Source organism: Oncorhynchus clarkii, chromosome 24, assembly GCF_045791955.1.
Source record: "Oncorhynchus clarkii lewisi isolate Uvic-CL-2024 chromosome 24, UVic_Ocla_1.0, whole genome shotgun sequence".
Lineage (NCBI taxonomy): Eukaryota > Metazoa > Chordata > Actinopteri > Salmoniformes > Salmonidae > Oncorhynchus > Oncorhynchus clarkii.
The window spans coordinates 14,551,077-14,839,434 of NC_092170.1; the positions used below are offsets into that span (position 1 = coordinate 14,551,077).

The window sequence follows — 288,358 nt, forward strand, 5'->3', positions numbered from 1 at the left end:
CTAACCTTAACCCCTAAACCTAACCCTAACTTTAACCCTGATCTTAACCCCTAAACCTAACCCTAATTTTAACCCTAACCTTAACCACAAAAACTGAACTTTAACCCTAACCTTAACCCCTAAACCTAACCCTAACCATTAACCGCTAAGCTTAAAATATCCTTTGTCCTTGTGGGGGTGTGGGAAATGTCCCTAAGAGGGAGAATTTTCCTTGTTTTACTATCCTTGTGGGGACTTTTTGAGATTTCAGGTCCCCACGAGGATACACACACATGCGCACACGCACACAGTGTTAGTTCGGGTATCTTTCATATTGAAAGTCATTTCAGGCCATGTAAGTTGGATGCATGTGTGACAATACTAGTGAAAGATGAACAATACCTCACCTTACACAGAAGGCAAAAAAAATCCCCCACAAAAATGTTGTAATAGAATCTTGTCTTTTACTGGCATGGTTTAAAAATATGCTCCATTTGAAATCTGCATCTCATATGACTTGGGGCTGGATTCAACCCGTATCGCAGAAGTATCGCCGGAAGATCCGTGTTATAGCTTGTTTGAAATGATATATAAAGGCAATGTTCCCGCGTTTGTGGAAACTGCATTCACGGTAACCACTGTATATATCGGCTCAATCCTAAATGACCTTTACATTTTAATGCAGATCTTCCGCGATACTTCGGCAATATGAATTGAATCCAGCCCCTGTATGTTAGTGTTCTAATGGTGTTGGTTTTCTACCGTTGTTCTGATGTTTGTCTTCTCCAGGTCTGAATGAGGAGCTGGTGCAGCTGCTGCTGATCAGGGATGAACTGCACATGGAGCAGGATGCCATGCTGGTGGACATAGAGGACCTGACCAGGTGGGGATGCTATCTAACACACACACACACACACACACACACACACACACACACACACACACACACACACACACACACACACACACACACACACACACACACCCCCTCTTGGGCTATGACTGCAAACAGGCCAGGAATGATTGTGGGAACTCTGTCTTTGGGACGTTTAGCAGTGTGAAATTTGCATGATTTTCATACAGCAGCAGGTGATAAAGAATAGTTTGTCTAATCATCATTTTGTTTTTACTCAGGCATGCTGAGAGCCAGCAGAAACACATGGCTGAGAAGACACCATCCAAATGAGACACCCCACCCAACCTCGCCCCCTTCCCATCCCTTTACTCCACCCCTGCCCCACTTTGGTCCCCGTGCCCTGCCCCATGTCTCTCGCTGCACCCCCTCTGCCTGCCCCTCTCACCCTCTCCCATGGTGGCAGCAGCCAGAGGAAGGCCACCCTTTCATTTGCTTCTGTGGTTGTCCCAGCGCTAAAGACAGAGCATTTCCTGCTTCCTGGGAGGAGAGGAAACTGATTGTGTGTTGTCATGGATACTGTCCCCGGCTTCCTGTGCAGTGATCGGCCTTGCTTCGCTATTGTTTATTTTTAACTTTTTACATTCGCCACTAAATTATAACTGTCAATACAAAATGGTGGAGAAAAAAATTATAATAGTGAGAAATTAGTAGAAAGTCAGTAAAAAAAATGTAAGAAAAAAACATTGTATAAAACTATGAAGACTAATTTCAAACCATTTTAAGTTGGAAAGTAATTTTTAAGTATTTCAAAGTTGACCTCTTTTTATTCTGCACAAATGGTAGTTTTCAACTGAGAAATGTTTATTTGAAGGTGCTAAAAGAGTGTAAAGGTAACATGCCTGCCTTGTAGTGGAGTTATAGCTTTTGGTAATACGCTCACTCTGATCGGTCTTCAACATTTTGTGAATGTTGATTTTCTGACACTTTAAATGAAATTAATAAATGTGTTAATATCATTTTCATCCTATTGTATTCAGAATTTTTATTTGAGGGAAGAAATGTTTATGTACAGATATGTAAAATAAAAAATAAACTTTGTTTCATATGTTGTGGTTTGGTGTGCAGTCTGTTAAGAAAAGTGGACAGAGATGGACATGTTGTTGTAAATATTATAAGTGGGGAACTACTGTATGTCCATATGGCATAACACAGTACATTAACAGTACATTTATAACTATTTTATAATTATGTAATACTGACAGGCGCTTTGCAGGATTTTGGAAATAATTGATACATTAATAACCATACGAACATCACTGCCACCTGGGAAGAGAAAAGCTAATCACTCCACTAAATCGTTTATTCAGAGGCAACAACAGTATGGAGTATGAAGGATGCATAAGTTTTTATATTATAATATTTTTCCATAAACAGTCACCTTATTTTAAAGAGTATAATGTTAAACCTTAGGCCTAAGCTTGCTCTGCACGTTATTGTGATTGTGGTTTTGAAAGGTCTGATATATCAATGGTCACAACCACAAGTATCATCCACTTCTGTGAAACTCTCCCCTGCAGATTGTCACACCATGGCCACTCTCTTTCTACAGGCCCAGTGAGAGTCAGTCTTTACCAGAAGAGAAGTATTTCTTAACTAAACAGGCCAATGGTAGACATTCAAAATGCCAGGGTTCAAATTGTGTGGGTGTGCAGGGGTCATGGGCAATCACATTACAATTTAGTCATTTAGCAGACTATCCAGAGTGACTTAACAGTACTGAGTGCATACATTTTGGTACTTGTCCGCCCCTATGCCACTGTCACAGGGGGATTTATGCCTGATTTAAGATGAAATCCTCAACCCTTTTATGGTCAACTATGTCACTTTGGCACCTTTTTTATCTCTTGAGATGGAAAAACATGTTTTTTATGAAATTGAACAAGTGCTCTTTTTGACAGAATATACAAATTAGCAGAAATCTTAAGTATTTGTATTTATTTTTACAAGTTACTTCTCAAAAGGCACTGAATTGGTGGAAGGTCCACTTTATTCTGACCCCCCTGGGTCAATCAAACATTGAGAAATTAAACCTTTTTCAAATTTACATTGTTTTTCATTCTTACGAAATGTATGTTCATGATGCACAATTAAAAGCATGTAAAGCTTTGCAGAAACAACAACTGTGAATGTAGTTTAAGACAACCAGCCTTCTAAAGAAGAGGCTAAAGCCAACGCAGGCTAAAGGCTACTTACTACCCACAACATCTGTAGGCCTATAGCAAAAACATTTAGAAAAAGCTTTCTAACATTATTCTTTGTGTCATCTGTCTATTTTTGACAATTACAAAGGCTAGAGAAAATAAGCAGCAAAAGTGAAATATTGACATCGGAATGCACACGTTTCACGTAGTTTTCTGGCAATCGGTGCTGCAGGTGTCTGGATAGAATTGTGCTACGCAGTGAGATGCTACCCACAACCAGTGGGAGAATGTGACTGTCAGTTATATGGTTTATTGCATTACTTTAACTATAATGTAAACATTTAAAAAAATATATATGTATTGTATCATTTTTTCATTTCTAGACATTGGTTTCCTCGTGAGCCAACTCATGCAAATCGAAACGAGGGCATGACTCATTGGCCTGAGTTGCAAAAACACTCAGGAAATTACACACGACTGACGCGTCACTTTCATTTCGGTGGCGCTTGATCTAGTGCTGTATGTAGCTTCGTGTTTCAACATGGCCAGGGAATTCCCTCTAGGAGCGCTGCATGGCTATATAATGATCAGATGAGGCAACGATGACAACACACCTATCAGTTTACGCCACACCTGAGTCAAAGATCTCGGAATCATGCTGCCAAACTTTTATTTATGTGAGTATTAATTTTATTTGTACCTAATTTTATTGTGAGTTTTTGATAAACTAACCCTGTGAAATGATATGCCTCAAATTTAGAAACTTACATAGTCTTCCATTTTAATTTATTGATTTGAAATTGGAGTTAAATAATGACATTTTCCGGGGTGTTTTTATCATTAGTTTGTTTAGAGGATTATTGGGGTGATACATTGGTTGGTGCTGACTGACATTGTGTCCTCCCTCCACACAGACCTTGCCAGCTGTGTGCTGCTGCTCGCCTTGTCCTGCCAAGTCTCTATGGGAACTCCAATGCGCATGCCGCGGAGTTTAGACTCTGGGAAATGCTCGCAGTGCGCTGACCTCTCCAGAGAGCTCGTCAAGAATGTTAAAAAGCTCCTGGACAACGTAAGTGACAGTTATAACGCATTCCTTTGAACATTTAATTCAAATCTAATGTATCCCTCATTCAGTCAGTCTGTCTGTATCTTGAATAGGCTTACAGTTTGTTCACACCGTTTGTGATTCATGTATCCACTTACTAATTGAATAATTTTCCCTTCATAGGAAAACCTGTTTGGGGGTTTAAACTGCTCGGAGCAGCGCGTGGAGGTGAACAGTAAGACCCAGACAGCCTGCGAACCCAACACGGACATGGTAAGTCACACAACAGTCATTTTCTACATTCATATTACCACTATTAATTTAAAATATATATAATTTCTCTGCATTTTATGTAGTAATTTAAATTAATACCTCGGATTTACAGAATAGTGAAATAAATCAGTCTATTGATGCATAATTTTGTTGTATTTCCTCAGAACACAAGATGCTCTGGTCAACGGAACACCACATTCAGTGAGGTAACTATTGTGTTCTTACAATATTGCATAATTGTTTAGGGAATGCTATTTAAATCCACAGATATAAAAATAAATAGATCTTTATACAGTCTATGGATTTAATAGTGACTGCATTTCACATAATTCACCCATTCTTACCTCACCCATTTCATCTGCTTCCTATATGTCTGATTGGCTGATCTCTGTCCATTTTTATGGTTTCTTCTGACAGAGTGAGTGTCTGAGGAACATCCGAGCAGACCTAGAACATTATGCTGCCTCACTACAGGCTTACAAACAGGCCGACCTCAGCTCCACTGCCCAGGACACCCAGAACCTACTCAATATTTGTCCATCCACACAATGGGTGTCTTCCTCACAGGTAATTCGATTTTTCTATTTTATCTTTTGTACAGAAAACATTCCTTCCTTCCCTGCATGTTTATTTTTCTTTTGATACAGTTTTCTAATGACAACAACCTTGTGTAGACAATTGCAAAACTGTACACAAAAATGTGTCCCTCTGTGTTTGAGACAGTACAAATGTCACTGCCAATAGACATTCACAACTATGGACTTAAAGTTAGCATTTTTATAAAGTTAAGTTTAGTTTCCTTTTGCCCTGCAGGTTGCAGACCCTAAGCTGACTAGTGGTGACCCTGTGGACCAGAGGGTCCATCTGTGCAAGGTACTGAAGGGCTTCCACCTCCGGGTCATCACCATCAGCAGAGCCATGGGATACATCTCTGCTGGGGACCACAGGAAGTAAACCCTCATCTTCAACACCATCCGATTCCTCATCATCATCAACTATAACAAGTATTGACAATCATCTTCATCATCACCTACAACAGTACCAAGTTAATTATCAGCAACACTGATTGTTATCTTCATCATCAGACATCATCATCAACTACTTTGTCATCATAACTGTTGAATACTGCACTACACTGTGTATGAAAAGATGAGTAAGACATAAGCTAGCTAAACTCTTTTTGGCTCAGTTAGTGCTGAATGACAGTAGGTTTAGTTCAAAGCTAATCAATGAACATCATGTTGGTCAAACTATTTATTTATTTATTCCTTTATTTAGGGACTGGGGTTTATTTATTTGATGAATGCAATATTATTTATTTGATGTATGAAATATATGTATTTATTTAACAATATGTTATTGATGTTATTTATTTGAATATTTATAATAAAGTATTTATTACAAGCTTACCAAGACTGATTGTGTTAATGTTAGCTATGTTGTATGTGTTGCTCTGTAGGTTTAAACATTCTACCCATGAATAGGCTAAATACGTTTTTGTTTGTGATAAAATATATATATATATATCTTTATGGAACATGTTGAAATATAATATCATTCAGACGGGAGGGAGAGCAGTGTGATTAATAGTCGCATAAGACTTGAAAAATTCATTTTCTGCGTCTTCAAGCGGGTCTCCACATGGAACCCCATGTCCAATTTGGCATGTGGGCACACTGGCGGCCATTACGCATAATGAAACCATGCCGCCCAGGGCGAACATCCCTGCCTGGTAGACCACCTTCTGTAGCCCCCCGGGCAGCCTTCTCATCACCCAGCTCTGGGTCGGAGTGGTTGAAACCTCCACTTTCTCCTCACTTATCTCTTCATCAACAGAGTTCAGGTTACATTGAGCAAGTTCCTCAGCGAAGGAATGGGCCATTTTCCCGCGCGCAAAGAAACTGTTATCTGTCATCTCATGTTCTTTGCCAGCGTTCCTGGCTTCTGCGATTTGCTCCTCCAAATCCTGCACCCTTTCCTGAAACTCCAGGACGCGGGATGTGCTTTCGGCCAAGGAGCTTTGCATCTCCTCAATAAGGGAAGTTTTCATCTGGATCAACTCCTCCCTGTGAAGAAAAGTGATTCGGCCGTCATCGACCTGGAACTGCATCAGGCCGATGCAGCGGTTCAGATCCCGCAACTTTACCCTGTCCTCTGCTCTCTCGTGCATAAGGGTGGACAGCTCACCATTCAGACTTTCAATCGTATCCCTGAAGGCGTCATTCTGCTGTTGGAGCAGCAGACGTCGAGTCTCCAACCGTGCAGTGGTGCTGTTGCTCTCCTCCAGGGATTTGCGCATCTCCAGGACCATGTCCTCCAGGGTATCCATGTCTTCCACCGAGCTCGTCAGGCTTCTCATCCGGTTCTTCAGGCCAACGTTTTCTTTACGCAGAGCTTCGTTCCTCTCCTCGGCTATCTCTTGGGCCAGTTCAGCGGCCGCGGCTTCCGTAGCGTACAGGTTCTTGGTGTATGTGAATTTGGCTGTCAGGACGCTCTTGTCGTCCACATCCGGCTCATGTGATGTGAACATTTCTGCCCCATCTACAGTGTCTCCCTGAGGGTGGCAAGAGTCCTTGTTATCATCGTGCCCATTAGTCAACTGCGACACCGTGTGAATGGTGTCGGACTTTGATTTCAGCCATCTGCCCGGAGGTCGTGAGCGACCGACAGGTGTAATAATGAGCTGCCCACCCTCATCCTCCCACACGTCTCCGGTAGTCTCGCGGGTCCAGTCTGCCGAGACCTGGGAAAGTCTTGACGGGTCCAGGGAGGGTTCACCCACCTTTGGCCGCAGCTCATGACCCGAGGTCCTGCGATTGTCATTTTTGCGCTGCATCCTGGTCAGTATTTACCTTCGTTTTCAGTATTCCGTGCAGTATCAGGATCTGTGTGATATCTGTAGTTGCGGATATTTCGGTAATACTGGTCAAGGTGCTTTTATAACCCCTACGTTCAGATGACAACTTGATTGTAAACCACATCACTTAGCATCATTTCAATGAGCATTCTACATTACCATGGCAACCCAGCAGCAGTTGATAGAACATTCCAAATTGCCATGGACATTTTGCATCACAATACCAGCCATAAGGAGTGTACCCATGAGTTTACCAGTCTAAATAAGCCCCTTCTCGGGATTCTATTTCTATGGTTATTACCATGGAATTAAAACGATTCTTCGTTAAATTTATATGGGTAAATAACTAACGGAATGCAGAGGCAAGGTCCAGTGGTGGAAAAAGTACTCAATTGTCAAACATGAATTAAAGTAAAGATACCTTAACAGAAAATGACTCAAGTAAAAGTGAAAGTCACTCAGTAAAATACTATTTGAGTAAAAGTATCTGGTTTGAAATGTACAGTGTTGTATAGTGGTGGAAAAAGGACTCAATTGTCATACTTGAGTAAAAGTAAAAAAGTACAAGTAAATGCTATAAAAATCCCTTATATTATGCAAACTAGATGGCACAATTGTCTTGTTTTTTTATTTATTTATGGATAGCCAGGGGCACACTCACCTCACTCAGACAACATTTCCAAACACCATATGTGTTTAGTGAGTCCACCAGATCAGAGGCAGTAGAGATGACAACACGTTATATTGATAGGTGCATGAATTGGATTATATTGCTGTCCTTCCTGAGCATTTGAAATGTAAGGAGTACTTTTGGGTGTCAGTGAAAATACATGAGTAAAAAAAAGTACATTATTTTCTTTAGGAATGTAGTGAAGTAAAAATTCTCAAAAATATAAGTAGTAAAGTACAGATACCCAAGAAAACTACTTCAGTAGTTCTTCAGGGTATTTTTACTTAACACCACTGGCAAATTAAATCATAATCAAATCACTTTTTTTTGTCACATGCTTATGGGCCCTTTCTAACAATGCAGAGAAACATTTTTGAAAAATGAATAGAAAAATAACACAAGAAACAAGTACATAGTCAATGTGAAGGGGTACAAGGTAATTGAGGTAGATATGTACATATAGGTAGGGATAAAGTGACTAGTCAACAGGATAGATAAAACAGAAACAGCAGTGTATGTCATGAGTCAAAAGAGTTAGTGCAGAAAGGGTAAATGCAGATATTCCTGGTTATTGGTTAACTATTTAACTAACTATTTAACAGTCTTATAGCTTGGGGGTGGAAGCTGTTCAGGGTCCTGTTGGTTCCCAACTTGGCATGGTCATTATTAGTCAAGCAACTCTGTAAAGGCCACTGAACCTGTAGGCTATGATTTAATGATACATGTGTTTACTAACAGTCATGAAGACCTCATCAAGCTGTAGGTCTACCTCTACTAGCTGAAAACTATTTGCAATGAAATAAATGAAATTCATCTTTCCAAAAAAATATTTTATTCAGTCAAAGATTTGTAATCTTAGGCACCATACCCAGAGCCCTACGAAGGCCCATACCTGAAGTGTAACATTACAGAAGTGCACATGTAAGAACTGGAGTATTAAATGATGGATTTTGAGAGATCATTCTGAGTGTAAACATATGTACACACTTGCAAATGGCATCCAATACACAATTTACCACTGAACTCATGGTTTTCCCATTCATAATTTCAACAGTTAATCGTTGTTACTCTCCCTAAGGTATTTGGATCCCAGTATCTGCAACAGTGACATCCCTATTGAAAGGTGTTTTAAATGAGTTAGTACCCATTTTTATTAACTAAAAATACTCTCCCAAATTAGTGGTTTCTGGAATTCATTCAATCCCACCATGTTCAAATGCACTGAGTGTGATTTCCAGGCTACAGAATGGACACGATTCAGGCTAAACAAAAGTAAATATTACCAATCTTTTCTCTGAGATGAAGCTTAGCTATAGTTTGACAGGCTCAATTTGGTCATAACACACATAAAAACTAACAAACACAAACTGTACAAAAATAAAAACAATCGCAGCATAGTTTAAATACACAGAAGATATGTACACAGTATAAAAAGTACACAGAAGATATGTACACAGTATAAAAAGTACACAGAAGATATGTACACAGTATAAAAAGTACAGCTACACTCCTTGAGAAGTTGGTCCAATTCCATGATTAAGTGGTAATGCCTTGAATGACAAATATCAAAATACAAAATATACAATTCCCCATAAGTTTGTCAGCAGTTTCCATACTGCAGCACCATGTCTGTTACTGGCTACACTTTAGCTACCTATTTCCCAGAGCTCATCTATGACATAACAAGTCTTCTCTGCACCGCGGGTCGTAGCATTAGCTCCTGGCTGTTTGGGGTACCTCTACAGCTTCAGGTACGTCTGCATTATTCCAGGTTAATGGACCATTTGTGAACATCTAAGAGAATGACCCTTCAAGATGAAAGGCTTTGGTGAAATTGTCTTTCGGAGGGGTGAAAAGCCAGGGTCTACTAAATATCACTACTAGGTGGGGCACACAGTTCTCTAGATCCAGCATCCAGGTCTGCAGGAATCAAACATTTCAGTTGAAGGCAATTGTCTTGGGCTGAGAGGGGGTGACAGTGCTAGGCTGGGGTGCCAGGACACATAATGCTTCTGATCTAGGATCAATGTACCCTCCTCAAATCCTCAATTTATGAAGGAGGTATGCAAAGCTGACCTTAGATCAGCCTCTAGAGCAAGGACGGACAACACCAGTCCTCAGGGGCTGGATTGGTGTCACACTTTTGCCCCAGCTAACACACCAGACTCCAATAATCAACTAATTATGATCTTCCATTTAGAATCCAATTAGTTTAATCAGCTGTGTTTGCTGGGGATGGGGGGATGGGGGGGGGGGGGAGTGTGACACCAACCAGGCCCCCGAGGACTGGAGTTGCCCATATCTGGTCTAGAGAAAACATTCATCCTACGCCATACAGCCCTCAAACTCAACTCTGAACCTTGAAGCCAGTTCCACTGAATGTTGTCACTGTTCCCCTCTAATCAGGGACTGATTTAAACGTGAGTCACCAGGTGTGTGCAATTAATGATCATGTAGAACAGAAAACCAGAAGACTCCGGACCTCATAGGGTAAGAGTTGAGTACCCCAGCCATACAGCATAAAGTAGAGATTTCTGTCTTCAAGTTAAGAGTTCAAACTTCTCTCACCCATTGTCTCTCTGTCTTACTGACGACAGGGCTGCGGAAAGGCAGGGACCTAGGGAGGCTAAAGATGTCATTTGGCAGCTTTATTGTCCATCATATCTGAAGAGAACACAGACAGAGACAGACAGACAGAAATTGGTGTAGGTTAGGTGACAAGCATGAGTACAAATGTGTGTGTGCAGACAGGTCAGTGAGGGTGAGTGGCTCTAGTCTAATGTGTCTCATAGGAGGATAGTGGCACCTTAATTGGGGAGGATGGGCTCATGGTTGTGGCTGGAGCGGAATAGGTGGAATGGTATCAAATAAATCAAACACATGGTTTCCATCTGTTTGATGCCATTCCATTTGCTATATTCCAGCCAATATTATCAGCTGTTCTCCCTGCAGCAGCCTCCACTGGTGTGTCTCTAACCTTGCAGTGTCTGGTGGACCTCATTGGGCAGGTCATCCAACTCCTGTAGGCTCCTCAAGAGGTGAGCGACAGTGGCTTGACCCTTCGGCCTGCTAGTCTTCCAGCGCTCCAATGCCTTAAACCTGAAACACAAGGCAAACGGAGGTCACATTATCTAAAAAAGAAATCTTCACCAAAAATATGAATCAAAGAAAGTAGGTTATTGTACAATTATTGTATGATTGGTTATGCCAGGAATGCTTCAATTAGAAACCCCCCAAAATAATGGCTGGCAAGTAATATAAAGTTGAGTTAAGGGTGCAGATACTATATCTATTTACTGTACCTCTGCATGATGACATCCTCCTCGCTGGCCTGAATATCGTCCAGCTCTTTGGAGGACAGGTCCAGGCAACCGATAGCCACCTGCTTCCACTCCTTCCCCAGCCGCTTAGCCACCTGCATCAGCTGCTTGGGCGACATGTCTGGGACCTGCACTGTCCGCACTCCGTCTGGGGACAACAGAGGAACGTTAGACTTTTAATTCTGAACAGCAACTCAACATGAATAAGACCACAGTAATAACAGCAAATTACACATTGGATGTGTTCAAACCATAACCTGACTCATCTGTGCATCGAGGTCTCTTATTGGTCATCTCTTCCTCTGATGTGCTGGTGCTTCTCTTCCTGCCTACAGAAGAGGAGAAAATCACTGTCAATCAAAAGCTACTTTTAGTGATGGATGAAAATTGCTTGTGTACAGACAAGTAGATATCTAGAACATACACTGGAATAAAGTGAACTATTGATGCCAATATTGAGAGGGGGGGGCAAACAAAAATGACAAACTTACTATCTGTCCGTTTCCTTAGTTTTTCAACTGCATTGTCCACACAGTCACCTGAGAGGAAGACAAATGAATGTCCTGCACCTTCACTCACAACACATTACAGACAGACGCACATCAGGTGTGTACGTACCTTCTCTGATGGTGGCGGACCACACAGTCTGGTCGGACTCTGTCTCTATGAGGGAGAGCTTGAAGGGAGGGGGCTGCTCAAAGAATGCCTCAAAATATCCCTTCAATTTAGTCACGGCCAGCGTGAACTGCAAGTCCTGCAGGACACCGCACACACACACATGAATACACACACATAATACATCCATACACTAAGTATACAAAACATTAAGAACACCTGTTCTTTCCATGACAGACTGACAAGGTGAATCCTATTATCCCTTATTGATGTCAGCTGTTAAATGAATGTTTTAAGTATCCCTATATTTCTGTTATTACGGTGCGATCACTCTGTTATTAGTACGCTTGCGCAGTAGTCTCACTGGAGATAGACCTGGCCTGAGTGTGATGGCAACTAGTACTGTGGAAATACAGTGAAATAAAAGTTGTTCAACTGGAACCTTGTTGTTGTGTCATTTTGAATTAGCAAAATCTACTAAAATCAGTGAAGATGAAGGGGAGGAGACAGGTTGAAGAAGGATTTTTAAGCCTTGAGACAATAGACATGGATTGCGTATGTGTGCCATTCAGAGGGTGAATGGGCAAGACAAAATAATGAAGTGCCTTTGAACAGGGTATGGTTGTAGGTGCCAGGCACACCAGTTTGTGTCAATAACTGCAATGCTACTGGGTTTTTCACGCTCAACAGTTTCCCGTGTGTATCAAGAATGGTCCACTACCCAAAGGACATCCAGACAAATTGACACAACTGTGGGAAGCATTGGAGTCGACATGGGCCAGCATCCCTGTGGAACACTTTCGACACCTTGTAGAGTCCAGGCCCCGACGAATTGAGGCTGTTCTGAAGACAAAAGGTCACCTACAAGACCCTGCTAGGTAAAGTCTCCCCTTATCTCACCTCGCTGGTCACCATAACAGCACCCACCTGTATCACGCGCTCCAGCAGGTATATCTCTCTGGTCACCCCCAAAACCAATTCTTACTTTGGCCGCCTCGCCTTCCAGTTCTCTGCTGCCAATGACTGGAACGAACTGCAAAAATCTCTGAAACTGGAAACACTTATCCCCCTCACTAGCTTTAAGCACCAGCTGTCAGAGCAGCTCACAGATTACTGCACCTGTACATAGCCCATCTATAATTTAGCCCAAACAACTACCTCTCCCCCTACTGTATTTATTTAGCTCCTTTGCTCCCCCATTATTTATCTCTACTTTGCACATTCTTCCACTGCAAATCTACCATTCCAGTGTTTATTTTATTTATTTATTTTACTTGCTATTATTGTATTTACTTCGTCACCATGGCCTTTTTTTGCCTTTACCTCCCTTCTCACTTCATTTGCTCACATTGTATATAGACACATTTTTCTATTATATTATTGACTGTATGTTTGTTTTACTCCATGTGTTGTTGTATGTGTCTAACTGCTTTGCTTTATCTTGGCCAGGTCGCAGTTGTAAATGAGAACTTGTTCTCAACTTGCCTACCTGGTTAAATAAAGGTGTTCTCAACTGGCCTACCTGGTTAAATAAAGGTGTTCTCAACTGGCCTACCTGGTTAAATAAAGGTGTTCTCAACTGGCCTACCTGGTTAAATAAAGGTGTTCTCAACTGGCCTACCTGGTTAAATAAAGGTGTTCTCAACTGGCCTACCTGGTTAAATAAAGGTGTTCTCAACTGGCCTACCTGGTTAAATAAAGGTGTTCTCAACTGGCCTACCTGGTTAAATAAAGGTGTTCTCAACTGGCCTACCTGGTTAAATAAAGGTGTTCTCAACTGGCCTACCTGGTTAAATAAAGGTGTTCTCAACTGGCCTACCTGGTTAAATAAAGGTGTTCTCAACTGGCCTACCTGGTTAAATAAAGGTGTTCTCAACTGGCCTACCTGGTTAAATAAAGGTGTTCTCAACTGGCCTACCTGGTTAAATAAAGGTGTTCTCAACTGGCCTACCTGGTTAAATAAAGGTGTTCTCAACTGGCCTACCTGGTTAAATAAAGGTGTTCTCAACTGGCCTACCTGGTTAAATAAAGGTGTTCTCAACTGGCCTACCTGGTTAAATAAAGGTGTTCTCAACTGGCCTACCTGGTTAAATAAAGGTGTTCTCAACTGGCCTACCTGGTTAAATAAAGGTGTTCTCAACTGGCCTACCTGGTTAAATAAAGGTGTTCTCAACTGGCCTACCTGGTTAAATAAAGGTGTTCTCAACTGGCCTACCTGGTTAAATAAAGGTGTTCTCAACTGGCCTACCTGGTTAAATAAAGGTGTTCTCAACTGGCCTACCTGGTTAAATAAAGGTGTTCTCAACTGGCCTACCTGGTTAAATAAAGGTGTTCTCAACTGGCCTACCTGGTTAAATAAAGGTGTTCTCAACTGGCCTACCTGGTTAAATAAAGGTGTTCTCAACTGGCCTACCTGGTTAAATAAAGGTGTTCTCAACTGGCCTACCTGGTTAAATAAAGGTGTTCTCAACTGGCCTACCTGGTTAAATAAAGGGGGAAAAGAAAAGGAGGTGCAACTCAATATTAGGAAGGTGTTCTTAATGTTTTGTACACTCAGTGTACAGTACATAGGTCAGTGCTTACTGGTTATGCAGTAATGGGTGAATGAACCCTCACCGCAGGGCTGATGTCTCCCTCTGGTTCACTCATGAGGCGGTACCTCCTCTCATCCAGCTTACAGGTGGGTGGCTTCTCTACCTTCAGGTAACGCCTCTTGGAGCAACGCACCTCCTTCCCTATGTCCTGGAGTGAGGGGTGGTAGAGGAGGAGAAAGAGGCAGAGAGAGTAAAATAGAGGAATAGATAGAAGAGAACCAGTGATTTACCATACTGTAGGTAAGTGATGGGTAGGTAAGTGATGGGGGGGGGTCAGGAAACCTGGGAGCTGGATGAGGGAGAAGATGCTTTCCATAGTCAATTTGGTCATTGTTGACTAACGGTCAACAACTCCTTTCCCTGGCCACTAAGGTAGGGTTAAATAGACTGTCCCGAAGCTGAGTGCTCTGATGTGGGTCTCTGTTGAGCTCAGTAATTTCCCTCACCACTGATACTACTACACACTACCAGGGCTCATACCACATTTCAGAAACTGGGTGATGTGACCAAAACATTCACTGTGGTCTGTATTTGATATAACATGGTGTTACTATCCCAATCAAACCCTACCAGTTGGCAAAACATTGTCATTTCAACCAGTGTTGCCCACTGGGCTAGCTTCAGATCTAATGTATTAGGATTTCCATCGGAGTTGTTCCTAGATAAAGATACACAAATCAATACACAATCACTTGTGTTCATTAATATGCACCAATGCCTTCTGATACCGTGACAAATTAACTAATCTTGATCACCACACACACACACACGCACACAGACCGCAGACTTCCAGTGTGACTTCCCTCAGTAGAGACCATAGTGAGAGAGGCACAGAGTGACTATCTGTCTGATCATGTTCACCACTTTGCTCTGACTCAGTAACATGCTACAGTAATGACCCGCACCCACATGTGTCCATCTCACCTTAATGTCGGAGGAGTTGTTGGTGGCCAGGTAGATGCGAAAGGAGTAGGAGTTGTTCAGAGCCAGTTCCTTATACACCAGGACCACCCCGTGGTGCTCTACAGGCTTGCTGCTCTGGACAATGGGCCCCACCGGGGACAGGGACGACACACACCACTTTACATGGCTGCCAGAGTGGTCAACCGAGGGCTCGATCACCGGACAGCTGTCCTTCATATGCAGGACACTAAAGGTCATTTCACTGTCAGGGTCAGCGAGGCAGAGGGAGTGAGGGAACTGGATGGAGGTGAGGACGGACGAGGGGCTGTTGACACAGTCCACGTTGAAGATGGGCCCAGCAAACCTCCAGGAGTCCCCGAGGAACATGCCAAACTTGGACCAGGACAGGACCGAGTAGCGGATCAGGACTCTCTCCGACACCTCAAACACCAGGCCGGTGACGGAGCACTCATATGCCCCCTCTCCCTCCAGCTGCACCCTGACACACAGAACCAGAAAGATTTAGAGATGGAGGAAAAAAGAGCGAGAGAAGGAGAGGCTGAGTGAGAAAGAGAAGGAACGAGGCTACAGGTAGAAGAGCTACTCACTGTAGGCGACTTTTAGAGATCTTCCTGGGAGTAACCAGATCATTGCCTTGACTCTGATAGAGAAACAGACATGGTCCTAAGATTAGCCCCTGTTCCTCTAGTGAGTCTACAGCCATACTGTACGTCTCTGAAGCTTTATTACACAATTACCATTCAATTCCACAATCCAACAAATGTGCTCACCTGCTGGACAGCCTTGCATTTTTCACATGTCTTGGGGGGCATATCTGACAAAGCAGAGGTCAATAGTCAAACTAGACACTCCCTCTTGGGGAATACTCTACCTCTCAGACTTTGATTTGCAGACACATTTTCATAAACCTATGTAATGAACCCAAATATCCTCTCTCTAGAATTTCAGCCATTACAATCTCCTTTGTCTAGGATAGTTAGGCCTTAAGTGGAAGAAGCTAAACATGATAGTGGAATGACTTTTGTCAAACTGAGGATACCTTTAGCAAGGGAAACCTCTGCATCAGGTTGAGGAGCCGACTCCGATTCTGCGGAGAGAGAAGTTACTCCCCATGAAGGAAGTTAGGGGAGAGGAGCAGGCATTCTACTCAGGTCATTCTGAGGTGAAAGAGCCTATTCATCTGTATTTCAGAGGCACCATGAGGCAGATGTACTCTAAGGCATTGTGCTATAGTTCCCACTCACCATTACAGGAATCCTCAACGGCAGGCTCCTCTGATTCTGCTGGGACAAGCCAAAAAAAGAATACAATTATTTTTTATTTTTTTAAATATCCAAACAAGCCAGGTGCTGGTGTGACCATGTATCGTCACCGTTTGGAAATGATTTTTGATGAAACAGAGAATGAGGCTGTGTTTTTCTCACCTCCTCCTTTCACAGCAGAGCCGTCTGGTGAAAGACAGACAGACAGAAGGTTATATTAGAGGATGGGATAAAGCCTGATGATTCATACTTTGTGCTCTAGCAGCCGCTCACCAGAATCCTCCTCTTCCTCCTCCTCCTCCTCCTCATCTTCAGAACTCTCCTCTGTAGATGTCCCTGCGTTGTCTGTTAGGAAAGAAAATCCATAAGACATGGAGGGATGAACTTTGAAAACTTTTCTCATTCTAAACGTACTTTCGAACAGAGAGGGGTGAGGGAAATTGATTGGTAGTTCAAAAAAAAAAAAACTTGGGGGGGGGGTGGGGTTTCTATAGGCCCAAAGCAGCTCAGAGACCATTAGAGTTCTGTTTGAGTAGTGTTCACAGAGAGGACGATGTGTGTGTGTGTGGGGGGATTTCTATACACGGAACATAGAAATATACTGTAAAGGTGTGCCTACCTGAGCCACTGTTATCACTTTCAGTCAGATTACCTGGAACAACAGAACTTTCATTAGAGGTACAGTGCCTTGCGAAAGTATTCGGCCCCCTTGAATTTTGCGACCTTTTGCCATATTTCAGGCTTCAAACATAAAGATATAAAACTTTATTTTTTTGTGAAGAATCAACAACAAGTGGGACACAATCATGAAGTGGAACGACATTTATTGGATATTTCAAACTTTTTTAACAAATCAAAAACTGAAAAATTGGGCGTGCAAAATTATTCAGCCCCTTTACATTCAGTGCAGCAAACTCTCTCCAGAAGTTCAGTGAGGATCTCTGAATAATCCAATGTTGACCTAAATGACTAATGATGATAAATACAATCCACCTGTGTGTAATCAAGTCTCCGTATAAATGCACCTGCACTGTGATAGTCTCAGAGGTCCGTTAAAAGCGCAGAGAGCATCATGAAGAACAAGGAACACACCAGGCAGGTCCGAGATACTGTTGTGAAGAAGTTTAAAGCCGGATTTGGATACAAAAAGATTTCCCAAGCTTTAAACATCCCAAGGAGCACTGTGCAAGCGATAATATTGACATGGAAGGAGTATCAGACCACTGCAAATCTACCAAGACCTGGCCGTCCCTCTAAACTTTCAGCTCATACAAGGAGAAGACTGATCAGAGATGCAGCCAAGAGGCCCATGATCACTCTGGATGAACTGCAGAGATCTACAGCTGAGGTGGGAGACTCTGTCCATAGGACAACAATCAGTCGTATATTGCACAAATCTGGCCTTTATGGAAGAGTGGCAAGAAGAAAGCCATTTCTTAAAGATATCCATAAAAAGTGTTGTTTAAAGTTTGCCACAAGCCACCTGGGAGACACACCAAACATGTGGAAGAAGGTGCTCTGGTCAGATGAAACCAAAATTGAACTTTTTGGCAACAATGCAAAACGTTATGTTTGGCGTAAAAGCAACACAGCTGAACACACCATCCCCACTGTCAAACATGGTGGTGGCAGCATCATGGTTTGGCCTGCTTTTCTTCAGCAGGGACAGGGAAGATGGTTCAAATTGATGGAAAGATGGATGGAGCCAAATATAGGACCATTCTGGAAGAAAACCTGATGGAGTCTGCAAAAGACCTGAGACTGGGACGGAGATTTGTCTTCCAACAAGACAATGATCCAAAACATAAAGCAAAATCTACAATGGAATGGTTCAAAAATAAACATATCCAGGTGTTAGAATGGCCAAGTCAAAGTCCAGACCTGAATCCAATCGAGAATCTGTGGAAAGATCTGAAAACTGCTGTTCACAAATGCTCTCCATCCAACCTCACTGAGCTCGAGCTGTTTTGCAACGAGGAATGGGAAAAAATTTCAGTCTCTCGATGTGCAAAACTGATAGAGACATACCCCAAGCGACTTACAGCTGTAATCGCAGCAAAAGGTGGCGCTACAAAGTATTAACTTAAGGGGGCTGAATAATTTTGCACGCCCAATTTCTCAGTTTTTGATTTGTTAAAAAAGTTTGAAATATCCAATAAATGTCGTTCCACTTCATGATTGTGTCCCACTTGTTGTTGATTCTTCACAAAAAAATACAGTTTTATATCTTTATGTTTGAAGCCTGAAATGTGGCAAAAGGTCGCAAAGTTCAAGGGGGCCGAATACTTTCGCAAGGCACTGTATCTTGGGTAATTAATATGGGATTAGGAACTCTCCTCCCTCCATCTTTCCACCCCACTTTAACCATCATGCAGAGGTTTACAGTAACCCCAGGGGACTGGCCCTCTGTAGGACCAGCCCCAAACGACACCAGCCCAACCCCTGAGAGCTTTCTGACAAGACCTAGTAGGGGGATCTGAGAGTCGCTACTCATGTCTACCCTAACATAGGCATATTACTGAGAAGATTGTCATACATTATCGTTTTGGAGCCTCTTATTTACTGTCTGACTTATCAAAACGTTACACTTCTGCTATCTGCTGTCAAACTGTGAATAAGTTAACTCTGATGAGCTCATCAGTGTAAACCCTCTTCACTCACGTCACACCACATTGCTCATCTGAAACTTCCACTCTTGTTACTCACTAATTTATTTGAATGCACACTGTATACAGTATGTACATGAGCGTATTGTAATTCAGTGATGTCTGTGGTTTTCCTATGTATAGTGCTGAGGGCCCCTGTGTCAGTGCTGTAACTGTTTGCACTTTCATTTTAGTAATTTACAGAAACAGATACTCTCATTCAGAAATTCAGAATTACTTATAAACTGGTATGCTTCATACTGTAAGTGCATCTAAAGTAGGGCTGTGATGATTATGGGTAAATGGATTAATTGACTTGCAAATGCTCATAATTGTGATTTTTGTTGGATTTGTTTTGATTTTGTAATGCATCTTTGAAAATAAGCCACGAGATACCTAATGAATACAACACAGCTTTGGTGAAACCATTTCTCAAAAACAAATGGTTTTGACTCCAGGGGCAGGGGGAGCTGTTTGCTATCTGTACCCAGCAGGAGTGAGTGTGGGATAGCCCTTCTGGCTGAGAGCCTGGCATTGGCAGAGAGGAAGCCCCCCTGCGCCACTCAGGAGCCCAAAGAGAGAGGAGAGAGAGACCTGGCTGGTTCTCAGTCGGAGGTGAGGCTCCCTGCCCCAGAAAGGACAGGCTGTATCACAACCGGCTGTGATTGGGAGTCCCATAGGGCGGTGCATAGTTGCCCCAGTGTTGTCCGGGTTAAAGTTTAGCCGGGGTAGGCCATCATGGTAAATAAGAATTTGTTCTAACTGACTTCCCTAGTTAAATAAAGGTTAAATAAATACATCCATCGCTCTCTCCCTCCCTCCATCTGTGTCCTCATATGCCTCCTATCTGCCTCATCTAACATCCACTGTCTACTCTCTGACAGCCTGCTTTAAAAATCAGCCCAATATACACCAGACAGAAACACAGATCTTTTTACTGGTGTTGACTGCCATCTGCTGGACTCATTTCAGATTACATTCATTCAAGACTTTTTGCCACGAGACAAAACATGTCATAAACAAACCAAGATCGAACGGTGCTTACCCTTCTGGCCAGGGACAGGGACATCTCCATCTCTGTAGGTTAAAAGAGAAAGAAAATGATAAGGGCATCCCAAGACGTTATCAAAATCCTGGAGTTAAGAGAATACAGCTTCAGTTTATGGACCAGTGGGGGAGGGGATTAGGGGTGTGGAGGAGAGGGGGTGGAGCTAAACTGTCCAGCTGCAGACCCATCTGTGTCTGCACTTCCTCTCTCTGATATACACTCACACGCTCATTCAACTGAGGCACAAAAACAGAAAGGGCTGCCAAAAACTCAAATTCATGACACCAGCCCATCCTCCAGTGTGGTGTGGAACACCCACCCCCTACATCCTGACCCAGTTTTACACACTAATGTTGCACGGCTGGTACTGCAAAGCCATGGAAAGGTACTGGCCGATAATAGTGCCTGTGATTCTAAACTGTAAATTCTTAAAGAGACAGTACCAGAGAACACCAAAAGTTGATCAAATGGAAAGGTTTTGTAGTCAGCAGTGTTACAGGTTTATATAACCCATATGTGTATCATCCAGAAGTTGTCTCTCAGACTCAGACAAAGCGTGCCACTTGTTGATTCAGTCTGTGACTTGTGTGAACACGTCTATGGGCGCCTTCCGCCCAGGGGCTCGGTGTAGAGCTAGTGACAATAGAAAGTGCATTTGTCATGGTGCCAACCTCACAAGAAGAAGAACACGTTCAGCATGCGCAGGGAACAAGCTCAACAGTATTTTTTCTTATTTTCCTCGATCGTAAAAATACTGCACTTTAGGTCATCAAAAGCCAGAGTTGACTCAAGTGTAGTCTTTAGTGCTTTACCACAGAAGAGATGAGGAATACAGCAGAAACACTTGACTAAGTTGCAACGTTTTCATAACCTCTTTGATAATAAGAATGTAATGAATCATGATAACGGTGCATGGTAACTGCAGATAAGGTCCTAAAACAACAATTGAATTGTGACCAAAATTCATAGGCTATTTCTAGTACTGTGTATCGAAGATTTAATGAAACCTGATAAGCCAATGGTCCTCATCCTCACTGTACTCAAGACAGATGTACAGGAAAAACTTTACTTTTCAAGGTCAATGTTCACTCAGCCAACAGGTTTCTGTATCACAACACAATTGTTATACATTTCCATGGCAGTCATCTTCACAAATGTACTCTGCCTTCTCTCTGTCTATTATTTTTCTACCCTCTCTTTATCTTTCTTTATCTCTGCCCGCTATTCAACCCTGGCCTCTCACCAACTCTTACTTCTCTCCCACTAATTTTCATATAAAACAACCCCCCCCCTTCCTTTTCTCTCTCGCTTCTGTCTCTGTGGTGCGATACCACCGTTTTTTGCATGTTTCCTACAGCCTTACATGAACACACTGAAAGCCTATGAACAAGAGATAGGCAATAGTCAGTTGGTGCTAGTGTTATAGTTTATGTAACAGCTCCAATGTAGCCTTGCATACCTCACTCAGCAGGTTAACATATCATACACCATTAATGCAACAGCATTAATGATACACAAAACTGTCAATAAATCTCGGGGAAAAACGTTATGCTTTTATGGGGGATCATATATTCTGCAGGTATTGTGCATTTTATTTTTAAGGATACTGAACAAAAATATATGCAACATGCAAGAATGTCAACGATTTACTTAGTTACAGTTCATATAAGGAAATCAGTTAACTGAAATAAACTAATTAGGCCTTAATCTACAGATTTTACATGACTGGGCAGGGGTGCAGCAGGGGTGCAGTCATAGGTGGGCCTGGGGTGGCATAGGCCCATCCACTTGGGAGCCAGCCCAGCCAATCAGAATTAGTTTTTTCACACAAAAGGGCTTTACTACAAACAGAAATACTCCTCAGTTTCATCAGCTGTCCGGGTGGCTGGTCTCAGATGATCCCACAGGTGAAGAAGCCGGGTGTGGAGGTCCTGGTCTGGTGTGGTTACACATGGTGTGTGTTTGTGAGGCCGGTTGAACGTACTGCCAAATTCTCTAAAACTATGTTTGAGGCAGCTTATGGTAGAGGAATTAACATTCAATTCTCTGACAGCAGCTCTGGTGGACATTCCTGGCAGTGGCATGCCAATTGCAAACTCACTCAAAACTTGAGGCATTGTGTTGTGTAACAAAACTGCACATTTTAGAATGGCCACTAAATTGTCCCCAGCACAAGGTGAACCTGTGCAATGATCATGCTTTTTAAATCAGCTTCTTTATATGCCACACCTGTCAGGTGGATTGATTGTCTTGGTAATGGAGAAATGCACACTAACAGGGATGTAAACTTTTTTGTGCTCACTGACATTTCTGGAATCTTTTATTTCAGCTCATGAAATATAGGACCAACACTTTACATGTTGCGTTTACATTTTTGTTCAGTATAATTTAATATCTATATAAATCAGCACTTCGGTGACACTCAAACCTGTTCAGTGATCTGAGCGTTGAATTGTCTAACCTAATTCAGATTATTTCAGTCAGTGGCGAAAGGGTGTGGCATGGTGGCAAGGTGCCCAACGTCTCTTGTTTCTCCTGCAGCCTCTGGCGTGATAGAAACCAGACAACCACACGAACGATAGGCCTAGCGTTTCCCTTGGATACAAGTCACCAGATTCATATCTCTCACCTTTCACTTCCCTCCGGTTCATGGTTACTCATCACACAAACACTATTCATTATTTACGACACGAAGGAGACAATGTTTTCTACATGTCTACGACTACATTACCATGATTGCAGTAACACGTGTGGTTACAAAAGTGATATGTTTTTTTTAAGTCCTTGATTAATAAATTTCACTGGAAAAAGTCCCAATAGCCTATGTAATTCAAGATTATTCTATAGCTACCTTTTGGTACATATATACTACTATACATATAACAACAAAGCTAGATACATGCAAGTGGTTTTGCTTTCAAATTAAAAGAGAAGCTTTAATTGAGAAACCCAACATTATTGTTGCATTGGGTAGGCCTACAGAATAACATTATTTAGATGTAAATCGCGGTATAGCCATAATGCTTGGCGATGGGCATGCTTGTGTTATGATCAGTCAACAGAGCATCATGTGCGCTACAAAGCGATCATGGCGTCCCCTCCTTTCATTTTGGGGATCTGTGTATTCAATTACATAAAATGACATGGTTGCAACTATTTTGGGTCTTAAAAGTTTCTTTGTAAATCGGGAACTAAGATCCAGCGAAGGGTAGCAAGCAACAACAAAGCAACTATTTCGGGATTAGACAAAACATTGCAGCGCGTATCCTTTGTCAGTGTGAATGCAACCTCATGCAATCATGGGCTGCTCTAAACCTCGGCGTTATTTGGCTATGTATTTACGATGCTTACCCTTCATCCAGGTGACAAGTGGCTCCGCAGCTCGCCATCCTCGCCACCATTATGTGCCCTTTGAGGAACTTTCGCTGTAGGTTTTGTTTTGGTCGTTTTGCTTCACCTCCGTGAGGTTTCGTTATAGCACCTGCCTGTATCTCTGTCAGCGGTCATCTCCTTTTAAAACCATACCTTAAAGACGACGTAAGACTCAGCGCAGCCCTCGTGGTTCACTTTGTTATGATTTACACATGTTTTTGTAGGCATAATCAAAACTGTTTATATTCAATAAGTTAAATATAATTTTACGTACAAAGTAATTTCGCCAAAAACAGAGCTCTCAAAACAAATACACTCTCCCGTAGTAGGCCTAGGCTTAGTATTTGTAACGTCGGCTAGTTTATCTAATGATAATCTAAATTTGAGTTTAGGCAAAAATATGCTGATCTTACTACCATGTTTTTCAATGGATGTCTCATTGTCAACAATTACAAATGATTTAGATCGCTGCACTAGCGCAGCCCTGGAGCAATTACTACGCTCACGAACTGCTCAGTGGGAGGAGTATATTATCCCGCCTTTAGTTTGGGTCCGCTTTTTCATCCAGACAAGACGCACGGCTGCATGGCTCTTCTTTCCCGTCAAGGCTGATCTATGACTGTCTGATTACTATGGGATGGGGGGGGGGGGGATAAAATATGTATCATAAGGAAGATTATCTGGCCGGCCAATATTATTTACATGATTAAAGATGACTAATGTTTACAGCTTTCATGCTCAAATACGGCTACTGATAGGGAAATAAAGTTATCCTGCTGCCTGCATTGTATTAAATGGTCAGAACCTTTGATATCCAGGCGTTACATTGTAGATATTTCTCACAATTTGTTTGTAACATCGTATCTTTCCAAAGTAGGTCACGTCAAAAGGTAACTTTTTTGCGGGAAAATATAAACACGTAAGGCTGCAGTTCACGAAACCAACCACTAGATCCCGCAATCTACAAAAAAAACACAAAATTGCACTATCATGTTCAGTTGCCAATGAAGGTTTCAGTCAGCTATTTCTTAATCACATGCAGGGGCGTTGCCAAAAAAAACTACCGGGCCCCTAACGTAGAAATCAGAATGTTTCAGATTAAAATAACGTACTGAACAATATGTGTTACTAAATGTACTAACTATAAGCTTCTGCTGCTCTATACTATAATTGTGCAGATTCAAGTTTCCACCTTCATCCTTTGCCTATATTAACAGTAATGCAAACAGTTTTGATTCCTAATGTTAGCAAAAAACAGTCTGTGTCATGAGGTTTTTATTATGCTTTATTATAAATAACTACACAATTGGTGACTTATTTTGTTTTACATGGTATTGTAGTCAGTTTTAATGAAGAAATTACCAATGGTCCATGTTTCAGATTAAATCATTGATTTTCAGTTCTTACAAACAAGGCTAACCCTCTTCTTCCCTATGCATAATTCCTACATATATGGCTAAATAACATACCCAAAATAAAATAAATTCTATACTATGTGGACTGCAGGCATAAATCTGGTACCTACAGAAAACAAGCATCTGTGAAATTGCAACTGTGGTATCAAGACATTATGTGGGCATTCCTGAGTAAATTCAACAGGAGATAAACCATTGCAGAAAATACTCTGAAATAGTATTTTGCCCATCCCCGGGCAGGCTTGGGTAGAACAGGTTAAGGCATTTGTCCTTGTGTTCCCTGTAAACAAAACTCAGGTTACACTGCACCAAGAGCCCAGTGTCAAGCCTTCTTGTGAGCAAACTCATTTATGTATTTAAAGTAACATTTTCTAGCTAACTGGTTTTCATTTGAAAGGATGGCAAGGCGGTTCAACCGGTCTTGGCATATTGTAGATCTTAGATAGTTCTTTATAAGTTTCAGCTTACTGAAGGCACATTCACCTCCAGCAACTGTTACAGGCATTGTAAAGAATATTTGCAGTGCAATGCACACCTCTCCAAAAAGGCTCTGTAGTTGCATCTTGTGGATGGCATTTAGGAGCTCTACAGGAGAAAGACCATCTGAAAACGTGGCACCATATGTCTTCTTTATATGTCACACTTCATTTTCAAATCCATCAGTGAGATCTTTGGAGTACTTGTTTCTCAATTTGTGGCAAGATACATTTAGGAAAATAACAAAACCAAATTTGTGTAAGTATTTGTGAAAACTCCTTGCATATTGCTGCAATCGTGTAGAACCGCTTGTCCAAATGACTGATTATACTATCCAGAGCCACATAAAACACTGTGTTGTGAAATCCAGTGTCTGACTTCTGTTCATTTGCTATGTCATCTTCAGTCTCATCAAGGAAACGGTTTCTTTTTTCTGGCAGCTCCTCTGTTCACTGTGAAAATGAGCAGTTACACTCATTTCACTTGCCACATTGGAGGCTTCTGCCAGAAGAGCGTCCCATTGATTACGCAGAGCCTGTATTTCTTCCTGTAGTGCCTCAATGTCAGCTGCTGCAGTGTCCAGAGAAATATTTCCTGACTGAATAATTAGGCTTCTATTCTCAATACACTGCAAAACTTTAACCCAGAAAGTGAGCAGGAAGATTGCCTTGAAAGACATGAAGTAGCTTTTCAGACCATTTGCCTCAGATTTGGCTTCGTTTGTCAGGCTACAGGAGGCAAGAAGCATGTCTAGGGCATTGATGATAGACGGTAAACAAGTTGCCACTGGTCGGACCGCAGCAATACGGGACCGCAGCAATACGCGCACTCCTTCACGTGTCTGAAAGAAGGTTAAGACAGCAGCCAGTCTTTTCCTTGAGAATGGCCCATCGCTCTGAGCTGGCACTGAACTGATTGTAAAGACGATACACAGCCAAAAAAGGTTGATACTTCTGGGCACGACTGAGCTGCATGTATACCCACAAGATTAAGAGTATGGGAGGCAGTGGAATCTTTTCCAGTATATGTGCTTGAACTACCTTCACTTTCCCTGACATATTTGCACCATTATCATAGCAGATTGCTGTGGTCAAGGCTATGTCAATACCATGCCCAAAATCATTTCAGAAATTTCACTGCCTGTCTTTCTAACAAAGTCTTTAAATTCAAGAAAACGTTAAATTATTTCCCATTCACCTGTTCCCTGAACTTTATCTTTGTGTACATATCTCACCAACAATACATTTAGCTCAGTATGGGAAATGTCTGGAGTTGCATCACATATAACCGAGTATGAAAGAGAAGATGCAATCTATTAAAGTATTGATTTCCAAACCCTTTGACCACATATTCCTATGAACACGTTTTGGCTCTCAGGGCTGAGGTAATGAGTCAGTCGTGCTCCATTCTTTTTGTCCCCAACTTTCTGTCAGTGCTCACATAATAGTGGGTCATCATTTGACAACAGTTCCAGTAAGTCTAGGTAATGTCCATTATGCACATCATCAAGATTGAGGGATTTCCCCCAGAATGGCAGATTCCTAGATGCTAAGTACAGTATCACATCCAAAATCCTTTATAGAAGTGCTCTGTGTTTATACATTTCTGACTGGATTTGTTACTACAGCTGACTGTCTATACCTGTAGCTGTTGTTAGAGTATGCTACAGATTTTTCAATTTCAAGTAACAGTTCTTGTGAGACACCATCCTCATGCTCTGGTAGTTTGTCATACATTCTCCACCATTTCACTGATGATATCTTAAAGACATCCTTACTATTCAGAGAACTGGGTGATGGTTGACTTTGCTCATGAGAAAAAAATAACACATGGAATGCAACATAATGCCTTTACACTCGTACTATAAAAAAAAGCCAGTCTCTCTGCACCTTTTCTCTTCCGTTTGCTGACTTACTGTACTGTAAATAGTTGGGGAATGGCTTGCCTTCTGAGTCTGGGGGCATGATTTTATACAGTTCTGTCTCCTCACCACACCTGTTGGCTAGTCTGCAAACAAGAGCTTCTCTTCCATGGTCTTGTACATTCTCTGGCCACAGTGTTGGATCATCTAAAACCTCATCTTCTTCACTTCGAATCTGTCCATACTCTTGGTTTGCCTTATTACTTGCTTGTTTAGTCTCTTCTGTCACTCCTTCACTGGCATTGCCTCTATTCTTTAACTCCTCTTCCTCTATCAATCTGTCTGACAGCTTTCTGCTGAGATTCTGCCTACCTGGGGCTCTCTAGGCACTAGGACGTTAGTAAACAAAGAGAATTGTAGGTATAATGTTTGCTCTTACAAAAGGTTACCATACTAAAAATATACAACTGAAATATATATTTATTTTTTAATAGTATACATATCAAATATACTACAAATTTGAGTGTGTCTTAAGTTATCATGTGCCTAACTTTACAATTAAAAAATTGTCTAGTTATGCTGCTTCTGCTACAAAACACCTGCCTAACCTCCAAGGTCAACTGTTTCAACTTCATGTAGTAAGTTAGACACATGTTGGGATCTTTGTCTACAGCGGTAACGTTAGTAGTAGCATCTACAGTATTGATAGGTAAGCTACATGTTAGGTTTTCATTCGAGTCTAGCTAGCTAACAAATATCACGCACATATTGGGGAATACAGTTATAATATCTAATTAGATAGCCATAGCTGGTAGCTATCATGATCATGTTAATAATTACTGCTCTGACCGAGCCGAGTGAGTCCACGGTAGGCAGCTAGCTACGTGTAGCTATCAAGCTAGGCTACTCAGTTCGACAGGCCGTCTGCACTGACTTACCACTCAAATCCTTCTCATTTTTTTTCTGGAGAAAAAACGTGAGTCATTTTTTTTCTCTCCAGAATTTTGCGGTCTCTGTTTCCTTTCTTTCCTTTTCTGAAAACCCTATTTCGTTTTTGATGGGGGCATACCGGTTATCTCTCGTCAATGCTAAGCCTACATTCCGGAGCATGTCAGATCAGCTGTGTTTTTTTCTCGGGTGGTTGAGTAGAGATGCCTGATCTGATTATGGTGATACGTTTTAATTTTCATCACAGATTTTTTTGTCTAACATTTTTCAAATGATAAACAAATAATTATCTAAACATTTAGGGGCCTCTACCAGGCTAGGGCACATTACTTCTATAGAAAAGGCTGTGTCTGATATGTCAACAGCTCTTAATGGCGATGATCAGAAAATATATATATCTAATCATAGGCCTAGTCTATTCTACAGAGTGAGAGTGTGCTGTGTGTGGGTGCCCCCCTCCCCAGCTCTTTCCCCTGTTTCTCTGTGTGATGTCCAGGGACAGAGGAATGAGTGCAGGATCAAGGGCTTTCCTATTGATCTGGTGCTCATTTAGAGCAGATGAGTGGATCTCCTCTTCCATCTCTCCCTCTGTGGGACTACAGTTATTATTATTATTTGTATTTTATTTAACCGTTATTTAACTAGGCAAGTCAGTTAAGAACAAATTCTTATTTGCTATGACGGCCTACCCCGGTCAAACCCTAACGATGCTGGGCCAATTGTGCGCCCCACTATGGGACTCCCAATCACGGCCAGTTGTGATACAGCCTGGAATCTAACCAGGGTCTGAGATGCAGTGCCTTAGACCACTGTGCCATTCCGGAGCCCCAATACTTACAGATACTGTGCATGGTGTGTTTGTGTGTCTGTGTGTGCATGCGTGCATGCGTGTGTGTATGTATATACACAGTGGGGCAAAAAAGTATTTAGTCAGCCACCAATTGTGCAAGTTCTCCCACTTAAAAAGATGAGAGGCCTGTAATTTTCATCATAAGTACACTTCAACTATGACAGACAAAATGAGGGGGAAAAATCCAGAAAATCACATTGTAGGATTTTTAATGAATTTATTTGCAAATTATGGTGGAATATAAGTATTTGGTCACCTACAAACAAGCAAGATTTCTGGCTCTCACAGACCTGTAACTTCTTATTTAAGAGGCTCCTCTGTCCTCCACTCGTTACCTGTATTACTGGCACCTGTTTGAACTTGTTATCAGTATAAAAGACACCTGTCCACAACCTCAAACAGTCACACTACAAACTCCACTATGGCCAAGACCAAAGAACTGTCAAAGGACACCAGAAACAAAACGGTAGACCTGCACCAGGCTGGGAAGACTGAATCTGCAATAGGTAAACAACTTGGTTTGAAGAAATCAACTGTGGGAGCAATTATTAGGAAATGGAAGACATACAAGACCACTGATAATCTCCCTCGATCTGGGGCTCCACGCAAGATCTCACCCCGTGGGGTCAAAATGATCACAAGAACGGTGAGCAAAAATCCCAGAACCATAGTGAATGACCTGCAGAGAGCTGGGACCAAAGTAACAAAGCCTACCATCAGTAACACACTACGCCGCCAGGGACTCAAATCCTGCAGTGCCAGATGTGTTCCCCTGCTTAAGCCAGTACATGTCCAGGCCCGTCTAAAGTTTGCTAGAGAGCATTTGGATGATCCAGAAGAAGATTGGGAGAATGTCATATGGTCAGATGAAACCAAAATATAACTTTTTGGTAAAAACTCAACTCGTCGTGTTTGGAGGACAAAGAATGCTGAGTTGCATCCAAAGAACACCATACCTACTGTGAAGCATGGGGGTGGAAACATCATGCTTTGGGGCTGTTTTTCTGCAAAGGGACCAGTACGACTGGTCCGTGTAAAGGAAAGAATGAATGAGGACAGGTATCGTGAGATTTTGAGTGAAAACCTCCTTCCATCAGCAAGGGCATTGGAGATGAAACGTGGCTGGGTCTTTCAGCATGACAATGATCCCAAACACACCGCCCGGGCAACGAAGGAGTGGCTTCGTAAGAAGCATTTCAAGGTCCTGGAGTGGCCTAGCCAGTCTCCAGATCTCAACCCCATAGAAAATCTTTGGAGGGAGTTGAAAGTCTGTGTTGCCCAGCAACAGCCCCAAAACATCACTGCTCTAGAGGAGATCTGCATGAAGGAATGGGCCAAAATACCAGCAACAGTGTGTGAAAACCTTGTGAAGACTCACAGAAAACGTTTGACCTCTGTCATTGCCAACAAAGGGTATATAACAAAGTATTGAGATAAACTTTTGTTATTGACCAAATACTTATTTTCCACCATAATTTGCAAATAAATTCATAAAAAATCCTACAATGTGATTTTCTGGATTTTTTTTCTTTAATTTTGTCTGTCATAGTTGAAGTGTACCTATGTTGAAAATTACAGGCCTCTCTCGTCTTTTTAAGTGGGAGAACTTGCACAATTGGTGGCTGACTAAATACTTTTTTTTGCCCCACTGTGTGTGTGTGTGTGTGTGTGTGTGTGTTTGTGTGTGTGTGTGTGTGTGTGTGTGTGTGTGTGTGTGTGTGTGTGTGTGTGTGTGTGTGTGTGTGTGTGTGTGTGTGTGTGTGTGTGTGTGTGTGTGTGTGAGTGCAACGACAGGCAGTGACAGAGAGTTGGAACAAACCAGGTGACCACAGATAAATTATACAGGTCTACAACCCTACAGGGAGAACTCAGCTCCTCAATGCAGGGACAAGACACACATGGAGCTGAGGCTGGATCAATACCCTGCCTGCCTGAGCTGCTGTGCTGGGGGAATCCTGAGAGGAGAGGAGACCTGAGTGGAGACCGGGGGGAGAGGGAGAGGCCTCTGAGTGCTCTGTAATCTGTGTTAATGTACAGGGGCAAGGGAGAGGGCTCTCAATCCAGTGAAGTTGCATTCAATCTCGTCCATTCATACTTCTCATCTGGTATAGAGGAACAGGGGAGAGGATTATACACAAAGGCTGGGTCTTAATCCAGTGAAGTTGTTCTCATCCACTCCCTCACCTGATGCTCACTCAGGGAAATCCACCTGTCAAACACACAGTCACAGTTGTCTGGGGGAACGTCCCTAGTATCTGCTGGTCTGGTGTAACACTACAGTAAGATTGCAATTGTTTGAGTAAATCCATGTAAAAATACCAACGGACTGGATGTGGATTGGAAACATTCTGTATTGATTCCAACAACTAAGTATGTGAGTAGATAAGTATAATGCATTGAGACAGGACCCCTGGAACAAGGAATAAGCCTTTCTTTGTTTGAATGCTAAAGCAGCGGTGGGTAAGACAGGGCTTTTTTAGGGATGGACAGACCTGTTTGGAAAGGATGATGTCACCTACTCTAGGGGGTTCATTTGACCCTTGCCGCTATCCCATTATCACACACACACAGGGGGTCACATGCACAGACACACACATTATACATAACGAGGTATCCTCTTACTGTGGAGATGAGGGGTGTTGTTTCCTCTTCCATTATATAGCCCAGGGTTAATGATCACACAACACTGAATAAAAGACCCAGGACTGCTGCACCCCTAAACACAGCTAGCTATAGACCGTCTGACAAACACCTTCACATAGACAGAGTATAGCAGAGGGTCTGGACAGGATCCAGTCTTTTCAGTATAGAGATAAGCATGAGTCATGTCTCCCAGTGCTGAAGCTTACCGGTTGAGATATCCTCATAACAAAAGAGAGAGAGGGAGAGAGATACAGTACATCTTTTAAGTGTGCAGGCCCATGCATGGGCTCTTTAAGTGAGACGCCAGAGTCGGTCCCCAGATCATCTTTAAGTTATGTTTCATATGTCAACTTTATGTTTATGGAGCTGACTTGTGGCATTCATGCAGTTATATGTGTGTCCCGGGGGCTGTGTGTGTGTGGATATGACACCTACACACTTGGACTTTGGCAACACTCTCTCTCCCACCACAGAGGACTGGCTTTAATTGTTGTGAATATTAACAGATTTCCTGTCTCTTGGCGTCTGTAAAAAAGGGATGGAAGGATGGAGACCGTAATTTAGGAAGGAAGAAAAAAGAGAGAAATGCAAGTCAGCATGGTCCCAAGGGAACTTTGATGTGAGTAACTCAACCCTCTCACCCTCCCTCACAAACACACAACTTACATTTCCCCCCCTTTCCCACTGCATCTCTCTCTCTCTCTCTCTCTCTCTCTCTCTCTCTCTCTCTCTCTCTCTCTCTCTCTCTCTCTCTCTGACTTCCTCTCCTTCTCTATCATCTCTCTCTCTCTCTCTCTCTGTGTTGTTGTTTCTATGTTTCTGAGCCCTCAGGGAAGTTGGTGCGTTCGTTCACAGAGGCGAACGTGGAATGAGTCCCAGTATGGGACGTGGGTGTTGGGTGGACAAGACACGGATGAGGGATGCAGTCTGGCCCCTTTGGACCCCTCCATGTGTGAGTTAACTCAGCGTAAGCAGGGGGTCAAAAGTCCCTGAATCCTGAATCCTAACACATGGGGAAGAATATCCTAAATTTAACCACCAGTGAGAGTATATACACTGCTCAAAAAAATAAAGGGAACACTAAAATAACACATCCTAGATCTGAATGAATGAAATATTCTTATTAAATACTTTTTTCTTTACATAGTTCAATGTGCTGACAACAAAATCACACAAAAATTATCAATGGAAATCAAATTTATCAACCCATGGAGGTCTGGATTTGGAGTCACACTCAAAACGAAAGTGGAAAACCACACTACAGGCTGATCCAACTTTGATGTAATGTCCTTAAAACAAGTCAAAATGAGGCTCAGTAGTGTGTGTGGCCTCCACGTGCCTGTATGACTTCCCTACAACGCCTGGGCATGCTCCTGATGAGGTGGCGGATGGTCTCCTGAGGGATCTCCTCCCAGACCTGGACTAAAGCAACCACCAACTCCTGGACAGTCTGTGGTGCAACGTGGCGTTGGTGGATGGAGCGAGACATGATGTCCCAGATGTGCTCAATTGGATTCAGGTCTGGGGAACGGGTGGGCCAGTCCATAGCATCAATGCCTTCCTCTTGCAGGAACTGCTGACACACTCCAGCCACATGAGGTCTAGCATTGTCTTGCATTAGGAGGAACCCAGGGCCAACCGCACCAGCATATGGTCTCACAAGGGGTCTGAGGATCTCATCTCGGTACCTAATGGCAGTCAGGCTACCTCTGGCGAGCACATGGAGGGCTGTGCGGCCCCCCAAAGAAATGCCACCCCACACCATGACTGACCCACCACCAAACCGGTCATGCTGGAGGATGTTGCAGGCAGCAGAACGTTCTCCACGGCGTCTCCAGACTCACGTCTGTCACGTCTGTCACATGTGCTCAGTTTGAACCTGCTTTCATCTGTGAAGAGCACAGGGCGCCAGTGGCGAGTTTGCCAATCTTGGTGTTCTCTGGCAAATGCCAAACGTCCTGCACGGTGTTGGGCTGTAAGCACAACCCCCACCTGTTGACGTCGGGCCCTCATACCACCCTCATCCAGTCTGTTTCTGACAATTTGAGCAGACACATGCACATTTGTGGCCTGCTGGAGGTCATTTTGCAGGGCTCTGGCAGTGCTCCTCCTGCTCCTCCTTGCACAAAGGCGGAGGTAGCAGTCCGGCTGCTGGGTTGTTGCCCTCCTACGGCCTCCTCCACGTCTCCTGATGTACTGGCCTGTCTCCTGGTAGCGCCTCCATGCTCTGGACACTACGCTGACAGACACAGCAAACCTTCTTGCCACAGCTCGCATTGATGTGCCATCCTGGATGAGCTGCACTATCTGAGCCACTTGTGTGGGTTGTAGACTCCGTCTCATGCTACCACTAGATTGAAAGCACCGCCAGCATTCAAAAGTGACCAAAACATCAGCCAGGAAGCATAGGAACTGAGAAGTGGTCTGTGGTCACCACCTGCAGAACCACTCCTTTATTGGGGGTGTCTTGCTAATTGCCCAGAATTTCCACCTGTTGTCTATTCCATTTGCACAACAGCATGTGAAATGTATTGTCAATCAGTGTTGCTTCCTAAGTGGACAGTTTGATTTCACAGAAGTGTGATTGACTTGGAGTTACATTGTGTTGTTTAAGTGTTCCCTTTATTTTTTGAGCAGTGTATATGCATGGGCTTACGTGTGTAGCCTAGGCTCTGAGTCATCTGCAGCTGGATGTGTAGGTAGACTGCCAGAGTACCTGATAGGGGGTGAGGGTGTTCCTGTGCTCGGGTGGTTTTAGGGGCTTTCTACGCCCCAGGACGGCTGTGTCTACTTCTGCCCACTCAACTCCCTCTGACATGATTTTCCCCCACTAAATCTATCCCGTCCCGGTGAGTTTGTGTGAGTTAGTGAATTGTTTCTCCAGGCCATGGAATCCCCCTTCGGTGGGTCTTATCTCACTGTGTGGGTGAAAGAGAGCTTCAGCAATTAAGAAGACCTGATGAGCATGTCTCTCTCCGTGTGTTCCCCCTCCCTATCATTAGGTAGTGACTCTCCACTCAGTGAGGAGTTAATAGGGTGGCTGACATGTAGGAAATTACATCATCTTATCCTATTCAATGTGCAGGAACAATGACCACAGATGATCTTTAGCAACAGGTCAGACAGGATCACCTCTTTTACCATCATGGACTGTCTTTGAGCTTCATTTTACTGTGCATATGTTCTGCCTCTTTAAAAGTGAGAAAATATCTCAAAGTACAGTAAACTCTTGAACAAACAACATTAACAAACTTATTCAATGTTTAATATGGGTAAATCTGAACAGCTTTCCCTGACAGAAAAATTGCCATTTGAGAGACAAAGAGCTTGTACTCTGTGGTTTCTGGGGGAAATCTTCAAAGAGTCTTCCCCCAACTGGGCTGTGATTCCTGGCAGACACTGGCTGCCTGGCTCTGGCAACCCAAACAGACCAGGGAGACAAGGGAGAGAGGAGAGGATGGGAGAGAGAGAGAGGGGGGACAGCACAGACAGGTGTGGCAGGTGTGTGTGTGTGTGTGTGTCACAGTGTGTGTGTGTGTCCCCATGCAAAAACAGAATTTAGCCCAGCAAGGCCAGATGTGGCAGGAAGGAGAAACAGATGTGTGTGTGAGCCAGAGAGAATTGACACACTAAAAGAGAGAGAGAGAGAAACCGATAGACAGCGATAGAGAGTTTGTGTGTGTGTATGCATGCGTGTGTGAGAGAGAGAGATACTGTAATGGTTCTTTATTGAAAGAGAAATGTGTTTTACATGCTCTGTCAGGAGGAGAGCATGGTGGTGTCTCTTACAACAGAGATCAAGAGAAAGGGAAACACAGACAGATAGAGGCAGAGAGACTTTTATTGAATGTCAAGCTATCACTTCTGCTCACAACAACAAAGTCGTCACTATTCCTGTATATACAGTGCATACGGAAAGTATTCAGACCCCTTTACTTTTCCCACATTTTGTTACGTTACAGCCGTATTCTAAAATGGTTTAAATCATTTTTTCCCCTCATCAATCTACACACAATACCTCTAATGAAAAAGCAAAAACAGGTTTTGTGAAATTTTAGCTTATTAATGTGTTTAAAAAAAAGAAGGAAATATCACATTAACATAAGTATTCAGACCCTTGACTGAGTACTTTGTTGAAGCACCTTGGGCAGCGATTACAGCCTCAAGTCTTCTTGGGTATGACGCTACTAGCTTAGAACACCTGTATTTGGGGAGTTTCTCCCATTCTTCTCTGCAGATCTTCTCAAGCTCTGTCCGGTTGGATGGGGAGTGTCGCTGCACAGCAATTTTCAGGTCTCTCCAGACATGTTAGATCGGGTTCAAGTCCGGGCTCTGGCTGGGTCACTCAAGGACATTCATACACTTGTCCCGAAGCCACTCCTGCTTTGTCTTGGCTGTGTGCTTCAAATCAAATGTTATTAGTCACATGCACCGAATAAAACAGGTGTAGACCTTACAGTGAAATGCTTACTTACAAGCCCCTAACCGACAGGGCAGTTAAAATCACACAGTTTTCCGGTACTGCTGGTGCTCTCATGCATGTTTCAGTGTTATTTGCCTCGAAGCGAGCATAGAAGTAGTTTAGCTCGTCCGGGAGACTTGTGTCACTGGGCAGCTCTCGGCTGGGCTTCCCTTTGTAGTCTGTAATGGTTTGCAGTCCCTGCCACATCCAACTACCATCAGGGTTGGTGTAGTACTACTCGTTCTTGGTCCTGTATTGACACTTTACCTGTTTGATGGTTCGTCGGAGGGCATAGCGGGATTTCTTATAAGCTTCCGGGTTAGAGTCCCGCTCCTTGAAAGCAGCAGCTCAAGCCTTTAGCTCAGTGCGGATTCTGCCTTTAATCCATGGTTTCTGATCGGGGTATGTACAGTGGGGCAAAAAAGTATTTAGTCAGCCACCACTTGTGGAAGTTCTCCCACTTAAAAAGATGAGAGAGGCCTGTAATTTTCATCACTTCAACTATGACAGACAAAATAAGAAAAAAATCCAGAAAATCACATTGTAGGATTTTTAATGAATTTATTTGCAAATTATGGTGGAAAATAAGTATTTGGTCAATAACAAAAGTTTATCTCAATACTTTGTTATATACCCTTTGTTGGCAATGACAGAGGTCAAATGTTTTCTGTAAGTCTTCACAAGGTTTTCACACACTGTTGCTGGTATTTTGGCCCATTCCTCCATGCAGATCTCCTCTAGAGCAGTGATGTTTTGGGGCTGTTGCTGGGCAACCCGGACTTTCAACTCCCTCCAAAGATTTTCTATGGGGTTGAGATCTGGAGACTGGCTAGGCCACTCCAGGACCTTGAAATGCTTCTTACGAAGCCACTCCTTCGTTGCCCGGGTGGTGTGTTTGGGATCATTGTCATGCTGAAAGACCCAGCCGCGTTTCATCTTCAATGCCCTTGCTGATGGAAGGCGGTTTTCACTCAAAATCTCACGATACATGGCCCCATTCATTCTTTCCTTTACACGGATCAGTCGTCCTTGTCCCTTTGCAGAAAAACAGCCCCAAAGCATGATGTTTCCACCCCCATGCTTCACAGTAGGTATGGTGTCCTTTGGATGCAACTCAGCATTCTTTGTCCTCCAAACACGACGAGTTGATTTTTTACCAAAAAGTTATATTTTGGTTTCATCTGACCATATGACATTTTCCCAATCTTCTTCTGGATCATCCAAATGCTCTCTAGCAAACTTCAGACGGGCCTGGACATGTACTGGCTTAAGCAGGGGGACACGTCTGGCACTGCAGGATTTGAGTCCCTGGCGGCGTAGTGTGTTACTGATGGTAGGCTTTGTTACTTTGGTCCCAGCTCTCTGCAGGTCATTCACTAGGTCCCCCTGTGTGGTTCTGGGATTTTTGCTCACCGTTCTTGTGATCATTTTGACCCCACGGGGTGAGATCTTGCGTGGAGCCCCAGATCGAGGGAGATTATCAGTGGTCTTGTATGTCTTCCATTTCCTAATAATTGCTCCCACAGTTGATTTCTTCAAACCAAGCTGCTTACCTATTGCAGATTCAGTCTTCCCAGCCTGATGCAGGTCTACAATTTTTTTTCTGGTGTCCTTTGACAGCTCTTTGGTCTTGGCCATAGTGGAGTTTGTAGTGTGACTGTTTGAGGTTGTGGACAGGTGTCTTTTATACTGATAACAAGTTCAAACAGGTGCCATTAATACAGGTAACGAGTGGAGGACAGAGGAGCCTCTTAAAGAAGAAGTTACAGGTCTGTGAGAGCCAGAAATCTTGCTTGTTTGTAGGTGACCAAATACATATTTTCCACCATAATTTGCAAATAAATTCATTAAAAATCCTACAATGTGATTTTCTAATTTTCTCTGTCATAGTTGAAGTGTACATATGATGAAAATTACAGGCCTCTCTCATCTTTTTAAGTGGGAGAACTTGCACAATTGGTGGCTGACTAAATACTTTTTTGCCCCACTGTACGTACGGTCACTGTGGGAACGACATGATCGATGCACTTATTGATGACGCCAATGACAGATGCGGTGTACTCCTCAATGCCATTGGAGGAATAGCGGAACATGTTCCAGTCTGTGCTAGCAAAACAGTCCTGTAGCTTAGCATCTGCTTCATCTGACCACTTTTTTATTGATCTAGTCACTGGTGCTTCCTGCTTTAATTTTTGCTTGTAAGCAGGAATCAGGAGGATAGAGTTATGGTCAGATTTGCCAAATGGAAGGCAAGGGAGAGCTTTGTATGCATTTCTGCATGTGGAGTATAGGTGGTCCAGAGTTATTTTCCCTCTGGTTGCACATTTAACATGTTGATAGAAATTAGGTAAAACTGATATAAGTTTCCCTCCATTAAAGTCCCCGGCTACTAGGACCGACACCTCTGGGTGAGCGTTTTCTTGTTTGCTTATGGCGGAATACAGCTCATTCAATGCTATCTTGGTGCCAGCCTCTGATGGTGGTGGTTTGTAAACATCTACAAAGAATTTAGATGAAAACTCTCTTGGTAGGTAATGTGGTCTGCAGCTTATCATGATCAACTCTACCTCAGGCGATCAATGGCTTGAGACTTCCTTAGATATCATGCACCAGATGTTGCTTACAAAAATACATAGACCACCACCCCTTGTCTTACCAGACGCCGCTGTTCTATCCTGCAGGTACAGCTGTATGTTGATATTGTCGTCGTTCAGCCACGACTTTGTGAAGCATAAGATGTTACAGTTTTTAATGTCCCGTTTAATCTTCCCAATAACTTGTCCATTTTATTGTCCAACGATTGCATGTTTGCGAGCAGAATTGAGGGAAGTGGGGGTTTATTCGATCGCCTCCTACACCTCAGAAGGCAGCCAGCCCTCCGGCCTCTCTTTCTCCGCCTCCTCTTCACGCAGATCACTGGGGTCAGGGCCTGTTCCCGAGGGAGCCGTATATCCTCCACCTCGGGTCGTGAAAGAAAAAAAAGGATTCAGCTGGTCCGTGGTGAGTAATCGCAGTCCTGATGTCTAGAAGTTATTTTCGGTCATAAGAGATAGTTGCAGCAACATTATGTACAAAAATAGTTTACAAAATAAGTTACAAACAACGCAGATAAATGAACAAAAAACACTATTGGTTGGGGGCATTTAGGGTCATTGTCCTGTTGGAAGGTGAACATGCGCCCCCAGTCTGAGGTCCTGACTGCATTGGAGCATGTTTTCATCAAGGATCTCTCTCTACTTTGCTCCGTGCATCTTTCCCTCAATCCTGACTAGTCTCCCAGTCCCTGCTGCTGAAAAACATCCCCACAGCATGATGCTGCCACCACCATGCTTCATCGTAAGGATGGTGCCAGGTTTCCTCCAGACGTGATGCTTGGCATTCATGCCAAAGAGTTCAATCTTTGTTTCATCAGACCAGAGAATCTTGTTTCTCATGGTTCGAGAGTCCTTTAGGTGCCTTTTGGCAAACTACAAGCAGGCTGTCATGTGCCTTTTACTGAGGAGTGGCTTCCGTCTAGCCACTCTACCGTAAACGCTTGATTGGTGGAGTGCTGCAGGGATGGTTGTCCTTCTGTGATTTTCTCCACAGAGGAACTCTGGAGCTCTGTCAGAGTGACCATTGGGTTCTTGGGCACCTCCCTGTCCAAGGACCTTCTCCCACGATTGCTCAGTTTGGCATGGTGGCCAGCTCTAGGAAGAGTATTGGTGGTTCCAAACTTCTTCCATTTAAGAATGATGGAGGCCACTGTGTTCTTGGGGACATTCAATGCTGCAGAATTGTTTTTGTACCCAGACCTGTGCCTCGACACAATCCTGTCTCTGAGCTCTACGGACAATTCTTTCAACCTCATGGTTTGGTTTTTGCTCTGACATGCACTGTCAACTGCGGGACCTTATATAGACAGGTGTGTGCCTTTCCAAATCATGTCCAATTAATTGAATTTACCACAGGTGGACTTGTAAAACCATCTTAAGGATGATCAACGAAGACAAGACGCACCTGAGCTCAATTTCAAGTCTCATAGCAAAGGGTCTGAATACTTATGTAAATCAGCCATTTCTGTTTTTGATTTATAATATGTTAGCAAAAATAGATTGATGAGGATTTAAAAAAAATGTAATCCATTTTAGAATGGAAAGGGGTCTCAATACTTTCCGAATGCACTGTATACAGTGGCAATTTTAGCATGTAATACAATTTTAAAAAATACAAATAGTGGGATGCATGCCAGCAAAGCCACAACACTAAACAATATATTCATTGCACTATAACAGGGACAAACGGTGCCCATAAACTGTCAGGGCCTACATAAAGCTGTCCCAACATCAGTCCCAACATCTTACCACTGCTACACCTGGCTATCAGCGGAGCCTTGTCTGGCAGTGAAACAGTTCATTCAGCCTCATTTACTGCCTTTTAAAATCACATAGCGTATATGCCTGACTTACTTAAACAAATGTGGTTTCTAATGACAATTGATATGTACAAACTATGGCATAAGGGGACAACAAGCGGATAAGAGGCAATCCGTGATTTCGATTAAGACATTAATGAGCAATCTAGGACGGACGTAGTCAGTATAACTTTTTGTTTAGCACTTTTGAAATGCAGCTGCTCAGAATTCAGAACATGGGCCATTCTTACAGTGTTCTCCCTGTACACCAAGTCAGAACCGTAGGATACATAAAGGGGGCATATAAGCAGACAATGAAAGCTCTTACAAAATTTGATGATTACATTTCTCTAAAACAGGTTATAGGCTACATGTGCACCACCAAGTCAGAACATTAGGCAAAATGAAGAGGGGTAAATAGACCAAATTATTAGGGTGAGGCACATGGGCTACTAACAGCTTGCTACACAATATACACTTAGTATTACTTTCTTAGCTACAGTATACATATCTCCCTGGCATATTACATAATTTATGCAGCAGCATACAATACATTTTTGCACTCACCATGTTATGCTGTGATCACTTGAACAGGAAGGTGGCACGGCAGTCCTTCGTTGTCAAATTATTTCAAAGTCTGGCATTCTCTGGATTTATGGTGCTTTCAAGACAACTAGGAACTCTGAAAAAAACAAGTTCAACTCATGATGACGTCATTGATCTTCAGGTCATAGCTTTAGAAAGAGACCAAAGCTCCCGATTTACAGTTCCGAGTTGGATGACCGCTCAAAACGTATTTCCCAGCTGTCTTGAACTCACTGATGTCATGTTTTTGCAGTTCCGAAGCACAAATCATGCTTCATTGACAGTGCGGACAATGTTGAATGTTTATCATTTTATACTTGGAAAAGAGACACTTAATCCCAGATTTGGGAACACACAGCCACTCCACTGAATAGCAGGTTTGTGATTGCTGTGCAATGCTTGCAGTTAGCCACTCACGGATTCCTTCCAAACCACTCATTGTTGAATTTGAGATTTCCAACTTGTTGTGTAATGTTTATGTCCAATTGCCGATGACCACCGATACGTTTTATCTACAATTTCTCTTCATTATTTCTCTTCATTTGACAAGGATTAAAAAGGATTGGCCAGTAGATTGTCAAATTGATTCATGATGATGACTGCTAGCTAAGATTTTAAAAGTATGATGTTGACATGATCAGTCCAATCCAAGCTACTGTAGATATAAAGAGATTTGACATCATTTTATCTGTGACCAATGACCTTTAGCCTTCTTGGATGGGCACTTCTAATGTAACTCTATGGCAGCACCCAAGGGGCTAGAATTTCCGAGGTCTCTCCTTCGACTTGGAGGTGACGTACTGTCCCCACGAGTGACAGAACACTGAGCTAATCATGGTGCAACTAGAGAACATTACCAACACCTACACTCCATATTTTCCGGTGGCTGGCCTACTACCACAGAAAGCACCGAGTTAGGCTGAAACACCTGCATTTTGGAGCTGCCTTACTCAGGAAAACAAAAAAGAGACCATGTTTGTATGCGGCTTTAGTAACTAAATTATTTTTAATTTGTTTGTATTGTTTGCAAACTGATATGTGACACGTATTAATGCCAAAATAACATGCAAAACAGGTATGTTGAACACAGAAGCATTTTTCTAAAAATGTGAGGCTCAAGATAGGGCAAAATAAGGATTTTAGTCTCCTGACTTCTAAAACAAGATTTTAGTTTCCTCTTTTCTGAAAAGAGAGTTTAGCTTCTCTTTCAAAGGAAGGCCAGGCTTTGATTAATCTCCGAGCCAAGAAACACAACTGTGAGTAGAAGAGCCACAAACACATACATACACACACACACACACATGTAGCCACACACACACACACATACATGCACTCACACACAAAAATGCACGCACGCACGCACACACACACACATGCACGCACATACACAATCACGCAGACACACACACACAGCCCCAAACTCTGAGCCGGCAGGGCGATAAGGGTAGGGGAAGTATGTGGGTGTGAAATAGCTGTGGTGTGGGATTTTCTGGATTCACACAATTTACTCTGTTTTTTCTAAATGCAGGTCCTGCTTTTTATTACAGTCTAAACTGATGGGAATCTGTGTATTCACCCACGCAGCATCCTGCCATTCTTTACTTAATGCAGCACAGATATCATCCCACACACACACATTGAACAAGCAAAACAAACCCACATGAAACACAGAAACAGATATGTTCAGTATACACCCACATACACATTAAACACATATAATGCATGTTGAAGGATCTTAAACAAACACAGATTCTCTACACATATGCTCAACACATGTTTACACACACACACACACACACACACACACACACACACACACACACACACACACACACACACACACACACACACACACACACACACACACACACACACACACACACACACACACACACACACACACACACCATGCCTGACAGAGATCTCTGGGTGATGTTGAACACAGAAGCATTAGCAGAGTAACGTACAGTACTGCATTCACCCAGAGTAGTGCTGTATTCTGGGGTCCTTCAGTGGATCAGAGGGAGTAGGATGATGTTGTCCTGAGACACTGATCTGAAGTCATGTTTCCATTTCCCCCCTTGATTTAATGTCAGGATATTGGGAGCCATCTATTAGTAAGGATGATGGCCTGACAAGGCTGCCTTTGTCCATAATTAATGCAGACGTGATAAGCGTGCCATGGAACATGGAGCGGACTATACATCAATAATGGGGGTAATGGACCCTGTAAGGCAGAATTATTAAGCACAGCACAAGAGGCCCTTGTGTCAAATTAATAGCACTTATGTTTAGAGGAGTGATTTGTTTGCTTTTCACGCATTAGACAGTATAGTCCAGTGGTTCCTAACTGCGGGGCGTGAGGGGTAGGCAGGGGAGAAGCGGGGGGGATTTTATCTAGTTATGGTTTTGGAGGAGTAACTCGACCAACCAGGAACAGTATTATTGTTACTATAATGGTCATAGCAGGGCCTAATCCTGATAGGACTATACAGGCCACTAAACTGTGATTGATTGTGTTTTTGTTTATCTGTTTAAAGCAGAGGGCCCTGGTATCGCATGTCCCTAATAGAGGCCGATTACTGCTAGAAATATGATGCTGCATAAATTAGGCTCGTTGATGTTCCTCTTCCACTGAATTCACGTCATAATGCTCTGGTAATTGAATTTGGTGCATTAGCTGTTGTTTATGAGAAACGGACTGGTGGGCTAGGAGTCTTTTAGAAGTAGACAACAAAAACAGATGACAGTACATTGAGGATTTGTTAAAACTGGCTTCTATAGAAAATGTATATATTTAAGGTTCTTTGACTTGAAGACTGATTTATTATTCATATTTATTTAGGCCTATTTCACAATAGGGTTAACTGAGCCTGAGATTACCAACACTTAACATGATGGTGTTACAGTAGGCTATAGACTAAGAGGCCTACCTTCACTGTAGACTTTGTTCTAATGCGTTAAGCCAAGTCTAAGTGCAGGGGCCCATTGCCATCGTTTACAGGTAGGGAATGTAGGCCTATAGGCATGAATAGAAATTGATTGAGCAACCACTGACATGACATACTGTATTAATTAATGAGCTATAGCCTCGGCTACACTTTTGGCTTAGATTAGAATATATTATATAAATGCTGTTTTATGGTTGCTCCCATAACTGTGTTCTCTGGGGTCTTCTATGTGCTAATGTGAAGTCATACACTCTCTTAATGGGACCCATTGCAAACCACACTGACAGAGCCATTCATTTTTAATGAGGCGAGATCTGTCGCCACCCCCTTTTAATGGTTAAAGTAGATTACAATAGATGTGTACCAATCCCTTTAATACACTACACTGCGTTAGATTTAAAAACAACTAGGGCAAATCTTTTTTAAAGTAACTATTTACCAATTGTGATGTGAAGTCCTGATTCTGTAACTCTATGAGGGGTTTCCACTGATGTAATAGAATATTCCTTACACACAAATTCACAGTTAGAAAATTAGAAAACAACCCTGTAAAATGTAATGAATAAAGAATGTAATCATGTCAACAATGCTTTAAATGACAAAATAGAGATTCAAGCATGAAAAAGACTTGATTTGTCTGTTTTACAAAGTGTCGAACGAGGCCAACAATGACTATGTATTTTAGTCCTGGCTCCTGGCATGTCTACAGCAGCCACAGATGACTCGTTTCGCAGTCCTCCAAACTCTCTTTAGCAACCCTTTCTTCTTGGGAGATTTGCGAAGGTCACCTAAAAGATAAGATGAAGCATTTTAGTATTCATCTCCAAATCCGCTACACTCGTTGGAGAGAGTGTACATGTGATTTGTTGGCCCACCTGTTTTGTTTGGAGGCTTGGTTTCTCCTGAGCTTTCAATTCTGTCTGTCCTAGTTTCAATGAGGTTGGAAAGTCTGCTGCACACTGTAAACAGACAAATATCACCACAGTTGTAACTCACTAAACCGCATCTATGTGACTTACAGACTGTAGTTGTATTCATATAATAATAATAATATATGCAATTTAGCACAACGCTGGCGGTGCAAGCGCCATTCTCTACCAACCCGAACCATTCAGGATGACATAGAGCTTACCCTTCTCCACATACAAGTGCATTTCTAGTATTTTGGTGGCCCTAAGCGAGATCTGGTTGGGGCACCCCCCACCTCAACATTTTTTTTAATTTTACCTTTATTTAACTAGGCAAGTCAGTTAAGAACAAATTCTTATTTTCAATGGGCCTCAGTTCTGCCCCTGAACTGCCTGTTCAGGGGCAGAATGACAGATTTGTACCTTGTCAGCTCGGGGATTTGAACTTGCAACCTTCCGGTCCAACGTTCTAACCCTGCCGCCCCTGCCGCTCCAGTGATACTCCTCTTTTTTGAGATAACATCTCTGGTCCAGTAGCAGCAGAGGGAACAACGTTTCAGACAAAACAACTTACATACACTAAAACAACATTAAACAAAACTATAAACACACATACAGTACAACAATTACATATTACATTAAAAACACAAACGTCTTGACTAAAAACAGTTGGCCTAAAAACAATTACATTCTTCCATGATATATACATCGATCAAGTGTTTAAACTCCACCAACGAAACTAGATCATCACATTTTAAAATGTTCAGGAGAGAATTCCAGGACCACGGAGCTAAGTAACTAAAACTATTTCTACCATGACCTGTTCTAATTTTTGGTACTGTTAGAAGCAAATCAGAATGGGACCGTAATTTATATTTATCTACTGACCTGGCTAAAAAAGAACAGAGATAAAATGGCATTTTACCCAATATGGCCTTATAAATCAGTGTATACCCGTGTTTAAGCCTACACAAGGTCAATGACGACCAGCCAACAGAGCTGTAGAGATCACAATGATGTGTTAGACATTTCTGATTTGTAATGAACCTGAGGGCTGCATGATACACTGAATCAAGTGCTGTCAGGGTAGTGGCTGAGGCCTGCATATATATATATATACAGTGGGGCAAAAAAGTATTTAGTCAGCCACCAATTGTGCAAGTTCTCCCACTTAAAAAGATGAGAGAGGCCTGTAATTTTCATCATAGGTACACTTCAACTCTGACAGACAAATTGAGGGAAAAACATCCAGAAAATCACATTGTAGGATTTTTAATGAATTTATTTGCAAATTATGGTGGGAAATAAGTATTTACAACCATCCGCCATTATACATTGTGTACGATTTGATAGGTAATTTATAAACCAATCTAGAGCATGTGTCACGCCCTGACCTTAGAGAGACGTTTTATTTCTCTATTTGGTTAGGTCAGGGTGTGATGTGGGGTGGGCATTCTATTTTTTGTTTTCTAGGTTTCTTTATTTCTACGTTTTGGCCGGGTATGGTTCTCAATCAGGGACAGCTGTCTATTGTTGTCTCTGATTGGGAATCATACTTAGGTAGCCCTTTTTTCCTCCTTTCAGTGTGGGTAGTTAACTTTGTTTGTGGCACTTTGCCCTGTAAGCTTCACAGTCGTTTTGTACTGTTTATTGTTTTTGTTGGCAACATTATCAAATAAAGGAAAATGTACACTCACCACGCTGCACCTTGGTCTACTTCCCATGACGATCGTGACAGCATGACCAGTAATTCCACAACATTTGAACCTTTGCACTAACACAGCATGGTCCACGGTGTCAAAAGCCTTCGACAAAGCAATAAAAACAGACACACAATGTAACTTCTTATCAAGAGCACAGTGGATGTCATTTAAAACCTTCAATGTTGCTGAAACAGTGCTGTGGCCAGACCTGCAACCTGATTGCATTCCATCTAAGATGTTGTTTTCTTGGAAGTAGACCTTTAGCTGCCTACTAACTAAGGACTCCAGTACCTTTGACAGTACAGACAATTTTGATAGGGGTCGATAGTTGTCAAGTAGCGAGGGATCTCCACCTTTCAGGATAGGCAGAACAAAAGCAGATTTCCGTAACTTGGGGATTTCCTTAACATCAAGCGTGAGGGGGGAGCAATGATGTCTGCGGCTAGGTGTAGGAGGCGGGGGTCCAGTTCATCAGGCCCAGGGGATTTTTTTTATTTTATTTTAATTTCTTAGCAGCAGCAGAAAGAAAAATGTGCAGCTTTAAAGCTGATTTCCTACAGTTCTACACATTTTGCCATGGGATGGAGAGAACATGTTGCAGTTTTAAAGCTAATCTCCTGAAATGTTTGACATTTTGCCATGACTTGTGCCATGTTCATATGATATCTGAGTGAGAAGGACAAACTAAATCAATGGGGGCCCACTGGAGGTCAGGACCCCTGGGCACGTGCCTTGCATGCCTCGTCAATACTTTGTGCCTGGTCAATAAAAAGGTTTAGATAGCTGAAAAGACTAACTTACCGAGCAATCTATAAAATGCTATCTGACATGAGCTAATTGAGTGACTGTCAGTGACTGACAGAACACATTTCAAAGTTGCAAGTTGTGTATTATACTATCCTAGTGGTTCCCAAACTTTTTATAGTCCTGAACCCCTTCAAACATTCAACCTCCAGCTATGTACCCCCTCTAAGCACCAGGGTCAGCTACGTACCCCCTCTAAGCACCAGGGTCAGCTACGTACCCCCTCTAAGCACCAGGGTCAGCTACGTACCCCCTCTAAGCATCAGGGTCAGCTACGTACCCCCTCTAAGCACCAGGGTCAGCTACGTACCCCCTCTAAGCACCAGGGTCAGCTACGTACCCCCTCTAAGCACCAGGGTCAGCTACGTACCCCCTCTAAGCACCAGGGTCAGCTACGTACCCCCTCTAAGCACCAGGGTCAGCTACGTACCCCCTCTAAGCACCAGGGTCAGCGCACTCTCAAATGTTGTTTTATGCCATCATTGTTAGCCTGCCACACACACTATACAATACATTTATTAAGCATAAGAATAAGTGTGAGTTTTTGTCACAACCCGGCTCTTGAGAAGTGACAAAGAACTCTTATAGGACCAGGGCACAAAAAATATATATAATAATAATCAATAATTTTGCTCTTTATTTAGCCATCTTACATATAAAACTTTATTTGTTTATCGAAATTGAGAATAACTCACCACAGATTAATGAGAAGGGTGTGCTTCTAAGGATGTACATAACTCTGCAATGTTGGGTTGTATTGGAGAGAGTTTCAGTCTTTTTCCACACACAGTCTGTGCCTGTATTTAGTTTTCATGATAGTGAGGGCCGAGAATCCACTCTCACATAAGTACATGGTTGCAAAGGGCATCAGTGTCTTAACAGCACGATTTGCCAAGGCAAAATACTCTGAGCGCAATCAAATCGAGAAATCTGGCAGTGGCTTCTGATTAAATTACATTTTCACAGAACCGCTTGTTGCAATTTTGATGAGGCTCTCTTGTTCAGATATCGGTAAATGGACTGGAGGCAGGGCATGAAAGGGATAATCATCCGTTTCGGGAAAGTACCTGTGAATTTCACACCCGACTCACTCAGGTGCTTCGCTATATCACATTTTTCATTGTCTGTAATCTTGAGTTCATTTGCACACAAAACAATCAGACAATGATGTTACAGACCAGTGTGTTGTCCGTGTTAATGCAGACAGAGAATAGTTCCAAATTAGAATAGTTCCAACAGCACATTGAATATAGTTGCGGAGAGTCCCTGTGATCCTAGATTCATTCAGGCGGAAAAAAACATCACCCAGATAGGCCAGTCGTGTGAGAAACTCGTCATCATGCAAGCGGTCAGACAAGTGAAAATGATGGTCAGTGAAGAAAACTTTAATCTCGTCTCTCAATTTAAAAAAATTGGCCAATACTTTGCCCCTTGATAACCAGCGCACTTCTGTATGTTGTAAAAGCGTTACATGGTCTCTGCCCATATCATTGCATAGCGCAGAAAATACACGAGAGTTCAGGGGCCTTGCTTTAACAAAGTTAACCATTTTCACTGTAGTGTCCAAAATGTCATTCAAGCTGTCAGGCATTCCCTTGGCAGCAAGATCCTTGCCAAGTGGCGTCGGGAGCAATTGCTTGCACGCGTTACCACTCCACTATGTCTCCCTGTTATGGCTTTTGTGCCATCAGTACAGATACCAACACATCTTGACCACCAAAGTCCATTTGATGCCACAAAGCTGTCCAGTACTTTAAAAATATCCTCTCCTGTTGTTCTAGTTTCCAGTGGTTTGCAGAAAAGGATGTCTTCCTTAATTGACCCCCCATAAACGTAATGGACATCTAGCTGTGCCAGGCCCACCACGTCTGTTGACTCATCCAGCTGTAACGCATAGAATTCACTGGCTTGTATGCGAAGCAGTAATTGTTTCAAAACATCTCCTGCCATGTCACTGACGCGTCGTGAAACAGTGTTGTTTGATGAATGCACCCCAGTTTGGGAATACATGTACTATCCTATCTACTATCTACTAACAGTAAGTTGAGACCCCAATAAAAATGTATATACATTTTGGGGGTTGGGGGCCCCGCTTCTGCCTAGAAATGGCACTGTCTCCATGACCTTTGATCCTACAACACCTGCAGGTTTGTTATCGATGGCAGATGGGGTCCAGAAATAGAGCGACTTTTCAGTCACCATACTGGAGACATTAAAGCACAGCTCCTTGTCCTCCCAAAGTGCTCAGAGCATTTCATATGATTCTGTATGTAAATCTGAGCCACTCCATCTGGTATGTTTTCATTTGTGGATGTCTATCATCCATTTCATATCACATGTTACAAATTGCAATTCGTAACTACGAAACGAAATGTAATTCGTATGATATGTCATGAATTGCAATTCGTATAATATTTTATGAATGCAATTCATACAATATGTTACCAATTTTCAAAATGTACAGTATGTTACAAATTTGCAAAATGTATGATATGTTACAAATTCCAATTTGTTGTTGCTAACATTAGGGGACACTCATGTGGACACTACGTCACCGCAAAATCTACAGGGAGAGCTAGAAAGTTCAAGCCTCCTTGGGTGCTGCCAAAGATTTACATTAGAAGTGCCCATCCATGAAAGCTCAAGGTCATTGGCCACAGATAAAATGACGTCAAATCACGTTATATAGCTTGGACTGATCATGTCAACATCATACTTTTAAAATCTTAGCTAGCAGTCATCATCATGAATCAAGTCGAGAATCTACTGGCAAATCCTTTTCAATCATTGTCATATGATATAAATTATAGATAAAATGTTTCGGAGGATGCATGACTCGACCTTCGCCTCCCAAGCCCGTTAGTGAGTTGCAGCGATGAGACAAGATCGAGATTGGGAAGAAAAAGGGGGTTAACATTTTTTATAAATAAACGTATCGGTGCTCATCGGACATTGTACATAAACATTACACAACAAGTTGGAAAAGCAAAGCAATCATTATTTTGCGTCCCCTGTCTGCTATTCGGTGGAGAGGGTGTGTGGTCCAAGTCTGGGTTTAAGGGTCTCTTTTCCAAGCTTAAAAGGATAAACATTTACCAGTGGTGTAAAGTACTTCAGTAAAAATACTTTAAAGTACCACTTAATTAAGTTGTTTTTTGTGTGTCTGTACTTTTACTTTTTTCAGTTATTCATGATATTACTTTTAATACTTAAGTATATTTTAGCAACTACATTTACTTTTGATAATTAAGTATATTTAAAACTAAATAGTTTTAGACTTGAAAGCGCCCTAAATCCAGAGAATGCCAGACTTTGATGAAAAAGTTTAATGACCGAATTTGCCGCACCAGCTTCCTGTTCAAGTTAGCACAGCACAACGCTGAGTCCAAGAGTGTCTTGGAGTATGCTTCTGCATAAATGATGTAATATGCCAGGGAGATATGTATACTGTAGAAAGTAATACTAACATGCTGACCAAACAGGACACATCGCGTGCGCAAGTGTTGCAAGATAAATTTAGAAATCCATGTTATTCAATTATTGCACCCACACTGCTCGAGCGCGCCAACGAGCGTCTGCGACGCCAAGTGCTAAATTAGAAGTCGTTCCTATTTCTGACGCAGATCGCGCTGAAAGTCATCTCCTCATTGGTTTATAGAAGCAGGTACCCACGTACCATCTCCTCATTGGTTGTACCCACGTGGGTGATTGAAAGACGAACTTTGTTGCCGGTTGTCGTGGTAATACAATGAAAGTTTAGATGCGATCACCATATAAGTTCAAAGATGAAAAAGCCTGGAAGGAGGAGAGATGACTAGAATCGATTCGGTTGACCGTTTTATGTGTGGATTAATTGTCGGAGTAGAGGTCCTTGTGCATTTCAGGTAAAATAACAACTCAATGTTTATATCCCAGGACAAATTAGCTAGCAACAGCAAGCTAGTTAAATAGGACAAATTAACATTAGCTAGCAAGTGCAAGCTAGCTAGCTAAATTGCCATACATGTTTAATGCTTTTCGACCTGTCCCCAAATTAATGTCATTGGTTCAGAGTTTGTTTTGATATTTTAACATGCGTGTCATGATCCCGTTTGGTGTGGGGGGGCAAAATAAATGTATGCACGATAGCGCACGATGGCGAACGCGCGCAGACGGTTTGGGTTCCGTGTCAGTGTATGTTGTGTAGTAAACTGTTGGCTGCCCATGTGCCTCACCCTAATAATTTGGTCCCTTTAACCTCATAACTTAGCCTACTGTTCTGAATTGGGGGTGCACATGTAGCCTATACGCTGTTTTATAGAAATGTCATCATTGGGAGCGGAGCTAGCATGTTGGAGTGAAAGGCTGTGTGTGAGAGAGGCTCCTGCAACTTTTTTGCGAAACAATCTAACTTAACCTACTTTATGGCACTTTTACGTCTCTTTCTAATACAATATTGTAACTTTCTATGTGAAAATGCAAAGTAATAAGCGACCAAAGGACAATAAATCCACATCGGAGGCCTGCTCCCCACCAAACAACGAGACAGACATGGTGGAAGGCACAGGTAACAACGTGACACTTACAGAACTTACCCGGGCTCTGGGAGAACTACGTGTTGCTATGGCTGAGGATTTTAAGGCTACTATTGCTGAACTGGACACCAAAATCGAGAGCACGATTTGAACGGTTGCTTCGCAGGGCCAGAGTATTGTGGACCTTGAGAAAGCTGCTGAATTCAACGCTGGTAGGATCTACGAGTTAGAGAAGCTATGCACGTCCTTGCAGGATAGTGTGCAGATGCTTTCTGTGAAAGTGGTCGACCTAGAGGGCCGATCCAGACGTCATAACCTTCTCGTTGTTGGTCTGGCAGAGGGGGTGGAGGCTGGCTCTCGCCACACCGACTTCTTCGCCAAGCTATTAAGGGATGCAATGTGATCGGATGTCTTTTTTCCCCAGCTGTACCGTGCACATCGCGCTCTTGTCCCAGTGCCTGGTCCGGGCCAACGTCCTCGCCCAGTAATCATCTGTTGTCAAGACCGAGGATCTTATCCTGCGCGAGGCTCGAACGTTACATAAAGGACACCCCTTCCATGTCTATGAGGATTATGCGGCAAAGCATTGCGCCGACTACAGAGGTGTCATGAGGGCATTGAAGATGAAACGTGGCTGGGTCTTTCAGCATGACAACGGGCAACGAAGGAGTGGCTTCGTAAGAAGCATTTCAAGGTCCTGGAGTGGCCTAGCCAGTCTCCAGATCTCAACCCCATAGAAAATCTTTGGAGGGAGTTGAAAGTCCGTGTTGCCCAGCAACAGCCCCAAAACATCACTGCTCGAGAGGAGATCTGCATGGAGGAATGGGCCAAAATACCAGCAACAGTGTGTGAAAACCTTGTGAAGACTTACAGAAAACATTTGACCTCTGTCATTGCCAACAAAGGGTATATAACAAAGTATTGAGATAAACTTTTGTTCCGGACCAAATACTTATTTTCCACCATAATTTGCAAATAAATTCATTAAAAATCCTACAATGTGATATTCTGGATTTTCTTCTTCTCATTTTGTCTGTCATAGTTGAAGTGTACCTATGATGAAAATTACAGGCCTCTCTCAGCTTTTAAGTGGGAGAACTTGCACAATTGGTGGCTGACTAAATACTTTTTTGCCCCACTGTACATGTAAAGCGGATCCTAACCCCTTAATTATGCAAAACTTTTTGGAGGACTATAATCTCCCTGTCCTGAACCAGGAAGATTCTAACTTCCTGAATAAGGAAATATCTCTTGGAGAAATTCGAGAAACAATTAAATCTTTAAAGAGTGGCAAGACCCGGGCCCAGATGGATACCCAGGTGAATTCTGTAAAACTCTCCCTACCTGCATACAATGTTGGTTCAGACTGGCTTTATCCCTAACAGAAACTCATTCTTCAATCTCAGGCGCCTCTTCAACATTATGTATTCTCAGAGGTTAGCTAACGTGGACCTTGCCATTATATCTCTTGACGCCGAAAAGGCGTTTGACCAAGTTGAGTGGTCCTATCTATTCAAGGTCCTACAGAAATATAATATTGGAGATGGGTTCATAAATTGGATCCAGCTTTTATATTGGAACCTGTGTGCGAGAATACTCATTAACCAATCATTGTCGCCCTGATTTAACCTTTACAGAGGGACAAGGCAGGGTTGTGCGCTGTCGCCTATACTCTTCGCCCTAATTATTGAACCTCTCCCTCAGACGATTAGATCTCATGCAACAATACACGGCTATAATACTAAAGATACTCTAAATAAGATTTCTCTATATGCAGATGACATTCTCCTCTATATAACAGAACCCCAAGCAAGTATCCCAGCTATCCTTGATGTGATTCATTTGTTTGGTAGCTTCTCGGGATACAGAATAAATTGTAACAAGAGCAAATTAATGCCCATACGGTTGCAAAACACCTCCTGGCTAAATTTCAGAATAGTTTACCTACCTAGGAATTGGTCGGTAGGGGTGTCCTTGTCTCATCGCGCACCAGCGACTCCTGTGGCGGGCTGGGCGCAGTGTGCGCTAACCAAGGTGGCCAGGTGCACAGTGTTTCCTCCGACACATTGGTGCGGCTGGCTTCCGGGTTGGATACCCGCTGTGTTAAGAAGCTGTGCGGCTTGGTTGGGTTGTGTATCGGAGGACGCATGACTTTCAACCTTCGTCTCTCCCGAGCCCGTACGGGAGTTGTAGCAATGAGACAAGATAGTAGCTACTACAACAATTGGATACCACGAAATTGGGGAGAAAAAGGGGTAAAATTCAAAAAGAAAAAGAAAAAAAAGAAAACACCTCCCAACATTTGGGAATGCTAAACCTTCCATGTTTGACGGATGCATAAAAATATGCCCCACCTCAGATAAACTGATATCACATCTATATGATGCTTTTCAATCTGTTGGCAGATGCCATTAAGGCAAAATGGGAGGAAGAACTAGGGACTGACATCTCGGTGGCAGACTGGGAAGAGAGCTTGGAGTATATCCACACATGCTCCATTAATTCCAGACATCGTCTCATACAATTCAAGGTATTACACAGATTACATTATTCCAAAACTAAACTGCATAGGATATTTCCTGATACATCCCCTATGTGTGATAAATGTCAGGCTGCGCAGGGTACACTACTCCACTGCTTTGCCCTGTGCTTTAACTTGTATGGTTATTGGTGTGGATTTTTTAGGATCCTCTCTGAAGCTCTGGAGACTTCAATAGACCCAGACCCTCTTCTGATAATCCTGGGAGTGTCTGATTCCCTAAACAGATTAACCAACCCCCCAAAACAACTCATCTCTTACATTCTCATTTCAGCAAAAAAATGTATCTTGTTGTTTTGGAAAAGGAGGGAAGCTCCCTCTACCAAATTATGTCTCAGCGAATTGGCAAACACTGTACACTTAGAAAGAATGAGATATATTCTGAACAATAAATTATCCAAATTTGATCAAATCAGGCAGCCTTTCCTCTCTTGGACCAGTCGGCGCTGTGAATATGTACTTATTAACACACTCTCAATTGTAATATCTTAATCTACCTTTGGGCAGCATGTGCTGGCCCCGCCACCCGAGCAGTTGAGAGGGGAATAGGGGGGAATAAGGGGGAGGGGAATAGGGGGGAATAAGGGGGAGGGGAATAAGGGGGTGGGGGTGACATCTACCCTCTTTCTTTCTACCTGTTGTTGTTCTGTATGTCTTATTTTATACCTAGAACTCTGGGTCTTGTTGTTTCTGTCTGCTCTTTTATGTTTAGATAAAAATTGCATGCTTGTCTTTTATACCTATACACCATTATTGTGCATGTTCAATAAAAAATATTTTAACAAAAAATAAATAATAATGTCATCATTGAATATTGTAAGAGCTTTCATTGTCTGTTTATATGCCCCCTTTATTTATCATACGGTTCTGACTTGGTGTACAGGGAGAACAATGTATGATCGGCCCATTTAAAAAGTGCTGAATAAATAGTGATATTGACTATGTCCGTCTTAGCTCAGTCATTAATGTTTTCATTGAAATACAGATTGCCTCTTATCCTGTCATCATTCCCTTATGCCATAGTTTGTACATCTCAAATGTCAGTAGAAACCACACTTGTTTAAGCAAGTCAGCCATATCAGTTATGTTTTTAAAAAAGGCGGTAACTGAGGCTGAAAGAACTGTTTCGCTGCCAGACAAGCCTCCGCTGATAGTCAGATGTAGCGGTGGCAAGGATTCACTCCATGGTGCTGAAAAGAAAGCTCTGCTGTTGGGACAGCTTTATGTAGGCCCTAACAGTTTGTGGGCACCGTTTGTCCCCATCATGGTGCAATTACTGTAGTGTTGTGAAGTGTAGTGGCTTTGCTGGCATGCATCTAAAAAGAATGTTGAGTTTGCTCCATCAAGATTTCCATGCTAAAATCGCCACTGGTTAAAGGTTAGGGGAAGGGTTAACTAACATGCTAAGTAGTTCCAATGTAGCTCAAAAGTAGTAGTTACAAAATTGCTAATTAGCTAAAGTTGTCTGTGATGCGAATCGAACACGCAATCTTTGGGTTGCTAGACGTTTGCGTTATACACCCCTCCATCCATTCTACATGAAGGCATCAATATTGAGTTGGTAAGCATGGAATTCTGTAACATATGTAGCTCAGAGGAAACCTGGCCCAGGTTCTCTTCACAATCCAGGTAGTTTATTCAACCCTCGCAGGAGAGCCTTGCTCTTTGGAGCTTTGGTGAACTCGTCTTCCTCACATCTTCACAATTCACATGGCAGGCTCAATTGGAAAGATGGTATGGACACATTTGTCTATGATGTCCAGAAATAGGGCATAAGGGACATTACCAGTAGACGTTAGTGTCCAGTAGCTCACAGCTTTGTGCTCTCCACAGTATCCAGGTTTTACATGTTACTGTCCATACATATTGGGAAGGAGTTTCATCATGGCTCTCACAATCAGGCAGGCGATATCTCTGGACACCATTTGGTTCCTGGAGGAGACACTACACTGAAGGATCATCTTGGATTCTGAGCTCTAGGCCAGTTGATCATAGACAGAGGCTACAATCTGTTTTGCCTCTGCTGGTTTCAAGTAGAAGTTTACCTCTGTTTCTCCACTAGCCACTGACATTGGTTCTTCAGATCATCCAGAAAGGGCAAGTGCCTCAGGAAGTGTTTGGCATCCTCCTTTGGGGCACCACAGTAGATTTGGTGCAGAAGTTTGGTCACAATAGTGTGCAGAGTGGCAGAACCAATCACAAGAAGTTCTCTATAGACAAGAGTGTGTCTCGGGAGTTCTGTATATAACAAAGGTTTACACAGGAGGAGGGTCTAGTCTTGTGGCTACATGTGATAAGCTAATTGACACTTAGAGAGATCAGCTTTCATGACCGTTTCGGTAACTTTGCTATCTCCAGCACTCAAGGCTTTTCTCAAGGCAATGGGGCCACCAGCCGCACTCAGCAGGTCATTAAGTATAGAGCTCACAATCCTGAATCCCACAGGCCTGGAGAAGAGGATCTGCAGCTGCTTTGTATCAGTGAAAGTATCTGTGAAGTGCAGAGTACCAGCCAGGTCCTGCAGCACAGACATCACCACCCACATGATCAGGTTGGCCATGCAATGCTGGTGTATCCCTCTTCCTCAGAGGAGTCTGCAGGGTTGGCTCCAATGCTAAGAATCAGACTGGTGACAATTTCCACCACCACCCAAGATGAACTCTGTAGATGGGAGGCTGGGAGGTAGGTCAAGTGACTGACAATGTCCTCAATGGCCTTTTGGAGTAAGCTTCTGCTCATAAACCCAATTGATTTCCTTTGAGCCACAGTCTGATCTCCACTTGCAGCGTTTATGCTACAGCAAAACAGAAAATAAAGGTCACAAGTTCAGAGACTATAAAAACTACAGGAAACAATGGAACTGATAGCTAATGAAGACCTGTATCAAGTGAAGTAACAGACTCACGGGTTAAGGGAGGAGTACAGTGACTCTCCATGCCCATTCAGTCGCTGAGAGAATGGTCTGTCACCGTGGGATGCAGTGCATGCAAAGTACAGAAAATGTATCTTGTACCAGGTCCAACTCCCTCTTATGGAGTTTCAGGTGAGTGTTCACCTCCCACACATTAACAGTGCTAACTTCAACAACAAAAATAGTGACAAAAATATTAGTCCCAGAATAAAATGATTTAATTTTTTTATTTAAAACGAGACAAGACAAAACTCTCTGTGACTAGAATCTGACTAAGTGGACTGGACAAGAGTTTTTGGAGAGATTTAAAGCTTTTCAGTGATAAGTACAAATAATATTAGCAGAACCGATGCACAGCGCAGTTCTGTTCAGCAGTGGGAAGGTTGTGTCCCACCTGGCAAACACAGCCTACATTAGCTGGTGAACTGCGGCGGAGCAAGCAATGAGTGTGGGCAGACCAGGCCCCCAGTGTCCGGTCTGGAGCTTGAAGTCATGAGCTCTGCTGGTCTGCTAGCAGTGCCAGCCCTGGTCTGCCTAGAAAGCCGATGTAAATAACAATCGACAGAACGTCCAAACAAAAAAAGTCTCCCGGTTGACTCTCTCAGGCACAATGAAAACGACTACATCGACCATGATCCTTTGCTAGTTACAGCCACTTTCACCATGATCTTTTGCATTTTTTTTGGTGTCATTCAGCCCCACTCAGCCCTGACCTTATTCTATTTAGTTTATTTGAGGTACTTTAACTTTTGAAACTCAATTAACGTGTTTAATTTTTTATTTTATTTATTTTTTATATTTACTTTAGTGTTATTTGATGTTTCTTTAGAGAAAATATACATGTCGTGATGTCCTATGTTTTTTAGTTTATGTATTGTAATTAGAAATGTAATAATAATATAAATATATTTAAAAAATGTGCTTCAAATTCAATGCTTCCGGCATCATGCGCCATCGGGAGTTTTACATAGGAATGATTGGATGACGTCAGCGCTATCATTATCTACTGGTTTTAATAGAAAGCAATAGTAATGCCGTCTTTTTGTAGGCACTAATTCCACTATGGTTCGTTGGACAAAGCCTACAGGAACATGAAAGGAGTTATTTTTGGAAATAAGGTCTGTGGTAAACACAGGCATTGGAGATCTTATACCTTTTGTTCTATGAGATACATTTCATCAGCTCTTGTGAATTCTGAAGCATTTATGTAATAAAAAAAGCACATAAAGGCTTCATAATTCATAAAGGCCATGTTAACTGACTGATATTATCAAAACGTATAAGATCTCCTAAGCCTGTGTTAACCTCACACCTTATTTTTGAAGTTTATCACAAAACCCATTTTTTTTCTCCATTAATTTTCCCCATAGGAATAGAGCGCCACAGTGGACACATCATAATACCCATATAACCTAGCTGTCAAACAAGGAAATTGTTCTAAATGTTTTTTCACCTTTCATTTTTCCCATAGAGGATTTTAGAACCACTTCAAACAAGGTCTGTGTTTCATGTAGGCTTTCACTGGTGTGACATTTTGATAACTGTGTAAATCTCTCACGGACAAGTTTACTTTTATCAATATATTTGTCTCTATTTCCTCTCAGATTCGAAAATGCTAATTAGCATTAAAGTAGAAAACATGCAAGACTACAAATCTCTGCAAGCTCCTGCACGTCATCTCTAGCTGACACCTTTGCTGTCAGCTAGCTAGCCACCTTGATCCAAAATGAACAATGAAAATAGAAACTCATATGTGCTGGTTTATTTATGCATTAGTGTTGCAGGAATTAAATTCCTCTGTTTTAATACCCAATTAAAATGAATCACTCTGTCAATTCATAAGATATTGTATGAGCCTTATTTGTATAAAATGGACAGAGCCCAGTCTTAAAGTCAACCAGCAGCTTTTATTCACGAGAGTACTCCCCATTACACATTTTACCACAGGTTATAAACTGAAAATGACGTCATTAGTTTTAGTACCAGCCCGTGTCATCTCCGCTCTAGTACAATGGCTGTATGGTTCTCACGTCTCTCCCTATTTAAGATAATATATGACCGAGCCAAGGTCAGCTTGTGTAGATAAGCCTTCTAGCCAGTCTGGCTATAAGTTCATTCATTTCTACCATGGTACAGACAGTCATTGTTCTAATTCTTGATTATATTTACACACATTGTATTCAGTACTAGGATTAAAAATAAAGTTCATACATATACAGTAACATAATAGTATTCTGATTAGTACATATACAGTAACATAATAGTATTCTGATTAGTCAGTCCTGATTGAAATGTATACATAATTAGTCATCATTGATAAAAATTCCCTTAACAATTAGGTCTTCTGTCTTGTATAGAATACCATCCTAGTAGCAGTCAGGTATTTACATTGTGCCATGAATATTATTATTTTGCAAAGTAGCTAGCTACCCACCTACATGATATTAGCAACATACCCTTATTTTACCATATCCTCTTCTCCTTCAGTCAGCGGAGGTCTTTATTTAATCCCTTATCATATCTGCCAACTATATGAACAAGGTGAAATCTACTTCCATTCATGGTGTCAGAATCCACTGCTGTATTAAAGCTATTCATAACTAACTTGTTGCCATGTTCTGTTGCAGATTCAAAGCCAGATTAGCTCATTGCAGAATGTATCCATTATCATGAATAAGCATATTTTTTTGACAAGAATGCATCTAGTCACCCACCAATCCCGTCAAACACCTGAACTCCAACAATGACATGTTAATAAACAAAAATACTAAACAATGCATACATACATAACATATAAACATTTATTAATCAATGCTACAGACCTGGGACATCGAAGATCACCATATGAACTCTTATTACTATCAGAGAGCCACAGATTCTTCTTATTTTCCATTTTAGGAATTAAACCAGCACAAATAACACAACATGTAAAACAGCATATTGTGATTTTTGGTGGGTGAGATACAAATGGAGAAACAACTGAATGTGTAAGGTAGGTTTATTATAAAATACTAGGTCAACTCCAGCAGAATAAGAAACACACTCAATAGACTCAAAACAAGGAAGCCATGCCTGAACGCAGCTATATCAACACCCTTCTTGTCAATGTAACAGGCCCATATTGCTGATGTCAGTTGTGAGCAGAACATTTACCACTACATTCAGTCTGAACCACAAAATAAGCAGGACAGTATTACACTGGTGAAAAAAAATTACAAAAACAGTGCACCGCAACACTTTGTTTACTTAGACGTTATCAAATCAGGAGAAGAACCAATGTAGGAAGCAGCATAGAGAAAATGGGTGAAGTTAGGGTGGGTTTATAGAGATAAGATGGAGAGTTCCAAAATGTCTGATGTTGAGGGACCATGGGGCATAAAAGGCACTGTGGAATAAGGGGTAGCTAGAGGGATTATTGGTTGTGGAATAAACAAAATGGGGGCTGGTGTGCTTCTGCAGCCCTTTTATGTCGTTGTCACAAATATCCAGTCATACACAGGGTCTCTGTGTGTCCCTCATGCCGTCTCAGTTGCAGCATTCAAATCGTGTGTTTGTGAATCACAACATTAAAGACAATGAGTGATCACAGCATTTCCAGAAATTAAGCCATACCAAATACAACTTAAGCATTGAGGACAGCCTTTTGTTGACAACATGGCGGTTTACACTATGTCTACTGTGTGTGAATGATAGAAGAATCTGACCCAAGCTGTAGGTCCATTTCAGTGTGTGGTCACTTAGGTCTGCACATCAACCAGTATTGGGATAATTGGAGACTTGGGATGCAAGTTCTGCTTGAATGTCTTCTGGTCCGCATCTATAAAGGTCAAGTACAAAATGTAGGAAGTTAATCTGTGGATTAGATTGAATTCAAGTTTAACACCAGAGGATGCTGGTGGGAGGAGCTATAAGAGGATGGGCTCATTGTAATGGCTGGAAAGGAATATTGGAACAGAGTCAAACATGTGGTTTCCATATGTTTGATACCGTTCCATTCCAGTCATAGCAATGACCACATCCTCCTATAACTCGTCCCACCAGCCTCCACTGGTTAAAACAAATAATAAACTAGGCACACACAGTACCAACCAATACTACTCACCTGACAGCCAAGGCAGGTGTGGACCAGTGCTGCCTTCGCTGCAGTCTTCTGGTCCATAGTTGCTCCCTTAGCAGCCACTGCCTTGGCATCAGTCAACTAGTTCAACTTCAAATTGAGAGTGGAGCATGTGTTATACAGTTGAAGTCGAAAGTTTACGTACACTTAGGTTGGAGTCATTAAAACTCATTTTTCAACCACTCCACAAATTTCTTGTTAACAAAATATATTTTTGGCAAGTCGGTTAGGACATCTATTTTGTGCATGACAAGTAATTTTTCCAACAATTGTTTACAGACAGAGCGAAATATAAGTGAAATCTATCACAATTCCAGTGGGTCAGAAGTTTACATACACTAAGTTGATTGTGCCTTTAAACAGCTTGGAAAATTCCAGAAAATTATGTCATGGCTTTAGAAGCTTCTGATAGACTAATTGACATAATTTGAGTCAATTGGAGGTGTACCTGTGGATGTAACTCAAGACCTATCTTCAAACTCAGTGCCTCTTTGCTTTACATTATGATAAAATCTAAATAAATCAGCCCAAAATTGTAGACCTCCATGCTGGAGGAAACAGGTACAGAAGTATTTATATCCAAAGTAAAATGAGTCCTATATCGACATAACCTGAAAGGCCGCTCAGCAAGGAAGAAGCCACTGCTCCAAAACCACCATAAAAAAGCCAGACTACGGTTTGCAACTGCACATGGGGGCAAAGATCATACTTTTTGGAGAAATGTCCTCTGGTCTGATGAAACAAAAATAGAACTGTTTGGCCATAATGACCATCGTTATGTTTGGAGGAAAAAGGGGGAGTCTTGCAAGCTGAAGAACACCATCCCAACCGTGAAGCACGGGGGTGGCAGCATCATGTTGTGGGGGTGCTTTGCTGCAGGAGGGACTGGTGCACTTCAAAAAATAGATGGCATCATGAGGAAGGACAATTATGTGGATGGACAATTATGTGGATATACTGAAGGAACCGCTCAAGACATCAGTCAGGAAGATAAAGCTTGGTCGCAAATAGGTCTTCCAAATGGACAATGACGCCAAGCATACTTCCAAAGTTGTGGCAAAATGTTTTAAGGACAACAAAGTCAAGGTATTGGGGTGACCATCACAAAGCCCTGACCTCAGTCCTAAAGAAAATGTGTGGGCAGAACTGAAAAAGTGTGTGCGAGCAAGGAGGCCTTCAAACCTGACTCAGTTACACCAGCTGTCAGGATGAATGGGCCAAAATTCACCCAACTTATTGTGGGAAGCTTGTGGAAGGCTATCCGAAACGTTTCACCCAAGTTAAACAATTTAAAGGTAATGCTACCAAATACTAATTGAGTGTATTTAAACTTCTGACCCACTGACCCACTGTGATCCTAACTGACCTAAAACAGGGAATTTATACTAGGATTAAATGTCAGGAATTGTGAAAAACTGAGTTTAAATGTATTTGGCTAAGGTGTATGTAAACTTCCGACTTCAACTGTATATCAATACCATCTAAATGAATCCCACCGATTGTATCCATAGTACAGAATAATGACTTAAAAGGGTGTCCATCTCCAGATTTGAATTGTAGGGGTGTGAATAAGCTTTTGTTCCAGACCAGCTCATACATGAATACAAATCATAGCCTATCACCGTGACTCAATATGTTGATTATTTAAGTCAGGTATTAGAGCTGGGCTGGGACAAAACCCTTTACACACTTTTGCTCTTCAGAACCTGCAATGATTGAGCTAATCTTACCCCACACATCTATGCTTGATTCAGATTTTGTCCGGTCTGGACCGGCCTATATTTGGCCCAAACATAGACATCTATAATTGGTTCAGATTTGGTCCGGACCGGCCTTGATTTGGCGCAAACAAAGACGTCTACAATTGGTTCAGATTTGGTCCTGTCCAAATCTGAGCCAATCACAGACATATATGTTTCACAAGTTTGGACAGAACAGTACAGCACAATGCAGTACAGTAGAGCACAGCAGAGTACAGTAGGCCTACATTACAGTACATAGTATAGTACAGTAGAGTACAGTACAATTCAGTAGAATATAGTAAATAAAGTAAATAATAGTAAAGTAAATAATAGTAAAGTATTGTGTACTCTATTGTATCCTACTTTACTCTAATGTACTCTACTCTACTGAATTAAACTCTACTGTACTGTACACTACTGTATTAAACTACTCTGTACTATACTGAACTCTACTGTAGTCTACTCTACTGAATAAAACTCTACAATCCTGTACCATACCGTACTGTGCTCTACTGTAGTGAACTGTGCCATACTGTACTGTGATGTTCAAACTTGTGAAACATAGCCTAGACATCTATGACTAGTTCACTGTAGGGATGGTGCCAGGTTTCCTCCAGACGTGACGATTGGCATTCAGGCCAAAAAGTTCGATCTTGGTTTCTTCAGACCAGAGAATCTTGTTTCTCATGGTCCAAGAGTCATTTAGGTGCCTTTTGGCAAACTACAAGCAGGCTTTCATGTGCCTTTTACTGAGGAGTGGCTTCTGTCTGGCCACTCTACCATAAAGGCTTGATTGGTGGAGTGCTGCAGAGATGGTTGTCCTTCTGCAATGTTCTCCCATCTCCACAGAGGAACTCTGGAGCTCTGTCAGAGTGACCATCGGGTTCTTGGTCACTTCCCTGAGCAAGATCCTTCTCTCCTGATTGCTCAGTTTGGCTGGGCAGCCAGCTCTAGGAAGAGACTTGGTGTTTCCAAACTTCTTCCATTTAAGAATGATGGAGGCCACTGTGTTCTTGGGGACCTTCAATGTTGCAGACATTTTTTGTTACCCATCCCTAGGCCTGTGCCTCGACACAATCCTGTCTCGGAGCTCTCCAGACAATTCCTTCGACCTCATGGCTTGTTTTTTTGCTCTGACATGCACGTTCAACAGTGGGACCATATATGGACAGGTGTGTGCCTTTCCAAATCATGTCCAATCAATTGAATTTACCACATGTGGACTCCAAACAAATTGTAGAAACATCTCAAGGATAATCAATGGAAACAGGATGCACCTGAGCTCAAATTCAAATCTCATAGCAAAGGATCTGAATTCTTATGTAAATAAGGTATTTGTTTTTTATTTTTTATAAATTTGCAAAAATGTCTACAAACCTGATTTTGCGTTTTCATTTTGGGGTATTGTGTGTAGATTAATGAGGGGGAAATCAATTTAATCAATTCTAGAATAAGGCTGTAATGTAACAAAATGTGGAAGAAGTCAGGGGTCTGAAAACTTTCCGAATGCACTGTATGTGCAGTTGAAATTTGTCCATAGAATTTACTGCTACTGATGTTGTATTTTCAACATCTGGAACATACATATTTTTTTACATCTGGAAAATTCCAAAAATACATATTTTCACTTTTGTTTCAGCACTTAAAATGCACTGGATTTCAACATCCCCAAAATACTTATTTAACGTCTAGAAAATACATATTTTCGACAACCGGAAAATACGTTTTTCATCTTTCACTCAGCACCTAGAATGCACCTGACTTCAACGTCTGAAAAATACGTCATTTTGCTTCCTGGGAGTCTTGTCCCGCGCACTCACACCCTGTGGAAGAGGCTACTCGTCTCACTCGCAGAACCGGAGGAGCTGGTGGCTATATTATTCTGCAGTAGCTGTCTCCGGAGAGGATTGGAACAAACAGGCAGCATAGTAGCTAAAACTGCTGTGGACTCTCTCACCAAAAGAGGAACCTGACGGCAGGCACGCACGGACGCACAGGTCTATCCTAACCAGACGAACCGACTAGTAAATGGACATAATGTTTAATCTAGCCACCGGCAGCAGAACGTGCATATACAGCATCACCTTTCTGTCCGCGGTCGTGATTTCCTCCTGCCACGCGCTCCGCCGCTGTGGGGACGTGCAGTGCGTTGAGGGCCAGCAGTGCTGTCCCCCTACCGTTGCCGGCAACAGTAGCGCGAGTTCCATGGTGCGCTGCTGCAAGCTCCCACTGCATATATTCTTCGACAACGTGGGCTGGGTGACGCGCAAACTATCGGGCATCCTGATCCTGCTGCTCCTTTTCGCAATGGGCTACTTCATCCAGCGGATTATCTGCCCGCGCCCGCGCCGACACCCCCACCCAGAACACCCCGAGGAGCCCTCTCTCTTCCACGGACACGCCACTGCGTCCCAGGACTCCCTACTGGACCGGTACCCCGAATACAGTTTTGGGGACTTCACCTCGCCAGTGCTGCTACCCGCATATGATGAGGTGAAGTACCTGCCGACCTACGAAGAGACCATGCAGGAGGTGCGCAGAGACCAGTCGGATGATAATTTACTGGTCCATTCGGAGGAGCCTGCTGTGGACCGAGGGACGCGGGGAGGACCGATACCCAGAGAAGAGGGACAGGACACTTCAGGACAGAACACACGCGCGTCACGGAATTCTGTCTGACTAAATGTGATGGACTATCCAATTTAAGAATTGTTATTTTATTATGAACTAAAGGAGAGACTTACAGGCTATATTATAACAAGTGCAATTACAATCTGTTGCAATGAATGTTGAAAATAATATGAACTGGCAATTTGGTCAATGACGTGAGTTTTATATGATTGGGTGGATGATTCCCCTTTTGTATGCAAATTAAGACTTGGTATGAGAAACGGAGACAATAAAAGAGATATGGCTGCTATAATTGGTGCTCTTTTGTGTATTGACAGGCAGCTAATTTGGCCCAGGTACAATCACATTAAGTTTTGCTGAGCGGTTCAATTTCCAAAGGCACCGTGAGACAGTTGGCTTTCTCCTCCATATATTTCTGAGATGAACAGGCTGAGAATGAGTTTGAGTCTACTGGGCCTGAAAGACGTCTATTCATTCGTATATCTATATCCTAGAAATCATGTCATATAATAGTATTTGTCATTTTTCACACATGTACAACTGTGTATTAATATGCATGCGAGAATTGGAAATGTTGTTTTCTTTTCTTCATATCACAACTCTCCCCAGGTCACAGGCTGGGTCTATGAGAATCACCTAGTGCAGTTTTCAGTAGCCTAGTGGGGATTCAAAAGTAATAGAATAGTCACACCATGAAATGAATACAAATACTCTCTCCAACACATCTACATAAGCTATGCCTGACATTTTGTTACATCAGCAAGTGCTTTTATCCAATGTATCAGAGAGCTCAGCTCACACACACTGCAGCATGAACACTATCTCCCCCCTCCCTCCTCAATGAGAGATGATGATGATCCTAAATACTGATCCAAGGTCTAGTTACCATGTGAGTGAGCAGACCACCTCTGATAGTTTATCTTTGATGTAGTGACCATAGTTGAATGACAAATCATTCACCATCATCAGCATTAGAGAACTTGAATACAGACATGCCTTGCATGGAAAAAGGCAGGAAGATGACTGATAGACAATACAGACAGTCATAAAGACAGAAGTATAGAATAGACAGCAGTAAATAAAGAGCTAAGCTGGCAGACATAAAGCTGGAGCTGCAGACTGAGATAGCCGGAATACAGGAGAGATCAGTGAACAAAGATTACACCCTTGTCTGTTTATTGATTGATCTGTCATACTTACCTGTGTCTGTCTGTCTGTCTGTCTGTCGCCCAGACCAGTTAGCAGGCAGGTACATTTCAATATCTTAATGCTCAATTCTAAATCGATCTGTAGTCCAGGAACCAGAAATAATATACAGTTGGAGTCGGAAGTTTACATACACTTAGGTTGGAGTCATTAAAACTCATTTTTCAACCACTCCACAAATTTCTTGTTAACAAACTATAGTTTTGGCAAGTCGGTTAGGACAACTACTTGTAATTTTTCCAACAATTGTTTACAGACAGATTTAACTTTAACACTGTATCACAATTCCAGTGGGTCAGAAGTGTACATACACTAAGTTGACTTTGCCTTCAAACAGCCTGGAAAATTCCAGAAAATGATGTCATGGCTTTAGAAGCTTCTGATAGGCTAATTGACATAATTTGAGTCTATTGGAGGTGTACCTGTGGAAGTATTTCAAGGCCAACCTTCAAACTCAGTGCCTCTTTGCTTGACATCATGGGAACATCTAAAGAAATCAACCAAGACCTCAGAAAAAAGATTGTAGACCTCCACAAGTCTGGTTCATCCTTGGGAGCAATTTCCAAACGTCTGAAGGTACCACATTCATCTGTACAAACAATAGTAAGCAAGTATAAACACCATGGGACCACGTAGCCGTCATACCGCTCAGGGAGGAGACGCGTTTTGTTCCTTCTCCTAGAGATGAACGTACTTTGGTGCGAAAAGTGCAAATCAATCCAAGAATAACAGCAAAGGACCTTGTGAAGATGCTGGAGGAAACAGGTACTAAAGTATCTATATCCACAGTAAAACGAGTCCTATATCGAGATAACCTGAAAAGCCACTCAGCAAGAAAGAAGCCACTGCTCCAAAAATGGCATAAAAAAAGCCAGACTACGGTTTGCAACTGCACATGGGGACAAAGATCATACTTTTTGGAGAAATGTCCTCTGGTCTGATGAAACAAAAATATAACTGTTTGGCCATAATGACCATCGTTATGTTTGGAGGAAAAATGGGGAGGCTTGCAAGCTGAAGAACACCATCCCAACTGTGAAGCACGGGGGTGGCAGCATCATGTTGTGGGGGTGCTTTGCTGCAGGAGGGACTGGTGCACTACACAAAATAGATGGCATCATGAGGAGGGACAATTATGTGGATATATTGAAGCAACATCTCAAGACATCAGTCAGGAAGTTAAAGCTTGGTCGCAAATGGGTCTTCCAAATGGACAATGACCCCAAGCATACTTCCAAAGTTGTAGCAAAATGGCTTAAGGACAACAAAGTCAAGGTATTGGAGTGGCCATCACAAAGCCCTGACCTAAATCCTATAGAACATTTGTGGGCAGAACTGAAAAAGTGTGTGCGCGCAAGGAGGCAGAAAAAACCTGACTCGGTTACACCAGCTCTGTCAGGAGGAATGGGCCAAAATTCACCCAACTTATTGTGGGAAGCTTGTGGAAGGCTACCCAAAACGTTTGACCCAAGTTAAACAATTTAAAGGTAATGCTACCAAATACTAATTCAGTGTATGTAAACTTCTGACCCACTGGGAATGTGATGAAAGAAATAAAAGCTGAAATAAATCATTATCTCTACTATTATTCTGACATTTCACGTTCTTAAAATAAAGTGGTGATCCTAACTGACCTAAGACGGGGAATTTTTACTAGGATTAAATGTCAAGAATTGTGAAACTGAGTATATACGTATTTGGATAAGGTGTATGTAAACTTCCAACTTCAACTGTAGCTATGTCCAGCTAAGCTTATGATAGACTATGTGGCATATTTGGCCATATTTTATAAACCTTACCTATCCATTCTTCTCAGATCTACACAGAAAATGACACAGGAGTAGGGTTCTATTTGGAATTGGGCAATAGATTTCTACATTTACAAACAACTCCTCTGTGCACAGCCACATCCTCTCCACAGTAGGCTGGGCGAGAAAAGTCATCATTAATCTTTCTGTGGAACAGTGGACTGTTGAGATGCACCAACTCTCCAATAACTGGTTTATCTGAAGTGCATAAGAGTGGATAAGCAATGAGAAACTAAAGGATACTCATTAGGAGTTTGGGTTACAGGAGTGATGTCAGATAAATGCTGTATGTGCTTTAGCCAGGCTTCCTAGTCTCAATGATACCATCATCTTCAATAGGGATTCTGACCATGGCCGTTATGGATCACGATAATGGGAAAGCTAGTCTGTCTGACTGGAGGGTAATCCTATGCCGTCCAGCCAGGGCCGGCCTGTTGTGTTGGGACACTGATGGATTTCCTCCACAGAGGAAATTGGTGGATAAGAGGAGTTTACACAAAAAAGCATTCAATCCACTGATGGATGAATGAGACAAGATGCAGACACATTACACATCACAGTACGTTTTAGTGTCAGAATACAGATATGGTATTACTGGAATTTGTGATTTAACAGTAGAGATCATATTTTTGCATCTTTGGCTCTGAGGCTCTCTCTCTCTCTCTCTCTCTCTCTCACTCACTCACTTTCACTCTCTGCAGTGGAGACAGCCTCTACAAGTCCTCTACACAGGCTGTGAGTTCAGGGGCCTAGGGCACGGTCCAATCCTCTAGAATCCCCAGCATTAATGTTTAATCAGATGGAGTAAATCTCTGCTATTCTGCACATTGAGGAGTCCCTCGAAGGAGATCTGAATACAATAATGAGACAGACTGCTGACATGACTTGCTGCCACCAGCATACCACCCTTCATCCCACTGCTGGCTTACTTCTGAAGCTAAGCAGGGTTGGTCCCTGGATGGAAGACCAGATGCTGCTGGAAGTGGTGTTGGAGGGCCAGTAGGAGGCACCCTTTCCCCTGGTCTAAAAAATAATATCCCAAAGCCCCAGGGAAATGATTGCCATGTGTAGGGTGCTGTCTTACGGATGAGACGTTAAACGGGTGTTCTGACTCTCTGTGGTACCTAAAGATCCCATGGCACTTATCAGAGGAGTGTTAACCCAGGTGTCCTGGCTAAATTCCCAAGCTGGCCCCCATACCGCCACCTAATCATCCCCAGCTTACAATTGACTCACTCATCGGCCAGATCAATGTGCATTATTAAGCTCCTCATAAATCCTACATTATGCCCCGTCAGGGTCTGAGCTTTGGTAGTAGCAGCATGGTTTGGATAAAGCGTATTCAATTCAGTATGTGTGTTATCTGTGTGCTGTGTGTCTGAACATACTTATGTAAGAGTTCAGGGAACATGTGCGTGGAGGTGTGTTTTTTCCGGTGGTAACACATGAGAAACCTGACTCCTGGCTGATACAGAGTGCTGCTCCTCTTGGGTCAGAGATGACTGGAGAGCTTCCACACTACCACCGGCATCATAGCTACCTGTCCCCCTCTATCGAACTTTACTCTAGACAAGAACGGCCTGACTGCAGTTAGCTGGGGAAAGATGGAGGGAGTTCATTCTAGCCTGCACTTAGGACAATACCTGGGTTAACAGGGATTGATAGGATACAAAAACAGAGAGGGAAAAAGAAAGGACATGAAGAGAAAGGGGTGTGAGCGAGCCTGAATTTAATGATTCAGTCTTGCTCTGTAATGGTGTATGACAAGCAGCCCTAGACTGCTCCTCTACTGCGCCCATTAGCCATCATCATGTATCCATCAGGAACCCAGGAGCGCCGGTGTCCAGACCAGAATAACAGGGATCTATCCTGCTGCTCCTGGCTTCCATACTGGGGCTGTGTTTGAGTGTGTGTGTTGGAAGTGGAGATCGATAGGGTGTAATGGCAAATTATGGGCTGGACCGCTGTCAGGGGAGGAAGCTGTTTCCCACCACCACAGAGAATACATGTAAAAGCCTTAATACTTAATATAAACACAAATATCTATGATTACTCTTTTTTAAAAGGTTTTCTTTACCCCTTTTTCGCAATATCCAATTGGTAGTAGTAACAGTCTTGTCCCATCGCTGCAACGCCCGTACGGACTCGGGAGAGGCGAAGGTCAAGAGCCATGCGTCCTCCGAAACACGACCCGGCCAAGCCACACTGCTTCTTGACACACTGCTTGCTTAACCTGGAAGCCAGCCCACCAATGTGTCGGAGGAAACACTGTACAACTGAAGTCACTGTGCATGCACCCGGCCCGCCACAAGGAGTAGCTAGAGCGTGATGAGACAAGGACATCCCGTTCGGCCAAACCCTCCCCTAACCCGGACGACGCTGGGCCAATTGTGCGCCGCCTCATGGTTCTTCCAGTCGCAGCCGGCTGCGACACAGCCTGGGATCGACCCCGGATCTGTAGTGACGCCTCTAGCACTGCGATGCCTTAGACCACTCCGTCCCTCGAGCAGCCTATGATTACTAGTTAAAATGGACTGGGCTGGGGCTGACTGCATTGAAATAGCAGTTGAGATAAAAATAAGTCAGAGTTGATCGATCTGATAAATATGTATTCATTAAACGTCTACATATGTACATTCTAAGAGAATAAGGCATTTAAGTTAAATTGTAAAAATATATTTTTTATAAAAAACCCAAACACAAAAATAACACTAACCATGTTTGAGAAATGACGACTTGAAAATATGTTGTACATTTAGTCCCTGGATGAAGTCAGAGGTGTGGGGTCAAGGGTCAGAGTCGAGAGGCCAAGCTGCTCCCGACAGAGGTGATGGCAGCCTTCTCTCTCTCCTTAACCTGGATCTTTTCCCAGTTCACCTCCACCTGATCGGGGGGGGGGGGGGGGATTAGAGAAGTGGGTCAGTCTAATGGGACATAGTTTGATAGAAAGTGCACATTACCTGTCTAGTTTCAAAGAGAAGAAGTCTTTACTACTACAGCTGGTTAGTGTTCACTATATGACAGTCAAAAGCAATGACATATCCTAACCTGTCAGCGTACTGCATGAACCTCTTGTTGGTCTCTTTCTTGCTAAAGTCCTGCAGGAACTTGGAGGCTGTAGGCCTGCACTGTGTCCACATGGGTCTTATGTTTTACTGCCAGCTCCAACGCCCTGAGGACACATGAAGCTTTCAGTCCCATTCACAGACGCATATGTAAGACAGACAGACCAACAGAAAGGCATGTCAGAGAGACAGAAATATTCAGATTCACAGGCAGACAGACATTTAGAGACAGACACACACCCCCACACCTGTCCCAGTTGTAGAGGTTGATGTGGACCTGTATGGCTTGGTAGACCAGGTTGTAGCAGAGTGGACAGTAACATGTGGGCCACTAAAGATTCCTTAGATGGCAGATCCTTGATAGAGTTAATATACTGCACCATAACCACCTGGAGAGAGAAAGAGAGAGAGAAAGAGATTGATGGAGGGTCTTACCTCTCCAATGGCAGCGTAGGCCACCTCCACTGTCGTCATCTCCCTATTGGCCATTGCATTGCCAGCGAGACACGCCCACAGCAACACGCCCACAGAAACAGAGACAGACATTAAGCAAATAGGAAATTACATTTGCCATGCACACATTGTCTTAGCGTAAATAAACACACACACCACGTACGCACGCATACACACACGCACTCACTCACAAACAAACGCACACATCCACACATGATAGGGAGCAGGCATGAGTGCCAGGGGACAGTGAGCCGGGATATGGGGATATTTGTCAGGGGGGGGGGGGGGGGGGGGGGGGACTGCTGCTCAGCCTGACAGGCTGGTGGTGGCGCCGGGGCGTAGCGCGTGGCCCAGCCCTGACCACAAGGCCCTGCACAGGGGGGCTAGCTTAGCCCTGCTCGCCTGGGTCATTAAAGGGACGGGGCACTGAGAGAGTGGAGGGCTGTGTGTTATTAGAGGGATGGGAGGTCCATTACACTGGCGTCTCCACATGGACACTCTACCCATTACCAGTCTGCTCATCCTCACAACACAGGCCTCGTTAGTGTCACTCTGCAGGGCACACACACACACCCTGTAAACTGACTTCCGTGTGTGTGATTCTGATATCATACTCACTCAGGACATGGAGACGTACTTAGACAAACATGCAGGCACACACGCACACAGACATAATGTCACTATAATGTCACTCCCATTCACTCTTAGTCACCCTCAAACTACGCCACTCAACATTATCGCTGAAAGCAAAGCCCAGAACAACATCCTGATGCATCCTGTCATCTGAATCCTTCATTAAGAAAAACAACATTGGCCAGAAAACCGTGAAGACAACAACAAAATCATCCTTTGCTAAAGCCACTAAATGCTGGTCAGAGAGAGATGGGCCAGTATCCTCCAATCAGAGGAGAGATTGTGGTGTTGGCTGACTGTTAGAGCCTGGCTGGGGATTTAGTCACACTGCTGGGCTGCTCATGTTTGTGTGACTGTGTACAGTATGGTTGTTTGTGTACAGGCCTATCAGCATGTGTGTGTCTATGTGTGTTGTGTGCGTGCGTCTGTTACCAACAATCAGTGCCATGAAAAGTATCCACAAGGGGCTAATCCTCCATACCTGGCTGACAGGACTTCCCCACAACACTCCTCCCACTCCGGGAAAAACCACACCAAACGGCCACAAAAGACCAAACCCTTACCAGAAATGGGGGAGGAAGGAGGAGGGGTGGCTATTTAAAGTGGTGACGCTCCTTCTTCCATACAGTGCATTCAGGAAGTATTCACACCCCTTAACTTTTTCCACATTTTGTTGTGTTACAGCCTGAATTTAAAATGGATTACATTGAGATTTTGTGTCACTGGCCTACACACAATACCCCATCATGTCAAAGTGTAATTATGTACAAATTAATAAAAAATGTAAAGCTGAAATGTCTTTACCCAATAAGTATTCAACCCTTTTGTTATGGCAAACTTAAATAAGTTCTGGAGTAGAGTAAAAAATGTGCTTAACAAGTCACAATGAGGTGCATGGACTCACTCTGTGTGCAATAATAGTGTTTAACGTGATTTTTGAATGATTACCTCATCTCTGTACCCGACACATACAATCATCTGTAAGGTCCCTCAGGTTGAGTAGTGAATTTAAAACAAAGATTCAACCACAAAGACCAGGGAGGTTTTCCAATGCCTTGCAAAGAAGGGCACCTATTAAAAATACATTTAAAAAAGCAGACATTGAATATCCCTTTTAGCATGGTGAAGTTATCAATTACACTTTGGATGGTGTATCAATACACACAGTCATTACAAAGATACAGGTATCCTTCCTAACTTAGTTTCCAGAGTGGAAGGAAACCGCTCAGGGATTTCACCATGAGGCCAATGGTGACTTTAAAACGGTTACAGAGTTTAATGGCTGTGATAGAAGAAAATTGAGGATGGATCAACAACATTGTTGTTACTCCACAATACTAACCTAAATGACAGAAGCATGTACAGAATATGCTAAACATGCATCCTGTTTTCAACAAGGTACTAAAGTAAAACTGCAAAAAAAAGCTAAAATAGAAGTCAGTTCTAACACACCAGCCAGTTTGGGTTCCGTATTACTGTTTATTTTGGCCAATATATGCGGCTCATTGTTTAGCTCTCCCTTGATGACACGGAACCCAACCCGGCTGTGAGCATGCTCCAGCTTGCATACATTTATTTTGTCACCCCCACACCAAACGCGATCACGACACGCAGGTTAAATATCAAAGCAAAATCTGAACCAATTACATTAATTTGGGGACAGGTCGAAAAGCATTAAACATTTATGGCAATTTAGCTAGCTAGCTTGCACTTGCTAGCTAATTTGTCCCATTTAGCTCGCTTGCTGTTGCTAGCTCATTTGTCCTGGGATATAAACATTGAGTTGTTATTTTACCTGAAATGCACAAGGTCCTCTACTCTGACAATTAATTCACACATAAAACGGTTGTGCGAGCGGTGTCGTCAGTCTGGCTTCCCAAATTGACGCCCAAGAGACCAAACAGCCTCAGATCACGTGCTCAGATCATGTTTGGGTCTCGGATTGGACAATGAAATACACACGCTCGCACCTGCAGGCAACGTGCAGATGTTTCATTTCTCTCTCATGCCAGCACAAATTATGTGTCGAGGTTAAACATGGGACGTCCCTCATTATAAACAAACAGTCAGTTAAATTCATGGTGATGCCATCATTTTCAGATCTATTATAAGCGATTAAAAAGACGAAACAACAATGTAATTTAACCAATTGACTGGCCAGAGATCAGAGCATTCATCAGCAAAGACGCAGTGCAAGCTGATAGTATTTTGGATAACCAAATTGAAGTCAAAATGATTGATGAACTCGAAGTGTATCAGCTATATGGTGATTTGCAATTCATAATTTACATTTTACCGGTAGTACTAGGCCAACCGATAACACCACAATGGAATGCGTTTGAAGTGTTGATACACCGCCGAGAACAGCTAGCATGTCCAGCAAAGTACATCGCCAGCGGCACGCACACACTTCGTGCAGTTTAGCAAGTGGGGGCTTTTCGTGGCAGCCAGACGAGACAATCGAATGAGGATGCGGTGAGGATTTGGGCTCGAATTTAGTCACGCTTGCTCTATATATATTGATGCTTCTAATTGTGCATTTTATAAACACATTTTTTTATGATTAAAGGTTATACTCTATGGCTGGATTTATGTATTTTTGTCAATGCTACATTCATTTGGCAGACCAAACTTTATTGACTCTCTTTCTACAAGGCCTAGTCTATGAGAGGCCTAATCATATTTGATTGAATATTTTGTTAACGCCAAGGCTATATAGATGCATTCAGGTAATGAACTCATTATTATGCATCAACATTTTAATTTGATGACAATTATTTATTGTCAATAATTCTTGAATTTGTTAGGCTATACAACTGAATACAGTCATAACTTTTTTTTTCAAATAATTTTTGAATATGATAGAATATTGCATTCTATTTATACATCCTGAATAATGTTAATTTGTGTATTATAATAATCATCTGAAATTTAATTTTTATCCGATTGTTCATGTCCATATAGCAGCCCAGAACAATGTGGTAAACTACTGTTATTCCTTTACCACCTAATGATTTTATTTATTTATCGCTCGCTCGCCTCACTTTTCTGGGGGGAAAATCCGTTAAACAATTTTGTCCAGACTTACATGCTGACCAGACCGGACAAGTCGCAAAATAAATGTAGAAATCCACGTTATTCAATTATTGCACCCACACTGCTCGCACTCGCCAACGACCGTCTGCGTTACCAAGGGCTAAAATAGAACTCCTTTCTATTTCTGACGCAGATCACGCTGAAAGTCCTGCCTCACCCCACGGGGTGAGATCTTGCGTGGAGCCCCAGATCGAGGGAGATTATCAGTGGTCTTATATGTCTTCCATTTCCTAATAATTGCTCCCACAGTTGATTTCTTCAAACCAAGCTGCTTACCTATTGCAGATTCAGTCTTCCCAGCCTGGTGCAGGTCTACAATTTTGTTTCTGGTGTCCTTTGACAGCTCTTTGGTCTTGGCCATAGTGGAGTTTGGAGTGTGACTGTTTGAGGTTGTGGACAGGTGTCTTTTATACTGATAACAAGTTCAAACAGATGCCATTAATACAGGTAACGAGTGGAGGACAGAGGAGCCTCTAAAAGAAGAAGTTACAGGTCTGTGAGAGCCAGAAATCTTGCTTGTTTGTAGGTGACCAAATACTAATTTCCCACCATAATTTGCAAATAAATTCATTAAAAATCCTACAATGTGATTTTCTGGATTTTTTTCTCATTTTGTCTGTCATAGTTGAAGTGTACCTATGATGAAAATTGCAGGCCTCTCTCATCTTTTTAAGTGGGAGAACTTGCACAATTGGTGGCTGACTAAATACTTTTTTGCCCCACTGTATACATTTACAAAATAACACTTTCAATATTTGGAAGACCCTCAGTCCTCTACACAATATTGTGCTGCTGATTCCAGCTGCCATAGCAGTCTCTTTCTGCTGTGCCCTTTTTGGCCCTGAGGCACATCCATGCCTGCAGAAATAAATTTGGGCAGATGAACACCACTTGTGGCAGGAGCTGGATGAACCAGCTTCAGTGGGGGATGGACACCTTGGCACTGGGGGCTCCCATTCGGAGTCAGTGTCACTGTGTAAGAAAATGTTCAGTTAGAATAGTTTCACATATGAGCCCTGTATCAACAGGTATAATAAACAGATATATATAGAGTACAGGGAACATAAGGTTGAATATATTATTATAGACCTGCTAGATCTACTGTCTCATTTAATATTTGACATTTCAGCAAGATCTACTGTCTCTATTATATTATGACAGACCAGCTAGATCTACTGTCTTTATTATATTACAACAGACCAGCTGTATCTACTGTCTCCATTTCACTTTGGCCATTGTTGTGGGCCTGCCCTCCCCTCAACAGCCTCAAATAGGCTATTTCATTTCACAAATAATATTTTATATTATTAATTTCAAACAACGGCATTGGCATGAGAAAAACTTACCAGTCCAAAACGATGTCCTCTCTGTTCAAAAAATATTCCTCCATTTGGGAATCGCTAAATGAATCGTCCTCCAACAATCTCTGTCTCATTTTCCAGATCAATTTCTTCTAAAATTGTGTGTACATCTAGACTTAGATTTAGCTTTCCCTGACTTACTGATTGATATATAAACAGCTGAAGATGCGCTTTACAAAAACAACACTGTGCGTAACATGCTTTGCTCCTTCCGGTATGAAACTTCAATGGCGAATGACCCTCTTTACGACACAAGTTGGTCTTCCAACACATAAACATTACATATTGCCGTTTACCTCAGCTCATTGGCTATCTACCCAGCGAGATTTCAAAACGATCAGTGGTCATTGGGTTAAAATACAGCCAATCAACAAAACAGCGGTCATATCATTGGTGCACAATGATGTCATTACTTGTTGTCGGTTTCTTTCAGTCAATACGTCCCGCGAAATGACCCATCTTTTTGGTTGTGTTACAAACAAACCAGTTGATTGCAATGACAGATTTGTACCTTTGTCAGCTCAGGGATTCGATCTATCAATCTTTCAGTTACTGGCCCAACGCTCTAACCACTAGTCTACCTGCCGCCCCGTAATGTTGCTGCTACCGTCTTTTATGACCAAAAAGAGCTTCTGGACATCAGAACAGCGATTACTCACCTCGAATTGGACAAAGAGTTTTGCTTTAATACGTCGGATGGGGAGGATATACTACAAACATCCAAACAGGCCCTCATCCACGTAATTTGCTCAAGAAGGAAACAAAGATTTTGCGGAAAGAAATCAGGGTGCCTTGTGAGGATCAGGCGACGAGTGGCTAATCTGCCTTTGCCATCCGTCCTGCTAGCTAACGTTCAATCGCTAGAAAATAAATGGGACGAACTGAAAGCATGTATATTCTACCAACGGGACATTAAAAACTGTAATATCTTATGTTTCACTGAGTTGTGGCTGAACGACGACATTAATAACATACAGCGGGCGGGTTATACCCCCTATCGGCAGGATAGAACAGCAGCCTCTGGTAAGACACGGGGCGGGGTCCGATGCATATATTTAAACGGAAGCTGGTGCACGATATCTAAAGAAGTCTCAAGGTTTTGCTCACCTGAGGAAGAGTATCTCATGATAAGCTGTAGACCACACTATCTACCTAGAGAGTTTCTGTATTTTCCGTAGCTGTCTACATACCACCACAAACCGATGCTGGCACTAAAACTGCACTCAGTCAGCTGTCTACCGCCATAAGAAAACAGGAAAATGCTCATCCAGAGGTGACGCTCCTAGTTGCCGGGGGACTTTAATGCAGGGAAACTTGAATCAGTTTTACCTAATTTTTATCAGCATGTTAAATGTGCAACCAGAGGGAAAAAAAACTCTGGACCACCTATACTCCACGCACAGAGACGCTTACAATGCTCTCCCTCGCCCTCCATTTGGCAAATCTGACCATAATTCTATCCTCCTGATTCCTTGCTTACAAGCTCAAATTTAAGCTGGAAGCACCAGTGACTCGGTCTATAAAAAAGTGGTCAGATGAAGCAGATGCTAAACTACAGGACTGTTTTGCTAGCATAGACTGGAATATGTTCCGGGATTCTTCCGATGGCATTGACTAGTACACTACATCAGTCACTGGCTTTATCAATAAGTGCATCGAGGACATCGTCCCCATAGCGACTGTACGTACATACCCAAACCAGAAGCCATGGATTACGGGCAACATTCGCACTGAGCTAAAGGGTAGCGCTGCCGCTTTCAAGGAGTGGGACTCTAACAAGAAATCCCGCTATGCCCTCCGACGGACCATCAAACAGACAAAGCGTCAATACAGGACTAAGATTGAATCGTACTACACCGGTTCCGACACTCGTCGGATGTGGCAGGGCTTGCAAACTATTACAGACTACAAAGGGAAGCACAGCCGAGGACTGCCCAGTGACACAAGCCTACCACACAAGCTAAATAACTTTGCTCGCTTCGAGGCAAGTAACACTGAAACATGCATGAAAGCATCAGCTGTTCCAGACGACTGTGTGATCACGCTCTCCGCAGCCCATGTGAGTAAGACCTTTAAACAGGTCAACAAGGCCACAGGGCCAGACGGATTACCAGGACGTGTACTCCAAGCATGCGCTGACCAACTGGCAAGTGTCTTCACTGACATTTTCAACCTCTCCCTGTCTGAGTCTGGAATACCAACATGTTTCAAGCAGACCACCATAGTCCCTGTGCCCGAAAACACGAAGGTAACCTGCCTAAATGAATACCGACCTGTAGCACTCACGCCTCTAGCCATGAAATGCTTTGAAAGGCTGGTCATGGCTCACATCAACACCATTATCCCAGAAACCCTAGACCAACTCCAATGTGCATACCGCACCAACAAATCCACAGATGATGCAATCTCTATTGCACTCCATACTGCCCTTTCACCCCTAAACACCTCCCTCTGCAACTGGATCCTGGACTTCCTGACGAACTGCCCCCAGGTGGTAAGGGTAGATAACAACACATCCGCACAGGGGTGCGTGCTCAGTCCGCTCCTGTACTCCCTGTTCACTCATGACTGCACGGCCAGGCACGACTCCAACACCATCATTAAGTTTGCCGATGACACAACAGCCTGATCACCGACAACAATCAGACAGCCTTTCGGGAGGAGGTCAGAGACCTGACCGTGGGGTGCAAGCATAACAACCTCTCCCTCAAAGTGATCAAGACTAAGGAGATGATAGTGGACTACAGGAAAAGGAGGACCGAGCACGCCCCCATTCTCATCGACAGGGCTGTAGTGGAGCAGGTTGAGAGCTTCAAGTTCCTTGGCGTCCACATCACCAACAAACTAACATGGTCCAAGCACACCAAGACAGTCGTGAAGAGGGCACGACAAAACCTATTCCGCCTCAGGAGACTGAAAAGATTTGGCATGGGTCCTCAGATCCTCAAACGTTTTTAAAGCTGCACCATCAAGAGCATCCTGACGGGTTGCTTCACTGCCTGGTATGGCAACTGCTCTGCCTCCAACTGCAAGGCACTACAGAAGGTAGTGCGTAGGACCCAGTACATCACCGAGGCCAAGCTTCCTGCCATCCAGGACCTCTATACTAGGCGGTGTCAGTGGAACGTCCTAAAAATTGTCAAAGACTCCAGCCACCCTAGTCATAGACTGTTCTCTCTGCTACAGCACGGCAAGCTGTACTGGAGCGCCAAGTCTAGGTCCAAGAGGCTTATAAACAGCTTCTACCCCCAAGCCATAAGACTCCTGAACAGCTAATCAAATGGCTACCCAGACTCATTGCCTCCCCCACTTCTACGCTGCTGCTACTCTATGTTATTATCTATGCATAGTCACTTTAATAACTCTACCTACATGTACATAATTACCTCGACACAGCTGTTCAGGAGTCTTATGCCTACACACATTGACTCTATACCGGTACCCCTTGTATATAGCCCCGCTATTGTTATTTTCTGCTGCTCTTTATTTATTTGTTATTCTTATCTCTTACTTTTTTTAAAAAGTACTTTCTTAAAACTGCTTTGTTGGTTAGGGTCTTGTAAGTAAACATTTCACTGTAAGGTCTACTACACCTGTTGTATTCGCGCATTTGATAAATAAAATTTTATTTGAATAAACAATCGGACAGACACGAGACAACAAGACCGACATGAGACAATAGAACAGACCACACAGAAATGAGGAAAGAAATTTGACACACTGAGACCTGAGACAAGACATTGAGATACACACACACCCCACTTCCAAAGGGTGACAGTGAGTTCCCACGCTGCCTGTTGTTACCACGCTATGGTGGGGGGAACCCATAAGGAGAAATCACATTCACTGATCTGTGGCCCCCCAGCCCGCGTGGCCCCTCTCGGGGGCTGAGTGTTTCCCCTGGGGCCAGGGCTCTGGTTCTGTGGTCCCTCTGGCCCTGCTTTGCTGTGCTGCAACCCACAATGTGCTAGCAATTACAGGCCGCTAATTACACCATTTATCATAAATAACTGGCTTTTAGAGAGGGCTCAGAGCTCATGGCTCAGAGCTCATGGCTCAGAGCAGCCCTCCACTCCTGGGTAGGGTAGGGGCAGGGCCAGGGAGACAGCAGCCCTCCATTCCTGGGTAGGGTAGGGCCAGGGAGACAGCAGCCCTCCACTCCTGGGTAGGGTAGGGGCAGGGCCAGGGAGACAGCAGCCCTCCACTCCTGGGTAGGGTAGGGGCAGGCCCAGGGAGACAGCAGCCCTCCACTCCTGGGTAGGGTAGGGGCAGGGCCAGGGAGACAGCAGGCCACTCCTGGGTAGGGTAGGGGCAGGGCCAGGGAGACAGCAGGCCTCCACTCCTGGGTAGGGTAGGGCCAGGGAGACAGCAGGCCTCCACTCCTGGGTAGGGTAGGGGCAGGGCCAGGGAGACAGCAGCCCTCCACTCCTGGGTAGGGTAGGGGCAGGGCCAGGGCCAGGGAGACAGCAGCCCTCCACTCTTGGGTAGGGTAGGGACAGAGCCAGGGAGACAGCAGCCCTCCACTCCTGGGTAGTGCAGGGCCAGGGAGACAGCAGGCCTCCACTCCTGGGTAGGGTAGGGGCAGGGCCAGGGAGACAGCAGCCCTCCACTCCTGGGTAGGGTAGGGGCAGGGCCAGGGAGACAGCAGGCCTGGTGTTAGCCATTTGGCCCTGGATTATTTCACAACATTATTCTATTTTCAACATAATGTGAAGAGTTTTTTAAAGATGTGTTTTGTACAGTATTTGGTGTTGAATATGATGTGTGCTCTGCTCTATACAGATCAGACTCATTCTGCACCGGACCAGGGAGTCACCATAGAATGTCCCCACGAGAATGTCCCCTCTCCTGTCAGGTGTGTGTTACCTTGGCAAAGCGGCAGAGGCGCAGTGCGTCCTCCCAGCGAAAGGAGGCGCTGTACTCATGCAGCACAGTGGTGTAGGTAAGCTGCTGTACACCAACGAGCCGTCACCTGGGTCCCCACATAGTTCAGGATGTGGGCCGCACGGCTGAACTCACTGTGGAGGGGGAAAGACCGACAGATATAAAAATATATATAAATATATTATATAAAAAAGCCGAAGGGCAGCCACTCAGGAATCTCTTTTAAACAGCTTTACCACAACATGAAAACATTTCAGATGAAGCAGTACCTTTTATTTCCGATAATGGGGAACTGATTTTTTTTGTTTGTTTGTGTTTGTGTTTGTGTTTGTGTGTGTGTGTGTGTGTGTGTGTGTGTGTGTGTGTTTGTGTGTGTGCTTGTTACCTGGCGTCTTTCATGTAGAGTGTTTTAGCCAGCAGGTCCAGTGAAGACTGCACCGGGATAGTGCCACACAGTGAACTGTGTGTCCTGAATACCACACAGGATGTTAGCGGAGTCATTCTAGGACATGGTGTGGACCTATTGAGCAGGATAGAGACAGACAACACACTCTTATTGACTACACTCAGAATAACTAACTATAAGCTCTACCACATGGTGTGTAGACCATAGTGCATGTGGGTTATGGTTAGAAAGATCTATCTGGTAGGCTTTAGGTGCTTAACAACACAAAGCAGTTTGAAATCTATCTCCCCCTCCCTTTCCCTCTTGCAGATGTTGTGTTCTCTGTTGATGCGATGCACAGCGGTCAGGTACAGGTCACGGTTCTTGTCTATGACTGCGGTTCCTGTCTATGACTCTATGACTCTTCCTCTCGCTGTACGGGCCACAGCTATCTCCACCACCTCCATCTGGAAAACAAACAAACAAACAAACAAACAAACAAACAAACAAACAAACAAACAAACAAACAAACAAACAAACAAACAAACAAACAAACAAACAAACAAACAAACAAACAAACAAACAAACAAACAAACAAACAAACAAACAAACAAACAAACAAACAAACAAACACACACACACACACACACACACACACACACACACACACACACACACACACACACACACACACACACACACACACACACACACACACACACACACACACACACACACACACACACACACACACACACACACACACACACACACACACACACACACACACACACACACACACACACAGTGAAATGGGAGGCAGAAAGTTGTGTGAGAGAGGCCTGGTTCACATAAGCAGGGCAAACTGAACCACCAGTGTCAAACCCCACCAGTCCCCATAACACATACACTTACAATAGTGTCTTTTGATACACATCTCTTCTCAACACATGATCACCCAAATCACAGGCCCCCTCCTCTCCTCCTCCACACTCTCTAGTCCCCAGTACAGCCCTGAGTACACAGGAGGACTAGGAGGGAACAATTGAGCCCAGATCAGAGGGAAGAGACTCAACTCAGAGGGAAGAGGTGGAGGAAAGGGGAGACAAGAGGGAGAAATGGGGGAGGCAAGAGAGTGGAAGGGGGTGCCAGCAGTCTGACCCCACAGCTCCTGGCCCATACTCCCCAACAGGGGTGTATATGCGTGTGTGTGACTGTGTGTGTGTGCGTGTGTTTCAGAGCCAGCTGGCTCCAGTGCAGTGCTCCTCTGTCTTGGAGCTGTGGAGTGCTGGCAGAGACAGTAACTACTGATCCTGGCCACTTCTCCTCCTTTTCTCTCTCTCTAATTCACTCCCTCTATCTTAATCCCTTTCAGTCTTGTTCTTCCTCCATAACCCTCCCCCTTTCTCTGCATCTCTTTCTCACACACATGCACTCACTCCAATTTCCACACAGGCTGTATGTCTCCCTCTTAACTATGAAGTTTCTTCTTTCCCCTCAACACCACTAATTCTTCTCTGTCTTCTCTCCATGGCTCCCTGACCTTTTCACCCTGGCCTGTTGGGTGCACTCGAACGAACCCATAGCTACCCTGAGGCACAGATCTAGGATCGGCTTACCCTCCCCCAATCCTAACAGGTTGCTCAATGTAATAGTATGGATTAAGACGTAGGCACGTGGAGATATGCACAGTCTTCTCATGTCAGTGTGTGCACACTAACAGGAGTGTGTAATGTGTGCTGTGACTGACTGTTGGTGTGTGTTGGTTGGTGAATCACCCAGCTTGTCAGTCAGGGGCTTCCCTTCACCCAGGGCTTTCCCTGTCAGGGCACCAAACAGAGAGATGACTGGAGGAAAAGAAGAGAGGAGAGGACGGAGGACAGAGCGAGCAGGATAATGATGGCAAATGGTCATTGTTCCAGTCCTGCTAAAGTAATTTCTCCTGCGTTTTATCTCCTGGTGAAGTGTAATCCTCTTGTTGACAAAGTGCTCCTGATGTTTCAATGTGTTTAACGGCTGTAAATGTCATTGAGTAAAAAAGCCTAAGGCAAATCTCGCCCTGCTCTGTGGACAACAAAGTTTAGTATTGTAGTAGTGAAGGGACAGCTCGGCTGGCCTTCCACTCACCCTTCTCATCGCTCTTGTCCCGGATGGCGATGGTGGCGTTGCTAAGGGAGACTGACTGGGCATTGAGGATGTCCGTTCTCATGCCGGGGAATCTGGGCGTGGAGATTAGACGGCCCTCGTAGGAGAACACATAGACCCCCTGTCCCATCCACCAACAGGAAGTGTCTGAGACAGAGACGAGCCAAAACAAAGAGGAGAAAGGGAAGGATAGAGAGATAAAGATGGGGGGGTGATAGAAAGTAGGGTTAGGGACAGAGAGATGGAGAAGAGAATGAGTGAGAGAAAGGAGGGCGCAACAAAGAGGAGAGTGGGAGTGGTAGAAAGGAGAAGAGAGTAACAAACTGCAAGATGGAGCCAAGATATTACAAACATCTCACCAAATAAATAAGAGGGAGTCTGTTAATTTGATTGATATATTCATTCAGTGTATTTGTCAGGGGTCTATCAAGTTCATTTCCATCTACTGTCTCGTTCTCAATCAAATTTCATAACAGAGCGAAGAGGGGATGCCAGAAATCTAAATAGTTTATATTTCATAGGCAACTTGATGAACAAACACTGAGGAGAAATGGAGCATTAGGGTCATTCCATGTCATTTCTGCAAGCCATGTCACCCACCATCTCAGATTCTTCTGATGTCTTTTCTGTATTTGGAAACAGAAAATATTAGCATTCCTGCAAAATGATTTAGTTTAAATATAATTTAAGCTAATTGATTGGACCCAAATTGGCCATTTTAATTTATAGGATTCATATAATATTCAATAAATATAGTACTTAACATCCAATTTGGACCAAACCTTTTTTTTAACATGGAGTAAGACATGAGGAATCCAAAGAAATGGTCAAAAGCCCCACAGACTCCACGCGCCAAACCCATCAACGTCTATACAGTATCAGTTATCTGTGTCTGACAAGCAGCACGGAACTGTGACTCAGAGTATTGTTTCTTCATCCTATGTAATGTATTCTCAGTGAATTTGGTGACGAGGAGGGGGACGGAAGCTTTATTGTTACACTTACCCTGTAAGCAGTCTATGGACAAGGTATGACAGCAACCCATGAAAGCATATTAGGTTTTGTTTACCTGGCAACAGTTTCAAATGCTAACTTTTAGCATTATTGGCATAAATCCAAAATAAGTCAATGGCATCTATATTAGCATTTTTGAGCTTCATATCCAAATCATCTATAGGTAACATCATTGAGTTACACAATCCATTTTTTTTAACATTAGGATGATTTGGATTGCTGTCAATACTTGTCCATAGACTGCTTACAGTTTGTGGTAATCAATATATAATTTTGTAAATTCACCATCTAGTGGTCAGAACCTGGTAATATCAGGATGTAGGATGATGGGACTTAACAATTTCAATGACTCATTTCTCTGAACAAGGAAAAAAACTATTTCATACTCACTGGGAATACATTACATAGGATGAACACATTACATAGGATGAACACATTACATAGGATGAATACATTACATAGGATGAATACATTACATAGGATGAATACATTACATAGGATGAACACATTACATAGGATGAACACATTACATAGGATGAATACATTACATAGGATGAATATATTACATAGGATGGACACATTACATAGAATGAATACATTACATAGGATGAACACATTACATAGGATGAATACATTACATAGGATGAACACATGAATACATTACATAGGATGAACACATTACATAGGATGAACACATTACATAGGATGAACACATTACATAGGATGAATAAATTACATAGGATGAACACATGAATACATTACATAGGATGAACACATGAACACATTACATAGGATGAACACATTACATAGGATGAACAAATTACAAAGGATGAATACATTACATAGGATGAACACATTACATAGGATGAACACATTACATAGGATGAGCACATTACATAGGATGAATACATTACATAGGATGAATACATGAACACATTACATAGGATGAACACATTACATAGGATGAACACATTACATAGGATGAATACATTACATAGGATGAACACATTACATAGGATGAAAACATTACATAGGATGAACACATTACATAGGATGAACACATGAATACATTACATAGGATGAACACATTACATAGTGTGAATACATTACATAGGATGAACACATGAATACATTACATAGGATGATTACATGAATACATTACATAGGATGAACACATTACATAGGATGAACACATGAATACATTACATAGGATGACCACATTACATAGGATGAACACATTACATAGGATTAACACATTACATAGGATGAATACATTACATAGGATGAACACATTACATAGGATGAACACATGAATACATTACATAGGATGAACACATTACATAGTGTGAATACATTACATAGGATGAACACATGAATACATTACATAGGATGAACACATGAACACATTACATAGGATGAATACATTACATAGGATGAACACATTACATAGGATGAACACATTACATAGGATTAACACATTACATAGGATGAATACATTACATAGGATGAACACATGAACACATTACATAGGATGAACACATGCATACATTACATAGGATGAACACATTACATAGGATGAACACATGAACACATTACATAGGATGAACACATTACATAGGATGAACACATTACATAGGATGAACACATGAACACATTACATAGGATGAACACATTACATAGGATGAACACATTACATATGATGAACACATTACATAGGATGAACACATGAACACATTACATAGGATGAACACATTACATAGGATGAACACATTACATAGGATGAATACATTACATAGGATGAACACATTACATAGGATGAAAACATTACATAGGATGAACACATTACATAGGATGAACACATGAACACATTACATAGGATGAACACATTACATAGGATGAACACATTACATAGGATGAACACATGAACACATTACATAGGATGAACACATTACATAGGATGAACACATTACATAGGATGAACACATTACATAGGATGAACACATGCATACATTACATAGGATGAACACATTACATAGGATGAACACATGAACACATTACATAGGATGAACACATTACATAGGATGAACACATGAACACATTACATAGGATGAACACATGAACACATTACATAGGATGAACACATGAACACATTACATAGGATGAACACATGAACACATTACATAGGATGAACACATTACATAGGATGAATACATTACATTGGATGAACACATTACATAGGATGAACACATTACATAGGATTAACACATTACATAGGATGAACACATGAATACATTAAATAGGATGAACACATGAATACATTACATAGGATGAACACATTACATAGGATGAACACATTACATAGGATGAACACATTACATAGGATGAATACATTACATAGGATGAACACATTACATAGGATGAACACATGAACACATTACATAGGATGAACACATTACATAGGATGAATACATTACATAGGATGAATACATTACATAGGATGAACACATTACATAGGATGAACACATGAACACATTACATAGGATGAACACATTACATAGGATGAATACATTACATAGGATGAACACATTACATAGGATGAACACATGAACACATTACATAGGATGAACACATGAACACATTACATAGGATGAACACATGAACACATTACATAGGATGAACACATGAATACATTACATAGGATGAACACATTACATAGGATGAACACATTACATAGGATGAACACATTACATAGGATGAATACATTACATAGGATGAACACATTACATATGATGAACACATGAATACATTAAATAGGATGAACACATGAACACATTACATAGGATGAACACATTACATAGGATGAACACATTACATAGGATGAACACATTACATAGGATGAATACATTACATAGGATGAACACATTACATATGATGAACACATGAATACATTAAATAGGATGAACACATGAACACATTACATAGGATGAATACATTACATAGGATGAACAAACAATACTCTGAGCCACAGCTCCATACTACTTGTCAGAGAGCTGACGCTATAACCTCCTTGTTGGGGTGGGATTGGAGTGGGGTGGGATTGGCGTGGGGTGTGGGGGGTCCGAGTGGGGCTTTTGACCATTTCTTTGGATCCTCGTGTCTTACTCATTGTTATAAAAAAAAGTTTGGTCCAAATCAGATGTTAGGTACTATATTTATTTAATATACTATGAATCCTATAAATTAAAATGGACAATTTGGATGCAATGAATTATCGTATATTTCAACAAAGTAATGTTGCAGGAATGCTCATCTTATCTGTTTCTATCAACATAAACTATTTCAGAACAATCTGAGATGGTGGGAGTTGAAATCCTCTTTCTGGTGCTTTAAGAGGTGGAACAACCCAGAGGAGAGAATGATAAATGTCCATCTCTTTGTTCCCCACTGCAGTCAGGCTTCCATAGCCAGACCTGCTCTGCTAATGGCACACACTCGCACTCTCACACACAGTTCTCACAAACACACACACACACACAGACGCACACACACAGAGTGAGAGAGGGGGAGGGAAAGAAAAGGAGAGGGGGTCCAGAGATCGGCGCAACAGGGAGATAGGCGCAACAGGGAGATAGGTGCAACAGGGAGATAGGTGCAACAGGGAGATAGGTGCAACAGGGAGATAGGTGCAACAGGGAGATAGGTGCAACAGGGAGATAGGTGCAACAGGGAGATAGGTGCAACAGGGAGATAGGTGCAACAGGGAGATAGGTGCAACAGGGAGATAGGTGCAACAGGGAGATAGGTGCAACAGGGAGATAGGTGCAACAGGGAGATAGGTGCAACAGGGAGATAGGTGCAACAGGGAGATAGGTGCAACAGGGAGATAGGTGCAACAGGGATAGGCAATATGGTAAAGACTAAGAAATGGAGGAGGGACAGAATGAGATACAAGGATAAAGAGAGATTTACTTCTCAGCCTGTATAATGAGGCTGACGGTCCCCTCCTTCAGGTCAAAAATGAGAGGTGTGTTCCAGTTCTTAGCACTGGAGGCGTAGCACTGGAGAGAGGTGGTGAGCACTAGGTGACCGTGGGCCGGAGAGGCTTTGGTGACCTGGTCCCTGAACTCCAGAACATCCCCCGCATCATTCACCACGTTCCTCACCTGGGTGATGGATAGAGAGAAAGAGAGAGAGGGACAGTTTAGGAACACACACACACACATACACACACACACACACAGGAACATGCACATGTCGCTCAGATCTTGACCCACAAACACATTGAGTAACAAATCATCTGAAATACTAACAAACTAATTGTAACAAACAGACTAGAGCATACACACACAATACCTATTTTCTGAGACACTCATAGATGTTTCGTCGGTATGGAGGCACTCACGTAAACTCCAGAGTGGATTAACTGTTGATATACACAGGAAGCAGCCCATGTCTAAGCATAGGACAGAAATGCCTGGTGTGGAAACGTACGTCCGCGTGTGTGTTAGGGTTAGGGTTAGGACAGGATGGTTAGGGTTAGGACAGGAGGGTTAGGGTTAGGGTTAGGACAGGAGGGGACAGAAATGCCTGGTTTGGAAACGTACGTCCGCGTGTGTGTTAGGGTTAGGGTTAGGACAGGAGGGTTAGGGTTAGGGTTAGGACAGGAGGGTTAGGGCTAGGGTTAGGACAGGAGGGTTAGGGTTAGGACAGGAGGGGACAGAAATGCCTGGTGTGGAAACGTACGTCTGCGTGTGTGTTAGGGTTAGGGTTAGGGTTAGGACAGGAGGGTTAGGGTTAGGGTTAGGGTTAGGACAGGAAGGTTAGGGTTAGGGTTAGGGTTAGGACAGGAGGGGACATAAATGCCTGGTGTGGAAACGTACGTCCGCGTGTGTGTTAGGGTTAGGGTTAGGGTTAGGACAGGAGGGTTAGGGTTAGGACAGGAGGGTTAGGGTTAGGGTTAGGACAGGAGGGTTAGGGTTAGGGTTAGGACAGGATGGGACAGAAATGCCTGGTGTGGAAACGTACGTCCGCGTGTGTGTTAGGGTTAGGGTTAGGACAGGAGGGTTAAGGTTAGGGTTAGGACAGGAGGGTTAGGGTTAGGGTTAGGACAGGAGGGTTAGGGTTAGGGTTAGGACAGGAGGGTTAGGGTTAGGGTTAGGGTTAGGACAGGAGGGTTAGGGTTAGGGTTAGGGTTAGGACAGGAGGGTTAGGGTTAGGGTTAGGACAGGAGGGTTAGGGTTAGGGTTAGGGTTAGGACAGGAGGGGACAGAAATGCCTGGTGTGGAAACGTACGTTAGGGTTAGGGTTAGGGTTAGGGTTAGGACAGGAGGGGACAGAAATGCCTGGTGTGGAAACGTACATTAGGGTTAGGGTTAGGGTTAGGGTTAGGGTTAGGACAGGAGGGGACAGAAATGCTTGGTGTTTCTACTTTTTCACCCATTAGGATAAAAATGTTCTTCCACATTTCCCCTGTGAATGAATGAATGAAATGTGGTTTTCCACCAGCAGGTAAAAGGTGTGGTGGGTATTTATTTAACGGTTTAAACATCATCCTTCTTTAACCCCCACTAACAACCCAAATTTACTCACCAAACAACCAGGAATAAAAATGTTTAACCGCGAAGTGGTAAATTTAGCCGCCTGATTCACAAACCATTGGCAGATGTGCACTTTTAAAAAAAAGAGAGGGAGAGAAAAAAAACCTGCAAGCCTGAAAATAAATGGCTGAAGACACAGGTTTGTTTGGTTAACGCAAACAGTGCTCAGTGAGGGTTGTCTATGGTGAGAGTGCACGTGTGTGTGCGTATGCGCTTATCCACGTGTGTGTGTCCGTTACAGAGTGTGTGCGCATGGGGGTGTGTTGACCGCGTGTAAACGCTACCTTGTGGTTTCTGAAGTTTAAACACACTCTGTGACGGAGGCTGCTATACAGGCTAACCATTGTCACTGGTCCACACTGGGAGGCTTATAGCATAATGTATAGCCAGCCACAAGTACCCAGGCCTGGGGAATAGTCTGGCCCTTTAAAATAGCCTGTTAACTTCACCTCACTTGCGTCTGCCTCTCACACCGGCCCATTCACCCTCAGTTAGCTGTCTCATTAATTCATTTAGGCTCGGGGACTGTTTGGCTTCTTAGGTGAAGTAAAGATTAAGACTTTTTCTGGAGGTTTAAACAATCATATGGCATAAGGAACCGAAACACCTGCATGGTTCTCCTCTTGGTGAGGGTGATCTGTGTGTTCTGCCTGCATGGTCCTCCTCTTGGTGAGGGTGATCTGTGTGTTCTGCCTGCATGGTCCTCCTCTTGGTGAGGGTGATCTGTGTGTTCTACCTGCATGGTTCACCTCTTGGTGAGGGTGATCTGTGTGTTCTACCTGCATGGTCCTCCTCTTGATGAGGGTGATCTGTGTGTTCTACCTGCACGGTCTTCCTCTTGGTGAGGGTGATCTGTGTGCTCTGCCTGCATGGTTCACCTCTTGGTGAGGGTGATCTGTATATTCTAGCTGCATGGTCCTCCTCGTGGTGAGGGTGATCTGTGTGTTCTACCTGCATGGTCCTCCTCTTGGTGAGGGTGATCTATGTGTTCTACCTGCATGGTCCTCCTCTTGGTGAGGGTGATCTATGTGTTCTACCTGCATGGTCCTCCTCTTGGTGAGGGTGATCTGTGTGTTCTACCTGCATGGTCCTCCTCTTGGTGAGGGTGATCTGTGTGTTCTACCTGCATGGTCCTCCTCTTGGTGAGGGTGATCTGTGTGTTCTACCTGCACGGTCTTCCTCTTGGTGAGGGTGATCTGTGTGTTCTGCCTGCATGGTCCTCCTCTTGGTGAGGGTGATCTGTGTGTTCTACCTGCATGGTTCACCTCTTGGTGAGGGTGATCTGTATATTCTAGCTGCATGGTCCTCCTCGTGGTGAGGGTGATCTGTGTGTTCTACCTGCATGGTCCTCCTCTTGGTGAGGGTGATCTATGTGTTCTACCTGCATGGTCCTCCTCTTGGTGAGGGTGATCTATGTGTTCTACCTGCATGGTCCTCCTCTTGGTGAGGGTGATCTGTGTGTTCTACCTGCATGGTCCTCCTCTTGGTGAGGGTGATCTGTGTGTTCTACCTGCATGGTCCTCCTCTTGGTGAGGGTGATCTGTGTGTTCTACCTGCATGGTTCACCTCTTGGTGAGGGTGATCTGTGTATTCTAGCTGCATGGTCCTCCTCTTGGTGAGGGTGATCTGTGTGTTCTACCTGCATGGTCCTCCTCTTGGTGAGGGTGATCTGTGTGTTCTACCTGCATGGTCCTCATCGTGGTGAGGGTGATCTGTGTGTTCTACCTACATGGTCCTCCTCTTGGTGAGGGTGATCTGTGTGTTTTACCTGCATGGTTCTCCTCTTGGTGAGGGTGATCTGTGTGTTCTACCTGCATGGTCCTCCTCTTGGTGAGGGTGATCTGTGTGTTCTACCTGCATGGTCCTCCTCTTGGTGAGGGTGATCTGTGTGTTCTACCTGCATGGTCCTCCTCTTGGTGAGGGTGATCTGTGTGTTCTACCTGCATGGTCCTCCTCTTGGTGAGGGTGATCTGTGTGTTCTACCTGCATGGTCCTCCTCTTGGTGAGGGTGATCTGTGTGTTCTACCTGCATGGTTCACCTCTTGGTGAGGGTGATCTGTGTATTCTAGCTGCATGGTCCTCCTCTTGGTGAGGGTGATCTGTGTGTTCTACCTGCATGGTCCTCCTCGTGGTGAGGGTGATCTGTGTGTTCTACCTACATGGTCCTCCTCTTGGTGAGGGTGATCTGTGTGTTTTACCTGCATGGTTCTCCTCTTGGTGAGGGTGATCTGTGTGTTCTACCTGCATGGTCCTCCTCTTGGTGAGGGTGATCTGTGTGTTCTACCTGCATGGTCCTCCTCTTGGTGAGGGTGATCTGTGTATTCTACCTGCATGGTCCTCCTCTTGGTGAGGGTGATCTGTGTGTTCTACCTGCATGGTCCTCCTCTTTGTGAGGGTGATCTGTGTGTTCTAACTGCATGGTCCTCCTCTTGGTGAGGGTCCCTGTGAGCTGCGTGCCGTCTGCTGACCAGTGTTAGGCTTCTCCAACACATACGACCACTAGAGAGAGACAGAGAGAGAGAGAGACAAAGCGAGAGAGACAGACAAAGAAAGAGAGAGAGACAAAGCGAGAGAGAGACAGACAAAGCGAGAGAGAGAGAGACAAAGCAAGAGAGAGACAGACAAAGAAAGAGAGAGAGAGACAGACAGACAAAGCGAGAGAGAGACAGACAAAGAAAGAGAGAGAGAGAGAGACAGACAGACAAAGAAAGAGAGAGAGAGAGACAGACAAAGAAAGAGAGAGACATACAAAGAAAGAGAGAGAGAGACAGACAAAGAAAGAGAGACAGACAGACAAAGAAAGAGAGAGAGAGAGAGAGAGACAGACAAAGAAAGAAAGAGAGAGACAGACAGACAGAGAGACAGAGAAGGAAAGAGGAAGTTAGAGAGAGACAGAGAGAGATTGTTGAGTAAATGGCAAAAAAAATGTATTTGGTAGTACTGTACTTAATCAATGCACAATTTCAAACAATAAGACAGATACTGTGCAGCCACAAAGGGCTATAAGGGGTACAGTAAGCCAGGGCGGCTAGGGATAGAGAGAGGGGTGGGGGTGAACAGGGATAGGTGCAGTATGGGGGTAGTGGGGGGTTTGGTTGGGTGCATGACAGCCCCCCCCCCCCCCCCCCCATGTAAACTGTGTGTAAGAGACACGGGTTGAGTCAGGGCCCAGACACTGAGCTGTGATGAACTGTGAGACACTGAAGGAGCGTTCAGGCCTGCCAAGTCCAGCACTCGCGCTCGTAAACATGCACTCTGCTATCCTCATCTATTACAACTAGCCAGAGTTATGGGGGGGGGGGGGGGGGGGGGGGGGGGGGGGGGTGCATGAGCACACAATCAAGAGCCAAAGAGTGATTACCCAAACCTTTTCCTTTCTTTCAAAAGTTATATTTTACTTGTGAGTGTGTGTATGTGTGTGTGTGTGTAGTGGAGTTATTTTGGTGTATTGGTGTGAGTCAGTGACACCCATCGAGGCAGCTGAGAAGAGGCTGCAGCTCCTACCAACTCCCCAGCCTGCCGTTTGGAACACACCACACCACCACGACAACAGTTACTCACTAAGGCCACTAGAACACCCCCCCCCCCCCCCCCCCCCCTCCTCTCCAAGATATTCCTTCGCACTCTTTTCTTCTCTCACTGCTCTCTCTCTCCTCTCTCTTAGCGTTCTGCAGAGTATCACACAAAGCCTATTCTGTTATTTGGCTTCTGGTTTAGAAATCCAGCCTGTCAGAGGGCTTATGATTGAGTTGAGATAGTTTCAAATCAAATCAAATCAAATTTTATTTGTCACATACACATGGTTAGCAGATGTTAATGCGAGTGTAGCGAAATGCTTGTGCTTCTAGTTCCGACAATGCAGTAATAACAAGTAATCTAACTAACAATTCCAAAACTACTGTCTTGTACACAGTGTAAGGGGATAAAGAATATGTACATAAGGATATATGAATGAGTGATGGTACAGAGCAGCATAGGCAAGATACAGTAGATGGTATCGGGTACAGTATGTACAAATGAGATGAGTATGTAAACAAAGTGGCATAGTATAGTATAAAGTGGCTAGTGATACATGTATTACATAAGGATACCGTCGATGATATAGAGTACAGTATATACGTATGCGTATGAGATGAATAATGTAGGGTAAGTAACATTTATATAAGGTAGCATTGTTTAAAGTGGCTAGTGATATATTTACATCATTTCCCATCAATTCCCATTATTAAAGTGGCTGGAGTTGAGTCAGTGTCAGTGTGTTGGCAGCAGCCACTCAGTGTTAGTGGTGGCTGTTTAACAGTCTGATGGCCTTGAGATAGAAGCTGTTTTTCAGTCTCTCGGTCCCAGCTTTGATGCACCTGTACTGACCTCGCCTTCTGGATGATAGCGGGGTGAACAGGCAGTGGCTCGGGTGGTTGATGTCCTTGATGATCTTTATGGCCTTCCTGTGACATCGGGTGGTGTAGGTGTCCTGGAGGGCAGGTAGTTTGCCCCCGGTGATGCGTTGTGCAGACCTCACTACCCTCTGGAGAGCCTTACGGTTGAGGGCGGTGCAGTTGCCATACCAGGCGGTGATACAGCCCGCCAGGATGCTCTCGATTGTGCATCTGTAGAAGTTTGTGAGTGCTTTTGGTGACAAGCCGAATTTCTTCAGCCTCCTGAGGTTGAAGAGGCGCTGCTGCGCCTTCTTCACGATGCTGTCTGTGTGAGTGGACCAATTCAGTTTGTCTGTGATGTGTATGCCGAGGAACTTAAAACTTGCTACCCTCTCCACTACTGTTCCATCGATGTGGATAGGGGGGTGTTCCCTCTGCTGTTTCCTGAAGTCCACAATCATCTCCTTAGTTTTGTTGACGTTGAGTGTGAGGTTGTTTTCCTGACACCACACTCCGAGGGCCCTCACCTCCTCCCTGTAGGCCGTCTCATCGTTGTTGGTAATCAAGCCTACCACTGTTGTGTCGTCCGCAAACTTGATGATTGAGTTGGAGGCGTGCGTGGCCACGCAGTCGTGGGTGAACAGGGAGTACAGGAGAGGGCTCAGAACGCAACCTTGTGGGGCCCCAGTGTTGAGGATCAGCGGGGAGGAGATGTTGTTGCCTACCCTCACCACCTGGGGGCGGCCCGTCAGGAAGTCCAGTACCCAGTTGCACAGGGCGGGGTCGAGACCCAGGGTCTCGAGCTTGATGACGAGCTTGGAGGGTACTATGGTGTTGAATGCCGAGCTGTAGTCGATGAACAGCATTCTCACATAGGTATTCCTCTTGTCCAGATGGGTTAGGGCAGTGTGCAGTGTGGTTGAGATTGCATCGTCTGTGGACCTATTTGGGCGGTAAGCAAATTGGAGTGGGTCTAGGGTGTCAGGTAGGGTGGAGGTGATATGGTCCTTGACTAGTCTCTCAAAGCACTTCATGATGACGGATGTGAGTGCTACGGGGCGGTAGTCATTTAGCTCAGTTACCTTAGCTTTCTTGGGAACAGGAACAATGGTGGCCCTCTTGAAGCATGTGGGAACAGCAGACTGGTATAGGGATTGATTGAATATGTCCGTAAACACACCGGCCAGCTGGTCTGCGCATGCTCTGAGGGCGCGGCTGGGGATGCCATCTGGGCCTGCAGCCTTGCGAGGGTTAACACGTTTAAATGTCTTACTCACCTCGGCTGCAGTGAAGGAGAGACCGCATGTTTTCGTTGCAGGCCGTGTCAGTGGCACTGTATTGTCCTCAAAGCGGGCAAAAAAGTTATTTAGTCTGCCTGGGAGCAAGACATCCTGGTCCGTGACTGGGCTGGGTTTCTTCCTGTAGTCCGTGATTGACTGTAGACCCTGCCACACGTCTCTTGTGTCTGAGCCGTTGAATTGAGATTCTACTTTGTCTCTGTACTGGCGCTTAGCTTGTTTGATAGCCTTGCGGAGGGAATAGCTGCACTGTTTGTATTCGGTCATGTTACCAGACACCTTGCCCTGATTAAAAGCAGTGGTTCGCGCTTTCAGTTTCACACGAATGCTGCCATCAATCCACGGTTTCTGGTTAGGGAATGTTTTAATCGTTGCTATGGGAACGACATCTTCAACGCACGTTCTAATGAACTCGCACACCGAATCAGCGTATTCGTCAATGTTGTTATCTGACGCAATACGAAACATCTCCCAGTCCACGTGATGGAAGCAGTCTTGGAGTGTGGAGTCAGCTTGGTCGGACCAGCGTTGGACAGACCTCAGCGTGGGAGCCTCTTGTTTTAGTTTCTGTCTGTAGGCAGGGATCAACAAAATGGAGTCGTGGTCAGCTTTTCCGAAAGGGGGGCGGGGCAGGGCCTTATATGCGTCGCGGAAGTTAGAGTAACAATGGTCCAAGGTCTTTCCTCCCCTGGTTGCGCAATCGATATGCTGATAAAATTTGGGGAGTCTTGTTTTCAGATTAGCCTTGTTAAAATCCCCAGCTACAATGAATGCAGCCTCCGGATAAATTGTTTCCAGTTTGCAGAGAGTTAAATAAAGTTCGTTCAGAGCCATCGATGTGTCTGCTTGGGGGGGGATATATACGGCTGTGATTATAATCGAAGAGAATTCTCTTGGTAGATAATGCGGTCTACATTTGATTGTGAGGAATTCTAAATCAGGTGAACAGAAGGATTTGAGTTCCTGTATGTTTCTTTCATCGCACCATGTCACGTTAGTCATAAGGCATACGCCCCCGCCCCTCTTTTTACCAGAAAGATGTTTTTTCCTGTCTGCGCGATGCGTGGAGAAACCTGTTGGCTGCACCGCTTCGGATTGCGTCTCTCCAGTAAGCCACGTTTCCGTGAAGCAAAGAACGTTACAGTCTCTGATGTCCCTCTGGAATGCTACCCTTGCTCGGATTTCATCAACCTTGTTGTCAAGAGACTGGACATTGGCAAGAAGAATGCTAGGGAGTGGTGTGCGCTGTGCCCGTCTCCGGAGTCTGACCAGAAGACCGCCTCGTTTCCCTCTCTTTCGGAGTCGTTTTTTTGGGTCGCTGCATAGGATCCACTCCGTTGTCCTGTTTGTAAGGCAGAACACAGGATCCGCGTCGCGAAAAACATATTCTTGGTCGTACTGATGGTGAGTTGATGCTGATCTTATATTCAGTAGTTCTTCTCGACTGTATGTAATGAAACCTAAGATGACCTGGGGTACTAATGTAAGAAATAACACGTAAAAAAACAAAAAACTGCATAGTTTCCTAGGAACGCGAAGCGAGGCGGCCATCTCTCTGAGCTTGCAGTTGTGTTTTTTCAACCTGTTAGGGTGCGTGTGAGAGAGAGATCTCAGTGTTGATGGATGATATTTGGGGCTTGATTTATGGAGGTCAGATTAGCAATGCCAAACTTAAACAGCTAGCTACACAAGAACCAGGACTGTAGTGTGTTAAAGGGAACTCTCCTGCTTCCCCACTCAGTCTCGTCCGTCGCTCTTTACCCTTCTTTCTCAACTATGTCTCTCATTCTCCACCGTCTCTCTCTTTACCCCTCACTACCCTGTCTCTGTACCCCTATCTAGCCCACCTCTGTCTCTTCTTTACTCCTCCCTAACTCCTTTCACCCCTTCCCTCTCTCCTGTCTTTGTCCACAGTCTAAATTAGGGACATTCCTCCATGTGCACCCAAAGACAGCGATGACCTTCCCTTGGTGATCTTTAACCCCTGACCCCTCTGCCTCAGCCCCTTCCATTGTGCAGGTGGCTGGCAGGGCTCACCAGCTTTACCAGCCATCCCTTTTTTCTGTCCACCCCTCTCCTCTGGTCTAGTCTGTGACCCCTGACCTCTATGCCTCAGCTCTTCCCTGTGTGCAGGTGGCTGGCAGGGCTGAGGCTGCTTGCAGAGGGAGAAACTGCTAACACTAACATTACCCTAACGCTGCCTGTTAGAGATTGGACGGGACGCCAAGTGCTGCGCTGCACAAATAAGGTCTGTGTTGGTTTCATGTGCTGAGGTGTGGCTTTATATACGGTCTCAACCAGCACTTTGGGGCTCACTCTCTCTCTCTCTCTCTCTCTCTCAGAGTGGCCGGTGGCCACGGTCAAAGCAGAGGATTTCCTTGGTCAGCTTTCTCCCTAGTAGTACTGTATCAGGACCCAAAATAGCCACACAAAAAAATTAAGAGACTCTCTTTACCAAAAAAAAAAGACTCTCTTTACCAATCTGGACAATACATTTCTTGTTAAACTCATATCAAATGGTGGTGTTTTCTGTCATTTCGCTTCTGCACTGCCTGCCCCTTTTACCTCTACCGCGCTCTCCCTCCTTCCTCATAGATCCTGCCATAGAAATGACTTTCCTTATTTTTCGCTGTGCGCGTGCATGTGTCTGCTGCAAAGATAAACAGGGTCCGGCCACATAAAGGCCGCTGCAGGGCTTTGAAGTGTACTTTTATATACCTTTCGTCCAAACATCAGGGCCGTGCTTGGACAGGCTCCACCGCCAACGAGAGCCTACACGCTTCAAATAATAATACCCCATCTACTCTTCAGCAAACATCCAAGCCGCTCCATTTAGAGCTCCCCTGAGGGAGAGGAGGGGGCGGAGGGGGGAGAGGGGGGTCAGAGATGCAGCTGAATGTATACACATGATATCAGCCTGAGAAGCATTTTTGGATTTGTGCTTACCTAATACTTTTAACACATTGGGACATTTGACTCCTGCTGCAGCAAGCATACGTTTGTGCGTGTATGAGAAGGAGAGAACACAGATTTAAATGTATATAAGACAGATGGTAGGGTGTGTAAATGTAATGTATTCACAGTGTGAGTTAGTGTGTGTGTGTGAGATGTGTGTGTGTGTGTGTGTGTGTGTGTGTGTATGTGTGTGTCTAAAAGGTGAGAATCCCCGGGATCTCAGTTGCACTTTTGTCTGAGTTGTCAGGCAGTGAGTGAGTTTAGGACACTGGGGGGAGTCCTGTAGCTCTCGTGAGAGAAGAGTTTACTCTACCTCTTTCTGCTCCCTTCTCATTCTACCCTCCTCCCCTCCCCCTCATGAATAACCTCCCTTTCACTCTCCTTTCTCTACCTTTATCTTTCCCCAGGACTCCCCCTATCACTCTCTCTCTCTTTCTCTCACAAAAGGTGTCAGCATTAGGTAGAACTGTGGCAAGTGTTTCCCAAAAGCACAGAGTCCAATTATGGCCCTCTTTAAGATCCCGGGGGTCCACTCCACAACATAGATCTGTCGACATACTGTCTCCAGACTGCAGGAGTAAATCAGGACCTGTCCAGACCTGGAGCACTGCTGGTTCACCTCTGGGCCACAGAGCTCCACTCCAGGACTCTCTGCTCTCAACCACAATTCACTATTAGGAAGGTCTCAGCCATAGACAACCATAGAGAGCTTGAGCCATAGACAACCATAGAGAGCTTGAGCCATAGACAACCTTAGAGAGCTTCAGCCATAGACAACTATAGAGAGCTTCAGCCATAGACAACTATAGAGAGCTTCAGCCATAGACAACCATAGAGAGCTTCAGCCATAGACAACCGTAGAGAGCTTCAGCCATAAACAACCATAGAGTGCTTCAGCCATAGACAACCATAGAGATCTTCAGCCATAGACAACTATAGAGAGCTTCAGCCATAGACAACCATAGAGAGCTTCAGCCATTGACAACCGTAGAGAGCTTCAGCCATAGACAACCATAGAGTGCTTCAGCCATAGACAACCATAGAGAGCTTTAGCCATAGAGAGATGAGTGATAGAGGGTGAAATAGGGAAGAGAGGAGCGAGGGAAGGGGAGAGAAGGATGAGAGGAGGGATATAAGGGCTGAAAGGGGATGAGAGGAGCGATGGAGGCGGATCAGTCAGCAGCAGATTTGCTGACTAGTTTGATTGGAGCCAAAAGGAATGATCCTGGCCCTGCTTCAACCACTCTGCTCTCTCCTTGAGAACACTGGACTAGCTAGGGGATATTCACAATCACTCTGGAAACTGGGGAGGGAGAGAGAGGGGGGAGCAGCAGGAGAAGGGGAAAGCCCTGTGAAGAAGAAGGGTGGAGGGTTGCTGGTAAGGGTCTGCTCTGGTCACTGAGCCCTGTCTATAATGGGCAGCTTTGTGGCCAGAGGGAAGGTGACAGACATGACGTGGAGCTCTGCTGAGGTCTGTGGGAGAGAGAGGGGGGAGGAGAGAAAGAGAGACCCCTAGCTCTTACAATGAGCTCATGCACACAGACAGCACACAGCAGCATAACACTATACAACATACACACTGCAGCATAACACTATACAACATACACACTGCAGCATAACACTATACAACATACACACTGCAGCATAACACTATACAACATACACACTGCAGCATAACACTATACAACATACACACTGCAGCATAACACTATACAACATACACACTGCAGCATAACACTATACAACATACACACTGCAGCATAACACTATACAACATACACACTGCAGCATAACACTATACAACATACACACTGCAGCATAACACTATACAACATACACACTGCAGCATAACACTATACAACATACACACTGCAGCATAACACTATACAACATACACACTACAGCATAACACTATACAATATACACACTGCAGCATAACACTATACAACATACACACTGCAGCATAACACTATACAACATACACACTGCAGCATAACACTATACAACATACACACTGCAGCATAACACTATACAACATACACACTGCAGCATAACACTATACAACATACACACTGCAGCATAACACTATACAACATACACACTGCAGCATAACACTATACAACATACACACTGCAGCATAACACTATACAACATACACACTACAGCATAACACTATACAACATACACACTGCAGCATAACACTATACAACATACACACTGCAGCATAACACTATACAACATACACACAGCAGCATAACACTATACAACATACACACTGCAGCATAACACTATACAACATACACACTGCAGCATAACACTATACAACATACACACTGCAGCATAACACTATACAACATACACACAGCAGCATAACACTATACAACATACACACTGCAGCATAACACTATACAACATACACACTGCAGCATAACACTATACAACATACACACTGCAGCATAACACTATACAACATACACACTGCAGCATAACACTATACAACATACACACTGCAGCATAACACTATACAACATACACACTGCAGCATAACACTATACAACATACACACTGCAGCATAACACTATACAACATACACACTGCAGCATAGCACTATTCAACATACACACTGCAGCATAACACTATACAACATACACACTGCAGCATAACACTATACAACATACACACTGCAGCATAACACTATACAACATACACACTGCAGCATAACACTATACAACATACACACTGCAGCATAACACTATACAACATACACACTGCAGCATAACACTATACAACATACACACTGCAGCATAACACTATACAACATACACACTGCAGCATAACACTATACAACATACACACTGCAGCATAACACTATACAACATACACACTACAGCATAACACTATACAACATACACACTACAGCATAACACTATACAACATACACACTGCAGCATAACACTATACAACATACACACTACAGCATAACACTATACAACATACACACTGCAGCATAACACTATACAACATACACACTGCAGCATAACACTATACAACATACACACTGCAGCATAACACTATACAACATACACACTGCAGCATAGCACTATACAACATACACACTGCAGCATAACACTATACAACATACACACTGCAGCATAACACTATACAACATACACACTGCAGCATAACACTATACAACATACACACTGCAGCATAACACTATACAACATACACACTGCAGCATAACACTATACAACATACACACTGCAGCATAACACTATACAACATACACACTACAGCATAACACTATACAACATACACACAGCAGCATAACACTATACAACATACACACTGCAGCATAACACTATACAACATACACACTGCAGCATAGCACTATACAACATACACACTGCAGCATAGCACTATACAACATACACACTGCAGCATAACACTATACAACATACACACTGCAGCATAACACTATACAACATACACACTGCAGCATAACACTATACAACATACACACTGCAGCATAACACTATACAATATACACACTGCAGCATAACACTATACAACATACACACTGCAGCATAGCACTATACAACATACACACTGCAGCATAACACTATACAACATACACACTGCAGCATAACACTATACAACATACACACTGCAGCATAACACTATACAACATACACACTGCAGCATAACACTATACAACATACACACTGCAGCATAACACTATACAACATACACACTGCAGCATAACACTATACAACATACACACTGCAGCATAACACTATACAACATACACACTGCAGCATAACACTATACAACATACACACTGCAGCATAGCACTATACAACATACACACTGCAGCATAACACTATACAATATACACACTGCAGCATAACACTATACAATATACACACTGCAGCATAACACTATACAACATACACACTGCAGCATAACACTATACAACATACACACTGCAGCATAACACTATACAACATACACACTGCAGCATAACACTATACAACATACACACTGCAGCATAACACTATACAACATACACACTGCAGCATAACACTATACAACATACACACTGCAGCATAACACTATACAACATACACACTGCAGCATAACACTATACAACATACACACTGCAGCATAACACTATACAACATACACACTGCAGCATAACACTATACAACATACACACTGCAGCATAACACTATACAACATACACACTGCAGCATAACACTATACAACATACACACTGCAGCATAACACTATACAACATACACACTGCAGCATAACACTATACAACATACACACTGCAGCATAACACTATACAACATACACACTGCAGCATAACACTATACAACATACACACTGCAGCATAACACTATACAACATACACACTGCAGCATAACACTATTCAACATACACACTGCAGCATAGCACTATACAACATACACACTGCAGCATAGCACTATACAACATACAGTTGAAGTCAAAAGTTTACACACACTTAGGTAGGAGTCATTAAAACTCGTTTTTCAACCACTCCACAAATTTCTTGTTAACAAACTACAGTTTTGGTAAGTCGGTTAGGACATCTACTTTGTGCATGACACAAGTAATGTTTCCAACAATTGTTTACAGACAGATTATTTCACTTATAATTCACTGTATTACAATTCCAGTGGGTCAGAAGTTTACATACACTAAGTTGACTGTGCCTTTAAACAGCTTGGAAAATTCCAGAAAATTATGTCATGGCTTTAGAAATTTATGATAGGCTAATTTACATCATTTGTCAATTGGAGGTGTACCTGTGGATGTATTTCAAGACCTACCTTCAAATGCAGTGCCTCTTTGCTTGACATCATGGGAAAATCCAAGAAATCAGCCAGTCAACCTCAGAAAAAAAATTGTAGACCTCCACAAGACTGGTTCATCCTTGGGAGCAATTTCCAAACGCCTGAAGGTACCACGTTCATCTGTACAAGTATAAATACCATGGGACCACGCAGCCGTCATACCGCTCAGGAAGGAGACGCCTTCTGTCTCCTAGAGATGAACGTACTTTGGTGCGAAAAGTGCAAATCAATCCCAGAACAACAGCAAAGGACATTGTGAAGATGCTGGAGGAAACAGGTACAGAAGTATCTATATCCACAGTAAAACGAGTCCTATATCGACATAACCTGAAAGGCCGCTCAGCAAGGAAGAAGCCATTGCTCCAAAACCGCCATAAAAAAGCCAGACTACGGTTTGCAACTGCACATGGTGTCAAAGATCATACTTTTTGGAGAAATGTCCTCTGGTCTGATGAAACAAAAATATAACTGTTTGTCCATAATGACCGTCGTTATGTTTGGAGGAAAAAGGGGAAGGCTTGCAAACTGAAGAACACCATCCCAACCGTGAAGCACGGGGGTGGCAGCATCATGTTGTGGGGCCGCTCAGCAAGGAACACAATACAACATATAATGCTCGCATGATCATTCAAAGAAGTAAAGGATATACACACACCTGTCTAGAGAGTTAACATGGGTGTGTTAACCTGATTCACCTCACTGACTTGTTCTTTCCCTCTTTAACGTCACTGACTTGTTCTACTGACTTGTTCTACTGACTTGTTATTTCCCTCTTTAACGTCACTGACTTGTTCTACTGACTTGTTCTGTCCCTCTTTAACGTCACTGACTTGTTCTACTGACTTGTTCTTTCCCTCTTTAACGTCACTGACTTGTTCTACTGACTTGTTCTTTCCCTCTTTAACGTCACTGACTTGTTCTACTGACTTGTTCTTTCCCTCTTTAACGTCACTGACTTGTTCTACTGACTTGTTCTTTCCCTCTTTAACGTCACTGACTTGTTCTACTGACTTGTTCTTTCCCTCTTTAACGTCACTGACTTGTTCTACTGACTTGTTCTTTTCCTCTTTAACGTCACTGACATGTTCTTTCCCTCTTTAACGTCACTGATTTGTTCTACTGACTTGTTCTTTCCCTCTTTAACGTCACTGACTTGTTCTTTCCCTCTTTAACGTCACTGACTTGTTCTACTGACTTGTTCTACTGACTTGTTCTTTCCCTCTTTAACGTCACTGACTTGTTCTTTCCCTCTTTAACGTCACTGACTTGTTCTACTGACTTGTTCTACTGACTTGTTCTTTCCCTCTTTAACGTCACTGACTTGTTCTTTCCCTCTTTAACGTCACTGACTTGTTCTACTGACTTGTTCTACTGACTTGTTCTTTCCCTCTTTAACGTCACTGACTTGTTCTACTGACTTGTTCTTTCCCTCTTTAACGTCACTGACTTGTTCTACTGACTTGTTCTTTCCCTCTTTAACGTTACTGACTTGTTCTACTGACTTGTTCTTTTCCTCTTTAACGTCACTGACTTGTTCTACTGACTTGTTCTTTCCCTCATTAACGTCACTGACCGCTATCATTTGTGAAAGTAGCACTTTGTCCCCTCCCCCTAGTCTTTTCATTGTCTGGATCCCTCTTTCTTGTAAGTTCAAACTCAAGCGGTGTTCCACAGACTATGGGTTCCAGCATGCAACCACCTACACACGCAGGCATACATACAAAGATACACACTTCAACAGAGACACACACTTGTACACACACAAGAAGATAAACTCAGTGACTCACTCAAACACAAGCCCTCTTACACACACAGACAACAGACCAGTCAGACAACATTGCCGCCCTCTTTAGGGAACATTTGCTCCCGCCCTCCGTTTCACTGCACATACGTTTGCCATTAAGATTGGCAGGTGCTGTGAGCCTGCCGCTTCTCCCTACTGCTGTAACGTGCCACAGCGAGCTGCAGGGAAAAATACTTCAAACTGATCTCAAAGACATGGAGGCGGTAACTCCTCAAATCCCCCATCCTCACTACAGCACCAGCCAGAGAGGCAAACTTCTCTCTTATAGATAAAGAGAAAGATGGTGATTTTAAATAACAGATCGGTCCTCCCTTCACCCTTGCCCTGAGTTCTCTCCACCTGGAGCAGTACTTTGGGCTGGGGGCTGTAGGGAGGACTTGGCTGGGACTGCAGAGGGGACTGGACTGGTCTGGGGCAGGGAAGGGGTTAATGACACATGTTTGGGCTAATGGCTCCCAGCGGAGCTATCTGCTGATTCAGCCCCATTACATCAGACGCATTAAATATGTCTGCACTGACCGCTGCAGACAGGCCTGCTTCTCCTCACAGCACGCTAATCGGCAGGGTGGCATGTCCCCCATCTCCCAGGTCTCCCCCTCCTGAAGGCCTCCCTACTCTAAAGGGAGAGAATAAAGGAGGGGGACAGAGTGAGAAAGAAGGAGAGAGCAAGTGCGCGTGTGTGTGTGTGGGGTTCCCCTTTATCACTGTTTAAACTCACGGTCTCGCTCGGAAGACCTAGTCTAGCATTGGCTTAACTTAATAAAGTTAGTTAGCCTAGCTCTGGTCTATCATCGACAGTGTGGCTAATTCTATAAATCAACGTGGCTAACATTTGGCTAACCTATAGCTATTAGGTACACCAGTGTGGCTAGCCTATAGCTTGGCTAACATGATAAATCAGTTTGGCTACTGGAGAGCTGGCGGCTTGAAGAGTCCAGCTGGCCTCAGTTAGCCTCAGTGTTCCTGAGAGACGTCCTGGCAGGGCAGGTATGGGGTGTAAATCCCTACACGAACCCTCACATTAATGTACACTACCACACAGGCATGGACAGACACACACGTGCGCACACACACAAGCACGAACGTGTGTATGCACGCATGTGCGAGCTCGCACACACACAATCTTGATGGCACTCATAACTCAATATTTTGTCGATCCGCTGGACAGGGTTGATGAGAGCGGTTAATAAATAGCAGCATAGCATCTCCGTCTGATTGATGCACACTGAGGAAGGGAGTCGGACCATTAGAAGACCCATAGAGCATTTCCTGTACACACACACCATCTTTCTCTCTCTGTTCCCCAAACTCTGCCAGCTGCAAGAAGCACCAAACAAACAGCAAGCCCAATAAAGGGGAGCCTAATTCTGCTGCTAGTAGAACAGTGTGTGTGTGAAGGCACAGACATCAATGGAGTCTAACACTCATGGCTTGTTCTCTGCAGACATCCACAAACAAGGAGAACAATGCTCACATTTTCCACTGTTATTATTACTGTATCTAGTGTCACAGCCGTGTCATTATTCTTGTAAGTAGTGTAAGAAAGGCTAAAAGTAATCCATGTGTTGAGGTGGAGGATGGAGAGGTGGAGGAGGTAGAGGTGGAGGGTGGCCCATCAATCTCTCAGCAGATTAGGAGGAGTTGTAAACATTGCTCTGCAGTGACCCGGGCCCCCCTCACAGGCACATGGAGCTGGGGCTGTAGTAGCTGGGCTGTGTTGGGTTGTGCTTTGTGATCTGGGTTGGTACTTTGGCCTGTGCTGAACTGACATGGCAAGGCTTGGATGTGTTCTGGGATGTACTGGTTCGTGCTGGGGGCAGGAGGTGAGGAGGTAAGGGGCTGGAGGTGAGGGGCTGGAGGTGAGGAGGTATGGGGCTGGAGGTGAGGGGCTGGAGGTGAGGAGGTAAGGGGCTGGAGGTGAGGAGGTAAGGGGTTGGAGGTGGAGGAGCTGGAGGTGAGGGGCTGGAGGTGAGGGGCTGGAGGTGAGGGGCTGGAGGCGTGGAGGTAAGAAGCTGGAGGTGAGGGGCTGGAGATGAGGAGGTAAGGGGCTGGAGGTGAGGGGCTGGAGGTGAGGAGGTAAGGGGCTGGAAGTGAGGGGCTGGAGGTGAGGAGGTAAGGGGCTGGAGGTGAGGAGGTAAGGGGTTGGAGGTGAGGGGCTGGAGGTGAGGAGGTAAGGAGCTGGAGGTGAAGAACTGGAGCTTCCAGATAAGGAGAGGAGCTGTAGGGACGAGCTGACCCTGTTTAGAACACCTCGCCAAGGTGGAGGGGGTGGGGGCGCTGACCCCGTACAAACCAACCCCTCCTTTGGCCTTGTCCACCCCTCCCCAGGGGCAATCCATCATACTAAACACACACATACAACCGTCTGCCAGACCTAAAACTATATCTGTAGATAAAAGTCTTTAAGTGGGAGTAGAGAGGCAAAATGTCAAGGGCTCTTTGGGAGCAAAATGATGTGCATCTCTTTCTAATAAAGCCTGGCCCACTGCATTAAATTACACGCTATCAAACAGAACCAAGACTCAGGCCCATAAAAGAGCTGCTTTGAAACGTCCCATGGCACCGCATAGTCTGAGCTTCCTTAATCACACTGAGACTCACACACACGCACTGCTCCGACCCTCTGTCTGTCTGCCCACTGTCTCAGAGAGAGAGACACACACACAAACACACACACTTGCATGAATGCACACACACACACACACACACACACACACACACACACACACACACACACACACACACACACACACACACACACACACACACACACACACACACACACACACACACACACACAAGCGCACTGATCCACTTTTCACTGTTTTTTTGTGTAACCAGTCACCTGTGAGGAGAGCATATCTGTGTGCAAAACTCAAGTGGCACTCTATTCTCAGCCTCTGGTCAAGACTAGTGTACTACATAAGGAATAGGGTGTAATTTAAGATACAGCTTGTGTATTTTGTACCCCGGCAATAGGAACTTATTCAGTAAGATTGTAAAATAAACCAGCAGTCAGGAAGGCCTAGTTCATCAGCACTGGAAGAGCTCTCCACAGAATCCCTTTCACATTAGCTTCTCTCTGCCTCTCTTTGCTGTGGCACTTTTTCGTCAAAGTGAGGGTATTTCGAGGTTCAAAAATTCAGGAGCCCGGCTTGTGTGTGAGAAAGAGAGAGCGAGAGAGCACGTGTGTGTGATGCAGAGCATTCTAGAGGGAGCCAGGATTGCGTCCTCTCAGTGAAATTCAATGCCTTAATAACACTGTATCCATGACACATCCCAACTACGTTTCCGTCTGTCAAAAGAAATGACACAATAAAGGTTCCAACTCCCGTCTACCTAGAGACCATCTTTCAGTCTCCGCTAAACGTGAAACATTAAGCCATTCTTAGAAACTGTCTATAATAACACACAATAGTCTGTATATAGAAGTAAAAGCTGGAGATAAACATAGGCTGGTGAAAAGCAGGTCATCTCTCTGCATTGTAATATAGGCTTGGCTCCCAAAGACACAGATCCTTGGCCTGGGGGTTGTATCGAGTGGCACAAGTCAGAGATTTGGCAGGATAGGAGAGGGTAATGATATACACATGGCTTCATGCTGGAGCCTCAACACAGTAACCATAGACACATGCTGGGGCCTCCTGGGACTCATCAGCAGGGCACAGCTGTGTGCCCGCCAGCAGAATTCAATTAGCACCACTCAGTTGGGGGCACTACACAGTTGGGGGCACCACTCAGCTACGAGCACCAATCAGCTAGGGGCACCACTCAGCTACGGGCACTACTCAGCTACGGGCACCATTCAGCTACGGGCACCACTCAGCTAGAGGCACCACTCAGCTAGGGGCACCACTAAGCTGGGGGCACTACTCAGCCAAGGGCACCACTCAGCTGGGGGCACTACTCAGCTAAGGGCCCCACTCAGTTGGGGGCACTACTCAGCTGGGGGCACTACTCAGTTGGGGGCACTACTCAGTTGGGGGCACTACTCGGCTAGGGACACCACTCAGCTAGGGCATCATTCAGCTAGGTGCACTACTCAGTAGGGGCACTACTCAGTAGGGGCACTACTCAGCTAGGGGCACCACTCAGTTGGGGGCACGACTCAGCTCGGGGCAATACTCAGTTGGGGGCACTACTCAGTTGGGGGCACTACTCAGTTGGGGGCACTACTCAGTTGGGGGCACTACTCAGTTGGGCGCACTACTCAGCTAGGGGCACTACTCAGTTAGGGCACTACTCAGCTAGGGGCACAACTCAGTTGGGGCACAACTCAGCTAGGGGCACCACCCTGTTGGGAGCACCACTCAGCTAGGAGCACTACACAGTTGGGGGCAAAACTCAGTTGGGGGCACTACTCAGCTAGGGACACCACTCAGCTAGGGGCACCAGTCAGCTAGGGGCACCACTCAGCTAGGGGCACTACTCAGCTAGGGGCACTACTGAGTTGGGGCACTACTCAGCTAGGGGCACCACTCAGTTGGGGCACTACTCAGCTAGGGGCAATAGTCAGTTGGGGGCACTACTCAGCTGGGGGCACTACTCAGTTGGGGGCACTACTCACCTAGGGGCACCACTAAGTTGGGGGCACTGCTCAGCTAGGGGCACTACTCAGCTCAGGGCACCACTAAGTTGGGGGCACTACTCAGCTAGGGGCACCACTCAGTTGGGGCCAAGACTCAGCTCGGGGCAATACTCAGTTGGGGGCACTACTCAGTTGGGGGCACCACTAAGTTGGGGGCACTACTCAGTAGGGGCACTACTCAGTAGGGGCACCACTCAGCTAGGGGCACCACTAAGTTGGGGGCACTACTCAGCTAGGGGCACTACTCAGCAAGGGGCACTACTCAGCTCAGGGCACCACTAAATTGGGGGCACTACTCAGCTCAGGGCACCACTAAGTTGGGGGCACTACTCAGCTAGGGGTATAACTCAGCACGAGCCACTACTCAGTTCGGGGCACTACTTAGTTGAGGGCACTACTCAGTTGGGGGCACAACTCAGTTGGGGGCACTACTCAGCTGGGGCACTACACAGCTAGGGGCACAACTCAGCAGGGGGCACCACTTAGTTGGGGGCACTACTCAGTTGGGGTTACTACTCAGTTGGGGGCACTACTCAGCTAGGGCCACTACTCAGTTGGGGCACTACTCAGCTGGGGGCACCACCCAGTTGGGAGCACCACTCAGCTAGGGGCACTACTCAGTTGGGGCACTACTCAGCTAGGGGCACTACTCAGCTAGGGGAACCACCCAGTTGGGAGCACCACTCAGCTAGGGGCACTACTCAGCTAGGGGCACTCCTCAGCTAGGGGCACTACTCAGTTGGGGCACAACTCAGCTGGGGGAACTACTCAGGTGCGGCACCACTCAGCTAGGGGCACTACTCAGCTACGGGCAACACTCAGCTAGGGGCAGCACTCAGCTAGGGGCACTACTCAGCTAGGGGCACAACTCAGCTAGGGGCACTATTCAGCTAGGGGCACCACTCAGTTGGGGGCACTACTCAGTAGGGGCACTACTCAGTTATGGGGCACCACTCAGTTAGGGGCACTACTCAGCGAGGGGCACTACCCAGCTAGGGGCACTACTCAGTTAGGTGTACTACTCAGCTAGGGGTACTACTCAGCTGGGGGAACTACTCAGTGAGGGGCACTACCCAGCTAGGGGCACTACTCAGCTAGGGGTACTACTCAGCTGGGGGCACCACTCAGTTGGGAACACCACTCATGTGGGGCACCACTCAGCTACGGGCACCACTCAGCTACGGGCACCACTCAGCTAGGGGCACTACTCAGCAAGGGGCACTACTCAGTTGGGGGCACCACTAGGTTGGGGGCAAGACTCAGCTTGGGGCAATACTCAGTTGGGGGCACCACTAGGTTGGGGGACACTACTCAGCTAGGGGCACTACTCAGCAAGGGGCACTACTCAGCTCAGGGCACCACTAAATTGGGGGCACTACTCAGCTCAGGGCACCACTAAGTTGGGGGCACTACTCAGCTAGGGGTATAACTCAGCACGAGCCACTACTCAGTTCGGGGCACTACTTAGTTGAGGGCACTACTCAGTTGGGGGCACAACTCAGTTGGGGGCACTACTCAGCTTGGGCACTACACAGCTAGGGGCACAACTCAGCAGGGGGCACCACTTAGTTGGGGGCACTACTCAGCTAGGGCCACTACTCAGTTGGGGCACTACTCAGCTGGGGGCACCACCCAGTTGGGAGCACCACTCAGCTAGGGGCACTACTCAGTTGGGGCACTACTCAGCTAGGGGCACTACTCAGCTAGGGGAACCACCCAGTTGGGAGCACCACTCAGCTAGGGGCACTACTCAGCTAGGGGCACTCCTCAGCTAGGGGCACTACTCAGTTGGGGCACAACTCAGCTGGGGGAACTACTCAGGTGCGGCACCACTCAGCTAGGGGCACTACTCAGCTACGGGCAACACTCAGCTAGGGGCAGCACTCAGCTAGGGGCACTACTCAGCTAGGGGCACAACTCAGCTAGGGGCACTATTCAGCTAGGGGCACCACTCAGTTGGGGGCACTACTCAGCTAGGGACAATACTCAGTTGGGGGCACTACTCAGTAGGGGCACTACTCAGTTATGGGGCACCACTCAGCTAGGGGCACTACTCAGCGAGGGGCACTACCCAGCTAGGGGCACTACTCAGTTAGGTGTACTACTCAGCTAGGGGGTACTACTCAGCTGGGGGAACTACTCAGCGAGGGGCACTACCCAGCTAGGGGCACTACTCAGCTAGGGGTACTATTCAGCTGGGGGCACCACTCAGTTGGGAACACCACTCATGTGGGGCACCACTCAGCTACGGGCACCACTCAGCTACGGGCACCACTCAGCTAGGGGCACTACTCAGCAAGGGGCACTACACAGCAAGGGGCACTACTTAGTTGGGGGCACTACTCAGTTGGGGGCACTACTCAGTTGGGGGCACTACTCAGCTAGGGGCACTACTCAGCTAGGGGCACCACTCGGTTGCGGGCACTACTCAGCTGGGGCACTAACCAGCTGGGGGCACTACTCAGTTGGGGGCACTACTCAGCTAGGGGCACTACTCAGTTGGGGGCACCACTCAGTTGGGGTCACTACTCAGCTAGGGCACCACTCAGGTGGAGGCACTACTCAACCAAGGGCACCACTCAGCTATGGCACCACTAAGCTAGGGGCAACACTCAGCTAGGGGCACTACTCAGCAAGGGGCACTACTTAGTTGGGGGCACTACTCAGTTGGGGGCACTACTCAACTAGGGGCACTACTAGGCTAGGGGCACTACTCAGCTAGGGGCACTACTCAGTTGGGGGCACTACTCAGCTAGGGGCACTACTCAGCTAGGGGCACCACTCGGTTGCGGGCACTACTCAGCTGGGGCACTAACCAGCTGGGGGCACTACTCAGTTGGGGGCACTACTCAGCTAGGGGCACTACTCAGTTGGGGGCACCACTCAGTTGGGGTCACTACTCAGCTAGGGCACCACTCAGCTAGGGGCACTACTCAGCAAGGGGCACTACACAGCAAGGGGCACTACTTAGTTGGGGGCACTACTCAGTTGGGGGCACTACTCAGTTGGGGGCACTACTCAGCTAGGGGCACTACTCAGCTAGGGGCACCACTCGGTTGCGGGCACTACTCAGCTGGGGCACTAACCAGCTGGGGGCACTACTCAGTTGGGGGCACTACTCAGCTAGGGGCACTACTCAGTTGGGGGCACCACTCAGTTGGGGTCACTACTCAGCTAGGGCACCACTCAGGTGGAGGCACTACTCAACCAAGGGCACCACTCAGCTATGGCACCACTAAGCTAGGGGCAACACTCAGCTAGGGGCACTACTCAGCAAGGGGCACTACTTAGTTGGGGGCACTACTCAGTTGGGGGCACTACTCAACTAGGGGCACTACTAGGCTAGGGGCACTACTCAGCTAGGGGCACTACTCAGTTGGGGGCACTACTCAGCTAGGGGCACTACTCAGCTAGGGGCACCACTCGGTTGCGGGCACTACTCAGCTGGGGCACTAACCAGCTGGGGGCACTACTCAGTTGGGGGCACTACTCAGCTAGGGGCACTACTCAGTTGGGGGCACCACTCAGTTGGGGTCACTACTCAGCTAGGGCACCACTCAGGTGGAGGCACTACTCAACCAAGGGCACCACTCAGCTATGGCACCACTAAGCTAGGGGCAACACTCAGCTAGGGGCACTACTCAGCAAGGGGCACTACTTAGTTGGGGGCACTACTCAGGTGGGGGCACTACTCAACTAGGGGCACTACTAGGCTAGGGGCACTACTCAGCTAGGGGCACTACTCAGTTGGGGGCACTACTCAGTTGGGGGCACTACTCAGCTAGGTGCACTACTCACCTAGGGGCACTACTCAGCTAGGGGCACTACTCAGCTAGGGACACTACTCAGTTGGGGGCACTACACAGTTGGGGGCACTACTAAGTTGGGGGCACTACTCAGCTAAGGGCACTACCCAGCTAGGGGCACTACTCAGTTGGGGGCACTACTCAGCTAGGGGCACTACTCAGCTAGGGGCACCACTCAGCTACGGGAACCACTGAGCTAGGGGCACCACTCAGCTAGGGGCACCACTAAGCTGGGGGAACTACTCAGGTGCGGCACCACTCAGCTGGGGGCACTACTCAGCTACGGGCAACACTCAGCTAAGGGCAGCACTAAGCTAGGGGCACTACTCAACTAGGGGCACAACTCAGCTAGGGGCACTATTCAGCTAAGGGCACCACTCAGTTGGGGGCACTACTCAGCAAGGGACAATACTCAGTTGGGGGCACTACTCAGTAGGGGGCACTACTCAGTTGGGGGCACTACTCAGTTGGGGGCACTACTCACCTGGGGGCACTACTCAGTTGGGGGCACTACTCAGCTGGGGACACTACTCAGCTGGGGACATTACTCAGTTGGGGGAACCACTCAGTGAGTGGGCACAACTCAGCAGGGGGCTCTACTCAGCTAGGTGCACTACTCAGCTGGGGACACTACTCAGTTGGGAGAACCACTCAGTGAGTGGGCACAACTCAGCTGGGGGCTCTACTCAGCTAGGTGCAGTACTCAGCTAGGTGCACTACTCAGGTGGGGCACCACTCAGCAACGGGAACCACTCAGCTAGGGGCACCACTCAGCTACGGGAACCACTCAGCTAGGGGCACCACTCAGCTAGGGGCACCACTCAGCTAGGGGCACTACTCAGCTAGGGGCACTACTCAGTTGGGGCACAACTCAGCTAGGTGCACTACTCAGGTGGGGCACCACTCAGCTACGGGAAAAACTCAGCTAGTGGCACCACTCAGCTAAGGGGCACCACTCAGCTAGGGGCACCACTCAGCTAGGAGCACCACTTAGCTAGGGGCACCACTCAGCTAGGGGCACTACTCAGTTGGGGCACAACTGAGCTAGGGGCACTACTCAGCTGGGGGCACTACTCAGTTGGGGGCACCACTTAGTTGTGGCACTACTGAGCTAGGGGCACTACTCAGCTAGGGGCACTACTCAGTTGGGGCACAACTCAGCTAGGGGCACCACTCAGTTGGGGCATCACTCAGTTGGGGCATCACTCAGTTGGGGCACTACTCAGCTGGGGGCACTACTCAGTTGGGGGCATCACTCAGTTGGGGCACTACTCAGCTGGGGGCACTACTCAGTTGGGGGCACTACTCATTTGGGGCACAACTCAGCTGGGGACACTACTCAGCTGGGGACACTACTCAGTTGGGGGCACTACTCAGCTGGGGACACTACTCAGTTGGGGCACTACTCAGCTGGGGACACTTCTCAGTTGGGGGAACCACTCAGTTGGGGGCACCACTCAGTTGGGGCACTACTCAGCTGGGGGCACTACTCAGTTGTGGCACTACTCAGCTAGGGGTACTACTCAGCTGAGGGCATCACCCAGTTGGCAGCACTATTCAGCTAGGGGCACTACTCAGCTAGGAGCACTACTCAGTGAGGGGGAACAACTCAGCTGGGGGCACTACTCAGGTGGGGCACTACTCAGCTAGGGGCACTACTCAACTAGGGGCACTACTCAGGTGGGGCACCACTCAGCTACGGGAACCACTCAGCTAGGGGCACTACTCAGCTAGGGGCACTACTCAGCTAGGGGCACTACTGAGCTAGGGGCACTACTCAGCTGGGGGCACTACTCAGTTGGGGGCACTACTCAGCTACGGGAACCAATCAGCTAGGGGCACCACTCAGCTAGGGGCACCACTCAGTTGGGGCACAACTCAGCTGGGGACACTACTCAGCTGGGGACACTACTCAGCTGGGGGCACTACTCAGTTGGGGCACAACTCAGCTGGGGACACTACTCAGCTGGGGACACTACTCAGCTGGGGGCACTACTCAGCTGGGGACACTACTCAGTTGGGGACACTACTCAGCTGGGGACACTACTGAGCTGGGGACACTACTCAGCTGGGGACACTACTCAGCTGGGGACACTACTCAGTTGGGGGAACCACTCAGTTGGGGCACTACTCAGCTGGGGGCACTACTCAGTTGTGGCACTACTCAGCTAGGGGTACTACTCAGCTGAGGGCATCAACCAGTTGGGAGCACTATTCAGCTAGGGGCACTACTCAGCTAGGAGCACTACTCAGTGAGGGGGAACAACTCAGCTGGGGGCACTACTCAGGTGGGGCACTACTCAGCTAGGGGCAATACTCAACTAGGGGCACTACTCAACTAGGGGAACTACTCAGGTGGGGCACCACTCAGCTACTGGAACCACTCAGCTAGGGGCACTACTCAGCTAGGGGCACCACTTAGTTGGGGCACTACTGAGCTAGGGGCACTACTCAGTTGGGGGCACCACTCAGCTACGGGAACCAATCAGCTAGGGGCACCACTCAGCTAGGGGCACCACTCAGCTGGGGACACTACTCAGCTGGGGACACTACTCAGTTGGGGGCACTACTCAGCTGGGGCCACTACTCAGTTGGGGGCACTACTCAGGTGGGGCACTACTCAGCTAGGGGCACTACTCAGGTGGGGCACCACTCAGCTACGGGAACCACTCAGCTAGGGGCACTACTCAGCTAGGGGCACCACTTAGTTGGGGCACTACTGAGCTAGGGGCACTACTCAGCTGGGGACACTACTCAGTTGGGGGCACTACTCAGCTACGGGAACCAATCAGCTAGGGGCACCACTCAGCTAGGGGCACCACTCAGTTGGGGCACAACTCAGCTGGGGACACTACTCAGCTGGGGACACTACTCAGTTGGGGGCACTACTCAGTTGGGGGCACTACTCAGTTGGGGGCGCTACTCAGCTAGGGGCACCACTCAGCTAGGGGCACTACTCAGTTGGGGCACTACTCAGCTAGGGGCACTACTCAGTTGGGGGCACTACTCAGCTGGGGGCACGACTCAGTTGGGGCACTACTCAGCTAGGGGCACTACTCAGTTGGGGGCACTACTCAGCTGGGGACACTACTCAGTTGGGGGCACTACTCAGCTGGGGACACTAGTCAGTTGGGAACCCTACTCAGCTGGGGACACTACTCAGCTGGGGACACTACTGAGTTGGGGGAACCACTCAGTTGGGGCAGTACTCAGCTGGGGGCACTACTCAGTTGGGGGAACCACTCAGTTGGGACACTACTCAGCTGGGGGCACTACTCAGTTGGGGGCACAACGCAGCTAGGGGCGCTACTCAGCTAGGGGCACTACTCAGCTGGGGGCACTACTCAGTTGGGGGAACTACACAGCTAGGGGCACTACTCAGCTGGGGGCAGCAGTACCGACTATACCTTTAGCACCACTCAGCTAAGCGTCTCCTGCGGCCAACAGTAACAGCAGCAGAATGAGTTAGGGCCAGCCACCGGAGGACTGGGGGGGGGTCAAAGATCAGGGGGTGAGGTGGTGACACATCTCCCATAAGTGTGAAGTGTGTGTATTATTTTTGTGCGTGAAAGATAGCGTGGGTGTAGTACTCCATCTATGAGTGTGTGTTTGTGTGTGTTTGTGTGTGTATGCGTGTGTGTGTTGAGGGGAGGGTTGAGAGAGAGCGAGAGAGAGGTTATTAATTCTCCTGAGCAGCGGCACTCGTGGCAGATTCTAATTAGAGGGGCACCACTCAGCTAGGGGCACTACTCAGCTAGGGGCACTACTCAGTTGGGGCACAACTCAGCTAGTGGCACCACTCAGCTAAGGGGCACCACTCAGCTAGGGGCACCACTCAGCTAGGAGCACCACTTAGCTAGGGGCACCACTCAGCTAGGGGCACTACTCAGTTGGGGCACAACTGAGCTAGGGGCACTACTCAGCTGGGGGCACTACTCAGTTGGGGGCACCACTTAGTTGTGGCACTACTGAGCTAGGGGCACTACTCAGCTAGGGGCACTACTCAGTTGGGGCACAACTCAGCTAGGGGCACCACTCAGTTGGGGCATCACTCAGTTGGGGCATCACTCAGTTGGGGCACTACTCAGCTGGGGGCACTACTCAGTTGGGGGCATCACTCAGTTGGGGCACTACTCAGCTGGGGGCACTACTCAGTTGGGGGCACTACTCATTTGGGGCACAACTCAGCTGGGGACACTACTCAGCTGGGGACACTACTCAGTTGGGGGCACTACTCAGCTGGGGACACTACTCAGTTGGGGCACTACTCAGCTGGGGACACTTCTCAGTTGGGGGAACCACTCAGTTGGGGGCACCACTCAGTTGTGGCACTACTCAGCTAGGGGTACTACTCAGCTGAGGGCATCACCCAGTTGGCAGCACTATTCAGCTAGGGGCACTACTCAGCTAGGAGCACTACTCAGTGAGGGGGAACAACTCAGCTGGGGGCACTACTCAGGTGGGGCACTACTCAGCTAGGGGCACTACTCAACTAGGGGCACTACTCAGGTGGGGCACCACTCAGCTACGGGAACCACTCAGCTAGGGGCACTACTCAGCTAGGGGCACTACTCAGCTAGGGGCACTACTGAGCTAGGGGCACTACTCAGCTGGGGGCACTACTCAGTTGGGGGCACTACTCAGCTACGGGAACCAATCAGCTAGGGGCACCACTCAGCTAGGGGCACCACTCAGTTGGGGCACAACTCAGCTGGGGACACTACTCAGCTGGGGACACTACTCAGCTGGGGGCACTACTCAGTTGGGGCACAACTCAGCTGGGGACACTACTCAGCTGGGGGCACTACTCAGCTGGGGACACTACTCAGTTGGGGACACTACTCAGCTGGGGACACTACTGAGCTGGGGACACTACTCAGCTGGGGACACTACTCAGCTGGGGACACTACTCAGTTGGGGGAACCACTCAGTTGGGGCACTACTCAGCTGGGGGCACTACTCAGTTGTGGCACTACTCAGCTAGGGGTACTACTCAGCTGAGGGCATCAACCAGTTGGGAGCACTATTCAGCTAGGGGCACTACTCAGCTAGGAGCACTACTCAGTGAGGGGGAACAACTCAGCTGGGGGCACTACTCAGGTGGGGCACTACTCAGCTAGGGGCAATACTCAACTAGGGGCACTACTCAACTAGGGGAACTACTCAGGTGGGGCACCACTCAGCTACTGGAACCACTCAGCTAGGGGCACTACTCAGCTAGGGGCACCACTTAGTTGGGGCACTACTGAGCTAGGGGCACTACTCAGTTGGGGGCACCACTCAGCTACGGGAACCAATCAGCTAGGGGCACCACTCAGCTAGGGGCACCACTCAGCTGGGGACACTACTCAGCTGGGGACACTACTCAGTTGGGGGCACTACTCAGCTGGGGCCACTACTCAGTTGGGGGCACTACTCAGGTGGGGCACTACTCAGCTAGGGGCACTACTCAGGTGGGGCACCACTCAGCTACGGGAACCACTCAGCTAGGGGCACTACTCAGCTAGGGGCACCACTTAGTTGGGGCACTACTGAGCTAGGGGCACTACTCAGCTGGGGACACTACTCAGTTGGGGGCACTACTCAGCTACGGGAACCAATCAGCTAGGGGCACCACTCAGCTAGGGGCACCACTCAGTTGGGGCACAACTCAGCTGGGGACACTACTCAGCTGGGGACACTACTCAGTTGGGGGCACTACTCAGTTGGGGGCACTACTCAGTTGGGGGCGCTACTCAGCTAGGGGCACCACTCAGCTAGGGGCACTACTCAGTTGGGGCACTACTCAGCTAGGGGCACTACTCAGTTGGGGGCACTACTCAGCTGGGGGCACGACTCAGTTGGGGCACTACTCAGCTAGGGGCACTACTCAGTTGGGGGCACTACTCAGCTGGGGACACTACTCAGTTGGGGGCACTACTCAGCTGGGGACACTAGTCAGTTGGGAACCCTACTCAGCTGGGGACACTACTCAGCTGGGGACACTACTGAGTTGGGGGAACCACTCAGTTGGGGCAGTACTCAGCTGGGGGCACTACTCAGTTGGGGGAACCACTCAGTTGGGACACTACTCAGCTGGGGGCACTACTCAGTTGGGGGCACAACGCAGCTAGGGGCGCTACTCAGCTAGGGGCACTACTCAGCTGGGGGCACTACTCAGTTGGGGGAACTACACAGCTAGGGGCACTACTCAGCTGGGGGCAGCAGTACCGACTATACCTTTAGCACCACTCAGCTAAGCGTCTCCTGCGGCCAACAGTAACAGCAGCAGAATGAGTTAGGGCCAGCCACCGGAGGACTGGGGGGGGGTCAAAGATCAGGGGGTGAGGTGGTGACACATCTCCCATAAGTGTGAAGTGTGTGTATTATTTTTGTGCGTGAAAGATAGCGTGGGTGTAGTACTCCATCTATGAGTGTGTGTTTGTGTGTGTTTGTGTGTGTATGCGTGTGTGTGTTGAGGGGAGGGTTGAGAGAGAGCGAGAGAGAGGTTATTAATTCTCCTGAGCAGCGGCACTCGTGGCAGATTCTAATTAGATTACCCATCTCAGGGCAGAGATGTGAGCCAGCAGGCCGGGCCAGGTTAGGTGTGTGTGTGTGTTTGTGTGTGTGTGTGACCCTGGTGTAGTACACACACTGTTTATTGGGAAGCATGGCAGGAGAGTACTGACTGGAGAAGCACTAACAACACATATACTTACTCCTGTCAAAGGGTAAAATGTCTGGCTCTTACTTTTTTACATAATACCTTAGTTTTCCTACACACACAAACACACACATACACACACATACACACACATACACACACACACATACACACACATAAATAGGGCTGTGACATAATTGAATAACCGTGTAACTGATGGGTATGGATAAAGACCATAATTTTTAAAAAATTGCCCTAGATTCATTTTAGGATTTTTTGTTGTTGTATTAACTTTATTTTCATGTAGATAAATGTTACCTAATAGCAGGGAGTGATTACAAATGATTATAAGTAATTATTTTGCTAACTTAGTCTGTTTAACTTTCTCCTCATCTTTCCAACCTTGCTTTGATGCTTAAGCAGCTAAGCTAGATGCTTGGGGTATAGAGCGGTATAGGCTATGGCACTTCAGTAAAAAATATATATATATATTTGATGTGTGGACTTTCTTTTATACAATGCATGTTTTCATCGCTTGCTAGTAAATAAATGAGTCGGTCTTCTTTAAAAAAAAGGTTGGGTGTACAGTGCCTTGCGAAAGTATTCGGCCCCCTTGAACTTTGCGACCTTTTGCCACATTTCAGGCTTCAAACATAAAGATATAAAACTGTATTTTTTTGTGAAGAATCAACAACAAGTGGGACACAATCATGAAGTGGAACGACATTTATTGGATATTTCAAACTTTTTTAACAAATCAAAAACTGAAAAATTGGGCGTGCAAAATTATTCAGCCCCCTTAAATTAATACTTTGTAGCGCCACCTTTTGCTGCGATTTCAGCTGTAAGTCGCTTGGGGTATGGCTCTATCAGTTTTGCACATCGAGAGACTGACATTTTTTCCCATTCCTCCTTGCAAAACAGCTCGAGCTCAGTGAGGTTGGATGGAGAGCATTTGTGAACAGCAGTTTTCAGTTCTTTCCACAGATTCTCGATTGGATTCAGGTCTGGACTTTGACTTGGCCATTCTAACACCTGGATATGTTTCTTTTTGAACCATTCCATTGTAGATTTTGCTTTATGTTTTGGATCATTGTCTTGTTGGAAGACAAATCTCCGTCCCAGTCTCAGGTCTTTTGCAGACTCCATCAGGTTTTCTTCCAGAATGGTCCTGTATTTGGCTCCATCCATCTTCCCATCAATTTTAACCATCTTCCCTGTCCCTGCTGAAGAAAAGCAGGCCCAAACCATGATGCTGCCACCACCATGTTTGACAGTGGGGATGGTGTGTTCAGCTGTGTTGCTTTTACGCCAAACATAACGTTTTGCATTGTTGCCAAAAAGTTCAATTTTGGTTTCATCTGACCAGAGCACCTTCTTCCACATGTTTGGTGTGTCTCCCAGGTGGCTTGTGGCAAACTTTAAACGACACTTTTTATGGATATCTTTAAGAAATGGCTTTCTTCTTGCCACTCTTCCATAAAGGCCAGATTTGTGCAATATACGACTGATTGTTGTCCTATGGACAGAGTCTCCCACCTCAGCTGTAGATCTCTGCAGTTCATCCAGAGTGATCATGGGCCTCTTGGCTGCATCTCTGATCAGTCTTCTCCTTGTTTGAGCTGAAAGTTTAGAGGGACGGCCAGGTCTTGGTAGATTTGCAGTGGTCTGATACTCCTTCAATTTCAATATTATCGCTTGCACAGTGCTCCTTGGGATGTTTAAAGCTTGGGAAATCTTTTTGATTCCAAATCCGGCTTTAAACTTCTTCACAACAGTATCTCGGACCTGCCTGGTGTGTTCCTTGTTCTTCATGATGCTCTCTGCGCTTTTAACGGACCTCTGAGACTATCACAGTGCAGGTGCATTTATACGGAGACTTGATTACACACAGGTGGATTGTATTTGTCATCATTAGTCATTTAGGTCAACATTGGATCATTCAGAGATCCTCACTGAACTTCTGGAGAGAGCTTGCTGCACTGAAAGTAAAGGGGCTGAATAATTTTGCACGCCCAATTTCTTAAAGTAATGATGGACTGTCGTTTCTCTTTGCTTATTTGAGCTGTTCTTGCCATAATATGAACTTAGTCTTTTACCAAACAGGGCTATCTTCTGTATACCCACCCCTACCTTGTCACAACACAACTGATTGGCTCAAACGCATTAATAATGAAAGAAATTCCACAAATTAATTTTTACCAAGGCACACCTGTTAATTGAAATGCATTCCAGGTGACTACATCATGAAGCTGGTTTAGACAATGCCAAGCGTGTGCAAAGCTGTCATCAAGGCAAAGGGTGGCTACTTTTAAGAATCTCAAATATAAAATATGTTTATTTGTTTAACACTTTTGGTTACTACATGATTCCATGTGTTATTTCATAGTTTGATGTCTTCACTATTATTCTACAATGTAGAAAATATTAAAATAAAGAAAAACCTTTGAATGAGTAGGTGTGTGCAAACTTTTGACAGGTACTGTAAGTATTCAGACCCTTTACTCAGTACTTTGTTGAAGCACATTTGGCAGCATTTACAGCCTTGAGTCTTCTTGGGTATGACACTACAAGCTTGGCACACCTGTATTTGGGGAGTTTCTCTCATTCTTCTCTGCAGATCCTCTCAAACTCTGTCAGGTTGGGTGGGGAGGGTTGCTGCACAGCTATTTTCAGGTCTCTCCAGAGATGTTCGGTCGGGTTCAAGTCTTGGCTCTGGTTGGGCCACTCAAGGACATTCACTCCTGCGTTGTCTTGGCTGTGTGCTTAGGGTCATTGTCCTTGTCCTTTCCCTCGATCCTGACTAGTTTACCAGTCCCTGCCGCTGAAATACATCCCCAAAGCATGATGCTGCCACCACGCTTCACCACAGGGATGGTGCCAGATTTCCTCCAGACGTGATGCTTGGCATTCAGGCCAAATAATGAAACCAAGATAGAACTAGACCAGATAATCTTGTTTATCATGGCCTGTGAGTCCTTTAGGTGCCTTTTAGCAAACTCCAAGTGGACTGTCATGTGCCTTTTACTGAGGAGTGGCTTCCATCTGGCCATTCTACCATAAAGGCCTGATTGGTGGAGCGCTGCAGAGATGGTTGACCTCTTCTCCACAGAGGAACTATAGAGCTCTGTCAGAGTGACCATCAGGTTCTTGGTCACCTCCCAGATCAAGGCCCTTCTACCCCGATTGCTCAGTTTGGCCGGGCGGACAGCTCTAGGAAGTCTTGGTGGCTCTAAACTTCTTCCATTGAAGAATGAGGCACTGTGTTCTTGGGGACCTTCAATGCTACAGACATTTTTTGGTACCCTTCCTCAGATCTGTGCCTCTACACAAACATGTCTCGGATGTCTACGGACAATTCCTTCAACCTCATTGCTTGGTTTTTGCTCTGACATGCACTGTCAAAAGTGAGACCTGATATGGACAGGTGTGTGCCTTTCCAAATCATGTCCAATCAATTGAATTTACCACAGGTGGACTCCAAACAAGTTGTAGAAACATCTCAAGGATGATCTATGGAAACAGGATGCACCTGAGCTCAATTTCGAGTCTCATCAGTCTGGGTCCTAGCAATTCATTTATGTTACAGTCATTTACGTTCTTATTCTCGGAGTGGAAATGTTGTTTGCAGAGTTCACAACCTGCTACACTTATGAGAAACACGGTTTGGTTTATTTCATAACATAATTTACGCGCTCCATGTGAGCATGTGTCTGGTTTCTCTTTCCTGTTAATGTTGACTGAGCACGCATAGAAGTACATGGCCTACTTCTCGCAAATGTCAAATGTAGGAAAGTGCCCAGTTGGGCTTCTAATTTTTTTCTTCACCTCACACAGTAAGTCAACTTAGTCCGTTTTTTTTATCTATTCAAATGATAATAAATAGTTACAGTACTTAAAAATATTTCCAACACTCTAAACAGGCTATGGACATGTTGCGTGTATTTTAATGATTGTCAATTTCATATTCATACTATATAATAGCTGTCCCCTTCATACTTTCCTTTTCAATTCATTATCTTCAAGCCTACTTTTGGAAAGCCCAATACGTTTTAAGGAAAGGAGAAATATTTGCTCGTGTCTGATATACGCTGGTGGCTTTGATTGACGGGTGCTTTTGCTGGGGTGTGGGTTTGCTGATTCTCTATAGTCTATTCAGAAAATGTCCCAAAGTAACCTGTGTGGACTCAATCTCTTTAATAAGATTCAAATTCTCCTGTGAAAGGCCCATTTTCAGTAGCTTAGTCTACATTATTCATCTAATTACGGCGTCCTCGCTTGCCACTGCCATCGAATGACCGCAGTAGCAGGGTTTGTGATATGCGAATATTTCGGGGAAAGTGTGAGAACCTATCGGACTTCGTTTGAACAGTTTTGTGCTTCGAAATAGGATCTGTATTTAAATTTGTTATATGCACAAAGGACAAGTTAGCACATATCTTTATTTTGACTCCGTTAATGTTGTGTCAATACGAAAGATCCTCTCCAACCTGGCGTTTCTTAATTTGTTGATGAATATTTATAAGTAATAACCCGAATAATAATGATAATAACGAGGTGTAATGGCTTGTTTCAAAAGGTTTTATTAAGAAGCATATCCCCCTACAGCATGCTCTTACGAATATCAGACACAGTGGTGGAAACAATACCCAATTTTCATACTTGAGTAAAAGTAAATATACCTTAAACGAAAATGACTCAAGTGAAAGTCACCCAGTAAAATACTACTTGAGTAAAAACCTAAAAGTCATTTTGTTTTAAATATACTTAAGTATCAAAAGTAAAAAATAAAGAATAAATACATTTCAAATTCCTTATATAAAGCAAACCAGACAGCATCATTTTCAATTTTTATTTTATTTATTTACTGATAGCCAGGGGCACTCCAACACTCATAATTTGCAAACTTAATTTGTGTTTAGTGAGTCTGCCAGATCAGAGGCAGTAGAGATGACCAGGGATGTGTGTGATTTAGACAATTGGCCTGTCCTACTTAGCATTCAAAATGTATGGAGTAAAAAGTACATAATTTTCTTCAGGAATGAAGTAAAGGTAAAAGTTGTCAAAAATAGTAGTTAAGTACAGATACCCTAAAAACTACTTAAGTAGTACTTTCAAGTATTTTTACTTTACACCACTGCAGACACACACATGAACGCACAACAATTACGACAAGACCATTACTTATTCGTGGACGCAAACAGATCCATCAAATTATGCCATTTGTGGAGGCAATCAATAAATTTGTCAATGTCAAGAAGTAGAGCTTGTCTATGTGGAACAAAGAGGGGAGAGAGAAACTCTGGGGACCAGCCAAAATCTTCGACCCCTGCTCCTACCCCCTACCCCTTTCCTTCCCTCACCCCTCCATCCCCCAATCTCCCCTCTCACCCTGGCCTCTCCCCTGGTCCCCAGTAATTGCATAATGAACTTGGCAGCCCTGCTTGTTACGCCACTGAGCTTGGGCCATGTAAATAAGCGGTGAAAATGAAGTGAAACACCAATAAACACTGGTCTTCAGCCCCCCCACACACACACGGAAGCATGCACACAGATGCAATAACACACACCAAATACATAAATACAACATCTCTCACCGCAGTACACAACAAACTTTGTGTGCTTTCAGGGTCAAATTAATAATTTAGCTGAATGTAGAACCTTTTATTGACATTGATATTAATAAAACTTCTCTATATACAGTACTCTATATCCCAAACTCTATAACTCTATATACTGTACCTCACTCACTTTCTCTTTACATCTCTGATCCTGATTTTTTATACCTCATTTCTCTTTTAAAACATTTCACTCCTTCGAATAACCTGCATCTTGCCTCCCATTACATCCTCTCTCTCTTGCCTTGTGTGTGGAGGTAGTGATTTAGTGGTGTGGGGAGTGATGACTGTCAGAGGGCCTGGCATGGCACTGTCTCAGGCTGTCATACATCTTACCCCACACCAGACCAGAGAGGGGGAGTGAGGGGAAGAGGTGAGGAGTTTGGAGAGAGGACAGAAGGGGGGGTAACCACCATCGTTTATGGAGACCATTTCTCCGAGCCCCACTCTCCAGCCAACTTCACAGGATATATTGGACAGATCCACACTACATTTCTCCATCAGCCGTCCCCACTTTTATTTTTACTCTTTTTCACGCTCTCTCCATTCACTTTCCAACATGGCAAGCCTGAAGCCCAGCTCCAGAGAGGTGTAAAAGTAATACCATGTCAACAAGTGCCTCTCACTCTGACCGATATTACACACACACATACACACAACGGAAGTGCAGTCAATCATCTGAAAAAAGACCGTGAAACACATACACTTTTCCACCAGCCGTGCCAACAAAAGTCCAAGCACAGCAAACCAACACCTGGTAATGACTGTCCCTCCACATCCTTACCTGAAGACACACTATTATAAAATAGGAGGCTTTAACAAGGACATTAGTTTTCATTTGATGCAGTTTGATGTAGCCTTCCACTGTCCTGCAACGATCATTTAAGACCAGGACTTGAACCTGCCTGCAGTGCCAGCCTGTGTTATTGCCATGCAAACTGGAGAGACATACATTTGATGGCTGTTTAACTGGCTGAGAAGTAGAGGCTGTTAAAACCAGAATGTGCCCACTTGTTCAAAAACATTTCATAGGCAGCCTCACCCAGACGTGTTAAAAGAAGAAGTAAAAATTATTTAAAAGAAAACAGAAAATGTGTGAAGGAAGAGAGGCTTGACTTAAGTGGTAAGATAGACCCCAAAGTGCCCTTTTCACTGCTTAAACTCTCTACCTCTCTAAACTGGAGCTGGGGGCAGAGAGAGAGTGAGAGAGAGAGAGAAAGAGAACATGTAGAGAGTTTGGATCATAAGGGGAGGAGAAAGGTGGAGAAAAGGGAGAATAAGTGTAGTGAGAAAGTCTCCACCTTTTTCCCCAAATTGAGTTCATTTGATAGTTATCTTCATACTTTTGATCTAATGAACTGTCTTTAACTGCTATGACAAGATTGTTGTACCTGTAAACTGCATGGCAATAAAGCATATTTTACCTTTTTGAGAGAGAGAGCGAGAGAAGAAGGAGATCGAGGAGACAAAGTAGGAGCATGTGGAGTGTGTCAGGCAGAGCGAGAGAAAGAGAGAGAGAGAGTGGAGGAGCCCAGCCCAGTTGCCTGGGGAGAAAACTGCTCTGCAGTTGCTGACTCAGGACTCTCTTTGTTTCACTGCGCTCTCTCTCCCTCGCCCGCTCTCTCTCCCTCTGGTGTGTAACCCCCCCACATCTGCTGTTTTTCCATGCAGCTCTTCTCTCTCTCTCTTTCTTTCCCCCTGTCCCACTCGTGCAGCCTGCCCTCTCACTTTTAGTGACATTTTCGCCATCTGTATTCCGCTAACCATCATAGGTCATGTGATGAAAACAGATAAAGCAGAAAATACTAATACATCTACAATAGTTTTCTCTGCCCTTTTCATGCTCTACTAAGAGCACTTCAGTACTGGAACCAGCGTTAAGTTTAGAGGCTTTTTATATCGCTCCAGCAGCAGGGAGAGTTTCCAGGCCAGCCATTGGCAGCCAGGCAGGGCACACGGGAGTGGTACAGCCTGGAGAATAGAGACTGATACTTTATAGGGAGGGAGGGAGAAACACAGATGCCAGCCTTACAGGGTCTAAGCTGACAGGGCCTCACTGGGAACCTAAAGTCACATACCTTCCCCAGAGAGAAAGATAAAACTGAGGGAATATGAGTGGTGGGATAAGTGGTGAGTTAGGAGAAAGATAGAAGCCAGGGAAAATGGATGAGAGAAAAGAGAGCGACCCAGGGGTGGGGATGAGGAGTAAAAAAACGTGGATTGATAGCAGTCTTGTAGAAAAACTGAAAGAGAGAGATGCTGCTTATAAACAGGGCAAGGTGACCAGGAACAATAGTTTGGTTAAACAGTACAAATACGACCTACGCAGATTGATCAAGATGGCGAAACACAAGTATAGGGACAAAGTGGAGGAGAAATTCAGCAGGTTGGATACAAGGCGTGTGTGGCAGAGGCTCCTAGTGATCACGGATTAAAAGAAGAAAGCCAGCCACATCGCAGTCACCAACGCCACCCTACCGGAGGAGCTAAACACCTTTTACTCATGATTTGAACAATATGACCCTGAGCTGCAGAGAGCCCCTGATGACAATGTGGGCTACACACTCGCAGTCTCTACTGAGGACGTATGTAAGTCATTCAAACGTGTTAACCCTCGCTAGGCTGTCGGGTCAGACGGCATCCCTAGTCATGCTCTCAGAGCATGTGCAGACCAGTTGGCTGTTGTGTTCTCTATCTAGCTCAGGCTGCTATACCCACCTGCTTCAAGATGTCCACTCTCATCCCTGTGCCCAAGAAACCGACCAGTAGCACTCTCTTCCATCATCATGAAGTGCTTTGAGAGGCTGATCAAAGACCATATCACCTCCCTTCCTGACACATTCGACCATCTTCAATTTGCCTACCGCCCTGACAGATCCACGGAAGACGCAATCACCATTGCACTGAACACTGCCCTTACTAACCTGGACAAAAGGAATGCATACAGTTGAAGTCGGAAGTTTACATACACTTAGGTTGGAGGTGTTTTTCAACCACTAAACAAATTTCTTGTTAACAAACAATAGTTTTGGCAAGTCGGTTAGGACATCTACTTTGTGCATGACAAGTAATTTTTCCAACAATTTTTTACAGACAGATTACTTCACTTGTAATTCACTGTATCACAATTCCAGTGGGTCAGATGTTTACATACACTAAGTTGACTGTGCCTTTAAACAGCTTGGAAAATTCCAGAAAATTATGTCATGGATTTAGAAGTTTCTGATAGGCTAATTGACATAATTTGAGTCAATTGGAGGTGTACCTGTGGATGTATTTCAAGACCTACCTTCAAATGCAGTGCCTCCTTCTTTGACATAATGGTAAAATCAAAAGAAATCAGCCAAGACCCCAGGAAAAAAGTTGTAGACCTCCACAAGTCTGGTTCATCCTTGGGTGCAATTTCCAGATGCCTGAAGGTACCACGTTCATCTGTACAAACAATAGTATGCAAGTATAAACACCATGGGACCATGCAGCCGTCATACCGCTCAGGAAGGAGACGCCTTCTGTCTCCTAGAGATGAACGTACTTTGGTGCGAGAAGTGCAAATCAATCCCAGAACAACAGCAAAGGACCTTGTGAAGATGCTGAAAGAAACGGGTACACAGTAAAACGAGTCCTATATCAACATAACCTGAAAGGCCGCTCAGCAAGGAAGAAGCCATTGCTCCAAAACCGTCATAAAAAAGCCAGACTACGGTTTGCAACTGCACATGGAGACAAAGATCGTACTTTTTGGAGAACTGTCCTCTGGTCTGATGAAACAAAAATAGAACTGCTTGGCCATAATGACCATCGTTATGCTTGGAGGAAAAAGGGGAAGGCTTGCAAGCCGAAGAACACCATCCCAACCGTGAAGCACGGGGGTGGCAGCATCATGTTGTGGTGATGCTTTGCTGCAGGAGGGACTGGTGCACTTCACAAAATAGATGGCCTCATGGGGATGGAAAATTATGTGGATATATTGAAGCAACATCTCAATACATCACCAAGTTCAAGCTTGGTCGCAAATGGGTCTTCCAAATGGACAATGACCCCAAGCATACTTCCAAAGTTGTGGCAAAATGGCTTATGGACAACAAAGTCAAGGTATTGGAGTGGCCATCACAAAGCCCTGACCTAAATCCTATAGAAAATGTGTGGACAGAACTGAAAAAGTGTGTGCGAGCAAGGAGGCCTACAAACCTGGCTCAGTTACACCAGCTCTGTCAGGAGGAATGGGCCAAAATTCACCCAACTTATGGGGAAGCTTATGGAAGGCTACGTTTGACCCAAGTTAAAGAATTTAAAGGCAATGCTACCAAATATATATATTTATTTTTTTTACCCCTTTTTTTCTCCCCAATTTCGTGGTATCCAATTGGTAGTAGTAACAGTCTTGTCTCATCGCCTCGGGAGAGGCGAAGGTTGAGAGCCATGCGTCCTCCGAAACACAACCCAACATAGCCACACTGCTTCTTGACACAAACCACATCCAACCCGGAAGCTAGCCGCACCAATGTGACGGAGGAAACACCGTCCACCTGGCGACCTGGTCAGTGTGCACTGCGCCCGGCCCGTCACAGAAGTCGCTAGTGCGCGATGAGACAAGGATATCCCTGCCGGCCAAACCCTCCCTAACCCGGACGACGTTGGGCCAATTGTGAGACCATCAGGCTGCTGAATAGCCACCACTAGTCAGCTACCTGCTTCCCCCTCCCCCTGCTACTCCCCCTATTGACATTTCACCCCCACACCCCATCAACGGTCACTTACCTTAAATGCTGCTCCCCCTATGCATATCCCCCCCCCACAGACTTTTTCTCTGCCCCCACCCCAACGACACTCATCACTGTTGCAGTTGTTAATATGTACTGTATATTCTAGATTTTTCATTATAATAATTGGTATTGTTTTTATTTCACTTGGTCGCCACACACCCACAATGGTCATGCTGTTCCCCCTATGGTCACCCCTCCCCCACCCCCTAAACACTCTTTTCACCCTAATGGACATTTATTTTTTTCATCAATGCTACAGTTATGATGTATATAGTGTTATTTCTATTTGTTTTTTATTTATTTATTACCATTTTCATTATTTTATTTAACTTAATCCTGCATGTTGGAGCTTGGCGACTAAGATATTCACTGTACCCTGCAATCACAGCTGCAGCCATGTACATGTGACTATTAAACACTGTGAAACTGAGGAGAGGAATGAGAGAGAGCAGGATGGGACACACAGGTCAGACTAGACTGACCCTGACCTCATAGGATTCACCACATCACACCATGTTACACTAAAAACCCTCTTACAACGTTTCCAAATGCTATCAGAACCCATTGTATGGAGTGTTTTCTGTGTAGTTATGTGAGCCAACACACTGAAATCTTATCAGGCAGAAAAATCACAGCTGGAGACATTAAATCAATAAATCATTGATTACATTGATTTTGGACCTTTTGCGTGTCGCACAAAATATCATCTGCATTACACCAGATACCAGTGGTTTTACACTCCAAATCATGACCCCCTCCTCTTCAGAACAACACTGCAATCGTGAGCTATAAATTTGACGACTTATCTCCTATGGCTGTGTGAGTGGAGCAGGCAGATGTTATGGGTGTGGAGAGGGAGCCTCAGACTTTCCTTTTTCCAGTGTGTGTGTGTGTGTTGTGTGTGTGTCAGGTGGTAGGAAACAGATTTAGGATACATTCTGACTTCATGTCATTACATGTAACAGCGCTGTTTCAGATGAGGTCAAATAGATCGGCAAATAGCAGCTTTAAGAAGCCATCAGCCGCTCCTGATTAAGTATAGGCTTTATATAGCAGGCCAGCCATTGGTTTTGGCTAATTAGTGGAGTGAAGGGTTCATGGTTGCTGGACTGGGCCACGTCTTTAGTCCCGACCACACCGCGGGAACAGCAGGTATTAATAGCCCAACGATTGTTCTGGACATTTCAATTAAGGCCTGAAACAAGACCCAACATGGGACAAAACACGGAGTCTGGTGTGTGTGTGTTCGGTTTTTTAGTAAGCTGGAGTGGGGGTTTCTGGTTGGATGGTTTGGAAGAGTCTACCGTCTACCGTCTTACCGTCATGTCATAGCATCCACAGGAACGTCATCATCAGTCTGTATTTGTTATTCTGACAAAAAAACACACACACATACTCACACAGTCACACACTAACAGGGTCTATGATAGTGTCTGTGTACCGATCTGCAGATGAGAAGGAAAGACGGAGAAAAAGAAGAGAAGTGAGGGAGAAAGAGGAGGGAGAGAGGGGAGAAAGAAGAGGGAGAGAGGGGAGAAATAGGAGGGAGAGAGGGGAGAAAGAGGAGGGAGAGAGGGGAGAAAGAGGAGGGAGAGAGGGGAGAAAGAGGAGAAAGGGGGAGAGAGGGGAGAAAGAGGAGAAAGGGGGAGAGAGGGGAGAAAGAGGAGGGAGAGAGGGGAGAAAGAGGAGAAAGGGGGAGAGAGGGGAGAAAGAGGAGAAAGGGGGAGAGAGAGGGAAGGCAAAAGAAAGAGAGAGGGGGAGGGAAGGAGAGAGGGCACAATGAGTCACACTTGTTAGTGAGTGTCACAGTGTCAGGGATCGTGACAGAGTCCAGACGCTAGACACCAGCTGCAGTGCCTCGTAAATAGACTGCTGTCTCGCAGGCACATTGGAGTGCATGTACGGATGCACGCACGCAGGCACGCAGGCACACACAAACACACACATATCCACAGACAGACTCACTTCTTGTGCTCAAATCCAGTTAAAGTGCCAGAATCCAACGTCAGCCATGCCTAAAGAGGAGAGGGGGTGGGGACTTACAAGATCCTTATTCAAGCCAATAGAACACCATATTTCCAAATGATCAACAATCCATAAAAAAAGCCCATGAGAAAAAGTGATCAAGTTCAGCCCAGGACTGACATTGAGACTAGCCCCAACACGTGTGTCTGTATCGGTGCATCTGTGTGGCTCAGTATCTGTGCGTCTAGCGTGAGCACGTTTGTAATGGGGTATTCCCCCTTCTCCCAGCCCTGTGATAATGAGGGGGGTAATGTGCTTCATCTGTCCCAGGGGGGGAGTCTTGCTGGAGGTTAGGGGTTAAACGCGCTGGGCCGTTCCTGCTGAGGCAGCGCTCTGTAAAGTGCAAGGTTTCATTGTACCAGATACAGAATGAAACTCCTGCACATTAGTCACGGTAGTAACAGCAAAGATTCCTCACTGTGCTTAACTCCTTCTGCACCGCAGCCCAACTACAGCCAGATACAGGCAAGGATGCAACAGTTACCATGCACGTACTGTAACTCAACATACACATCAAATGTGCATGAGGCTGAAAGCAAGGGCCGCTGGGCCGATGGAACACGGGATCAGATTCATCAGCTCATCAAGGAGGAGTCACGAAGTGACTTCTGAGTGGCCTTTTCTCTTTCTCTCCTCTCTTTGTTTCTCTTCTTCCTCAGTCGTCTTCTCCATGGTGTTGAGCAACCCTCCCACGGCGGGCCAGGGCCGGGCTACAGTATACACTACACTCTCTCTCTGTGGCCTGGGAGGAGCTGAGGAGGTGGTGAAGGTAAACAGACCCTTACCCCAGTTAGTTAGAGTTACTGTATGCATCATCATCATCATCATCATCAGAGAGCGAGAGAGAGCCTCAGTCAACTCCACCACAAGACACAGAGTGGCGCAATGACAGACAGACTAGCAACGTCGACAAACTCATAACACAGAGACACAATTGCCATTGTGAAGAAAGGTGATTTAGGTTCCTTATTCAACACAATTACACCCGCTCACAGAGTTTCTGTGATCTCAGTAGTCCAAACAATCTTCCTGGATTTGTGTACTCAAAAAAAACAAGCAATATTTACAGTGTGAAACGAAGATAGTGCTTATTACTGTACTCTTGCTGCAGTCTTGTTTCTGACTCATAACCCCCAAAAAGCAACAGGCTTTGACTGGATAGCGTCCTACTCAGAAGACCAAGATGGCTTCTGTCCTCTCCACATCTACTTTCCTTCATCCACACTGATCTGTAACAACTAGACAAGTGAAAGAGAATACCCTTGAACACACACACACACACACACACACACACACACACACACAAACTCTTTCATAACCTCGGTGTTGTGTAGACATCTGCGTTGGCTCAGAGTCTCTCTCCAGACCATTTGTTCGGTGCAACAAAAAAAAAACGCAATTTGATCCTAATTAGATCAAAATGTACACTGTAGCATGAAATACGTGGTGATCAGTACAGAGGACCAGAGACTTGTGCTGTTTGTTTTCATTAGGCCACGTCTCATAGAACAATACACTGACATTTCTATTCTAACTAAACAATAAACCCAGCTGAGACTCCACATGTTGTTTCTGGCCATACGCTAAAGAATAACAAAACAACAATTAGAAACTGGCCGATTTGAGCCCTGAATACGGATTGGCTGACAGCCATGGTATATTAGACCGTATACCACGGGTATAACAAAACATTTATTTTTACTGCTCTAATTACGTTGGTAACCAGTTTATAATAGCACTAAGGAACATCGGGGGTTTGTGGTATATGGTCAATATACCACGGCTAATATACGTTGCATCGTTGCGTTGCGTCGTGCCTAAGAACAGCCCTTAACCGTGGTATATTGGCAATATACCACGCCCCCTCGGGCCTCTCTCATTACAAGTCCACTTACTATCAACAGCACTATCAGCACCAGGTATTAATACGAACATGTGACAGGGACTAGTGAGGGAGGTATACCGAGAGACTCACACCATGCATTCACCATCTATTTCCACACACTAGGGAAGAGACAGAGGACCTCTTACAGAACCAGGTTTGTCACACTGAAACACACACAGTGACAGTACACAGAGGTGTGTGGGGGATTGGCAGAGGACGGGGGTGGGGTGGGGTGTGAGGGGAGCCCTTACCCCGGGCTTGTCACAGAGATGCAGGCTGTTGAAGGAGTCTACTGCGAACACCTCCCCATCCGGAGACCAGGACATGGAGGTCACAGGGTAGTCATGTGACGAGGACGTGTAGAGCAGACGACCATAGCTGTTCCACACCTGAGAGAGAGAGAAGGAGGGAGATGACGGAAGGAGGGGGAGCGAGCGAGAGAGAGGTGGGAGAAGGAACAGGGTCAATTACACAGTGTTGTGACTGTGTGATGCACACATTATAACATAGACAATCATTTTTGGATCACGGGACACACTTGACCTTGTATTTACAGTCCTCTCCACTTGACAGTATCAGGTCATTCACAGAGTTCCAGTCCGTCTTCAGAATGGTCCCATCATGGGACTTCCACTGGGGAGAGGAATGGATTGAGGGAGCGAGGAACAAGGGAGAGAGGAGAGAGCAGAGAGAGAGCAGATGTTTATGCAAGAGCAGGGATATTCTCCAAACACAACCAATACAATCAGGATCGCACCTCAGTTAACCAGTCCCAGGCTCTGTCCCACACCTGAGAGACAGAGGGAGGGAAAGAAAGAGAGAGAGGGGGGAAGGGGGGGGTAGATGGGGAGAAGGGGAGAGAGGTTGAATGAGAGAGGGGGGAAGGGGGGGTAGATGGGGAGAAGGGGGGGGGGGGGGGGGTAGATGGGGAGAAGGGGATAGAGGTTGAATGAGAAAGGGGGGCCCAGGTCCATATCAATATACTACCCGCTGGGCTGCAGGCTAATATGACTCTGAGTTTTTTTGTTGTCAAGGACAAGCCGGAGAAGACTGCAGGGAGAGTTCACACACAGGAGACATGATAAAGCAAATACAGGGGAGAGGAGAGGGTTCTTATCAGAAGGAGCATAGAGGACAAGAAGAGAGAGAGCTAGAGCTGAAGGTCGAGCGAGGTGCTCTCTCTGACAGCCTCCCAGTCTGCTCTGTGTTAATGTAATAGCGTGGACTTGGCTCTAATTGGAAACAGGGCAGAGCCTTCACAGGTCGCCACGGGGACGAGATCACACACACGACCCCGTCAGAGACCCCATTACATCTCTGTAATACACACACACTAACTAACTCACACACCCCAGCGTTCGCCAAGTGACTTACTGACACATCTTGATGTGCTGCTTATTGTTCAGCATACTGAATGGGACTGGGGAAAATCTTCAGAATAGTTTCCCCTTCAAAAATTCAGGAAAGGTTGGACAGTCACACACGTCAATGCTCATGAGATGTATCGACCAACAGATAACCAGAGGCATGTGCCATAAAAGGAGGACAAGAGGAGTCAACTCAGTCATTATCTTCTTTCTCCTCCTACCATGTGAAGGTTATCACTACAACTCCTGATCTTCACCCCCCCCCCCCCCCCTGCCTCCCCAAACCCCTCTCCCTCCCACGGGTCTGTCTCTCCCAGAGGGAGCAGGGGGGTGAGGTGAGGGGGTTATAGGAGTTGGGGGATGGGGGGATTGCAGGGGTCACAGAGTTGTGCAGGGGGCTTCTCCATACACAGCCAGCTGTTGCTCTGCTCAGGGGGGGTGAAGGGGTGGTGAGGTGAGAGGGGTGAAGGGGAGAACACTAAACCCTCTGGTGTTTACTCAGGGTCCCAGGCACAATTCAGTGCCAAAAAGAACAATAAACAAATGTACATGAACAAGGAAAATACTCACTGTAGTGCGAGGTCTTCAATCCCCACACACACAGTCACACTTACAGTACCTGTTGGACCTTGGCGCCGGGTTGCAGGGGCCTGATTATCAGCAGTCTGCCTGACGTGTACAGGATCCTATCAGAGTCCGGGCTCCAGGCCACCGAGTATACAGGAGACCCTGAGAGAGAGGCACACACACACACACACACACACACACACACACACACACACACACACACACACACACACACACACACACACACACACGGATAGGTGAGGAATCACACTGCTGAGCAATGTTCATGTGATTAAACAATAACTTTTATAATAGTATTTTCATAACACAACCATTAAAAATTATGAAAACTGAAACTTGTTTAAGGCCATTTCACAGTTGCATCTCCTCCTCAAACAGCGTGACATATAATAAAGTCATTCTGTCAGTAGAAGATCCACTAGTTACTTGACTCTGGTTTCATGAAAGCATTGACTAGCTATCACACAGAGTTTGCCTCGAGGCAGTCCTTATCAAATAGGGAGAAGTGCTTGGTATGCCTTACAAACACAGAGACGGAGACACTGCAGTAGCTGGAGGAGATTGCATTTCTAATTTCTACACCACAGCAGTGTCATACTTACTCTGAGGGTTCACTTCGTACAGCCTGTAGGAATGGGATTTAGTATGTAAAGCTTGCTTCAATCCTGCAGACCTGGCTATGTGTCACAGCAAGACAGCTGAGCATTAAGAGAAACCTGCCTAAAACGTGTGTGTGTGTGTGTGTGTGTGTGTGTGTGTGTGAGGGAGAGAGAGGCAGGCTGACATTTAACCCTGCTCCAGGTGCTTGCGGTTTCTCACAAATGCTAAGAGGTCACATGATTGCGGGCTGACAATGAGAGACGGCTGAGACGAGTTCTCTCTGCCCCCCCCCCCCCCTCTCATCCCTCTCTCTTTCTCCCCCTCTCCCACATAAATGGGACACGGTTACATCATCGCACTCAAGACTCACAACAATGGCCCCCAGCTGTACCTGTGACTCCTGCAGTGTGTGTGTGTGTGTGTGTGTGTGTGTGTGTGTGTGTGTGTGTGTGTGTGTGTGTGTGTGTGTGTGTGTGTGTGTCTGCATAAGGGGGAGCAACACCTGCACAGAATGCATCTGCAGTGTGGATGCACCTGTTAGGAGACACCACCAGTTCCTCCATGCGCTCTACAAATCTGTACGTGCAGCAGCGGCTGTGCAGCTCACTCCCTCTCAAGCCTGTCCAGTCAATGCCATGGTTCACAATCACAACAGCACAGACGGACACATTAAACAGAGGACTGAGGGAGAAATAGAGCCCGTTCATTTGGCAGAATGCATCCACTCCACATCAACGCAGAAATGTTGAGAACACTGAAGATATTTCAAATGGCAGAATGAATCAATTAATAAGAGACCCATCTGTATGTGAGTACTGGATAGAGAGATTTATCATTAAGAGTCTTTTTTATAGATTTTAATAAAACTCCACTCCAATAAACCTTTAAAACTTTATGATGCTTTTAATAAAAATGGAACTGGAGGATTGGCTGCAATTTCAACTGTATCCAGCAGCATTACACCCTAATAGTCCAACACACACACACACACCTCTCCCTCTGCCAGATTGTCATCTTAAATCATCTGGCTGGACTAAATCACTGTTAACACAAAGGCCATCTTTCAGATCATCGCACCGGCCTAGTTTACAGCAGTTTCAAATACACACAGACACACACTGTACGCACACACACAAATCCCGACTGTGGAAGTACATTTGAAAGTCAAAAAATTGTAAGAACATGAGGCATATCCTGGAGTGCTTCAACCTGTATTAGTCTATCTATATGTACGGTGACGACATTATCTAGGTTACTATATAACCTCTGTTCTCAGAGCTGTCTAATGGCAGCGCATCATGCTCCACTTGGGGTCAACCAAAAGCTCAGTTTAAGCAGAGAAACTTTCGTGTCATGGCACAGAGGGAAGGGCTCCCTGAATACACATGAACAGTATTGTACCCCTCTGTGACAAGCCTTTTCCCTTTTCATCAGATCCCTTTCTCTCTCTCTCTCTCATCCAGTGAGGTGCCCTCAAAAGCAGAAGAGGCCTTAATGAACACTGCGGTCTGTGTGTGAGAATATAATTGGAGGCTGTGTTGCCTTATGTTTACAAAATGTCCACCAGTGCAGTCTATCTCTCTGTAACTCACGTGGCTGTGTTCATGGGTTTGACCTCATTACAACTGTCCCAGGCCTGGCCCAAGCCACAGCAGCAGCAGGTCCTCTGACTGGGCACACCAGAGTGTGAGAGAACTACCGACGGCTTGAGAAAGCACCAGGGTGACACACTCAGCCCCTATGATTAATAGCATGCATCCTCATTCACACATGGATAGTGAAATAACATCCTAGTTCCAAATTGAGATTTCAAAATTAGTTCAATGATTCATTCAATAAGTACAGTGATTAATTCAGTGAAAGCCAATATCAATATACACGTTGTGTGTAAAAGCACATTCAGTACTTGGACTGGTTCTGTTAGAGAGTAACAGAACCACCTGTAGGTGACTTTACAGACAGGGACATGGCTGATCTGAGTTCAGCAATGGTACAGTACAAGACCTGACATGTTAGTGTTAACCACACAGCACCAGCAGGCGTCCACATGCTTCCCATCCAAAACAGTTTGTGCATATATTATGATGACATTTTGGGATGTTTAAGTTCGATTTGGTCTTCAGCAAGGGTTTTGTCGACTGTTCGTGCACACAACATTTTTTCCTTGATGCAAACCGAAGTAGGTAGACGAAGTCTATGCCCTGTTGATTGGTCAACAGTAGGGATTCTTCAATTAAGTATTTGTTGTCATTTGTTTTCATGCAAATCTTTTCACTTGAGAAATACTGCACCAAACATCTTAGTTAGATGTAAAATTGCACGACTAAAATGTCCTTGGAATATACGTCAAAATAATTACAGATTTCTTGAGTTATCGTGGGATTAATTCTGACTATTTTGAGGAAGCGTATACTGGCTATGGCATATGAAGAAGGACAAACAGAACTATTGCCGCAAAGGTATTTTAAGGGAGTATGCGAGCACAGTTGTTCAGTTCGACTAGGCGCCAGCTGAACCGAAGCATGCTGACAACACCGGGCTGGAAGATTAGCATACACACACACACACACACACACACACACACACACACACGCTCACATACACCTCTTCACACAGAGAGAGTGCAATGCTGGCTCTACACTGTGGAGCAACTGCACCACAAAAACTACAGGGCCCCATTCTGACAAAACAGGAAATTGTTAAAAGGGACAATATTGGTGGCTGCATTTGTTTCAAAACAAAGTGTGGCTATGCACTATGAGTGCTGCACTCCAAATTTGTTTTTAAATACAGTCATTTCTGAGCTGAGTGTTTGAAAGGATAGTTTGCAACTTTTTTTCCTAGTAATCTTACCTGGCCAAGGTGGACCTCAGCATGCCACTCTTAGACCAGATCTTGACGTGCCCGTCCTCCCCAGCTGAGGAAACAACATCAACAATCTGAGTTACAACCTGCGGCAGTTATAACAAACGTGTTACTGAGCAGCGTATTACATTCTCTTGTGTGTGTTTATTACCCTGTGTCCCCCTCACCTGTGATGAGAGCGGTCCCGTCGTAGTTCCATCTCCTGGCTAACACAGCTCCTTTGTGGGCCTCCACACTCTTCTCAATACGGCCCATCTTAGAGGCCAGGTGGAGCTTACCTACAGACGGACAACAGAACCGACAGGTAGAAGACAGGTACAGTCCATTAGATATGAAGGAAATATACTGTCTAAACGGTCTCTCCATTTCTAAATCTCACTTGAGAGGCAACAAACAGTCAAAAGGCATGATAAAAGCATATGGCATGATGTGAGGAGAGTTAATAAATACAAAAGACCAGGAATATAGGCACTCGGCCTCACACATAAACAAACTGAGATAAACATACAGAATTGTAACCCATAGAGTCAGGTTCCAATACATAATGCCTTTTGTTCCACTGTCCTGGTTGGTAGCTACCTCCCAAAGACACGTTTTTTTTTACACAAGACGGAAGAATGAAAGCAAAGTCTCTCTGCTGCTTAAATGAAACAGTTTCCTATCTGCTAGAGACGGGGAGCGATCAGGCATGGAGACAGTTATCAAAGACACTAGCCTACCATATACTTTGTGGCGGTGAGTATTAAAAAATACAGAGTGTTCTATGTAATTTCTGGTTGCCTAAAACTGCAAATCAGCATGATGCTTCTCTCTCCAGTTTCTATATTTGGATGTCCTAACAAATGTGAATGTCGCCGACCCAGAAAAACAGGTAGTGTGTATACGACCACGCTGTATTAAAAGGACGCTTAGAATTAAAATAGCCTTTTAAAAATGTCAATTCTATTAAAGACCCGACTGTTAAACACCACATTGAAACTGCTCACAGAATTTGCTCTGTCTGTCAGTACTACGAACCAAAACCATTTTTGACATATCGCCTCAGACAGAGGCCCACGCACCAAATGAGGTTGGAGAAAGCCACAAAAGTTACTATAGATTTTCCCCACCCACCAAAGCTATACATCTGTGGTTTCTATTTAACCATTTCATAGCAATGTGAAGTTTCACTGACATTAAAAACAGAAACCAGAAAAATGTGCCGTTACAAGCTGCAGTGGAGCATTTTGCCAATCCACCCCAACATGTTGAGGTTGCTGTGCATTAGGATATAGGACTATTACACCAAAAACATATACACTGACTCTCCATAGAGGAGACCAATGACTTGCCCTAAAAAGTAGTCGATTGTGACAATATTACCTATATGATGACTATAATCATTCTGTACCAGAAAGACAGATGCAAACATTTTCATGACTACATGGTCTGCCAGGGAAAATTGTTGCTTCAGTTTGTGGGTGTGTTTATGCAACCCTACACTGCCATTATCATTGTGACCACACGTCGCCTGCCATCTCCGCACATCTCCACTCTGTGTGTTTAGAGCTGATGTAGACAGAGCCCTCTGCAAGGAATCAGGTTTGAGGACTTAGCGAGGTAACTTTTGTCATCTCTGAGTTCAACTTGGGATAACCGGTACCACGAAGGTGGCTCACCATTTAGCCAGGTACATTTCTATGACAATGAATCCTTCAGAACTAACCTGATCCGAGCAGGCTAACTCAGGGCTAACTCCATTTATCCTGAATGAAGTGTCTGAGCCATGAGTTGAGGACCAATGAAATCAGATACCATCCCTCTCGCAAAGATTGTGTCATCATCCTCTTCATCTGAGGAAGACGGCAGATCAAATATTTTATTCAAATGGTTTTTTGCGTGTAAAAAAGTTATGTTAAAATATATATCGCATTACACATTTAGTAGACAGCATTTGCTTTCCAAACTGTACATTTTTCTCGTGATTGAAAGAAGGCAAACCGACAGCCGCAACCAACCATAGACATACAGTATAATGCATAGATGGCAGTTCCCATTCAAGTCAAGACAGGCAGCCATTGTTAGTGTACCCATGAGTTTAACAGTCAAATTGCCAGGGTTAGAGACTCCCAAACCCTTCTATGGATTATAAATACAGTGCCTTCAGAAAGTATTCAGACCCCTTTACTTTTTCCACATTTTGTTACGTTACAGCCTTATTCTAAAATGGATTAAATAAAACTACTTCCTCATCAATCTATACACAATACCCAATAATGACAAAGCGAAAACACGTTTTTAGAAATGTTTGCAAATGTATTAAAAACAAAAAACAGAAATACCTTACATACGTAAGTATTCAGGCCCTTTGCTATGAGTTTCGAAATTGAGCTCAGGTGCATCCTGTTTCCAGTGATCATCCTTGAGATGTTTCTACAACTTGATTTAGTCCACCTGTGGTAAATTCAATTGATTGGATATGATTTGGAAAGGCACACATCTGTCTATATAAGGTTTCACAGTTGACAGTGCATGTCAGAGCAAGAACCGAGCAATGAGGTCGAAGGAATTGTCCGTAGAGCTCCGAGACAGGATTGTGTCGAGGCACAGATCTGGGGACTCTTCCTAGAGCTGGTCGCCACGCCAAACTGAGCAATCGGGGGAGAAGGGCCTTGTGAGTGAGGTGACCAAGAAGCCGATGGTCACTCTGACAGAGCTCTAGAGTTCCTCTGTGGAGATGGGAGAACCTTCCAGAAGGTCAACCATCTCTGCAGCACTCCACCAATCAGGCCTTTATGGTAGAGTGGCCAGACGGAACCTGCTCCTCAGTAAAAGGCACATGACAGCCCACTTGTAGTTTGCCAAAAGGCACCTAAAGACTCTGACCATGAGAAACAAGATTCTCTGGTCTGATAAAACCAAGACAACTCTTTGGCCTGAATGCCAAGCTTTACTGGCACCATCCTTACGGTGAAACATGTTGGTGGCAGCATTATGCTGTGGGGGGGATGTTTTTCAGCGGCAGGGACTGGGAGACTAGTCAGGATCGAGGCAAAGATAAACGGAGCAAAGTACAGAGAGACCCTTGATGAAAACCTGCTCCAGAGTGCTCAGGACCTCAGATTGGGACGAAGGTTCACCAACAAACGACCCTAGGCTCACAGCCAAGACAAATCAGGAGTGGCTTCGGTACAAGTCTCTGAATGTCCTTGAGTGGCCCAGCCAGAGCCTGGACTTGAACCCGATCGAACATCTCTGGAGAGACCTGAAAATAGCTGTGCAGCAACGCTCCCCATCCAACCTGACAGAGCTTGAGAGGATATGCAGAGAAGAATGAGAGAAACTCCCCGAATACAGGTGTGCCAAGCTTATAGCATCATACCCAATAAGACTCAAGGCTGTAATCGCTGCCAAAGGTGCTTCAGCAAAGTACTGAGTAAAGGGTCTGAATACTTATGTACAGTCGTGGCCAAATGTTTTGAGAATGACACAAATATTAATTTTCACAAAGTTTGCTGCTTCAGTGTGTTTAGATATTTTTGTCAGATGTTACTATGGAATACTGAGGTGTAATTACAAGCATTTCATAAGTGTCAATGGCTTTTATTGACAATTACATGAAGTTGATGCAAAGAGTCAATATTTGCAGTGTTTTTTCTTTTCCTCTGCAATCCGCCCTGGCATGCTGTCAATTAACTTCTGGCAGCCCATTCTTGCATAATCAATGCTTGGAGTTTGTCAGAATTTGTGGGGTTTTGTTTGTCCACCCGCCTCTTGAGGATTGACCACAAGTTCTCAATGGGATTTTCCTGGCCATGGACCTAAAATATCGATGTTTTATTCTCTGAGCCACTTAGTTACCACTTTTGCCTTATGGCAAGGTGCTCCATCATGCTGGAAAAGGCATTGTTCGTCACCAAACTGTTCCTGGATGGTTGGGAAAAATTGCTCTCGGAGGATGTGTTGGTACCATTCTTTATTCGTGGCTGTGTTCTTAAGCAAAATTGTGAGTGAGCCCACTCCCTTGGCTGAGAAGCAACCCCACACATGAATGGTCTCAGGATGCTTTACTGTTGGCATGACACAGGGCTGATGGTAGCGCTCACCTTGTCTTCTCCGGACAAGCTTTTTTCCGGATGTCCCAAACAATCGGAAAGGGGATTCATCAGAGAAAATGACTTTACCCCAGTCCTCAGCAGTCCAATCCCTGTACCTTTTGCAGAATATCAGTCTGTCCCTGATGTTTTTCCTGGAGAGAAGTGGCTTCTTTGCTGCCCTTCTTGACACCAGGCCATCCTTCAAAAGTCTTCGCCTCACTGTGCATGCAGATGCACTCACACCTGCCTGCTGCCATTCCTGAGCAAGCTCTGTATTGGTGGTGCCCCGATCCCGCAGCTGAATCAACTTTAGGAGACGATCTTGGCGCTTGCTGGACTTCTTCACAACAATTGAACCGCTCTCCCTGAAGTTCTTGATGACCCGATAAATGGTTGATTTAGGTGCAATCTTACTGACAGCAATATCCTTGCCTGTGAAGCCCTTTTTGTGCAAAGCAATGATGACGGCACATGTTTCCTTGCAGGTAACCATGGTTGACAGAGGAAGAACTGATTCCAAGCACCACCCTCCTTTTGAAGCTTCCAGTCTGTTATTCGAACTCAATCAGCATGACAGAGTGATCTCCAGCCTTGTCCTCGTCAACACTCACACCTGTGTTAACGAGAGAATCACTGACATGATATCAGCTGGTCCTTTTGTGGCAGGGCTGAAATGCAGTGGAAATGTTTTCTTGGGATTCAGTTCATTTGCATGGCAAATAGGGACTTTGCAATTAATTACAATTCATCTGATCACTCTTCATAACATTCTGGAGTATATGCAAATTGCCATCATACAAACTGAGGCAGCAGACTTTGTGAAAATTAATATTTGTGTCATTCTCAAAACTTTTGGCCATGACTGTAAATATAATATTTCAGTTTTAAATGTAATAAATGAGCAAACACCAAATCCGACATTAACTACTAAAATGGCACTACTAAAAAGCTATTTCACACCATAGCCTGCTGAATTTTCAAAATATATTTTCTTTCATTTTGATTTCGACACAAATTTAAATGTGTCACTGACTCGCCCATGGATTGATGTTTCAACATTGTTTCAAAGAGCTTGACGTTTGAGTAACCACGTGCGACATACCTGTTCCGAGTCAGCGGCAGGCGGATGAGCAATATCCACAATATCCACCTTCATAGTACGGCTGAAGCCTGACCTGGAATGTGCAGCTAACTGAAGATGGCTAGCTTTATAAAAGCCTGAGTAGATCTAACTTGCTTCGTAGTATACCACTTAACACCTGGACACACAAAGAGCTTGTCAACCAGAGACATTTCACACAAACCATGCAGTTATGTACCTTGGGACTCATATCCTCTTTCACCTACCTAATTAAATATCAATTTGTCTTGTTGAATAATGTGAGAAAGTATCAGTTTTAAAATTCAACATATATTTTCTATGTTAACGGTGCCATAAACATGTTTCAGATAGCACTTTTTGGTTATCAAAATCTCTTACGAGAAAATCATTATTGGTAACTTGCCGTCAGTACTGGTGAGCACAAAGATCTCGGCCTGGGCCTGCTTCTTGCCTCCCACCGTCTTGGGGAACCAGTGCAGGTCAATGGGGAAGAGGTCCTCCTGCACCTTCACCACCAGGCTGATCTCACTGGTCAGCAGGTTCTATCTTTGGATCTGGTGGTCCTCACTGCAGGAGTACAACTCGTCTGCAGTGGTCCAGCCCACACAGCTCACAAGCTCTTTGTGTGTCCAGGTGTTAAGGAGGACAATGGTAATGTGGAAATAGATCAGTGGTTGCTGCAACATATCTCATCTTAATTACTTGAACCAGGTGTGTTGGCGTTAATCTGGTACAAACGTTTTCACACCCTGTAGACTAACTCTTCGGGTCCAGGGTTGGTGGCCGCAGTAGACTCAAACACAGTGGTTGCTTTCAGCCGAATTAATGAATACAGATCCTGTATTCACCTTTCTTTGTATTGAGGTAGGTGAGATCCACACACAGATGTGATCACAAATAGCACATAGAAAATCTTTTCATCTCCATATTGGTTACAAAAAGCATGCCTTTAGTAAAAAGGTTCCAGTCAGACTTGGGTTCAAACACTATTTGAAATCTATACTTTATCTGTGCTTGATTGAGCTTAGTGGGCTTAATGAACCATTAGAATAGTCCCAAAACTGCAAACCTGGGGCAGGGTAGAGCAAACACTAAAAATATTTGAACGCTTTCAAATAGTATTTGAACCCAGGTCTGGTGGTGCAAGGTGTACTGCAATGTGTACTGAATATCATGGCTCAGGCGGCCCTAGCTTTGGTCCATGGAGTACTAAGCCCCTGGACCAGAAGTTGTGATTGCTGACTGTCCATATTTTTTCAACAGAAAATACCAACAATCAAGTCAAAGCACTGTTGTAGTATCTTTCAATCATTCACACAATTGAAAAGGATATGTTATGGTTCCTTGAGTAATGATGTCTTTAATCTCATTGTGGTGGCTAATGTGAAAGAAGTATTCAGAAAATAGGTACTTGAAAACCCTTCTGTTTACAGTGAGTACCATCGATCATTCAAATTGGACATAATAGTGACTGTAGCTACAAAACAGACTATTAGCTTGTTATACAATTAGCAAAGAAAGTAGCAAAATAGCTAGCTATTCATAGCTAACGATACTTAGTTTGCAAGTATCACTTGCTGATCATGGTCTGGTCAAAAATAAAACTTTGTTGTCTAGCTAGCTAAGTTAAGCCTGCATATAGCTGGCAATAACATTAGTGTATAGCAAATAATAAGTAGCGGATAGTTAGCTGCTACGCTAGCTACAGTACCTATCTAGACAAACAAGCGTTCGTCGTTGCTACGGGACATACATTGTAGCTAACGCGTGGTGAGTCTTCTTCACTGTTGTCACACTTGCTAGCAGACAACTAAGCATGTCCAGTTGCTCCACCGTTAATAGTTAATGTATATAAGGTGATATATATTCCTCAACAATTATACTTATCGACAAAACCAGACAAATAGACGGATCGCTATACAAGCTAGATCTGTTCTGGAACGTACCCAGAGATACTCCTTTTCCAATATCGCTGACGTACCTCGACTTTGTGAATAACTATCGCGAGAGTTCCTTGTCAACAAACTTGGAAAGAGAACCTGTTAAAAAATATATATATATATATAAAAAAAAAAAAGATATATATATATATATATATATATATATATATATATATATATATATATATATATATATATATATATAGGACAAAACACACATCCTGACAAGGGAAAACACAACACTACATAAAGAGACCTAAAGACAACAACATAGCAGCACAAAACAGGGTACAAACATTATTGGGCACAGACAACAATTTTGAATGCTTATTAGGAAGGGAAAATGGTCCAATTCACGCACTTATCCCTACTGGCTCTGATCTGGCAGACTCAGTAAACACAAATGCTTCGTTTGTAAATTATATCTAGGTGTTGGAGTGTCCCCCTGGCTATCAATAAATAAAAAAACTAGAAAATGGTGCTGTCTGGTTTGCTTAATATAAGGAATTTGACATTATTTATACTTTTACATGTACTTTTGATACTTAAGTATATTTAGACTTTTACTCAATCAGTATTTTACTGGATGACTTTTACTTTAGTCATTTTCTACTGAGGTATGTTTACTTTTACTCAAATATGAAAATTGGGTACTTTTTCCACCATTGGGTATAATCAACTTGAGACTTAACTCTTACGCATTCTCTCTAGAAAATAATGTAACTCTATGGAAGGCTAGTGCCACTCCACTAGTGCGTCGTGGCACACACCTTCCACCTAGAGCATTATTTTCCATGGAACACACAGCCCGTAGTTGATTATCCCTTACATATTTTCGACTATTCAATCAATACAATCCAAATACAAAATAATAAATTGACCCGTACTGTAAACAACAACCTTCCGTCGTCTCTAGGTAACAGTGCCCAAACTTCACGGGGCGCGTTCTGTTTAAAAAAATGTTGTGAAAATATCCCAAATCATTACCAAAGTAATAATATAATAGTATAATGTTAACTTAAATGCAAAAAAAATAGTTTATGTTCATGGTTGCCTGGCATCGGCCCTCTTTTTGAATATATATTTTTGTATTTTTTTTATACCAATGTCGAGGATCCATGGTGCCTTGCATCAGTTTGTAACGAATTTTGGTTCGACAACAGAGTTTAGGCGCCATTTACGAGTGAGTTTGCAGCGAGCTAACGATTTGAGTGACACAGGATTGACTTTTGCGCACTTTATTTATTTTTAACTTCGGGATATCGATAAACAGTTTTCAATTGGCTTTGAAAAGAGAGTGATACACAGGGAATATTTACAACAAAATAACTTCGTCCGCAAGGTAAAACTGACATTTTATCTGAACACGAAAGAGCTAGTTAGCTAAAAGAACTAGTAAGCTCGCTAGCTATCAAACCATAGCTATCTAGCAAGCACGTTTGTGGGCACCTTTCGTCGATTATATGTGGTTGTTGAGCTAGGTAAAGTAAGCTATCTAACGTTAACTTAAAGTGATCAGACGACAGCTAACATTTAGCTATCGGCAACACATCAAAAACTAACTAAAATTGCCTAGTAACATTAGATAGCTATCTACCTTGGCGAACCAGTGCAAAGTAACGTTAGTTAAGTTAACCTAACGTGTAAGCAAAGTACCGGTTTCCCCTATTCATCTGTGCTCTAGTTGTGTTCGCTATCCAGGTAGCGTACTTTAGCTAACGTTATCTAAATTTGTTCGTGGCTAACAGTTGGCGTGAAAATCATGCCTAACAAAGCCCAATGTGGCCTACCTGACTAACGCTAGCTAGCTAATTACCAGACATTAGTATACTCTATACAGCAGCTAGCTAGTGTAAATGGCTATTTCCACGTCTTCTCGGTTTAGGCAAATTATTAACGTTAGTTTAACTAGATTACAAGTGGACAACTGAAGCATAACACTAACGTTACTGTACCTAAAAAAAAAAACAAGACCAACTCAGTGAAATATTCTATACATAGGTGACGTTTTTATTCACTCGTTAACGTTGGCGATATAGCTATTTAGTTAGCCATATTGTAGCTATATTATCTTAGATTATTTAATTGATTATAACTCTCGATCTGTAAAATAAACTAAACATGACACTTTCAACTGTTGCTGGTCAATTTGGACTACTGAGTGCAGCCTACATGGCACTAATGATAACTTGACTCTGATTGGCTACTTCAGTGCAATGACTTTATTTTGCACATCTACCTCCATCTTTTTCTAGTTCTCAGTAGCAGTTGATTTACTTTTGAGCTCAGTTTGGCGTTACTGACGGCCTGTAACGTCACAATTTTGTCTGTCTTTTAGTTACACGCACTTTACGGAAAACGTATCAGTTAATTTCTCGATAATTGAGTGAGAATCGATGCTTGTTGTCAGCTTATGTTTGACAAAATCACGCTATTTGACAAGGGGAGATTCAAGTTAGACAGCTAATTAAGTTTAGTTAAATTGCAATTTCGTGTCAAGTATTTTCTATTTTGGATTATGGTTACATCTTTAGAATATCGCTTATATACACCTATGGTACAGTTAAAACGAAACATTTAGCAAAGAAACTAAAACAAAACACTTTTAGATCTGTTGTCTTATCAGACAGCACAGACTGGCAATTTATTTGCAGCTTTATAATTGACTAGGTAACCGATTTATGACCCGATGTGAAGTTAACTCAGTGTAGTTTATGAAGTAATATACTTTGGATAAAATGCCCGATGGTGATGGGAGATGACGGAGGGGGGTAACGGGGTGCTTCACGTTGACTATCAATTGTGGAGAAGTGATTGACAAGCGAAAACACCTAATGGATTTTACTTATACTCCTGTGATTTGAATGATATCTTTTAGATTCTAAATCATGACAGCCAAAACGTCGAAAAGTGTAACTACTTCCAAGCCAAGAGGGAAAGGGTCGCAGCCTCGGGATGACTCCGAAGGCGAGTTGGACGTACCCCATAAAGAAGCAAACTCCAATGGCCAAGAGGCTCCGCCGACAAATAGTAAGTAACAAAGGGTGTTTTGGTGTCTGCATCTAAATAAGTTGCGCGTCTACTCAATGGCAACGTGTTTTGTTGAATGTAAGTGCGTGATGGTTGAGTCCAACTGGCACAGTTGTGGTAGTTGTCTTGATTCATAACACGTAGCTTGCTGGCTAGTTTTTCAAACGTGAGCAAGGCATTAATAAATGTCTATTGTGATTTTTGAGATGATTATAATGGTGGCTTGTGCGCGTTTGTCTCCAGCCTGGGTAACTAGCAAGGTAATTTATGTTGGGATATGAATGCATTTTAAACGATTCGCTCTTCTAGAAGGATGATTATGATTTTCTATCTTTCGATTTATTTAACGTTGGGCAACGGTTTGTCAAGAAAAGTTAGTCTGAAAACAATAACCGTATTTGACATGTTGTCTACTCTTGATTTTAGAAAGTATTATGGTTGCAGCGTTTGTTGGCCGAAAACTATTGTCAGGGTCTTTTTTTTTTTTTTTTTTTTACTGAGCACAACAATAGACTTGAGACCAAACGTTTTGTCATTGATATGGGACCATAATCGGTATGTATTTGCAGCAAGGCTAGATTTGTATTCATTTGTTTTGATTGGAAAGTAGGTTTTGGTGTGGGGGAAACGACGTGGAATCAGATGTTCGAAATATAATAAATGATGTTGTCGTTGGTGAGTGCATATTGTGTATTTGCTTTGCAATGTGAGCGTTTGTGAAAGGGGTTACTTCAAGCGTTCGTTTATGATTACGTTAATCTTGTTATAATTTAGTTTTGTTAACTCACACATTAACTATCTCTTTGTTAACATTCGATCTTCCCCTGAGTCTTTGTTCCTCCACTGTGACTTGCTCTATAATGCTTATGTTTTGTTTGTTTGTTTGTTTTGTTTCACCACCCCTCCCCCATACACCAGTGTTCCCACCTGAAATGAATCGCACTGGGGAATAAAAGTTAAACTCTTTGCCCTAGCTCCGGCTCCCGGGGAGGGTGCCGAGGCTGTTGATAATCGAGGTTTGGAGAAGATTCTTGGTAGCATCCCTCCACCCCCGCCCCCAGCAATGACCAATGAACCAGGCGCTCCTTGCTTGATGATTACACATATATTTAATCAGAACGTCAAATCCTGTGCTGGCGAGCAGATTCTGGGCCCTTTCCATAAGGTACGAAAAAGCATACTAACTCCCCATTATGGCTCTTTTGTGACACTAGGAATTGTGGTTTTGTGTTTTAATCATTGCCTCAGTATGGGGTGTTGTCCATTTCCTTAACTTTTATTTATATATATATTTGTATCTTCAGTGACAGCAGCATTTGAATAGTTGTAATTTAATTGTTGATTATTTTAAAGTTGTAGTTTTATATTTTATAGTTTGCAGCATATCATACTCCTCCATTTTGGCTTTGTGTGTGTGTGTGTGTGTGTGTGTGTGTGTGTTTCACACTAGTGGTGATCTAGCTGTGTCTTGTCCTCAAAAAGATACAAAATAGAGGGAAAGTTAGTGGGAAACCCTATCACATTTTCTTAGTTGTTCTCTTTATTGCATCATGGACACAGGTGCAGTAAAATATCTTACATACACCCACTGAGGTTAGAGGCCCACCATTTTAATCCAGCAGAATTTTCTAGTTATTCAAAGCGGTCTAAAATTGTATTGTGAATACGGTTTTTATTTAATTTACAGATTGGAAGTACATTTTTATTTTCCACCCACTTCATTTCTATTTTTTTCTCTCCCTTCCCTAGCGTTTTTCTTGTATTATTGGTCCAAATAGCAGTGGGAAGTTCAACATGATAGATTCATAGGCTATAGGGCTCAAAAAATCAGATCCAAAAAACTCTGTGCTGATTCACAGCTCTGACCAGCACAAGGATGTGCAGAGCTGTACTGTGGAAGTGCATTTTCAGAAAATTACTGACAAGGTAACTAACACACGCTTACTTGCTCAGCTGTAACAAAACAATTTAACATTTTATAAGCGATTTGGGTAAAGCGGCAGAATCATATTTTTTTTTGTTTGTATATATGTAATTATTTTAGGGTGTAGTTTTAATTGTCTTGTATACATTTGGTTTAGTATTTAAAAAACTTTATTTACAATGACTGCAACAGACTCAGAATAGCCATTTCAAGTTAACTGACAATCAAGTAAATTACTAACTTTGCAAATTGTTCTTTATTTTTGTGATTTTATATTGATTAGGACCTCGGGAAGTTTTCTTCTTCAGTTTAGTGGTGGTTAAATGAATGTTAGTGGACAAAACAGTTTCTCTTTTTCTGTGCAAACCTAGAATCCTGTATATATATTAATTGTATGCAGAGTAAGAAATATTTTTCCAGAATTGTAAAACATATTGTACTACCACTGGGGGTGTAGTACGGTAATTAACGACATAATTGACATTTAATGTAAAATAATCTCTTTGCAGCCAAGCTGTTTTTTGTCAATTCGATACATCTCCTAACACTGCAGTTTTAAGCCTACACACAATATATATTTCTCTATTAAAAAAAAGTTGAACAGGTTATAAGCTATTCTGTTTTTGCCCCCCTTCATATCATGACAACATCATTTATTTCTTGTTGTCTCAAAATTAGTTTAATTCAATAAACCATATGAATTTTACTTTTTAATAAATGTGCAAGTTAAATACATTTTAAATGATTACTTGTATCACACCAATCTGTTTGCAGCAACATTTCTGTGGTTGAGGCTTCACTTTCGTATGTAGGTGTGTGTTTAGATGGTTACTTGCCTATATTTGGGAGGGTTGTATTGCTAAGCATTTTTATTTTTTGTCTTGAGTGTGTTCTGAAGACTGGATCTAAGCTGGTGTGTTTCTTGTGCCCCTCCCCCTCTGAGTCAGGAAGGAGATGACTACGAAGTCATCCCCAACAGCAAGTTCTATGTTTCCAGAACTGCCAGCAAAGACAATTCCTCGTCCTACCACATCAATGGCAAGAAGGCCACTTTCAAAGATGTGGGGACTCTGCTGCGTAGCCATGGCATTGACCTGGACCACAACAGATTTTTGATTTTACAGGTAATTAAATAGTTATTCATTTTTAGTTTTCCTTTCAGTTTGTCTTTGATCCCTCCTGTGTCACACATCCCATCCTGTAAAAGCTTTGCTGCTCAGACTTGACCCCTTTCACTCGGAGGAAAACCGGTATTATGCCTGTGTGAGTGACCTGTTAAGTGTGAAACGGACTTGGACTGCTATAGCAGCGCATCATGGTTTGAAACGATGTTGGAAAGGTGCGAACCATCATTTGCTGCTTTAGTATTTTAAGGAAACTCTAACATTCCTGGAATTGTCTAGTGGGTGAATGGAGACGCAGGTCAGTTTGGCCCCCCTTTACCTGCCACGCTATAGCAGCACGTAAATATTGGCGTGAGAATACAGACCCCGACCCCAATATTAGCTGTGCTGCTTCAGTGTGGCAGGATCAAGCATCCACTCTTCATTTCTATCATTTGAGTGCATGATTATGTCTTCAGTTTGGATTTCGTTGGAATTATCTTTCATGGAATGTAATGCCAGTGTCAATATGTGTAGTTGTTCAAAGACATATTATTTTGTTTGCGTTGGGTCATATTTGCTGCTTTTTGCCAGTCACGGTATAAATGAATACATTTTAGATTTTATTTTTTATTTTCTATTAATACAGTTTTGAAACATCCCTGTGGTGTTCAGCTTGGTGTGTAGACTCCTCCAGGGGTTGTTTGAAGAACAAGCCAGTCCACTTGTTGCACAATACAGTTTTTGGGGTTTACTAGTACCTATCAACTCTTGGATTAATGAGATGACTAGTTTTTAGCGAATATTAGATGTTGTGCTGCATTTTATAATATTTATTTTGGGAGAAGAAGCAGGTTCTCTTCTGTCCTGATTTGTGCCATTTTCTTCACCCTCTCCTGGAATTTTAGGTGATTTTTGAGCTCACTAAATATGACAGGGTTGTTCTGACTGAGGCAAGAAGCTTCAGTTTGGAGAACAAAGTCACTTTTACAGGCCTACGGCTCAGGGGAAGGTTCTTATTTAGTGCACTGGTCAGGCAGAGCAGAAAAATGCTTTTTTTCCTCTCTCTCTCTCTCTCTCACACACACACACACACACACACACACACACACACACACACAGAGGATTAAAACAAGATTGACCATTCTGATAATTATATAGGCCATCATTCAGGCTTGTGTTTAATCAATGTTTCAAGGACTGTTCAGTCAAGGACTATTACCCCATGTCTGACATAGAAAGGAAATTCATAATTTTATTAAAACACAGGCACCAGTTACATTTGCCAGATGCCCCTTTTAGTTTATGTATTTAATTCTTGACCTCATAAAATATAAAACCTTTATTGTAGCGGTTCCAATTGATAAGATGTTTGGTTCTATGTGTAAGTGATTATTGTAGTTTTGCCTTTCATTGTTTTGTCATGGATATGGACAAATGTTCTCTGTGTTGTGGGTACAGTTATGTGCAGGATAAGTTATTATTTGAGGCTCGGGTGTGTGTATGGGCTGAGAAGTTGTGTAAGAAGTACAGTACATTAAAATGCCCAAATGTACTGCAAATAGCCAATTTGACTGGCTGCCCATGAAAACTCTAGGGTTATATCATAAAGGAGATGTTAACGTGTTTTAATGAGGGGTTATCATAACATCAGCAAAGTTTCCTCAATATTTTTGTGAGCAGAGCAACCAATTTATTTAAAATCATCAAAAATTGACTTGCTTTTTGAGTCACACAGAAGTTGCTCTTTCTGGTTTTAACCCAGGTTAGTTTGAATTGCATTTAAACTTGCTTCCAAAAGGGTGAATTCAAAAAAATATTTCAGGTATTTTTCCCCTCGTTGCTTTTCACAGACTTTAGAAAGTTGGGAAAAAGTATAAACCCACCCATCCATGTCTGTTCTGGGATGGTAATCAGGTGGTCTCGAACAGAACATGTATCCAAGGTGTGTGTTTGTAGAGTTTATGGTGAGAAGAAGCTATAACCGTGTGTCCTTGCTTGCGTCTCTCCCTCCCTGTGCATTGGTCAGGGTGAGGTGGAGCAGATAGCCATGATGAAGCCCAAGGGGCAGACGGAGCATGATGAGGGCATGATGGAATACCTGGAGGACATCATTGCCTCCTGCCGCCTGAAGCAGCCCAGCCACACCCTGAGGTGCCATGTGGAGCTCCTCAACGGGGAGAGAAGGTGAGAAACAACCCCAGTAACAAGACATTGGTCCATTTGTTGTATTTAAAAATATATATATGTATGTATGTATGTGTGTTTTTCCTTTTTGAAATTATGATGGTTTCCCCTGTGGGGGTGTGTTAGAGGGGCCTGTTTCACTGTGAAATCTGTGAGGTATGCTGTGTCTTGGCCAGAATGACTGCCCCTGGCCTGACACCTGCCTCTTCTTACAAGGCAGCAAATGATCTCCACACACACCTCAGAGATTGCTGTATCTAGGCTAATCCCCTTGCTCGTTAGTTACTTTTTTTTTATTGCTGTGCCAAAAACAATTGCTTTGCAATCAGTCATTTAATTGTTATTTTTAAAGAGTGGTTGAGAGAAGGAATAAGAACGGGATGTGCAAGTCATATTTTTTTTGTAATCAAATGCATTTAATGACCAGCCCTAGATCAGATTTTATTAGAAATGTGTTAGTAATTATGTGAGCAGGGGGTGCAGTTTGGCTGATAATTACCTGATGTTTGCTAATATATTTATTTGTATTGCAGTACTAGTGACATTGTTATTTGGGTATGGTGTTGGAGTTCCAGTGTACCAGTCAGGTTGACAGGGTAGGGTTTCATTTGACGTGAAATACTGGTTGTCTGGTGAAGCCAGCCGGTTCAGTAAATCTCTTGCAGGCTACACTAATATCACATCACTAATTAGGCCTGTTTAGAATAAAAAACGTTTCTCCCTGTACTGTATTAACTAATTGGTCTGTCTGGTTTTTATTACTTTAACATATCTATTATTTTTCATATGGGTGACATGATTTAGACTTTTTGGTTCATGCAGCTTTACAGTAGTGAATAGATTTAGTATTCAGAAATCTGCATTTTCATAACGCAGACCAAATCTGCATTTTAAACCATTTCACCTGTTTTATATTGAAAGTCAAGTGTTTTTTTGCTTCAATAGTGATGAGGGGCATGCAACTATAATTTCTTTACACAAAATACATCAGTGCAACACAATAGGCAGACAATAGCTTTGTTTTCATTAGAGGAGAAGTGCAAAGCGAGCAGACGCAAGTAAATTAGTTTACAATGGAAAAAGACTGTGTTGTTTTTGCAAAAAACGTGCATCATATTTCAGATGTCTATCATAGAAAGAATGTAGCCAGCTTCATTTCCTAGTTAATCTAGCATTTTAACTTGCTAAAACTACCAGAGAAAAGTACACATCACTCAGAGTGCTGTCTGGTGATCCAATGCTGGTTTGTGAGTGGTGGAATTTGATTGGGCAAGATGAGAGCAAAGCTATTTCATCCAAGTGGAGAAGTGTAACCGAAGCACAGAATTAGTTCTTTTACATTCATGATTTGGAACAAACTGAAGCAGAACATAATTTACAATAAGAAGCATTTTAGATCTGCGTTTGTAAACGCATTAAGATATTTTTTCTGTGTTAACGCAATGCCTGCAGTAGATATGGCAATACCACATACACAGGGTCAAATGCTTTATTTGAGTCATGACTGGTTTTGACTATCCTCATTTTATTAGATTATGGGTTGATCTTATGGCATTGTGCAGTGTAGCATCCTATCACACTTCTGCCTTTGTCCAAGTTCTATCGTTTCCCTTTACTCTGCATTTGTCTATATTTGATGAAGTCACGTCTGCCTTTTGGCTGACTAAAAATTGCATAATCTTGGCATTGAAGCCAAATTAACCCTAGCTTGTGGAGTAAAATGTTATTTTTTGGGAAAGCTCAGAGTTTATCAATAAATGTCCGGTACGGTCAATCAGTGCAAAAAAAAAATCTAAGCACACCTGAGAAGGAACAAATGTAAATTCAAACATTTATTCAGGGCTTGATCTTATGACAATTCAGCATGAATGTTTAAGTCAGAGGTGCTGTAGCCTTCCTGTTTCATCATTTTGCGGACCATGTGTTACAGCTAAACAGGGTCAGAATGGTGGAGAAGACTGCTCTGGAGGGAGTGAAGAACACAGCCGTGGAGTTCCTCACTCTGGAGAATGATATTTTCAAACAAAAGAGCCAGCTCTGCCAGTACTATGTGTGAGTATTACAACTACACAGGGTGTTGCTAAATTTAGTGTAATTTACTAACAGGAAATCAGGTTTGAAAGAATCTGGGAGGAAGCGATGATGCAGTTGGGAGTAATTACCACAGATGGTCACTTTTTAGAGTTCATATATCCATGTTGACAAGAGTGCGATTGTTTCTTTGTTAGCCATGAAGAGAATCAGAAGAGAGTGGCAAACAAAGAGGAGGAGAAGCAGAGGATCCAAAACGACACCAAGGAACTCAGAGAAGAACAACAACATCGCTGAAGAGATGAAGAACCAAGATCTGAAAAATGTGGAGAAGTAGGCCTTTCTATTTTGTATTTGTTATTCATGGGTTTTGTTGCTTACATGGAAATTGACACCAAAGGGACACATTTATGAGCAAAATATAGTCCTAATGTAAAATGAATGTCAGTCTAAAGTGCAATAATGTTATGAAATGGAAAAATGTTCATGGACCTGCTGGCAACCAGTGATACAGAAAAGCAACATTAGCAGTAATTTGTTTGATTGCCATTCATAATGTCTATGTTGTGATTTTTCTCCCAGGAAACAAGGCAAGCTGACCAAGTACAAAGAGTTCCAGCAGGAGAAGTTTACCCAGCTGGACCTGCAGGATGTGGAGGTCTGAGAGAAACTGAAGCACACCAAGAAACTACAGAAAGAACTTGAGAAGGACAAGGAGAAGGTGTGTTTAGGTGTGCATGTGTCCCTTTTCCTGTGAACATAATTCAGGTCTCTATAATCGATGCTTCAGTGATTCCATTTCAGGGGGGGGGTTGTAACTTTGACCATTTATATTGGCCAATCTGTGTACATGGGTAGCTCATGGGGGGCTCTCCAAATCTGTACTTTAGGAGGCTGTGGTTGTGGCGAATGTGCTACATAGCTTACAGGTCATACTCATAAACAAACACAATGGTGCTCTGTCCTCTCAAGACAGGCCAGCACCAATGGCCTGACACTTCACTTTTATTCTGTTGATTTTGTCCCCTGGCCAAAGTGAAACACGGCCACTCGTAATACAGTTTCCCTCTATACAAACACAAGGCCTGTTGTGCTGAGGCCCTGGAGAAGGCATTGCCCAGGGGTTTACAGATGACCTTATTAGTAATTGCTGTATTGCGTAATTACACATTTTATAATTACTTGCATCAATGTCACAAATAAACAAGTGTGTTCATTTTTATTACATTAACTTGCTTGGGATTGGCTCTGGGTGGGAAAGGGTGTGTATCCCACATTTTAATATATATTTTTCTGTGTCATGAGGTCCCTCTTGATAAAATTATATTGTTACATTGCTGAGACTAAAATGAATTGATAAAGTGGCTGGTATACCCAATTTATTTAATAAGATAAACTCCTCCAGTTGGCCACTAGGGGGCAAAACTTAAACGCAAACCCTCCAAAGCATGACAGCTTGGCTCTGCTGCCTCTCACTCAATTTCTCCCATGCTCTTTTCTCTCCTCCTTGGCTCCCTTTTTTTTCTCCACACTCAATATGCTCCAAGTCTCCCTTCCTTTCTCTGCCCCTGTTCTGCAGCCTGTATGATACAGCACCAGTGGCTGTGATTTGGCAGTGTTGGGTTGTGGAGGCCGGGTAGAGCAGAGCAGTCCTCTGGGGAGCTGTGTTCTGCAGTGTGATAGTGAAGTATGGCCTTGTGTAACACTACCAGCAGCCACATTCACTCTTCACCCACAGTTAACCCTGCTAGCATGGCTTCCTCCACTCCCTCTGCTACTCCCTCTCACCACCCCGCACACTGGAGAGAGGTGCAGTTCACACAGACTGCCTGCCAGTCTGATGGCGGTGCTCCTAACTGTCTGCTAGTTGATTTTAAAATATTATATTTTGGTCTTTCCTGGTTTTGTAAGGTTGTACCTCCCCTAGAGTCTCTTCTTTTCTCTCCCCCCGTTCTCCTCTGTCAGCTGGAGGAGGTGCGTAACGTGCCGGCCACCAGTGAGAAGATCATCTCTGAGGCGTCCGCTCGCAGGGAGGTGTTGGAGAAGGAGAAACTGAAGGAAGTGATGGAGAGTCTGAAGGAGGAGCCCAGTTGCCTGCAGCAGGAGAAGGAAGTGGGTGTCTTTCATTATCAGGAGTTGCTGATTGTTTGAAGTAGGAAACACTATTCCTGATTTAATTTAATTTGACCAGTATCATTTTCCCCCTGGTATTCCATGTTTTCTGATCACATAATCGTGTGGCTATTATTCCCATGGCTCCGTCCCCAGATTATGGAGAAGGAGCTGAGTAAGTCTGAACAAGACACGCTCCCGTCAGGACGTGGCCCAGTCTGAGCTGGACATCTACCTGAGTCGCCACAACACCGCTGTGACCCAGCTGAACACGGCCAAGCAGTCCCCGCAGATCGCCTCCGACACACTGCGAGACCGCCGCGCCGCCATCAAAGAGCTGCAGGTCAAGATACCCCAGTGTGAGCAGGAGCTCCAGAAGGTACGTTAGTGTGTGTGTGGGAGGGTCTCAAGCGTCGAGCTGTTCTTAAGGTTAGGGGTGGACTGTGATTTGTGGCAGTAGGATGGAAGTATTTCAGGTTTCTGGATGACTGTGCTGACCATGTATCTCCGTCTGCTCCAGGATAAGGCGGAGCTGGAGCAGCTGCTGCAAGCAGATGGTCAGACCAGGGAGCTGGTGAGGGACATGAGGCAGAAGGTGGAGGAGGCCAAGAGCTCACTGTCCTCTAAACGCAGCAGGGGGAAGGTGCCGGACGCCCTCATGCAGCAGAAGAGGAGCGGCAAGATCCCCGGCATCCTGGGGCGACTAGTGAGGTCCATGTATAGACTACACCAGGCATGTCAACTTCATTCCATGGAGGGCCTAGTGTCTGCTGGCTTTGTTTTTGCTTTTCAATGAAGACCTAGACCAGTGGTTCCCAAACTGTGGGGCGCCTAGAAGGTGCGAAGGGTCGGTAAGGGGATCCGGCTTTCAACCTACTTTTGAAAGTTGTAATGGTAGAATGCACAAGGTGCTATTTTGAAATTGGGTGGTGGGGCATCAGTTTTCCTCTTGTCATGTTAGAGCTGGTCAGAAATGTCCAGATCAACTAGCCCATGTCAGTTAAAAACATTTAGCTAGGTTTTTTAGCCCATAGATTTAGTTGTAATGTTTGTCACTCAAATATCACAACTAAACAGACATGGAGGCATTTATATAATTGGAAGAAAATTTGCCAAATGTTCTCTGCACCGTATGACAAAATGTGTGGCATTGCAGGAATTGCTTTGAACCTGCAAGATGCTCATAGAAATAGACATGGCGCGCTGAGAGGGCGCAGGATTTCCCCCAATGTTGGAAGGGAGGTCTGAGTGAAAAAGTTTGGGAACCCCTGACCTAGAGAACCAAGTGAGGGGAGTTCCTTACTAATCAGTGACCTTAATTCATCAATCAAGTACAAGGGAGGAGCAAAAACCAGTGGACACTTGGCTCTCTGTGGAATGAGTTTGACACGTGGGCTACACAGATGACATGTGGCAGCTGAGAGATGCGCACACACTCACTGAGACTGTGTTCTTGTCCTGACCGGGTGTCCTTGGGGCCATTGATTAGAAGTATGACATCGCCATCTCATCCAGCTGTGGCTCTCTGGACAACATCCTGGTGGAAAGCATTGACAGCCCAGAAATGTGTCAACTTCCTCAAGGCCCAGAATATCAATATATCTTATCAATATTGTGTAGAAAATATTATAAAATACCTACTTACGGAGTTTCGAATGTTTGTACGCATAGAAAGTGTGATTTACAAAACAGTCCTACAAGCTTCATATGCACACTGGTAAGAGAACCATTGACAAATAACAATTGTGCTCGTGCACGACTTAGGCCATTTGCATTTCGAAAAGCCCCTAATTGACCATATATGGTCAAAATCATCAATTTTTAAAGCCTGTGGGGATTATTCAATGCAACGGCTCAACCAGGAAAAGAATTGGACTGAAATGGAGGTGCTAGTGTCAGAGATTGGGCATAACGAAAATGTTTTATTTGGCTTATTCAGTTGTGGCTTGACCAGTGTAAAATAAAAACATGGCTACAAAGAGAGGACCGATGGAAAATATCGGCAACACTCACCAGTTAGCTAACCATCCATCCTCAACAGCTCCCTCCTGTAGGTTTTTAGGCCAGCATTGCTGTTCTGCAAAATTAACAATTTTGTGCGTTCCACCTGGCTCATAGCCAACACACTCAGCAGTGTCTCTTGCACATCACACCTGCACATTAAGAGTGTCTGTTCACATAGTTCAAATCATTTTGGGGTAGTTATTTAATAGCGGTGGGTGCCGTCTATTGCGCCGTTCGTATTTGGGAACCTATTGATGGCATCATGGCAAAAAAAAAAACTCGACTTCAACCTCTTGTGCGATGGTGTATAGAAACTGTATGCGTTAAACATTGGCTCCCGTTGAAAAGTGCCTGTTGCCAAAACCCTACGGGTAGATGGTACTTGGTTGTGTACCGGAATGGCATGCGCTTGCCTTTTTAAAGCAGATCTCAAATCCTTGCAACAATCCTATAAATTGTTTTTGGGAAACGACATCTGATGACCCAATCTGTAGAAGTCCCACCTGTCTCTTAACACGCTCTCTGAGGAATGCGGTGTGTCTAATTTTCCAGCAGAGCAACATCAGCCATCTCTCATTCGATTTCCCATTGCCTTAGTGTTTCACACCTGACAGTAATTTAAAAAGTTACTATACTTTATATGGATTATCATCATAACAAATGCACTGATATGGTCATATTTTATGATATAGCTACCCTGTCAAGATATGTTGCATGAATTCACAATGGAAATCAAATTGAAACATTATTTAATTAATGCTCACACTTTCCCCATTCTACGCTTGACAAACAGTTCCCTTATTCCACCACAAATGTTCATGTTGCTAAATCTCACAATTAAATTTAGATTTTTGCTTTACTTTTTCTCCCCAATTTTGTGGTATTCAATTGGTAGTTAGTTTTGTCCCATCGCTGCAACTCCCGTACGGACTCGAGAGCCATGCGTCCTCCAAAACACAACCCTGTCAAGCCGCACTGCTTCTTGACACACTGCATGCTTAACCTGGAAACCAGCCACACCAATGTATCAGAGGAAATGCCGTACGACTGGCGACCGACGTCAGCATGCAGGCGCCCGGCCAGCAAAAAGGAGTCTCTATAGCGCGATGGAACAAGGACATCCCAGCTGGCCAAATCCTCCCCTAACCCGGATGACGCTGAGCCGATTGTGCGCTGCCTTATGGGTCTCCCGGTCACAGCCAAGGATCGGACCCGGGGCTGTACTGATGCCTCAAGCACTGTGATGCAGTGCCTTAGACCGCTGCGCCACTCGAAAAGCTCACATTTTGGTGGAAATGATCCCACGCTGGTTAATCCACAAATTTGTACCCATGCATTATTGATAAATGAGGTTTAATTACAGTGGTCATGCTTAACCTCGCTTGCAGAAATTACTATGTTGCAGGTTACTGTCAGTTCGAGTCATCAGGACATTGATCTGGCTCAATTTCAACTTTGTTACAGTATACCCCAGTCTCACGCTACTAGCCTTTCTCTCTTATGGGTTTGCTGCATAGACAACCGGTACAAAGCTTTAACCTCAAATGTAACCTCTAACACTCTGACATCCACTCTTTTCCTGTCTCAGATGAAGGTGCGGGAGAATAAGATGGGGCCCATCTCCACCCCAGAGAACATCCCCTGCCTGTTTGACATGGTGCGGGTGCAGGATGAGAGTATGAAGCCAGCCTTCTACTTTGCACTGAGGGACACCCTGGTTGTCAAGGACCTGGAGCAGGCAACACGGCTCGCCTTCCAGAAGGACAAACGCTGGCGAGTGGTCACCATGCAGGGACAGATCATAGAGATGGCTGGTGGGTAGACAGAGCGGGAGCGCATCTCTTCTCAATGTCAATATGGATGTCATGTCTGACACTATGCTCTACCTCCAGTCATGGTGCCTGAGACGGCAGAGAGGGAGAGTGATGCGGGGCAGGATGGGCTCCTCCATCGGCACTGAGGTCACCCAGCAGGAGGTGAGAGATCTTCTGGACACTCTTCTAGAGTTTTCTCTGGCCTCCAATCACTTATGGCTCACTTTAAGCTCTGCAATGGTTAATGACCTACTGTCTTATTTGTATGTGTCAGCTGGACTGTATGGAGAGCAAGCTGATTGAGAAGGTGGTGCAGCTGCAGGACTGCCAGAAGTGGAAGCTGGAGGAGAAAGTCCAGAGACTCTTACAGCAGCTTAGAGACATGAAGAACACCAACAACATGCAGGTAACACACAGTATACAGATATTAAATGTATTTGATGTTGGTGTAATTCTTGTTCATCAGACTTGTTTAGGTAAAGCTGAATGTATAATTTTTTGGGGCTTTCTCGTAATGCCGGCTTGCTGTCTCGATGTTCATCTTTCTAGATTTGCCCCTCTATTGATTTGGTTTGGATTATGTCTACCATCTTCCCAATGGTCATAATTACCTGCAATAGCCAATGTAGCTCAAGTCCTTCATACACAGGCTCACAAATTTTATTTTAACCTCTTTGGGCTGAGATCCCGCTAACGGGATCGATATGACAACAGCCAGTGAAAGTGCAGGGCGCCAAATTCAAAACAGAAATCCCATAATTAAAATTCCTCAAACATACAAGTATTTTACACCATTTTAAAGATACACTTCTTGTTAATCCCACCATAGTGTCCAATTTAAAAAAGGCTTTAAGACGAAAGCAAACCAAACGATTATGCTAGGTGAGTGCCTAGTCACAGAAAAACAGCCATTTTTCCAGCCAAAGAGAGGAGTCACAAAAAGCAGAAAGAGAAATGAATCACTAACCTTCGATCTTCATCAGATGACATTCATAGGACTTCATGTTACACAATACATGTATGTTTTGTTCGATAAAGTTCATATTTATATCAAAACATCTCAGTATACATTGGCGCGTTATGTTCAGTAGTTCCAAAATATCCAGTGATTTTGCAGAGAGCCACATCAATTTACAGAAATAGTCATAATAAACATTGATAAAAGATACAACTATTATGCATGGAATTATAGATACACTTCTCCTTGATGCAACCGCTGTCAGATTTCAAAAAAGCTTTACTGAAAAAGCACACCATGCAATAATCTGAGTACAGCTCTCAGACCAAAACAACCCAAACAGATATCCGCCATGTTGTGTAGTCAACAGAATTCAGAAATAGCATTATAAATATTCACTTACCTTTGATCTTCATCAGAATGCACTCCCAGGAATCCCAGTTCTACAATAAATGCTTGATTTGTTCGATAAAGTCCATAATTTATGTCCAAATACCTCCTTTTTGTTCGCACGTTCAGCCTAGTAATCCAAATTCGTGACGTGCGATCACTAGGTGCAGACAAAGTCAAAATGTTCCATTACAGTCCGTAGAAACATGTCAAACGATATATAGAATCAATCTTTAGGATGTTTTTAACATAAATCTTCAATAATGTTCCAACCGGAGAATTCCTTTGTCTGTAGAATTACAATGGAACTCAAGCTAACTATCATGTGAATGCGCGTGGTCAACTCATGCCTCTCTGGCAGACCTCTGACTCGTTCCCCTCTCATTCGCCCCCACTTCACAGTAGAAGCATCAAACAAGGTTCTAAAGACTGTTGACATCTAGTAAAGGGAGACTTGTCAGAGCCTGGCCATGGGTTGCATGGGGGAAAGACTTGACTTTTGAACTCAATACTACTGTTTTCATTTTTGTAAAGCAGTTTGTTTGTTAAACAGGCAAAGCTAAATGGTGACTGGTGGTTACGGGGAAGCAAGAGTCACTTGCACAATGTGTAGCCTAAGATTGGAGGTGGAGCCTGCCTGTCGCCCACAATCATTGTTTGCTCCCCCGCAGTTCACCAGCTGATGTAGGCTGTGCTGGTGTCGTGTCCTTCCCACTGCTAGACAACCAAACCTTCGCCGCTCTGAGCACCCAATGCTGCTAATATTCTGCTTATTGAGTACAAGTCCGAGTCACCAATGGTCGAGCCACGAGTAATGAAAATTAGGACTCGAGTACTACAACACTTTGAGGCTTGTGATTGCGGGTGAGGTTGTTTGACTGTGTTTCTTCTCAGAGCTTGGCAGAGCAGGAGGCTCACCTGAAGCCCCAAATTAAAGAGCTAGATGACAATGTCCTGGCTGCTAACCCCAACAAGAACAAACAGAAACAGTTGGAGAAGACCCTGAAGGACTTCCAGAAAGGTGAACTTTCAACCCCAAATGTAACATGAAGTGAAGTCACTTAGAAATTGCAGGCTACACTCTTAGAAATTACAGTCTTCAGGACAATGATCTGGCTCAATTTGAGCTTTGCTACAGTGAACCCCAGTCTGACTTCACTAGGCATTCTCCCTCATGGGCTTGCTGCGGAGACAACTGGTACATACAACTAGGGGTGTGCCGATCTCGTCCTACTTGTAATTGTATCCGTTTTGTCACACTTGATACTCATAATCGCTTTAAATGCCGGTAAAGCCTATACCTCAAGTGCACTATCAGAGTGTATTGCTCTGCTCACTCACATATTGTCTTGTCAATTCCAAGAAGGCGTAGCAGTCAGACGTATTTGTCCTTCATCTTGTTGTGTCCCATGTATATATATTTTTCTTCGCATATCTTCCTATATTTCTGTAAACCCTTACTTCAAAATACTCTCCTGCAACCCGCCTCACCCAATGTGGTGTGGACCTGCTTTTTCTCGAAAGTATTTTTCTTTGCCTCTATTACTGGAATCTCTCCAACATAAACCAGCCAGCTAACGGCCATCAGCTAACCTCTAGCCCGGAAAGCTCTTGCCAGTTTGTACAACGCGATTCAACCAGAGCATACCGGACCTATTTTTCTCCATATCCCCGGGTTCCTATTGCAAGCTCTGAACCTTCCGACCTTCGCAACTAACGTCCCCTGAATGCTAGCTGTCTAGAATACCAACGGACTATTGGCTTACGGGGCCCATCGTATACATTCCGAAGCCACTAGCTAGCAGACGGCTATCCTTTGCTAGCGGTCATCAGCTACCTTTATCCCGGACAACTCTCGCCAGTCTGTACAGCGCGACTCAAACCAGAGCTAGTCGGACTTATTCTTCTCCATATCTCCGGATTCCTACCGCAAGCTCTGAACCTATTTTTTTGAATTTTTAAACTTTTTTTATTTTTATAATTTGTTTTTTTCTACCTGGAATTATAGCAGCTAACGAGCCCTGAAGGCACAGCTGCTAATCTGCGGCCTGCTAGCTATCTAAAGCACATTGGACTGCTGGCTTAAGAGGCCCTTCGGACATATTTCTTCGGCTACTATATATATATATTTTGCCAATTGGCCTGGTTTACCACACGGAGCCCTGCTGATCCGTCCGTTGATGTAACTGCACGAGGGGGCCACAACAGACTTTCCTCCGTCGCGTCATCCCTCTAAGGCCTTTCTGTTAGCCTGCTAGCCGCCTGAAGCCACGCACTGGACTTGTATGATCACCCGGCTACGCATGCCTTTCCCTAACGTCACCATGCCATGTCGATTGCTGTTCTGGTTTGTAACTTGTTTTATTTCAGTGTAGAGCCTCTAGCACTGCTCAACATGCCTAGGCTAACAATTTAGTTCCACCTCCCAAACACGCAGTGACATCACCTGGTTTAAATGCTATTTCTAGAGACAATATCTCTTTCATTATCACTATATGCACAGGTTTACCCCCACTGTATTCACATCCTACTATACATTTGTCTGTACATTATGCCTTGAATATATTCTACCGTGGCCAGACATCTGCTCCTTTTACTCTGTTATGAACGTACTAGGCGTCCAGTTCTGTTAGCCTTTAGCCGTACCCTTATCCTACTCCTCCTCTGTTCCTCTGGTGATGTAGAGGTTAATCCAGGCCCTGCAGTGTCTACCTCCACTCCCATCCCCCAGGCTCTCTCATTTGTTGACTTCTGCAACCGTAAAAGCCTTGGTTTCATGCATGTTAACATTAGAAGCCTCCTCCCTAAGTTTGTTTTATTCACTGCTCTAGCACACTCCACCAATCCGGATGTCCTAGCCGTGTCTGAATCCTTGCTTAGGAAGACCACCAAAAACCTTAATTTCCATTCCTAACTATAACATTTTCCGACAAGATAGAACTGCCAAAGGGGGCGGTGTTGCAATTTACTGCAAAGATAACCTGCAGAGTTCTGTCTTACTATCCAGGTCTGTACCCAAACAATTTGAGCTTCTACTTCTAAAAATTAAGTTTTCCAGAAACAAGTCTCTCACCGTTGCCGCTTGCTATAGACCACCCTCTGCCCCCAGCTGTGTCCTCGACACCATATGTGATTTGATTGCCCCCCCAGCTATCTTCTGAGCTCGTGCTGCTAGGTGACCTAAACTGGGAGATGCTTAACACCCCAGCCATCCTACAATCTAAGCTTGATGCCCTCAATCTCACACAATTTATCAATGAACCTACCAGATATAACCCCAAATCCGTAAACACGGGCACCCTTATAGATATCATCCTAACTAACTCACCCTCCAAATACACCTCTGCTGTTTTCAACCAAGATCTCAGCGATCACTGCCTCATTGCCTGCATCCGTAATGGGCAAACGACCACCCCTCATCACTGTCAAACGCTCCCTAAAACACTTCTGCGAGCAGGCCTTTCTAATCGACCTGGCCGCGGTATCGTGGAATGACATTGACCTCATCCCGACAGTAGAGGATGCCTGGTTATTCTTTAAAAGTGCCTTACTCACCATCTTAAATAGGCATGCCCCATTCAAAAAAAATTTACAACCAGGAATAGATATAGCCCTTTGTTCACTCCAGACCTGTCTGCCCTTGACCAGCACAAAAACATCCTGTGGCGTTCCACATTAGCATCGAATAGCCCCCGTGAAGTGCAACTTTTCAGGGAAGTTAGGAACCAATATACACAGGCAGTTAGGAAAGCTAAGGCTAGCTTTTTTAAACAAATTTGCATCCTGCAGTACAAACTCAAAAAGGTTCTGGGACACTGTAAAGTCCATGGAGAATAAGAGCACCTCCTCCCAGCTACCCACTGCTCTGAGGCTAGGAAACACTGTTACAACCGACAAATCCACTATAATTGAGAATTTCAATAAGCATTTCTCTACGGCTGGCCATGCTTTCCACCTGGCTTCCCCTACCAACTGCCCGGCACCCTCCAAAGCAACCCGCCCAAGCCCCCACCATTTCTCCTTACCCATATCCAGATAGCTGATGTTCTGAAAGAGCTGCAAAATCTGGACCCCTACAAATCAGCCGGGCTAGACAATCTGGACCCTCTCTTTTTTAAATTATCTGTCAATTGTTGCAACCCCTATTACTAGCCTGTTCAACCTCTTTCGTATCGTCTGAGATTCCCAAAGTTTGGAAAGCTGCCGCGGTCATCCCCTTCTTCAAAGGGGGAGACACTCTAGACCCAAACTGCCACAGACCTATATCTATCCTACCCTGCATCTCTAAGGTCTTCAAAGGCCAAGTTAACAAACAGATTACTGACCATTTTGAATCGCATCGTACCTTCTCCGCTATGCAATCTGGTTTCCGAGCTGGTCATGGGTGCACCTCAGCCACGCTCAAGGTCCTTAACGATATCATAACCTCCATCGATAAGAGACATTACTGTGTAGCTGTATTCATCGACCTGGCCAAGGCTTTCGACTCTGTCAATCACCACATTCTTATTGGCAGACTCAACAGCCTTGGTTTCTGAAATAATTGCCTCGCCTGGTTCACCAACTGTTTCTCTGATAGAGTTCAGTGTGTCAAATCGGAGGGCCTGTTGTCCGGGCCTCTGGCAGTCTCTATGGGGGTGCCACAGGGTTCAATTCTCTGGCCGACTCTCTTCTCTGTATACATCAATGATGTCGCTCTTGCTGCTGGTGAGTCTCTGATCCACCTCTACGCAGACAACACTTCTGTATACTTCTGGCCCTTCTTTGGACACTGCTAACTAACCTCCAGACGAGCTTCAATGCCATACAACTCTCCTTCCGTGGCCTCTAACTGCTCTTAAACGCAAATAAAACTAAATGCATGCTTTTCAACCGATCATTGCCCGCACCTGCCAGCCCATCCAGCATCACTACTCTGGACGGCTCTGACTTAGAATACGTGGATAACTACAAATACCTAGGTGTCTGGCTAGACTGTAAATGCTCCTTAGGGATCCCTTTTGGGAACATCCCCTCCCACGTTCAGCTGGAACGTGGCGCATGGAACGCAAAAATATTCTTAGAAATATTTAACCTCCACACATTAACAAGTCCAATACCTCAAATGAAAGATAAACACCTTGTTCATCTACCCAGCATGTCAGATTTTTTAAATGTTTTACGGCGAAAACACACCACATATTTATATTAGACCACCACCGAAACGAAGACAAGAGGCAGCCATTTTGTCCCAGAAAATATAAAATTATAAAAGCAGGATTAAAAAATAAATCATTCACTAACCTTTTGAAAATCTTCATCAGATGACAGTAATAGGACATGTTACACAGTACATTTTTTTTTCTTCAATAATATGCCATTTATATCCATAAATGTCCATTTACATTGAATTCATGTTCAGAAAATACTCAAAAATGTCCGCAGAAAATATCGGTAGCGCCGCAAGATAACGTAAATAGACATCATAAACTTTGACTAAATATACATGTTCTACATATAGTTAGAAAGATACACTGCTTCTTAATGCAATCGCTTTGTTACATTTCTTTTTAACGTTACAGAAATCGCTCACTATTCAATATTCTGAGACGGCGCTCAGATATAAGCTATATTTCTCCGCTATGTTGGAGTCAACAGAAACACAGATTTCAGCATAAATATTCCCTTACCTTTGATGGTCTTTGTTCAGAATGTACTGGAAGGGTTCATACTTACCCAAAACATCGTTTGGTTTCAAGTCTTGTGTCTTTGTATTAGCTACTGCTAACAATATCAGCTGAAATGCACCCAAAATGTCCTCTGGTCTGGAAAAGTTGCGCATCAAAACTTCAAAATTACATATTATATGTCGACTAAACAGGTCAAACTAAGTGCAGAATCAAGCTTTAGGATGTTTTAAACATACAAAACAATTTTCAATTCAACCGGTCATTGTTTGTCCTTCTCCGGAGTGCTGGAACAAAGGAATGGCTGGGACCAATTTGCGCCCTAACGCACAGGTATTTTCTCGCGGCACTCACTCAATTCACTCCCATAGGGCCAATTCTCGCGGGATTTGAACGATTAAACGCTCTACTAAATGAGGACATCTAGTGGAATACATAGAAAGTGTCCCCAGATCCATAGCTGGTTGGGAAGGGTGGGGCGATCACGTCAAAGTTGCCCCAACTTTCATGACCACAAAACTAGTTTGGAAGAATGCCTGCCCTGTGAGTTCTGCTATACTTACAGACATAATTCCAACGGTTTTAGAAGCTTTAGTGTTTTCTATCCAATAATAATTATTATATGCATATATTAGCAATTTTTGACAGATTTTTTTTCAGTTTACTATGGGCACACAATTCCTCCAAAGGGGGCAGTATTCTGCCTAGCCTTAAGAGGTTTTAAGCATCTCCAATCAAAAATTAAATCTAGAATCGGCTTCCTATTTCGCAAACAAAGCTTCCTTCACTCATGCTGCCAAACCATACCCTTGTAAAACTGACCATCCCACCGATCCTTGACTTCGGCGATGTCATCTATAAAATAGCCTCCAACACTACTCAGCAAACTGGATGTAGTCTGTCACAGTGCCATCCGTTTTGCCACTAAAGCCCCATACATTGCTCACCACTGCGACCAATACGCTCTCGTTGGCTGGCCCTCTATTCATATTCGTTGCCAAACCCACTGACTACAGGTTATCTACAAGTCTCTGCGAGGTAAAGCCCCGCCTTATCTCAGCTCGCTGCAGCAGCAGGTATATCTCACTGGTCACCCCCAAAGCCAATTCCTCCTTTGGTCGCCTTTCCTTCCACTTATCTGCTTCCACTGACTGGAACGAACTGCAAAAATCACTGAAGCTGGAGATTCCCATCTCCTTCACTAGCTTTAAGAACCAGCTGTCGGAGCAGCTCACAGATCACTGCACCTGTTCATAGCCCATCTGTATACCTCATCCCCATACTGTATTTATTTATTTAGCTCCTTTTGCACCACAGTATCTCTACTTGCACATCCATCTTTTGCACATCTACCATTCCAGTGTTTAATTGCCATATTGTAATTACTTCGCCACCATGGCTTATTTATTGCCTTAACTCACTTATTTGACGTAATTTGCACTCACTGTATAAATACTTTTTTCTACTGTATTATTGACTGTTTTGTTCATTCCATGTGTAACTCTGTTGTATGTGTCGAACTGCTATGCTGCTATCTTGGCCAAGTCGCAGTTGCAAATGAGCACTTGTTCTCAGCTAGCTTACCTGGTTAAATAAAGGTGGAATTTTATTTTAAATAAAATCAAAGAAATGAGCCCAACAGCTGAAAATGCACATGATTGATTTACTTACTTAGTCCTATTAAATGAAAAATAAATAATGCATGGCTGGCTACTGCATTTATTCCAGACACAGATCTAGGTAAATTGCTTCCGAGAAGAGCAAAACTTCTCTCTCCTGACACTTACGGCTCAACCTACACCCTGCCAATTTAGTTATTTAGAGCGCCCAGCGCTTCACACTTTCAGTAGTGTGCAACTGCAGCCTGCAATTTCAGGTGTTCCTGCATGTGGGCATTCCTGCGTCTGCAAAGGACACTGCCTACCGGTCGCCCCCAGCTAGCACAGCAGGCGGGAGCGACACTGTGCGTCACCTGCTGTGTACCAGAGAAAACCAGGCGAAGGACACAGCCTGCCGCCGGCTTCTCCGGGACGCAGCCTGCCGTCGGCTTCTCCGGGACGCACACGTCTGGGGCAACACTGTGTGCTAGCTAGGGGGAAAGGTGGAGGCGGAACGCACCGAATTGCAGGCTGCAGTTGCACCCTTCTCCACACTAAATGACGGTGAGATCTCTAGATCCGTTACGATAATGGTTTTGTCCGAGTCTTTGGTACACCCCTAATACACACTTGACCTATGAGGCTTAACCCTGCTCCTTTCTCATATATCTATATATATATAAACAAACGTCCTCTTCCCCCCCCCCCCCCCCCCGGTCTCTTTTCTCGCGCTCTGACTGAGGCAGCTTCCAGTAAGGCAGGGAAGGTGGAGAGGCTCCACACCCTCATTGTGGACATCAACAGTCACAAGCTGAAGGCCCAGCAGGACAAACTGGACAAGGTCAACAAGGAGCTGGACGACTGTTCCTCAGCCATCACCAAGGCCCAGGTAGCCATCAAGACCGCAGGGCGGTAAGTGTTTATACACGTGCTCTCTCTCACACATACACAGCTCCCATCTGGCAAAGGCTTCTGGTTGTGAAGCTATTAGGGAAAAGCTCAGATAAGCCCCAGCAGATGGCTGCTGCTCTCCTCCACAGTAACCTGAAGAAGTGTGAGTCGCCTGGAGGAGACTGAGAAGAGCCTGGGAGAGCTGACAGATCATCTTAAGAGGCTGGAGGAGGAGGCTGGGGAGATTCATGAAGGCCTGCTGGGAGGCTGAGGCGGCACTGCCGGAGGTGCAGAAGCGGAACCAGGGGGTGGTGAGGGAGATATAGGCCCTGCAGGAGCACGCTCTACAGGAAGAGTCCCTCAGCGTCTGACTTCGGGTGGAGCAGATGGACACCTCCATCACCAACAAGATCAAACACTGGCGGAGAGTTATGTGCATGTGAGATTCATGCATGCTTCGTTGTGTCTTAGAGGTCAACCAAACACTCAGCTAGTTACAGTGCATCAGTGTTCTATGCATTACCTGGGGAACAGTATCATCCAACTTAAATATTTTTCCTCTTCTGATATTTAATTTTAGTCATTGACCAGATACTCTTATCCAGAGCAGTTCCATTCATCTTAAGATTTATATGTGGTTGTCCCACCTAGCTGTCATAGTAAGAACATTTTCCCTCAAAGTAGCTGTCAGCTAGGACTGACCATCTGAGTCCCGTCCTCCCCAGGCCTCTAAGCTCTCCCTTCACGCCATTGAGAATGACCTGGCGGCCATCAAGGGGCCTGACGTTATCACCAACCAGATCTCCCAGATGAAGCCCAACCTGGGAGCCATCGCAGAATACAAAAACAAGGTACACACCCAGCTCTCTCTAGGTCTAATCAAGCACCTTGACACCCTGTTTTTACTCTCGTCTGCGCCCTCTCAAGTTTATTTCCTTCTAAGAGAAGGTAGTCATTGTGGGTCATGTCTCTCTGTAGGAGGAACTGTACCTGAGCTGGATGAGATCGACAACTTTAAGCGTGGATGTGAGGACCTGCGCAAGCAGTGGCTCAACGAGTTCATGGCTGGCTTGTTCAGCTTGTTGGAGAACTACCAGATGCTGACACTAGGGGGTGACGCTGAGCTGGAGCTAGTCGACAGCCTGGACCCCTTCTCTGAGGGCATCATGTTCAGGTCAGCAGACACTTCAGCCCAACCGGCTGTTTGACATCTATGATTTGTGAAGACAGCACTGGATAGGTCTTTCAATCGTGTGAATTTTATCATCAAAACATACCTAGCCCCAACCCAATATCCCCTTCTAATTTCATTGTTTTATTGCTGTGTTCATTAAATCTATGAATGACTGACTCATTCTCTTCTCTCTGTCCATGGCCACAGTGTGCGTCCCCCTAAGAAGAGCTGGAAGAAGATTTTCAACCTGTCTGGAGGAGAGAAGACCCTGAGCTCTCTGGCCCTGGTGTTTGCTCTGCACCACTTCAAGCCCACGCCCCTCTACTTCATGGATGAGATTAATGCAGCCCTGGACTTCAAGAATGTCTCCATCGTGGCCTGTTACATTTATGTGAGTTTCACATGCACACACAGCAGTTCATGGGAACTCTATTCCACGTGAAACAGCTTTGAATAGTATTTGCCATTTTACTCCTGTGCTTGACTTAGTGAGGGACATGGGGTCAGCTCATCTGTGTTAATCGTTAGTATTGTATAATGGGAGCTTATTGAAGGCGCTATGGTAAGGTGTACAGCCTATTGTGAGAAATCACCCGTTTTGCAAAGCCCTCTGTTGGCTGCATGTTGGTCCATTGTTTACTCCTGTCACGGCGGTTGGTGGTTAATTCTTCCCAGGCCACTGTTTAAAAGAACTTGACTCACATAAGCTCGTAAAAAATGTGATACTTGAGATTTACAGCCTTTGACTTCCCATTGATGATTGAATGTTAATTTATTTCCCTACAGGAGCAAACCAAGAATGCTCAGTTCATCTCCCTGAGGAACAACATGTTTGAGATTGCTGACCGTCTGATCGGCATCTACAAAACCCACAACACCACCAAGAGTGGGGGAATCAACTCGAAAACCATTGTCTTCAAACAGACAATCTCAGCTTAGAACAGCAGTGACTCTGGTTTCCCCCCTGAGCCACTCCTAGTAAGACATAGAAATATTAAATGTAGGTCTCTTTGAGTTTACTGTTCTTTCACACCATGTATATAAAACCATGGCTTTAATGTATTCTTATGTCATCACTCTTTTACTGATGAAGCTAATAAATATTTTATCACCGGTCTTTAACTATAACCCTAAATTGGACATGTTGCACTGGAAAACTTGTGGGGAAGTACTATCACAATGAGCTGCTGGTCTTCATTCATCATTTAGGTAAAAACCCTGAAGACTGGCTATGTTCATCAGTGAGGAGCTGAGTGATAATTGATATGGATTGCATACCTCAATGACTATTCTAGCAAGCACTGCTTATGCAAAAAACGTACTGAACAACTTGTTTTTCAACCACTCCACAAATGTTTTGGCAATCTACTTTGTGCATGACAAGTAATTTTTTCCAACAGATTAATTCGCAATTCCAGTTGAAGTTTACATACACTAAGTTCACTGTGCCTCTAAACAGCTTGGAAAATTCCAGAAATGTCATGGCTTTAGAAGCTTCTAATTGACATAATTTGAGTCAATTGGAGGTATTTCAGGCCTACCTTCAAACTCAGTGCCTCTTTGCTTGACCTCAAAAAATTTGACCTCAAAGTCTGGTTCATCCTTGGGAGCAATTTCCAAACGCCTGAAGGTACCACGTTCATCTGTACAAACAATAATACACAAGTATAAACACCATGGAACCATGCAGCCGTCATACCGCTCAGGAAGGAGATGCGTTCTGTCTCCTAGAGATTAACGTACTTTGGTGCGAAAAGTGCAAATAAATCCCAGAACAGGACATTGTGAAGATGGTGGAGAAACCGGTACAAAAGTATCTATATCCACAGTAAAACGAGTCCGACATAACCTGAAATGTTGCTCCGCAAGGAAGAAGCCACATCTCCAAAACTGCCATAAAAAAGCCAGACTACGGGTTACAACTGCACATGGGGACAAAGATCATACTTTTTGGAGAACTGTCCTCTGGTCTGATGAAACAAAAATAGAACTGTTTGGCTATAATGACCATTGTTATGTTTGGAGGAAAAAAGGGGAGGCTTGCAAGCCGAAGAACACCATCCCAACCGTGAAGCACGGGGGTGGCAGCATGTTGTGGGGGTGCTTTGCTACAGGAGGGACTGGTGCACTTCACAAAATGGATGACACGAGGAAGGACAATCATGTGGATATATTGAAGCAACATCTCAAGACATCAGTCAGGAAGTTACAGCTTGGTCGCAAATGGACAATGACCCCAAGCCTACTTCCAAAGTTGTGGCCATCACAAAGCCCTTACCTCAATCCTACAGAATATTTGTGGGCAGAACTGATAAAGCTTTTCTGAGCAAGGAGGCCTACAAACCTGACTCGGTTACACCAGCTCTGTCAGGAGGAATGGGCCAAAATTCACCCAACTTATTGTGGGAAGCTTGTGGAAGGCTACCCAAAACGTTTGACCCAAGTTAAACAATTTAAAGGCAATACTAATTCAGTGTATGTAAACTTCTGACCCAATGGGAATGTGATGAAAGAAATAAAAGCTGAAATGAATCACTATTATTCTTGAAATAAAGTGGTGATCCCAACTGACCTAAAATTGAATTTTTACTAGGATTAAATGTCAGGCATTGTGAATAACAAAGTTTAAATGTATTTGGCTAAGGTGTGGAGTCAAGTTTACATACAACTAAGTGCACTACAATTGGGATGTCTCTGGAGCAACACACAAACCACTCATCCTGAGATGGAGACTTGTCCTGTCTTCCCATTAATTTAATTGAGAGGTATCATGATATTATTGTAAGAAATATTTTGAAGTACACATTGTAGTTGACTTGATTTAACAGAAGGCTTTTCTGGTGAAGGTTAAATAGCTGGATTACATGTCAGCCCTGTAGTATTATTTATTACAGTATACTACATGTATAGTTATAGAATGTCTTTGAAAAAGCTGTACCTTTTTAAGGCTTATGGTTAAATATAACAGCTTCCAATCTGCTGAATGCATTTTGGGATTTTTGAAAAGTTTGGTTTTTACTTTGTGGTACATGAGGCAGTATCTTCCTGTGACGAGCTTTAGCTCCAGAAGTAAAACCTGTATGTTCTGTCAACTGTATCCTGCTGCATCAGGAAAGCTCCAATCACTAGGCACAGTTAGCATTAATTCCAAACCAAAAGAGTGTAACCTTACATCACCAGGTGCTTGGGTCCTTCCTGAAGTGAAGACCCACGTGTCTTTGTCATGAGCTTGAAGGATGGTAGGTGTTCTCCCTCAGTGTGGAGAAGAAAGAGCTGCACCTCCACTGTCTGTGCGTACAGGAAGCCTGCGGTCTCCTATAGTGAGGCGGTCAGTTCGCTACTTAGGCCGTGTACCAGCTTACTGAGCTTGGACAGCAGGGAGAAGCCCAGAGATGCTCCCCCAACAGGATTCACCCACACTGCCAGCTGGAGCTGCAGCAACAGATCATGGGCCCAGCCTCCAGGGTGACTCCCTGCCTCTCTCCTACGAACCATCAGCAGAATGGTGGGCTTGGCACAGCAGAAGAACCAAGGCACCGGCTCTTCCACCAGTCCTTCGATGGTACTCAGCAGCACAAGGATGATTGAGAGGGATAGGACTTTGGGCAGGGGTGGATTTACCAGCGCCTCCACCTCCCAGAACAGGTAGAACTTCTCCAGTAAGACCAGGGGAGAGTCTTCGTCCTCCACGGCTGAGCCCAGAGACAACAGGTCCAGCTGCTCCTCCTGTGTGGAAGGGTGGCACCATAATATACAATCAAAGGTGAGGAAGAAATGTCATGACAATAACACTGACCCAGGCTATACTTACCTGCAGCTCCAGCCTTTGGATGAGTGGATCGTTCAATAATTTTGCACGCCCAATTCTTCAGTTTTTGATTTGTTAAAAAAGTTTGAAATATCCAATAAATGTCGTTCCACTTCATGATTGTGTCCCACTTGTTGATTCTTCACAAAAATACAGTTTTATATCTTTATGTTTGAAGCCTGAAATGTGGCAAAAGGTCGCAAAGTTCAAGGGGGCCGAATACTTTCGCCAGGCACTGTACATATCCCAACCAGAAGCCATATATTACAGGCAACATCCGCATCGAGCTAAAGGCTAGAGCTGCCGCTTATATGAAATCCCACCATGCCCTCAGACAAACCGTCAATACAGGCCTAAAATTGAATCCTACTACACCGGCTCTGACGCTTGTCGGATGTGGAAAGGCTTAAACTATTACCAACTACAAAGAGAAATCCAGCCGCGAGCTGCCCAGTGACTCGAGCGTACCAGACGAGCTCAATACCTTTATGCTTGCTTCAAGGCAAGCAACACTGAAGCATGCATGAGAGCACCAGCTGTTCCATACGACTGTGATCACACTCTCGGTAGCTGATGTGAGCAAGACCTTTAAACAGGTGAACATTCACAAAGCTGCGGGGCCAGATGGATTACCAGGATATGTACTCCGAGCATGCGCTGACCAACTGGCAAGTGTCTTCTCTGACATTTTTAACCTGTCCCTGACCGAGTCTGTAATACCTACATGTTTCTCACAGACCACCACCCTGTGCCCAAGATAGCGAAGGTAACCTACCTAAATGATTACCGCTCTGTAGCACTCACTTTGGTAGTGAGTGCTCACTTTGGTAGCCATGAAGTGCTTTTGAAAGGCTGGTCATGGCTCACATCAATATCATCATGTCGGAAACCCTAGACCCACTCCAATTCGCATACCGCCGCAACATATCCACAGATGACGCAATCTCAATCGCACTCCACACTGCTCTTTCCCACCTGGACAAAAGGAACACCTATGTGAATGCTGTTCATTGACTACAGTTCAAGACAAATGAGCTGATCGTGGACTAAAGGAAAAGGAGGGCCAAACAGGCCCCCATTAAAATCGACGGGGCTGAAGTGGAGCGGGTCGAGAGTTTCAAGTTCCACTGTGTCCACATCACCAACGAACTATCATGGTCCAAACACACCAAGACAGTTGTGAAAAGGGCACAACACACTTCCCCCTCAGGAGACTGAAAAGATTTGGCATGGGTCCCCAGATCCTCAATGTTCTACAGCTGCACCATCGAGAGCATTCTGACTGGCTGCATCACCGCCTGATATGGCAACTGCTCGGCATCTAAGGCGCAAGACCGTAAGGCGCTAGAGGGTAGTGTGTACGGGCCAGGACATCACTGGGGCCAAGCTTCCTGACATCCAGGACCTATATACTAGGCGGTGTCAGAGGAAGGCCCAAAAAATGGTCAAAGACTCCAGAGTCACCCAAGACTGTTCTCTCTGCTACCGCACGGCAAGCAGTACCGGAGTGCCAAGTCCAGGGCCAACAGGCTCCTTAACTTCATTGGGATAGGGGGCAGCATTGGGAAGTTTGGATGAAAAGCGTGCCCAGAGTAAATTGCCTGCTACCCAGGTCCAGAAACTAGGACATGCATATAATTGGTAGATTTGGATAGAAAACTCTAAAATTTCCAAAACTTAAAATAATGTCTGAGTATAACAGAACTCATATGGCAGGCAAAAACCTGAGAGAAATCCAACCAGAAAGTGGGAAATCTGTGGTTTGTAGTTTTTTTATGTTATTGCCAATCCAATATCTTGTGTCTGTGGGGTCAGATTGCACTTCCTAAGGCTTCCAGTAGATGCCAACAGTCTTTAGAAGTTGTTTCAGGCTTTTATTGTGGAAGGGGATCGAATAAAAGCTGCTTCAACAAGTGGTCAAGCTGAAAGACATTAGTTTAGTCTCACGCATGAGCGCAACGCTCATTCTTTCCTTTCTTATGACAACGGAATTGTCCGGTTGGAATATTGAAGATTTATGATAACATTGTTTGACATGTTTCTACAAACTTTAATGGAACATTTTTGACTTTGTCAGGACTTTGTGCCGGTGCTTTGTGCATTTGGATTACTGGACTAAACGCACTAACAAAAAGGTATTTGGATAACTTTATTGAACAACATGGAGACCTGGGAGTGCCATGAGATGAAGATCAAAGGTAAGCGATTAGTTTTAACGCTATTTCTGACTTTTGTGACACCTCTCCTTGGTTGGAAAATGGCTGTATGGGTTTCCGTGACTAGGCGCTGACCTAACATAATCGCATGGTGTGCTTTCACCGTTAAGCCTTTTTGAAATCGGACACTGTGGCTGGATTAACAAGAAGTTCATCTTTAAAATGGTGTAGAATACTTGTATGTTTGAGAAATGTTAATTTATATTTGTTTTGAATGTGGCGCACTGCAATTTTACTGGCTGTGGGACGCTCACGTCCCGAACGATCCCAGAGAGGTTAACAGCTTCTACCCCGAAGCCATAAGACTGCTGAACAATTAATCAAATGGCCACCAGGACTATTTAAATTGACATCAGCCCCTCCCTTTGTTTTTACACTGCTGCTACTCGCTGTTTATTAGCATTTATATGCATAGCCACATCACAAATTATGCCGACTAACCTGTACCCCTGCTCATTGACTCGGTACCAGTACCCCTTGTATATTGCCTCGTTACTGTTATGTAATTTTTTTGTTACTTTTTGATTCGACTTTCATTTATTTACTAAATATTTTCTTCACTATTTCTTGAACTGCATTGTTGGTTAAGGGCTTGTAAGAATTTCACGGTTCGAAGCATGTGAGAAATAAAATGTTATTTGAAATTAACTGGTAAATCACCTCTGCCTGGCGACCCAGGCTATCCTTACCTGCAGCTCCTTCAGTTTCTCAATGAGGGGATCGTAGGCCAGAGACACCTCCACATTTGCGGTGTCCAAGGCCCCCATGAAAGTCTTTCTTCCTGGCAAGCACCAGCTCCAGCCCCTGGAAGTACTGTTCCACGGCCTGCCGGTCCTGCCTCACTAGGCCCTCACAGCTGGCCTTATCCTGCTCCCCCAGCTCACACACCTTCAAGAAATAACACTTCAGGTGAACTATCCAGAAGACTACAAAATGTTTAATTGGTCAAATGATGATGGCACAATGAGGCTCTGCGTACCTGGCTTGTTTCTTCCCTTGCAATTCAATGCATCGTTTAGCCTGTAATTGGAGAAGCAAACAACACTTGAGTATTCTAAATCAAGACAGAAGTTCAAAGGTTTGTGTTGTCCTGACAGACTCCAACCTCACTTGGCTTGATATGTGTAAACTAATTGATGAGTGAGTGTTTGGTTCTTTAGGTGTTCTTTACCATTCGGCAATCAGATTTTCCACCAATGCTCCTTATAGGACACATCACTGCACTCCTCTGTAAACTGGTTCTCTGTATACCTGTCGCAAGACCCACTGGTGGATGCTTATTTATAAAAGCCCTCTTAGGCCTCACTCAGCCCTCATCCTCCACATACAACACCCGTTCTGCCAGTCACATCCTGTTAAAGGTCCCCAAAGCACACGCATCCCTTGGCCACTCTTCATTTCGCTGCAGCTAGAACAAGCTACAAAAAAACACTCAAACTGGACAGTTTTATCTCCCTCTCTACATTAAGACTCAATTATGGACACTCTTACTGACAGTTGTGGCTGCTTCATGTGATGCATTGTCTCCACCTTGCCCTTTGCTGTTGTCTGTGCCCAATAATATTTCTACCATGTTTTGTGCTACTTCCATGTCATGTGTTGCTGTCATGCTATTTTTAATACCCGCAGGTGTCCTTTTGGTAGGCCGTCATTGTAAATATTTTGTTCTTAACTGACTTGCCTAGTTAAATAAAATGTGGAGTCGCTTCATGACAATTTGCAAAGTTAAGTGGTTGGTACTTCTGTGGCCAACTAGCATATTAAAATGACTGTCAAACCCGTACCTCCAAACCTGAATAGCGGTGGATGACGACTTCCCACCGGATGACTCCCACCTCACAGCTAGAAGCTATTTCAGTCTGACTGGATGATCTTCAGTTTCTACTGTCTCGGTCTAACCCATGTATCGGTTTGTAGGGCACTACAATTATTGGCACTTGAATAAGGCTGGTTGACTGAGATGAACAACACAGACCCACATGAGAATTGTTCCAGGACAATAATTAATTCAAATGGGGATGCAATATACAGGGCTGCTTGGGGGTCCTGATTCTTACCACCAAGTGGAAGAAAAGTGTCCCTCCTTACAGAATTGACATGTTAATGTCCTACACATTTCATGAAATTCTACATGGTTTGCCATGGGGCAGAGCAAAATTTTTTCTTTTATGTTGCAGTTTTAAAGCAAATTTCCTGCAATTCTACACATTTTGCCTTGGCTGAGTGACTAAGTCAATGGCAGTGCAGGTCAGGGCCCCTGGGCATGTGTCCTGCGTGCCTGTGTGATATTCGGACAGGATTACTACAGGTTATGCCTTATACCAGCCCTGGTTACAAAATGACTAAAGAGTGGTTTTCCTGGGACAGGTTTCCCAACTATAGTATAATGCAGTCGGTTGGGCTGGTGCAGTGCAATTGCCTGAAATGTAACAGAACAAATAAATCTAGGAAACAGTAAAAGCTCCAACTACCAGAGATCAAGACTACTAGTACTGTATTACATTGATACTGTGGGGGTTTGAAGAGCCTACTCATTTTGGTGGCAGGTTGCACTGAACTAATTGTACAAGAGCAGTTTGTTCAATTGGCACCTCAGGCTAGATTGCACCGCTCACGTGATGCTGCCCAACACCTGAGTAACACTATTCTAGTTGAAATAATATCATGGCGGTCTGACCAGGTCTAGAATGATATTTCGCTTATTAAAGGTGTTGATTAATTTGGATTTATCACGAAATTTGGGCTACAGGTGTTAACTTCCTATTTGTGCGGCACTGTTGACAATAGACAGCGTGTAACATAGTAGCCTATAACATGGACTTCGTTCACACTCCTAATATTTCTGGCATAAATCATATCTTAACAAAATAAAACAAAAGCATTTTAAAAACGCTGCCGGAAGTATTTGCTTTTGGAAGAAAACAGTGATGCCAGTATAGGCTGGAAATTAAAACCGAGTCAAAATTCGCCCAAGGCCGAAAAATGGCAAAAGAACGTTAGCTAAACTGGAACACTAGCGCGAGCCGATAGCAAATGAATGGAATCGAAGCGTCTGACTGAAGTGACGCTTAGAATTCAATTTCGCCTAAATAGCAACAAATAATGTATACATTATTTTACCACTCCAATCTGTTCTTTGGACGAAACTGAAAAATAACTCGTGTAGAAAGTCAACACCCGCACCTTGATGGTCCCAAGTGTGCTTATGTCTGCATATCGAGGTAGGGAAAAAGTCAACTTCACCATTTCTGGTCGAGCGATCGATGACAGCAAGAGTACGCTGACAAACTTTAATTATAAATAAATTATCCTGATTAAAAATGGTGTCCGACTTCAAAAAATATACATTTCCCTATAGTAAACAATGGGATCTCAAAATTGCACGAGGAAATGCGTTTACATTTGAACTACCAACGTGGGCAGGTCTCATTGCCAACAATAGCAAAGCAGACATTGTGACGTAGAACAATAAACTGGGAATAGAACGTTCCGAAGGCGAGTTGGTGCCACGGTGCTCAATAGAACTAATAGGAGCTGGCATGGTTATAAATTCCCTAAAATAAGGCAGGTTTTTTCGTGATTTACTTCCAACTACGGCAAGCAGCTGAGACATATGGTGATATTATGAAACTGGCCTCCACGGCGGATGCAAAATGTAGTGTTTCCAGCGTACATATCTGCCTGACACAGCTGGTTATTTGGGCTGCATTTCAACGAGGTTACTGTCCATTTTTAATCAAACTCAAAACTGTTTCAAACTTAGATACTTTCACAAAGTACAGTAGGTAATTTTAAAACACTCACCGATGCCCGTACTTCGTGAATACGTGCGTTCCGTCCTCGGTTTGGTCCCTGACTATAGTATCTCAGTGCGCATGCGAATTACCCAATGGCTTGACGATCCTAATCTTGAGAAAACGTACACTAAAAATGTAGAAATCAATCAATCCATCCGCCATCACTAACACAATGGAAAATCTATTATTTTGAATAGCATGAGCGACCGAGGAAAATCAATGCAGGCCTTAGGGATGGAGGTGTGAGCATGCGGGTCTGGGTAGATGAGATGTTTGTAGTAAAATAGTAAAATATATACACTAATGCGTAACTTCTTTCACCATAGCACTGCATTAAGGACGTTTATTTTTGACAAAGATATTGAAATGCTGCAAATGCCAAATGCTGATCCTCAATGAAATAAAGGCAACAACACAAAATGACAGACCATACCTGTAGGTTTCACTATTTATTTTTTTGAAGACAACCTAGCCTGTAGATCTAACTCAACAGGATAACCAACTTATTCCATTCCATTTTTTTTTTTGAAACCACATCTTTGCTAACAAGGAATGCTGCTGCTGCTAAAAAAAAAAAAACTATGTTCAACAGAAGGGGAAGATGGTGCACCTAATGGTAAAGAGGGGGAAGGAGCAAGGGGTTGGGAGGTACTGCAAACTTGTTCATGAGTTTTAGATTAAGGAATACGACTCAACATGTATCATTGAGACACCTTGTCGAGGCTTGGGGGTCCAATCCCCGATACTTACCTTTCCCCAACTCAGGGGTGCCTCAACATCAGAGGCAGAACAATTATTGCCCCCCTTAAAAAAAAATTCTCACTCACTAAAATGGCTCAACATGAGTTTATCATGGCTACAACTGAATATAAAACAAAGATTGTGGTTGGATGATGCATATTGTTGGTGTTAGCAGGTATGATTTTGAGAGTCTAACCACACCTTTTGAACAACTTCAGCCCTCTCACTCTGCAGTACATGTGCAAAACTGTTCAGATTAATCTTCAAATCAGAAATTTAGGTCAGTAGGGGAGGGGGAGACATGTAACATTTAAAACAGCACAGTTTACAAAAAAAATTAAATGACACTGTGTAAACAGCCTAAAGAAACAAAAAAAAATGTTTTAATTAACTGTGCTATAGTTTAGTACATGCAAAGGTTATGAATCGATGTTACATAACTGCCATTTTTCATTCCCCCTTATGTTAAGTCAAAGCTCAAAGCTATGGCAACAATACTGCAAAGCAGTGATTTCTGCTTCAAGAGAAATAAAAAACATCAAATCATGCTAGGGGAGTATATAAGTCATTTGGTTGACAATAGTCATGTCAGAATTTCACAGCATCAAACCCATATCTGGTGCAAAGGTATGGTTATTGTGGGAAGGTGGAATATGATCCTTATCACCATAAGCAATGAAAGTAAAAGCAGGAAAAAAAAAAAAAAATTGTACACTGGATGCAAAAAGAAAAGCCACCAAATGCATCTGAATACAATGCACCCACTGCTCCACCTGCCAAAAGCATTGTCCAGTGTTAATTAATACTAACTTAACAATCAAAACCCTTATGATGATGTCTTTTTTTTTTTTTTTTCAAAGTTCTTCTTTTCAGGGATTTGTATCTGCCTCTTAAGGCAGAATTTCTTCTGGTATTTTCCTTCGTTTGCGTTTCTTGGTTTTGTTACTCTTATGTATTTTTTTCTCTCTGCATGCGTTCACATCCAGTCTTCTTGCACTCTCCAGACACGCGCACACACCACTCGTCCATTCTCTCGCACAAGCGCAGCTGGACTCTGGCCCTGCCCACCTCCGCGGGGGGGGAGACGCCCCATCGAGGGCCTCTGGTTGGAGGAGATGAACCTGGCTCCTCAGCACTGAGTCCAGACATTCATACACAATGGGTCCATTCACACACGTCTGATGGCGTGGCCGATTTGGGGATGGGCGCACAGGTGGTGCCCCCTCCGGTCGGAGGACCGCAGAATTGTCATATGGTTCATCTTATGCTTGTTTTGTTGGTTTTCCTTTTGTGTTTTTGTGATTTGTTGCCTCAATTTCTTGATTTTGATGTATTTGGTTCTCCCCGGGCTGACACCGCATTTTTGTTGTCATTGTAGTAGTTTTCCGTTTTAGTCGACAGCTCCAATAACATGGAAGTTACTTGGCGTGTCTCAACGCATTCGATGTAGATGTTTGTTTTTTTGCAACATGTAGCCACTCACTCACTCGCACCCACTCGCCATCTCAAACTTCATTTGGGCTGGTTCCCCCGGAATGCCAAACGAAATCCACACATTTTCTCAGATAAGATACAGCCACGGATCCCACGAGCCAAGCACAATGGATCTAATTTCTCTCACACTCTTTCGCTCTCTTTTTCTCCTAATTTGTTTTATGTTGAACAGAGTGCTGCATCGCAAACAAATCTCCAGACTCCCGAGATGCCTTCTAGAACTGGAACCCCTCTGTTGGCACGTTGGTGGAGGAATTGAAGCCGTACGTTCCCCCCTGGATCGCCTCCGGAACCAGGCTGGAGTCTTCGTCAATCTGAACATCAGACAATAAGTTAATCATCTATACCAATAAGACATTCCCCACAATGGAGTATAGAGTACCTTCCCCAACCAAGACATGACCATATCAGTGAACTGACTTACATCATCAGATGAGAAGAACTGATCAATAATTTCATACGCCAGTTTATAGATATCTTCATTCTCATGATTCTGGAGCTGCTCCACCTTCTCCAGACCTGAGGGGCAGGAAAGAGAGATGGTTCAAGTCAAATCTACACAGCCACTGAGATACAAACACTATACTTCAACATAATTGTTCCTACCTACTGTTTATGTTTGAAAGGTAACTGTGGGCTGGGCACTCACCTCCACACTCCTCGATGAGGTTGGCGATGGTCTCGGCCTCGTCGTCGGCCATCTTGAGGATGTTGCTGAGTCCGTCCAGGACCACCTGCACCACCTGAGCATCCTTCACTGTCAGCAGGTTACAGAAGGGAGGGATCACCTGCTGCTGGATCAGGTACGCCACCTACAGGACCGGAGGAGAAGGGTCAGCTTTAGGGTTTACAAAATACATTTTTACAAAGTGGCAATTTGAGTGTATGTCTGGATGTCAGGTGAGGTATGTGGTAAAGCAGGTAGGCATCAGTTGAGCTCACCTGGTCCTTCCTCCCGCTAATTGTCAGGTTGCTGATGGCCCAGGCTGCTTCTTTCTGTGTTCCAAAGTCTCCCTGCAAAAACATTTGTATTAATTTGTCATTTTGTGTGACAGAAAGCACTGATGAAGTGATGAATGAAGCCGTGAAAGTGATGACAGACCTTGTCCAGAAGGTGGATGATCATGGGTACCAGGTTGGCGTCGATGACGGCCTGCACCTGCTGCTGGTTGCCTGCTGTGATGTTGGACAGGAACCACACTGCCTCCTGCAGGATGGGAGAACAGCAGTACTCAGTCTGACTACTCATTCAAGTGTTGTGTGATAGAGCCAGGGCTTACAGAGACTGAATAAGCAGTCAGTGTGTGCATGTGTCAGGAGGACTGCAGACATGGTGATTAGTTCCCATGTGGAATTCAAAGGAGTGCGGACTGAGCTAGATCAGACTCCAGGGGCCCGCTCAGAGCTGAGGGGTGCTGGAGGCGGGGCAGGGGCGGTCGTGAGGCCCTAATCATTGGATCAGTCACTGAGGGAGGGACCTCTGAGTGACAGGCCTCAGATGCACTCCGATATCAGCAGAGACCAATGGGTCTTCAACGCCCACTATCCTCCACCCAGAAATACTACACACGCACTCACATCTCATACTCTACCCACTATCCCAGACCACCCCAAAATCTACTTAAACTGCAATTTCCATCAGCTTCTTGATCCAGGTCTTCCATGATGTGAGTACCTAACTAATAGTTGTATCCCCATTCACCGTGATTCATATAGCATTCACACTAGCACCATGTCTCTGATATCATCACGTCTAGCATGATCAGTCCCACTGACACACCTGCTATGCTGTGGCAAGGTGAAGCAGTGCGGAGTGGATGTTTTACGGTGTGTGTTACCTTGTTGATCTTCTCCTTGGGGTGTGTGAGGAGAGAGGGGAAGTGTCCCAAGGCGTCACAATTGAGCACCACCTGGGTCTGTTCATCTGTTCCAGTCACTATGTTGCCCACCGCCCGCAGAGCAGCAGTCTAGAAAAACACACACACAATCGAAGTTTCACATAAGTCAATGCAAACAACTCCAAGCATCAATGAACATTCATGCAACGAACTATAGTAAGCAAACCAACCAATAAATGCAACCGCCACCCAAAGAATGACTTGAGTATGAATATCAGCACAGTAAGCACCAGACTGGGGATCATGGCCAGGAGTAAGACCCATTCAAGTCCTGAGCAGTATCATCTAGGGCCAACTTACCTAATCCACCATAGTAACTGTCTTACACCCCCCCCACCCCCAACAGGCCAGACAGGAATCAGTCTCCAGTCAAAACACCGCAGCTCAGGACAAGAGCTCTTTTCCTAACACTTGCCCTTCCCCCCAAACATAACTTCATCTTGCCACCACAGTGCACAGGTCTCCAAGTACTTGACCACCCCTAGCCACGACCGTCAGTGTTTGCAGACCTGAAGGAAACTGATATGGATAAGTAATATGACACTCTACCCATCATTCTAATGAGCATAGAGAAGCCACCTCCATATTGCTTACACACCCATCTGATTCCATCACATCTGTAAAAACAGCTATGGTAGGGCAAAGGCTCAGTCCTTACAAAAGCAACCATTCCATTTGGTGTGCATCGGTCTTCCTGAGCCCCACTGAGTAGGATGAAGCTGCCCCTAGATGCTGATCTACGGACAGTTTTGTAGTTAACGATGGGATTTGGGGGGGCTAAGCTGATCCTAGATCTGTGTCTCCGTACCTGGACTTTGACCTCCTGGTGGCTAAGCAGGGGCACCAGGTTGGGAACGATGCCTGAGTCGATGACCATCTGAATCTGCTCGTTGCCAGCGTCCGTCAGGTAGGACAGAGCCCACACCGTGTCCACCAGGATCTACAGGGGTCAAAGGTCCCAAAAACCAAATATTCACTCATTCATCAACACATGGATCATATACCAATATCTGTTTGTGGCTATTAAATGGGGAGAAAAAAATCAATATTATCAATGTTTACTATTCGGGTTGTCTCTTTCTGGATACCATCATGGAATCAGGAATACTCACATTAACATCAGTGTGGTGGATCAGCACACAGAGAGCTGGAAGAATCTGAGAGAGGAAAAAAGGAGGGAGAGAGCAAGATAGTCAATGAGGGAGATGCCAACAAAATGACAGGAATAGGATATTCCCACTATGGATGTGACAACTGGACAATTTTTAAAACAGCCCTGTGAATTCACAATGCGGCTGTGCTGCTGCCAGCAACGGTTTTCAGAGCATCCCCTTCAGATGGTTAGCATTGCACCTGTACTACCATTACTGTACCTCTCAGAAAGTTGGCCTTCACTTCTCATTTAACTTGTCAAAGTTGGAAGTTTACATACACCTTAGCCAAATACATTTAAACTCAGTTTCACAATTCCTGACATTTAATCCTAGTAAAAATGTCTTAGGTCAGTTAGGATCACCACTTCATTTTAAGAATGTGAAATGTCAGAATAATAGCAGAGGATGATGTATTTCAACTTTTATTTTCTTTCATCACATTCCCAGTGGGTCAGAAGTTTACATACCTTCAATTAGTATTTGGTAGCATTGCCTTTAAATTGTTTAACTTGGGTCAAATGTTTTGGGTAGCCTTCCACAAGCTTCCCGCAATAAGTTGGGTGAATTTTGGCCCATTCCTCCTGACAGAGCTGGTGTAACCGAGTCAGGTTTGTTGGCCTCCTTGCTCGCACATGCTTTTTCAGTTCTGCCCACAAATTTTCTATAGGATTGAGGTCAGGGCTTTGTGATGGCCACTCCAATACCTTGACTTTGTTGACCTTTTTGCTACAACTTTGGAAGTATGCTTGGGGTCATTGTCCATTTGGAAGACACATTTGCAACCAAGCTAACTTCCTGACTGATGTCTTGAGATGTTGCTTCAATATATCCACATAGTTTTCCATCCTCACTATGCCATCCATTTTGTGAAGTGCACCAGTCCCTCCTGCAGCAAAGCACTCCCACAACATGATGCTGCCACCCCCGTGCTTCACAGTTGGGATGTATGTTCTTCAGCTTGCAAGACTCACCCTTTCCCACCAAACAAAACAATGGTCATTATGGACAAACAATTCTATTTTTGTTTCATCAGACCAGAGGACAGTTCTCCAAAAAGTACGATCTTTGCCCCCATGTGCAGTTGCAAACCGTAGTCTGGCATTTTTATGGCGGTTTTGGAGCAGTGGCTTCTTCCTTGCTGAGTGACCTTTCAGGTTATGTTGATATAGGACTTGTTTTACTGTGGATATAGATACTTTACCTGTTTCCTCCAGCATCTTCTCAAGGTCCTTTGCTGTTGTTCTGGGATTGATTTGCACTTTTCGCACCAAAGTATGTTCCTCTCTAGGAGACAGAACATGTCTCCTTCCTGAGCGGTATGACGGCTGCATGGTTCCATGGTGTTTATACTTGCGTACTATTGTTTGTACAGATGAACGTGGTACCTTCAGGCATTTGGAAATTGCTCCCAAGGATGAACCAGACTTGTGGAGGTCTACAATTTTTGGGCTGGTGTCTTGATTTTACCATGATGTCAAGCAAAGAGGCACTGAGTTTGAAGGTAGGTCTTGAAATATATCCATAGGTACACCTCCAATTGACTCAAATGATGTCAATTAGCCTATCAGAAGCTTCTAAAGCCATGTCAACTTAGTGTATGTAAACTTCTGACCCACTGGAATTGTGAATTGTAAGTGAAATAATCCATCTGTAAACAATTGTTGGAAAAATTACTTGTCATGCACAATGTAGATGTCCTAACTGACTTGCCAAAACTATAGTTTGTTAACAAGAAATTTGTGGAGTGGTTGAAAAATGAGTTTTAATGACTTCAACCTAAGTGTATGTAAACTTCTGACTTCAACTGCTGTTGCTTGCCTTTCTCTGACATTTTCCCAACTGTTAACGATGACGACGTAGTGGTGGCGAGTCAACTCCAAAATAATTGATTCCAACTCCTTGTACGTTGACTCCCATTTCCGAGTGTCAAGATTAGATTCCACTAGGAAATCGACTCCTAAGATTCAGTATTTTTGGAACGGCGGAGACTTATTAGTTGCTGTATTTCCAAGGACACAAACAAGAGCTAGCGAGGGATGGAAAGAAAGGGGAGGGGCACAGTTTAGGCAGGTCAGGCAGACAGAGTCAGAACCATGCACTAGGCCCATCTATCAGCAAGCTGTATCTCACAATGTTTGGGGCTTGCCATGTCTCGCAACTTCAGTAAAGCAGGGCCTATCATCACTGAATAGATTAGGATATTGAGATGGAACACTTCGCTCTCTGACAGCCACACACAGTATCTGCGTGGGTTCACTTCACGCCATTCACAGGGTGGTAGCTCGGGCACCAAAACAGTGGAGAAGTTGAGCCTCAAGCTAAAATTGACACTCGCCTTTATAGCCCATCATCTAGTTAGGCTATAACACTGAAAATAATGTTTTGTGATAACTGCACTGCGATTGTTTTCGGTTAAGGATCCCAATTTCCCACGCCTTTTTTCTAAGGGGCTTATGGCAGTTTAGAGACATGGTCCAGTATTATTCAGCAGTGGTGCCTCTTCCACAGACATGCCTCTCTGAGCACTAAATCAGCCCTCATTTCCCCAGCTTAGGAGCACACCTGCTGGGTACTGACTAATCCTGCTCTCTCCCTCCCTCCATTCATCCCACTGACAACCAGCCAACTACTGATCAATTCCTCCATCTCTCACATGAGGGGAGAGTGACATTGGCAGGAAACAGGAATGTACAGCAGGAGCTAGGAGGACAGACAGATGGATACATATACCCCAGGGGCACACACAGACACTGTACACTACTTTAAATAATGCTCAGATTCAACAACATACTGACCGACAGAGATTCAGAGACAAACAAACAGAGCCAGTAACTCCTGGACAGTGTCCTCAGGTAATTTTGCTAGGACAGATTGACCATAACTCAGGTGGCACACACACTCCCTCTCTTACCTCCTGGATGGTCTCCATGGGTGGTGGTGGGTCCTTGTGGCGGCAGAGGTTGACCATGACCCAGGTGACGTTACGGAGGAAGGTGATGGGGATAGAGGGGCTGATGAAGGACAGCAGGGGCTTCACCACGCCAAGACTGATCACATAGTCCCTGCACTGGGGACCGTCGCCTACGAACAGACGGTGTCACAAACACTCACCGATAATGCCTCAAGACAAACATCAGAGAATCCCTGAGCCATTCCTAAAAATCAGCCTCCATTGTTAGTGTCCCATAGTGAAGGATCCAGACTCACCTATGATGTTGCCCAGGGCCCAGACCGCCTGTTCACACACGTTCTGGTGAGGAGAGTGCAGCAGCCTAAGGAACAGTGGCACAGCATCTGCAGGAGAGGAAATACTCTCAATATTCAATAGCTAACTCAATCACCAAAGACCACAAATAATCTACTTCTCAGGGTAACATAACCAACAAATCCAAGACTTGGTAGGCATGACGATCGAAAATCCCACCTAGCCCCCAGAGAGTGCTGGCAGTGGTAGCGCTGAGGTTGAGAGCTGGTACTTACTGGACTGGACCACTGCCTGGGTCTGCTCTGAGGTTCCTGAGGCAATGTTGGTCAAAGCCCAGGCAGCTTCAAACTGTAGAGATGGACTGGAGGCAGGAGTAAGATGCGGTAGAAAGAAAAAGGGGTAGAGAGGAAGAGAGGAGAGAGATAAAGAAACAAGAAATGGAAAGGGTTGTTATGGTAATACAAGGGGTTTGACAATCCTCACACCTGATTCGGGAAAATCCGAACATTTGCACTTTCATCATCATCTGAAAAGATCTGTTCTCAGTGCAGTGATGCTTAGCTTACATTCACTGCAGCAATGCTTAGGTCACAACCACTGTTGTGTTATGTAAGACAGAATATCTATAACAAAGTAAAGCCCTGCTTACTTGTCATCTCTGTCCAGACAGTGCACCAGGATGGGCAGAATGCCAGACTTGATCAAGTCATCTATGGGAGGGTTACGGTCACTAGACAACAGCTTCCTGCAGGGAGAAAAAGCTATTATTTCACACGTTTGCACTTACGATACTCAAAACACACTGAAACACAGACACAAAATAAAGGAATGTGAAATGTAGACATTGAGCTGTTGAGTACAGACACGACATAGCAATACAAACGCACAACGATTACACAAAACCGGTGACAATGACACAGAACTAAGTCAGCATGCTCACCGGAAACCATGAAACAATTAACTGCACAACATTCTAGAGATGGTTTTTGGAACCATGTTTGAGTGTGAATCACCATGGCAACCAGCAGAGCCGGGTATAGGAGGATAGGGTTCCTACCTTGCAGCCTGCACGGCACTCAGCTGAACTCCCTGGTTATCACTGGTGGCATTCTGCAACAACAGCACACAGGGGATCACATACATGGGAAGGAAATCAGTGTCTAAGACATTTTTCAAACATGGAAGTAAGATGCACTTACTTGTACTATTGCTTCAAGAGAGGTGTTTTGCTGCAAAATAAAAGTAGGTACTTGGTTAGGGAACAATTTTATTTTGCCAAACATGACCAGGGGTATTGTCATGTGTTTGTTTGCACTGTGGCCACACCTCAGGGTAATTAGTCAGGCCTTAAGAGGCAGTCCTGAACGGGAAAAATAAGTCAGAATCTATGGAGACACTAACCAGTCCCCGAGGAACGTCAGTGGATAAAACTTTGCATGTTACAAATCGTTACAAAAAATGAATTAAAAAAACCCATTACAGTCGATATTCATCCTATTTTTATTTTTTTACTGCAACGGCAAGAGGCCCCCTCCCATTTGATTAGGACTGCGTGTGGATATCTTTAGCTAACAGTTCAAGGAACTCAGTCTTAACATAGACCTCAATCCCCATCAGTCATTACTTCAAGGAAGGACAGAAAGATGCTTTTTCAAAGTATTTGAACAGAGCCACGTACCGATCTGAAGTCTCCGTCTGCATCAGAGTCCTCACAGATGTCCTCGTGGGGCACGTTTCTCCTCTTCAGAAGGTGCTCGTCCCTTTTGTTCTGCATAGAGCAGGGAAAGACAGCCGTCTTAACATACATGTATCAGCATGGCAACAGGCTCAACTATTAAACAGGAATTTTAAACGGATACTTCGGGATGCTAGCAGATACCCATAGACTTCAGGTCATTGCGCTAACACTAGTTAGCATTGGCTCGTAAAACTACCTTCAGACAGGAGACAGACATAAAAATGGTATCCACAAGTTCATCGGACTCTTGGGAAGCAGTTAAAGGGCCACAATGCCAAAATCCCGAAGTATCCCTTTAAACTCATCTTCGATAACCTGACTGAAATGCATTTATCTTGTCTGACAGATTAAAGGAAAGAAAGTGAATGATTACCTTGCGGAGTTCCACCACCACCTCCGTCCTCTGTCTTCTCATCGTCTATAGGGGAGGAAACGCATACATTAGTCCAAATATACACTGTGTGTCTGATTGTTTGTTGATTCTTCCACAAACCAAGCCCAAAACATAAATCAGATGTTTATCCCCCCAATATGATGAGATGACGGCATCCGGTGTACTCATGCCTAGAGCTGTTCAGAGTCCAATTTCATTAGTTTCCATCCACAGCCATGGATGGCACAGTGATAGAAGCAGCCTGCCATACAAATGCCTGAAATCACCAGCTCACAGATCTCAACTGCTCCAGGGCTGGTGTTTTATATGTTATGGTTCATGTTAATATTGGGTGGTAATACAAGGGACCATTTTCAAGCACCTGATTGACAGACATTACATTTTTGACAAGGCCTCATTAAGTAATTTGCTGTCATCCCATACTGGCCTTTGGCCATTTGTCATGATCGGATGAAGTTAAATTCTTCCTTCGGTCTAGAAGGGCACTACCCATTTCCTTCTTAGAAAATTCTTATATTCCCTCTCCACGGTGAAGTGGGAGACAGTTCAGCACTTTATCATGTATTGGTGTGATTTAGCCTAGTCATGCACATTAGTTGTTATTCAAGCAATATGCTTGTTCCCACCGCAAACAATGCCTCTGCCGTTAACTAGTCATATTACTTAATTAAAAAGAGGCAGGCACTTCTTGTTAAACCGATACAAAGACAACACGATTTCCTGACCATCTAGCTGAAACACAATAACACATAGGCCTAGCTAGTATAGGTGTTCCTCTATCATCTGTTTCCCTAGCCTATAATCATGTTGCTTCCACTAGTTTGAACTGAAAATGTTTCAAAGTTGAAGAAGCCTTGTGTGTTGGTGTGGCGCCCTCCTCCTCCAGACCGTTACAGATGGGGTGCAAACTAGCTTTGGGACACATCAGGAGTCTGTATTGGTTGGACTCCCAGAGTGTAAAATAACCCTACCACAATATAGCCTGCTTCACAAAAAAAAATACATTCCCTGTCAACAAATGCATGTGCATAATCTCTAGGAACTCTACATACCAGATGTAAAAGTGAAATGTGTCCCTCGCTATCAAATAAACGTCTGAATCCAACTTTTGTCTGAACAGCACCATACTACTGTTTAGTGAGACAGTGAGCTGACATTAGACCACACACACACAACACATCCTACCACATTACACAGCATGAATATTGTGCAGTTCGGTCAAAAGTTAGATTAAGATTTTTATTTGATAGCGAGGGTAACATTTCACAATATATCTAATAAATAGAGTTCCTAAAGATTATACATATGCATTTGTTGACAGGAAACTGATTTTCTGTCGCCACCCACCAGAACGATTTACAACTAAGGGAGTCCAACCAATACACTGACTCCCGATGTGTTCCAAAACTTGGGGAAAAACACTGGTTAGTATAATGTAACGCTAATGTTAAACTCCTCTACACTTGTTGCCTATCCATCCATCTACCTCACAATGCTTATAACTTACGTTATGGGTGTGCCAAGGCCTGTAAAAGACCAGCTAAATTCCGCCGTTGTTTTGAGATACTAGATACTATATATATATTAGATACTAGCCTAGCTACCGTCAATGGGTACTGGCTAACTAGCTAGTGTAACGACCCTGGGTTTATAAACGCGGATTTCGACTCTGCCGCTTGAGCATGCTTTTGGGGCACAGTCGATAGCGCGCTGGACTTCGGCTAGAAGGTCGAGGGATCGAGACCTGCTCCATTACAATAGTTAAAGATTTGTAGTTAAGGACGCTGCTAACGAGTATGAGGTAAACATTTACCATTACATTTGACACTTTGAACTTTATATTCGTAGTTTGTTCTGTGACAAACTTAGTATTGTGGCTAACTTAGCTGACCAGCTAACGTTAGCTAGTATAGTTGAGGTTCTTACTGCGTAATTTTGAGGTCATTAGTTAGCCAAGTTGGCCAACGGTACCCACTAGTTTCAACATTTTACTGGTTACTTTGCTATAACTAACGATGTATACCATCTGATAATTGCGTATAAATTAGTCAACTAGCAAAGTAGAACGTTAGTCGGGGAGGGGTGGTACTATAGCTGGCTAGCTAACTAATCCAACCCACTGAGATGGCTGACTAGCGCCGTTGTTTGAAAGGGATACGAATCTCGTTTAATGAAATTATCCCCCGAAAAGATGTGGTTAGGTATGTCAATTCCAAACCTTAACACCAAACTGGGTGGGCTCTCTGACACAGGTACCTAACTACATTTCAGATGACAGTCGAATAGCAAATCTAGCTATCCCGAACAGCGTGTTTGCTATCACGGCCTGTAGTTAGCTAGCTAGCGTAGATGAAACTTGAAGTCATTGCTAGTTTGGTTAGCATGGGACGATTAACGTGTTGATGGTTATTTTTATTTAGGTTCAGAAAGTCGGGTGGATTGACAGAAATTACTTGATTTGACGATCAGATAAGGCCTGGTTTGGTCTGGGTGCAAAGTTCCAGATCCTGAAAATTACAAACGACGTCACACAGCGCAGCCCCAAGCCACAAAATAGCGCATATGAAAAGGGACCCCTCGACGGAATCAGATACTTTACCTCCAAATCGCGACCCTTGTTCTTGAAATTCTTCAGCCGCTGGTTGTCTAGTTTCTCGTTGTCAGCCATATTAGCAATTTTAGCTATGTTTTAACACCGTTAGAAATTAATTAGCTAGCAGCTACCCCTTTCAAGTTCTTTTTTTCTCAGGCCTTTCAGTTACCGGACTATTTTTTGCTGGTCTGTCCGCGGTGCATACTGGGAATGCCGGTGGTAGAGGCACAGCCTCGCTCTGGCGTGGAAGGGTGGGGAATTCCCCTTATTGCTCACTCATTGGTCTTGCGAAATAGGTTATCATTCTATTAAATCCTCACTAGGTTGCGCTGTGGTAGTTCAGACCACCACACTGTATCTCCGATTATTATCATCAATAAATTATACAAATAGTGGGAATGAAAGTTATTCTATAGTCTCATGATTGAGTAACGTTATGATCTGTCAATGAGTCCATTCTGGTCAAGCGTTAGGCCTAAATAGTTACTAGTCCTATACTGAAATATAGATATAGACTTCTTCCATGTTGGTGCCCATCAGTAATACATATCAAGTTACGTTTTAATGCCTTTTGGAGCCGGAAACTTTCAATAGTAATCACTATGGCAACAATCATAAATGTCGCTAGGCACCAACTGCCAATGTCAAGTGTTATTTAACTTCACAATCTTTTTATAATTAGAATATTACACACAAAGACAACATACGATATACTAAATTACACTGCATATCTATATAAATTGATACATTAACGTTAACAATGTGAATGGACATTCAGAATAGGCTACAAGCACATAGCTAGTAACATTACAGTAAGTTAACGTTAGCTATGACTGTTATAATTAACGAAAGTAAGAGATATATATATATATATATATATATATACCATCAAATATGTTGTTTTCAACATAAAACAACTATGTTGTGCATTATAGTGAGCTTCATAGTGTATAGGCCAACATACCTGCAGGTCCATTTGCTGAACACTTAATTAATATTTCCAGGGCATACCAAGTTGTCTAAAGTGCAAAATTCTCCAGTTTTATCAAAATAATGATGTGTCCCACTTATGTAGATTCTAGAAGGTTGAACACGGAACTAAAACTAAATTGGATGTTACAGAGCCAATTGAACTGTATGGGACATACCATTATGGAAGCACTGTTTTGGGACATACAGTGCCTTGCGAAAGTATTCGGCCCCCTTGAACTTTGCGACCTTTTGCCACATTTCAGGCTTCAAACATAAAGATATAAAACTGTATTTTTTTGTGAAGAATCAACAACAAGTGGGACACAATCATGAAGTGGAACGACATTTATTGGATATTTCAAATGTTTTTAACAAATCAAAAACTGAGAAATTGGGCGTGCAAAATTATTCAGCCCCCTTAAGTTAATACTTTGTAGCGCCACCTTTTGCTGCGATTACAGCTGTAAGTCGCTTGGGGTATGTCTCTATCAGTTTTGCACATCGAGAGACTGAATTTTTTTCCCATTCCTCCTTGCAAAACAGCTCGAGCTCAGTGAGGTTGGATGGAGAGCATTTGTGAACAGCAGTTTTCAGTTCTTTCCACAGATTCTCGATTGGATTCAGGTCTGGACTTTGACTTGGCCATTCTAACACCTGGATATGTTTCTTTTTGAACCATTCCATTGTAGATTTTGCTTTATGTTTTGGATCATTGTCTTGTTGGAAGACAAATCTCCGTCCCAGTCTCAGGTCTTTTGCAGACTCCATCAGGTTTTCTTCCAGAATGGTCCTGTATTTGGCTCCATCCATCTTCCCATCAATTTTAACCATCTTCCCTGTCCCTGCTGAAGAAAAGCAGGCCCAAACCATGATGCTGCCACCACCATGTTTGACAGTGGGGATGGTGTGTTCAGCTGTGTTGCTTTTACGCCAAACATAACGTTTTGCATTGTTGCCAAAAAGTTCAATTTTGGTTTCATCTGACCAGAGCACCTTCTTCCACATGTTTGGTGTGTCTCCCAGGTGGCTTGTGGCAAACTTTAAACAACACTTTTTATGGACATCTTTAAGAAATGGCTTTCTTCTTGCCACTCTTCCATAAAGGCCAGATTTGTGCAATATATGACTGATTGTTGTCCTATGGACAGAGTCTCCCACCTCAGCTGTAGATCTCTGCAGTTCATCCAGAGTGATCATGGGCCTCTTGGCTGCATCTCTGATCAGTCTTCTCCTTGTATGAGCTGAAAGTTTAGAGGGACGGCCAGGTCTTGGTAGATTTGCAGTGGTCTGATACTCCTTCCATTTCAATATTATCGCTTGCACAGTGCTCCTTGGGATGTTTAAAGCTTGGGAAATCTTTTGTATCCAAATCCGGCTTTAAACTTCTTCACAACAGTATCTCGGACCTGCCTGGTGTGTTCCTTGTTCTTCATGATGCTCTCTGCGCTTTTAACGGACCTCTGAGACTATCACAGTGCAGGTGCATTTATACGGAGACTTGATTACACACAGGTGGATTGTATTTATCATCATTAGTCATTTAGGTCAACATTGGATCATTCAGAGATCCTCACTGAACTTCTGGAGAGAGTTTGCTGCACTGAAAGTAAAGGGGCTGAATAATTTTGCACGCCCAATTTTTCAGTTTTTGATTTGTTAAAAAAGTTTGAAATATCCAATAAATGTCGTTCCACTTCATGATTGTGTCCCACTTGTTGTTGATTCTTCACAAAAAAATACAGTTTTATATCTTTATGTTTGAAGCCTGAAATGTGGCAAAAGGTTGCAAAGTTCAAGGGGGCCGAATACTTTCGCAAGGCACTGTATTTATCATTCTAATCCACAGCTCCTACACACTATTTTGAGATCTCTCAATTAGTGTATTTGGTATAGGCCGACTACTACTTTTACTAAACTTGTAATTTCTAAACCACAGCGACTGAAATGACACTTAACAACGAGTTAAAGTTAGTTTCAAAGTGGGTGGCAAGGAATAAGTTAGCCCTAAATATTTCTAAAACTTAAAGCATTGTATTTGGGACAAAACGTTCACTAAAACCATAAACCTCAACTAAATCTTATAATAAATCATGTGGAAATTGAGCAAATTGAGATGACTAAACTGCTTGGAGTAACCCTGGATTGTAAACTGTCATGGTCAAAACATATTGATAAAACAGTAGCTAAGATGAGGAGAAGTATGTCCATAATAAAGCGCTGCTCTACCTTCTTAACAACGCTGTCAACAAGGCAGGTCCTACAGGCCCTAGTTTTTGTCTCACCTTGACTACTGTTCAGTCGTGTGGTCAGGTGCCACAAAGAAGGACTTAAGAAAATTGCAATTGGCTCAGAACAGGGCAGCACGGCTGGCCCTCAGAACAAGGCAGCACGGCTGGCCCTCAGAACAGGGCAGCACGGCTGGCCCTCAGAACAGGGCAGCACGGCTGGCCCTTGGATGTACACAGAGAGCTAATGTTAATCATATGCATGTCAATCTCTCCTGGCTCAAAGTGGAGGAGAGATTGACTTCATCACTTGTATTTATTTATGAGAGGTATTGACATGTTGAATGCACCGAGCTGTCTGTCTAAACTACTGGCACACAGCTTGGACACCCATTCATACCCCACAAGACATGCCACAAGAGGTCTCTTCACAGTCCTCAAGTCCAGAACAGACTATGGGAGGCGCACATTACTACATAGAGCCATGACTACATGCAACTCTATTCCACATCAAGTAACTGATGCAAGCAGTAAAATTAGATTTAAAAAACAGATTAAAAAACACCTTATGGAACAGCGGGTACTGTGAAGCAACACAAAGTTAAGCACAGACACATGCATACACACTGCATACACACACACACACGATAACATAAGCACTATACACACACATACACATGGATTTAGTACTGTAGATATGTGGTATCGGTGGAGTAGGGGCCTGAGGGCACACAGTGTGTTGTGAAATCTGTGAATGTATTGTAATGTTTTTAAAATGGTATAAACTGCCTTAATTTTGCTGGACCCCAGGAAGAGTAGCTGCTGCCGTATACTTAAAAAATGACAAGAAAATGCAGAAATTCACACTTTTGAATAATCAGCAAACGTGCAAAATACTAGCTTTCAGCGTGAGATATGTTGTGATCTCAAGTTTGTTCTGGAGAGTCTTATTCCTATATTCAAGTATGAGTGGGTCAGAATGAACCAACACTGGGCATTCTGAATCTTAACCTACTCTGCTCAACATAAGAAGAAGAATACAAAATAATCCAAGGGAGATTATTATACCCATCCACATAGTTTTTTAGTCACTGGTTTTAGCTGCAGCCCAGTCCTTTTGTCTCGGTCATCATCGTTATGGCTTTGGGTTTCGGTTCTAAGGCACTGCAACTTAGTTCTAAAGGCGGCACCTACAGACCCTGGTTCGATTCCAGGTTGTATCACAACCGGCCGTGATTGGGAGTCCCATAGAGTGGCGCACAATTGGCCCAGTGTCGTCCTGGTTAGGGTTTTCCCCGGGGTAGGCTGTCATTGTAAATAATAGTTTATTCTTAACTGACTTGCCTAATTAAATAAAGGTTAAATAAATAAAAATATATATTTATATCCGCCTCAGTCTGCTTTAGCGAAGTCTTCAACAGATAGGCAACCCTTCTGAAGCCTTCCAGGCCCAAGCCAGTCCTCCCGGAGCACGGCTGGACAAACCAGTCCTTATTCCCACACCCTGCTCAGGTCCAACCTGTGGGTGATCTCCTGTGGGCTTGCTGAGGTCCTGCTTAATGGTCAGCACCACCAGAGGAACGCTCTTTAGACTCCCACTCCTCAGCACCTGTTGGGTGAAAAGATCAGTATACACATTATTATACCCAATAACTACATGTCCCAATATGACAAGAAAGAGAACTGGATATGACCTGTCATTTATTTACATTCATGCATCAGGATTTGGCTGAATTGTATAAAAAAAGTTTTACTATGAATAAAAAAGTATTACCTGATGGAGCCCTTTGCCCCCTCCAGACGCCTGCGGTCCCAGCTGTCCACCACAAACACCAGGACCTCCGTGCCACGGCAGTGGTGCTTCCGGTGGGGCCTCATCCTCTGCTGGCCTACCACGTCCCACATGGCCAACCCCAGACCCCTTGCTTCCGTCTCCAGCATCTCTACTCGCTGTACTTGAGCGTGTAGAGCAGGGTGGACTTCCCCGAGCCGTCCAGGCCCAGCATCACAACCTGAGCCTGCTGAGCATGCTTAGACCCATGCAGTCCCATGCTCAACCCAAACACAGGCCCTGTTGTCTGGAGAAGAAGGCTGGCTTGTGTTATTGTTGCTGCCTCAGCTCTGTGCAGCAATGCCCTGCCCTGCCTGCAGTTACTTTGTGCTCTGCTCTGTTAGTTCTGGCTGTGATGAATCCCCTCTTATAAAAGGCAAGGTGCAAATCTGAATGGCTTATGTACACAGAGGGTTGCAGCAAGACCTCGCCCCCCGTTTTAGTAAGATGCCCAAGTCATTACGCAGCTTTCAGCTGGTGATGGTTCAGGTTAGAGTCTGTGTCTTCTATTACTATTGCACTGCTGAGAGTCACCTGCTTCAGACCATCAAACTCAGCAGGAAGTCCTTTTTAGGGCGTAGGGGGGTCTGTGTTCCTTCTTGAGTGACCTTCTCCTGGAAATGGCATCAGAGTGACAGTTTTAGACCAGTAGGTCATGGGTACTCATCTGGCCTGTATGGTTAACGGGTTACATCATACAGTTACAGTATCTTTGAAGCCACAACATGCCAGACCAGCACTCCGTCACAACAAAACCATTTAGCGAAGTTGGCTGAGGGTGTTGATTTCAGGCAGCATAGCATGATAACTTTCATAGCCCCCCATATAAATAGGCTGGTCTATTGTTCAAACATAAGTCATGATTAGGATCACCAGTAGAAATCATATAATAAATCATATATATTGTATATCATAGGCTAAGGCTACACCCAACAATATGAACATGTAAAGTGTTGCTCTCATGTTTCATGAGCTGAAATAAAAGTTTCAAGAAATGTTTAATACGCGCAAATAGCTTATTTCAGTCAAATGTTGGCACAAATGTGTTTACATCCCTGTTCGTGAGCATTTTATCCTTTGTCAAGATAATCCATCCACCTGACAAGTGTGGCATATCAAGAAGCTGATTAAATGGCATGACATTACACAGGTGCACCTTGTGCTAGAAATAAAAGGCCACTCTAGTCATAGATGAGGGAGTGTGCAATTGGCATGCTGACTGCAGGAATGTCTACCAGAGCTGTTGCCAGATAATTGAATGTTCATGTCTCTACCATAGGCCACCTCACAGTACATCCAACTGGCCCCAAGACCGCAGACCACATGTAACCACATGTAACCACCCCAGCCCAGGACTTCCAGATCCGGCTTCTTCACCGTCGGGGGGGGGGGGGGGGTATTTCTATTTCTGTCTGTAATAAAGCCCTTTAGTGGAGAAAAACTCACTCTGACTGATTTGCTTATGAATTTAGCAAACTCTTGGAAATTGTTGCATTTATATTATTGTTCATTATACATAGTGCAGTTCAAAATGCTGAAAACAGGGCACAAATTGTCAGATCAAAAAACAATGTATTTTAACAGTTTAGATTTATAAAACAAATAATTACAAATGTATAAAATACATAAAGCCCATTATAAATAATTTAAAGTACACCTTAATGTAAAGTGTTACCTGGATTTACCCAGTCAACATCTACCACCATGTATCCCATTTACCGTACAAAATACAATAAAAAATACCGTACAAAACAAGTGCTGGTGACAAACCAACAGGTGGCATGATCAGGCTTCTTTAGGCTACTCACCAGCACTATTAAGCATGGTCATTGAAATACTGTATTTGCAGATCTCTCAAAATCAACATCAGTTTTTTCTCCCCTGAATGAAACGAAAGACAATGTTATGATCATTAATCCTTTTATTGTTATCATCTGTTTGATTTTCTTAAAATTCAGATTTATTTTTTTACAGTTTCTTAAATTCAACAAAAACAAAGTCCACAAACATTCTGTAACATACATTATTTTGGAAGAATGTACAACTGAAAAAGCACATAAAAACATACTAGTCTAGTACATACTGCTTTTGTTAATCTACCAAAGAGTTGGTGCATTGCTTTCTTCATTGCAGACGTGGAGGGGGAGGATAACATGGGAACAGCATGTACATTCATGTTACACTTCCTTGTCTCATGGAGACATCTGTGAGGGTATTATATACACGTGATATGTGAATGGCATGTCAAACGTTAAATTAGAAACCAAGGAGTTCGTTTTGGCAACAAATAAGGAAATGTATATTTTAAAAAATAAGGCAACAAGTACATATTTCATTCAAAGGCTTCATATTACGTTGAGTCCGTCAGTTGACAGAAAAACTTAAGTTAACTGTACAATATGACAGGGTCTTTTTATTGTGTACTCTCCCACCCCAGAGAACCCTGATGTAGAGGGAGCATGAGACCATAGAACTAAACCCAACTTCAGAAAGACAATCGGCTGCCAATGATAAGAATAAAAGACGTATAGACTATTTAAACAGTACAATGCCATCGCGCCTGTGAAAATGTATTTGTATACTTAATTCAAAAAGACTGATATCACAATAACAGCACGGCGCAAACTTTTGTGCAACTTTTGTCAAAGTGCCACTCATTCCTAGATCAGGGTTAACTCTTGGATTAGAGTTATAGAAATGCATTCTGGGCAGAGGGTTATACACAGATTGTTGTTGACAGACAGGCATAAATTATATCATTAGTAGTTTGCATGAATGAGGAAAGGAATATTATATTTAGTACCAATGAACTTCAGAACTTCAAAATACAATACAATACATTTGGGGGGGGGGGGGGGGGGTACTCAACTGCAGGTCAACAATCAACATGGAGATCGGGAGCTGACTGGTTTTAAGGTCTATGGAGCCGACAAACAAGATGGAATGTTTAGAATGACAGAACATTAGAAATCAAGGGGGGACAGTGAATCATCAAACTGAATGTGATTTCTATAAGACTCATTTGATATGATGCACTCACGCATGCAGCAGGATTAGGACTGCAGAGCATGTACGTATCTCCTAATGCCATTTAAATCCAATCAGTCACATTGTCTGTTTAATTGGCCCTCCCCAAAAATAGGCCATGCCAGACAAAACAGAAGAGAACACAGTTAAGTTTGTATGTTTTAAAGAGAGCTGAGACTAGACAAACTATTTAGCCCCTCCGGCTAACCAAACAGGTGCCCAGTTACAGGTGCTCTGATGTATGTAAGCACCAATCAGATGAGACATCTGCTGATAAAGGTTCTTTCGGAGATGTACAAATTACTGCTTCGACTTCAAATTATGTCAATATCTCGGTGTACCTCTTATGCAAAACAGTGACTCAGTATAGGGCCTGGAGGATATGACTGCTTAAAAAAACTAAAAACATAAATGACACGTTATGTAGATTGAAGGGAGAAAAAAAAGTGACTGTCAGAGTGAGTGAATTTGTAAGCGTACGTTTTAGTGTTTGCATTATGGTGGTGAACGGCTAATTTCTGTAAATATCTTCGATACAAACAGTTCTCGCTCCAAAAACTGCGGGCTTGTTTTGTCTTTTCTCTTAAACCTGTGCATATACATACAGTACATATATAATATAGATCTCTCGTTTGGATGCATCAGTAGGTCTACTGCTCTGTGGCCTTGCCACCGGCACCTTTAAACTTGACCACCATGACAGTTATGTTGTCTGGGCACCCGCGGTAGAAAGACTGCAGGACGATGCTCTTGGCGCCAAAGTGGGGTTCGTCGAGGCGCTCTTTGATGAAGCGTACGGCCTCCTCGTTGCTGAACGCGTCCCACAGCCCGTCTGATGCCAGGATCATAAACTCTGGCTGCAGCTTATCTAGGTCAAAGGTCATGATGTCAGGGTCAGGGATGACCACATTCAGGTTCTTCAGAGGGTAGTCGCCCAGCGAGCGAGACATGGCCAGGATGCCCTGAACACGCCACGAACCGTTGAAACTGATGAAGCCACCTGGAGGGGGGAGGACGGGGAGAGAGAGGACAAGAGAGGAGAAACCGATGGCTTTTAGTTACAGCAGACGGGATGAAGAGATAAAATGCATTGTGTTCCTAAGCCCATGAGCAGATCCATGAATCTTTATCAACAACAGTATCAAGCCTTTGAGGGTGAAAAAAATTAATCTATGGATCAGCGCACCAACCGTTTCTTTGGTTTAACATCTTTTCACTGACAGAATGGTTTCTATTGGACAGTTCACATACTGCAGTAAAGCAGAACAATAAACAGTACACACAGAGGTCTGCGCAACCCTGCCTGCGTGTCTCTGTGTGTTTGTATTCTCTCCCACTGCCAGAGCACCAGATAATTACCCATGAAGAGGAATCAGAGTAACACACTGGATAAAAAGGCTTTACTTGGAAGCCATACTCAACGGGAGGGAAACGGGGTTACCCTGAACTTGAACCCTGCATCATAATAGCTATATAAATAGCCCTATCATAATAATGACAGAGCAGATGTAGACAGTCATGGCAGCTGGTGTGAACTTGTGACCACTGACACAGTTATTTAAGTCAGTTATTGGAAACCGCTAGCCAACTAGCTTACCCAGTTTGTGTGTAATTTGCTGTCATTACTTATTTGGAGCTCCACTACCCACAGCAACCTGTAGATGGTGAGCTATGGACAGCCATCAATAAGAGTAGTGTCCTACTTGATTTGTTACTCATCTGACTGAAGGCTAAATTGAATCAAAATCACATTCACATAAAGGAGAAAAATTATAATTACATCACAGCCCAATGGGCTCTGTAGACATTTTTGGGGCTTTCTTGGAGTGCATTCCATTCCTCACTCACTGGCTCCCCCGATCTCATATATACAGTGGGGCAAAAAAGTATTTAGTCAGCCACCAATTGTGCAAAGTTCTCCCACTTAAAAAGATGAGAGGCCTGTAATTTTCATCATAGTTACACTTCAACTATGACAGACAAAATGAGAAAAAAAATCCAGAAAATCACATTGTAGGATTTTTAATGAATTTATTTGCAAATTATGGTGGAAAATTAGTATTTGGTCAATAACAAAATTTTATCTCAATACTTTGTTATATACCCTTTGTTGGCAATGACAGAGGTCAAACGTTTTCTGTAAGTCTTCACAAGGTTTTCACACACTGTTGCTGGTATTTTGGCCCATTCCTCCATGCAGATCTCCTCTAGAGCAGTGATGTTTTTGGGCTGTTGCTGGGCAACACGGACTTTCAACTCCATCCAAAGATTTTCTATGGGGTTGAGATCTGGAGACTGGCTAGGCCACTCCAGGACCTTGAAATGCTTCTTACGAAGCCACTCCTTCGTTGCCCGGGCGGTGTGTTTGGGATCATTGTCATGCTGAAAGACCCAGCCACGTTTCATCTTCAATATCCTTGCTGATGGAAGGAGGTTTTCACTCAAAATCTCACAATACACGGCCCCATTCATTTTTTCCTTTACACGGATCAGTCGTCCTGGTCCCTTTGCAGAAAAACAGCCCCAAAGCATGATGTTTCCACCCCCATGCTTCACAGTAGGTATGGTGTTCTTTGGATGCAACTCAGCATTCTTTGTCCTCCAAACACGACGAGTTGAGTTTTTACCAAAAAATTATATTTTGGTTTCATCTGACCATATGACATTCTCCCAATCTTCTTCTGGATCATCCAAGTGCTCTCTAGCAAACTTCAGACAGTCCTGGACATGTCAAATCAAATCAAATTTTATTTGTCACATACACATGGTTAGCAGATGTTAATGCGAGTGTAGCGAAATGCTTGTGCTTCTAGTTCCGACAATGCAGTAATAACAAGTAATCTAACTAACAATTCCAAAACTACTGTCTTGTACACAGTGTAAGGGGATAAAGAATATGTACATAAGGATATATGAATGAGTGATGGTACAGAGCAGCATAGGCAAGATACAGTAGATGGTATCGAGTACAGTATGTACAAATGAGATGAGTATGTAAACAAAGTGGCATAGTTTAAAGTGGCTAGTGATACATGTATTACATAAGGATACAGTCGATGATATAGAGTACAGTATATACGTATGCATATGAGATGAATAATGTAGGGTAAGTAACATTATATAAGGTAGCATTGTTTAAAGTGGCTAGTGATATATTTACATCATTTCCCATCAATTCCCATTATTAAAGTGGCTGGAGTTGAGTCAGTGTCAGTGTGTTGGCAGCAGCCACTCAGTGTTAGTGGTGGCTGTTTAACAGTCTGATGGCCTTGAGATAGAAGCTGTTTTTCAGTCTCTCGGTCCCAGCTTTGATGCACCTGTACTGACCTCGCCTTCTGGATGATAGCGGGGTGAACAGGCAGTGGCTCGGGTGGTTGATGTCCTTGATGATCTTTATGGCCTTCCTGTGACATCGGGTGGTGTAGGTGTCCTGGAGGGCAGGTAGTTTGCCCCCGGTGATGCGTTGTGCAGACCTCACTACCCTCTGGAGAGCCTTACGGTTGAGGGCGGTGCAGTTGCCATACCAGGCGGTGATACAAGCCCGCCAGGATGCTCTCGATTGTGCATCTGTAGAAGTTTGTGAGTGCTTTTGGTGACAAGCCGAATTTCTTCAGCCTCCTGAGGTTGAAGAGGCGCTGCTGCGCCTTCTTCACGATGCTGTCTGTGTGAGTGGACCAATTCAGTTTGTCTGTGATGTGTATGCCGAGGAACTTAAAACTTGCTACCCTCTCCACTACTGTTCCATCGATGTGGATAGGGGGGTGTTCCCTCTGCTGTTTCCTGAAGTCCACAATCATCTCCTTAGTTTTGTTGACGTTGAGTGTGAGGTTATTTTCCTGACACCACACTCCGAGGGCCCTCACCTCCTCCCTGTAGGCCGTCTCGTCGTTGTTGGTAATCAAGCCTACCACTGTTGTGTCGTCCGCAAACTTGATGATTGAGTTGGAGGCGTGCGTGGCCACGCAGTCGTGGGTGAACAGGGAGTACAGGAGAGGGCTCAGAACGCACCCTTGTGGGGCCCCAGTGTTGAGGATCAGCGGGGAGGAGATGTTGTTGCCTACCCTCACCACCTGGGGGCGGCCCGTCAGGAAGTCCAGTACCCAGTTGCACAGGGCGGGGTCGAGACCCAGGGTCTCGAGCTTGATGACGAGCTTGGAGGGTACTATGGTGTTGAATGCCGAGCTGTAGTCGATGAACAGCATTCTCACATAGGTATTCCTCTTGTCCAGATGGGTTAGGGCAGTGTGCAGTGTGGTTGAGATTGCATCGTCTGTGGACCTATTTGGGCGGTAAGCAAATTGGAGTGGGTCTAGGGTGTCAGGTAGGGTGGAGGTGATATGGTCCTTGACTAGTCTCTCAAAGCACTTCATGATGACGGATGTGAGTGCTACGGGGCGGTAGTCGTTTAGCTCAGTTACCTTAGCTTTCTTGGGAACAGGAACAATGGTGGCCCTCTTGAAGCATGTGGGAACAGCAGACTGGTATAGGGATTGATTGAATATGTCCGTAAACACACCGGCCAGCTGGTCTGCGCATGCTCTGAGGGCGCGGCTGGGGATGCCGTCTGGGCCTGCAGCCTTGTGAGGGTTAACACGTTTAAATGTCTTACTCACCTCGGCTGCAGTGAAGGAGAGACCGCATGTTTTCGTTGCAGGCCGTGTCAGTGGCACTGTATTGTCCTCAAAGCGGGCAAAAAAGTTATTTAGTCTGCCTGGGAGCAAGACATCCTGGTCCGTGACTGGGCTGGATTTCTTCCTGTAGTCCGTGATTGACTGTTGACCCTGCCACATGCCTCTTGTGTCTGAGCCGTTGAATTGAGATTCTACTTTGTACTGTACTGGCTTAAGCAGGGGGACATGTCTGGCACTGCAGGATTTGAGTCCCTGGCAGCGTAGTGTGTTACTGATGGTAGGCTTTGTTACTTTGGTCCCAGCTCTCTGCAGGTCATTCACTAGGTCCCCCCATGTGGTTCTGGGATTTTTGCTCACCGTTCTTGTGATCATTTTGACCCCACAGGGTGAGATCTTGCGTGGAGCCCCAGATCGAGGGAGATTATCAGTGGTCTTGTATGTCTTCCATTTCCTAATAATTGCTCCCACAGTTGATTTCTTCAAGCCAAGCTGCTTACCTATTGCAGATTCAGTCTTTCCAGCCTGGTGCAGGTCTACAATTTTGTTTCTGGTATCCTTTACCAGCTCTTTGGTCTTTGCCATAGTGGAGTTTGGAGTGTGACTGTTTGAGGTTGTGGACAGATGTCTTTTATACTGATAACAAGTTCAAACAGGTGCCATTAATACAGGTAACGAGTGGAGGACAGAGGAGCCTCAAAGAAGAAGTTAGAGCCAAGAGCCAGAAATATTGCTTGTTTGTAGGTGACCAAATACTTATTTTCAACCATAATTTGCAATTAAATTCATTAAAAATCCTACAATGTGATTTTCTGGATTTTTTTTCTCATTTTATCTGTCATAGTTGAAGTGTACCTATGATGAAAATTACAGGCCTCTCATCTTTTTAAGTGGGAGAACTTGCACAATTGGTGGCTGACTAAATACTTTTTTGCCCCACTGTATATATATATAAAAAAATGTAACCTTTATTTAACTAGGCAAGTCAGTTTTGAACAAATTCTTATTTACAATGACGGCCTGGGAACAGTGGGTTAACTGCCTTGTTCAGGGGCAGAACGACAGAGTTTTTACCTTGTCAGCTCGGGGATTCGTTCCACCAACCTTTCGATTACTGGCCCATCGCTCTAACCACTAGGCTACCTGTGGTTAGAGCTATAATGAAATCAAGGAAACATTAAGATAATAATCTGATATCAAGGTCGTGCGAATAGTCATGATACTGCTCCTGATTATAATTTTTTAAAATCTTAATTTGTCAGAGGCTTGGTTTTTACACCTCAGTATAGCTACAATATAACAGCTGAACCAGGGATAGTTGTGTAGTTTCATCTATAATGTTTAAGATCAGGGCTAGTGGTGGAGATAACTGATCCTAAACCAGTTATTAAGGCATGTTCTTTTGCTTACCAGCTTTCTTGATCCTCTTGCGTTCTTTGAGCTGGTAGGGCTTGTGATCATGTGACAGGGCGATGGCGTTGCCGTCTTTGTCACAGAGGACTCCGCGCGAGTCGCCAACGTTCGCCACCGTCAACTCTTTATCAGACAGCAGGGCCACCAGACATGTGGTACCTGAGAGAGGCAGGATAGAAGAGGAGGAGAAAAATAATACTTCCATGTTGGTCTAGAATAGAACTTGAACATCCTATTGTCAAAGACTGCCAAAGACACACTATAGCAGGAGCGTCAACCTCATTCCAACCAGGTGAGGGAAGTTCCTCTACTCAGTGACCTTAGTTCAACAAAAAGTATAAGGGAGGAGCGAAAACCCACAGACACTCGGCCCTCCGTGGAATGAGTTTGACACGTGATCTATATAGGTTCTGCTTGTCCTCTTCTACTTGTCTTCTCCCTTTCCCTTCTTTGTTTGGTTTCCCAGTCTCTGGGCTGAGACTGAATCCCATTGTCTGAGATCCAAGGCCCTGCAGTGAGAACAGACCAGTCTGTTTGACCATCTGTCTGTTTGCACACCACACAACTCAGAACATAGGGGGGATGGGGACGTCTGACTGGACCACCCCAAGGAGGAGAGAGGCTTTGGGAATGGCAGAGAGAGTGAATGAGGGGAGGTCCATTTCATTGAATGAACTGAACCTGCCTTTAGTTTCCACCTCGCATATCCATACTTATGATTGTGATATACTCTGCAGTTTGAGGGCTTAGTGAGGAAATTAAACAGGTCCAGCTCACTGGTGATGTGTTTTTTCATTCACTTCAATCATTTAGAGGCAAAGATGCACAGAGCCGCCTGAAGCTGACTAAGAAATAAAGTGGGAAGAGAGAAAAATGGGGTGAGATGCAGAGAGAGAGATGGTGAATAAAAGGGGAAGGAGAGAGAGAGTGAGGGGAAAATTAGATTACTTCTCAGCAGGACAGTGATTTTATTATTCCCACGTATAGCTTTGAGTGAGGGGAAAATGACAAAACAAACTGAGAAAACCGACACACACACACACACACACACACACACACTCACACACGAGAGAGAGAAGAAACAAGGGAAGGTGGGAGACAAAAAGTTAGCTATTATATCTTTTCATCTGTGTGTGCCTAATCCTCTCCTGCTCCGGTGTTCAGCTGGCACCTCTGTCCCATGCCGTCCAGCTAATTATTTTTATCAGGTTCCAGTGGTGATGGAGAAAATGGGCTGCACTGCCCTGCAAGCGCACCCTTCTCCAATTAGCTTCACGAGCCGCACAGACACACACCTACCCTTCTCCATTGAAACCATCATCCTAGCACAGACATAGCACTCTCTGATTAGCTAAACTTTACCCTGTGCACATCCATAACTCCAATTAAACCTAGCATATCTACACAGACTGACTTCTCCAAATTAGCCTAGCATACCTTCGCTAGTTCACTTCTTCAATTTGCCAAGGATACCTACACAGGTTGACTTCTCCAATTAGCCTAGCATATCTGCGCTAGTTCACGTCTTCAATGGACCTAACAAACCTAGGCTAGCTCGCTTCTTCAATTAGTTAGGCTCTACCATGTTCCGATCTCTTTTTGCTGAGCATTAGTTATGGCCTGGGCACGTCAACTTCTCCAATTAGTCTACTTTAGTGTGTGCGCATGACTATGTCCATGACATTGTCTACCCACTTAAAAAATAAATAATATGGCTTCCCCATACATCCTCTGAGGCTGCATTTATTGTAGCTGGGGATTTGAAAGGCTAATCTGAAAACAAGGCTCCCTAAATTCTATCAGCATATCGAATGCGCGACCGGTGCTGGGAAAATTCTGGATCATTGTTACTCTAACTTCCGCGACGCATACAAAGCTCTCCCTCGCCCTCCTTTTGGGCAAATCTGACCACGACTCCATGTTGTTGCTTCCAGCCTATAGACAGAAACTAAAAACAGGAAATGCCCGTGCTCAGATCTGTTCAACGCTGGTCCGACCAATCTGATTCCATGCTTCAAGATTGCTTCGATCACGTGGACTGGGATATGTTCCAGATTGCGTCTAACAACAACATTGATGTACACGCTGATTCAATACGAGTTTATTAGCAAGTGCATCGGTGATGTTGTACCAACAGCAACTATTAAAACATTCCCCAACCAGAAAACGTGTATTGATGGCAGCATTCGAGCAAAACTGAAAGTGTGAACCACTGTTTTAAAATCAGGGCAAGGCAACCAGGAAACATGACCGAATATAAACCGTGTAGCTATTCCCTCCGCAAGGCAATCATTATAGAGACAAAGTAGAGTCGCAGTTCAACGGCTCAGACACGAGAGGAATGTGGCAGGGCCTACAGTTAAGCACAGACAACAAAAAGAAAATCAGCCCAGTTGTGGACCCTGATGTCTTGCTCCAAGACAAACTAACAACGTCTTCGCTCACTTTGAGGACAAAACAGTACCACCGACACAGCCCGCTACCAAAACCTGCATACTCTCCTTCACCGCAGCCAACGTGAGTAAAACATTTAAACGTGTTAACTCTCGCAAGGCTGCCGGCCCAGACGGCATCCCTAGCCGCGTTCTCCTGAGCATGCTCAGACCAGCTGGCTGGTGTGTTTATGGACAAAATCAATCCCTATCCCAGTCTGCTGTTCCCACATGCTTCAAGAGGGCCACCATAGTTCCTGTTCCCAAGAAAGCTAAGGTAACCGAGCTAAACAACTATCGCCCCGTAGCACTCACTTCCGTCATCATGAAGTGCTTTACTCTCAAAGCACTTCATGATGACGGAAGTGAGTGCTACGGGGCAATAGTCATTTGCTAATGCTTTGAAACACAAAAGCAGTTTTTTAAAATTGTTTATGTAGTGTAGCTTTACGGTAAGATTATCTTTGGGCTCAATCTTAATCCTTACTGTTGTCCAAACAAAGGGGGGAGTGAAATATGTGAGGATAAATGAACAGAATGAGTCTAGGAGGGACAGTTGTAACGTGTCTGGGAATCAGACTGCTTGGGAGGGACGGAGGGGTGGGAAAGAGGGAGGGACGGTGGGGTGGGAAAGAGGGAGGGACGGTGGGGTGGGAAAGAGGGAGGGATGTGCGAGAAGGCGGCAGATGGGACTGGATCAGTGGATGGGCTAGTTTAGTCTTTTCCACTAGACTTGGAGGTTGAAGCAGATCACACAATAGAGATTTATTGCTCCGGAGTGTAGGAGGTCAAAGGAAGGCGGGTGGTCCCGTGTAGCTCAGTTGGTAGAGCACGGCGCTTGCAATGCCAAGGTTGTGGGTTCGTTTCCCACAGGGGACCAGTATGAAAATGTATGCACTCACTACTGTAAATTACTCTGGATAAGAGCGTTTGATAAATTACTAAAATGTAAACTAGTTTAACAGCGGTAGTGCCTTCGCAAAGTGGGCACGTAGCAGGAGGAGTAACCTTGCCTGGGAGTACCTTAAAAAAAGTCAACTGCCGCCCCCTGCCCGTGAGTTAACTTACAGTCTTGGGTTCAACACCGGTCCATTCTACTTTTCCAATCAGGGTGTCACATGACCTCCGGTAGAATGTGACTGACAGCTTGAATGGCCCTTTTATACCAGCCACTCATTCAATTACACACTCATCTGAGTCATGTGAGGTTCTGTGCTGTGAATAAACTACTATAGTGTTCTGTACACTCTACAAGGAACACTCCATCGCTCTCTCCCACCCGCACTCTCCACCTCATAATAAAAAGTTAACATGCAAGGAATTACACTGAACAAAAATATATGAGCTGAAATAAAAGATTACAGAAATGTTCCATACACACAAAAAGCTTTTCTCAGATGTTTTTTTCTCAAATAAATTTGTTTACATCCCTGTAAGTGAGTGATTCTCCTTTGCCAAAATAATCCATCCACCTGACAGGCGTGGCATATCAAGAAGCTAATTAAACAGCATGTGACACCCATGGGTTTGTCAACATTGTGACAAACCCATGGTGGCGGTGGGGTTATGGTATGGGCAGGCATTAGCTACGGACAATGAACACAATCGCATTTTAGAAAATGTCAATTTGAATGCACAGAAATACTGGGATGATATCCTGAGGCCCATTTGTTTTAAGGTATCTGTGACCAACAAATGCATATCTGTATTCCAAGTCATGTAAAAATCTTTGAAATTGTTGCATGTTGCGTTTATATTTTTGTATATTTGCGTTTATATTTTTGTTATGTAAATATTCCGTAGACACCCTCCCTCTCAATCTCTTACTAGTTTGTTCTCTTCCTCTCCCTCGGACTCTCCCTCTTTCTCCACCTCCCACTCTGAACATTAAGGTAGAATGTCAGGATCAGGAATGCGTGGAGAGGCAGAGACGTTCCATGTGCTGCATTCCTGAAATCGCAGTGTGTGAAGCGAGTCTTTACCGCCAGCTTATCATGAATATTTTAGCTCTCTTTTCTCTTCCCTACATTCTGAATAAACCATCAGTGCATCTGTGGTGACAACTTCTCTCCCCCACGCTCTCTCCCTCAAGGCTTTCCCTCCCACTGCTCTTTGGTCCTGTAGGTGCTAGATGAGTGTGGGTGGAGGTGAAGACGGATGGAGCTCCATCTCTCGCTCCTTCCCTCTCTAGGAGTTCAGGACTACACCCTTCCCCTTTCAGTATCACCTTCTCTCATCTCTTTATCATATCACTGTCTCATCCCTATTTTTGTCCCTTGGCTAACACCCTCTTCTCTCGCCTTCTCCCCCAACCTCACATCTCTTTCTCTCCTTTCCGTACACTGGCCCTTTGTCCAGCCTTTTGTTCTCTTTTTGTCCTCTTTCCTTTTTATGTAACTCTATACCCTCTGACCCCATGTACCGGGCCTTCAGAGATATTCACACCCCTGGACTTTTACACATTTTGTTGTGTTTCAGCCTGAATTTAAATTGATACATTTGCGATTTCTTTTGTCCCTGGCCTACACACACACACACACACACACACACAACCCCATAATGTCAATGTGCAATTATGTTTTTAGACATTTAAAAATTTAAAGAAAAGCTGAAATGTCTCAAATCAATAAGTATGCGTGCAACCCCTTTATGGTAAGTATAAACAAGTTCAAGAATACACATTTGTTTAATAAGTTGCATGGACTTTTTGAATGACTACTTCATCGCTGTACCCCACACATACAGATAATTGTAAGGTCCCTCAGTCAAGCAGTGAATTTTAAACAGATTCAACCAAAGACCAGGGAGGCTTTCCAATTCTTAGCAAAGAAGGGCACATATTGGTAGATGGGTGTAATTATTTTTTTTTTATAACAAAACATTGAATATCCCTTTGAGCATGGTGAAGTTATTAATTGCACTTTGGATGTTGTATCAATACACCCAGGCACTACAAACTCAGTTGCCGGTGAGGAAGGAAAACCACTCAGGGATTTCACCATGAGGGCAATGGTGACTTTAAAACAGTTTATTAAGAGTTTAATGGCTGTGATAGGAGAAAACTGAGGATGGCTCAACAACACTGTAGTTACTCCGCAATACTAACCTAAATGACAGAGTGAAAAGAAGGAAGCCTGTACAGAATAAAAAATATTCCAAAACATGCATCCTGTTGGCAATAAGGCACTAATGTAAAACTGCAAAAAATGTGGTAAAGCAATTAACATTCTATTCAAGAAAAAAAGTTGTTTTGGGCAAATCCAATACAACACATTCCTGGGTACCACTCTCCATATTATCAAGCATAGTGGTGGCTGCATCATGTTATGGGTATGCTTGTAATCGTTAAGAACTGGAGAGTTTTTCAGGATATAAAATAAACAGAAGAGAGCTTAGCACAAGCAAAATCTTAGAGGAAAACCTGGTTGTCTGTTGTCCACCAGACACTGGGAGATAAATTCACCTTTCAGCCGCACAATAATCTAAAACACAAGGCCATATCTACACTGGAGTTGCTTACCAAGAAGACAGTGAATGTTCCTGAGTGGCCGAGTTACAGTTGACTTAAATCTGCTTGAAAATCTAGGGCAAGACCTGAAAATAGTTGTCTAGCAATGATCAACAACCAATGACACAGCTTGAAGGATTTTTAAAGAATAAATGGGAAAATATTGCACAATCCAGGTGTAGAAAGCTCTTAGAGACTTACCTGGAAAGACTCTCAATGTGCTTCTACAATGTATTTAGTCGGGGTTGTGAATACTTACGTAAATGAGATATTTTCCCATTTCATTTCTAATAAATTTGCAATAAAAGAAAAAACAACATGTTTTCACTTTGTCATTATGGGGTATTGTGTGTAGATGGGTGAGAAAAAACAACATGTTTTCACTTTGTCATTATGGGGTATTGTGTGTAGATGGGTGAGAAAAAACAACATGTTTTCACTTTGTCATTATGGGGTATTGTGTGTAGATGGGTGAGAAAAAACAACATGTTTTCACTTTGTCATTATGGGGTATTGTGTGTAGATGGGTGAGAAAAAACAACATGTTTTCACTTTGTCATTATGGGGTATTGTGTGTAGATGGGTGAGAAAAAACAACATGTTTTCACTTTGTCATTATGGGGTATTGTGTGTAGATGGGTGAGAAAAAACAACATGTTTTCACTTTGTCATTATGGGGTATTGTGTGTAGATGGGTGAGAAAAAACAACATGTTTTCACTTTGTCATTATGGGGTATTGTGTGTAGATGGGTGAGAAAAAACAACATGTTTTCACTTTGTCATTATGGGGTATTGTGTGTAGATGGGTGAGAAAAAACAACATGTTTTCACTTTGTCATTATGGGGTATTGTGTGTAGATGGGTGAGAAAAAACAACATGTTTTCACTTTGTCATTATGGGGTATTGTGTGTAGATGGGTGAGAAAAAACAACATGTTTTCACTTTGTCATTATGGGGTATTGTGTGTAGATGGGTGAGAAAAAACAACATGTTTTCACTTTGTCATTATGGGGTATTGTGTGTAGATGGGTGAGAAAAAACAACATGTTTTCACTTTGTCATTATGGGGTATTGTGTGTAGATGGGTGAGAAAAAACAACATGTTTTCACTTTGTCATTATGGGGTATTGTGTGTAGATGGGTGAGAAAAAACAACATGTTTTCACTTTGTCATTATGGGGTATTGTGTGTAGATGGGTGAGAAAAAACAACATGTTTTCACTTTGTCATTATGGGGTATTGTGTGTAGATGGGTGAGAAAAAACAACATGTTTTCACTTTGTCATTATGGGGTATTGTGTGTAGATGGGTGAGAAAAAACAACATGTTTTCACTTTGTCATTATGGGGTATTGTGTGTAGATGGGTGAGAAAAAACAACATGTTTTCACTTTGTCATTATGGGGTATTGTGTGTAGATGGGTGAGAAAAAACAACATGTTTTCACTTTGTCATTATGGGGTATTGTGTGTAGATGGGTGAGAAAAAACAACATGTTTTCACTTTGTCATTATGGGGTATTGTGTGTAGATGGGTGAGAAAAAACAACATGTTTTCACTTTGTCATTATGGGGTATTGTGTGTAGATGGGTGAGAAAAAACAACATGTTTTCACTTTGTCATTATGGGGTATTGTGTGTAGATGGGTGAGAAAAAACAACATGTTTTCACTTTGTCATTATGGGGTATTGTGTGTAGATGGGTGAGAAAAAACAACATGTTTTCACTTTGTCATTATGGGGTATTGTGTGTAGATGGGTGAGAAAAAACAACATGTTTTCACTTTGTCATTATGGGGTATTGTGTGTAGATGGGTGAGAAAAAACAACATGTTTTCACTTTGTCATTATGGGGTATTGTGTGTAGATGGGTGAGAAAAAACAACATGTTTTCACTTTGTCATTATGGGGTATTGTGTGTAGATGGGTGAGAAAAAACAACATGTTTTCACTTTGTCATTATGGGGTATTGTGTGTAGATGGGTGAGAAAAAACAACATGTTTTCACTTTGTCATTATGGGGTATTGTGTGTAGATGGGTGAGAAAAAACAACATGTTTTCACTTTGTCATTATGGGGTATTGTGTGTAGATGGGTGAGAAAAAACAACATGTTTTCACTTTGTCATTATGGGGTATTGTGTGTAGATGGGTGAGAAAAAACAACATGTTTTCACTTTGTCATTATGGGGTATTGTGTGTAGATGGGTGAGAAAAAACAACATGTTTTCACTTTGTCATTATGGGGTATTGTGTGTAGATGGGTGAGAAAAAACAACATGTTTTCACTTTGTCATTATGGGGTATTGTGTGTAGATGGGTGAGAAAAAACAACATGTTTTCACTTTGTCATTATGGGGTATTGTGTGTAGATGGGTGAGAAAAAACAACATGTTTTCACTTTGTCATTATGGGGTATTGTGTGTAGATGGGTGAGAAAAAACAACATGTTTTCACTTTGTCATTATGGGGTATTGTGTGTAGATGGGTGAGAAAAAACAACATGTTTTCACTTTGTCATTATGGGGTATTGTGTGTAGATGGGTGAGAAAAAACAACATGTTTTCACTTTGTCATTATGGGGTATTGTGTGTAGATGGGTGAGAAAAAACAACATGTTTTCACTTTGTCATTATGGGGTATTGTGTGTAGATGGGTGAGAAAAAACAACATGTTTTCACTTTGTCATTATGGGGTATTGTGTGTAGATGGGTGAGAAAAAACAACATGTTTTCACTTTGTCATTATGGGGTATTGTGTGTAGATGGGTGAGAAAAAACAACATGTTTTCACTTTGTCATTATGGGGTATTGTGTGTAGATGGGTGAGAAAAAACAACATGTTTTCACTTTGTCATTATGGGGTATTGTGTGTAGATGGGTGAGAAAAAACAACATGTTTTCACTTTGTCATTATGGGGTATTGTGTGTAGATGGGTGAGAAAAAACAACATGTTTTCACTTTGTCATTATGGGGTATTGTGTGTAGATGGGTGAGAAAAAACAACATGTTTTCACTTTGTCATTATGGGGTATTGTGTGTAGATGGGTGAGAAAAAACAACATGTTTTCACTTTGTCATTATGGGGTATTGTGTGTAGATGGGTGAGAAAAAACAACATGTTTTCACTTTGTCATTATGGGGTATTGTGTGTAGATGGGTGAGAAAAAACAACATGTTTTCACTTTGTCATTATGGGGTATTGTGTGTAGATGGGTGAGAAAAAACAACATGTTTTCACTTTGTCATTATGGGGTATTGTGTGTAGATGGGTGAGAAAAAACAACATGTTTTCACTTTGTCATTATGGGGTATTGTGTGTAGATGGGTGAGAAAAAACAACATGTTTTCACTTTGTCATTATGGGGTATTGTGTGTAGATGGGTGAGAAAAAACAACATGTTTTCACTTTGTCATTATGGGGTATTGTGTGTAGATGGGTGAGAAAAAACAACATGTTTTCACTTTGTCATTATGGGGTATTGTGTGTAGATGGGTGAGAAAAAACAACATGTTTTCACTTTGTCATTATGGGGTATTGTGTGTAGATGGGTGAGAAAAAACAACATGTTTTCACTTTGTCATTATGGGGTATTGTGTGTAGATGGGTGAGAAAAAACAACATGTTTTCACTTTGTCATTATGGGGTATTGTGTGTAGATGGGTGAGAAAAAACAACATGTTTTCACTTTGTCATTATGGGGTATTGTGTGTAGATGGGTGAGAAAAAACAACATGTTTTCACTTTGTCATTATGGGGTATTGTGTGTAGATGGGTGAGAAAAAACAACATGTTTTCACTTTGTCATTATGGGGTATTGTGTGTAGATGGGTGAGAAAAAACAACATGTTTTCACTTTGTCATTATGGGGTATTGTGTGTAGATGGGTGAGAAAAAACAACATGTTTTCACTTTGTCATTATGGGGTATTGTGTGTAGATGGGTGAGAAAAAACAACATGTTTTCACTTTGTCATTATGGGGTATTGTGTGTAGATGGGTGAGAAAAAACAACATGTTTTCACTTTGTCATTATGGGGTATTGTGTGTAGATGGGTGAGAAAAAACAACATGTTTTCACTTTGTCATTATGGGGTATTGTGTGTAGATGGGTGAGAAAAAACAACATGTTTTCACTTTGTCATTATGGGGTATTGTGTGTAGATGGGTGAGAAAAAACAACATGTTTTCACTTTGTCATTATGGGGTATTGTGTGTAGATGGGTGAGAAAAAACAACATGTTTTCACTTTGTCATTATGGGGTATTGTGTGTAGATGGGTGAGAAAAAACAACATGTTTTCACTTTGTCATTATGGGGTATTGTGTGTAGATGGGTGAGAAAAAACAACATGTTTTCACTTTGTCATTATGGGGTATTGTGTGTAGATGGGTGAGAAAAAACAACATGTTTTCACTTTGTCATTATGGGGTATTGTGTGTAGATGGGTGAGAAAAAACAACATGTTTTCACTTTGTCATTATGGGGTATTGTGTGTAGATGGGTGAGAAAAAACAACATGTTTTCACTTTGTCATTATGGGGTATTGTGTGTAGATGGGTGAGAAAAAACAACATGTTTTCACTTTGTCATTATGGGGTATTGTGTGTAGATGGGTGAGAAAAAACAACATGTTTTCACTTTGTCATTATGGGGTATTGTGTGTAGATGGGTGAGAAAAAAACATCAATTGAATCGATTTTGAATTCAGGCTTTAACAAAATGTAGAATAAGTCAAGGGTATATGAATACTTTCTGAAGGCCCTGTATCTGTCAAGCCCCCTGAGGAGAGGCAGCGTGGGCACCATCTCGCTCCCTCTTTTCTCTTTGGAATCAGAAGAGATAATTGCTACATGTCTGATGAAGATAAAGCTGTATTTTAATAGCTGAATAAGCAGCACGGCCGGAGCCTGAGCCCACTGTAAACAACCGTGAACAACTCAGAAACTCTATGCAAGATGACATTTAGGGCTCCTACAAAAACAACAAGAGTAGGAATGGGCAACCCCATGTGAGCAAACATTGCACGAGTAATGGGTTCCTTCCTTAGAAGAGTCCAAGAGAAACCCATGTCTGCACCTAGCCTACCCCACCCATGTACACAAAAACGAATGCATACACTTACGTGCACGCACGCACACACATGCACAAATGCACGCACAAACGCACACCCTTGAACCACAGCTATTTATACAGACTTAATTTCCCCTAGCTCTCACTGTCACAAACACCACAGCTATTTCAACAAACTCTCTGCCCTGTCCCCAAACATACCAGAGCCATCATTTGTGCATTTTTCACAGCCTACGTGTTAGACAACACTATTTAAGCATGCAGAAATGAGTGCAATCAATCCAAAACAAAGAATTGTGGTCACTGTAGAACACGGATCTCAAGACTGACGCATCCAACTAAAAGTTAAGTCAACTCTACATATTCTAGCCTAGTCATTCTTTTTCTGTGCGAAGTTTGTGTGAAATAATTTAAATAATTCCCTTGAATGGTTAAATTCAGGATTAAGGTATAAACTGTTGCTAGATTAGTGGCTAGGGGCAGCTGTCTGCCCACAGAGGTGTGGCTGTGACCTTTAACCCCTGGCTGCCCTGCCCTCTGACCTGCTTCGTTGTAGACGGCTGACAGCTTGTCCAACATGTCCCTGTCCAGAGCCAGGATCTGCTGCTCCAGAATGGAGGGATAGGACAGACCATCGCTGTGCTCCTTTTCATCCTTCTCTTTCTCCTTCTCTCGGTTGTAGCTCAGGAGCTGCTGACGCAACGCCTCAGACAGATGGGCCTTGGCGAAGTCAGCCGCCGCCTGGGAGGAAGAGGGAGGGGAGAGAGGGCTACAGTGAGCTGGCTATACTGAAGTCAGAGTTAAGTATGGTGTAAACTGTAAGCCAAGTGATGTTCACAGCTCTGCCTCGCAGCATCAAACTTTTTGTGTGACTACAGTGCATGCGAGCACACACACACACTTGGGGGAGAAGACAGAGGCTACAGTAGCGGTGACCTGGCTGTCCTTCGTTCCTTGCAGAAACCCAGATAAAGCAGGAGATAAAAAGCCAGAGATGAGGGGGAGAAACTACACCACTAGCCAAACTCGCTTCCCCTCCCTCCGCTGTGGAATACAGCTGAGCAAGAGAAACTCATTCCTCCCCTATCCATTTCAGCCAGATGATAACGGCACTGCACACCCTTTTACGGGCAAATATGCAACGCTTCCCGGCAAAAAGATTGGCTCATTTCTCAACTCCTTTCCTGAAACATGGCCAGAGAGCGAGAGAAATTCAAGCCGAGCCAAAAGAGAAAGATGGCAGTGTAAGCTAATGAGGGTTTTTTGACCTGTTATATTGCCTCGCCATGTTTCCATCCACTAGCCTTGTTTCAGCGTCTGTATACGAGGTCAAGGGCCGCAGACAGTGCCTGAGCCTCATCATTCTGAAACCTCTGCCAAACATTTCAACTCGCTTCACTTTCTCTCTGACTCTCCCTCACAATATCTCTCTCCGACTCTCCCTCACAATCTCTCTCTCTGACTCTCTCTCTCCCTCTGAATGTCCCTTGCTCTCAGTGTCTGACCCCTTCCCCTCTGTCTGCTGTTCCCACAACCCCTCAGTCCTCTGTGTTCTCTTTGGTGCAGAGGCCTACGGGTAGAATAGCCGTCTAGGCCTCTTTCTCTGGCCTTTCTCGGAGCTGCATGGGGACGTATCTGACGCAGTCTCAGACATTCCTTCCCTCCTGTGGTTACCATAGCGACCACAGGGATCATAAACATAGGTCAGAGAGAAAGATACGTCTTTCTGGAGGAACTACATGGGACAGTAATGACCACATGAATAGCTGCTTTGGAACATTGTTATTGTGACTTACGAGGCCTGTCTGGGTTGACAATGGCAATTCTTCCTTTCAGACATCCCAAGAGCAGCTGTGAGTGTGTGTGTATATGAGTGAGTGAACACAGCCATTAAAGCTTGGATAAGCAAACAAACAAAGAAACAACACAGGGATATGTCTTAGTTATCCTGTTAAGTAACAAAGTGGATGATCAGACACCTGTTAAGAGCTCAGCCTCTGATCCCTGATCTACTCTTACCTGTCCTACTCCCACTGCACCCTCTGACCTGTCCTACTCCCACTGCCTGCACACTGATCAACACCGCATGTAGTACACTACTTTAGACCTACTGGGATGTCAACGTGTCTACGATTACCCAGATATGATCAGACGCCTGAAAGGAGAAAGTGGGGTGGTGGGGAAACAGATGAAGGGGCAGCAGTCACGGTTTGGACAGACAGAGTGTGTGTGTGTGACTTATCTGGGCTGTGTTATTTGCTGTGTCCAGTGATGGAGAGCAGAAGGGAGGTCTGTGGAGAGAGAAAAATAAAGGGATGACAGAAGTATGGAGAGAGGGATGATGGAGGGATGGAGAGAGGGATGATGGAGGGATGGAGAGAGGGATGATGGAGGGATGATGGAGGGATGGAGAGAGGGATGATGGAGGGATGGAGAGAGGGATGATGGAGGGATGAGAGAGGGATGATGGAAGGGTGGAGAGAGGGATGATGGAAGGGTGGAGAGAGGGATGATGGAAGGATGCTAAAGGAGTGTGTGTGAGAGAGCAGAGTGGTGTTATCTGCTGTGTGGGCACGCACGACTCCAGCAGCCGACAGTTCTGCTGCTGCAGGGACATCTTAATCATTACAGTGACTAACTAGTGTGCGTGCTGACTGGAGGGTTTCAATAGCCACAAACTACATCATCCTACCACACCGTCTGATGGCAGTCGGGTTTCAGGACTACGTATTCTCTAATTATGCTTAACAATCTTTAGTTCCTAATTTACTGCCTAAGTATTTAGTTCCTAACTGTATGTATTCTTAATTATTTAGTTCCTAACATTCTACATGTCTGTCAGTTAGAATGACATCACTCACCTTGAAAAGAAATGTATACCAAAAACTTGGAAGTAATTAATTAACACAATTGAAAAATGTAAATGTTTAATTATTGAAATAGCAAGTTCGATCGAGAAAAACAGATTGGTACAATTTAAGGCCATGTGGCAAACCATAATGCAGGCACTAGGGATGGAGGGGGGGGGGGGTGAGCATGCGGGTCTGGGCAGAGGAGATGTTGTAGTTTGTGTGCGTATGTATATGTTTGTTTTTGAATGTTAAAAAAAATATAGATACTTTTTTTAAGACGCCGTGGACGGCAGTAGCAGAAGGCTCAACAGCCTAGCCTAATGAGCAAAATGACCATGTATTGGTGGACGGCAGTAGCAGAAGGCTCAACAGCCTAGCCTAATGAGCAAAATGACCATGTATTGGTGGACGGCAGTAGCAGAAGGCTCAACAGCCTAGCCTAATGAGCAAAATGACCATGTATTGGTGGACGGCAGTAGCAGAAGGCTCAACAGCCTAGCCTAATGAGCAAAATGACCATGTATTGGTGGACGGCAGTAGCAGAAGGCTCAACAGCCTAGCCTAATGAGCAAAATGACCATGTATTGGTGGACGGCAGTAGCAGAAGGCTCAACAGCCTAGCCTAATGAGCAAAATGACCATGTATTGGTGGACGGCAGTAGCAGAAGGCTCAACAGCCTAGCCTAATGAGCAAAATGACCATGTATTGGTGGACGGCAGTAGCAGAAGGCTCAACAGCCTAGCCTAATGAGCAAAATGACCATGTATTGGTGGACGGCAGTAGCAGAAGGCTCAACAGCCTAGCCTAATGAGCAAAATGACCATGTATTGGTGGACGGCAGTAGCAGAAGGCTCAACAGCCTAGCCTAATGAGCAAAATGACCATGTATTGGTGGACGGCAGTAGCAGAAGGCTCAACAGCCTAGCCTAATGAGCAAAATGACCATGTATTGGTGGACGGCAGTAGCAGAAGGCTCAACAGCCTAGCCTAATGAGCAAAATGACCATGTATTGGTGGACGGCAGTAGCAGAAGGCTCAACAGCCTAGCCTAATGAGCAAAATGACCATGTATTGGTGGACGGCAGTAGCAGAAGGCTCAACAGCCTAGCCTAATGAGCAAAATGACCATGTATTGGTGGACGGCAGTAGCAGAAGGCTCAACAGCCTAGCCTAATGAGCAAAATGACCATGTATTGGTGGACGGCAGTAGCAGAAGGCTCAATAGCCTAGCCTAATGAGCAAAATGACCATGTATTGGGAGTTGGCCTTGAGGCGATGCTTCACCAAGGCAACAACAACGCAGCAGATCATAGGAGAGAGGCGTCTGTCAGCAAAGAGATGGAAAGGCAGCAAACATGCTCTCCTGATGAGACATACACATTTATCACCTCACACAGGGGAGTATGCCCAGTGTTCTTCAGCTTTGTTCTACAAGGAGATCCCCCCTCCCTACACACATGAACACACACAGCTCCCCTTAAATATCCAAACACTGAAGACCCCCCCCCAAAATGTACACTTTCCAAATCCCCTCTGCCCCCCATACCATCACCATATTCCTTGCCCAATCCAAATGCATAACCCATCCACACTCATCCAATGATAACAGACAGATCTCTTTACCATAGACATCCATCAGACAGTGAGGTTATTAGATCCAGGGAGAGCTATAAGGGAGGAAGAGAGAGCAGAATGACCGCAAGACAGAGGACTGAACAACTTCTCTACTGCCAGGTTTAATGATGGATAAGGAAGGGGGAAAGTTATTTTTTCATAAGGAGGAGGGTGGGTCTGTCTGATTTGAACTGCTGTTTCTCCAACAGAGTGAGAAAGGGAGAGGGGGCAGTTAACTAGCATAACTGAAGTACATCATTAAAATACATCCTCCATTTGTACAAAGAGGACGAGAGAGTGGGAAGTAGAGGGAGCGAGAGTAGAGAGTGAGAGGAAGGCAGTGGATTAGCTTTGCTGAAGTACATCATTAAAAAATATTCTCTATTTGTACAGAGACATTGAGCGAGATATTCAGATATTCAGTCAAAGGCCTGGCTGACAATGAGGATAGAATGCTACAGAGGAAGAGTCTGTGGCCATCTTCGATGGAACACAGAGATGTGGGGGATACTCGTCTCAGCTCACCTCTTAGCTACCCAGTGCCAATGTTGTCCAACATGAAGGAGTGTAACACAGAAAGGCAGCTGTACTTTGTTGTAAACTACTGTCAAACTTAAAGTGCAAGGGGCCTCCCCGTTAAGGGCGCTGTACTGCAGCGCCAGCTGTGCCATCAGAGACTCTGGGTTCGCGCCCAGGCTCTGTCGTAACCGGCCGCGACCGGGAGTTCCGTGGGGCGACGCACAATTGGCCTAGCGTCGTCCGGGTTAGGGAGGGCTTGGCCGGTAGGGATGTCCTTGTCTCATTGCGCACCAACGACTCCTGTGGCGGGCCGGGCGCAGTGCGCGGTGTTTCCTCCGACACATTGGTGCGGCTGGCTTCCGGGTTGGATGCGCGCTGTGTTAAGAAGCAGTTGGGTTGTGTATCGGAGGACGCATGACTTTCAACCTTCGTCTCTCCCGAGCCCATACGGGAGTTGTAGCGATGAGACAAGATAGTAGCTACTAAAAACAATTGGATACCACAAAATTGGGGAGAAAAAGGGGTAAAATAAAAAATATATATTTTAAAAAAAACTTACAAACCCCTTGACTTTTTCCACATTTCGTTACAGCCTTATTCTAAAATGTATTTAATCAACACACAATACCCCATAACGACAATGCAAAAACCATTTAAAAATGTTTGCAAATTTATATCATATTTACATAAGTATTTAGACCCTTGACTCAGTACTTTTTTGAAGCCTCTTTGGCAGAGATTACAGCCTCAAGACTTCTTGGGTATGACCCTACAAGCTTGGCACACTTGTAGTTGGGGAATTACTCCCAATCTTCTCTGCAAATCCTCTTACGCTCGGTCAAGTTGGAGCGGGAGCATTGCTGCACAGCTCTTTTCAGGTCTCTCCAGAGATGTTAGATCGGGTTCAAGTCCAGGTTCTGGCTGGGCCACTCAAGGACATTCAGAGACTTGTCCCGAAGCCACTCCTGTGTTTTCTTGGCTGTGTGCTTTGGGTCATTGTCCTGTTGGAAGGTGAACCTTCGTCACAGTCGGAGGTCCTGAGCACTCGGAGTATCCCCCCTCAGGTTTTCATCAAGAATCTCTCTGTACTTTGCTCCGGTCATTTTTCCCCTCAAACCTGACTAGTCTCCCAGTCCCTGCCGCTGAAAAACATCCCCACAGCATGATGCTGCCACCACCATGCTTCACCGTAAGGATGGTGCCAGTTTTTCTCCAGACATAACATTTGGCATTCAGACCAAAGAGTTCAATCTTGGTTTCATCAGACCAGAGAATTTTGTTTCCCCATGGTCAGAGTCCTTTTTGACAAACTCCAAGCAGGCTGTCATGTGCCTTTAACTGAATCAAATCAAAATAATTTTTATAGCCCTTCGTACATCAGATGATATCTCAAAGTGCTGTACAGAAAACCAGCATAAAACCCCAAACAGCAAACAATGCAGGTGTAGAAGCATGGTGGCTAGGAAAAACTCCCTAGAAAGGCCAAAACCTAGGAAGAAACCTAGAGAGGAACCAGGCTATGAGGAGTGGCCAGTCCTCTTCTGGCCTTGCCGGGTGGAGATTATAACAGAACATGGCCAAGATGTTCAAATGTTCATAAATGACCAGCATGGTCAAATAATAATAATCACAGGCAGAACAGTTGAAACTGTAGCAGCAGCATGGCCAGGTGGATTGGGGACAGCAAGGAGTCATCATGCCAGGTAGTCCTGAGGCATGGTCCTAGGGCTCAGGTCCTCCGAGAGAGAGAGAAAGAAAGAGTGAATTAGAGAGAGCATACTTAAATTCACACAGGACAAGACAGGAGAAGTACTCCAGATATAACAAACTGACCCTAGACCCCGACACATAAACTACTGCAGCATAAATACTGGAGGCTGAGACAGGAGGGGTCAGGAGACACTGTGGCCCCATCCGATGATACCCCCGGACAGGGTCAAACAGGAAGGATATAACCCCACCCACTTTGCCAAAGCACAGCCTCCACACCACTAGAGGGATATCTTCAACCACCAACTTACCATCCTGAGACAAGGCTGAGTATAGCCCACAAAGATCTCCACCACGGCACAACCCAAGCGGGGGTGCCAACCCAGACAGGAAGATCACATCAGTGACTCAACCCACTCAAGTGACGCACCCCTCCTAGGGACGGCATGAAAGAGCACCAGTAAGCCAGTGACTCAGCCCCTGTAAATGGGTTAGAGGCAGAGAATCCCAGTGGAAAGAGGGGAACCGGCCAGGCAGAGACAGCAAGGGCGGTTCGTTGCTCCAGAGCCTTTCCGTTCACCTTCACACTCCTGGGCCAGACTACACTCACTCATATGACCCACTGAAGAGAGGAGTCTTCAGTAAAGACTTAAAAGGTTGAGACCGAGTCTACGTCTCTCACATGGGTCGGCAGACCATTCCATAAAAATGGAGCTCTATAGGAGAAAGCCCTGCCTACAGCTGTTTGCTTAGAAATTCTAGGGACAATTAGGATGCCTGTGTCTTGTTTAGGTATGTACGGCAGGACCAAATCAGAGAGATAGGTAGGAGCAAGCCCATGTAATGCTTTGAAGGTTAGCAGTAAAACCTTGAAATCAGCCCTTGCCTTGACAGAAAGCCAGTGTAGGGAGGCTAGCACTGGAGTAATATGATCACATTTTTTGGTTCTAGTCAGGATTCTAGCAGCCGTATTTAGCACTAACCAAAGTTTATTTATTGTCCGGGTAGCTGGAAAGTAGAGCATTGCAGTAGTCTAACCTAGAAGTAACAAAAGCATGGATTCATTTTTATGCATCATTTTTGGACAGAAAGTTTCAGATTTTTGCAATGTTACGTAGATGGAAAAAAGCTGTCCTTGAAACAGTCTTGATATGTTCGTCAAAAGAGAGATCAGGGTCCAGAGTAACGTCGAGGTCCTTCAGTTTTATTTGAGACGACAACCATTGTACAACCATTAAGATTAATTGTGAGATTCAACATAAGATCTCTATGTTTCTCGGGACCTAGAATAAGCATCTCAGTTTTGTCCGAGTTTAAAAGTATTACATTTGCAGTCATCCACTTCCTTATGTCTGAAACACAGGCTTCTAGCGAGGGCAATTTTGGGGCTTCACCATGTTTTCATTAAAATGTACAGCTGTGTGTCATCCGCATAGCAGTGAAAGCAAACATTATGTTTTCGAATGACATCCCCAAGAGGTAAAATATATAGTGAAAACAATAGTGGTCCTAAAACGGAACACCGAAATGTACAGTTGATTTGTCAGAGGACAAGCCATTCACAGAGACAAAGTGATATCTTTCCGACAGATAAGATCTAATCCAGGCCAGAACTTGTCCATGTAGACCAATTTGGGCTTCCAATCTCTCCAAAGGAATGGGGTGATCGATGGTATCAAAAGCAGCACTTAAGGTCTAGGAGCACGAGGACAGATGCAAAGACTCGGTCTGATGCCATTAAAGGGTCATTTACCACCTTCACAAGTGCAGTCTCAGTGCTATGATGGGGGTCTAAAACCAGACTGAAGCATTTCGTATACATCGTTTGTCTTCAGGAAGCCAGTGAGTTGCTGTGCAGCAGCCTTTTCTAAAAATTTTGAGAGGAATGAAAGATTCGATATAGGCCGATATTTTTTTTATATTTTCTGGATCAGGGTTTGGCTTTTTCAAGAGAGGCTTTATTACTGCCACTTTCAGTGAGTTTGGTACACATCCGGTGGATAGAGAGCCGTTTATTATGTTCAACATAGGAGGGCCAAGCACAGGAAGCAGCTCTTTCAGTAGTTTAGTTGGAATAGGGTTTAGAGGCCATGATTATTTCCATCATTGTATCAAGAGATATAGTACTAAAACACTTGAGTGTCCCTCTTGATCCTAGGTCCTGGCAGAGTTGTGCAGACTCGGGACAACTGAGCTTTGAAGGAATATGCAGATTTAAAGAGGAGTGGCTGAAGAGTGGCTTCCATCTGGCTACTCTACCACAAAGGCCTGCAGAGATGGAAGAACCTCACAGAAGGACAACCATCTCAACAGAGGAACTCTGGAGCTCTGTCAGAGTGACCATTGGGCTCTTGGTCACCTCCACGACCCAGGTCCTTCACAGATTGCTCAGTTTGGCCAGCTCTAAACTTCTTCCGTTTAGGAATGATGGAGGCCACTGTGTTCTTGGGGACCTTCAATTCAGCAGACATTTTTGGTACCCTTCCCCAGATCTGTGCTTCAACATAATCCTTCTACCTCATGGCTTGGTTTTTGCTCTGACATGTACGGTCAACTCTGGGACATTATATAGACAGGTGTGTGCCTTTCCAAATCATGTCCAATTGAATTTACCACAGGTGGACTCCAATCAAGTTGTAGAAATGTTGATGATCAACAGAAACAGGATGCACCTGAGCTCAATTTCAAGTCTAGCAAAGGGTCTGAATACTTATGTAAATAAGGTATCTGTTTTTTTATTTAAGAAATTTGCAAACATTTCTAAAAACCTGTTTTCATTTTGTCATTATGGGATATTGTGTGTAGATTGATGAGGAAAATGTTTTATTTCATCCATTTTATAATAAGGATGTAACGTAACAAAATGTGGAAAAGGTGAAGGGGTCTGAATACTGTCCGAATGCACTGCAACATAGCAAAACAAGTGATTAAGATTTTTTAAAATTTCTAATCTTGAATCATCCATTTTGTATGGAAACATTTATGGCCTCCTTCACTCACGCCGCCAAACCTACCCTAGTAAAACTGACTATCCTACCGATCCTCGACTTCGGCAATGTCATCTACAAAATAGCTTCCAAAACTCTACTCAGCAAATTGGATGCAGTCTAACACCAAAGCCCCTTATACCACCCACCACTGCAACCTGTACACTCTAGTTGGCTGGCCCCCGCTACATATTCATCGCCAGACCCACTGGCTCCAGGTCATCTATAAGTCTATGCTAGGTAAAGCTCCGCCTTATCTCAGCTCACGATAAACAACACCTACCCGAGGCACGCGCTCCAGCAGGTATATCTCACTGGTCACCCACAAAGCCAAAACCTCATTTGGCCGCCTTCCCTTCCAGTTCTCCGCTGCCAGTGACTGGAACGAATTGCAAAATTGTTGAAGCTGGAGACTTATATTTCCCTCATTAACTTTAAACATCAGCTATCTGAGCAGCTAAACGATCGTTGCAGCTGTATATAGTCCATCTGTAAATAACCCACCCAATCTACCTACCTCATCCCCTTACTGTTTTGATTTACTTTCTGCTCTTTTGCACACCAGTATCTCTACTTGCACATCATCATCTGCTCATTTATCACTCGTGTTAATCTGCTAAATTGTAATTATTCGCTCCTATGGACGATTTATTGCCTTCCTCCTCACACCATTTACATACACTGTATATATACTTTCTTTTTTCCCCACTGTGTTATTGACTGTACGCTTGTTTATTCCATGTGTAACTCTGTGTTGTTGTTTGTGTCGCACTGCTTTACTTCGTCTTGGCCAGGTCGCAGTTGTAAATGAGAACTTGTTCTCAACTAACCTACCTGGTTAAATAAAAGGTGAAATAAATAAATCATTTAAAAAATGTCTGGAAAAGCCATGATGTTTAACCTCAACAGGCCCATGTTTACCACCACTCCTCCTGTATATGTATCTGGCTCCATGACAATGTACTGCAACTCTATAGGTTAGTTTGCTGCAGAGGTGTAGCGTACTGTAACTATATCCTTACAGTGACATTGCAGAGGTCTGTCCTTAGCAGTGGAGAGTGCTAGCCTAGCGGTGAGAGCCAATTTAATTCGGCTAGCATCATGTGTCAAAACTGCGTCAAGTACAGGTTTTAAGTGGGAGTGCGTATGTGAGAAAGAGGGGGTCATTGTACCAAATATAGAAACCATTCAAACCCAACATCCGTGGCAATGTAATAAGTGCCCTACACTCTCCCCCCCGAACCTTTAGAACTGCATAAACCACACTCTGGTCTGCACCCACTCTCTCTCTCGCTCTCTCTCTTCAGGCTGCAGTTTCAGAAGAATATAAAAAGTGCATTGTCTGTATATTTCCCAACATATCGTCAAAGCAAACCGCTGCTGTTTTGATGTTTTAATAAGAGTGAAACTGTTCTGTTGATTTCTGTCCCTGTTCACCCTAACACTGCAAGCACCCCAGTGCAGACAGACTGACTGACGACAGACAAGCCAGAGACTGAACCCTAACCACAACAGTCAGTGCGGTCATGGTCCAGTGCTTAGTCAATAAACCACAGTAGGTGCAGGTCTATAGTCAATCCCAGCTCCAGTGTTACTGGAAGTCATTAGGTGTTGTTCAGCTGGCTGTGTCTGACCTTCTGGGAATAACTCTCCTCATCCTGGGTCTTTGATCCAGACCAACCGTTGAGGGATCCAGGCTTCAGTCCTGGAATGCTTCTACAGTACTACGACCGACTAGACCGATCTGTCAGTAGGACCTGGGGATTACCATCAACCCCTGATCTCTCCTTTATGCCTACCAACACCAATGTGTGTGTCCTCTATGTGTGTGTGTCCTCTGCCTGTCAAAGTCTCGGTCCAAACTGAAACACACCCCTTTAATGTTTACATTCAGTTGCCGTTCGTGTTGTGGAAATGAGGTGGAATGCCCCTTTAATATAAGAGTGAAGTGGGAAAGGAGGCGAGGGAGGAGAAGAGTGGGAGTAGAGAGCTAAGGAGGGTGTAGGGGTGAAAGGAAGGAAAGGTGATGGGCAGAGAGAGCTTGGGGGGGGTCTGAGTGAGGAGAGAGCTGTAGATGAGGACAGAAGGAAGCTCTATTCATGACTGGGAGCACTCCTGGCAGATGATGATAACACACACACACACACACACACACACACACACACACACACACACACACACACACACACACACACACACACACACACACACACACACACACACACACACACACACACAATTCCACCGGCAAATCAGATTCAAATGTAATATTCATATTTCAGAAAAGGAAGACTGAGGCTGTGGTAGCCTACACTGGGCTCTGTGACAGAGTGGACTGGGGGCATGAAATGCTGTAAATTCAAAGTGAATGGAGGTTTGAGATCTAAAACGCTGGGCTGTGAAAGTGGAGAGGTGACTAACAACATTAACGGAGGAAGCTTACTGAATGAAGCCCACAGACTGATGGCTCTTCCTCTTATGAGTGGTGTTTGTGGTGAAGTAAAGCCCCAGTATGGACTGTTGAGATTGGTGTGAAGACTGTGTTGACATGAACAAACGTCATCAGAGCAACCCCTTTAATTGGTTGTTCTTTCCGACCTTGCCAGCTGTGACATTCCAGGTCCCTTCGGCACAATCAAGCTCTTTGACATGCAAAAGCCCGCCCCCCCAGGGGTCAGTGGCACAGATGGTTGGCTCTTTTGAATGCCAATAAACAGTCAAGGTGACCATTTCCACCTTTAAAATCATGACATTCAGGGGAGTCAACTTCTAAACCGACACACGTCCCTCCTTCCTCATAAAGAGATGGGCATTATGACAGCAACGCACACCCTGTTTACTCATAAGGATGGGAAAATATTCACTGAGAAGTGATTCACATTCAGTGAAAGGAAGGAGACATCTGTCAGTTTGACCCCATCCATCTACACACACACACACAACCTCTTTACCCATAAAGTGATAGGAATTATGAAAGCAACACACGCACAAGCATGCGTGCGCATTCATACACACCTTCGGAATGATCAGTATGTGTCCCTGTGAGGACAGAGGACACCATTACAGAAGGTGAGGCACATTAAACAAACTAGACAACAGGAGGAAATTGTCTTTGTAGACTATTTCAATTAGGATTAAGGATTGAGAAACAAAAGACTCACTGAAGAATGCTGAAATACATGCATACTGCTGAAGCATGCAATGAATTCAAGGTCTGTCATGCTTTCCAGTGTGTGTGTGTGTGTGTGTGTTAAAGACTGTAATGCACAGAGATGTGCTGATATACAGACATTACAGCAAGGATGTAAGCAAGATTTACTCCCATCTCTCAAAGTCACATACACACAGCTGCCAAAATGCTAAGACTTTAACAGAAAGCACCTTTTTACAGAATGCCTTTCGTTAGGTATTGCAGGCCTGTAATTTCTGTGATCTATATGGTGTTGGTACTGCACTGTGTGTGTGTGTGTGTGTGTGTGTGTAATAACACAGACACGCTGGCGTTAAGGGAACAGGTAAAACCAGCCATTACTCTCACATGGGCGCTCCCCACCTCGGCGCTATGGCTCTGGTTAGAGAGTAGGGGTGAGAGAAAGAGAAGAGAGAACGGGTGGAGCCTGAGACAACGAGAGACAGAACGTGAACTTGATGCTTACACACACACACACACACACACACACACACACAGGGTTATTGTAGGAAGCAGATTGAACTTGTGCACAACAGCCATTTTTCAAAATGAACAGAAAGATGATTGTGAGTATTTCTTTTTAGAACACAGCCGGGAGCACTGAGATCTGTATCTCACCCAACAAACGTCCTTGGGCTGAGAACAACACTGTTCAATATCTCCTAACAGAGCAGTGAACTACTAGGCTTACCAGTCATCTTGATACCATCCTGCCATTACCACTCACAGCCATTCTTGTACTCTGCTCCATCTCCCCCCCACACACACATAGAGCTCCATGAAAAACCTGCTTACTCAATAAACCCCCAGCTTCTGTCCCTGTCTGCACCCTAAAGATAATACCTGGCCTATAAAACAGGTAGAGAGAGGTATAACAGGAGAGTGACACAGACCGACAGAGAGAGCGAGAGGTTTGCGACAGAATAGATGAGTGAGAAGTTCAAAGTTTCCTCTCCACAGGCCTGACCTGAGACCTCCGTTATACATTCACTTGTCCTCTCGCCCCTTATCCGATCCCCAGTCTATTTTTATACACACCTCTGTGGCAGGTTTGTGTGTGTGCGCATGATGTGAGTGTGTGTGAGAATGCTGACATTTATTTTTCTCTACTCCCCTTCAGGCTCTCTGTGCTCACTATTTAAGAAGTAGGAGATGGACAATAATTGAAGTTCCCTGAAACACATTTGGTGGATGCCTCCACGGTACGGCAAAGAGGTGTATAGTCCAGCAGCAGCAACACCCCAACCCTGGTTACTGAGTATAGTCCAGCAGCAGCAACACCCAAACCCTGGTTACTGAGTATAGTCCAGCAGCAGCAACACCCAAACCCTGGTTACTGAGTATAGTCTAGCAGCAACAACACCCCAACCCTGGATACTGAGTATAGTCTAGCAGCAACAACCCAACCCTGGTTACTGAGTATAGTCTAGCAGCAACAACACCCAAACCCTGGATACTGAGTATAGTCCAGCAGCAACAACACACCAACCCTGGTTACTGAGTATAGTCTAGCAGCAACACCCAAACCCTGGTTACTGAGTATAGTCCAGCAGCAGCAACACCCCAACCCTGGATACTGAGTATAGTCTAGCAGCAACAACCCAACCCTGGTTACTGAGTATAGTCTAGCAGCAACACCCCAACCCTGGATACTGAGTATAGTCCAGCAGCAACACCCCAACCCTGGTTACTGAGTACAACCCTGGTTACTGAGTATAGTCCAGCAGCAGCAACACCCCAACCCTGGTTACTGAGTATAGTCCAGCAGCAGCAACACCCAACCCCTGGTTACTGAGTATAGTCCAGCAGCAGCAACACCCAAACCCTGGTTACTGAGTATAGTCCAGCAGCAGCAACACCCCAACCCTGGTTACTGAGTATAGTCCAGCAGCAACACCCCAACCCTGGTTACTGAGTATAGTCCAGCAGCAGCAACACCCAACCCCTGGTTACTGAGTATAGTCCAGCAGCAGCAACACCCAAACCCTGGTTACTGAGTATAGTCCAGCAGCAGCAACACCCCAACCCTGGTTACTGAGTATAGTCCAGCAGCAACACCCCAACCCTGGTTACTGAGTATAGTCCAGCAGCAGCAACACCCAAACCCTGGTTACTGAGTATAGTCCAGCAGCAGCAACACCCCAAACCTGGTTACTGAGTATAGTCCAGCAGCAGCAACACCCCAACCCTGGTTACTGAGTATAGTCCAGCAGCAGCAACACCCAAACCCTGGTTACTGAGTATAGTCCAGCAGCAGCAACACCCAAACCCTGGTTACTGAGTATAGTCCAGCAGCAGCAACACCCAAACCCTGGTTACTGAGTATAGTCCAGCAGCAGCAACACCCCAACTCTGGTTACTGAGTATAATCCAGCAGCAACACCCCAACCCTGGTTACTGAGTATAGTCCAGCAGCAACACCCCAGTCCTGGATACTGGGTGTAGTCCAGCAGCTGCAACACCCCAACCCTGGTTACTGAGTGTAGTCCAGCAGCAACACCCCAACCCTGGTTACTGAGTATAGTCCAGCAGCAACACCCCAACCCTGGTTACTGAGTACAACCCTGGTTACTGAGTATAGTCCAGCAGCAGCAACACCCCAACCCTGGATACTGAGTATAGTCCAGCAGCAACAACCCAACCCTGGATACTGAGTATAGTCCAGCAGCAACACCCCAACCCTGGATACTGAGTATAGTCCAGCAGCAACACCCCAACCCTGGATACTGGGTATAGTCTAGCAGCAACACCCCAACCCTGGTTAGTGAGTATAGTCCAGCAGCAACACCCCAACCCTGGTTACTGAGTATAGTCCAGCAGCAACACCCCAACCCTGGTTACTGAGTATAGTCCAGCAGCAACACCCCAACCCTGGTTACTGAGTAAAGTCCAGCAGCAACACCCCAACCCTGGATACTGAGTATAGTCCAGCAGCAACACCCCAACCCTAGTTTCTGAGTATAGTCCAGCAGCAACACCCCAACCCTGGTTACTGAGTATAATCCAGCAGCAACACCCCAACCCTGGTTACTGAGTATAGTCCAGCAGCAACACCCCAACCCTGGATACTGAGTATAATCCAGAAGCAACACCCCAACCCTGGATACTGGGTATAGTCCAGCAGCAACACAACCCTGGTACTACTCCTGTGCTATCCCCCTGGCCCACTGATCTCATTCACACTAGTGATTACACACATCTCGATTTCACAAGGTGACCATTTCAGTGGGGATGTGTGATGAAGACACAGCACGATTCTTTTTCCTGGAGCACAGTAGAAAAAAAATGTCAGCAACAAACATCTTAGTGTTCTCTCTCTCCCCCCCAGAATTCAGATTCTGAGAGAGACACAGAGAGACAGAGCGACAGAGGAATGAGTCCTGATGAGCCCCACGGATGGATGATTCAACAGTAGCAGGGGAGACTGGGCTTTCCTCTGGACCTGACCCTGTCAACTGGTACATTACTCTGGCTGATGAACTACCTGTTCACCCACTGTATCGCTCACACAGAAAAATTAGTGCAGTCATAAATAACCCTCAAGCCCCTGATCAATCATTTCATGTTTGATTAATCTGGCCTGGAATGATCTCCCGTTTGATTGCTCATGTCTGAACGCCTCTTTATGGTCTGTCTGACAGCCCTAGACGCGTCACTGAGGTGGCCAACAGTGCACACTCGTGCACTTCATCAGTTGCCTACCCTTACATGCCGGTCAAGGGTTCGCCTGCTGTGGGGGTGACATGGCAAGGGTTAAGCCCTCTCCTGGAAGAACTAAAGACCCCCATTGCTCTGAAGTCATCTCCCCTCTACCACTATGTTTTTTCTGCCTCTTCGTGCAGCAAAAGGCCCCTACCTCACACACGCAGAAACTCACAAAGACACCGAATCCAACGCAATCACCTAGATGCACTCTATAGATCTGAAAGGTCTATTTGCACTTTTCTTCTTCACTGCAGGTACAATGCGATATCACACTACCTCACTCCTTCCTCTCGTTCTGTCCGTCTCCATCTCATCGTCTCTCCAGCTCAGGGCATGATAAAAGTCTAACATGTATCATTAATAATGCAGGCCTGTTTCTCTCTCTTGCTCTCCTTTGAGAAGCCAACTGGAGGACACCTGCCCTGCTCTTAATTACAGAAAAAGGTGAACAGAGAAAGTGAGCTCCCAAAATCCCAACAGAGCGATATTAGAAGAGCCCAACAGAGCGATATTAGAAGAGTGATTTGTACTGCAAAAACAAATGGAAAGGATGAAAGATTTAACCATGAAATAACTCCCCCAGTTGTCAGCCAGTGGAGGCTAGTGAGGGGAGGATGGCTTATAATAATGGCTGGAGCAGCACAAATGGAATGGCATGAACCACATGGAAACCATGTGTTTGTTGTTGTTGATACCTTTCCACTGCATCCATCACCACGTGCCTGTCCTCCCCAATTAAGGTGCCACCAACCTCCTGTGTTGTCAGCTGTGTAGTTTGAGAGAAGCAAGCAGAGTTTACACCTGCCATCAGGCTCATGAAAGCAGGGCCTGTACCAGGAGGGAGAGAAGAGAAAAAGGAGTTGTTTGCCTTCTGAATCAAAAACACTGCTTCACTGTTCTTGAGTCTTCCTTCCTCCTTTTCTCTTCCTGTCAGATGTGGAAGCATTCCCAGAGATCTGAGTAGGATGAAGTGGTCCCTAGACACTGGTCTATGGTCAATGTTGTTTTGTTCCTTCTCAGGGTTAAGGTAAGGCTTTGGGGAAGGCAAGCTGACTCTAGATCAGTATCAACAGGCAAATGACTCTCGCTATACCAGGCAACACACTGCCACACTGACAGGAGATGTCATCCTAATTCCCATTACGATTCGGTCCTTCTCTCCTGGCTTCCTGAGTTCCTCCATCCATTCATAGGCTCTCATCTCCATTCAGCTTGCCAGCTCCCGACACCACATCACATCCTGATGGTATCCCAGATCACATTCAACAGTGGGATTTGGGTACAGCTAAGACTGATAATTCAAGAACAGGTAAGACTTGACTAGACTTGAAGATTCCCGGTATCTTGCAACCTTAGTCACAAACAAGCAAACGCACACCCACACACAGCTTGTGTGTTTAACGTTTGCTTGTTTGTGACTAAGGTTGCAAGATACCGGGAATTTTCAATAAATCCTCAGGTTTTCCTGAATTACTGGCTGGTGGATACCTGGAAGGGAATAAGCAGGAATTACCGAATTTACTGAAATTTCCTAGAATTTTGAAAGTCTAGTCAAGTCTTACCTGTTACCTGTTCTTGAAACACTGTATATCATATATACAGTGCCTTGCGAAAGTATTCAGCCCCCTTGAACTTTGCGACCTTTTGCCACATTTCAGGCTTCAAACATAAAGATATAAAACTGTATTTTTTTGTGAAGAATCAACAACAATCAACACAATCATGAAGTGGAACGACATTTATTGGATATTTCAAACTTTTTTAACAAATCAAAAACTGAAAAATTGGGCGTGCAAAATTATTCAGCCCCCTTAAGTTAATACTTTGTAGCGCCACCTTTTGCTGCGATTACAGCTGTAAGTCACTTGCGGAATGTCTCTATCAGTTTTGCACATCGAGAGACTGAAATTTTTTCCCATTCCTCCTTGCAAAACAGTTCGAGCTCAGTGAGGTTGGATGGAGAGCATTTGTGAACAGCAGTTTTCAGTTCTTTCCACAGATTCTCGATTGGATTCAGGTCTGGACTTTGACTTGGCCATTCTAACACCTGGATATGTTTATTTTTGAACCATTCCATTGTAGATTTTGCTTTATGTTTTGGATCATTGTCTTGTTGGAAGACAAATCTCCGTCCCAGTCTCAGGTCTTTTGCAGACTCCATCAGGTTTTCTTCCAGAATGGTCCTGTATTTGCCTCCATCCATCTTCCCATCAATTTTAACCATCTTCCCTGTCCCTGCTGAAGAAAAGCAGGCCCAAACCATGATGCTGCCACCACCATGTTTGACAGTGGGGATGGTGTGTTCAGGGTGATGAGCTGTGTTGCTTTTACGCCAAACATAACGTTTTGCATTGTTGCCAAAAAGTTCAATTTTGGTTTCATCTGACCAGAGCACCTTCTTCCACATGTTTGGTGTGTCTCCCAGGTGGCTTGTGGCAAACTTTAAACTACACTTTTTATGGATATCTTTAAGAAATGGCTTTCTTCTTGCCACTCTTCCATAAAGGCCAGATTTGTGCAATATACGACTGATTGTTGTCCTATGGACAGAGTCTCCCACCTTGAGTTTAGATCTCTGCAGTTCATCCAGAGTGATCATGGGCCTCTTGGCTGCATCTCTGATCAGTCTTCTCCTTGTATGAGCTGAAAGTTTAGAGGGACGGCCAGGTCTTGGTAGATTTGCAGTGGTCTGATACTCCTTCCATTTCAATATTATCGCTTGCACAGTGCTCCTTGGGATGTTTAAAGCTTGGGAAATCTTTTTGATTCCAAATCCGGCTTTAAACTTCTTCACAACAGTATCTCGGACCTGCCTGGTGTGTTCCTTGTTCTTCATGATGCTCTCTGCGCTTTTAACGGACCTCTGAGACTATCACAGTGCAGGTGCATTTATACGGAGACTTGATTACACAGGTGGATTGTATTTATCATCATTAGTCATTTAGGTCAACATTGGATCATTCAGAGATCCTCACTGAACTTCTGGAGAGAGTTTGCTGCACTGAAAGTAAAGGGGCTGAATAATTTTGCACGCCCAATTTCTCAGTTTTTGATTTGTTAAAAAAGTTTGAAATATCCAATAAATGTCGTTCCACTTCATGATTGTGTCCCACTTGTTGTTGATTCTTCACAAAAAAATACAGTTTTATATCTTTATGTTTGAAGCCTGAAATGTGGCAAAAGGTCGCAAAGTTCAAGGGGGCCGAATACTTTCGCAAGGCACTGTGTATATGTATGTATGTATGTATGTATGTATGTATGTATGTATGTATGTATGTATGTATATATATATATATATGATGCATGTTGAACAGGCACCCATAAACCATAAAATAAGGGCAGAAATGAGAGAGAAAGAGGGGTACCGTTAAAGAGAGAGCGTGAGGGAGAGAGAGAGAGAGAAAGCATCATCCTGTAGGGCAGATGTGTGTCTCACACTGAGGCAAGCCTGGTTTCCGTGGTGATTTGCTTTCCTGGGATGCATATTATGAATAAATTGATGGCTCTTCATTTCAATAACATCTTACCACAACACACTAAAAACAAAGCCTCATGTCCCCTCACTCCATCTAAATAACCCAACTTGCACCTCTTTTGTACCAATATTACTAGTCCGTCTTCCCCTCCATTCTTCCCTCCATGACCTCCCTCCATGACCTCCCTCCATGACCTCCCTCCATGACCTCCCTCCCTCCATTCCTCCCTCCATTCTTCCCTCCATGTCCTCCCATTTCTGTCTTCCCTCCATGTCCTCCCTCCATGTCTTCCCTCCATTCCTTCCCTCCCTTCCCTCCATGTCTTCCCTCCATGTCTTCCCATTCCTGTCTTCCCTCCATGTCCTGCCTCCATGTCTTGCCTCCCCTCCATGTCCTCCCTCCATGACCTCCCTCCATGACCTCCCTCCATTCCTTCCCTCCATGTCTTCCCTCCCTCCATTCTTCCCTCCATGTCCTCCCATTTCTGTCTTCCCTCCATGTCCTCCCTCCATGTCTTCCTTCCCTCCCTTCCCTCCATGTCTTCCCTCCATGTCTTCCCATTCCTGTCTTCCCTCCATGTCCTGCCTCCATGTCTTGCCTCCCCTCCATGTCCTCCCTCCCCTCCATGTCCTCCCATTCATGTCTTCCCTCCATGTCCTCCCATTCCTTCCCTCCATGTCCTGCCTCCCCTCCATGTCTTCCCTCCATGTCCTCCCTACATGTCCACCCTCCATGTCCTCCCTACATGTCCTCCCTACATGTCCACCCTACATGTCCACCCTACATGTCCACCCTCCATGTCCTCCCTACATGTCTACCCTCCATGTCTACCCTCCATGTCCTCCCTACATGTCCTCCCTACATGTCTACCCGCCATGTCCTCCCTACATGTCTACCCTACATGTCTACCCTCCATGTCCTCCCTACATGTCTACCCTCCATGTCCTCCCTACATGTCTACCCTACATGTCTACCCTCCATGTCCTCCCTACATGTCTACCCTCCATGTCCTCCCTACATGTCTACCCTCCATGTCCTCCCTACATGTCTACCCTCCATGTCCTCCCTACATGTCTACCCTCCATTCCTCCCTACATGTCTACCCTCCATTCCTCCCGCCATGTCCTCCATCCATTCCCCCCCATGTCTTCCCTCCACGTCCTCCCTCCACATCCTCCCTCCATGTCCACCCTACATGTCCACCCTCCATGTCCTCCCTACATGTCTACCCTCCATGTCCTCCCTACATGTCTACCCGCCATGTCCTCCCTACATGTCTACCCTACATGTCTACCCTCCATGTCCTCCCTACATGTCTACCCTCCATGTCCTCCCTACATGTCTACCCTCCATTCCTCCCTACATGTCTACCCTCCATTCCTCCCGCCATGTCCTCCATCCATTCCCCCCCATGTCTTCCCTCCACGTCCTCCCTCCACATCCTCCCTCTATGTCTTCCCTCCACGTCCTCCCTGCATTCTTCCCTCCACATCCTCCCTCCACATCCTCCCTCCATTCCTCCGTCCATGTCCTCCCTCCATGTCTTCCCTCCATGTCTTCCCTCCATTCCTCCGTCTATGTCTTCCCTCCACTCCTCCGATTCCTTCCCTCAATGTCTTCCCTCCATGTCCTGCCTCCATGTCCTCCCTCATTTCCCTCCCTCCATCCCCCCCATGTCCTCCCTTCATTCCTTCCTCAACTCCTTCCCTCCATGTCCTCCCTACATGTCTACCCTCCATGTCTACCCTCCATTCCTCCCGCCATGTCCTCCATCCATTCCCCCCCATGTCTTCCCTCCACGTCCTCCCTCCACATCCTCCCTCTATGTCTTCCCTCCACGTCCTCCCTGCATTCTTCCCTCCACATCCTCCCTCCACATCCTCCCTCCATTCCTCCGTCCATGTCCTCCCTCCATGTCTTCCCTCCATGTCTTCCCTCCATTCCTCCGTCTATGTCTTCCCTCCATTCCTCCGATTCCTTCCCTCAATGTCTTCCCTCCATGTCCTGCCTCCATGTCCTCCCTCATTTCCCTCCCTCCATCCCCCCCATGTCCTCCCTCCATGTCTTCCCTCCATGTCTTCCCTCCATTCCTCCGTCTATGTCTTCCCTCCATTCCTCCGATTCCTTCCCTCAATTCCTTCCCTCCATGTCCTCCCTACATGTCTACCCTCCATTCCTCCCTACATGTCTACCCTCCATTCCTCCCTACATGTCTACCCTCCATTCCTCCCTACATGTCTACCCTCCATTCCTCCCTACATGTCTACCCTCCATTCCTCCCTACATGTCTACCCTCCATTCCTCCCTACATGTCTACCCTCCATGTCCTCCCTCCACATCCTCCGTCCACGTCCTCCCTCCACATCCTCCGTCCACATCCTCCCTCCATATCCTCCCTCCATGTCTTCCCTCCACGTCCTCCCTGCATTCTTCCCTCCACATCCTCCCTCCATTCCTCCCTCCATGTCCTCCCTCCATGTCCTCCCTCAATGTCTTCCCTCAATGTCTTCCCTCAATGTCCTGCCTCCATGTCCTCCCTCATTTCCCTCCCTCCATGTCCTCCCTCAATGTTTACCCTCCATTCCTCCCTACATGTCTACCCTCCATTCCTCTCTACATGTCTTCCCTCCATTCCTCCCTACATGTCTTCCCTCCATTCCCCACTCCATTCCTCCCTCCATGTCCTCCATCCATTCCCCCCCATGTCTTCCCTCCACGTCCACCCTGCATTCTTCCCTCCACATCCTCCGTCCATGTCTTCCCTCCATTCCTCTGATTCCTTCCCTCCATGTCCTCCCATTCCTTCCCTCCATGTCTTCCCTCCATATCCTGCCTCCATGTCTTGCCTCCATGTTCTCCCTCATTTCCCTCCCTCCCTCCATGCCTCCCTCCATTCCCCCCCCCCATGTCCTCCCTGCATTCTTCCCTCCATTCCTCCCTCCATGTCTTCCCCCCATGTCCTCCCTGCATTCTTCCCTCCATTCCTCCCTCCATGTCTTCCCTCCACGTCCTCCCTGCATTCTTCCCTCCATTCCTCCCTCCATGTCTTCCCTCCACGTCCTACCTCCATGTCTTCCCATTCCTTCCTTCCTTCCATGTCCTCCCATTCCTTCCTTCCCTCCACGTCCTCCCATTCCTTCCCTCCACGTCCTCCCATTCCTTCCCTCCACGTCCTCCCTGCATTCTTCCCTCCACATCCTCCCTCCATGTCCTCCCTCCATGTCTTCCCATTCCTTCCCTCCATGTCTTCCCATTCCTTCCCTCCATGTCCTCCCATTCCTGTCTTCCCTCCATTCCTTCCCTCCATGTCTTCCCTCCATGTCCTCCCTCCATGTCTTCCCTCCATGTCCTCCCATGTCTTCCCTCCATGTCCTCCCATTCCTTCCCTCCATGTCTTCCCTCCATGTCCTCCCATTCCTTCCCTCCATGTCTTCCCTCCATGTCCTCCCATGTCTTCCCTCCATGTCCTCCCATTCCTTCCCTCCATGTCTTCCCTCCATGTCCTCCCATTCCTTCCCTCCATGTCTTCCCTCCATGTCCTCCCATTCCTTCCCTCCATGTCCTCCCTCCATGTCTTCCCTCCATTCCTTCCCTCCATTCCTTCCCTCCATGTCTTCCCTCCATGTCTTCCCTCCATGTCTTCCCTCCATGTCTTCCTCTGGAGATGGATGCAGCATATATCACATTAATTAGAAACTGCATCCTCTCACTGAGCGCTTACAGGTGAGAAAGAACAGCAGTGATGAAGACAGAGGCAAAGACAACAAATACTTCAGAGACTGAGGCTGCTCCTCCTCCTATACTAGGCCTGTATAATATAATGTGAACCTGTTCCCTCTCATCAACCCAGTGTGGCAGACTTAACCCCTGACCTGGCTCTCTTCTGATCAGACTGGGGCCTCCTGACATTGATCACTCTATCACTGAATTGAATCCCCATTCATCAATAAGCAGGAAAACCACAGATCAATGCAGCAGCCCAGGTAAACGCCGCATGACGCAGAGCTCAGCTATTAGCTGATAAACATTCAGACTCATGAAAATCATGACTGGGAGAGAGGATGACGGAATTAAACGCATGCCACTGGGGTAAGTGAGTGTGTGTGTGTGGGTGTGAGAGAGTTCATGAAAGTGTGGATTGATTGTTCTCAGCAGGTCAGTGCTTTGATCCTCTCCAACTCGGTGTGTGAGAGAGAGAGAGAGCGAGAGAACGAGAGACGGAGGTTGAACATTTTGTTTAGATGATAGGGTGTACATGATGTATGGGAATGAGAGATGAGAGAGAATGTGTCTGTATGAAAGTGTCTAGGATTGGAGATGCTAGTGAAAAATGACAAATCTTACAGAAAGTGAATGTGGGCATTTATGATGCATGGGCAAGAGAGAGACGCCACAACATATATCTATATGAACAGTGTGTGTGTGTGTGTGAGAGATAAGCCAAAACATCTATCTATATGAACAGTGTGTGTGTGTGTGTGTGTGTGTGTGTGTGTGTGTGTGCGTACAGGTGAACTCCAGGGCTACATAGATGAGACCAGCATTGACCAGGGAGGCCCATAGCCACACATTGACTGCATATGGGCTTTAACTCAGACCACAGCCAAGTTTCCCGTGCCAATAAATCAGGGAAGAGAGCACAGCCAAACACCAACAGTGCAGCGCAGTTTCCTTACACAAAGCCAATCCCCAAGTGACTCCATTTTGGCTCAAATCCATACCATAAGTCTTTTTCAGAAAGCCTCCACACGGTAGCCTGAACTAAGCCTGAGGTAGGCACAGTCCAAATATCACTGAGCAGCACTAACCTACAAATCACGTCAACGTCCACCACCCCGCACCTCTCTGATTCAGAGGGGTTGAATTAAATTACATTTCAGTGGTACAATTGACTAGGTATCGCCATTTCCCCTTTCCAAACAAATGGCCATTTTATTTACTATTACATAAATATGAGTAAATCTACTCATCGCTAGGCTAAGGCCCACCCTTTGCTTTCAGACGACAGGCAATTGTATTGATTGTCCAATGGGAACAGTCCTCTTCCTAACGGTTGGTCCAGTTAGGATCTAGGGAAGTGAACACCCAGGGACAGGTAGTACAGGCCAGGCTGACTGCTTATCTGAAGCCCTGTTTCCACAGCAGGTGCCTGGTCAGAAACCAGTTTGGCCTGTTCACAGTTTCCAGTTTTAACCCAGAACCAGAGGAAAGCCTGCTCTTTCTAAGTACAGCAGCAAGCAGGCAGCAGCATTGTGATTATCAGTCCGTCCAGACAGCTGGCCGACGGCCCAGGCAGCGTTGCCAGTAGAGATGAGTCAGGATTCCCAGGCTAGCTTCACTGAGGCACAGAGACGCACAGCAATTACACCCACCAGCAGAGTCCTGGCATTGCCACCGCACACACGCTCATCTGCACACACGCTCATCTGCACACACGCTCATCTGCACACACGCTCATCTGCACACACGCTCATCTGCACACACGCTCATCTGCACACACGCTCAACTGCACACACGCTCAACTGCACACACGCTCAACTGCACACACGCTCAACTGCACACACGCTCAACTGCACACACGCTCAACTGCACACACGCTCATCTGCACACACGCTCATCTGCACACACGCTCATCTGCACACACGCTCATCTGCACACACGCTCATCTGCACACACACCTGTGGATGTGGAAACGCTCATCCACAGACATGCTATAGCAAATGAGGAGAGAAATAAGAATTCTCGGTGAAGATAATGTACACCAACTGGAAATCCATGGCTAAATGTGTGTTTCTGTGATGTCATACCAATATGGGAGTGTGTTTTCAGGAAAAGATAAGGGCAGCTGACAGGCAGCATACGTGTGTCTAGACATGGACCCCTCAGGGTTGTAGGCAGCAGACTCTTCAATATTGCAGAGAAGTGATAAAACAGAGACTGCAGGGAGATAAGGGAACTCTGCAGAGGAAGAGAGAAAAACCTCCTCTCTCACTACAGGGGTTAGAAAACACTCATCTCAGCACGGAGATGTACCATGAACAAAACACACAAAGCTAAAAGAAAACTAATTAGCAAACAAACATTACATTTCCTCTCCCGTGGAGAGCAGAACACAATATCGATGGGGTTGTAATATGGCAAGCCTCAGAGATTAACAATGCAGTGCATATCACACACACACGTATGTATTTTCCGCAACCACCTTTCTGGGAGTGGTGCGGTGATTCAGATAACATTGACCAAGGCCAGGCAGCCAATCAGTGAGGAGAGCCGAATTGGAGTGGGATGATGCTGATATAAAAAGGTCTGATTTATTGTTCCAGAAGTTGTAAATTGCAACTTCTAAGCAGAGCGAGGCAGATAACGGGTATACAGAGCATTCGGAAAGTATTCAAACCCCTTACATTTTTTCCACGTTACAGCCTTATTCTAAAATGTATTAGTTCTCAATCTACACGCAATACCCCATAATGATTTTCAAAAACAGCAAAAAGCAAAAACAGTTTTTTTGAAATATTTGCAAATTGATTAAAACAAAAACATATTTACATAAGTATTCATACCCTTACTCAGTACTTTGTTGAAGCACCTTTGGCAACAATTACAGCCTCGAGTCTTCTTGGGTATGATGCTACAAGCTTGGCACACCTGTATTTGGGGAGTTTATCCCAGTCTTCTCTGCAGATCCTCTCAAGCTCGGTCAGGTTGGATGGGGATCGTTGCTGCACAGCTATTTTCAGGTCTCTCCAGAGATGTTCGATCAGGTTCAAGTCCGGTCTCTGGCTGGGCCACTCAAGAGAATCTTGTTTCTCAGTCATTTAGGTGCCTTTTGGCAAACTCCAAGCAGGCTGTCATGTGCCTTTTACTAAGGAGTGGCTTCCGTCTGGCCACTCCACCATAAAGGCCTGATTGATGGAGTGCTGCAGAGATGGTTGCCCTTCTGGAAGGTTCTCCCTTCTCCACAGAGGAACTCTGGAGCTCTGTCAGAGTGACCATCGGGTTCTTGGTCACCTCCCTGACCAAGGCCCTTCTCCCCCCAATTCCTCAGTTTGAGCGGGCGGCCAGTTCTAGGATGGAAAAAAAAGTAGAAACCTTCAATGTTGCAGAATTTTTGTGGTACCCTTCCCCAGATCAGTGCCTCGACACGAATCCTGTGGAGCTCTACAGACAATTCCTTGGACCTCATAGCTTGGTGTTAGCTCTGACATTCACTGTCAACGGTGGGACCTTATATAGAAAGGTGTGTGCCTTACCAAATGTCCAATAAATTGAATTTCATGTCCACAAGTGGACTCCAATCAAGTTGTAGAAACAGTTCAAGGATGATCATGGGAAACAGGGTGCCCCGGAGCTCAATTTTGAGTCTCATAGCAAAGAGTCTGAATACTTATGTAAAAAAAATAAAAGTTTAATACATTCGCAAACATTTCTAAAAACCTGTCTTCGCTTTGTCATTATGGGGTATTGTGTGTACATAGGAGGGGGGAGGGGGGGAATAACATAACAATGTGGGGGGGGGGGGGGGGGGAATCAAGGGGTACAAATACTTTCCGAATGCACTACATGTTGGGTGTCTGAACAGGACAGTGGGAAGTGAGTACAGTAGGAGACCTCTGTCTGTGTCCTTCACCCAACTTCCTGTCTTACAACACAGGCAGGCAGGAGGCTCGGCTTGCACTCCCCTGGCATTAGTCTCCCAGACACTCAAGGTGAAGAACAGTTTGATTTCTGGAAGGGAGGGAGGGATGGAGGGATGGAACCGAAGATAGTGTGTGGTATGGAGAAAAAAAATGAGAAAGTAATAGAGCAAAAGTTCAAAACAGACATGAAGAGGGGGAGAGAATATAAAGACAGACAAAGAGAGAATGCCATGTTCATATTGTCTGACACTAGAGAGAAGAACGCTCGTCAGTCTGCCCCACAGTTGAAATGACTCATGATCAAAGAGAAAAGGGCTGGTGCCTCTTCTTTCACACACACCATTTCTCCCTTACTAACAGACAAATAAAGAAAATTGTCGCTGCCACTCCTCACTAATGTTGTTGTTGCGAGTCGGTGTCCCTGGGCTGCTAAGCCTTTGAGGTAGGAATGTTCTCCTGCACACTCAAGCAGAAGATCAAAGACGAGACGAGCACCTGACTGGCTGCATGTTCCACTGACACTCACTCTTTACATCTGCTTTGATGCTGCTAATGCAGCCTTCTGCATGCTACACACAGCACATAAATACACCCTGCAGACATGCGTCTTCTCATCCAGATATAAAAATATAGATACACAGTTCAGTCTCTCTTCCTCTCCACCCGTTCACTTCATCCCCTTCTTATCTTACATAGAAGTGAGAGCGGCAGGAAGACTCTCTCTCCCCTCCTGCGGTGGTTGTAAGTCCACAACAAAACACAAGTTCTAAAGCTGGACTCTCCCCCTCCTGCGTTGGTTGTAAGTCCACAACAAAACACAAGTTCTAAAGCTGGACTCTCCCCTCCTGCGTTGGTTGTAAGTCCACAACAAAACACAAGTTCTAAAGCTGGACTCTCCCCTCCTGCGGTGGTTGTAAGTCCACAACAAAACACAAGTTCTAAAGCTGGACTCTCCCCTCCTGCGTTGGTTGTAAGTCCACAACAAAACACAAGTTCTAAAGCTGGACTCTCCCCTCCTGCGGCGGTTGTAAGTCCACAACAAAACACAAGTTCTAAAGCTGGACTCTCCCCTCCTGCGGTGGTTGTAAGTCCACAACAAAACACAAGTTCTAAAGCTGGACTCTCCCCTCCTGCGGTGGTTGTAAGTCCACAACAAAACACAAGTTCTAAAGCTGGACTCTCCCCTCCTGCGGCGGTTGTAAGTCCACAACAAAACACAAGTTCTAAAGCTGGACTCTCCCCTCCTGCGGCGGTTGTAAGTCCACAACAAAACACAAGTTCTAAAGCTGGACTCTCCCCTCCTGCGGTGGTTGTAAGTCCACAACAAAACACAAGTTCTAAAGCTGGACTCTCCCCTCCTGCGGCGGTTGTAAGTCCACAACAAAACACAAGTTCTAAAGCTGGACTCTCCCCTCCTGCGGTGGTTGTAAGTCCACAACAAAACACAAGTTCTAAAGCTGGACTCTCCCCTCCTGCGGCGGTTGTAAGTCCACAACAAAACACAAGTTCTAAAGCTGGACTCTCCCTTCCCTTATTTGACTATTCTACTCATCCCCTTTCAACTCTCCTCCTGTGGATGGTGTAAGCCTGTTAAAAACAGCTGTAAACTTATAGCCACTTTCCAATCAATCAAATTTTGTCCTTCATTATCCCCTTCTCCCTCTCATACTTCACCCTCACCCATTCCTCCCCATCCTTCACCCTCCCCTCATTCCTCCCCATCCTTCACCCTCCCCCCATTCCTCCCCATCCTTCACCCTCCCCCCATTCCTCCCCATCCTTCACCCTCCCCCCATTCCTCCCCATCCTTCACCCTCCCCTCATTCCTCTCCATCCTTCACCCTCCCCCCATTCCTCCCCATCCTTCACCCTCCCCCCATTCCTCCCCATCCTTCACCCTCCCCTCATTCCTCTCCATCCTTCACCCTCCCCCCATTCCTCCCCATCCTTCACCCTCCCCCCATTCCTCCCCATCCTTCACCCTCCCCCCATTCCTCCCCATCCTTCACCCTCTCCTCAATCCTCCACCCTCTCCATCCTCTCTCCTCATTATCCTTCACCCTCCCCTCATTATCCTTCACCCTCCCCTCATTCCTCCCCATCCTTCACCCTCTCCTCAATCCTCTCCATCCTTCACCCTCTCCTCATTATCCTTCACCTTCACCCTCCCCTCTCCATCCTTCACCCTCCCCTCATTCCTCCCCATCCTTCACCCTCTCCTCAATCCTCTCCATCCTTCACCCTCTCCTCATTATCCTTCACCCTCCCCCTCAATCCTCCACCCTCTCCATCCTTCACCCTCCCCTCAATCCTCCACCCTCCACCCTCTCCATCCTCTCCCCATCCTTCACCCTCTCCTCCCCATCCTCTCCTCATTCCTCTCTCCTCATTATCCTTCACCCTCCCCTCAATCCTCCACCCTTCACCCTCTCCTCCATCCTTCACCCTCTCCTCCCGTGGATGGTGTAAGCCTGCTAAGAGCAGCTTGAAAACCTCGCTGACAGCTCTGCCGCTGGCTAAGCTCATTATACAGGCAACGCACAGCCTCCTATAGCCACCGGCCTTCCCTGTAGGAGAGATGTAGAGAAGAGAGGAAGAGCAAAGCCAACAGTGAGATGGAGAGATAGTCAGAAAGATGAAGACAGACCAGTGGAGGCTGGAATGGAATAAATGGAACAGAAACAAACATGTGGCTTCCATATGTTTGATACCTTTCCAATGAAAAAGTAAAAGATTATAAAACATATTTCCAATCTCTGAACTGGGATTAGTGTAGTTCTAAGCCGCCCTGCAGTCTCCTCTCCTCCCTTCAGTCATCGATTTAGAGAGACAGTCACAAGTCAGGAGGAAGAAAGCAGAATTTCCCTGCGGCTTCAGCGGTTACCATTAGCCACCGCCACCCCTTACTTCACTAATCAATTTAGCAGCTCAGCCCTGAGCCACCAGCCCATCACTCATAAGCCATCACCCTCAGCTCTACAATCCACCTAGCTCTCCGGTCTCCGCATAGAAAATATCCAGGGAAATTCCAAGAAAAAAAAAGGACAGTCGGTTGTAATATAAGGAGTTCCTCTCTGGCAGACGATCATGTAAGGTGACCTACAGAGAGTAAAATAATCAGTCAGTCAAGCTGAACAGCAATGCTTGCTTGCCTATGGAAGACTCAGTGGGCATGGATTCAGAAGCATGTCTGAGGATCCAAGTCAATTTAGCTAAGCCATAACTTCATCATGGTTATTCTCTAAACTCCCAGCCTGGTCTAACAGAGGGAGTTTTTTAGCTCAGGCCTCAGTGCACTGGGGGTCACATACACCACAAACCATCTGAACACATTTAGAAGAATACAAAAAAAGAGAATGAAAAATCTCAGAGAGACGTAATCAGAAGTACATAGCAGAGTTCCAACAGTTCTACCAGTATGGGACGCAGGCACCTTTAACCCTAAAATGAATACAAATGCTCTTCCCACTAGGAGGAGTTGACACACTCATGACAGATTAGAACATTGAGTATTCATATCCTTGAGAAGCCCAGTCTCTTCACTTAGGAGAGGAGAGTTCAGGTCCATGCTGTAGTAGATAGAAACCATCTGCTCACATCAGCCACTCATATGTGCTGCATTCCTCCGGTCTGACCAGCCAACACACATGCCCTGCAGACAGTCTTGTGTTATAGATTACCCCTCCTACACACACCCATACATGCACCATAGTGTGCAGAGTGAACCACACACACAATACACAATACACAATACAGTGCCACTGACACGGCCTGCAACGAAAACATGCGGTCTCTCCTTCACTGCAGCCGAGGTGAGTAAGACATTTAAACGTGTTAACCCTCGCAAGGCTGCAGGCCCAGATGGCATCCCCAGCCGCGCCCTCAGAGCATGCGCAGACCAGCTGGCCGGTGTGTTTACGGACATATTCAATCAATCCCTATACCAGTCTGCTGTTCCCACATGCTTCAAGAGGGCCACCATTGTTCCTGTTCCCAAGAAAGCTAAGGTAACTGAGCTAAATGACTACCGCCCCGTAGCACTCACATCCGTCATCATGAAGTGCTTTGAGAGACTAGTCAAGGACCATATCACCTCCACCCTACCTGACACCCTAGACCCACTCCAATTTGCTTACCGCCCAAATAGGTCCACAGACGATGCAATCTCAACCACACTGCACACTGCCCTAACCCATCTGGACAAGAGGAATACCTATGTGAGAATGCTGTTCATCGACTACAGCTCGGCATTCAACACCATAGTACCCTCCAAGCTCGTCATCAAGCTCGAGACCCTGGGTCTCGACCCCGCCCTGTGCAACTGGGTACTGGACTTCCTGACGGGCCGCCCCCAGGTGGTGAGGGTAGGCAACAACATCTCCTCCCCGCTGATCCTCAACACTGGGGCCCCACAAGGTTGCGTTCTGAGCCCTCTCCTGTACTCCCTGTTCACCCACGACTGCGTGGCCACGCACGCCTCCAACTCAATCATCAAGTTTGCGGACGACACAACAGTGGTAGGCTTGATTACCAACAACGATGAGACGGCCTACAGGGAGGAGGTGAGGGCCCTCGGAGTGTGGTGTCAGGAAAACAACCTCACACTCAACGTCAACAAAACTAAGGAGATGATTGTGGACTTCAGGAAACAGCAGAGGGAACACCCCCCTATCCACATCGATGGAACAGTAGTGGAGAGGGTAGCAAGTTTTAAGTTCCTCGGCATACACATCACAGACAAACTGAATTGGTCCACTCACACAGACAGCATCGTGAAGAAGGCGCAGCAGCGCCTCTTCAACCTCAGGAGGCTGAAGAAATTCGGCTTGTCACCAAAAGCACTCACAAACTTCTACAGATGCACAATCGAGAGCATCCTGGCGGGCTGTATCACCGCCTGGTATGGCAACTGCACCGCCCTCAACCGTAAGGCTCTCCAGAGGGTAGTGAGGTCTGCACAACGCATCACCGGGGGCAAACTACCTGCCCTCCAGGACACCTACACCACCCGATGTCACAGGAAGGCCATAAAGATCATCAAGGACATCAACCACCCGAGCCACTGCCTGTTCACCCCGCTATCATCCAGAAGGCGAGGTCAGTACAGGTGCATCAAAGCTGGGACCGAGAGACTGAAAAACAGCTTCTATCTCAAGGCCATCAGACTGTTAAACAGCCACCACTAACACTGAGTGGCTGCTGCCAACACACTGACACTGACTCAACTCCAGCCACTTTAATAATGGGAATTGATGGGAAATGATGTAAATATATCACTAGCCACTTTAAACAATGCTACCTTATATAAATGTTACTTACCCTACATTATTCATCTCATACGCATACGTATATACTGTACTCTATATCATCGACGGTATCCTTATGTAATACATGTATCACTAGCCACTTTATACTATACTATGCCACTTTGTTTACATACTCATCTCATTTGTACATACTGTACCCGATACCATCTACTGTATCTTGCCTATGCTGCTCTGTACCATCACTCATTCATATATCCTTATGTACATATTCTTTATCCCCTTACACTGTGTACAAGACAGTAGTTTTGGAATTGTTAGTTAGATTACTTGTTATTACTGCATTGTCGGAACTAGAAGCACAAGCATTTCGCTACACTCGCATTAACATCTGCTAACCATGTGTATGTGACAAATAAAATTTGATTTGATTTGACACACACTGTACAGAGTGAACTACACACACTGCCCCCAAAAAGAATGCACCTGCCCCATCCGTGCCAACCCACTGGTCAGCAGCTCACCCAAAGAGGAGTCCGGTAGAAGTGACAGCTGGGACAGACGCATACACCAGTGAGCATCACACAAACCTACCAGTATATCCATCACAAACACACTGTGTCAACATTCCTCTGCCTGCTCTCCCCACTGCCAAGACAGCACCAATCAAAACTAGAAACATCCATTTCCACTGCCTCACACCTTCTTAAGCATGTAAAAGGCAGCTGACGCCAGTCCACTCAGCAGGAGCCTCAAGTCACCATGGCCATTTAGCCCTGTTCATTCATAACCGATACACAGTGAGAAAAAACAGGTTAAACAGAGCACCTCCCCAAACCCCACAGGGAGAGGACAAATAGGTGTCCTGCCCACCATCCACAGAAGCATAAAGCAGAGAGACCTGGAAGCACAGAACATACCCCTGCCCTCTATAGAACCACATCAGAGGCGTGTGTGTGTGTGTGAGAGAGATAGAATATGAGGGGTCTCCTCTCCACATCTCCCTCATCTCTGTCCAAAATCAGAAACAAGGCCAACCAGTCCCTCCTCAGCCCATCCACAAGCCTCATACACAACATTACAGGGAGCAGACAATAGTCAGCATTACAGATTTTTAGATAGGGGGCTTTTAGCAAAAGAAGCACCTAGCTGGCAGAGGGAGTGTTGAATTATTGAACCACCGGGAGGGACACCATGCTGGGACCTTTTTGGGGGGCTCCACATGCAGCACACACACAAGAAAAAGTAGGTGAGAACTCTTCTGAATTACCTGGATTTCTGCATAATACAGTCATAGATGAAGATCAGATCAAAATGTAAGTCACAACTATAGACAAACACAGTCTGCTTAATCTAATAACACAAACAATATGTTTTCATGTCTTTATTGAACACACCGTGTAAACATTCACAGTGTAGGTTGGGGAAAGTATATGAACCCCTAGGCTGATGACCTCCAAAAGCTAATTGGAGTCAGGAGTCAGCCAACATGGGAGTCCAATCAATGAGATGAGATTGGAGATGTTTAGTGCTGCCCTATAAAAAAAACACACTCACAAAATGTGAGTTTGCTAATCACAAGAAGCATTGCCTGATGAGAACAATACCGCAAAGAAAAGAGATCTCAGAAGACCTAAGATTAAGAATTGTTGACTTGCATAAAGCTGGAAAGGGTTACAAAAGTATCAGTCCAAGGTAAGACAAATTGTCTATGAAAGTGAAGAAAGTTCAGGACTGTTGCTACTCTCTCTACGAGTGGCCGTCCTGCAAGCTGCAAGAGCACAGTGCAGAATGCTCAATGAGGTTAAGAAGAATCCTAGAGTGTCAGCTAAAGACTTACAGAAATCTCTGGAACATGCTAACATCTCGACGAGTCTACGATACCTAAAACACTAAACAAGAATGGTGTTCATGGGGGGACATTATGGAAGAAGCCACTGCTTTACGTCTGAAGTTCACAAAAGTGCACCTGGATGTTCCACAGCGCTACTGGAAAAATATTATTTGAACAGATGAAACTAAAAGTTGTTGTCTGTGGAGAGAGTAAAAAAAAAAAACGGTACAGCACACCAACATCAAAACCTCATCCCAACTGTAAAGTATGGTGGAGGGAGCATCGTGGTTTGGGGCCTCAGGGCCTGGACAGCTTGCTACGATTGACGGAAAAATGAATTCCCAAGTTTATCAAGACATAACTGTCCCACCAATTGAAGCTCAACAGAAGTTGGGTGATGCAACAGGACAACGACCCAAAACACAGAAATAAATAAACAGAATGGCTTCAACAGAAGAAAACATGCCTTCAGGACTCTGACTGGGCCACTCCAGAACTCAACCCGATTGAGATGCTGTGACATGACCTCAAGAAAGCGGTTCACACCTAGGGATGGGTGCTGAAACCCGGTATTAAAACAGGCCCCGGGGCTAAATTATGAAAGACTGTGGTATCGATAAGCTCCGACGTTATCAGTTTTGCTTTCGATACTGGAGAAATAAAAAATTTAAAAACATTTCCTATTTATTATTGCTACATAAACATCTTGCACATTTTATCTCACCAACCGTTTCTAATTTGCAATGAGATTAAGACATTCGTCTGATACATTTTCGCCATTCCCAAACCAGAAGAGAGAGCTCTTCTGACCAGGGCAGTGAACAACAGAAGGTCCTCCACACCAGGGCAGTGAACAACAGAAGGTCCTCCACACCAGGGCAGTGAACAACAGAAGGTCCTCCACACCAGGGCAGTGTACAACTCGCAAAGTAGTGACAGAGGAGATCAGACATTCTGGAAGAGTTTTAGATCGAGCCAAGCAAGACTGTAGCTGTGACTGTTGATAACACTGGCAAAATATGGATGTTGCCATCAAGAGGCTACACATCCTAAAAATAGGATGCTTTGCGCACACATTGAATCTGGCAGCGCAGAAAATCTACAAAATGACTTCCATTGATAAATGGGCAGCCTGAAATCAGAGCAGTGGTCGTGCGGGTCAAGAGATCCTCGATGTCCAAAACAGTCTTGAAGGAAAAGTAGCAGCTCCCTGGTAAGAAGCCAGTTCAATCTATTAAAGTACTATTTTGAAATTCCCACATTTAACAATTTAATTCAATAGTCATGTGTGCGGTAATTAAATGTATGTTGTTGTTGTCGTTTCAGGCCTGCCGCACTCACTCATCCTTGATGTCAAGACCAGATGGAACTCTATCCAATGAGAGATTCATGGAGCAGTATCCAGCGATCCAAGCAGCAGCCTTGGACCCACGACTGCGAAAAGCAATGACCTGGACCTTCTGAAAGACGAGGACTTCCATAAGGCTGAGGAGTTTGTCCAGCTCATGAGAATCCTCTATACATCCACAGAGTGTGTGTCATGTGAAAAGAATGCCACCTGTGGACAGATCATACCCATCCTCCACAAACTGGAAGAGCACTTCACTGTGAACCATGAAGATACGTTGGTGGCAACCATCAAAGAGAAGGTGTGGGAGAACCTCTCCGAGCGCTATCAGGATGAGGACATTCAAGCCTTCCTGCATCAGGCCACAGCAATGGAACCCAGATTTAAAGGGAGGCCGGTGAGTGATGCCACCTGGGACAGGCTGAGGAAGACAACTGTTGAGGCCAACGTGACAGGAGCAACACCAGGACTGTCAGAGGAGCTGGAGCAGACAGACACAGAGCACCAGCAACAGGAGGAGGAGTCTGAAGGAAATGGAGGAGACAGTCCCTCCATTGTACAAAACAAGGAGTGCCTTAGAGGAGCTGTTCTCAGAGGTTAAGGAGTTGAGGTTGACGATCCAACAGGACACCTTGTCCCTCACCCGCAGCGAGCCTGTTGACCTAGAGGTGGAGCTCTACAAAGGCCTGCCTCCCATCCCCATGGCTGAAGATCCTGTGATGTAGTGGTGGGAGAAGAGAGCTGCCCCTCCTCACAAACATTGCAACAAGCTACCTCTGTGCTCAAGCCTCCTCCACCCCTAGAGAGGGTATTTTCTACTGCAGGGAACACAATAAGCCAGGAGAGGTCCCGACTTCTGCCAGAAGGCAAATATGTTGATCTTTCTCCAGAATAACTGATAGTCCTTCTGCAGCCTACCTGCATGCCCCACCTGTGTTGCTCTATACTACTGCAATTTATTTTGCTGTAAATAATTGTTTATTTTACATTTCAGAAAATAAAGCAATGTTAATTCAGTTCTTAATTTGTTAAATAACCGGTAAGAATACCGTTAAAAGTACCAGATTGATAAGCAGAATTGGTAAGAATAGCAATACCGTTAATCTTAATGATAATCCCTATTCACACCAGACATCAAGAATATTGATGAACTGAAACAGTTTTTTAAAGAGGAAAGGTCCAAAATTCATCCTGACCGTTGTGCAGATCTGATCCGCAAATACAGAAAATGTTTGGTTGAGGTTATTGCTGCCAAAGGAGGGTCAACCAGTAATAAATCCAAGGGTTCACATACTTTTCCCACCCTGCACTGTGAATGTTTACACTGTGTTCAATGAAAATGTAGAATTGTTTGTGTGTTATTAGTTTAAGCAGACTGTGTCTACTGTTGTGACTTAGATGAAGATAAGATCAAATTTTATGACCAATTTATGCAGGAATCCAGGTAATTCCAATGGGTTCACATACTTGTTCTTGCCACTGTACTTGCTTAATGGAAAAGAATGTTGGTGGGAAAAACAAATATTACACTCAATGCGAGTTCAATACTGTACGAAACAATTGCCCATGGCAGAAAATACTTAAAATGGCAAATGGGGGAATTCTGACATTTTGGTTCCGTATTTACAGTGTTCCACTTGTCAGGTTCCGCTTCTCAAACAATCCGTGACAGTCTTCTGGGGCCAGTTGCACCATCCTTGTCTTAACTCTACGCCCAATCTAGATTGAAGACAACTTTTTTTTATGCCCAACTGGTGCAGAATGAGTAAAAGGTCACAACTGTAGAAAAGCTTCCAGTCCATCTCTACAGGGTGTTTTTCCAACAAAACATCACCTTTCCTGCTCACTGCTCTTTCCATAACATCAACGCAGGCTGAAAGAAATGTTGAGCATCTGCTTTTGCCAAAAGCAATAAAAAAATATGTCCAGGAATCTGCCTCCAGAATGAAGGGTGGTTTTGAGCAGAACCACCATGAGCGGTGCAGAGTATTTTTGGTCAGCCAGAGTGAAGGGTGTATTCGTTTTGTATATTATTCTCATCAATTCTATTATTTTATGGCTCCTGGAGGAATACATTTCATTTTGATTTTGGGGGTCTGAGGCTTGCGGGGGACAATCGGCAGGAAATGACATCGTCTGGAGCAGGTGTGTGAAGCCCAGATTGGCGTGTTATCGTGAAATGCCACTGCCATCGCTGCTGGTCGTTCACATCATTTAACGTCCCCTGGAAATCCATTACTTTAGATTTGCACGAGGGAACACACCACACACACGAAGTAATCCTCTAGAATGCTGACACTACAATTAGTCATGCTGCTTCTTTCATCTCCAGTGTGAGTGGGCTCAAGAGGGATCCAGGAGGCTGAATATCTAAACCACAAACACACGGAGCCTGACACAAATGCATACACCACTGCAGACACAACTGTCCAATATCACAAATAGACACACTCCTGGAGACCAGCCAACTGAGCCCAGCAGCACTCCATAACAGGTGAAGAGGGTTTATTCCCATGGGGAGGGAACCATGAGCCTGATGCAGAGACACACACTGGAGCCATTCTGCACCAGGGCCACAGTATAGAGATGAAGTGAGAGAAAATGGCAGTAGTGAGATGGGAATGAAAGGAATTCAATTGAAAGCTCCTCAAATAGTGCTCCAGTAATCAGACTGCAGTTACTGAGCTGTAATCACACTGACAACATGAGAGGATAAAAGAGAGGAGAAAAGGAAAGAGAGAGAGAGAGAGAGGGAGGAGAATGAAAGCAGGTCAACTATACAATTCAAGGGTTCAGCTAACTGCAAGGAAAGGGCTTCCCTCTGTAAGAGTCTCTCACGCATGCCCTCGACTCACACCGTCTCAGACACTCACATTCTCTTACACACATACTCTGTCCCTCCCCAGGATTAAAATGCAAACGGTGCCCTTTCCACTAACAGAGGCCTTTATTGTTAGTGCGAAAGGAAGGTGAACTCCGGTGAGGGCCAAGGTAAGAAAGGGAACGAGTAAATTTTTTTAAAGACCCACTTAAAAAAGGTCAGCCTTGTGTTCTTTCCTCTCATCCCTCAACACAATACTTCTCTCCATCTTCTCCTGTTCAGAAACTGCTTACGCACACGCAGCCACACCACTCTCCTCTAAACTGAACTTGAAGACGGCAGAGTTGGGGGAGTGAGGGAGAGGAAATATCAGCACAAAAGGAAAAAGATGACTTCATTTTCAGAACTGCCTTTCTCCATTGAGCCATTCAGAGAAAAGGAAAGATAACATATTAGGAAAGTAAGGAGTTCTAAATGTCTCCACTTGGTATTCTATTGGGGACATACAGTAATTGTGTATAGCTTGGAGTAGTAGGACTATTCATCACAGGCTCTTCAGCCAGACCCCCAGGGTAAAATCTAAAAGAACATCGCCCATGTAGACAGCATCTCTCCCTACAGAATATCAACAAGGGATGAATGTTAGTCAGGTTATTTTTACAGAACAAACAGCCTGGAATGGATAGATTACTTAAACATCATTAATTGCCATCTCCAGACACATCCACATGCATGCATACCAAATAACCAGCAATTAAGGAAAGACATGTTCATTCTTTGCAAGGTATCCTTGTAAGGTATTGCATGTCGTGTGTGTCTGTGTCTAGCTTACTATTCTTCTCCGAGAAGCGATGTATCTTTCTGTGGGTAAATCGGTTCGTTCCAGGCCTGTGTCAGAGCTAGGACAAGGTGTTCTGGCTGGTAACTCTGGCTACCAACCCGCTCACCCACCTCCCACAATCCTACCTCAACCTTCAACCCCTCTCCTGCCACTAGGGCTTGGCGAATCATGTCAACTTCGTTTTGAGTAGGAGAGAGAGAGAGAGAGAGAGAGAGAGAGAGAGAGAGAGAGAGAGAGAGAGAGAGAGAGAGAGAGAGAGAGAGAGAGAGCTATCTGGCCCAAAAGATCGACAAATCATTGACCTGTTTAGAGAGGTAGAGGGAACTAACCAATAGGCTGAGCCGAGTCCTCCTCCAGGCCTGGTCTACACTGCAGCTCTCTGCTGACGCACCGCCCCCGGCCAGGAATACATAAACAATAACATACTGTAGCAGCAGAACCATTTGAAAAGCTGGTGTCTGGCAACAGTTTCACACACTTCAATAGAGAGTGAAGGAATAAAAACACACAAAATTGTCACCCAAGGCCAAAGCGAGGGGGGCAAAAAATCCCCTCGCCTACATGAGCAAATCTGAAGTGAACACCCTCTTTCTCTGCTCTCCCTCACAGAGCAGAGGATGGCTTTTATAGCTTGGTTTACCATCCTCTATAAGGAATCTAGGGAAGGACAAATGAAGGCCCAAACTCAAACATGCTGCAGGGACAACCAGACAAATGGCCAGTTTTGATCAAAGGAAAGCAGTGAGCTGTAGCACTAGAGCCCACAGTTGAATCTACCCTGAAAATAATGGTTATCCTCCACCTCCATCGCTGTCTTTTTTTAGAATGTTATCTTTCAGCCTGGGTCAGGCCAGAATAGTCAACTCTGTATTAAACAGACTAGAGCAGGCCTGAGCAGTAGAGCTCCTTAGAAAAAAAACTGGCAGCCCATAGACTGGGTCTGGGAGAGAGGCGGTGTGAGGGGGGGGGGGGAGAGAGGGGCACCTTGTCAGAAAGAATTTGCCAGTGAGTTTCTTCACGTAGCTCCATGGCATCAGTCAATACTGGGCTGTCAGGCCCGCGTGGCCACAGCTGCAGCCCACGGAGACAAGGTCGCTGTTCAGGCAGGCCTGGCGATCACGATCAATCAGTGTTGTTACCCTGCCAACGATGGAGATAAACCCCCCCCAAAAAAAAAAAAAAATAATTTAAAAAAAAATACACACATTTTCACTTCTGGTCAGGTCGAGAAGTAACAAGACCAGTATACCACTTTCTATCTTTTGCATGGAGTATGATCAATACATTGACTGACTATTACACTCTAACACACACACACACACACACACACTTTGCCCCTCTATAGGGACATCTGGCTGATGAAAGTAGGAAGTTTATTTCTGTGAGACAAGCTGCTCGATCTGTGCCACTCAATGCTTGTCATGGAGTCAAAGACCTACAGCTGCCAGGGAATTGTCTGTGACCAGAACATGGAGAGGGTGACAGGTGCATGGGTATCAGATGACAAGTTATGGTCATGCACAGGACACCAGTGATTTACTGTATTCAGACCAGAATATGACCCATATCTGAAAGCACCTCTCACTGGGGTTGGAAATGATCAGCTCTCTTGTACAATCCGTTTAGACTTTACCTGCAGCATGCTACACAATCTTGTTATGTCTATAAGTATTTTAAACGTGTAAGACCATGAATGATGGTCTCTTATGTTTGGCACAACTTCACAAAGTAAAGTGCTAAAGTGCCTTCTGCATGTCCCTGTGGAGAGGGATTCATTTGATGCATAGCATGTGCAAGTGTTGACCAAACCAAAACAAGTATAGCCTCTCAACAAATGAAATATATTAGCCCATTTGTCTTACCTCTCCCCCATGTCCATCAAATATCCCAAATATAGAAGGGTGACTCTTGTTCACGATGTCAGTGACGACCTCGAAGCGGTCTTCCATGTGATCTCTCCGGCCTTGGATGGAGTACACCGCCACATTGTTGCTCTTGAACTCCCAGGTTTTGGAGAACTCTGCGTCCAGAACGTCGAGACCCCCGAATTTGTCATTCTGCATAATCTCCGCCACTTTCCCCTTGACCATTTTGACAGCATCCCGGCTGGACTTAACGATGGTTTTCACCTCGTCAGTGTGGAAGAAGTAACTCCACAGAGCCAGGCTTATGCATAGGAGGAACAAGGTCTCTGGTCTGAGCAGAAAATAACGCATGATCCGACCCAAAAGAGACAACAGTGTCATCGTATCCTCTATCATTTATACAAACAAGAAATCACTGCAGGTTGTTATTGTTTACCCGCAACTTTCAGTCCATTATTATCGACGCTAGAGTAAATAATCAGCGAAACCAAATTCAAACGTAGTCTACAGCACATCTGGTGTGAAAAGCTGAATTAATTCAAACCAACACTGATAGCTCAATGTAGCAATGCGGCTTGATGTATTGGAGAATCCGTAACGTTAGACACTGCGGGGTGTAAGACTCTGCCTTGGCTGGCTCACTCTAGCATAAAGCCCCATGAACCAGCGATTGTCCCTTGTCCATATGAGGCAGTGAATCACAACCGTTGCAAGGAGGAGAATGGTAGCTATACTAAACCTCAGTAGGAGAGACCCCACTTTGAAGTACCTCGTTTAACGCTGACTTGAAAGCAAACTGCATGCTCCCTCAACCTTTGGCAGCGAGGTTGCGATTGAGTTGTAAATAGTGCACTCAATTTGAAGCCGAGGAAGTGTTCCTTTTCAGGACCGAACCAATTGGAGCACGTGAGGTGTGCACCATTCAACCTTGTTTAGGATAACATACATCATATTACTGGAGTGGCAAACTAAATGTCATTTGCAACTTTATACTGGCTGAATAGACCATTTCTAGAATTTGGGTAAATTAGTTTTTGACCTACGTAATTTATTGACGGAAGCACGCACCCCCCACAGCGGATTTTTAAAATCTGAGCCCACCTGTTTATATTTGTTACGGCAAGCCCCGAGGATCAGACCAGGGGTTTGTCTACTAAGGGATAGAGCTGTGGTGAAAATGGACTTTTCGGTCGAAGCATGTTAGGAGAATTTACGCAGTAGGTTATGAGAATGAACCTAACAGGTTTTGGGAGAATTGGGTTAAGGTCAGGAAAATAGTTAGCGTAAACTAAAATGCACGAAAAAAAATCGACTTTGACGTCAATTGGACAAAAACTGTATCCCATCTAGACATGACCCCAGTTCGGTTATAAAACAGATAAGGCAAAGGTTTAGAAACTCTATGGATAAGGTACTTTGTAAAATTCTACTGTGTTTGTTGTTGTTTTTAATATTGGCGATGAAGAAAGATAGAGGAAGAAGGTATAGATAATGATAATGCCTTTGGTTCGATAAATCGATCTTCTTTGGGTAAATTAATTGACTTTATATATTTTTTAAAATACGTATTGCGTTCTTGTCCAATGTATATCAAAATGTGTCAATCATACCGGTAGTGTAGTTTATTCTGTCTGTATTTAATTTGAATGGTTTCTGAAGCTACTGCACTCAGGCAAACGAGAGGGGACTGGGTCCTTTTCTCACCAGAAAGTGGTGTGTCGTCATCACCCTGCTCCTCCTTTCCAGTTTGTGGTGGTGAAACGTGGAGGTCCGCAACGTGGCTTGGAAAAACATTCTGCAAGTACGTGTTGTTTATCAGTTGTCTCATTAAATGGCACGAAGCCCCCCGAAACCTTTTAACACGGTGCCTCCTATGTAATGACAAAACTGTCACGACCATCGCAAATTAGTCAGAAGGAAAGCTGTTCCCTGTTAGCTAGGCTAATGCTGGCTAGCAAGTAAAGTTACCGGCCTTTTAAATCTGCCCTTTTCTATCTAACGGTTACTGTTTGGTGAAGTTAATCCAATTGTATACATAGCTACCGACAACTGGCAGCAAAAGGGGCTTTATCAGATGAGTTGTGACATTGTGATAAATAGTTAACTACCTGAACGATATCATAGAATTGTAGCTAAGTCTGGCTAAGTGTCATGTGGGTAAACATCTTTACCAGGGAAGTTAGTGCACTAGATAACGTTAGCTGGCTACCATGCATTGACCATAATCAATACACATTACCCATGTGGATGTGTTGTATGCTAATAGCATTACGTTTTTGTATATCACCTAAAAAGTAAATATTTATCTGATTCATAACATCAATCTGATCTGTCATTTTTCTAGATCTCACTACAACACCCACACCATTTATAATGGAGTACATGCAAGCTCCTGCTACAAGCAGTCAGGGGAACATGTAAGTAGAATATATGTTCAGCCTCCTAAATGCTACAAATAATTGTCCTTTACCTTCAGTGTGAAGGTGTAGATTCATAACCTTTTCAAAGGTATCAGCTGGTACACAGTACTAATCAAGGAATGGTTTCTCTCCTTAGCCTGTGCTGCACCTGTGGCATCCCCATCCCCCCAAACCCAGCCAACATGTGTGTGTCTTGCCTCCGGACCACAGTGGACATCTCCGAGGGAATCCCCAAGCAAGTCAATCTGCACTTCTGCAAGCAGTGTGAACGGTACTGCCCAGACCACCATCACAAGCCTGTCAAATTTAGTGCCACAGCTAAGACGTTTAAATCCCAGTCTTGTGCTCTTACTGCCCACGGTTCATTAGTCAGTAAACTGTGGGATCTTACCAAGGCTCCAACATTAGTTCAGATGGATTGATTGCGCCTCTTTCTCTTCCATGCAGGTACTTGCAGCCTCCAGCCTCCTGGGTGCAGTGTGCTCTGGAGTCCAGGGAACTGCTCGCCCTCTGCCTTAAAAAACTGAAGGGCAACATGACCAAAGTGAGTATCCCTTCCCTACTCTGCTCTATTTACATTAAAACATACACTTGTTCAAAATTTTCAACAGGGCTGTAGCCATTCACCTCAGAAACTTGTGACCTCCCAATCCAGGTGCGTCTGATCGATGCTGGATTCCTGTGGACGGAACCCCACTCCAAGCGGATCAAGTTAAAGGTGACCATACAGAAAGAGGTGAGAGGAGAAATAAGAGGCGTCAGTGTGTGATATTTAATAGAATAGATTAGTGTGGATTAGGAACCTGATTAGGTGGACGTGTCTCACCACTGACTTCCATGTTGTCGTTATTTAATCCAGGTGACAGTAAAGGGGTAAAGGGCTGACTTCAGAGCACAGTGATTGGGTGAAGATTAGCCAGTGGCTGTCATCTTCACTTCATGACCTTTCAGAGGAATCTGAGCTCCTCAGGGCCCAGGCCTTAGCCTGGAGTGTGGGAGGTTTTGTGTGACCAGTGATCTTGTATCTAGATACCCTTTAGTCACCAGAAATAGCAGCTCCAAACCCTGATGAATAAAGTCTGACACATCAGTGTTTCCCAAATTATGGGTGGGTAATGATCCGCTGGTGGGTCACAGCTTTCTAGCCTAGTTCTGTATTTTTTTTAAACAAACAAGTGTTTACCTGGTGTGTCGCATTAGTCGGTCATATAAGAGAATAGTGGTTGATGGTAGTTTGGCCTGTCCTGTCCAGGTGATGAACGGAGCCATCCTGCAGCAGGTGTTTGTGGTGGAGTTTGTCATCCAGGGCCAGATGTGTGACGACTGCCACCGTGTCGAGGCCAAGGACTTCTGGAACTCTGTGGTGCAAGTCAGACAGAAGGTACCACTGATGATTATAATTATATTATTCATGTTGCTCACCACAACAATAATTTTTAACATGTTGTGTTGGTAACCTAATATTGGGCTGGTCCTTTTTAGACTTCTCACAAGAAGACCTTCTACTACCTGGAGCAGCTGATTCTCAAGCACAAACTCCATCAGAACGCACTCAACATCAAGGAGATCCATGGTGGGTTTGGGATACAATATACTGCTCTAAAGTGGGGTTTCATCCAGGAAGAGACACCAGACCATTGATATTGATGATTTTCTAAAAGCTTTCCTATCCTGGGCTTTAGAACGACATGGCCATGTGTTTATAATCACTGTGGTAGGGTCATAGTACTGAGCATTCCATTTACCATGCCAACAATGCTTTGGACTCAGTCCTATTTTCAGTCACACACACTGTGTAGTGAGAGATATTTCAGAAACAGCACCCAGTGTGGTTGGACCAGATTGTAAGGGAAAAGCTGCCCTTTGACAGTTCAATATAAATGACCTCCCTCTAGCCTGAGTTAAAAGCCTTGAGGTTTCAACATGTGGTGGCCATATTTCCCCCCGCGGTGCCCATCTGGGCTATATTACTGAGGCTGGCGTGTTAAGTGTTGGAATGGTGATGACGGCGGTTACGTGTGGTGTGTGTGCCTGTGATTGATCTATCAATTGAAGACTGATTGGTTTTTAATCTTTCTCCTCTCTCAGAGGGTATTGATTTCTACTATGCCACCAAGCAGCATGCTCAGAAGATGGTGGATTTCCTCCAGTGCACAGTCCCCTGCAGGTAGGAACCAGTTCACCAGAGTCCCTCCACTACGTTTAGAGGTTGCCCTGTAGTGACAGAACTGTCTGACCTGAGGTCAGTGTCTAGGGGGTAACATCATCTTACTCTGGATGGCGCCTTCATGGTTATTGTATAATGCCCATGCAATGTTCATTTGGTGTTGAGACATGTTAATGTTGAATTGAACAGTGATGAGCTAGACCGCACTAACCACAGTAAGTGCAGTCTGTGTGGCTAGTGCTATGATTATTCAATGTCTATAGACTTATGTTTGGACACACCTACTCATTCCAGGGTTTTTCTTTATTTTTACTGTTCTATATTGTAGAATAATAGTGAAGACATCAACTATGAAATAACACATCATGTAGTAATCAAAAAAGTAATAAACAAATCAAAATATATTTAAGATTCTTCAAAGTAGCCACCCTTTACCTTGATAACAGCTTTGCACACACTTGGCATTCTCTCAACCAGCTTCATGAGGTGTAGTCACCTGGAATGCATTTCAATTAACAGGTGTGCCTTGTTAATTTGTGACATGAAGGTCAGTCAATGCGGGAAATGTCAAGAACTTTGAAAGTTTCTTCAAGTGCAGTTGCAAAAACCATCAAGCGCTATGATGAAACTGTCTCTCATGAGGACCACCACAGGAAAGGAAGACCCAGATTTACCTCTGATGCAGAGGATAAGTTCATTAGTTAACTGCACCTCCGATTGCAGATCAAATAACTGCTTCACAGAGTTCAAGTAACAGACACATCTGAACATCAACTATTCAATTGTTGCAAAGAAACCACTGCTAAAGGACACCAATAAGAAGAATAGACTTGCTTGGGCCAAGAGACACGAGCAATGGACATTAGACCGGTGGAAAGCTGTCCTTTGGTCTGGAGTACAAATTTGAGATTTTTGATCCCAACCGCCCTGTCTTTGTGAGATGCGGAGTAGGTGAACAGATGATCTCCGCATGTGTGGTTCCCACAGTGACGCATTGAGGAGGAGATGGTGTGGTGACAGTGTCAGTTTATTTAAAATTCAAGGCACACTTAACCAGCATGGCTACCACAGCATTCTGCAGTGATACACCATCCCATCTGGTTTGTGCTTAGTGGGACTATAATTAATTTTTCAATAGGACAATGACTCAACACACCTCCAGGCTGTGTAAAGGCTATTTTACCAAGAACGAGAGTGAGTGGTTGAGTGCTGCGTCAGATGACCTGGCCTCCACCCAATTGAGATTGTTTGGGATGAGTTGCACTGACTGCAGAGTGAAGGAAAATCAGCCAACAAGTGCTCAGCATATGTGGGAACTCCTTCAGGACTGTTGGAAAAGCATTCCTCATGAAGCTGGTTGAGAGAATGCCGAGAGTGCCTTGATGACAGCATTGCACAAAGGGTGGCTACTTTGAAGAACCTAAAATATATTTTGATTTGTTCAAAACTCTTTTGATTGCAACATGATTCCATGTGTGTTATTTCATAGTTTTGATGTCTTCACTATTATTCTACCATGTAGAAAATAGTAAAAATAAAGAAAAACCCTTGAATGAGTAGGTGTCCAAACTTTCGACTGGTACTATAAATAATTTTTTTCAATATTTATTTTTAGCTTTGCATGGAGATGCTCGAGAATGTTGCTTATTTTCTCTCTGACAAGATACATTCTTGTAGTGTTCTTTATGGTTTCTTTGTCACCCTGTCTTGTTTAGGTCCAAGACCTCCCAGCGCCTCATCTCCCACGACATCCACTCAAACACATTCAACTACAAGAGCACCTACTCCATTGAGATTGTTCCTGTTTGCAAGGTATATAGCATTTTCCTCAAAAATATTGAAGGTCAAATGCTCTACATGTATCTCAAGGGGCTGAACATTTAGTTGAATAGGTGAACAGAGTGCACCTATACTCAAATGCTCAGGTCCAAACAGGCCAGGGCAGACCTATACAGATTCCCCGTTCTTATCATAACAGACACAGCTTCCCTTGGATAGAACTGTAATGTTTTAAAAGATGATTTTGAACTGTCCAATGGAAACTAAATTTGAATCAATCTGGGTGTGTAAGTCTTTACGCAAGTCTTTAAGCAAACGTTTTTGTTGAGTGAAGGTTTCTTGTCAATGCTCTTCTGTTGGATTCATGTAGTAGATTCATCTACTCATAGGTTCTAACATGTAGACTGAGTACACACGTATCGATGCTTGGCTTCTGACCATACATGTGAAGAGTGATTTTAGTTCATATCCAATTCTATCCATGTGTTTTTATGCATTTCTATCCAATGACTGAATGACTTAACATTTTCAAGATCAATGAAATGCGTTCCTAATCAGCATCTTATTTTCTTTTGCATTGTGAGACAAATTGTAATCACGCTGATGAAACAGAGAACATAGCCGACCCCTTGTATAACCAAACTGGCAATGACAGCCTCTGTTATTCAGATTGTTCATGAAGGTGTAGCCTATTCCAGAGTTGAATGTTAATCTCTGCTGTACTACAGTTTACTGTGGGTTTCTCTGGGGAATAATCCGGTGGGAAGGTTGGCATTGGGAAGAGGTTTCAAAGTTCCCTCTGACCTGACCTCAGTCTGACCCCTGGTATGTTTCGTCTCATTGCCCAGGACAACGTGGTGTGTCTGTCGCCGCGTCTGGCTCAGAGCCTGGGGAACATGGGCCAGGTGTGTGTGTGCGCCCGAGTCACCAGCACCATCCACCTCATTGACCCCAACACCCTGCAGAGTGAGTACAGTACACACCATCCACCTCATTGACCCCAACACCCTGCAGAATGAGTACAGTACACACCATCCACCTCATTGACCCCAACACCCTGCAGAGTGAGTACAGTACACACCATCCACCTCATTGACCCCAACACCCTGCAGAGTGAGTACAGTACACACCATCCACCTCATTGACCCCAACACCCTGCAGAGTGAGTACAGTACACACCAGCATCATCCACCTCATTGACCCCAACACCCTGTAAAGTGAGTACAGTAAACACCAGCACCATCCACCTCATTGACCCCAACAACCTGCAGAGGGAGTACAGTACACACCAGCACCACCTTTACTATTGGCCCCTAGCTGCCAGGGGACAGAGGCTGTTTCAACACATGATTTTATGACTACTGAAAAATGTATTTTACAGATATGCTTTGCTTCTTTGATTGATGTATTGCTGATGTGTTGACAAGTCAACGTTTCAAGGCGATTGGATGAGAGTGTGTGCATGAGTTTGTGCTTGTGTGGTAAAGCATCAACAGTTTACCATCTGTTCCAAATGTTTAGCATCAGTTTTTGATTAGACTGATGGAATGTGATTATATTCCACTTGATTTAAGTCTTTTGTACCGAACTGAACCCAGTATCGTTTACAGTGTGTCTGTTCACCACATGCTCATCACCCTCCCTTCACTCTCCACAGCTTCCCTCTGTGTCTAATCAGGGCATTCCACACATGACACACACACTCATTTGCTGTCACTACTGCCTGTGTGCTGTGTGTGTAAAAAAGAAAAATCCCTCTGTGTTTAATTAGAATATTTCGAAAGGCAGGGCACATGTTTTTAATTAGTGTTCAAAGAAAGGATATTTTTGCTCCAGTCTCAACCCCAGCCTCTGGGCAGAACAATGATCCATGCGAGCCAAATCACTCGACTGCAAGAGGGAGTGAAGTTCAAATAAATCAATTTATCTTGCGTGTGCACACAAGCATGTGTAAGAAATTTTGGGGTTTTGAGCAGTGAAAATTGAAACTCTGGACTGTCCATAGAGATAAACATCTAATTCTATTTCTCTCAGTCGCTGAGGTGGATGGGGGCACATACTGGCGCAACCCCTTCAACAGCCTCGTTAGCCCACGGCAACTGGAGGAGTTCATCGTCATGGATACTGACATCATCAGGAACCAGAAGCTGGGGGCGGGAGCAGGCATAAGGTCCAATAAGGTAGGAGTTCTGAGGGAAATGGCCAGTGATTTAGAATTGGGCTGTCCCGTCGCTACTGCGCGTTGGGACAGGAACATCCCTGCCAGCCAAACCCTCCCCTAACCCAGATGACGCTGGGCCAATTGTGTGCCGCCCCATGGGTCTCCCGGTCGCGGCCGGCTGCGACAGAGCCTGGACTCGAACCAGGTTCTCTATTGGCACAGCTAGCACTGCGATGCAGTGCCTTTAGACCATTCCGCTACTCAGGAGGCCCACCAATTGTCATACTTTAATAAAAGTATAGATACCTCAATAGAAATTTACTCAAGTGAAAGTCAGCCAGTAAAATACTACTTGAGTAAAAGTCTAAAAGTATTTGGTTTTTAGTATCCTTAATTATCAAAAGTATAAATCCCTTATATTAAGCAAAGCAGACAGCACCATTTTCTTGTTTTCAAAATGTACGGATAGCCAGGGGCACACATTATTTACAAAAGATGCATTTGTGTTTAGTTATTCTGCCAAATCAGAGGCAGTAGGGATGACCAGGGATGTTCTCTAGATTAGTTTGTGAATTGGACCATTTTCCTGTCCTAAGCATTCAAAACAGGTAATGAGTATTTTTGGGTGTCAGGGAAAATGTATAGAGTAAAAAGTATAATATTTTCTTTAGGAATGTAGTGAAGTAAATGTTGTCAAAAATATAAATAGTAAAGTACAGATACCCCAAAAAGCGACTTAATTAGTACTTTAAAGTATTTTTACTCAAGTACTTTACACCACTGTGTGTATTCATGCGTGCAACTTCCCACTTGACTGCGGGGCTTTGGTGTGTTTGTGGCTTTAATGACAGTGTTTTGAAACAGATTGAGTTATGTGGATCATTTCTCTTTTCTTGGAAGAAATGTCAATGGGTAACCATTACATTATTCCTGAAGCAGCACATCAGATTAGAGAGAAACCCTCCACAATAAATGGAAGTGTTTCTGTAAAATGAAACAGGAAATGGGTTTGCTACGGTACGATAATGTCCCCTCCCCCATCTAAGGGTGTTGGACAACTAAACACCCTTCATCCGTTTAGTGTAAAGGAATAGAAGTAATGGTGGTGCTAGGGTAAATCTTGTGTGTATGTGTTCTGATTTGTGTGTTTCCAGCACACCCTGGCTGAGGTGTGGGTGCAGAAGACCTCCGAGATGGACACGGCTCAGCAGTACCACTGTCGCACCCACCTGGGCCACCTGCTCAACATAGGAGACCTGGTTCAGGGGTAGGTGACTGTCATGGGCTGCTATACAGCTACTAAACTCTTAAATGTTCATCTAACTTCTTGCTATATAAGAGAATCAAAACAATACCTTACTCTTTTGATTGTGAAGTTAGAGAAAATATGATTTCACTTTTGTTTCACTCTAGCTTTGACTTTGCCAATTCCAACGTTAATGATGAGTTTCTGAATAAGATGAACCCGAGTCATATTCCTGATGTGGTAAGAACCATTACATACTACTGTGTGGACACACTCATGTATCCTTCAAAACAGGGATCTCCAACAGGTAGACTGTAGCTCGCAGCCCACATATGAGTAGCTGCCAATCAATTCTGAAAGTACATTCAGTTTTCCATCACAAACTGTCATAAACATAAAGCTCCCAGCTACTATTCAATCAGTCACATTGACATTTTCCCACCCCTGGTTAGCCACTATTGGCTTAAAAAGCCTAAAGTAATATAACATCTGCATATTAATTTCCAGCAATGTTGCCCCTGTCTGTGTGTTTTGTACGTGCATTTGTCCCACTCCGTATGTAGCCATTTAGCGACGCTAATGATAACGTTTTTTTTCTCAATTGGTTTGTGTGTTTGAGGTTCAACCCCACATAATGTACATTGTGCACATTTTAATGCAGTAGGGTGGACAGACTTCCCCAAAAACGTTCTCTATTAAATGTTAACCTCAAAGTAAGCTTACCTGTCAGAACTATAAATCATGATTATTTGTTTGAATTGGGTGGCCATTGTTTTTCAAACTCTGCCATGGCATGTGCTTCAGCAGTAGGCCTATCAGCAGAAACATCGCTAGACCGACACATTCCACTCTTGCCTGATGCTCAGTTAAAGGGGAATTACACACTTTTTCCAGACATCATAAATGTTGTTCGGATGTGATTTAAACATGGACATGGACTCAGAACATCAATTTTCGTTGTTTCTCTATAAATATTTGTAATATTGAGAGTGGAAAACATAAAAAATATCCAAAACCAGGAAAAATACAATTCTGGAAAATATCAAATATAATTTTATGGGGCCTGTCATGCCAAATACTGTTTATCAACCATTATTTGACCAGGTATGTTGACAGAAAACAGATATCTTGTACACCAAGGACCCTGGGACGAGGTAGAGGAGAAGAGAACAATGTGCCTATCGGAAAGCAATACATTTAATTATAGCTCACAACGTTTATTTATATTTTTATATATATATATGTATGTATGTATATGTATATGTGTATGTGTATGTGTATATGCATATATGTAGCTCATGCTAGAAAAGATTGGAGAACCCTGCTCAAACCAGACCTCTTTTACCATGTACTGTCTGTATAGGATCACATTGCCCCCTGGTGGACATTGTGGTATTGGTTTGATTTTGTTTGCTGCGTTGAGTTGAAATGTCAATTCTTTAATGGGAAAATTGGCCACGTGACCACGTACTGTTCACTTCATTTTGAAATGAGAGCTCAACTGCATACCTGTCAGCACATGACTGCAAAGGACAGAATACATCATAACAAAACTAAATAAATGTATGTATTGAAGCCATTTGGGCATGTTTGTTGTGGACTTGCAGGTGCTAATCAAGAAGAGCTACAACCGCAGCAAGAGGGTGAAGCGCAGGAACTGGAAGCTGAAGGAGATGGACAAAGATAGAGAGGGCATGGCACCTGAAGATGAGAGGTAAGGAGGAGAGGAAGAGCTGATGAGAGAGGAGGAATGTAGAGGGGTAGAAGCAGGAAAGGATGAGGAGAGAGAAAGTGAAGGATGGATATGCTCTATATCCAGGTGATGACTTTGTAAGTTGTGAAAGGTGTCTGTCTACAACATTGGCGGTGATTTATTTGTTCTCCTCTCTTCCTGTTTCAGACAATACCAGGACTTCCTAGAGGACCTGGAGGAGGACGAAGCCCTGAGAAAGAACGTCAACATCTTCCGAGGTGAGTGGGACCGCAGCTTTCTGCTTGTCTTTATAGTTCTTCTTGCAAGAATCTGGATGTTTTCCTCAATTGTCACCCATAGCTTTCTATTGATCTATTTTAGCTGTAGCCTCATGATGAAGTTGTTGTTTTATATCGCAGATGCCTCTAAGATCCCAGTGGAGAGTGATACGGATGACGAGGGCGCCCCTCGGATCTCTCTGATGGAGATGCTGGAGGACCTCAGCCTGACAGATGCCACCGGGGGAGAGGGAGCCGACATGCTGACCGAATAGACCAATCACCAGCATGCTTACATCCACATAATGACTGTTCAGACCAATCAGGGTCTTAACAACATCAACATGATGTTTGACTAGACAAATGGGCTCCCGAGTGGAGCAGCGGTCTAAGGCACTGCATCTCAGTGCAGTGTTCGAATCCAGGCTGTATCACAACTGGTCGTGATTTGGAGTCCTATAGGGCGGCGCACAATTGGCCTTGCGTCATCCGGGTTTGGCCGTCATTGTAAATAAGAATTTGTTCTTAACTGACTTGCCTAGTTAAAGGTTCAATAAAATCCTACTAATAACATGAGTGATTAGTAGTCCAATAAGAATGGCAATGCCATGCGCTGTCAGCTACCATTGCTTACAGTCTCCCCCCAACAGCAGCCACTCAGAATGTAGCAGAAGGGTCACTTCTGAGGATGCTGAATTATTGAGTGGATCCTGCCCTTTGTGTGACCCTTCCCTGTCTCCATATTAGAGGCAGTGGTTTGTGGTGATGTACACCAAATAAAATATAACCTGGTTACAATATGACTTTTTCATTCAGAGATGCACAGCATCCACTAAGGAAGTGGCGAAGATGTTACTGAACTATAAGCATGGACCTCACTCTCAATATGGTACCTAACACTTAAAAGCAGAGACTGGCCACATGATGAAAGTGGTAGAATGTACCAGTTGGGAATGCATGGGCACCTTCTATGAGTAGCTAGTTCTATGTGTAGATATCCCAGGGTATACGTGTATGCATTCTGGCTTGGTTATGCTTATGCTTGTAATAGGCTGCAGACTGGCATCTAGATTCTCTACCTAACAAAACCAGCCCCACTCACATGCAGAGCCATTGCCTTGTGAAATTGGTTCCCCATCATCAAGCTGAAATGAGTTTGCTAAACTTCAGAAATGAATCAATTCAAAAATCATTTGGGACTAGGACTGTGGGCACATGTCCCCTACTATTAGCCTTATCCAATGACAGCTGCTCTATTGTTGCCGGGTAGACATTGTAATTATAGTAGGGGCTGAAGGGGAGAGGTTGGTGCAGGGGGAGGTTGAGTGCTTCTGAGGAGACTTTATCTTGGGGGCTTAGATATTTTAGGGGAGAGAGAGGTGTGTTATGTGCCACTTCACAGTCTTGCTTGAAGAGGGAGGAGGTGGGATCTTGTTTTTTGGCAACTTAAACAGGTTGTTAGGGGTAACCAGATCCTTGGGAAAGTAACTTTAGATTCCTTCGAGTCAGAGGAGGACAATAAGGTAGAGTGAGGGGTTCTCTACCTTCCCTCCCACTCTCTCCCCCTGACTCCCTTTTCTCACCCACCTCCCCTCCACACACCTACAGTATATGCTGTCTCTGTCGACCTGTTCTTGTCATCCACTTCCCCTCCACACCTAGAGTATATGCTGTCTCTGTCGACCTGTTCTTGTCATCCACTTCCCCTCCACACCTACAGTATATGCTGTCTCTGTCGACCTGTTCTTGTCATCCACTTCCCCTCCACACCTACGGTATATGCTGTCTCTGTCGACCTGTTCTTGTCATCCACTCACCTCATTTTATCATCCCCTTTTTTTCTGACCCCGTATGTCCACTTTTCACTCTTCTTCCAAGGATACTATTGAAGGATCATTGGGCTACCTGACTGTTCAACGGTTCAGGGTCCCAGACAGTGACATGCTCCTTCATGTGGTGAGTTTGGCTTCCAGACTTCCACCCTGTGCAGAGTCTGTATGCTTGTATGCTGTTCAGTCAACTGGACAGAGCGGCTCAGCCATGTCTTTACACATCAATAATGTAAGCAGCTGAGAAGTTGTAAAAACACATTTTATTCCCATAGACAGACAATGAAAGAGAGTACTGAGATATCAATGTGCTGAAAATATATCTTAATTTGATTTATAAAAGAATAAAGGCTATCAGCTAAATAGGCTATCCATTCACTCAACATTTTGGAGCAATCTCAGTCATTTTGCCAGTGTCTGTGCGCATGGGCAGTGCTATTGAGGCCATCTCCATTTTGAAGTAGTCCATTTTCTTCTACTTCTACGAGTTCTCAAACAAACTGGAAGGGTGCATACTGCCACCTGGAGAGTGTTGTTTGAACAGGTATGAAGCCATGGTTGGCTATTTACTGACACCTGCAGTTATGGAATGTTTGCTCACAAGTATAAACAATTATATGATCCTTCCTTAACCCATAGGAAGTTCCTCTCAGTTGATTACTTCAAAATGGGCGCTGCCCATGCTAAAACAGGCTTTTGGACACTAGAGTCCTGTATCTCTATGAGGATGCCATTCATAAGTTGCGCGGACACGCGCCTCAGGTGTCTCCTATCCAATAAAGCAGGACAGAGTTTTGATGACTATTCCACTGACTAAATGACTAAGGATTAGTCCTATTTGTGAATAATCGTGCCTCATTTATAGTTTGAAGACACGTGCGCCGAACGCTCTGTCCTTAAAAACCCATACCCAACTCCACGTGAACGCCGGGTGAGTGTAAAGAGTAGTGGGTGTGGTGTAGACTGTATGACCTGCTACTGGTAGTCTATATTTGTGAACTGGTAGTGCAGTTCACACCACAGTAGTGGGACACAGTCCATTCTCTCTGAACCGGGGGAGCACGGGCAGCAGCATGTTATCAGACAGGTAAGCTCACTTTTATATGATCCTTATTGTTTTTTGTTGTCCTACAGATTATTATTGTGTCATATAGGCATGTAGGCTAGCATGTCGACTACCTTAATGTGAGAAGGCTTATTCAGTTGTTACAATGTCTCTACGGCATTAGTTTAGCCATACTTATTTGTGTGACAGGATAGGACCCGGAAAACAAGCAAACATGCTTGTTACATTATATTTTAGGTATATTTATTGACATGCCACAGTGTGTCGTTAACTATTTGGTCCATAACTGTTTATTAATGAGTAGGCTATTACTCTGGTGAAGAAGTGTGCACTGGTGTCAGTTGAGTTTACCTGACACCTGTCAACGCACACTGAGGCACTGACTCTGTGAGACAGAGGCTTTCCTATTATGCCCTTAGATACTTAATGTCAACTACCCTGTGTGGAAGTAGAGTAAATGTCTGTTCCTTTCCACCATCTGTACGGTGGTGGACATTTTGACAGCATTGACAATAAAAAGGTGCCATGTGTGCTGTTTGAGTGGGATACTATGTGTGAATGTACTGTTCATGCATGCGTGTATGCAGATTAATTTACCTTGTCTGGGGCTCTCAGGAGCTAATTTCTGCAGTGCTTCCCCACCTGAGACACCCCAGTGGCCCCCAAGGGCCATGGGCTGTGATTGATCCCGGACTTTCTCATTAATAAACACAGACCCAGATGTAATGTGTTTTCTAACACCATTTTCCATTGTTTCCTCCCCCAAGGACATAGTAGGTCTGTAAGACAAAGGGTAAGTACATAGTAGCAGGTGCACTGAAAGCTGAAGACGACTAGGGTTTAAAATGAGACTACGACAAAAACTTGAGGTTATACCACTGAACTACTTTTTTCCCCCACAAAACACCCACACACATGGTAAGTTCATCTTTCACCTAAGTGTTTTCCCTTTTACAATTGGTGTTTCCTCCTGGGAAAATAGGTTTAATTCTATCAGGTAGTGCAGGTGAAGCGACTAACTGTATATCTTTCCACATGATTGATGTTGTGTCGTCTGTCTTGTGTATTTGTTTGTGTGTTTATGCCCATTATGTGTCCCCTGCTGCCATTATCACTACCATCCTCCTTTCTCTCTTCTGTCTCTTATCTTCCTATCACTCCCCCTTTCCTCTCTATCTTTCTCTCTGTTCCTTTCTCAGCCCCCCCCCCCCCCCCCTCCCATCCTCACCCTGACCACTGGAGCAGCATGAGGATGGATTTTAAATACCCAAATGAGTACCTGGGCTGGCTGTACTACCAGTACCTGCTCATCACAGGCATATATGTGCTTGAGCCCTGGGAGCAGTCCATCTTCAACTCTGTCCTCTTCTCCTCCATGGCCATGGTTATCTACACCCCCTACGTCTTTGTGCCTGTCCACGTGCATCTGGCAATCAAGTTCTTCTGCGGGGAACAGCCAGAGAGCACCATGGCACTCATAAACTAAGCAGTGGATGGATAGATGGATGGATAGCGGGAGGGAGGGAGATTGGGAATGAGAAGGGAGGACCCCTATCTAAGATTTTGACCGTGTCCTCACTTGATTCGATGGCTGTCGTACCCCTCAAGTCTCTCTGACCGCCCTTACCCACACACAGTCACCCACGACTCTCCCGAACCACAATACTCTACTACCTACTCAGCAATCATTTTATAACATGCCATGGGCCTGATTTATAAAAATGCTTTTTGATTTATACTTGACCTTAGTCGTAAAATAATTTCCGACGGTGTGCTTACGTTCGATTCATAAAAGATACTGAGAATAAAAAACTTGCTTACGCAGGTTCTAAGAAGCCCATTTGTAATTTACGCACCTGTGATCTATAAATCTCAAATTAATTTAAAATTGACGGCACCTGAACGTGCCTTACAATCAGCGATTTGCAGTTATAGAATGCTAGCACAAATGAGGGTTCAATCAGGAATAGCCATGGACCAAAAGAGAAAAGCAAACTTTTTGGAAGACGAGATCCCGGCGATGGTAGAGGAGATTGAAGACAGGCAACACATATTATTTGGTGGACTAAATAGTGTGTTGACAAACAATGCCAGACAGGTAGCTTGGGAGTGTGTCGCGCTGCAGTGAACGACGTGGGGCAGCAAGACAGAACTGTGGCTGAAGTGAAAAATAAATGGTTTGACAAACTGCAAGGGAAAAAAATAATAGCCCAACATAACCAGCAGGAAAATCACTTACGTCAAGTCTAGACTTTGAGTAGAGATAAGATCATTTCCACGTCAAAGTAAGGTTTTTATAAATAACTACTTTATACGTGGTTTTCTGCGTGAAGTCATACTTAAGATCAAAATGGATTGTTAGTCCGTTTTATAAATGAGGCCCCAGGTATCCTGTGTGAGTGCAGATCACGTCTCTGTGTTTTGCATTTGCCTGCAGGTAATGACACTTATCACTGGCTGTTGACGGCTGTCTGATATAGAGGGAGACATTACTGATCCCAACACATTGACATGCACTTAAACCCACTGGACAATTCTAATGATGACCATTGACCAATGGCTTGCATCTTGTACTTCAATGACTGAGTCATTAACCAAATATTTCCCAAGACTAGAGTATCCTGCTATACAATCTAATTAGAGATATTGAGTCCTGGCAAAGAATACAAGGTTGTGAATTTTCTCCCAACCCTACATTTATTTGGTGATTATTCAATGCATACATTGATCAAACTAAACAATCATATCCTTGTGTACACAGTCCTGTCCCTATCTGCAGTGTTTTCACTGTTGCTATGTCACGAAGGTTGATGTTGAGCAAGAGGAAGTATTAGCTCTCTGGCTCAGGCTTTGTTTCGTCATTGACTTTGCTTGATCAACCATCATTCTTCAGAAGGCATAGAGTTGAATGGAATTATATGAATCAAAAACAGTCAAAGTGGCCTGAATGAAAACCGATGTCTTTGAGTGGCCAACCCACCCTCTTCTCTCTTGTGACTGAGAGAAGAAAACACAAGCCTAGTACTTATCCCTGCGTGACTAGAAGATCTGTTAACATGTATTTGTTTTGGTGATAACATGTAAACTCAGCAAAAGAAAAGTCCCTTTTTCAATACCCTGTCTTTCAAAGATAATTTGTAAAAATCCAAATAACTTCACAGATCTTCATTGTAAAGGGTTTTAACACTGTTTCCCATGCTTGTTCAATGAAACATAAACAATTAAGGAACATGCATCTGTGGAACGGTCGTTAAGACACTAACAGCTTACAGACGGTAGGCAATTAAGGTCACAGTTATGAAAACTTAGGACACTAAAGAGGCCTTTCTACTGACTCTGAAAAACACCAAAAGAAAGATGCCCAGGGTCCCTGCTCATCTGCGTAAATGTGCCTTAGCCTTTCTGCAAGGACGCATGAGGACTGCAGATGTGGCCAGGGCAATAAATTGCATTCTCCGTACTGTGAGACACCTAAGACCGCACTACAGGGAGACAGGATGGACAGCTGATCGTCCTCGCAGTGGCACAGACCATATGTAACAACACTTGCGGGTGATGTTCGGATGGCAACAACAGCTGCCCGAGTTACACCAGGAATGCACAATCCCTCCATCAGTGCTCAGGCTGTAAGGAAAAGGCTGAGAGAGGCTGGACTGAAGGCTTGTAGGCCTGTTGTAAGGCAGGTCCTCACCAGACATCACCGGCAACAACGTCGCCTATGGGCACAAACCCACCGTCGCTGGACCAGACAGGACTGGCAAAAAGTGCTCTTCACTGTCTCACCAGGGGTGATGGTTGGATTCGCGTTTATCGTCGAAGGAATGAGCGTTACACCGAGGCCTGGACTCTGGAGCGGGATCGATTTGGAGGTGGAGGGTCCGTCATGGTCTGGAGCGGTGTGTCACAGCATCATCGGACTGATCTTGTTGTCATTGCAGGCAATCTCAACGCTGTGCGTTACAGGGAAGACATCCTCCTCCCTCATGTGGTACCCTTCCTGCAGGCTCATCCTGACATGACCCTCCAGCATGAAAATGCCACCTGCCATACTGCTTGTTCTGTGTGTGATTTCCTGCAAGACAGGAATGTCAGTGTTCTGCCATAGCCAGTGAAGAGCCTTGATCTCAATCCCATTGAGCATGTCTGGGACCTGTTGGATCGGAGGGTGAAGGCTAGGGCCATTCACCCCAGAAATGTCTGGGAACTTGCAGGTGCCTTGGTGGAAGAGTGGGGTAACATATCACAGCAAGAACTGACAAATCTGGTGCAGTCAATGAGTAGGAGATGGACTGCAGTACTTAATGCAGCTGGTGGCGACACAGTGAGAGGATGTTTATTTTTTTGCTGAGTTTATATGCTGAAGAGCTTCCTGATTTAGACTGTATATGATTTGTAACTATATTTATATGCTCTGGTAAAGCTTGGCTGGTTAAAATGTCAATTACCAAAACAGTGTTTTCTCGTGGCTATATACAATAATTTAATTTGTTTTTCCTCAAATGAAAGTTATTTTATATTATTTCAGTAAGCCTAATCGTTAGCGGTTGAGACATTTATGATAGCTTGATCACAGAGTTGCATTTGGACAATAGATCACTGTGTGGCCTCAGACATTTATTGATATCTATGTTATATTTATCTCTCATGACTGGATTCTTCAGAAATATATTAATTTTACAAATATGAAATAATTATCTTTTGGTGTTTACATTGAATTATATTTGCATGGAAGACCTAAACTAGAGGGACAGAGTAGTATTGATTTGTGCAGCTGTTTTGAGTGTATTGATTTAAACTTGCACAGTTCATAATGTATGAATATTGTTTGTGTACAGTCTATTAAACAACACAAAAGATTATAGCCTTCTAACCTACTGTATAATGTAAATGGGGTTGCAGAGTGGTTGGGACTGAAAACGAATCAAAATGACAACAAAAGCCTGGGTGGCACGTTCCATTTATAAGGGACAGCTGTCGGTCCAGGGCATTGAGAGTGCTGCGCCACCCAATCAGATCCCCTCAAAGCACAGGAATGAGTGGGCAGGGGGTTTGGTTTACATACCTGAGACATATCCTTTTATCTGGAGGCTTATTATTATTATTACCACAGTAGTCTACTAGGCTGGTCTAAAGCCTAGAAGAAGAGGCTACTGTACATGTTCATCTCTCTTTTCTCCCTCTGCCTATACATCTGTTAAGCTCACTCTTACATAATGTCACATGTACAGTACCAGTCAAAAGTTTGGACACACCTACTCATTCTAGGGTTTTTATTTATTTGAACTATTTTCTACATTATAGGATAATAGTGAAGACATTAAAACTATGAAGTAACACATGGAATTATGTAGTAAACAAAAAATATTCTAAGTAGCCACCCTTTGCCTTGAAGACCGCTTTGCAGACTCTTGGCATTCTCTCAACCAGCTTCATGAGGTAGTCACCTGAAATGCATATATGCAGCCCTATTAATTGCTACATACATTGTCTAAATCTGCCATCCTAAAAGTAATTTGTGTGACTTCAAAATGAGGGGAGTTGGACAAACCAAATTTGATCAGCGACTGGATCGTCTCTAACAAATCAGAGTAACAAAGTTGATAACATCAAGCATGTAGGCTGGCTCTGGCCTAACCCAATTAATCAATCAATCGATCAAATGTATTTATAAAGCCCTTTTTACATCAGTCGATGTCATGAAGTGCTGTACAGAAATCCAGCCTAAAACCTCAAACAGCAAGCAATGCAGGTGTAGAAGCACGGTAGCTAGGAAAAACTCCCTGGAAAGGCCGGTACCTAGGAAGAAACCTAGAGAGGAACCAGGCTATGAGGGGTGGCCAGTCCTCTTCTGGCTGTGCCGGGTGGAGATTATAACAGAACGTGGCCAAGATGTTCAAACATTCATAGATGACCAGTAGGGTCAGATAATAATCACAGTGGTTGTAGAGGGGGCAACAGGTCAGCACCTCAGGAGTAAATGTCAGTTGGCCTTTCTTAGCCGATCATTCAGAGTTAGAGACAGCAGGTGTGGTAGAGAGAGAAAACAGCAGGTCTGGGACAGGTAGCACGTCCAGTGAACAGGTCAGGGTTCCATAGCCGCAGGCAGAACAGTTGAAACTGGAGCAGCCGCATGACCAGGCGGGCTGGGGGCAGCAAGTGGTCATCGGGCCAGGTAGTCCTGAGGCATGGTCCTAGGGCTCAGGTTCTCCGAGAGAGAGAGAGAAAAAGAGAGTTAGAGGGAGCACACTAAAATTCACACAGGATACCAGATAAGACAGGAGAAATACTCCAGGTATTACAGACTGACCCTAGCTGTAACGATGTGCACTGAGAGACGGGAAGCAAGTTCATGGAGTGAGTATTTTAATAAAATAAACATAATATAAAACAAGAAAACATGAACAACACACAGACCTGAAACAGAAACACCTGGGGAAGGAACCAAAGGGAGTGACATATGTAGGGAAGGTAATCAGGGAAGTGATGGAGTCCAGGTGAGTCTGATGACGCGCAGGTGTGCGTAACGATGGTGACAGGTGTGCTCCATAATGAGCAGCCTGGTGACCTAGAGGTCGGAGTGGGAGTACACGTGGCACTAGCCCCCCCCCCCCCACACATAAACTACTGCAGCATAAATACTGGAGGCTGAGACAGGAAGGGTCAGGAGACCCCTGTGGCCCTGTCTGACGATACTCCCGGACATGGCCAAACAGGCAAGATATAACCTGTACAGCTCTCAGTGTAGATTCAGAGTGTATCTAAGTTCTGTATTGCAGTTCTATTATGTATACCATTGGCAGATAATTATATGTACAAAAATAAGGTACATTGTACATAGTTATACGATATAAAAAGTACAATCTTAGGCGATTACATGGAAAGCCGTATCTCTGCAGATGAGCTGTCTATCTTGACAAAATGACTGATACAGGTCACTCTCCACCCTCTGGTGGAGGGTGAACATGCTCACGTTTACCTTCCTGTTTTTAAAGAGAATCAGTGGCTGTTTCTAGACACCACAGCCCTATTTTCTGTTCTCTATGGGGGAAATTCAGACTCGAGTTATACGTGTGTAAATGTAACTTTTTTCCATTTTTATGCACTTTTCTCTCTACGTGTAAGCCAGAATGAGGTCAAATCAAATTGTATTTGTCACATGCTCCGAATACAACTGGTGTGGTCTTTACCGTGAAATGCTTGCTTACGAGCCCTTCCCATCGACGCAGAGTTAAAATGTTTTAATTGTAATAAAATAGCAACACGAGGGATAAAATACACAATAATGGAGCTACATACAGGGAGTACCAGATCAATGTTTAGAAGTATGAGCTATTTATATTTTTGGCAATTTTTAATTTTACTTCACTACAATCCTCCAGAAAATGATGTACTTTTTACTCCATAATTTCCCTTGACACCCACAAGTACTCGCTACATTTTGAATGCTTAGCTGAACAAGAAAATTGTCTAACTCATACACTTCTCAAGAGAACATTCCTGGTCGTCCCTACTGCCTCTGATCTGGCAGACTCACTATACAAATGCTTGGTTTTAATATTATGTCTGAGTGTTGGAGTTTCCCCCTGGCTATCAATAAATAAAAAGAAGAAAATGGTTTGAATAATATAAGGAATTTGAAATCAGTTATACTTTTACTTTTGATACTTACGTATATTTTCGCAATTACATTTACTTTTGATACTTAAGTATATTTAAAACCAAATACTTTAACACTTTTACTCAAGTAGTATTTTACTGGGTGACTTTCACTTTTACTTTAGTAATTTTGTATTAAGGTATCTTTACTTTTACTCAAGTATGAAAATTGGGTACTTTTTCCACCACTGCCGAGGGCCCATGCCAAATCTTTTCAGCCTCCTGAGGGGGAAGAGACGCTGCTGTGCCCTCTTCATGATAATGAGGGTGTGTGTGGACCATGTTAAATCCTTAGTGATGTGGATGCCAAGGAACTTAAAGCTCTCAACCCGTTCCACAACATTCCTGTGGATGGGGAGGGGGCTCTCCCCAGTAACCCACGATCAGCTCCTTGGTCTTACTGACGTTGATGGAGAGGTTGTTG

The 288,358-nt window shown here is 44.4% G+C and overlaps 8 protein-coding genes, 1 long non-coding RNA gene and 4 pseudogenes across 14 annotated transcripts in view; 6 read left to right on the forward strand and 7 right to left on the reverse strand.

Moving 5' to 3' along the window:
• The window catches only part of LOC139382290 (IQCJ-SCHIP1 readthrough transcript protein-like), a 331,185-nt gene extending 329,245 nt beyond the window's left edge, over positions 1–1,940 (forward strand). The window contains exons 14-15 of the mRNA XM_071126172.1: positions 769–862; positions 1,114–1,940. Of these exons, the coding sequence (XP_070982273.1) occupies positions 769–862; positions 1,114–1,165 (146 nt within the window). The 3' untranslated portion in view covers positions 1,166–1,940. The remainder of the gene's footprint in view (positions 1–768; positions 863–1,113) is intronic.
• A 1,751-nt stretch (positions 1,941–3,691) lies between these two features.
• On the forward strand, positions 3,692–5,640 carry LOC139382248 (interleukin-12 subunit alpha-like). The gene is made up of 6 exons (XM_071126115.1): positions 3,692–3,713; positions 3,951–4,105; positions 4,265–4,354; positions 4,519–4,560; positions 4,772–4,921; positions 5,168–5,640. The coding sequence occupies exons 1-6, from the start codon at positions 3,692–3,694 to the stop codon at positions 5,306–5,308; spliced, it is 600 nt and encodes a 199-aa protein (XP_070982216.1). The 3' UTR covers positions 5,309–5,640.
• A 3,061-nt stretch (positions 5,641–8,701) lies between these two features.
• Positions 8,702–23,836, reverse strand: LOC139383062 (uncharacterized). The gene is made up of 17 exons (XM_071127365.1): positions 23,641–23,836; positions 20,287–20,318; positions 17,216–17,248; positions 16,870–16,941; positions 16,759–16,782; positions 16,579–16,614; positions 16,374–16,421; positions 16,105–16,148; positions 15,922–15,974; positions 15,335–15,812; positions 14,433–14,558; positions 11,820–11,955; positions 11,693–11,740; positions 11,459–11,530; positions 11,184–11,349; positions 10,859–10,980; positions 8,702–10,545 (listed from the first exon to the last, which is right to left on the reverse strand). Exons 1-17 carry the CDS (start codon positions 23,688–23,690, stop codon positions 10,517–10,519), a joined length of 1,569 nt encoding a protein of 522 aa, XP_070983466.1. The 5' UTR covers positions 23,691–23,836; the 3' UTR covers positions 8,702–10,516.
• Positions 23,837–44,797: 20,961 nt separating this feature from the next.
• Positions 44,798–74,699, reverse strand: LOC139382990 (uncharacterized). Its single transcript, XR_011628679.1, has 7 exons — positions 72,630–74,699; positions 72,178–72,301; positions 71,846–72,012; positions 46,852–46,959; positions 45,578–45,679; positions 45,122–45,205; positions 44,798–45,034 (listed from the first exon to the last, which is right to left on the reverse strand). It is a non-coding gene; the product is annotated as an uncharacterized lncRNA (long non-coding RNA).
• LOC139382203 (uncharacterized membrane protein C3orf80 homolog) lies at positions 65,522–66,860 on the forward strand. Its single transcript, XM_071126086.1, has one exon. The coding sequence runs from the start codon at positions 65,522–65,524 to the stop codon at positions 66,161–66,163; it is 642 nt and encodes a 213-aa protein (XP_070982187.1). The 3' UTR covers positions 66,164–66,860.
• A 7,959-nt stretch (positions 74,700–82,658) lies between the features above and the next one.
• On the reverse strand, positions 82,659–148,934 carry LOC139382249 (intraflagellar transport protein 80 homolog; annotated as a pseudogene).
• Positions 148,935–150,216: 1,282 nt separating this feature from the next.
• Positions 150,217–177,459, forward strand: LOC139382250 (structural maintenance of chromosomes protein 4-like; annotated as a pseudogene).
• Positions 177,460–179,047: 1,588 nt separating this feature from the next.
• Positions 179,048–187,537, reverse strand: LOC139382251 (uncharacterized; annotated as a pseudogene).
• On the reverse strand, positions 186,084–199,134 carry LOC139382391 (karyopherin alpha 4 (importin alpha 3)). Its single transcript, XM_071126402.1, has 17 exons — positions 198,871–199,134; positions 196,251–196,295; positions 195,818–195,907; positions 195,339–195,368; positions 195,197–195,249; positions 194,789–194,884; positions 194,415–194,500; positions 194,142–194,228; positions 193,846–194,015; positions 190,893–190,937; positions 190,589–190,720; positions 189,721–189,849; positions 188,985–189,089; positions 188,825–188,896; positions 188,532–188,694; positions 188,307–188,401; positions 186,084–188,196 (listed from the first exon to the last, which is right to left on the reverse strand). The coding sequence occupies exons 1-17, from the start codon at positions 198,937–198,939 to the stop codon at positions 188,098–188,100; spliced, it is 1,566 nt and encodes a 521-aa protein (XP_070982503.1). The 5' UTR covers positions 198,940–199,134; the 3' UTR covers positions 186,084–188,097.
• A 4,024-nt stretch (positions 199,135–203,158) lies between these two features.
• LOC139382392 (ADP-ribosylation factor-like protein 14) lies at positions 203,159–204,198 on the reverse strand (annotated as a pseudogene).
• Positions 204,199–205,795: 1,597 nt separating this feature from the next.
• On the reverse strand, positions 205,796–266,534 carry LOC139382873 (protein phosphatase 1L-like). Its single transcript, XM_071127115.1, has 4 exons — positions 265,637–266,534; positions 224,515–224,713; positions 212,958–213,119; positions 205,796–207,919 (listed from the first exon to the last, which is right to left on the reverse strand). Exons 1-4 carry the CDS (start codon positions 266,033–266,035, stop codon positions 207,570–207,572), a joined length of 1,110 nt encoding a protein of 369 aa, XP_070983216.1. The 5' UTR covers positions 266,036–266,534; the 3' UTR covers positions 205,796–207,569.
• A 240-nt stretch (positions 266,535–266,774) lies between these two features.
• LOC139382309 (NMD3 ribosome export adaptor) lies at positions 266,775–278,181 on the forward strand. Of its 6 annotated transcripts, none has more exons than XM_071126209.1 (17): positions 266,775–267,169; positions 267,299–267,440; positions 267,984–268,056; positions 268,196–268,330; positions 268,507–268,603; positions 268,715–268,795; positions 269,312–269,440; positions 269,542–269,632; positions 270,148–270,226; positions 271,942–272,038; positions 272,854–272,971; positions 274,040–274,185; positions 275,321–275,433; positions 275,580–275,652; positions 277,020–277,126; positions 277,313–277,383; positions 277,525–278,181. In XM_071126209.1, the coding sequence occupies exons 3-17, from the start codon at positions 268,013–268,015 to the stop codon at positions 277,656–277,658; spliced, it is 1,515 nt and encodes a 504-aa protein (XP_070982310.1). In that variant the 5' UTR covers positions 266,775–267,169; positions 267,299–267,440; positions 267,984–268,012; the 3' UTR covers positions 277,659–278,181. The 6 variants fall into 6 exon arrangements, with proteins under 6 accessions (XP_070982310.1, XP_070982308.1, XP_070982311.1 ...); XM_071126207.1 differs by having other exon boundaries at positions 266,775–267,050; XM_071126210.1 differs by having other exon boundaries at positions 266,775–266,856; positions 267,347–267,440.
• A 3,343-nt stretch (positions 278,182–281,524) lies between these two features.
• Positions 281,525–281,764, forward strand: LOC139383070 (serine palmitoyltransferase, small subunit B). The gene has a single exon (XM_071127378.1). The coding sequence runs from the start codon at positions 281,525–281,527 to the stop codon at positions 281,762–281,764; it is 240 nt and encodes a 79-aa protein (XP_070983479.1).
• The last annotated feature ends 6,594 nt before the right edge of the window (positions 281,765–288,358 follow it).

Bases quoted from the DNA above. Each gene is read 5' to 3' on its own strand.
- LOC139382873 (XM_071127115.1), bottom strand. From the start codon at position 266,035: ATGATAGAGGATACGATGACACTGTTGTCTCTTTTGGGTCGGATCATG. The intron at 224,714-265,636 runs GTAAGACAAATG...TCTTCCTCCCAG, and splicing joins TTGATGGACATGGGGGAGAG to GCGGCGGCTGACTTCGCCAA. The intron at 213,120-224,514 runs GTCAGAGGGCAG...TGCCTCTCTCAG, and splicing joins AGCCGTCTACAACGAAGCAG to GTACCACATGTCTGGTGGCC.
- LOC139382248 (XM_071126115.1), top strand. From the start codon at position 3,692: ATGCTGCCAAACTTTTATTTAT. The intron at 4,106-4,264 runs GTAAGTGACAGT...TTCCCTTCATAG, and splicing joins TTAAAAAGCTCCTGGACAAC to GAAAACCTGTTTGGGGGTTT. The intron at 4,922-5,167 runs GTAATTCGATTT...TTTGCCCTGCAG, and splicing joins AATGGGTGTCTTCCTCACAG to GTTGCAGACCCTAAGCTGAC.
- LOC139382309 (XM_071126207.1), top strand. The intron at 268,604-268,714 runs GTGAGTATCCCT...CTCCCAATCCAG, and splicing joins TGAAGGGCAACATGACCAAA to GTGCGTCTGATCGATGCTGG. The intron at 277,127-277,312 runs GTAAGGAGGAGA...TTCCTGTTTCAG, and splicing joins ATGGCACCTGAAGATGAGAG to ACAATACCAGGACTTCCTAG.
- LOC139382203 (XM_071126086.1), top strand. From the start codon at position 65,522: ATGTTTAATCTAGCCACCGGCAGCAGAACGTGCATATACAGCATCACC.
- LOC139383062 (XM_071127365.1), bottom strand. From the start codon at position 23,690: ATGGTGGCGAGGATGGCGAGCTGCGGAGCCACTTGTCACCTGGATGAA. The intron at 17,249-20,286 runs GTAAGCACCGTT...CTGTTGTTCCAG, and splicing joins CCCTGTCCCTGGCCAGAAGG to GTAATCTGACTGAAAGTGAT. The intron at 15,975-16,104 runs GTGAGCACATTT...TTTCTCTATCAG, and splicing joins AATGCAAGGCTGTCCAGCAG to AGTCAAGGCAATGATCTGGT.
- LOC139382391 (XM_071126402.1), bottom strand. From the start codon at position 198,939: ATGGCTGACAACGAGAAACTAGACAACCAGCGGCTGAAGAATTTCAAG. The intron at 194,501-194,788 runs GTAAGCAGGGCT...TCCTGCCTCCAG, and splicing joins TGTCTGGACAGAGATGACAA to TCCATCTCTACAGTTTGAAG. The intron at 188,402-188,531 runs GTGAGTGCCCAG...CCTGCCCCTCAG, and splicing joins CCTCATCGAGGAGTGTGGAG to GTCTGGAGAAGGTGGAGCAG.
- LOC139383070 (XM_071127378.1), top strand. From the start codon at position 281,525: ATGAGGATGGATTTTAAATACCCAAATGAGTACCTGGGCTGGCTGTAC.